Raw genomic sequence first — 204,227 nt, 5'->3', positions numbered from 1 at the left:
CATAATGGTAAAATATAAAATACATTATTCATAATAATGGCTTAAGCGTGAAGTGTTAAGGAGATTGTATTTTTCTACGGACAGAATGTAAGGATTTATTGTGTGAGTGTGCTTAGGCTGGTCTACGTAGGCCTATATTTGTCTTCTAATAGCTACGTTTTAGGATAACATTGTGTAGCCTATAGGATAGCATTGTAATTAACTTAAATATATCTATTGCTGGAAATCTAGCCTGCCTGACAACTGTTATGGTCCATCAAAAAATAAAAGTAGACGGGAGAGTTTAGACAGTGGGATACTGAAGTTTATTAATTTGAAATCTCTGCAGACACAGTCACCCTTAACAATAGACCACTCACACGTAGTGCTGTTGAGTAATATACTAAACGTCGATTTAAATATAACAATAAACTTAATGTTACAAAATACCCTGCATACCACGTCTGTCAACTCTTACCTAATTAAATAGCATATCATATACTACGGCATTACAGAACAGGACACTGCGCTGTTTCAGTCTTCTACCGCCGGAGGGAGTTCTTACACCTGTTAACATCTAATTTCCAATTTCACCCTGTTTTATCAGTCTCGTTTTACCAAAGCCTTCTTGTTTATTGTTGGTCAAAATATGTATTTACCAGCACCTGTGGAACAATAGGCTATAAAATCATCATACACAGATAATCAAATTAATAATTGTCTAAATGAAAATCCTTGGCTTTGATTGTACACCTCAATATATTCATAAACAGAAGCGTGGGATGTAATCTCACTCTCCATTATTGGTTTCGAAATATAGAATAAATAAATTAACGTAGCAATAACAGTTTAACCCAATGAATAACTCCATTGGGTAATACAATAAGCATAAAAAGAGATTCCCCCATATGAAATTTTAATGCCCAAAACGTGTTTCCTGAAGTAGTATGAGTAGTCTGGTACTGATGTTTTGGTTGCTGGGGTACATTTGGTTAGGTGCACTGCACTTTAAACATATATAGTCCATCTTCACCTGGTTAACTGCTGTGTAATATGACATAAATGGTTTAAAACAGTCAAGAAACAAGAGTGCAAAGACATGCAATGAATTACTGCTTTAATGTCTAACCGATATCCTCAAAACATCTATTTACCAAGTAAATTATGTGTTGAAGTGGAGATGACAACAATTTAGCATTTAAAATGTTCACTGTGTGAGTGAAGATACACTGTGTCAAGGTGACCAACTAACTTTTCATGCAGTGAAAAGAAACCAGTCTGCATAACGCATCCTGATCAATGTTAGTTAGAAAGGTTATTAAGAGGTAAAGTTACTGTGAAGGGAACTGATTAAAGCTGCATAGGCTCATATGTAAATATCATGAAGAAACTCTTTCTGCTGAAATCAAGGGACATAAATGGCTAGTGAAACAAAACATAAATGTACATTCAGACGCCGTTTCTCTATTATGTGTAACAATAACAGCAGTGCTCGCTGTGAAAGCATAATAGCGTGAGCCTGACTGCCATTGCAGGCTGGCTCATCGGCTAGGGTCAGGTTTTGTTAAAGCTTAGTTTAAGATGTAAGTACTGGAACTGCTCCCCCATTGGAGGAGAAGAAAACGCAAGAAAACAGAACCGTTTATACGTGGTCCCTTTCTCCTCAATTTGTTCGGAGAGATCACTGATCTGACACGGCTGTGTACAGCTGTGTAAAGAACCACATACTAAAACATACACAATCATAACAGGTCAGATAATTTCATTTTCGAACAGCGGAGAAGAAAACAAATAATAATTTCCTCCCATCTGTGTGCTTGGCAGAGAGGACCAGGGACCCGAGAACACAGGAGGAACATGCAAGTTGACATGCAAGAGATCCCACCACAGCCAGACTCTACCTGTGAGCATGAGTGGGCAAGTCAGAGTTTAAAAGCTGCTCTCGCTCTGGGGAAAATTCAATGTGGTGTCATAAATATTGCCTGTGAAGTGAATTATATAAAGAATTAAAATATATTACATGCGGTATTAGAATGTATTTCTGTGGAGGTGTTTGGCCACTTAATAGTTGGCCTGCTGCGCACATCTCCTAATATAAGAAAACTGCTTTACAATAAGATGATTATTCAACAATATATCTAAGTGTGCTTGAGAGAAAGAGCAAAAGGGAAGGATAAGTGAGAGATTTGCTGTCTAAAAATACGTATCTTTCACAATGACATCTTACTCTTAAATCTGAGAATCAGAAAAACTAGATTAAATACACAGCAGTTCATAAACTTCTTCTTGAGAGTAAGTAGTCTCTCCTCCAGTCCTCCACTACCACATGTAAGTCTTGGAGGTGTCTATCTGCGACCCAGGGGGGTCCACTGAGCCCTCCTTCTCTTTCTCCGCTTCACTCTCCCAGAGGTTGATGAGGGGTGGGTAGAGCTCGTTGAGGGGTATGGAGGTGGCGTGCTGCATGTACTTCTTCAGGGAATGGTGGCAGGACTTCTGTTTCACCCTCCGGCCCATATACACCACCAGGAGAGCCATTATGCAGATGGCAAACAAAGATCCCATCACGGCCGCCAGCGCCACGTTTGCAGGCTGTGCCACCATCTCCACAGCGAAGCTGGCTTCTTTGGTGGTGATGTTGAGACAGGAGCGCTGGGTGTGGGGCTGAGCAGAGGTGTAGGCGGGGGCGGCAGCAGCAACGGTCAAACACACCCGGTACTCAGTGGAAGGCAACAGGTGTGTCAGGTTGTACTCCTGGACGTCTACGGGCACCTGGGCACTGTAACTGATCTGGGGGTTGTGAATGCTCATGGTGGCACTGGCCCAGCGGGGCTGGGGCAGCTGGGGCACCTCGTGAGCCCCCACGGAGGAGGGAACGGAAGAGGATGGGTACAGCTTCCACTCCAGAACCACAGACTGGGCATGGATGATCTTGGCCAGAACCACCAGGGACCCAGTGGTGGTGTTGACTGAACCAGGGCCCCTGGACCTACCACTGCCACTCACCCTGCCATCCTGCCAGTCTTCCCCCTTCTCCACCCACACAGAGACACTGCGTGTGTCAGCACCTTCGGCGTTCCACGCAACACACGTGTACAGACCTGCATCCTCCGGTTCCACATGGAGAACCTCCAGGGCTCCAGGTTCCTGCAGGTAGTGCTTCCTCCTGCCCCGCCCCTCTGCCATCCCCAGCCCTCCTGTCTCAGAGGTAACCTTGTCCCCAGTGGGCGTGACCCAATAGAACTGGGGAGCCGGGTCGGCCTGGGCCCAGCAGTTGAGGACCAGAGGTCGTCCAGCAGTGACGTTGAGCTGTGGGGGGAAGGTATGTGGAGAGATGTGGGGAAGACAGCTGTTATAGGCTGTACCCACATTCCAAATGCCACTCACTACTTCCTGCAGGCTGTGGCCTACCAAGTGGGGCGGGGAGGAGCACAGTGTCATCTGGGACTCTAACAGCTTGAGGGAAGAGCGGTTCCCCAGAGCTGGCCCCCAGGTGGCAAGGCAGTCACACCTCAGGGGGTTGCTGTGCAGGCTCACCTCGTCCAGACTGGGGAAGGACGACAGCACCTCGTGAGAAAGCAGGCTGATGTCATTGTTGTGAACCAGCAAAGTTCGCAGTCCCCCCATGTCCGTGAAGGCCCCGCGGTCAATGTAGGAGAGCCGCGGGTTGTAGTAGAGTTCAAGCTTGGCCATCTCAGGGAGGCTTGAGAAGGCTCCTCGCTCCACGGCGACCAGCTCTTCCATGTTGTTGAGGCTCAGCTCCTCCAGATGAGGGAAGTCATGGAAGTCTCCTTCCTGGACACGGGTGATGGGGTTCTTGTTCAGATCTAGAAATTTTAGGTTGGGGAGGAGACGCAGGGCCTCCCTGGGGACAGATGTCAACTTGTTGTCGAAGAAGGAGAGATTCTCCAGGTATTCAAGACCTTGGAAGGCTTCAGAGGGGACCTCCTGTAGCCCCATTCCGGCCAAGACCAGGCTGTGGAGCCTGGAGAGGGGATGGAAGTTCCTATCCTCCAGACCCAGGATGGGGTTCTCTCCAATCATCAGGATCTCCAGGTTAGGCAGAGCTTGGAACCAGTGGCTGTCTATGGCCACCAGGCGGTTGGAGTTGAGGTGTAGCCGGAGGAGATTGGTGAGGCCTGTGAAGGCTTTGGGCCCAATTGAGGATATCTGGTTGTGGTTGATGTAGAGCTCCTCTAGATTGGCCAGGTCCTTCAGACAGAAGTCCTGCAGCTCCGTCACTTGGTTCTCTTCTAGGTACAGGGTGACCAGCTGGCTGAGGTTCCCCAGCCCAATGTCCTGGATCTGGTTGAAGTGGTTCTGGGAGAGGTCCAGCTCCGTCAGGTTGGCCAAACCCTGGAGCTCCACGCTGACCAAGGAGATGTTGTTGCTCTGGAGAAGAAGGACCTGGGTGTCTGCAGATATGTTCCAGGGAACTCCACGGAGGTGCAGTTCATTGCAGTCAACTGTCTTGGCCTGGTGGTAGACTGACTGGGGAGTGTACCAGGGTCGTGTCTCACACACACACTGGCCTGGGCAGGGGGTGTTAGGGCTGGAGCCAGGGCTGGGGCTGGGGTTTGGACTGGGGCTGGGGCTGGGGCTGGGGCTGGGGCTGGGGCTAGGGCTAGGGCTGGGGCTGGGGCTGGGGCTGGGGCTGGGGCTGGGGCTGGGGCTGGGGCTGGGGCTGGGGCTGGGGCTGGGGCTGGGGCTGGAGATGAGACTGAGGCTAAGGCTGGAGCTGGGCATGGCGCTGGAGCTGGGGCTGGGGACATGGCTGGGGCTATCAATAGGGCTGGGGCTGGGGCTTGAGCTAGTAAAAATGGGACTGGAGGTGCCGTTGGACTGAGGGTTGTAGCTGAGGCTGAGGTTGACGCTAGGGAGAGAGGTAGAGCTTTGGCTGGTGAGGGTTCCGAATGACACAGTCACCAGACAGAAGGTCAATATCACAAACACCGCCAACAGGGGAGATCCCATGGTGCAATGCAGGTAGGTAACCCTGACAACGGACAGATGACTTCCTCTAAGAGGAGGATGGAGGTGGGGTCATCTAGTCCTGTAAAACAAACAAACACAACAAATAAAGATTAGTGTGTGATGACAAGTATTAGTTTTTTTTACAGAAACAAAACAATGTTAAATTAGACGTTAAGTCTACATCAGCTAACAGACAGGGTATCTCACTACACACACAGAAAGAGGTGAATTAAACTGTCTTTATGCTTATTGCATGTGAAACACAACGCTCTTTCCAAGACAATGCCCCAGGGACTCGTAACTATAAGAAAGAAAACCCTGTAGAGAAAACTAGACAGGGCGTTGTTGCTCAGTAAATCAGCCTGACTAGGCAGAAAAAACAGCTTGTCAGTTTGGAGCCAGTGTGGAGTGTGGCTGGCTGGCAGCTTGCCTCGCTGGCGCTATGGTAACAGTCAGCCACATAGTCTCTACCTGCCCACATACTGGCATGGTGGCTGTGTTTACCATTGACATCATCCCTGAAAGAGGCTTAGAATTTTGGCCATGAGCCAATCGGAGCCTTAAGATGTCTCGCTGCTGCCTCAGTGATGCAATGTCATGAAACTTCCGCTCTTCTCCTGATCTACTCCCCCTTCTCTGTCCCCTTCTTCCATTATCTACTCTCCCCTTTCCCCTCCAAGGTGGAGACAAGTTTCTGTAGTATAAACATCATTACTGTGTCCATCTAAAGGTTGTGACTACCCCCCCCCCCCTTTTCTTGTTTGGAGTAGATCCAGCTCTTTTTGCGCCCAAAGACTCAGACCTCCTGCTGTCACAGTTGCCATCACCACATCCAGACAACACTGGCACAGCCTCATTCAATTATTTACTTGCGTGTGTGTATATATAAAAAGGTCCAATGACAAATCAAATCAGCTTCCTCACAAAACCCAAGCCAGCTGTCTTGCGTGGATATCCCCAGATGCGTTCTCTCCTCTCCCTGCTCAGCCTCTGGAAACACACGCACCAGTGATACAGCCTCGTTTGAAATCCTCAGAACAAGTCCCGTACATGGAAGCCACATTGCTGTGCAGCTGACTCAGAGCAGACTCAGAGTAAAGACATGGACGTGAAAACTAGGAGGGCATAATTACCCTGCTCCTTTCAAGCTCTGCTCACAAATTGACTCCCTAGAGGGTTGCATCAGGCTAGAGCTGACTGAGCTGTTCTAGGTCTAGGGGCTGGGGCTGGGGCCGGGGCCGGGCTGTTCCAGGTCTAGGGGCTGGGGCCGGGCTGTACCGGGTCTGAGAACTGGATTGGGTCTGGCTGTACAGGGTCTAGGAGATGGGATGGGCGTGGGGTGGGTCTGTACCGAGCAAATGGGTCTGTAAAAGAGCAAATGGATGGAAGGAAGAGAAAGATGGTAAAGGAGAGAGAGAGACATAACAAGAGAGGGAGGCAGAGAAAGAAAGAAAATGAGAGAGTGAAAATATATGATGAGCAGCAGGACTGGGACATGATACTGAGTGAGCAGCGCTCGGATGAGCAGCGCTCGGATGAGCAGCGCTCGGATGAGCAGCTTGCTCTCTGTGATCGTCCTGGGCCCCTGTCTGCGTCGGTCCAGGATGTGTGACAGTCCCCAACACGCCTGTCTGATCACATTAGAGGACCAGGGAATATGGGTACACACTCACTCCACCCCACCCCCAGGCCCTCTGGGAAGGCAGGAAATAGGGCCACCTTGCCTGATGCCATGGCAACTTGACAGGAAGAAGTAGATGAGCAACCCCTGCACTGCACTCTGACTGGCTGGTGCCCTAGCACCAGCTTGTTGCCCTCGGTTTCCATCTGAGGCTGACTTGCTGGGCTTCCCTGGGAAGAGAAGTAAGTGTAACAGCCAGCTAGGGTTGAAATATATCACCTTCTAAAATGGTAGTAGGTCAGAGTTTAGGTGACTTAAGTCAATAAACCCAGTCCTTAAAGGAACATTACACAAATTACATTGCTCTCTCTCCAACTATAATCAATCTTTCCTTGTAGGATCTCTCTCTGTCTCCCTCTACAACATCTCTTGCCCCTATGAGAACAGTTCTCTTTTGTCTAATAATCTAATCCAGAATTTTTGACTACAGCCTCACAAATTTGCACTTGTATCGAAGGCAATGAAATATTCATGGTTGCTGTATCAATTATTGAGTGTGCTGCAGGCAGGTCTGTGTTTCCCTCCCCGCGTCCTGCCCAGGGAGCAGCACAACAGCAGCTGCTAATTGGTGTGACAGAGACGGATCCGGAATTACACAGTTTGTCAACACCTCCAGTCCAGCCCCCTACATCGATCTAACAGACACAGCCACAATCACACACAGACATAAACACATCTACACACACAAACATTCACACAGACAGACATACAATACACATACCAATACACATCTCTTTACACAACCTGTCCTGCATTCCATACATGGGCATGTCGTGCGTAAGTACAGGAACCAAACTCTGTCTGTTACCTCCTTGGTGATGTGGTACCTCCAGGATTCCTGATCGTTCCAGCAACCGCCAGTCTGACTGACTGTGCTCATAAACATTGCTGCTACCTGGCCCCCGCAGCACTGCACGCTAGTGGGAGAACAAATAAGTGAAGTGCTGCCATTTGCTCAGGGTGAGAATGAGTCTCCCACTCAGGGACTCAATAGAGTAGGCGTGAAAACACTCACTGTATCCCTCTTTCGCTCTCTCTCATGCTTCCTCTCCCTCTCATCTCACACTCTCTCTCTCTCATCCCGTTCTCCTCCTCACTAACTGCTATCTCTATCTCACACTCTCTCTCTCTCATCCCGTTCTCCTCCTCACTAACTGCTATCTCTATCTCACACTCTCTCTCTCATCCCGTTCTCCTCTTCACTAACTGCTATCTCTATCTCACACTCTCTCTCTCTCTCTCATCCCGTTCTCCTCCTCACTAACTGCTATCTCTATCCCACACTCTCTCATCCCGTTCTCTTCCTGACTAACTGCTGTCTATCTCACACATTCTTTTTTTCTCACCCAGTTCTCTTTCCCACTCATATTGTCATTTCATTATTTCTCTCACCCTGTTTTATTTCTCACAGACACATACGCTCTCACTTTCCCTCTCTCAGTTTGTTTTTATACCCACCACCTGGTCCGCCCACATAATGTTGAAGATGGGTGCAGATGCCATCTGAACACAAATATGCCATCTCTGAACATAATGTTGCACACTGAGCACAGCAATGGCATCTCTGAACACAAATGTGCCATCTGCACACATGGGCACTGAGTAGAATCATCAAACCAAGCCATTTCTCAAAGCATCAACCAATTTAACTATACTCAACATTTAGTCATTTTAGCAGATGCTCTTATCCAGAGCGACAATATCTTATCTCCTCCTTCCTGTAAATGCAAAATTAATCAAATGTAATGGATTCCAGACCTTTAGGGAATTAGAGGTCTAATGTCTAAAACTATTTAAATATATTATATATATATGAACACCCATTATTTATATATCTCTGTATTCAGTAAGATTATTTAGCTTATCCTTACAATAAAACCATTTAACACAACTTAAACTAGTTTTGTTCTCTAGGAGGACACTACAACAGGTAACATTGTTTAAGGAAGCCGGTTCTTCTTCTTTATCAGCCAATGTGCTGCTCTGTCTTTCTCTCCCACAATTTATTTCATCCAAGTTCTCCTCTCCCTGCTCCTCTTATGTCTCCCGCTCTTTATTTATATGCCCCCCCGCCTCCATCTCTTCTCTCTCTCTTCTGGCTGCTGTGAGATTGTGAATGTGACAGCCCAGTGAGGGTCAGAGATGCACATCACTAGGGAGATCTTCTGATGGGGAGAGAATTAAAAGTCACTCAGGGGAGGAGAGCAGTGAAAACGAGAGGAGAGAGCTGGGTGAGAAACGGAGAGCAGACAGGAGGACGGGGTGAGAAAAGCAAAATACGGGAAGAGAGAAGAGGAGGGGAAAAGGGGGAGAGGAGAGGCAGGTTCATGGACAGGCTTGGGCTCTGAGCTCTTTCATCTCCGTGTGTCCAGAGACTCAGAGGTTCTCCTCCTCCCACAGGCCCGGCTCAGGCTGACTGAATATCTCTAAACTCCTCCATCGAACCCACACAGCCTCTGGGAGTACTCGCCTCTACTCGGGAGGACTCACTCCAGTGTATCCCATTGTTTCAGTGTCAGTGTGTGGGTGCCTGTGTGTGTGTGAACTTTATCCATACCTGCTTGTACAGTCATAAATTAGCCTGACCCGTCAAATCCTAAGGGTCAAAGACAGGCCAAGACTACATGTGCTGCTGGTGTCACTTCTTATTCCATCCCCACAGCACGGGAGAGAAAACGCATCTAGAGAACCTTCATGCAAGAAGAACACTAAAAACATGTCTGACCAGTCATCACTGAGCTCAACAGTTCACTGTGGGAGTCCATGACCAGATCTCCTTGAAGGGGAATCTTCATGTATATAATGATCCTAGGCTAAGAAACATCAAAGAGTTCAGCTAGCGTGACGCTCCTGGTACCCATGCTGAAATATGGGCCTGCATTTCAATTTAACTGAACAGAATCTTTTTTTTAAGGGGAATGAAATTGTATGTATGTCAAAGGCATAGGTCTTTCACAGGGTCACCTTCCTTATCTCATCATGGAGGCTGCTCAGTGATAATGATGATAATGATGATTTAATTGACCATGATTTCCCAAGCGTTTCTGAACTTGCATGCTAAGCACACAGCAATCCCCTTGTCGTTCTAACCAAGAGATCAAACAGATGAGGCTTGAGGAAGGAGAAGAAAAGTGATCCTATTGGAATGCCAAGATATCCAACAGAAAATGTGATGAGTCTACATTTAAGTAAAGAATAACCGCTCCTGCTTGTCACTTCCATCTAGTAAAGAGTAAAAGGCATGCTAGAGGAGACTGTGAAAGGCAGTAGTTTAACATTGGAAGGACAAGCTTTCTCCTCAGGCTGAAGACAGGTTGGCTAAAGCATCAATAACCTGGTAATGGATGGAGTCCATGTGAGAAATTACAAGATACATTTGTAAAAGAAAATACTATACATCTGATTTCTCTCTCACACAGGTCTGGTACATTTACATTTATTCATGGTAGCCTATACAACGATGCATCATTAGTGTGAGTATATTTAAAGGAAGTGATCAATATGTTGTTTTTATCATTCACATGGAGATGCTCCACCTGGTACGATAAAAAAAAACTGCCTAGAGGTGAGTGACGCCCTTCACCTACCTTTAGCAAATGCAGGCGGCTTCCACTGCCAACCGTCAACACCACATCCAGTTCCTCCAAAATTTCGTCGTCACCTTGAACAATATATCACCACATTGCTTCGCCTTTAGCATAAAAAATCTCCTTTCACAGTATACTAATCATTCACCAATATTGCATACACAAAGACAATACCCCAAGCTATGTAAAAAAAGCCTTAGCATCAGTGCAATACTGCCCTTCTCTGTCTGTATTTGAAGCTCTCTGCCCGCTCCACGGAATACGTCTCTCACGTCCTCCAGTACCTCGTTTTCAGCCAATAGGATTATTGGGCCACGACTCTCCTCCAATGGCAGACAGGGTGGATGCTGTCGGGCTTTCTCTCCATCAATGATGTAATGCTCTAGTTTCATCCTCCTGACTTGATGTTTACCGCTTATGCAGCACTGGGGATAAGACAATGTTATAAAGCCAGTGTATCGTTCTGACTTTGATTAGGTCATCCACTTTCAGTAGAGGAATAATAAAACTTCCTGCCAGCTAAGCGTAGTGAGCTCACCGTATTCCCGTAGAACACGTGTCAAAATAACGAATATTTATTGGTATGATATGTTATATTGTTACGATCAATATATAAATATACGCAATTAAATTATTGTTGTTGAATTTGCTAAGAGAGTTAAAATATAAAGGACAAAAATTGGTATTGCCACTATAACCCACACTTGTAAATGTACCTGTTAAAGGTAAATGTACACAGGCCGAATAATAATAATTTCTGTACTTGTGGTCTTATAAACATACTGCTATCCCAGTGACCTAATTGTTGGTATTTTAACGTCTCTGCCCTCTGTTAAGCCAGACAGGGTGCTGGCTGGCCCGGCCATGCCTGTGTGTGTGTGTTTGTGTGTGTTTGGCAGATGTCCAAGGCTCTCGTTTCTGATGCAGATCTCCCAGTTAGCTTAGTGGCAGACCAGTGACTCTTCCAGCCCTATGGGTGGCCGTATGTCAACACATACTTACAGCATGTTTGTTAATGCGAACACATGTTCAATTAACGTTCGTCCTGCTTTTAATTTGCCAAACAAAGATACTGCTGCATGTTTGTGTGTGTGTGTGTGATTGTGTTTTGCCAATGTCTCTTATTAAAGTTGTGGATATACCAGTTTACATTGAAAAATTAATATCCAGCTAGGCATGGATCAGACAGCGATACTGGGCATAAAAACTGATAGTAACTGGATTGTGAAGTTTCCGACAGGATTAGATCAGACCAGATGAAAAGAGATATTAGATTTTCAGCTCTGTTATCCCCCAGAAGCCCATCTCAACTCATGTGAACTTTGACCCCTGGTTAAAACAGGAGCTCCCATGGGCATTGCTCTAACGAAAAATAACAAAAGTATCAAAAGGCTGTTTCCCCTTCCTCCCCTTCCTATTCCCCTAAATACTATAAACTGTTTCAATAACAAAGGAAAGGAGCCCCATCTTGTCTTTGTTGTCTGATTACATAAAAGTTGCTCAGGTGCCACCTATAACGTTTCCATGAACTCCTTCCTGAGAAACATTGCGTGGGAAACCTAATCTCAGCCGTAGTTTGATTAGAAGACACTAAGCGACAAGCCAAAAATCCCCACTACAGCGAAAAATAAATAATATCTCTGGATTCAGCATAAGTCTATGTATGTATTTTAACATATTGCTATATTGCTTAAAAAACGGTCTAATACATTGTACTGTATAAATATCTTGGGCACTTTCCAAAATTCCCACTTATTGTACAAAGGTGTTTATAGGAAACTTCATTCTCCTGCAGTACATGTGATACTTGGTGCTGGACAGTGTGTGAACTGTTGATATGCTAATGTGATGTGAATTTTAGGAGCAGAGAGCTTTTAGACAGCCACACCTCTTTCCAGAACCCCCCCCCCCCTTCCCCAAACACACAGACACACAGACACACACACACGCGCACACACTGAGTGGTTAAAGTGTGGCATGTCAGACCTGGCTGTCTAACCCCTCAGTTTGGACCCATCAGAATGAAAAACAATCACATCCCTTGAAATCCGGGATTAAGTTGGATTAGGCAAGTATTAAATCGTGGGTGGGGGAGCAGGGACAGGAGGTGGGGACGGGGATGGGGAAGGCAGGAGGGAGGGGGGATGCATGTCTCTTCACAGCACTGGGTAGCCTCAGACTGCTGCTGAGAGACAAAGTCACGTTGCATCTGACACCAAAACATCTAAAGGCCCTTAGATGTGTTGTGTGTGTGTGTGTGTTTGTGTGTGTTTGTGTGGAGAGATACTAATGTTTGTTTGGAATGTGATGCTGCCAGAGCTTTGGATGCTAGAATAGTGAGATGATGAGCACATGAACACACAGATTAGCTCAGTCCTATAAACACAGTCCAACAGGGACGGTCCAAAGCATACGGTATACATTTAGGGATGTAAAGCTATTCCCTTAGGTAATTAAGAGCTATGTCCCTTAAATGTTTCTGCTGAGTCAGTGTTGTGCAGTCATGGTTATTATGGGATGTATAGGTCATTGAATGTGGTAGATATTGATCCAGGGTGAGCGCACCCCTGCTGAGTCTTCATAGGCCATGGGAAAGGGTTACGTGTTCTGATGCTTCTTTCTTCTCAACAACCTCTCTGCAACCTCGCCTTTTAACACAAGAGAGGAGAATGTGTGTGTTTGGCAGGGCTGCGTGTTTCTCTGCTTTGTCTGATAACTTTCCAGCTACCTGCCCCTCCCATCCGGTGGATTCCTCTCATCTTTTGTTTGCTTCCCCTCGGAATGCGTCGGGTTTCATTTCACGTGGATGAGGAGCCTGAGATAGCAAGATCGTACCACTTCCACCAGGATCAAAGGGGGACCCTACCAACCTGAGAAAGCAAGATCGTACCACTTCCACCAGGATCAGAGGGGGACGCTACCAGGTGTCCCCCAAGAGGGGATGGAGATGATGCACCCTGGAACTTTACAAACGACAGTTGGAATGCAAATTTGACCAATCATCTAACATGGTCGGCCATTCATAGTGTGGTGGGAAATTGATCATTGGGAAGGTGGCAACCGGAGAAGTGTACATGGGGTCAGGTCTGGGGCCTAAGATGGAGAACTGTGGCCTACACAGTACAATTACACTTTGAACAGGTTCAAACCAGTACAGAGGGAAAAGTCTTAGGATCTTAAGCTGGCAAAAGAGTGTGTGTTTTGAGTGGAATAGGCTGTTATTGCATAACAATGGAGTGTTAGACTCAATCAACAGGATGGCCCTATCTGGAAAAGGAGGGGGTCCAGATAGCTGACAACTGGTGTGGTCAAATAATACCTGAACTTACTCTTAAGGGGCCGAAGTAAAGCATCCGAAGTAATAGGTTCTGCAAGAACCGAGGAAGATGAAGGAAAGTTCTGGTTGAGATGAGTTGAAGTGGGGTTGTTGGGAGTTGAAGATACAAAGCGAGGACATGTGGAGGGGGGTTTCCAGTAACAGAAAAGTTAATCAACACTTTAAGAGCAAGGGGATGTGCACACAGTTTTGAGGTGGATAGGAACGGGTTAAAGAAACTTCTAGAAGGTTCTAGAAGGTTGCATCATTGTATCAGACAGGGCGGGGGTCTGGTCCTCCTATTTGTCTATATAATGAGATGTCGAAGGAAATGTGAGGGCCTTTTGAACCTTCCGTGTATGCTGCATCTGCTTGGCTGAATAAACCACCAAGCCATCTTGACTTTTGAAAGATATTCTGTCTCAGACTCTATTTTTGATAATCCTTCTGGAAGACGTCTAGTTCTTCAACAATAGCCAAAACTAATCTAATTTATAGCGGACTGACCATGTTAGATGGCTCAGAATTTTCATCACACGTGTACGTCTTCCTCTGCTGTGAAGAACAGATCCAAATTCGGTCTTTCATCATTCCTCTCTCTCTCAACTCCCAGCCAACTTTTATCAAAGGAAGTTATCATACTAGATGCCGTTTGGGGGTTTGGCTTAATCAGAGCTGGAAGTCCTGCTGCGTCTTCTTCTTCTCTTCCACTTTAATGAGTAGCTTGTGTCTTTGCCCTGGAGGACCACGCTGCACTTCGCCCCCCCCGAGGCGCCATGACACCCGCCATGGAACCTCCCCAAGGAGAACGGTTCTGGAACAATCCGTTGGAATTTGGAAGATTCAGGATACAACTGGTACCGTCCCCAACACAACAGGAAGTGGAATGATAGGTGGGGGAGTTTCTAAGTAAAGAAACATCTGTTTGCTACTGGTTAGAGTTGATTGTTATTCAACTGAGTCTTTGTAAAGTGTTTTTGGTATCAGAAATAACTCACAACTAGGGCATCTGATACAAGGATGCTATTCCAGTGATTGGGAGATTGCACCGTCACTAGTCTGGAACAGATGTGGACCTGTGTTCACACTGTTGAGCTGATGATCTCAGAGTAGGAGTACAGAACCCAGACCCCAGTCCTCTTACATCTCTCATTCATCATGTGAAAAGCCAAACTAGTCGCTGAATGAATTACTCTTAATACAGAATCCTTGGCTGGAACTTGAACCCTAAAAACCTTCAGGCGTGAACATTTGTCATCGTCTTACCACAAGGCTAACGGGCCGGCAGTAAATGTGGCTAAACAGCAAGGGATGACTGGAGAGCAGGCGCAGAACAAAATAGGATTTTATTAGCTCCTCATATTAGCTCTAAGTCTGTTTAAAAAAAACGAAAGTAATATCTAGAATAACATTTACACAACCAAAGTAAAATGTGTAGATAAAAAATAGTTTTGTCTCTTTTTCCAGTAAATATAATATTTTGACATTTCAGAAAAATAGAAGTAGTTCCACCCCTTTTCTAAATAAACCCCCAGGGACCAATCACACCACTGGGGAGGGGCGGACCTACACACATCTGACTGCAACAATAGGCAACAGAAACCGACAATAGTCAACAATACCCCAAAGACATTGGTACTCATTCCAGCTGGAGAAATATGACAATTTTCACAAACATATATACATTAAGGTTTTTCCCTAAACATCCTTGAATAGAAAACCTAAACAATAACAGCTCTGTCTTGCACAATAATAGAAATCAGGAAAGTACACGTTCAAGAGTCATAGTGTTTCAGTAACGTTCAATAAGAGACAGTAAAATGTTGTTGCTCAGAGTGCAGAGCCACAACTGTGTTCGAAAACACAAACACACACAACAGCAACAATAGTTAGCATCCCAACTAGTAAAGAGGAAAAACTTCTTGCATGTCTCCTTGACATGGATGTGTTCCAGAAAGAATGAACAACCACTTATCCATCTTCTCAAAAATCGATTGTACTTTTGTGGTAATAAGAAGGTAAGAAAATTAGTATAACTGTCTACTAGACACTTCCACCAATGTGTACGTTCCTTAATACTCAGAAAATACAAACAAAAACAGAGCTTAGCTGTCTAATCTTGATTTTTGGAACACTTCCAAGCACTGTTGTGGCAGAATGATCCAGGCGGCATGACATCGGTCTGCCTGCCAGACAGTAGCGCTCAAACACAGAGTTTAGTGTCACTCCATGCAGAAAAGACAACTCAATGTTTTGCTGGTGAAAGAAGTTAGCATGGAGTTAGACGGCAACATTTAAGTCTAGCCTCTGATGATGATGCTGATTTTGCAGATCAGACAGACCAGCAATGCACATTTCTCCATTTCCAAATATTTAAGGCTTTGGCAATCTATGTTAGAACACTCTTTTGCATGGTTGTCTAAAAAAATAGACCTCTAAACTATTTATTGGTGAACAGTCTCAGCAGGGTTCAGAATGGCTTAAAGCATTGACATCCGATTTGCATTTGATACATTCCAAAAAGAGCTGAATCCATTATCATTAGATACATTGAATGAGCTCAATCTATTATCATTAGACACACCGGATGAGCTTCATCTTTTCTCAAGGATGGCTTCATTCAGAATTGGGACGTTTATATCATTTATGCTGAGGTTGCAGCTAACATTCCTAATTGAGGACGTTAAATGCCATCAGTTTTCCAGGGGGAAAGAGTCAAACTCCACAGCCCTGTTTTGTCAGACACGGTTTAGCTTCATCCTGAACTACAGTAATAACAACAATAGAAACTTGGCTTAATCCACAGGGAAACCCTATGGGTATATGTGGGCAAGGAGGAGAGAGAGGAGGCTGATCATGTGAACCATTATGTGAAAGAAGCTTACATACAGTTATGTATGAAAGAGCTTAAACAGTATGAAAGCATTTAGAATGTACTTAAAGCACATCACATGGCTCATGAGCTTCTATAAGTCTGGTTAGCAACAGTCAGATCGTCCTATCACATTTAGGATGATTCGCAGCTCTGTGATCCTGGCAAGAACATGTCATAAAAAGCAATACATCTGTATAGACGTTAGAATTCTATATTCACACATACATTATTCTTAGGTATATTGTTCAGGCTTGTATTTCCAAAATTTCATTAAATTTTTTACTATAAAATGTGACTGGGTCAGCGGCAACGCTCGCATCAGCTTAATGGCTGAACAAAAGTCATCTGGTAGTCGGGGCCATGCCTCTGTGAGTGGGAATATCACCGTTTAGACATACTTGGACCACAGAGTTCAGGAACAAGCAGATACAGCCACTAAATAAAGAAATGTATGAATTAGCGGTTAAAATTAAGGAGAAAGAAAGCTCTTTGAGCAGTTTGTCAACATTCATTATGTTATGACAAGTAACTGGTCAATGGTAAACAATTGTGTACCTCACAGTTGCAAGAGTAAACGTGTCACACGACTTCAGTGGAACAAACATGCTAGATTAGAGGCATACTTATCATCACAACTACTGCAGTAACAAAACATGGACAAAATGCACTATAAAAACTAGGATTTGTAGTCCAGTACAAAAGATGTGACTACAACCTAAAACATGGATTAAACAGCTAAAGCCTACTTTTAATGGTTGAAGTCTAAAGAGACTTTGATGCCGGATAATGAACATTTAGACTAGGAATCAAAAAGACAGAAGGCAGTTCCTTCTCTGAAAGGTTAGACATGGAGATGCAGGGATGAAGGTAAAGTGCTAAGCATGCGTTCCCATGCCAACAGTCTGTATATTTAGCCACCAAAAGGGGAGAGGATAGGAGGTAAAAATTCACATCCCTTTTATGCCCACACCTTTCCTCAGCAGAACCAAACATTCAAGTGGAGGGTTTTCCATTAAACAGTGCTGATTGGGAGATTGGGATTGGGAGACATCATTAGTATGGTTGCCTGGCAACCGTGCGGCGCCAATGATATCTTTGGATCTGTGAGCACCTGTTTGTGAGAAGCTATGGCTGGTGAGACAACATGCTCACAGATACAGAAGTCATATACAACATTTGGATGCAGGCATGGACAGCAGGTTAGTACGTTCTAGGGGACACTTCTGTCCCCAAAACACACAAACCTTCTGACCTCTGTTGTTCAACTGGGACGGCAAGGTAAAGGGTTTTTTGTTGTTGTTGAAGGTAGCCATATTCAGAAGCATTTTTTTTGGGGGGGGGATCAAAATCTTCATATTTTGAAGTTGACAAGTGAGAGAGAGGATTGTGTGAGGTGATTCAGCTCATCAATTACAATTATTCAGATATTGTACTGTCACAAATATCAAAGCATAGACAAAAAGCAGCATTTAACAGGTGCAAGCAATTGGACTGAACAGGACTTCAGGTTATCAGGCTGTTACAAAAGCATAACAGGATCTCAATGAGGACTTTGATAGACCACTAGTGATGTTAAGACAAGCTGTGGTTAACACGTCAAATCATCACCAAGAACGGGTGTTATCAGCATACGATTGAACCCAATCAGAGATTTGTCTTCTGAGCGTAATCTGACTACATACACCATCCACAAACGACTATCAATATGAATCCATCTCTGGGGACATGACGTCTGACTGGGTTCGGTAGCTTGGTAAGCTGTTAAATGTTATAGCCCTTGGGTGAATGAAAGCAAAACCACCACTGAAATCCTAGTGTGATTCCATCTCCACAGCATGTCTTTGGCCAAAAGTCACCTGAAACAGGGACAACATTCTGCAGTAGAAGACAACAAAGGCAGAGAAGGAAAACCTGGAATGAGCAGAGATTTTTTCAAATTACAGGATACATTTTGTTTCATGAAAATATGGAATGTTGATCCAGGTTTCCGTGAAAAAAACAAAGTTATAAACGGAAACATTAAAACATGTTCATGGGTTTTAACAGTTTCCGCTGTGTTAAAAAGTTAGTTTGACTTGTCCAAGGTCAAAGTTTAATTCCAGCCGAGATTTTTTTTCTTTCTTTAAACATAGCTCTCAACGTGGTCTATTCCATGATTATAAAAGATAGAAAGTTCAGACTTGAAGCCTTTAAAGACTGATGTGTCAGCATCACAGCACTTTCCTATAGATGGAACAGTCAATGCAGGGAGGACATCAACTAACTGTGACATCTTAAGTGCCGGTCAGTTGTCCAACTTTTCTTTTGCCGTGACTGGCTGCTGCTTTATTGAATATATGAAAATAAGCAATCAGTTGCATCATATAAAACCCTTGGCCAGACAGTCTAGCATGACTGGAGAGTGTTCTTATGACATATCCCATTTGTACAGTCAAGTGCTTTTTTCATTGGGAGAATCAAAGATATATTCATATCAAGTTCAAATTCAGGCAAAATTAGCAATCTTCAAAGACAGAGAGATGCACCAAAATACCAAATCCATCAAGACAAAAATAAATAACACAAAAATTGTTTAAAAAAATTCAAATAAACAAAACGGCCCTCTCTGGTGCTCCTAAGCATCCCCAAGCTACCCATGACCTCGGCTCACGGGGGGAGGTGGGGGTACTGTGGAGTCATCCCACACATGCCATTCCTTCCCACACTGTGAAGTGAACTAAGCCTCATTAGGGCTTAGTTACTGCTCCTCTGTCTCAACCCCTGAAGGAAGGAAGGTCTGGAGGGAGGGTCTGGAGGGCTTCCAGTTTGTAGGAGAGGACAGAGGAAAGACAAGCAGAGGAGACAAGTCTCCAGCAGGGCTCTCCCAGTCATAGTGGGACCAGAAGCAGGCTGGCCAAGGGACAGATCCAGTTGAGCCTCAGACCAGGCCTCAGACCAGGCCTCAGACCAGGCCTCAGACCAGGCCTCAGACCAGGCCTCAGACCAGGCCTCAGACCAGGCCTCAGACCAGGCCTCAGACCAGGCCTCAGACCAGGCCTCAGACCAGGCCTCAGACCAGGCCTCAGACCAGGCCTCAGACCAGGCCTCAGACCAGGCCTCAGACAAGGCCAGAAGCAGCTACAGCAGGGCCAGCTGGTCCTCAGGGCTTCTGGGGGCCGGGCGATAGGACCACAGGGGTGGACAAGCCGTCTACACTTAGAGCTGGGATGTGGATCTGGTTGCTGCCGTTGGTGGGAAACTGGAGAGGAAAAGAGAAAGGCCAGCAATGTCACGTTTGGTCTTATAATGTAAGATCTACAAAGACTTAAGCAAATTATCATGGGCAAGAAGAAAGGTTTGATGTCCAACCTTAGCTATAGCACAGATTTACAATCAGAATCTGCATCCATCAATATACTCCGTTACTACATTTCCCTGGCTTGCACTACCAGCAGTGACATCACAGTCAGTTTGCTTCAACTGTAGTATTAGTTGTTGACCAGTAGAGAGCGCTAAAGGTCTATTTCTTCCTCGGACCACAGTAGCACAGCTCCATAACGCATCAACCAAACATTACCTGCCTTAGGTCAATCTAGGAGCTATAATCCACTTACTGCTTTCTGCAAAGAACATATACATAGGATTGACATACATATTGCAACTGACCAGAATGAATGAACTTACAATAAGTTAATAAAGTATGTGTGAATGTGTGTGCGTTACACAGTGTGTGTGTGTGTGTGCATGCGAGTGTGTGCGCATGTGTGTGTTCAGCAGAGGGCACATTGAGAAGAGACAGATGGCGTGTGTCGGGGTGTGAGGCAGCCTGCGTGGGCAGTAGCAGGGAACAGGAAGGAGCAGGTGCTGCCGAGGTTAAAGGGGCGGAGGGGGCTGGATGGTGCCATCCATCCAGCCAGACCTCCACCTTACCTGGAGATGCAGCGGGCCATTCAAAAATGAATACGTCGATGCAGACTGATAACTAATACACCAAGTGATGTATATGGCTGGGACGCATAGACAGACGGACAGAAGGCTACCTGGAAGGAGAGCTTGGCCGGGCTGCGAGGGGCGATGGGACTGAGCGTGCTCCAGAAGTGGATGGTGGAGGGGAGGGGGCTTGGGGTCAGCAACACTGGAGTCTGAGGAGACAGAGAGACACACTGCTCAGGCTAGCTGCTACTCACCAGCTCCTTACGGCCTAGGAGTAACAGAGACGGCTATGATGGACGGAGGGAGCGGAGGGACCCAGCCCACTGACCAGGGAGTGTGAGGTGATGACGGAGGGCGTGAGGGTGTTGGTGGCACTGCCCGGGGCCAGCAGGGAGTTGACGGCAGCGTTGACTTTGTCCAGGCTCAGCCCCGGGGGCAGCAGGGTGGGGCAGGAGGGCAGCTCCAGCACCTTGGGCTTCTTGGCCTTGGGGGGGAGGCTGTCCTGCGGGCTGGGCGAGAAGATTGCCACGGACGGGGTCTGGGAGTTCTCTGGAAGAGAGGGGAGAGAGTCAGAAGAGGTGACGATGGTGATCTGACACCTACAGGCTGTATAAGTAAAGGGAAATACTTCCTCCCCTAGGTTAGCTCGGCTCTTATCGAACACGATTGGAAAGCTGTCATCAATCCAGTACTGAGCCAGGCTGGATGAATGGACAGCTGTTTCATGATATTGGGGGTCAGATGGCTGAGCGGTTAGGGAATTGGGCAATCAATCAGAAGGTTGCCGGTTTGATTCCCGGCCGTGCAATTATGTTGGGTCCTTGGGCAAGGCAGTTCACCCTACTTGCCTCGGGGGAAATGTCCCTATACTTACTGTAAGCCGCTCTGGATAAGAGCGTCTGCTAAATGACAAAAAATTAAATGTAAAATTTTTTAAAAACCTGACCCCCAGGATTGTCAGGGTACAGATCAGTGGGAGTTACCTGGCAGCGTAGCCTGGTCCTTGCCCTCGCCTTCACCCTCACCCCCCGGCTGCCCCCCCGGCTCCACACAGGCAGGGGGCACATCAATAGGCAAGGGTGTGTCCGGTACCCCTGGTCCACATGCAGGCTTGGGAACCTGGAACCGGAGAGGACAGGACAGAAAATCAGATCACTGTGTGGCAAAATTCTCAATCGAAAGGAGGGGTTTAAGGGGTCTCCTAGTGCCCTCTCCACCTTCTTCTCCTCTCTCCTTTCATTCCTCGTCTCCCAATTTACTTTAACCTCTCGCCGCCCCTCCCTCTTCCCTCCTCCCTTTCTCACTGTGCCCATGCTTACATCTTCTCTGTGTTTTTCTTGTATGACCATCTCCAGAAGTTGCCCCTCTGGCACCATGCCCTCCTCCTTCAGGGACGGTTTTATCACCATGTAGACCGAGTGGGTAGGGGGGTTACCCACCACACATTCCCCTTGAGGCCCCAGGGCCCCCGCCGGCTCCCCAATTTGCCCCTGAGGGAGGAAGCGGGTGAGGGGGTCGGACACGCTGCTCAGGTAGATCTGGGGCGGGTCACTCGGAGCCTGGGGCTTCTGGGGCTGGGCCTTTTAGAAAGGGAGAAAGCTCTTAGCTCCAAACTGTTACAGATGTGTTGGCTTTGTATATATATATATATCAGCAAGGTTCCAATGAAACAGGATGGATATCCATTGCGAAAGCTAATAAATAGATACAAAAAAATTCTAAAGAGGTTGCGGGTTCATTCTCAGACGGCCTCGTGTTGTCTGATTATGAGAACAGTTGCGATAACAAGAGTCTTGATAGGCTCACCGTGCTGTTGGGGGTGGAGCCTGAGGGTGTTTGTGGGCTGAGAGCGGGCGTGGCACACGGTGAGGGCTGGGTGACGATCACCTGCAGGCTGGATTCATTACTTCCACACCCTGGCAGAGAAGTCTGTGCTTCTGACGCCACCACACACACCTGGGGAAGGCACAAAGCACACCGCTAAGACACGGGAGGGACGCTAGTGTTCTGGCCACCGCCCACCTCTCCTGTCTTATAAAGCCCTCACCTTCACTTCTCCTCCAGTCCACTTCCCTGTCAGTCTTCCACCACCTCCACTCTTTAGTCTCCCCCCTCCCTCCTCCCCTCTCTGTTCTGTGTCCTTCCACCCCCTTCCCCCTCCCCTGCCTTGTCCCCCAACCCCACCGATGCCTCTCCCACTCACCTCTCTCAGCATCATGCTGTCAGCGACAGCAGCTTTGGGGGTGTGGTCCTGCACTAGCATCAGCTCAGTTTTGATTGGCCTTTGATTGGAGTTCTTGCAAGGGCCCTGCAGTGATTGGATGGTAAAGGTCGAGTAGAGGCCGGACTTCATGTAGTCGTTCCTGGAGCTCCGCTGCCCGCCCCCGGGGGAAGAACGCTGGGCCTGCAGACCGGTTGATTGACAGGTAGAGGCCCCGCCCACTGGAAGCTGGGATTGGTTTGCCATGTCCCCATTCTCCCTCTGCTGTCCGTCCTCCCCGGCAGGTAGCCCCTCCCCTGCTGCCGAGGGGTCTGGGTAGGTGACGAACTTGTACACAAACTTCTGTCCGTTCACCTTCTTGATAATGTTCTGTGAAGAGGGACACGTTTAACTGACCACCAGTCGCTAACAGTGTGACGTTAATGCAGAAGACTGAGTTCATACAGAACCTCAAAAAGAACACATCCATTCCCACTAGTATTAAAGTGCTTATTGATTACACAGGACTATTGGAATCAAACTAAATAATTTAATGTTAGCTCCAATGGGGTTCGTCCATGTTCAGTAGCTACCTTGTCGTAATAGTATCGGAGAGCGCGGCTGAGCTTGTCGTAGTTCATGTTGGTCTTGTTCTTGCGGAGCCCCCAGAGACGTGCCACCTCCTCGGCATCCAGCAGCTTGAACTCCCCATCTGCAGACGTCCAGGAGATGAGATGGCGTTGGCTCTGGTCCTTCAGAAGGTGCAGCAGGAACTGCCACAGGGTGATGGACGGGTCCATGGCTGGAGGGGGGTGGAGGTGGACGGGAGGGAGGGAGATGGGGACAGAGTCAGAGGGACATTACATTTACATTTAGCAGACGCTCTTATCCAGAACAACTAAGTACAGTAAGTACAGGGACATTCCCCCCGAGGCAAGTAGGGGGAAGTGCCTTGCCCAAGGACATAACGTCATTTTGGCACGAGATTACTAGCCCGATTCCCTCACCGTTCAGCCACCTGACTCCCATCATAATACTCTAGGGACATCATAGTACTCTCACAGTTGACCTCACTGAACAGAGCAACACACACAGACAGATGGGGGAGGGAGGGGGGGGACGGGGGGGGGGGAGTAAAAGAGAGGAAGTGCCTGCTTTGTTCAGGAAGGACATGTCAGGCATGCAAATTGGGCTTATTACCATTTGTTCTCAAATTACGTAACTCCTATCGAAACACCTTGGAGACAATCACCATGGTAAAGACCTTTCATCAACAGTCACTAGGGGGGAGACATACAACAGCGTGACAGCATCTGAGTGTTATCTACTGCTAGGTTAAAGGGTAAATTGGTGGGTTATTGATCTTATTACTTTAGCCACATGTATGATGTAGAGCTGGTTTTGCAAGCATAGTAACGATCAACCAACCAATCAGCATGGTAAATTGACAGCCTATATAGCCTAAATGGATTCTCCACAGGTCCGTATACGGTGGTTATTGGGGAGAAACAAACTACACAAACTTTCAAGGCCTGTCTGTCTACTTTGTTACCACCTCTTCAAAATGAGTGTTTTTTCAGGGAAGAAAGCTGAAAATATAACCTGTCTGGGTCTAAACTGCACTCTTTCAGCTATGCGTTGTTGGCCCTTTTGCATTGGTCCAATAGACCCCTGTCTGAACGAACACATAGATCAGTCTCCCTGAAAGGAGAGTTGGGTATAAATCTACTGCCTTTGACAGGTATTATTTCCTGGACCTCTGGGCTTGGCAATGAACAGAACCACTGCTCAAACAGCCAATTACTCTAAGTCTCTACAGAGTGATATGATGTACCACATAGCTATTCACAGCAGGCTCCTAATGCATGCACTGTCTGTCTGCATTCATCTGCCGATGACTAACCAACCAGCACTGAATATAGAGTATATTTCATAAAGATGGATAATTAAATAGAACAAAATAGAGAGAGAGAGAGAGAGAGAGTTAATAATAACAGTTAATTTGTAAAAAGCAACAACAGGTAGGCCATGGTAGGCATGGAGTGACAGGCAAAAACATAGTAAAGTTCTAGAGGGGGGGATAGGCCTAACTACAAGGCACCAACATTGTTCACTGGTTCATTAAGAAGTGCAAGATTTTGTAACGCGCTATTTTATTTAGTTTTAGCCACCAACATTTTAAAGATATGCAACAGTAGTCGTATGTGCCCCTTCCGACAAAAATCACCTTCATAGCACCTGTTGCGACACTCAAACATCATGCAAATGAATGCAGTCAACCCCAAAGACAACGTCTAGTTTCCATGGACCATGCACTGCAGCCCAAACCAGACTATAAATAGCACAAGATGAACTTAACCAAATATTTGACAGTCGACACTTGTACAGGGATGATGTCTCTAACGATGATGTCGGAACACTGTCTCTTACCATTTATTAGGGGGTTCGAATCCATCTCCGTAAATATTTAAACTAGTTCCTGGATGAGTCAAATAATGTCCATAATGTCTTCTTTTTGAACGAAGATGTCAACAGTCTCCGCGCTTTACAGAGAGGATACAACGATACAGTCCCGATTTGTTATGTAACCGTACTCTGATGATAACATGCATCTCTCCCTCCATACTAGTACAGCAGCAACGTTAGCTGACTTGACAGCACAGCAGACAGCGTGCTAACTGGCAGCTAGCGTTTAACAGCAGTGTTGCTCACCATGAAAAAAGTGCATTTAATGTTTCCAATTGAGAACCAAAATGAACTGAATCTGGCCACATTACATTACGGTGGAAACCCAAAAAGTCACATGTATTAACATTCACTACAAACGAGACCAGAAATCATCTTGTTAACACCGCGCCAATGCCAGCTAGCTAACCTAGCTGACTAGCAGGCTAGTTCACTGAAACCCCATCGTCCTCCACTCTTGAGCTTTGTGCGTCAACAAAACGTACGGAACAGCGCTGAATGCAGACATTTTCTAGTTGACTGGAGAGCTCCAAAAGTAATCTTTCAAATGTGAAAAGTTTCCATGAATTTCAGCACACAAGGTATGGCTCGGTGTTCTTCTACGGCACCACTTAATCCTTTGACACTTTCGCCTTTTCCTCGCTGCTTCCTGTTTCTACCAATGTACTTTCGTGTGCTCCCACCATCACTCTCTATTGACCAGCTTACTTAGTGCTGCAAGAGTGAGAACGTCATCTGATCCATGACGTTTCTTTATTTACTTCAAAGGAAGGTGAGCTTGTAAGCAATATTGATATGGTATATAGTGACTTATGTATGGTCTTAAACATGGATATACATTTTTTAATGGAATGCTAAGTGTAAACACGTGGGGTAGCCTAATCAATGTTATTTACAACCACATAGCCCATATTTCATCGCACATTCAATAAAACCCCAATATTTTGAAAACATAGGTAGTAGGCTCCTTAAGTACTTTATTTCAGAAACTGTACCACTTATAATGCTGTTGAGTCAAAAACATTATCTAGGAGTGAAACAATTTACATCAATTTGACCAAGACATTCAAATGAATAAGAAATACAAATATAAGCAAACATCTCTTTTTATTTACATGGCAACCCTAAATGAATCCTGAAAAGTAAAATCAAATGTTGTAAGAAGTCTCAAAATGTAGTTTGATCTGTCCCTTATCTCTACTCAAGCACATGTCCACTCTGGAAGTAGTGTGTACCAACAGGACTTGTATTTCAGAATGCATTTACGTTGCAGCCGCAACTTAACATCCCAGTTTCCATGGAAACCGTTTCTTGTGTGTGCATGACCGAGTGCATCAGTCACCAAGGGCTGAATAAAAAAACAAAACTCTTGATGTTCTGTTCCTGACATTAGGAAAAGGAAAAACTGTTTGTACAGTGTAAATGTAAAGGCCTAGACCTGACCAGTTGACAGACCTCCAGGCCAGAATAAACACTAAAATACTTCTTTCCTTTTGTCATCAGGCAAGTCTGGTAAACCCTGGAGTTCCCGTAGACCCTGAAAGGTACGCAAACACAGGGATGTTAAATGAACTTTCATTTATTTTGCAGATGCTTTTATCCAAACCAACAAACAAATAGTACATATAGTAAGTGCAGACAAATTAAGCATCTGTTTTTGTTTTTAAAACAACTGTTTAAGCTTTTGTAAAATCATTGATAAATGAAGAAAGATTCCTGTTAAAATGTTAGTATAGACAGTGAGCGACCACAACTTATTTCCTTTGATGTTTGGCCCTGCCAGCCCACTCCCTTGTAAATGTACCTAAGTACTGTACTTACCTCCAGCACCATGCGGATGTTGGCTTTGATTTTAGCTGAATCTTTGGTCAAAACCTCTGTTTGTCTGTAAAAGAAAATTGAGGGTATAAATTGATCTTAATACAATAGCTACACATCTTGAACATGTTTTGTTTGTATGCGACAAAATACAACATATGGTTAAAATGAAGCCCGGACAAGATGTGTTTTGTTTTTATGATGCCCCCTGCTGGTCATTTGCCAACAACTGGTGACAAAATATACCAGGAATATTACTGTCAAATTAGACTGCATCTCCTTTATAAATTGAGGTTTTTGCTATATATTTTTGTATTTTACTTTGTATCAATCTACATAATGTCATCATGCTTACACATATGAAGAAGAAAAAAAAAGGTTAAATACATTTTTTAATTGCTGGTCTGTTATGAAAGCAGTGTAAAGAAGCGTTATTCTTTATATATATATATATACACATATTTCTGACATTACCTCAAAAAGGGGAGAAAGGAAGCAGAGAATTTAAGGCAGTGCCGAGTAGCATACATCAAATAAGGGGTTAATATCAGCATACAAATTATTCAGTCTGTCCATTCACTCCTACTCACGCAGTGAGCTGATTTGTCTTCTTCTCAATAAACTTGAGAGCCTCTGCATGTGTTAGCTCGACAAAGAAACCGTAGCCAACAGCAACAAAGATCTTGGATGAGTCCTCCCTGTAATAAGAATCACGCTTAATTTGTGTATGACAAATTACCATCAGAACAATAACGTTTTAGTTTATTGATTAACGCTAACTTCCTTACGATCAAATTAGTTAATTAGGTTAAGTGTTCTTCTAATAGGTAAAGGCAACTATTATCCTTGTTATCACTTACACGTGAGCTTGGACATAGAAATTGCAGCCAAGATCAACTTCTGTTTTCAGTTCCTTGGTATCCGATTCCTTGAATAGGGACAATTGCTCGTGAGTGTGTGGGCAAGTACACACAAACAACGTTTTAAGGAGATATTGTTTATGTTACCGTGTGTGTATCTCTGCGTGTATGCTAGAAAACCACCTTTATTTCTAAAGTTTTCTACCTGCAAACTTTGAATGGTGTTTTTCAGCTGTAGATATTGGGACATTTTCTCGTACACTCCATCTCTCTGCTCCAGCAACTTCCTGGCAAAACGAAATAAACAGTGGTCAGTGTCTTGTTCTTGTAGACAGACAACGCAGGCTTTATGGACGTTAGAACAGAGACATAATGAAACATTGCTAGTTTGTATTCCAAATCCCATCATTACACAACGCTATATGGCCAGCTACCTACTCCAAATCTCGTTTCAACACGTCGCTGATAAAGGTTTCATACTGCAACACCTTTTCATTAATGCTAGGCTTCTCAGTCGTCATCGTGGGAGTCATTAATTTTAAGCAGTTATATCTTCTAATTAAAGGCAAGGTCCAGCGCATTACTTTTACCAGAGGTACTAAGCTAGCTACTGAGCTACTTGCCACACTATGAACACACAGATTGTAGCTACAGTAAGAATGCACGTAAAGATGGCACAGGTATCACATGTCTACTGTTATGACAGGAACCGGAAACGTCGTCCTAGTCCCTCCTCTTCTTCTGCGCTAAATAACCTTTACTTTTTGGGAATGGAGATGGTTGAATATCAGTAACTTGATATATAGGTAGCTATCCCGATTTCTTGTAAGTAAATTACTATATTAGACAGCACTCTGTTACAATATTTATATTTTTGTTAAAGTGACACCAGAGGTCAAATCGCAATTTAATTCCGAGGTTAAAGGGTAGTGAGCAAGCCTATTCGAAAATAGCTCTGGCTCGAAACGTGTAGCATAGTCTAGTAAACCAGCCATTGCATGAGCATCTCATTTATCTGTTTGTAAACTGCCAAATACATTTCACAGTTGTAGAGTAAAGAAAACTTGATATCACCTTAAGCATTAATGTTTAGCTGTTTGGAAGACAGACTTGTCCAAAAGTACAGTAAGTCTGTAGTCACAAACTACTCTACACACCACACGGCTCTGGTTCACGTCGTCGACAGCTAGCTATTTACATCACAGGAAGTATGAACCTGTCGTCTTGACTCGAGGGCCGTTTATTTTATTTTATCAAGAGATATGCGAAGCTGTCCGTTTGTCGACATAGTCAAGCAGTTAGCCGTTTATTGTTTTCAAGTGTGCTTCTCTCCACTTCCCAGAATTTCTCTGGTATCAGATATTAAACCAGAGAGGGCAGAATGGCTGGCCCAGAGTTGTTACTGGACTCCAGTATCCGAATGTGGGTGGTCTTACCCATAGTGTTCATCACTTTCTTTGTTGGAATTATACGGCACTACGTCACCCAACTTCTGCACAGCGACAAGAAAGTAGATTTGGAGCAAGTGTCTGACAGGTGAGTTTGTCACGTGGGTGTTTCTGTTATTGCAATACAGGATATGGTGATAGACTCGTTATCAAAATGTTTGCCTTTTTCTTGAGACAAATCACACTCACCTCAACTTTTGTAGACCTAAAATGATTGACTAGTAGGCACTACAGCAGGGTTGATGATTAAAGCTTCACAGTATTCAGTTGCCAAATAGGCTTTGCAGAAACCAACTTGAAATCTTAACTAAACACACTTTTATGGATTAACATAAGTGCAGACATTGTAAATAAATACATATTTTTTTATATATTTTTTTAATATACAACCTTACCTACATAGCCAGGTGCTTCTGCGCAGCCGAATCCTGAGAGAAAATGGAAAGTACATTCCCAAACAGGCAAGACTCTTCATTGTATTATTACAAACTGTTAGGACAGCTGTGTGTGTCATGTCAGAGGATAACTGTCTCCTGTCCTCTATCTGCAGTCATTTGCCATGAGGAAGCATTACTTTAATGATGCAGAGACTGGCTTTTTCAAAAAGGTCAAGAGAAAGGTTGTTCCCAAGAACCCAATGACAGGTGAGCAGTGGGACCCCAGCACCTTCACAGTGTCCTGTATCTCACATCAGACAGGAGATGAGTATATCTCTCTCTCCTCTGCTCTCTAACCTTCCCTGAGTTGTATGCTCATGGTCTCTCTCAACATGTTTTCCTCTGTCCTCTCTGTCTTCTGTCTTGACAGACCCCCCCCCCCCCCTCCTCTATTTTGTCCTGACAGATCCTCTCTTCTCATCCTCTCTTTCAGATACCAGCATGCTGACAGACATGATGAAGGGGAATCTAACCAACGTGCTTCCTATGATTGTGATTGGAGGATGGATCAACTGGGCATTCTCTGGCTTCGTCACCAGTAAGTTTCCTTGACCTTAAGCGGTGGAAACGGTGATTACCCGGAAGCATCACAGAGGAGCAGGCTCAACATGTACCAGAGCTGCCATATGTGTGTGGGTGCACAAGATGATACTTTGTTTTCTTTCTTAAGCCAAGGTTCCTTTTCCCCTGACCCTGAGGTTCAAGCCCATGCTCCAGAGAGGGATAGAGCTGCTTTCTCTGGATGCCTCATGGTACGCCAACACAATATGCAAGCACATGCAGTTCCCAGTAACACACAAGTTACAGTAATGGTTTTAGTTCACACAAACACTGCAGATAGGGGGGGACACAGTATAAAGCATGGATGTTACAGGATTTGAAAGTGAGAAGAAAGGTCAAATTAGGTGTTCTGTTAATGAGTAATGTAAACTAAGGATGTCACACAAGCCAGTACTTTTGGTGTAATTTGATGGCAAATAAAAACATTTCAGAATGACACATTTTAGTCAACAGCAAGAGTAAAGATGGGTTATAATAAGACCAATAACAAACAAAATACTTCATTGCGAAAATCTCAATAATAGATGGATCTAATTCAGCCATTTGGGGCTGTCATCCTGACTTGGATAAAAAGAAACAATTGCATGTGGTTATAAAAATATTATATTTTGCCTCCTCCTGTGTCTAATAACGATGTGTTTCCTTCTGCATATTGCATAGTTTAATGTCTGACTGTGCGCATGCAATTTGTGTGAGGTAACCCAGCATCTCTGTAGGTGACTTGCTCCACCAACTCTGCTCACTCTATTACGGGAACGTCAGGGCAGTGACAGCCCTGTATTGAAATGAAAATATACAATAAGTTTAGAAATTTGGTAATGCAACATCCGTAATGCAAGCTGTGGTTGTTTTGCTTGTTAACAGGGTAAGCTCAGCATCCTGGTATTTCCTCAATGTGTTTGGCCTGAGGAGTATGTACAGCCTCATACTGGGACAGGACAATGGTGAGTCACAGTAACTCCCTCTCTTTCCTTTAGTCTCTCCTCCTCCTCTTCCTCCATGTTAATCTGTTTTTTTTTTCCCTCCAGCTGCTGACCAGTCCAGAATCATGCAGGATCAGATGACAGGCGCAGCCATGGCGATGCCCCCTGACCCCAACAAAGCGTTCAAGGTGAGAAGCATCACCTCACGTGATCTGATCATGAGTTCAGATGGCCATGGTGTTAGTTGTATCAGGGTAGGTTTCTTATGGGGTTAGTTGTATCAGGTAAGGTTTTTTGGGTTAGTTGGTGAAGATGAAGTCTTTCTTTGATTACCTGTCTGTTTCCTTGTCCTCTAACTCTATGGTCTGCACACGTTATGATTGTCTGACAGAGTGAGTGGGAGGCGCTGGAAATTGTGGAACACAAGTGGGCCTTAGAGAACGTGGAGGAAGAGCTGATGTCACGGGATCTCAACTTTGGTGGATTCTTCAGCCAGGAGTTGAAATCCACCATGTTCTGATACTGAGTCTCTAACTGGTCATCTACGGGGGGTTCTAATGCCACTGAACTCTACTGCTGCCCTAGACCCCCTGTCTATTATACAGTGTATCCTCATGGTCATTACAGAGCTGGTTGTAAAAATGTCTTAATGGTCGTTGTGATACCATGACCATCTTTTTTTGCCTAAGATGATTTAAGTATTATACCGTTCAACTGGTTTATTTGTTATTTTTATCTAAAATGTTTGACAATTTAAACTCTACTGCCTACCTGATTTTTGCCTTGTTTTCAAGATTAAGCGCTTATGAGAGGAATGAAGAAGCATGTGTCTCTGCTTTATTACTCTGCTGTTTTGAGCCTTACTATGAATGCTAATTGAAATCATAGCTAGTGACTTGAACTTTTGACATTATAGTTCTCTCTTTATTTAGAATGTCTGTTTGGTTTGTTTGATTTTGGATATAAATGTGCTGTCCTCTTTGCACGTCTTTGTTCTTAAGCAGCTTGTATAATTATCACAAGTATTGTACATGTAAGATGAATGAACACCGTCTCTTCTTTGATATTGTCTGAATTACTTGTGTTCATTTTGATTAAGGACATCCTTGATTAGATACATTCAGATTTCCTGCTACAATACTTCAGACTCTTCCTTCTTCTATCTGCTATTTCTTCTTCCTCCTCTGGACAACTAACTACGTTTCCCACTTTTTATCACTGTCATGCCCTAAATACTGACCAGCTTTGTAAAGTGGAAGAGATACTGCCTTTCAAGTCCAGCTTTGTGCCAGGAAAGAGAACCCATGTTATCTACACCATCTTGTTTGCCTGTGGTAACTTTTAAATAAAGGATCTTATTTGTCCCTTCTTGAGGTTTTGTGGATTTTTGCAAAATTGTTTTGATTATCAAACAAATGAGACATGATTAAAAACAAAGATAGTTCAACTTCTTTATTTCACATGTTCAGTTGCAAAGCAGCAGTTTTCATCACAAAGTGTCAAAGCCACCTTGAACAAGAGAAGGAAGATGATGCATGTGTAAAATGTCTATCCAGTGTATCTCAAAGGCCATTTTCCTGTTCAATAGCTTTCTTTATTGTTCAGTAGATATCGATGTGTGTGGGGAGTGGACTAACTAGCAGCCCTGCTTTCTGGAACCCTCCTGGTGACAGTAGCAGTGATTCACTATTTAAGATAAATTAATTGACCTGTCAATCAATTCTCATATCAAATTAAAATACCAACCAATCAGTAGATCAGGTATCACAGAATATTTCAAACAGCTGGCATGGAACAATCTCCCTGGCCTCTCAATAGTAATTGACAGAAAATCATTTCAGATTGGGCAGTTGTTTGTAAGTCCACGGTGCTACAATGAACAATAGACCCCATGCTAGTGCACTGATAATACAAAGCAAGCTCGAGAGTAATACAAAATTGTGCCTGTATATATATTTCTGTACCAGTGTAAGTAATAAGAGTACAAGATTGTCATTCCTCAGGTCATCAGTTTGAACGAGGCTAGTACAAACCTAAGTAGATATGGTAGTGCAATAGTCAAATTTAATTGTCTATACCATACTACTGTGTCTAGCATTCCGCACTGTTCTGTTCATGAGTAGTTCAGCTTTTATGGTCTGGCTCAACACTTTGTCAACGTCTCCTTCCTTCAACCATTAATTTGGAAATCACAGATTTGTTAAGACTGGATTGCAAAAGGCTGTGTTGGGAAATACCGGCTTTCACCTATAAAATCATGTTAAACCAGGAATTACTGTAAGCAGAGGAAGAAAGAGGCATTTTGGTCTGCCAAACATCCTCTGTATATCCTGATAGTTCACAATTACAAAGATTGAGATTATGCAGTCAGGAGGAATGTTGTGTAAAAGTGTAAAATCTATCTCATGCCTATAATCATCATAATCATTTATTAATATCAAAAGATGTGTACAATACAAAAATTTATTACATTTATTACAATACAAAAATACTGTACAGATGGGCTTTTTAAAATCATCAAGAGCTCTTCCCAGAAAGTACTTATCTGTAGCTCTGGATTTTGAAATTGCACAGAGTAAAAGAAAGAAAAAGGAAAATAATTGTATCTTAATTGTAATGTGTATTTGATCCACTCCCCAGAACAAGAATAACATTTCCATTTGAATCTGAAAAAATAGGCATCTGTTAATATGCTGAAACAATCAATATTTCCTCAGTATAACTGCTATAACAGTGAAAAAGCAGTAAAAATACATGGAAGACCTCCAGAATTAAGTGGTGTGTGTGTGTGTGTGCGCGCGCATCTAAGTGGTCAAACTCGTAAAGGCTCTGATAAATCAATTAAAAAATAAATAAACAGATCAATCAAGACAAAAACAAATGATAAACAAAGCTATAATTGTGTAAGCTTCAATCAATCTATCCTGTATCCTCTCCAATAGTATTGTCCGGAGCTCTCCTTTACCTTCTGTTTAAAGCACATTGCAGCACTGAATTTTCAGGTGATACATCGGTTTCTGATAACCCCAACCTCTTTATTACAATCTACTAACACTTCAGGACCTGTGACGTGAAAACAGGGGTATAATGTCATGTTGATTCTAGCATTCTAGACACACAGAGACCAGTAGAAGTCCTGATCCAGCCGAACTAGGGCCCCTTTGAATGATCTAAAAATGCTGCCTTACTTCCTTACTTCAATCCTTTAGGTAAGTCTCTGATCAATAATGTCTGGGTGTGTGGAAACATGTGCTTCACAGCTGTCACCAACCCAGTCATGTCAGATCAGTGATTTCTCTAAGTAACGGAAGAAGAAAGGTTGAAATTGACAGGTACATACATCTAATTGTAGCCTGTCTGCCTGGTCTCAGCACTAATAGCCTTATACAGTATAGTATGTCTTCACATGACTGGAATTTACCATCTGCCTTGACAGGCTGTTCTGAAGTTGTTAGTCAAGCAACCGACACCAGGTTCTGTCACAACAGTTACGCAAATTCACTCCATCAGCATTTATGTGTTGAGAAACAGAAGCATAAACATCATCCCCCTCTCGCTTCCTCCTCAGCCTGAGATACTCGCCCCTGCCTCTCTCTCCCCCATCCATCTACTAACTCACTCTCTTCCCTCTCTCTCTTTATTTCTCTTCCATCTATCTACTAAGCCTCTCTCTTCCCTCTCTCTCTCTCTCTTTATTTTTCTTCCCTCTATCTACTAAGCCTCTCTCTCTCTTCCTCTCTTTATTTCTTCCCCATCTATCTACTAAGCCTCTCTCTTGGTTCTCAGAAGCAGAGGCAGAGGGCTTCAAGTGTTTTTGGAATAGAAAAAGCGAAACGAAAAAAAAAAAATCTATATAAAAACCGAAAAGACCCAGCAACTTGAAGAAGGGAAGGAAAAAAATGGATAACCTCAGCCCCCCCCCCTCCCCCAAAATAATCAGCTTCAGTCAGTTTCCATAGTGACACAGGGCGTGGCTCCGTCCGTGCTGTAATGCTTAGTGGAAGTGACATCATTAGCAGCCTGGGTGGGGGAGGCGGCGCCATCGTCGGTAGGTGCAGGGAGGGTGGGCTGGCGGATCTTGTCCTGTCGCTGGTAGAACAGGAGGTAGGCAGCGTTGGTCTGGTAGGGAGGCAGAGCAGTGTTAGACAGCATCGGATGATGACATCGGATGATGTAATTCTTCCCTCCCTCTCAACAGCCATGCAGTCTCTACATCTGATCTTGTGTTGTACAGTATCAGCTTGCACCTCCAGTGTCGGGGATTCGATTCCCACCCAGACTGTGTTTGCCTGCGGACTAGATACTTTCTGGCTGCCAGTTGCTTTGTGCCAATGAGGCATCATGATGACATGATGAATAAGAGACTCACCACTATCTGTTCCTCCCGGGCGTAGGTCACCTTGCTGTCGTCAAAGTAGTACCACTGTCCATTGTCCTTGTTCTTAGCATAGCTGGTGTCTGGAGAAAGGTGGAGGTCAGCCTTTACTATTCTCTTTACTGATAGTTTAACCTGAAGCGGTTGGTATGACCTGATCTATTAATATCAATCTTACAATGTCCATCTCTGAGTCCTCCATAGTGATTGGACACAGCAATGAGGTCGTAGCAACTGGGAGGCTCCCCAAGGCTCAGGCTCTTCCTCAGCAGACTGCCAGAGAAGTCCAGGTGTCTGGAGCACACAACAATTGCCACCAATTATTAATCAGTATCAATACATGGGACAATGGGATGACTGATCAACTAACAAACCAAAATTCCACTCATCATTATTATTTCTTTTTGCACATGAACAGATGATGCCAGCTCAAAAAACAAGCCCCACTGGATCTAGCACCAGTAGCAAGGCCATACCTGAGGGGGAAGTCTACTATGATGTCCAGCTTCTCTCTGGAGTACTTGGTGTAGGAGAAGCGCTTGAGGTGGATGATGAGAACCTCCGGTAGCGACCACAGATCCAGCTTCTTAGTGGCCAGCTGGTGCTTCTTACACTGGGGGCAGTACCTGCAGTGCACAGCCACACGGTTTGAACACACAAGCATTCTAATGCTAATTAAAGTCTATTCAAATGATCTTTGTTGATCCTGAAGGAAATGCAAAGTTCAGGCAATGGAGAGTACAGTTACAATCACAATAAACAAAGTCGTAAAAAACGGAGGTAACAAATATTCGATGGGGGACGAAGGTGCTCAAGGTGTATGTGTGTGTGTGCGTGGGTACGCGCGTGTGTGCGTGAGGCATCCACACCATGGGTTCTCCTCCTCCAGGGTCTCCACAGTGGTGAATAGGGCGATGCACTCCTGCAGCTGCACCCTGGTCTGCTGCTGGGACACCTCCATACTGCTGTGCTTCACATATTTCTGGAGGAACGGGAGGGAGTCAGTCCAACACGTTCACCCGACACTCCGAGGTGCGGAGTGTCATCCTTTGTGTTTTAAAGACATAGCGAGAGTGTAAGCTACAGACATTCACCTCTGCCTCATTCTCGTTGTAAAACTTCTTCTTCATGTCCGGGTCCCAGTCAATAGCCACATAGGGTTGGGCTGAGGACAAGAGACATATAGGCGTTTCAGTCCACATATAACAGATCACTCTGCCTACAGTGTATGTGTTCACTCTTACAGCTGAAAGAGAAGGCTGTGCCGCCCTCTCCCATCCCTCTCTCCGTGGTGCCATTAGAGTTGACTGCCTGGATGGAGAAGAGCGGCTTCCTGCGTTTGGATTGGCAGGTCTTCCTCTTTTGCCTCTGGTTAGAACTGCCAGGACACGCCTCCTTCTCTTCTGTCTCCTCAACATCTGAAGTCTCCGTGGGCTGCTGGGATGCCCCCTGGAGGCCGTCTACTAGTGCTGCAGCACCCGCGTTAGCATTACCGCAAGCGCCCAAACTGCTATTATTCAAGGTTGTAGCGCTAGCATTAAAGTTGGCATTAGTAGTGGTGCTGTTGTAGACACTACCATTACCATTGTCTGCAGAATAGACATTGGAATTTTCATTTCCAGTGGCATTAGCATCATCACTGCCATTTCCACAGGCTATAGCGACAGCATTGAAGCTAGCATTAGCGGTAATGTTAGCATTAGCATTGGTAGAGTCGCTGCAGGAGGCAGGGTGGTTGTCTTCTGCCCCGGCCCCGCTACTGGCTGGCTCTGTATGGGCGTGGTCAAGCTGAGGAGGGATGGGGACAGGGCGGGGCTGGTTTGTGGTGGAGCTGTCTGCTGGGATGTCGCCCTGTCCACCATCACAGCATGGGTCTCTCTGGGAGGGGCCTGCTGCCTCAGAGTCCTCCTCACCGTCTTCTGGGAACAGAGAGACAAAGCTTATGTCAGAACTTTCACTGTTAGGTGGAATGGTATTGAACAGGGTCAACACTACTCACACTCAAGACAATCACCATGTTGTAAGGAACAATACAGGCAGTAGGTCATTCTAGAACCTTTCACTGACTGACAAGCAAGAGAAGGACTACAGATTTGACAAAAAGAGATATTGGATCAAATACCGTCGCTCACGCCGTTGGTCTGGGTCTTGTATTCCTCCTCCTCCTCTTCCTCATCTTCCTCCTCTCCACCCTCCTCATCCTCTTCCTCCACCTCCTCCGAGGGGTCGGGGGGGCGCACGTAGCGTCTACAGAAACACCGGCAGGCGTTCAGGGTTACGTACAAGGTTACATGGACTCACAAATGAGCCCATTGCTGCCGTGTTTGGTTGTATATCGCTGACTGCAGCAGTGACACAGTCTTGTGTTAGTGTAGTGAAGCCGACTCACGCCAGCCTCTGCAGGAAGAGGAGGTAGAGGGCGTCGCGGGTGCACTGGCTGCGCGGCACTGCCAAGAGGAGGGGGTGACCGAACAGGCAGGTGCCGTAGCTGCTGCTGCCTGAGCCGTAGTCCCTGTAGTGGGACCTCTCACGCAGGTAGAGGGCCAGGACCACCTCCTCACCATCCTCTTCCACCGAGCCGCTGTTCAGCTCATACCTGAAACAACACACACACACACGTTACAGACACCATCTCCTCTCCATCTGTCTCCTCGTAAACAGAAGGCTGCCGTACACAAAGATGTCGTCTCGGTCCAGGATGCAGCTGAGAGACTCGTCGGCGTGGTAGATCTTGTAGAAGCGGTGGTTAAACACGTCTGCTACCACCATCTAGAACACACGCACAGAGATAGAAGGAGGGGTGCTCGGTGCTAGTTACACTAGGACTGTATGCGTTTGGATTGTTTATTTCTTCAATGCTTGCCAGGGCCGGAACTCACGTGATTGGCCGGGACATTGGTCATCTGGGAGAGGGTGGAACACAGGTCTGACACCTTACCAGCCTTGGGCACCACGAGGCGATGCTGGGGAGACACACACACACACATTACAATCAGTCACTTGGCTAACCAGCCGGGTCTGTAAGACTCATGATCAGGATGATCAGTGTGTGGTGCTGGATCATACTACCTGGACAGGCTTGGCCTCTGGGTCCAAAGAGACAAAGAAGACCTCCATGACCCTATCCTTGCTGACGGGCAGCGGCACACTCAGGTAGCAAAAGGGGTCGAAGGTCACAGACACCTTGTGGCATTCGGGGCACACCAGCGTGGACTTGAACAGGCCGTGGAACGTGTCCACGATCACAGAGTCGTTCCGCCGCCGGTGGTTCCGCCACGCCTCCTCTGCTACTTCCTGGAGCAGCAGGGATGGTCAGGGGTATTTCTTTAAGAAACAAAACCTGTTTCCCTGGTCTAAAATGCTTTGAGAAGATAAAAGTGTGAGCTCATTTACATAGCAATCAGCAATCTAGCGATTTCCCTTAAAAATAAATCAACTGGAAACAAAGGTGCCTCCCCTGCATTCTAGTCAGGCAGGCCAGTCGTACAGATGTGTGTCGACAAACAGGCCCACCTGGTCTGGCCTCCCGTCTGCATCCCTCAGCTCGATGTACTCCTTGTTTTTGACGCGGTTCAGGTCCTCGTGCAGGCCGTCCAACAGGAAGGAGAGCAGCTCCTGAGAGTCATGCTGCTGGTAGCCCAGGAACTGGGAGGCAAAGTGGCCTACTTTGGTCTGCACACGCACGCACACGCACGCACACACATGAATATTTGTCCTTACAAGGACAAGCCCGGCGGATATGAAAGTGTGGCATCGGTCTCCCTCTGACCTTGAAGATGCGCGGCACCACGGAGTAGTGTCTGCCAGACCACATCTGCTTGATGACATCAGCGTAGGCCTCCGCTATCTCCCCCTTCATACCCAGAGGGTTGGTGAAGTTCAGCTCCTCCAGGTAGGAGCTCAGCAGGAAGTACTCCGTCAGAGGAGGAGTGTTGCTCAGGCACTGCACACACAAATGAACAAACATACACATGCACGCGTGGAAAGGTCTTATTTATCATGTTCTCTAGGAGCGTGTGTCAAGTGTTCATTTTGACACATTCTTGGATTTGGAGATACTATCAAGTTGACTAAATGTGTTGTCAATTTCAACAAACTATGCAATTTGTCATTCAGTATTTTCTCTTTAACAATTAACACAAACTTTTTGGCATTGCTGTATGGTCCTAGGTGTAATAGCACAGACCGACCTGCAGGGCAGAGTTCATGAAGCAGGTGTTTCCAAGGTTGGTGAGACCACACACCCCTGGCTGGCCCCGGTAGGAATCCTGCTCCTCCACAGAGTTCCTCCTGAGAAGACACACACACACACACACACACGTACACACAAGAATTCATTTAACAAAAAGATGACGGAAGATTAAAACAGGGTTAGTTAATTCCACATTAGAATGATCCAAAGCGACTTGTGTGCCGGATGTCCATAAAAGAGTTCAGAGGTCAAGCCTGGGGGAGAGAACATTACTCTTCATGGGTGGTGGAGTAACATTGGGAATGGTTTCTTTTGGTGATGGTAGGTGCTGTGATGCTGCTAGTCAAGACATTCTCGTTCAAGACTGGGAGCTATTTTAACACTCCACGCTTTGAGTGTGGAAGGGATGTAAGGGAGAGAGCAGGTAGGAATAACTGGCCCTTACATGATCTGTGGTCTGGAACTAGGCCAGGTCCCATCCGCATTCCTCATCTCCATTATCACCGTCTGTGAAGCAAGCACAGCAGGTTTCAACAAGAAAAAAGCGGCATGTTCAGACACATACAAAGCCAGCACTTATCACTGCATCCCTAGAGAAGAGGGGGGGGGTTGTGTGAGTTTATCTGCTTCTGACAGCTGTGGTGTGACGGTGAAAGTGTGTGTGCATGTGTGCGTGCGACAGGCCTACCATGTTAGAGCTGAGGCAGGAGTCCAGCACGCTCACATGCACGTTCCTGAGCCTCTCACAGCTGGTGTCAGAACTCTTCATCCACAGCCGGGTCTCCGCCCCCTCCGCTACCTCAAACTGATGTTGCATCTTTTTCTGGATGGTGTCTGCAGAGACACGCACGCCAAAACACATACATCCAAATGCATCGTGGTAAGGACTTTATGAAAACTCTTTATCTAGGTCGAAAGCACTGACCATTTGACTCAACACTACATAACACAAACCATACTTTGAAATGACCTCCACATACAAACGGAAACACACGTGCGGGTTAACCAAAGATACATACGTATGTGGTCTGCACGGCTGAACTGTGCCGTGATGACATTCTCCATGTTGCTATGGAGACACAGGAAGATCTCGATAGGGTACACCTCCACCTTCAGAGTGCTGGGAAGATCTACAACCTGGAACACATACATACGAATCTACAGGAGACACACTCTCGTACCCATTGGTTGTTCCAAACAGCCAAACAGTATTTACTATGAGGGCAGAGAAGAAGACACAAGCATCTGACTTTCCGGTTAGGGTCGGCAGCAAGCTGGGGTTTTACCTTGCGTTCCAGAGGAGGCTGCTCGTCCACTAGGCCGTACCAGGTCAGCAGCTTGTGCCAGGCCTCAGCAGGGACCAATACAAAGTCCTCGTTTTCCACCAGACGTTCCTTCAGGTGGTACGAGTCCTGATCTGAGAGAACCAGCAGACCAAACACGATGTAACGTCACATTTGCTGAGGTTGGTCTCTTTGGTGAGGGTGTATGTCTAGATATCCACTTTGTTAAATGAACATTTTAAATTTGGAATATCTAAATCTCAAAGTACAGTGTGTGTGTGTGGGGGGGTGATACTCACCCTCAAATAGCTCTGTGTTATCAATCTGTCCAGGGAAGGAGGAGGAGTTCTGGTCTCCAGTCTCCACATACTCCTTCCACTGCTCATACCAGCGCGTCTCCACCAGGTACCTGAGTCAGACCATGGAATCCAGTTAAACACCACAACAAACTAACATAGGGTGTATACTGTCACCCTGTCAACAGGCATAGCTGGCATTCCCAAAGGGTTTAGGAGCCAGCTAGCATGACAATAAATGCATAACATAAAGTCTGAAAAGCAATGTTATCATGGCCACATTAGATTAAGGCATTTTATTCTGATCAGTTAATAGTCTCTTCACACTTAGGAGCAAATATGAGTGTTTCCTAAACATTCGTTTAATGACTGTTTGAAAACGCATCCACAGTTAACACCTGCCTGAATAACATATCAGTCACTGAGATGTATTTATGTGGTGATGATAAGCACAATCTAATTATAAGAACCCGTTCCTGCCAACACAAAAACAAAACTGTGATGAGAAATGGAAAGATCATGTTTCAGATGGGTCATATTTGATTTGCTACTTAGCTAAGTTAGCAGTAGCTATGTTGTGCTTTTCTAAAGCTAGGGGGCAGCTTGAAAACCTCACAAGAGACTCTTTGGCAAACTAATATCGTTTAATTAGAAATCAAAGGTATGTGCTGCCAAAACACTGACACAACCTTTTCATGAAGTTAATTATAAAATCCCGTTCCTGCCTACACAAAAACGAAACTGTGATGAGAAATCGAAAGAACATGTTTCAGATAGGTCATACTAGTATTGCTACTTAGCTAAGTTAGCAGTAGCTATGTTATGCATTTCTAAAGCGAGGGGGTAGCTAGAAAACCTCACAAGAGACTCTTTGGCAAAATAATATTGTTAATTAGATATGTGCTGCCAAAACACTGACACTATCTTCTCATGACGTTAGCAAGCAAGCTATTTAGCATAGCTAGCCTATGTCGTTAGCATACAGGCTAGATGCTAACGGCCCTTAGCCGTAGTAATGTACAGTCGTCTAACCAGCTACCAATCCACTGGTACGGAGTAAACACTCCTCAAATGACTGCCACCACAAGATGAGGACATACTGGCTACATAATTATCGAGGTGGGTAAGGAAAGTAAGGCACCTTCCTGGGCACAACGTGGGTACTATAGCTAGTTTTAGTCGAGCCAGCTGGCTGGTTCGGTGACGATACTAGCTCAAATGAGATCGAAAGTAATACCGTAGCTAGCTAGCGCAAGCCTGCTAGCTACTTTGCTAACGTTAGGCTAGCTATCGAGCTAAAAACAACACAGTTAGTGAGCTGGCTCCTGCACGCCGTTTTCACTGAACATTGAACGGTGTATCAATAACATGTCAGTAAATTGCATAAATACAAAGACGTTTAAGAAGTAAAGTTAACAAAACAACTCATATCAATGAGCTGTCATTTTGATGTCTGTGCCGTGGGTCAGTGTGTGTGGGTGTCAGTTCAGGGCGGTAAGTCTCACCAACTGTCCCCGGAGCGCAGTTCATGTTCCTGAAGAAGAGACTCGATTTCTGTGCGTTGGGTTTCTAATCCAGGAGGTTCCGTGACCACGGCTGGTGTTGTGGTGGTCATGGTAACTCATAAATATCCGAATTATGCGATAGAAACACTGAAGACAACCGCAGCATAGATTCAGCGATAAAGAAACCGGACAGTGAGATGGTTCAGGAAGTAGGAAGTGTTTTGTTGGTGACAACATCCTTGCAAGGAAAAGGACGTGACGTGCATGTCGCTAATGTGGTTTCTTGAGAGAATCTAAGGGAAAGGCACTGAACACAATTGTAAGTAAGGTAACAGCAAAAAGTTACAATTTATATAGCTATGGTCATGACTAATTACTTGTTGGAAGGTTCGTATCCTAGCTTGAAGACTGCTCTATGAGCATGTGGACAAAACTGTCATTACTCCTCAAGATATCCCATTGATTATATTTAAGCAGATGACAGCAACAGACATTTTACTTTTAAATAATTTATATTTTAAACGGATAGTCTACCACACAGAACACATACATTTTCTACTTGAGACCCTACCAACCACTAGATGGCATTAAACCCAAAGCTGTAGACAGGCCCATAAAACTGTAAAGCTCAACCTGCTCTCCCTCACGTTTTTGACTGATTGCTTAAGCAAGTTACTATGTTGTGTGTTGATTACCCACTTACCTCAACGATAAACTGCAAAACGGTTGGTTGATGAAGGCCATCTTGACATTTTATAAGGGATGTAAGCTTTGGTAGCCTATTACCTTAGTAAGCAGTGACCAGATCCCTGATATCAGTCTTTAGCCTTACTACCTGTAGAATGTTGGTGAGGATTGTGTCAGTTGACCTGCTGTAGTAATCTACTCAGCCCTTCACTGAAATAAGATCCAGTCCTTTCCCACCATGAAACCCTGGGCCAGTAGGCAATACCATGTCTTCCTAATGATTTACTGATTTGTCATATGTAGCAGATCAATGGAATTTCAGTCTCTCATGTCTGTCCGGCCTCATTTGTTTAATGTTCAAACATGCTTTGGTGTGACTCTTTGGATGGTCTGTTAGTCCAGCTAGGGTCCTTTTAAGTATTCTGTGATGTCATCCCAGGAGATGGTGGTAGTTCATTCTCACTTCATGGCCACACTGTACTGTCATGTATTAATAGTCCACACAGCTGTTCTCTGAGGGACTGCAAACATTCACAGCATGTGATGCTGTCTTAACATACATAGGCTACTGCTACAGGCAGATTTTAACATCTTATTTGTTGCACATAAGCAGATGCTGCTTAAGTTGGTGCCAAGGACAACATTATTGATTGGCTGCATATACTATATGGAAGCAAATCAGTGACAATGTTGGATAAAATGCACAGTTCCTACCTCAATCATTCTGAATATTGTAGCAGTATAACAAATTATCTAGGCATAGCATACATGTATGGAAGAAAATCAGAGACATCATGTTTAGAATTTTAAAAGACATTAGATCAGTTTTTTATAGTGCTACAGTATTCTGAATGTTTGAGGTAGGAACATACTGTGCATTTTATCCAATAGATGGTGTGTTATGCACAATCAAAATGTAACAGAATCCACAACAGTATTAAAACATTTATTCCAACATGCATCAACCATCACAGCTACATATATGCCCAGCTCTGTGTTTGTCAGGACTGAGTCAAGTCTTTACTTTGCATTTTTTCATAACGTATGTGACATTAACAATGAGAGATTGTCCTGGATTCAAACATACCATCAAACACCTGAGATTTATGTAAGAGGATTAAACATTTAAACCACTATTCTTTCTCCTTTGTGGCCATTTGTAAGAAGTAACCCAATTTCAAAAACTATGTTGAATGATAAATAAAGCTGTATAAATTCCATCAAATTATATGTGAATAATATCCCTTTTATGAATCTGCTTCTGTTGAATATGTATATATACTCAGATCAATAAGACTATGAATGGTACATATTCTTTTAGCCTCATGTACTGCTCTGAAAAGACAAAGGATATTTTTTTTTCAATCATTAAAGCACTGGGCTTCCATGTACTCTTCATAGATAGTGAGAGAACCTTTAATGTGATAAAAAACATTTGCTCAGTTCAGTTTGTCTTTGTAACACTTAGTAAGTATTATTACTCTTGAAAAGTTGGAAAGAAACTTAATGTTTTTTAATAGTGAGCAAAATGAGAATGAATTTAAACAGAAAGGTTACGACTGTAGAGAGAATACAGAATACTCAATTAATCTCTTTGGCTGGGACTACTCTTGACTTTTGACCCTGAATCTCTTATTAGTATTGTGCTTCCCGTCCGCATGCCTTCAGCACTCTGCATGCCAATTAATTTATATTGAATTCATATTCAGCTGGTGTATTTTCTGAGAAAGAGGGTATGTGCTATTAAGATGATTTGCCTTCCCAATGACAATTACATTCTTGACACTGTATCACTAGCTGTAATTTAGTTATACATGTCTTGGATAAGAAATTTGGTTTTCAATGAAGATCGTTGTAGACAAACACCTGTACTGTGTTCGTTTGGCCACCTGTATTGTATATAAAACCATGAGAAGTATAATCTAGGATAGCTGTTGATAAGACGTGAACATGTGCTGCCACCAGCCTATCAACTTTGAAATGCCAACATGATAAAACTGACTAGAAATTAATTTGAGTTTTAGTTCTTGTGCCGTTGTCTGGGAGAATTCTAAACCAGCAAGCTAACAGACAGTACATAGATACCTAGACACATGCTTTCCCCTGAATCACAAACATACATTTAATTCTTATTTATAAAAAAAGTGCACAAGACCTATTTTTTACGTTCAAGTTCATATTTACATTTGTATGGAACAAGATCCACAATGTAATTTTTATAATCCTTTGAAAGTAATGTCTAATAATCTTAGAAAATGTCATTATGTTCCTCAGTGCACATGCAAAATACTCACAGAACCGTGAAAGGTTGAGCTGAACATGTTTGTTCAGGTGTATCTGTCTATAAAACTACTGTCATGTTGAAATAGGTTTGCTAATTGTGAAAGGACATTCAATGTTTAACTCCAACTTGTGCTGTAAACAGAATATAGATTGAGAATTGTATTTTCCTACATAAGTTGTCCCATGAAGAAATCTATGATTCTTTGGGGAAAATGTCATACATGTATGGAAAATGTATGTACTGAAAATAAACAGATTATTAAAAAAGTATTCATGGAATGTGGGAATCATTGCTCAAATAACAATGTTTGATGATATCATAGACTATTATCACAGCTTCAACATTTATAACTTGGTCCTAGAACAGACAGATAAACAAGACCATCATTTTCAGTGGCCTGTTCATAATTTCTAATATACACAACGAGCAGTGGCTGCAGTAACACACATAAGACCTCACATCAGTTTGATACAGCCAAAGGACAGCTCCACTCCGGTATGTAACAAATCCTCTGCATGAGGTGTATTTAATTTGCATTACAGTGTGTCTCTGATGAAGGGTGGAGACATTGATGAAGACTACCTTCACAGTAAACCTGACAGGATACTTGTGGAAGAGGCTTCATGAATGCCATTACCATCACCATGTGTTAACTCACTCAACCTAGCTGTGACATAATGTATTGAAAATCAAAGACACCTGTATGAATTTGATCTTCTGAGCCAAAACGGCCCTATGTTAAGTTTGGTAAAAAAAAAAGACTATATCTGTGTCAGCACTTGATAATCGGAGCCAACAGTGTTTCTAAAGGTCCTTCCTGCCTAAGATCATGAACACAAATATTCACAATGTAAACTCGTCATGCTGATACATCAGTGAACCGAGCACTACAGTTGTTTCATCCAAGCTGGAGTGACCACCACACAGAAAAGAACAACACAGTACTTATAAAAACAATGTAAACCATTTGTTAAGCATCTAGGAGCTACATGGTAGAAGGGCTGGGTCCATGTTACTGTAATCATCAGTCTTGATAACTACTATTTCAAATCTTCATGTCCACTCATGTAGTCTGTAGATCATTGTATGATGAGGCAGTAGGCCAACATCAAATTCAGTTGGGTAAAAAATAAGTCACATTCACCAGTGCAGTCAAAGTTTTGATACTGGAAAGTGAATTTGAGTTGTAGTTCCAAAGGGACAGTATAATTTAATAAATTGTTTCTTTCCATTGGTGCTCCATGGACCAATGAAATCCTTGGTTGTTAGTGGACCAATCATATAGCGTTTTCATGGTCTGTTTATCATCACCTTGTTCTCTTCATTCGGAGAGGCCTTTTAAAAGCATGCTGACTTTAGGTATCTGAAGGGACAAGAGGAATGTGACATAAGATTTGACATTTTGTAACACGTTAAATAACTGCCTCAATCTGCTTTACTTTTTTTTATGTCTTGGCTCTTAGAACTTCCTCCCCCAATCCCGGGCAGCACTCATGGGAAGGGAGAGTTGTAAAGACACCATGGTATGTCTACAGCTGTGATGACAGCCGGGCTATTCCTGGTGTTGCAAACTAATGACGTGTTCCCCAAAAGGTCTGGACAGGCCTGCTAATTTCCCAGGGAGTATGCTGCGTGACTGAATGAGGCTAAAACCCAGTGTGCTGCTTTAACGTCCTCCAGTGATGGAGCCGGGAGATAATCCAGAGCGTTTGGTCCAAAGGCTTGGTGAGAGCTGATCTGCATGAGGATCTCGTTGGACTTCACTCCTTATGGCTGGGGATGCTAACAAGCAAAGATGGGGTGAGTGTGTGTGTGTGTGTGTGTGTGTGACTGTGTAGGGCCCTCACATCCATTCTTCCTCTCCTGTGTGTGTGTGTGTGTGTGTGTGTACATGTGCGCGTGGGTGGAGAGAACAGAACATAGTAACTGTTTATTAATGAATAAGAAGAATACATGAGAATACATGTTGCTAATCCTTGTGAGGACCCCTCTGAGCTTAGCTGGAGAGAGTCGCTGCTCTGGAACAGTCATCCCATTTAGCTGGAACAGACATTTAATTAAACTAAAGCTTGTTACACATGCATGAAGGACGGCCAGAATTGTCATTGAGAAAGAGAGTTTTTACACATACTGGCCAGTATCAGACTTATTGACGCTAAAGTTGATGAAGAAGAACTTTGAAATAAAACACTCCTTGGACCTGCTAGATGGAGATCATGTGAGATGTTGATTTTGAGACGATAAAAGGTGAAAGTTGAAAAGAAAGGATAAAGATGGAGAGTCAAATGAAAGAATGACTGCAATGAAAGGAGAATTTGCCATCAATGAGCAGCACCATCTACTAGACCAGTTCTTGTGGATGGTGTGTACCGCATACCGCACTTTATATTGCATTCATATTTCATTGGCTGATTGATTTATTGTAAAGAAATAGAAGAAATGTGAACATTATAACTAAGGTCCACAGCAACACATGCTCATCAGCAGCAGCAGTTTATTCAGGGAAGCCAACTGATATTCCCACATATCTCAAAACCATGAGTTCAAATCACCCAGAAGTCATCCAGTATATCACAAATTTCCGGTTCAAAGCTGGAGAAGATAAGAGCCTTTATTTCAGAATCAGTCGAACAGACTGTGGACTGCATACCAACCTACATGAAAGCAATTATTGTATAGAACCTTCATTTCCTCCTTTAGAGACACATTATTGACTGAATATAGGAGCCGACAGATTACTTCATTATAGACAAATAAAGAACTGATGCTGATAATAACACATAATATTACAACACCATTGATCTTTCCATTGGAATAATCTAGGCAATAATTCTTGATCTGTATCTGAATAGCAGAGCAGTGTTTGTCACTCACTAGCCATTTGCTGGGAGGAGAGCAGAGAAAGAGATGAAGGAGAGTAGAGACAGGAATGAAAAGAAAAGCAAAAAGGAAAATGAAGGTGGAAAGTTGGAATGCACCGAGAGGAGCACAGTGAATTATTAAAGAAGGTGTGTTCTCTCTCACACACAGATACTTTACTGTGAAGCCAAACTGGTTAAACGCACCGAGAAAATAAAATCATTTTTTATTAATAAAGAAATTCTAATTGGAAGAGAGTGGAATGGTTAACTTGCTGAATCTGTGCTTCTTACAATTCACCTCGAGGTAAAACTTTTGTATTTTAAATTTGTTTTACATTTTTTTACATTTTTTTTTTTTCATGACATACATTGGTTCAGCTTTAAGATGTCCACTGATGGGAGTAATATCCACATTAAGATATATAATTTTGGTAATTTCATGGTAACATGGCGATATTCGGTTCCAGTGAGTCAGTATCAGAACTGCAGAGAGCTGAGTGGTCTGGAAGAGAGTTCTCCGCTCAAGGGAGAGAGGGAAAGAGGACCAAAAGTAGGAGGATAGAGAGAGAGGGAGAAGAGTGTTCTGTTGAGATACGAGAGAGTAGAAATAAATTCAAAATGGTTTTACAGAGATTTAGGAAGGAGTAAGAGGTGCAGGAAGAGAGAGAGGGAGTGGGGTAGGGTGTGTGTAAAGATAGCGGTTAAGAGACATTCAAGGCTGGAAAAGCTCAGTGTGGGGTCATGGGGCATTCCAGAAAGCTACTTAAAGGGATTCTAGCCACCTTAGAAATGGTGACTACATCCATAAATACCGTCTCAGGAGGTGAATCAGGTCAATTAGGTATCTTTAGAGGACTTGGCTACAAGGCCACAGATCTTCCAGCAAAACTGCTTGAGGCTTAGTTAGACAGTCAGACAGAGTCAGTGGGCTGTCTCCTGGGAGTGATGGGTAGGTTTAAATCCCATTAAACTGAATGAGAGGTGCGTCTAACAAAAATCTAACCACCATATATACAAACCACTACTGCCTTGGCACCCCAATATATACAAAATGTCATCACTTTCCATGGTGAAATGGCTCAATGGTTGATTTCAAACCCACGCAGGACAACACCTACCTGGTTTACTGTGTTCTGTCTGGCTCTATCTTGGTCTCTCCATTGTGCTTGTCGTTGGACTTGGTGGAGAGGTGGGTAGACATGGTGGCTGCCTGGACCACGGCCTTGAAGCTTCTCTTCCTCTTCTGGACGTTCTGTTCGGGGTGGAAGAGGATGACGTAGACCTTGGGCATGTAGAGCATCCCCAGCGACACAGAGGCACTCAGACTCATGGAGACAGTCAGCGTGGTGGTCTGGATGAACATCTAGGACGGAGGTAGGGCAGGTCAGTCCACCGCGCACCTACTTTCTCTTCCACACTCATTTGATTGACAGCTCTACAAGCCAATATCACAGGAGGAGGATGGGCACCGTATAAGTATGTGCTGCATTTATGTTCACTCTACGGTTCTGTATGTATTGGGAGACCACCAAGCCAGCAATACAATACTTCAGTACTGCACTAATTCCCTGAATGCATAGCATCACACAGGCTTATTAAGATGGAGGAACATTGTCCTCCCACACACACTCTTAATCTTGCTTCTACCACAATACACCCCAGCATTCACCCTCCTCCCCCTCCCTCCACCAATCCCCCCAACCCCTCAGAGGGTGGGTGCTGTCTTTGTCACCATGTCAAGGTGTGTCATACAACGATAAGGAGGAAGAAAAAACAGCTTCGCTGTATTTCATCCTCCTCTCCTCTCTTCCTCCACTTTCTTCCTCTCATTCCCATATCAAAGGATGTCTCAAACGGACACAACTGTCTGCTTGGCAACTTGAGAATGTTATCACGAGACAGCCAGCTTGTTCCCCTTCTCTAATATTCTCATTTAGCCTATTGTTCATTTTAAAGGCTGAACATCTACAGAAGTACACAGACGAGGAAGTGTAGAAGGCACAGCCAGTAAGCTGCCGCCCCACACACATACTACATTCACCCCACAACAGACCAATCTGCGGCCCAGAAAACATGGATTCCTGGTAGTGTGTCCCGCTAACACGCCAAACAATCCATCCTTCTTCAGCTGTTTAATGTATTTGGGACCAAGTACATAAGAAAAGACATGAAGAAAGGAGAGAAGAGCGATAAGAAGAAAAGAAAGAAGAAGAAAAAGGGCAAGAAGAAAAAAGAAGAAAAGCGAAGCGTGAAGAAGGACTAGTAAACACCAAAATGCTCGACACAATTCCACCTCTCCTCCTCCATGCAAACTCCATCTTACTTACCTTCTCTGTGGACTGGGCTGTACCAAAGAAGATGGGCACGAAGGCCAGCCAGATGATGCAGGTGGTGTACATGGTGAATCCTATCGGCTTGGCCTCATTGAAGGTCTCGGGCACACCCCGGCTTTTCACAGCGTAGACGGTGCAGGTAACCATGAGAACAATGCTGTAGCTCAGACAGCAGATGAGCGAGAGGTCCGACATGTCACACTTCAGGACCCCGCGGGCCAGCTCAGGGTTGGGGGGGCGCTGCTCCTCGTAGTCGATGGTGGTGTGAGGGGGGACCACCGCGAACCAAACAAACACCCCTAGGACCTTAGAGGGCACAACAGAAGCTAGGTTCACCGAGATGGACCTCATATACAGTGTGCAGTATGTATAAATAACCATGAACCAGTGACCAGAACACACACAGTAGGAACGACATTTGAATCTAGGTTGCTTAGTTACGTTTGATATCCGCTCTGCAGTGAGCAGATACAGTATGGGCTGTCAGAAGAAGTCTGGATCCTGCGTCAGTCATCTCTGAGCCTGCACTGCGTGTGACAGGTACCACACCCAGCTGGTGTGAACTCTATCTCACCATATGCTGCCACACACATACACACTGAAACTCACTCTCTCACATGCTCTCTCTTTCTCTGTCTATCTTTTTTTCTGTGTTGCATATCATTGTAGTATTGATCAAACTGTAGTAAGCATAATTTAATAGCTGGCTTTCAGAAAAAGAGGATCTAGATCTCCACAGGAAGCACGGGAAATACAAGGCGTCACATTGCACAGATACACTACACTACTGCCAACTACCAATCAATTAATACTACATACAGCAAAGACCTGTGAGACACAAGGAACAGGGACAGAGACAAAGTGAGAGAGGCAAAAGAAGGATGGGGGTTTAGAGGGGGAGCGAGGCAGATGTACATTTCTGATGCCATGTTTGGAATGTCTAACTGCCTTCCAGGGATGAGAAAGAGAGAGAATAAAGAGGAACCAACTAAAGAATTCCCAAAATATCATGATAAGGTAAGCAAGCTGGCCTACGAGCCCAGTTTACTCCTGTCCAATTTAACACAGTGTGCGAGAGCAAGAGAGACAGACAGAAAGACGTACCTGTACAGATATAAGGACGAAGGTGATGACGAGCTGAGAGGTGGGGCTGATGAACCTGGGCGGAGACACGGACTTCTTGCCCTGCTCGAAGATGCGGTAGATCCGGTTGGTCTTGGTCAGCATGGCAGAGTAGGTGATGGACATGCCCAGGCCCAGCAGCAGTCTCCGGAAGGCACACACCACGGCGCCGGGCTCGGCGATCATCAGGAAGGTGATCAGATAGATGAGGAAGATGCCCGTCAGCAGCACGTAGCTCAGCTCGCGGCCCGAGGCGCGCACGATGGGCGTGTCGTTGAAGCGGATGAAGGTGACGACCACGGAGGACGTGGCGAGGATGCCCAGGATGGCGAGGAAGACGGGGATGATGGCCCAGGGCGAGTGCCACTCCAGCTTGATGATGGGCGTGGAGCGGCAGGACGTGCGGTTGGGGGTGGGCCTCATGTCGAAGGGGCAGGTCTCGCAGGTGAGCTCGTCCAGCTGGTACTGGTAGCCGTCGCAGAGCTCGCAGTGCCAGCAGCAGGGCACGCCCTTCACCATCTTCTTCCTCTCTCCGGGGGCACAGGGGAAGCTGCAGACGGAGTCTGGGATCTGCCGGTCGCCACCTGACCACTGCATCTCCTCCACCTGGAGGGAGGGGGGGGGGGGGAGAGAAGGTACTTCTGACTGGTCATTCAACTGGCCAGGGACCTTTACTCACATCCTACATATCAATGAAACTTTGTCCCTTTTTGTCCACGTGAGAGTAAGCAATGAGTGACGGCACAGTCGCTGGGAGTTACATTGAGTCGAAGGTTGTTGGTCCACTGTCCGATGACTCTGTAGCCAGGGTTGGTGGTGTTGGACATCTGGAACTGGAATATGTCGTAGCGCCCCGGGGCGTCTCCATTCTCATTGAACAGAACCCCAGTTCCTGCACTGCCTACAGAACCACACAGGAACACAAAGCATCACGAGAACTGATGTGGTTTGGGCACTGCCGACCTATGATGGAGAGCTGCATCAGAATAAATGTGAATAATGAAAAAAGAAAAAAGAATGTGGATATAATCATACCTCATGCCAATCAGTGAATTATTCAATGAGCTTAATTACAAAATCAATCACAGAGTAATTGCACAAACACAAGTTCAAGTTACTAGAGTATAGTCCAACCCCCTCATTATTCATCCTTACAGTAATTGCACATTGTTCATACAGTTGCTAGAACAGTCTGCCCTTGGCTTTGAAAGGCAACAGTACAGAATGATCCTGTAATTTACAGGCATCCGCATTTCCGTCTCTGTATAGAGATGCAGAATGAGAGGGAGCATCTTTAAGTCATCTCATTCTTCATTACACAACACAAGAGAACAGAAATTGACATTCATGTATAAGACGGAGAGAGAGAGATTTCGAAAAAGCAGATACTCTACTGATTTGGAACTCTGGCTATCTGTATTTCACCATCCATTTGCCAAATGTGTATTGATATGTGTACTCTTGCTACATAATTGTATTCAGCCTCTTGTCTCTGCCTCTCTGTGTCAATGACTATCTCTGGAGGAGGGGATCCCTTACTGAATTGCTCTTCCCAAGGTTTCCTCCATTTTTCTCTTTTCCCCTTGTCTTCTTTGAGGGTTCAGGTTGGTTTAGGTGCAGTTCTATAGGCGTGTGTGAACCCTGTGTAACGTTACTTGTGAACATTGCTACACAAATAAAATGAGATCTGATTAGATTCGATTTACCGAGATCAGACTGTACTCTAAAAACGGAAAGAAAAACAGAGAAGAGTAAGAGAGGGGAAAAGCAAGAGAGGGAGGCAAAAAACAGCAAACTAACTCGCTATGTACTCCCCCTCTCTTGCTTATTCCTCAGAGCGTTCCACAGCCCTCTACCTCAACCCAAACAGCTGGCTCAGCTGAATAATTCATCCCCAACCCTTCTTTCCCAAAAGATCACACCCCAAACGCACGTCTCCCTTCATTTCCACATGATTGTCACAATAACAGAAAACAAAATCCAAAAGAACAAATGCATCAATGCAGAATGACCCCAACCCCTGATTGGGACCAATGAAGATTTGAATCAAAGCACCGATGAGAAAGGTGTTCATAAACAACTGAATCACACCACAAGCCCAGCAGAGGTTATTGTTATCGAGCTACAATGGGTAAGCAGGTGTTTAATTCGGAGGGGTTTTACAACCGAATGCTAATGAGTGCTCTTCTCTGACCACCTGAACAGCTAGCGAAGCCAGTGTGTTTTTAGACTCTATGTACTGTCACATTCAAACCCTCCAGGTACTGCTGGTCTGCTGAACAAGACAGGGCTTGGGTCATCAATGGAATCTTCAGTCTGGATGTTCTTGTTCAAATACAAGCCCCTCCCACCTGACACTCCAGACAGACTCAAGCCTATGCTAGGATTTCAAATACTGTCCCATAAATAGGCCCAAAATGGGCCTCGGGACGCGAAGGCTGTCTGGATTGAGCTATGCACTGTTAGCAGCTAACTCACTTTCCATTGAAGTGGACTGACCGTGAGCAGAGCCAGAGTTGACTACTGTCCTGTATAATTAGATATAACTAAGGGACGAAGCGAGACATTTGGCCAACCTATACGGCATTGGGAAAGAGCAAGGCTGAGGCTGAGGCTGAGGCTGGGGCTGGGGCTGCGGCTGGGGCCAGGCAGATTCTCTGTGGCAGTAATGCATATTACTTGTTCAGGCTCCCCTCAGGCTCTCCCTTCCTCCCTCCATCCCTCACCCCAGGCCCTCATCCCCCTTCGCCAGAGTGTTCACAGATGACAGAGACACGACATGGACTCACGGCGGGAGTGTAGAGCTAAAAGAACCCAGTTTTCATCGAAAGCCCCCCGCTCAGCTTCTCTCCCCATGCCACCAGAGCATGGGGAGAGGGGAGAGGCATGGTGGACGACCGGGGAGAGATGGGGGAGAGGGGGGAGATAGGGCAGAAAGCCTATTTCCTCATTGGTGTGTCAAAAGAGCAAAGGGAACGATAGGGTTAGACAGTTAAACCTGAGGGACATCAGGGGACATAAGGGAAGATAAGAGAGAGGGCAGAGAGACACTGACGGAAGAGGGGAGGCAAAAAGAGAACGTGGGTGGCAACAGAGAGGAGAAAGAGAAGGAAGCAAAGAATAAGAGGATGAGCGTGTCGTGTTGTGCCTGAAGTTAGACTGTGGGACAGAAGGCTGACATCTCTCCTCCCTCACCAGAGGCCTGGCCTGCACGCGAGCACTAGGGCGAGGGAGAGAGACTAGACACACGTACACACACGGGCAGATGGGCACAAACACACACAAGCTCGTGTGGAAATGCACACAAAACTGTACCAGCACACACACACACAAACACCAAGAACATGCAATGTCCATCATAAACACCTTCCAGGACTAAAACACTGTCGTGACATCCCTTCTCCTACAAGTGAAAAGTCCTCGGAAACGGGTTTTCGGACCCAGAATCAGAGCCATGTGCCTGAGCTCAGACACAGGCCTTCCTCACCGTTGAAGCCGACGGCTCGTATGTAGCTGAGCAGCAGGCGTCCCTCCACAGGGTCCATCTTGTCGCAGACCCCCACGGAACCGGGACACAGGTCCTGGTGCATGTTGTGCAGGGCGTGAGCCATGGCGTACACTGCGTCTATCACAAACTGCACCTTCCCCTCCTGCTCGTAGGGGGTGTCCCGACCGATGCGCTCCTCACCTGGGGAGGGGGGAGGGGGGAGGGGGGAGCGGGGAGGGGGGAGGGGGGAGGGGGGAGGGGGGAGATAAAAGCCATGTCACACGTCTGCCAGTGGAACCAGCTTGTGTCCCTCACATGTGTTTGTGTGTCTGTAGGGCACCTGTGCATTTCTTCTTCTCACTGTCGATTTTGATCCCGGGCCGGGTGAGTTTGCAGCGGAAGTCATCTTCCCAGAACTCGGCGAACCAGATGTTCCTGCGGTTGTTCTCCAGGGAACGAGAGGTGAAGTACTGGTCAAACCCTGGATGGCGACACCAAGGAACACACACACACAGACTCAGGGAAGCTCATCGGTGTGTGTGTGTGTGTTTATGTCCTATTGAGGCATGTCTGAGGTTGGCATACCTTGTGTTTACACATCTTTGAAGGTGTCTGGGGACAGTGTGTGTGAATAACAGTGTGTGTGAATAACAGTGTGTGTGAATAACAGTGTGTGTGAATGACAGTGTGTGCGTGTGTTACCCTCGATGGAGGCTCTCTTGGGCAGGATGGTGACGGCCCCCTCAGCCACGTCCTCCTGCTCCACGATTGGGGAGTTCTTCGCCCCCCAGCTGTCCGACCCCACAAACAGGAAGTGACCTGTAAGGTTAGCCCTTTTTGCCGCCTCCAGGACACGTCTGTAGGCAGAAGCAGAGGGATTTAAAAGTACAGGTGTAGGCTACTCAGAGAACTACAACTACAACAGGCAAGTCTTGGTTCCTTGATGAAATTCAAACCTTAAAAAATACATTGGAGTGGGGAACACAAACACACACACAGACTCCCCAGAATTGTTTTCAAAAGACAGCATTGTTTATGATGTGACACCTGCCATGATGCTCTGGAGAGCAAGGAGCTGCATCACTGAGGAAGATTAAACACTGCCGTTCCCTCAATGCTAGCTGGCAGCTTCTGGCTTCATACGCTGTGTTGGTTTATGTATAAAGCTATGTATTAGTATACCATATATTATACATACAGTATGCATTTACACCAGCTCGACTGACGCCCATCGTGGCCACCAGCCTGTCTCAGTCACAGTGTCATACACACACGGCTGGGATGAAAGTCTATCACTGTCTGAGCAAATCCAATAACCTACAGTATGCAAATACTGACTCGTAAGTCATATGATTCTGTCTCGTTCTTTTGTCTTCCTGTCTTCCTTCTTTTTTTCTCCTCCTCCTTCTTTCTTATCTTCCGTCCTCTGTTCCTTCCTACACACGGCCGTGTTTCCACAGTCTTTGAACGCCTGTCCTGTCAGCAGAGAGACTGCAGAGAGGCTGCAGAGTGACGCTAGACAGTCAGATGCTGCTGTCCTGCGTCTCCAGATGTCTGAATGAGAGGCAGCCTTTGGCGGCTGCTGCTGAAGGAAGCCAGGCGGGGTAGAGGGAGAGAGAGGCAGCCTCCTCATCAGTCACACAACAGAACCGACAGCGAGCTGTCCTTGTGGTTGCACACTGTGATGCAGAGGAAGCACATCACTGGCTCTCCTGGTGTGGGTCTGGATGACTCAACAGCTTCTATGTGGCTGCTCGGTACATTTCCTTGTTTTCAAATTGGAAAATACAATGCTAAGACACAAGCTTGTGTTTGTGTCTGTGTGTGTGTGTGTTTGTGTCTGTGTGAGGGGGTGTGTTTGTGTATTTGTGTGTGTGTGTTTGTGTGTGTGCGTGGATCATTCCACCTACAGTGGATGTATGACTCTATTAAGCATTCCAGGGTGTTCCAACACACATAGTTCATCCTCCTCTCCACTCAAGCTTGAACCAACAATGAGGACAAAAAGAGCCTCTCTCACCAAAACACAGTCGACACAATCTATCCTTTTCCCCTCTGCCGCAGTTCCACTTGATGCAGGGGCCAAACACGCAGGGTGATGTAAGCTCCCGAATGCTTGAACGGCCTCAGAGTGGGAAAGGGCCATACATGTCCCCTACCTGCTCGAACAGCGTTCTAACAGCACAAGACTGTGCAACAGTTCTGTTCAGCACAGTCCTAGTATTCAAATTCAAAATCAGTTGTCCCCTTGTTCCTTCATTAAAAAAGGGACTCTAGCACACGGGTACTGTTATCTCATACTGTAGGCTAGTAGGCACATTCTTATCTGTCTCTCCTGGATCCTCCATCTTTTCCTCTCTCTTTCTGTCTATCACTGTCTATGTCTCTCTATATTAAAATGATCTTCTTCTTCCTCTCTCCCTCTGCTGTGTGTGTAATGCTGAATGTGTGTGTATTCTGATGCCTCACTTGATGTCATCCTCATTGGCAAAGATGATGACTCCGCGAGCATTAGACGTTTCCATCAACCTCTTGACGATCTTATCAAACTCTCCGGGCTTCGGTTCCCGTGGGATCTTCAGTGACTGGGCGATACACACACCTCCTTCAGATGAAACACACACACACGCACGCACACGCATACACACACAGGAACATTGATGTGTAGACCGAACCAGGGAAAATGAGACATATGAGTGAAAATAAAACATCGATGCCATCAATAATTTATAATTACAATGATTAGAGGTGCAGAAGCTACGATGTTCACAAGGTTATCCATGCAGCGTCCACATTAGGGAGTACCACTTCAAAACGGCCTTGTACAGTGGTATTCAGGAGAAGAGAGGAGATGAGATGAGTGGAGGAGATGACATGAGTGGAGGAGAGAAGAGGAAGAGAGGAAATTATATGAATCAAATAGGAAAGGAAAGCGTGTCAACTGTACCTGCCTCACGAGAGATCTGCATGAAGGCATCCACTCCGCTCTCTCCATAGTTTCCCTCAGAGGCCAGGGTGGAGACATAGTTCCAGCCCATGGCTTTGACGATGTCCACCATGGCCTGGGCCTGGTAGGAGTCTGGAGGCACCACCCTGGAGAAGAAGTCATAGCGGTTGTTGTCACTCAGCTCTGGGGCTGTAGACGCGTAGCTGATCTGAGGGATCTGGAGGTGAGAGAGAGAGAGAGAGAGAGAGAGAGAGAGAGAGAGAGAGAGAGAGAGAGAGAGAGAGAGAGAGAGAGAGAGAGAGAGAGAGAGAGAGAGAGAGAGAGAGAGAGAGAGAGAGGTGAGTTAGTGATGCATTAGAAGAGGGTAAATGCTGTTGTCAGTCTGCTCTGGGGCTGAGAGGAGGAAGCGGTAGAAGATAGTCGTGAGTTTTGACGGAGGACATGAGAGTAAATCACTGATCTGTTGTATTGTAGGACATGTGTTGCATAATATACAGACATGAATCTGTGTGACTACACACACACAGTGACATAGTTCCGAGCTTGTGTAATAGGTTTATAGTCCTGGTGACCATCCGATTGTCTGGGTGTCTGACGCTACCACATTCATTTGCTCTCAGACTAACTGATCACTATTAGGAGCCGAGAAGGTAGACAGAGAGAGAGACAGAGAGACAGAGAGAGAGAAAGAGAGAGAGAGAGAGAGAGAGAGACAGAGAGAGAGAGAGAGAGAGAGAGACAGAGAGAGAGAGAGAGAGAGAGAGAGAGAGAGAGAGAGAGAGAGAGAGAGAGAGAAAGAGAAGGGAATGTGCTGGGGAGAAGGAGAGAGAGAAGAGGGAGAGGGGAACCATTTGAGAGATTATTGGTTGGGATTAATGAGATTTTAGTCAAATGAAGAGCAGCTCAGAGGGAGTTGAAGGGGAGAGGAAGAGATCAGGGGGCCGGTGTCAGGTGTCCACCACACAATAGGTTTATCACTGACCACCGGATGAAGTTCACCTCCTTAGACACGTAGCCACAAACCCATTCATAAACACATGTACTGTACACAAACAAACGTGTGAACACATACGCGCACAGAATGAGAACACACATGCGCACACACATTCCTGTGCATACAGATGCATGCCCACACACACTTTTGTGCTTTTGCACAAAAGGCTCCCTTTGAACCATATGACATCTGACGTATTCAAGGAAAGGTTAAGCCTACAATAGAAACACATTTTTAGTTGGAAAGGTTTCCTTTCCTTTTTAGTTACTGTGTCACTTTTAATAACCGGATGTTTCTTTGGTTACAAGAGCAGATCTGGTTTAAAAAAGAGTTTGTTTCTTTTTTTCAGTGTGAAACAGACCAGAGGCTGACCAAACAGATTCTGTATCACAACACTCCACTCTCATCTTACCGAGAACCTGCTCACAAATCCACTGTTTTAATCACTATAATGGTGCTCTCTTTCTGCTCTCCACAGTACAGCCCTATCAAACCCTGTGTGTGTGTGTGTGTGTGTGTGTGTGTGTGTGTGTGCATGCCTGCCTATCTGTATGCTTCATATGTGATGTATGATTGCTATCGGTCAAATGCTACACATGAAGCGTGTTGTTGTTTATCTAAGGTAACGTGGAGTTCAAGTGCAGTTTTCCTTGTGGCTCCTTAAGCCTTGCCTGCCCTGTGGAAATGACGCATTATTACAGACAGGACGGATGCTCCTTGAGGACATGCTAATCTCTCTGAAATACTCATTAATTAAAACTCAAAGTTCTCATATATGCTCACCAGGGACCACATTGCATTCTGAGACTCTTGAGTTGGGTGAAACATGTAAAGACTGACAAATCCTCAAATCCTGTTTCAGTGTTGTTAACAGGAAATCTGTAATAGCATTCCACTGATATAGAGAGGAACCTGTGGTATGGGTATGAACTGTATTAATATGCATTTGTCATGTACATATTGCAGACTTGTATAGCATGCATGCATAATACATACTGGACGCTAAGTATGAATGCTTCCCCTGTCTGTCATAAGTGTCCTAGTTTAATTGACAGGTGCTGTAGGCTCCACCCTTGTCTGTATTGACTTCACTCTCTCAGGAGAGAGAATGCTAAATGATGCATGACCCCCATCCTGACTAGCGCTAACACTTACTCTAAAGCTAGCTCTGGCGCTAAAGCTGCCGCTGTGCTTGAAACAGAGCGTCATCCCATTTGGAAGGTTTGAGCAGCTGTTGAACAACCAGACTCCCCTTAGACTGACGGCATAGAAACCCACAGAGGCATTTAATATCCAGAGAGCAATCTAATTCCAGCTGCTGGCGGTCAGGTGATGCTGGAGTGGACCAGAGCTGTTTGTGGGGGAGAGAGAGAGAGAGAGAGAGAGAGAGAGAGAGAGAGAGAGAGAGAGAGAGAGAGAGAGAGAGAGAGAGAGAGAGAGAGAGAGAGAGAGAGAGTGTGAGGCAGATAGAGAGGGAGACAGGGGGAGAGAGAGAGAGAGAGAGACAGAGAGAGATCGAGGGAGGGAGGGAGGGAGGGAGGGAGGCAGAGAGAGAGAGAGAGAGAGAGAGAGAGAGAGAGAGAGAGAGAGAGAGAGTGTGAGGCAGATAGAGAGGGAGACAGGGGGAGAGAGAGAAAGAGGGAGACAGAGAGAGATCGAGGGAGGGAGGGAGGGAGGCAGAGAGAGAGAGAGAGAGAGAGGGAGAGAGAGAGAGGTGAGTTAGGGATGCATTAGAAGAGGATAGATGCGTGTGGGGGAGAAAGCAGGAGGTGGACGGTGGCCTTCTGATAAAACAGGTCAAGGCTCCATTCTCATATGAATAGATGTGACAATGTGCGGATGATTTATATAGGCTTTTGATTAGCTAACATATGTCACAACGGCTTATGGCTTATTGAGTGTAAAGCAGGTCTGAACTTCAACAGATATCTACCAGCTGCCTTATTGGACATTCTATCAGGAAGTATCTAAGCCTTCTGAGCTGGCTCTGTCCCAGCTCCACCCTGAATATAGTTTCTGCTGCTGGCGCTAATTTGGTTAATTTCCTAAATGTATTTGAGTCTGATGCTTAGAAAGACAGAAAGGAAAAATACAGATAACAGATAAAGGAGGAGGAGAGGAGGGGCTGAGAGAGACAATGGAAAAACAGAGCTCCATGGAGAGAGGGCATTAAAGTGAACCGAAAGCAATCAAAAAGAAAAAAAACACAAATCAAGGAGAATTGTTATCCAATGGCCTGTGAATGTTAGTTTTTCTTTTAGTCTTCCCCTCCCTCCAGTTCAGCTATGTTAAGCCTGGGAGAGGGACTGTCCTCCGGGCCTCAGCGTGTCGGGGAAGCCCTGATCCTCTGCAGCTCTGGTCAGACACCACAGTGTCTGACGCGTTATCTGGTCCTTAGACCCCCATAACTGGATTAGTGAAAAGGATGTGTCGCTAAGCTGCCCACAGAGTGACAGCCATAGAGGAGAGGGAACACAAATCATCGTCTTACTCGGAAGGATTCCTTTCCATAAAAGATCCCATTGTGAAATGTAGACGTTGGCATTCACAAAGATTGGCACAGCTCCAGGTGGCTTATACTACGCATACTGTACGTTGCTCCGTGTGTTCCGGTACTGCAGGGGGCTACAGTATTGCGAACCCTGTAAGAGGCAGTGTTTACCTCATGGAGATACACTGGATCCATTTGTGAGCCTGAGAGGAGCCGCCCTCCAAATGGAATATTAGTATGGATGCGCTACTGTGGACACTGACGTTAAAAAATTGAGTGGCTAAAGCTGTTCCCTGGACTTAAATGCAATGTCTCGTCATGAAAGATAGATGGAGAGCGAGTGTTCACGGGCACATCTCCACCGACTCCATCATCCCAGAAAAATCTGTAATTATGCAACTAGCTCTCGGAATGAGAGAGAGACAGAGAGAGACAGAGAGACAGAGAGAGAGATAGACAGAGAGACAGAGAGAGAGATAGAGAGAGAGAGAGAGAGAGAGAGAGAGAGAGAGAGTGAGAGAGAGAGAGAGAGTGATGGAGTGGGGGAGACAGAGGCAGAGCGACAGAGAGAAAAAAGGCCGTAAATGGGAAAAAAGGAGAAACAGAAAGACTAAACAAGATCAAAAGTAGAGGGAAAAAACACAGAAAGATAGCTCGAGACAGAGGGAGAGAGAGTGAAAGGAGATGGAAGGATATTGAAAGAGAGAGTCTATCTGAGCTGTTTTAGCATTCGAGCCTGCCATAACCTGTTTGTAATCAGCAAAAGTGCAGGTTGGAGGATATCGGGGATGGGAGAACAACACAGATGACAGGGTGTGCATGCGTGTAGCTGTCCCTTTTCCCAGCATGCCTTGAGCCTGCAGCTCTCTGCTAGATTAGAGACGAGGGGTCTGTAGCCCACCCACTGGAGCTGGGGTTGGTCTGAGGTCATTGTGTGTAGTGGACGTGGTTTAATAACATGAGGGTCAATGGGAGACACTTCATGTAAGACTTGGGGGGGATGTTCTTTTGGTCTGGTGGTTATTATTGCATTGGTGTGACAAACCCAATACTCAATTGTCAATTACATTTGGAAAGAGGGCTGAATGGAGCAATATTATTTTATATCCATCAAACATGGCTAGTTGAAGGGTAAGCGACAGTAAGAACAAATGGGGAAACCTGCCAATGACTGTCTGGCTCAAACATCACTAGTGGCATCCTGACAGCTTCTACCAACATGGTCACTCAACGCAATTTCACAGACATTGCAGTGGAAAGGAAAGTGACAGTTATGGTGTGTCGGATTGTTGGCTAAGGAGATGTTCTGCAGCCCAACACAGCTGTCGGGCACATTAAGAGTATGGCAGACAGAAGCAAACGCTCAATGATCTCATAGGGTAAAGAGAGCTGACAGTTTTGACGCAACTTTACAGCACTTTACACGGCTCGCTACTTCACACAATAGAACCGACTCAGTATTTTATCTTCAGGTTCCTCAAATTGCATTTTTATGTCTTCATTTAATTCTGAGTAATGACTGCAAAATGTGACAGTTTTTCAAAGCTTTTAACATCTTTATTATTTAGCTTCCAACTCAAATGAGGTTCAAAGTATAATAACAGACAATTAGAAGTCCTTGTTTTCTGTGGGTCTTTCTGCTTCGGCGCTCTTCATCTCTCCCTACAGTAAAGTATGTATTTAATGAAGGGAGCAGGGCCAGTGTTCCGCTCCACTCTCTGCTCCATTGTCCAGCTTGCTTCTGAATTAGCTGCTTTAATTAGCCCATTGTCTTCCCTCCCCTGCCCCTGACTGGAGCACATGGTTCAGGCTTGCTTCGCCTCTATTTTCATGCTCTTCTATTTGAAGGGACGACGGCTGCCAACTTCACTGAATAACAAATACAATTTCAACGCATTGATGGGCGGATAAATCAGATGTTACGTTTCTGTTCTCGGCTAGAGAGATGGATTAGGGTTAACTGGGGTCAGCTTCTTGTTAGAGCAGTGGGAGTTTATATTAGTAATTGTTGTTCTACAGTCTTGTTGCTGTACAGTGACTTGTTTACTACACAGACAAGATTATATAATGTTGTTAAATATACACTTGAGGTGTGCCTAAAAGTGCGCCCTGATATGGGCCTGATTCACCTACAAGAAACCAGTGGAAAAGTGTTCAAAGTGAAAATAATTATAAATGACTCAAATGTTTGAAATGTATCTATCAGGATAAGCCACTTCAGATGAATGATCTCGTTTTCGAGGGGGTCCTATACCATGACAAGTTTCATTTCTGTATTTGGTCTGAAAGTTTGTATGTGAAAGAGTCTGAAAGTCTATGCATGTTATTGAGAGAAGCCAAACAAAACATCTATATACAGTATAATGGAAATAATTCTGGTTTCCATGTAAGTGTATAATTTCTTTGTCTTTTTTGTGTGATAACAAATGTGCTTTTCTGATACACTTTACTTGTTGATGTGGTCCGATACTCAGATACAATACCCTGTGCAGTCAGACAGATGCAATCTCTTACAATCAATTTCCCTGTCCTCTTGTTCTGTACACTTAAAAAAGCAAAGGGACTATCTACAATACAGTTACATTTCACACAACAATTCCCTCCCCTTACATAAGAGCCATGTAGGAGGGGATTTGCGTGTTAGAGGAACGGAAGAGAAGTGATGAGGAGAATGGAGGAGAAGTGGAGTGGCGAGGAGGAGAGGGGCATTCTGTTTGAGCTTCCAGTGAGGAGCAAATCTCAACATTAGTCACAGGGATTCACCATTCTCATGTATTTGGCAGTGGATCCTTCTCTTTCTTATTCCTTCCTTCATTCCTTCTCTCCCTCTTTCTCCTTATCTCGCTCCCTCTCTCCTTCTTTAGCTCACTTTGTCTCTCTCTTCCTCCCTCTCTCTCTCTAGCTACCTCTTTCCCTACTTTTTTCTCTCTCTCTCTCTCCCTCCCTCCCTCCCTCCCTCCCTCCCTCCCTCCCTCCCTCCCTCCCTCCCTCCCTCCCTCCCTCCCTCCCTCCCTCCCTCCCTCCCCCCCTCCCTCCCTCCCTCCCTCCCTCCATCCATCCCTCCCTCCCTCCCTCCCTCCCTCTCTCTTTCTCTCTCGAGATCTGCTCTCCCTGAAGACCAACCAGAGTCACGGAGGAGACAGCAGTGTGAGGTAATGTAACAGATTTAAACTGGTTACAGCTTACTGCTCAATTGAAGTACTGCCCCCCAGAGCCATTGAGATAACTAGCTTCCTGGTGGTGTCAGGAGGTGGGGTGTGTGTAAATTAGAAGGCCAGAAGGTGAATCTTCTCTTGAGGGAAGATGGACCGGAACTACAAAACTCTGGAGGGATTGACAAGCAGCTAAGTGGTGCTAACACTTGTGCCGGTGTCATCAACAGGTTTTTTGGGGAATGTCTTGAGAAACTATAATATGTTATTGCTTAGTAACCCAAAGAGGGAAGGAGACAGATTTATACAATAAAGAAGTCAATGGATCATGCTCCAATAACACCTTGCAGCCTATTTTCATGTTTCATTTGTCAAAAGCTTGTAAGAGCTGCAAAGTGACACCTGTCACACAGAGACAGACTGACTGATGTCTGTAACTGTCACCCTAGCGCTACGCTTATTAAAAGAGAGACTGACAGGCTGGGGCTTGTAAACAACACACCTATTTGGTTCTCTCTGTTAACAAGGATATCTGATAAAATAAACTGATTAGGTTTTCAAATGAAGATGGGTTCAGTTGACACCCACTGCTGCCTTGGCAACGCATAGTCTTTGCCGTTTCCCCGCCTACCGTGTCCGGTATGATTTGTATCAATTCCTCGTTTCAGTAATACTTGATCCAGATGACTACATTCAAAGCACAACAAAGGACACATTTCCCGGACAATAGCTTTCATCGTACATTCATGGATTCAGTTTATCATACATATTCATAAATGTTGGCTATTTGTTCAAATTTACATACGTTCTTGTTTTGTCACCTTATCAACATCAGGCCTTTGATTTTATCCATTTCATCACACATTTATGACCCTGTATGTCCCCAGTGGGGATTAAAACCTGGTCTCCTCTAAACCCAGTCCTTGGACCAGGAGGACTTTGGATAGGTGTGTCCTAGTAAATATACTGTATATTCCAAACATGGTCGGGACACCTCCAGCCTCAGAAGACTTACTGGGTTTTCTCCAACACCATTCAAAATCCCTTCGGACCAATTCCATGGAGGAAACTGAAGGAAAAAACTGAATCCCTTGACGAATGCCAGAGAGAATGCCTTTTGTCCTTTGGTTCCATTCAAACATTCAATTACAGACACTTAGAATATTGGTACCGATATACTGTATATATGTCTTCTTTTAGATTTTTTCTGACTCTGGAAAGAGATGCTGCAGAGATATGAGCATTGTTTCACTGGCAAGTTGGTTGCTAATCATCTGTCTCAAAGCCAAACACTCTGTCCAGATCACACAACACGAGGCCAGACCCTTTGGGGCTGCGCAGAGCTGCAAACATGATTCGCTACACTTTCCAAATCCTCACTGTCAATTATCTACAGCGCTTGCTTGGGGCAAGGCCTTTCCCAGATCCGGACCATGTGACCAGACTCTCATTCAAAGGGGATTGTGGGTAAAGAAAGATCCTCCATGGTTTAGGATGAGAGACACACACTGGCACCTGACCTCAAAGAGTTTGACATGAGTAGCCTAACTCGTAGCCATGATCATGTACAAGATGTACAAACAGTGGCAAAGACTTGAAGCATATTAACTTAAAGGTGTAGGATACCCAAGAGCTTCAATCAATAGAATGAGGAGACACCTGTTGACCCTCTGATAGTCAAGGAGCTAGAGTAGGTGGTAAGAGACTAATGAAGACCTGTTGCTATGCTACAACACATGCTGGTTTCCCAGAACTCAATGTGCCTTCAACTTAAACTTCAGCAGATTAAATACTGCAATTCAACTAGGTTTCAGAAGCAGCACCGAGCAGCAACATAGACCCAACTCATATTTCAGCAGTGTGTGTGTGCGTGTGTGTGTGTGTGTGTGTACAGCATTAATATTTATAGGTGGTCTATGACAGCAAAACCGGTAATTCCCAGTGTAAAATGAATTAATTAAGTTGTATTATGTGTATCAAATGTATTTCCCAAGGTCCTCCACTCCTGACTCACCTCAAAAAGCCGAAGCACGTTGGCCACCATGATGGACACGGAGCTGGCTGACGCCCCGATCACTCCCACCACCCTCTCCGGCTTCCTGATGATGGGCGGCTCACCGTTGGAGCAGCGGATGTCAGACGTGTCCTTCTGGATCAGCGCCTGGACGAAGGTGAGCGACTGCTCCAGGGCGTAGGTGTCCCTGGAGCAGGTGTCCAGGATGCGGGCCCCCAGGGTGATGTTGGGCAGCAGCTCTGGGTCGGAGTTGATCTGGTCCAGGGCGTAGAGCATGGCCTCCATGCGGTGGATGCCCTTCTCCTTCTTGATCTCCCCGCAGGGAAGGCCGTGAGGCCCGCGCGAGTGCACGGGGAACAGCCCCCCCAGAGTGATGTCACCGGCGATTTTGATGGAGTGGGGGTGGAAGTGCTGGTGGGAGCAGGAGCCAGGCCACACCCCCAGACCTAGCCACACCCACAGCAGCCAAAGGAGGCGGGGCCAGTGGGTTGAGTGACAGGTTCTGCCCCAGGATACTCTGTATGGCTGGTGGTGAAGGCAGAGCCATGGGGGGGCGGACGATGATGACGTCATAGTGCTGGGATGTTACAGGTTGGAGTTTTCACCCTCAACTTGAGGCAGCTAAGAAAATATAAATAAAGCCATTGATCAATAAATCAATCCAATGTATTTTCATTACGTGTCACAGAGTGCTTTGCAGGCCCCAAACCTACCTCCTCCTGAGTGCCAGAGAAGCAGAGGGGTCAGGAGGGAAAAATGTCTACAGGGAAGAAGTCTGACAGGACACAGTCATCATAGTACTTTCAATGCCTGATAATCCACTCTGGTTATTGGTTCATGGCTTCAGAGCATAAATCGTTATAATAAATGTTCTATGTGAGGAAGACATAAATATATTTAGGCAAGAGACTGCAGACGCTTCAAGGATGCAGGGTAGACACCTTGACTAGGTCAGAAAAAAAGAAGTTCACTGTAGAATACAGATCTATGGATTGTGAGAGGAGACCAAAGTTTGGTTGTGACTATAAAGCATTTGTATTTTCTTCACTAGGGCAGGGTTTCTCATGTTTCTCATTCAGATAGCAGCTCAGGTCACAACCCGTGTGTTATAAGACGAGCTTACTCCAACAACGACAGCAGTCATAAGATTCATCAATCGTAAGCTATAATTAACCAAGTCCTACATCTCTGAAGTGAGCTTTGGCCAAGAAGAGCATGAAGTGTAAAGCAACTGGTGTTGACAAATCTGATTTGTATATAATATTGTATATATATGATTATTTATATATGATTTTGTGATGCAGGCCCAATGGAACCCCTCAGGTTCATAAGATGGGGCTACCAGAACATTGGCCACCACTAGGGCTTGTTTCTGCACTCGTTGTGAGGCCGGGTCTACCAGCTGCAGAAAGAGGGAGCACAATTGGGCTTCCCAGCTGCATGAGCAGCAAGACATACTATCAGGACAATGTAATGAACTGCTGCTGTGGCTTTTGAGATATGAGTCCAAGCATATCATCAGAGGAGTGGCATGGATATGGAGCCAGGAATGAGAGACAATGGAAGCAGAACAAATCCAATATGTGGGGAGAGCCCTACATTTCAATTAAGTACAATTACATGCAAATTGGTTTATAAAAAAGTGTCGAAAAGACATGAAAAGGCACAGTGACAGCACTATGTGTACCAATCCATAAATTCTACATTTGAGCCAGCTAGAAAATGAACACTGTGACATTTCCACTTCTTAAACAAAGTGAAGTCTCTCAGATTGGAAACTGGCTGACCCCTTCACTCTATCTTTGTGTGGTGCTGACCCCTGACACCTTCACTCTATCTCTGTTTGGTCAGATGGCTGAGCGGTTTGGAAGTCGGGCTTTTAATCAGAAAGTTGTTGGTTTGATTCCCAGCGTTGTGACGTTGTGTCCTTCGGCAAGGCATTTCACCCTACTTGCCTCAGGGGGAATGTCCCTGTACTTACTGTAAGTCGCTCTGGATAAGAGCGTCTGCTAAATGACTAAACGTAAATGTAATGTAATGTGTGGTCCTGACCCCTGACTGATCCATCAGTAGAACCTTGGGATGTGACTTCAGCACTTTTCAATCAGTATGAGAAACAGGGAAAGAAAGAAAAAGAGAAGGACACACCAAATGAAAGAAGGTGCTATTTTGCACTAGAAAGACTGTGATTCAGACACAGCTCATGATGTCCACGGGCGCTGGTGACTCATCAGACGGTACCAGGCGAGTGAGCGCAAGCCTGATGACGACCATCCTCAAAAAGACAAAAAAATAAACATGCCACAGGGCACGGAGACAGGACCCAGGCCCTTTGACAACGCTAATTATCAAGGAAGATCTTTTTTAACAAGGTCCATAGGGCTTGCTAGCTTCACCCTACTAGACTATATTTTAAAATGACTTCTATAATTTGTTTCTACCTCCTTTAATCCTCCCTGTGGCTGGATTATCCCCAGATTCTCCACTATTCTGGGCCAACATTACTGGTCTAGGGGGTTTTCAGATGCCTGCCAGACCATACTCTGCGGATGACCCCACTAAGGCTCTGCACACAGGAATATGGATCTGACACTTCAATAAATGGATTATACTAAATGTTTTTGTTATTTGATGTAATTTGTCTCTTGGCTTTACTGCCACTTTCTGAGTAATTGCTGCTTAAAAGTACTGATTGTATGATCCCCATCAAAGAACCAAGGTTACTGTGACTCAGACTGCTGCAGGACCCCCTGGACAGGAAGGTGTTCCTGTGGTTGACAGTAATGACATCACTCTAGGCTGGTGAGATAACTGTTCCAAGCCATGCAGTACATTGTATCATCTAGGTTATCAATAAATGTACATCTGAATAAATATGTATAGTCAAGCCCTTTAAATGCATTCATTTACTTCTCTATTGCTATTGAGAGGGAGGTACGTGCAGACTGGTTACTGCTGGTGTGGAGAGGGTGGTTACTGTAAATAATACTTGGAGGATGGGGATTCCCTTTAAAGTCCCCTCAAAACTATGATGTTATTCAGCAGAAAACAGGGTATTACTGCCATATGTCACCTTCCTTTCACGTGTGTTTAATTCTCACTCAGTCGGTAGTTCAGGATCAATCAATGTGCGAATATGAAACGACCACTGAACCTTTCTGTTTTCACTATGCAATTATATACAGTATGGTTGATAGTACACCAGAAATTCAGACAAATCTTTTTTAACATTTGAATTAATTCAGGATTGTTGTTCTAAAGCAATGGATAGATTTGAACGCACGCACGCTGGGTGAAGATGCTGATGGAAGGTGCGCGAGACGCAATGCTTCCTTCGTATTCTTTGATTTAATTTCAAATGTTATTTTCCATAATAGTGATAAAACATTCACCAACACAAGTTTCAGCAATGAAGCTAAACCATCGAATGAAAAAACAGAGCGAATCAACAGGAAACTTTGAAAACATGCGGGTCTGTCGTGTCCAATATCAACGTACCAGCCATACCAGTTTTTCAACTGTGGATAGTATGAAATTGGTAGTTCACATTGTGACATTAATTTAAATCGAGAGCCAGTACTTTATGAATTATCGTAGTCTATACATTCTGTTTGGATCCTGATTATGACGGATGATGATTTATGAAATGCAGAAACACTTACCTCAAAGTTCTTTAAAATTACCATAATATTTTGTCTGCACGTTCCCCAATTAAACCTACAGTAGAATAATGCCTCGACTGTCAATTAAAGTCAATGTTGTTTAAAATGTGAACCACACGAACAATGGAAAAAGGTGCTACACTCACCTGCAAATTCCATAGACCTGTTTCACGAACTTGCTCCACGCAAGAACACATGGAAAACATGGTCTGTTCCAAAAATCTGCCAAAAATCAGACATTTTAAGGTAATTTAAAAAAGATGCCTAAATTAGATTTTCCTGACATTTTTTTTAATCAAATTTGCCATTTATTGGATTCCATTGTGATCATTGGCTTTCGATGCTCCGTACAATATGCAACTGTGACTGTTCAAATTATTATCAAATATCAATAAAGCCTAGTTTTTGCGTTCTCCCCCTTCTCTCTCTCTCTCTCTCTCTCTCTCTCTCTCTCTCTCTCTCTCTCTCTCTCTCTCTCTCTCTCTCTCTCTCTCTCTCTCACACACACACACACAGTCTCACTCAGTAATGGTCGCTGTGGATTAGATGAGTGTGCATGCGTGCGTGTACGCGCGTTCGAGTGTGTGTCTGTACAGTACGTCGGTGTGCTTGTGTGTCAGAAAGACAGCCAATGGCGGAGGTCAGATATGACAGTTTGACGAATTTATCATCACGTCTTGCCTACAGCTGTCTGGCCTTCAATGTACTGTTTAAAAAGAGAAAGATGGTCAAATTCAACAATAGTCAAATATCTTTATTTGAAAACCAATAACCACCAACATGTTCAAAGAAAACTAAACTTTTTTGTGTTTATGTTAATGGTTCCCTTCAGTTTCTCCTCTTGCAGCACCCGCCTACCAATTTCAAGTGTGGATCTGAATTTTCAGTGGTAGCAATTATCTTAGCTGTCTCCTCGCCTGACCATATCGACCCGATTCCCCATGTGGTCTGAAAAACATAATGACAACAGCCCCAGTTTAGAATTCCAATTCCAATATCTCTTCATTACTCATAGCTCACTGTGTGAATGTGGTGTGATACAAAGTTATTGCAACTTTATTGGTGTCCTGCTACAACAGAGAGGGGTCATTGAGTCTTGAAAGAGGGCTGCCTCTGTGCAGAAGTAAAAACTCGTTGACTGACATTGCTGGGAAGAGCACGCCACAGACAGTCCCGGTTAAATCATACAGAAGTAATGGAGATTGTATTTTTAAAGCACAGTGTAAAGTTGGCAGGGGCTGATGCCATTAATGATGCATGGGCTCGAGGGAGATTCTAGAACTGAAGCTCCACTGCTTAGCACACACACAGAGAGAGAGAGAGAGAGAGAGAGAGAGAGAGAGAGAGAGAGAGAGAGAGAGAGAGAGAGAGAGAGAGAGGGAGAGAGAGAGAGAGAGAGAGAGAGAGGGAGAGGGAGGGAGAGAGAGAAGAGAGAGAGAGAGAGAGAGTACACAGGAAACCACTGTTGTCTCCACCAGAGTGGAGAGAGAAAGATACAGGGTGGTCCTCCTGAATGACATGCTCAGAGTTCCCATCCCATCTAGCATGACTAGCCTGCTGGTCTTTTGCTGCTGCTGCTTACCTAACCAGGGAGAAAAGATGATCTGCTCAGCCAGCTGTGCTGCTGCTGTACAAGGAGATTATGCCACCGCTCTGTCGTGTAGCACAGGTGGTTCGGTCACTACACACACAAGCATATGTTTCAGGTTAGAGAGGGGGTGGCAATGGTGTTACTGTGGCACACAGGAGAGGGCCCGTTTCTGGAGATGGTGACATTGGTCTTGACCGTCCTGTGACTGGGACTGGTGTCTCTGCATGCACAACATGGTGGGGAAAAGGGTGGACTAGGGGTGGACTACACAACACAACACCATAAAATGCAGTACCTATACAAATCCCGGTAGTTACTGTATGATTAAAAATGTAACAGGTTACCCTGAGTTGTGGATTCCTGGCCAGAAGTACCTCAGTCTATTGACTGGTTCCTGGAACCGCAGGCCTTGAACATTTGTCATGTGATGTTTGGTGCTTGATAAATACAGTATTGTGGATGCCTCAACAATCCAGTCTTCCATAGACCAGAGATCTGAACCATCTCACCTTATTTCTGTGTCTGTGTCATGCTGTGAAGAGTTAGATTGAGCTGGATGCTGACTGGAGCCTTTTACCTCACTACTGCTAATCTACAGGTGGTCTGGAGCAGGTTGACACACACATCTCTTTACTCCCCTGACTCCTTCCTGTCTACTTGTCTTTCTTTCGGTCCCAGTCTCTTCCCACTCCCCTGTCCCCGCTCGCTCCCGCCCTCACCAATATTACTCTTAGTCTCTTCTGACTCTCCTTGCCTCTCCCCTCCCCATGTTTCCGCTGCCTCCTCTGACGACCCTCCCTTCCCCATCAATATTCAAAAACTGTAAATAAATAAATCATCATAGCCTTAAGCCTCTGGGTACCTTTGCACTTTCCAAGTAAAAGAGAGGGAGACTCCCTCTTTCTCCATCCTCATCCTTTTTCCCAGGTCACTCCTCACTCCCTCAATCTCCCTCATTCTTTAGCTCTCTTCTGCTATTGTTAATTTCAGACTTTATCACCTTTGAAATGAGGACACCTAAGGCTCAGCTAATGGTTTGTTAGATCCCATTTGTATGTGTGTGTGTGTTTGTGTAAGTGTGTGTGTGTGTGAGAGAGAGAGAGAGAGAGAGAGAGAGAGAGAGAGAGAGAGAGAGAGAGAGAGAGAGAGAGAGAGAGATAGTGAGAAAGAGAGATTCTAACTACTGCTGGCACAGGAGTCCAGGCAGATGGCTCAGTATTTATCTCCTGTTGTTTGGCCCATCAGAGAAGCACTTTGATGTTTACACCATGACATACACACACTCACACATTCACATCCACAGATACACACAAACACATACAAACACACACACACAAAGATACCACACTTTCTCGTGCTTACTTTTAGCTTTGTTCTCCTCTTTCACTCTCCTGTATCACAACATCACAAGACTCAGCTCCCAGAAACCAGAATCCTTCTCCTGGTAAATATTTACAATTTTGATAGTCAACTGTTTGCTATGGTAACAGCTTTTCATATTTAAATGGTTGCCTTCTGCCCCACTGCACTCAGCAGGGACAAAACGCCACTGAGGAGTAAATAAAGGGAAGTGAATGAAAGTGAAGTGGAAGTATGTCTTCCTGGCTTTTTAACTGTATTATCACAGTAAACAAATAAAATCATAACTTTAAATATTTCAGCCAAACATCTTACAAATAAGTCATATTTTCTTGACTTGTTGTTTACGTGTCTCAATGTCTTTCCTGGAGTGAGTCTTTATCTCCTTCCAAACCACTATGCCTATTTTGATGCAGTCTGGGGATAAATATAATGGTATCGCTGTAAAAGAAAACATTTTCTGACGTTCAAACACAGCTAGCAAAGCAGATATCTGCAAATGCATACCTCTTTTTATCTCTTTCTCACAATTTCTCTCTCTCTTCATCCTTCCAACTCTCTCTCTCTCTCTCTCTCTCTCTCTCTCTCTCTCTCTCTCTCTCTCTCTCTCTCTCTCTCTCACGCTCTCTCTGTTTAATCAAATGTCTTTGTTTCCTTCTACCTCCCATTTTTAATCTTCTCTCTTTAGTTTCCCTTCCTAATTCCATAATTCCTCAGACCCCCCTCTGATTGCACAGCCCTGTTTGAATCCTGGCCCTGAAATCTCATGTGGCAACATATCATCCACGCTCCCTCCCTCTCTCTCTCTCCTGGTCCCTTCCTTGTTCCCTGCCTTTATTGGCTTGTCGCAGCTAGTTTCCTCCATCTTAATGCTGAAGTTGTTTTTTATGGGTAGATATTGGCTGTATAGTGGCCTGTCAAAGCCATGTCTGGGACTGTCAGTCAGCAAAAGCCTCAAAGAGACTCAACAGCAACGACTTATAGCTTTGCCGCCAGACATCTTGCCTGTGTCACACATCACTTTATCATCATGTATTCTCTAATCGGAAGCTGTTTCAACCGTCTCAAGGCCAGGATGATTTGTGGAATCATCTTCCAATCACTTTGAAAAATACAATTTGGTGGCAAAAGGACAATGGAAGGTTCAGGGGTTAAGGACGTAATATTGTGCATCATAAAAGAGCTTGTATTAAGTATAAGGGTGGAAACTATTCTCAACAGAGTTTACAATGCAAATCTGTACTCACACAACTATCATTTTCTTGACTGATATAAGTCCCTTAACGTATGGACCAATAAGTAGCATCACTTGTGAATTTTCACTTTCATATGTACTAAAGGCCAAAGATCACTCCCATGGAACCTTCCATTTTCCTCATTCTAAAACTGAATTCTGTTCTATTTAAATAAGACAGACGGACCACTGACAGGAAGACAGAGCACTTAGCCAGCCCCAGTCATCCTCTTCAATAATGCAACTACATGCATGCGACAGCCGCAAACAGCCTGCATACCAAAGCACCAGTGCAGCCCCGCAAGTGTGTGTGTGTGTGTGTGTCTGTGTGTGCATGTAGCATACATATGCATGTTTGTATTTGTGTGTGTGTGTTGGGGTTATTGGATTGGTCTGACTTGTTGCTCCCCATGTTAATATTTTTGGGGAGTGTTTCATTTTTCTTCTTAGGTATATTAAAATTAAATATAACTGCAAGCAGTAATGGCGGATTCCTCCAAACACTGCGAACCATTGAAAAATGTTTATTCTTGACAAATTGTAACTGTATAGAAAAATGTATGCTGCAGAATTACCAATGGCATACCAAATCTGAAATGCAATACCATCAAGTTCCACAAGGGCCTTTATTTCAAGCCAGTAAGTGAAGGAAGGGGGCTTGGTGAGCTTATCCATTCCAGAAAGCCTTGTATCTTTATGCATTAAGGCGTGGCCTGTAGCGCCACCTATGGCTAATGGTGGGCCATTTGTGGTGTGGTAGTTACTCTTGGCCTATACTATTAATGTTTCAGGATTTTAAAAACTTTTTACCATGGCATATAAAATCGAAAATGCAATACCAACAGGATCCACATGGGCTTTGGGTAAAGTGTGGTAGTTACTCTTGGCCTGTACTGTCAATGTGTCAGGATTTTGAGACCTTTTTACTATTGCATACAAAGTAGGAAATGCAATGACACCAAGGTCCTCAAGGGCCTATGCTGATATTCAAGGAATGAGTGGGGGCTTGGTCAGCCCACACAGTCCTGATATGTTGCGTGTATGTCTTGCCAAGCCCGCGCGTGTCAAGGGAAGAATGCGTGTGTGAGAAATTGGAGCATGCGCGGGGAGGAGCAGGGGACACATTTTATTATAAATTTCCCTAGAAATTAGCCAAGCATGCATGTTTCAAAGATTCACCAAAAATCGACCTTTCATCTTAGAGTCAACTTTTTCTCAGATTTGTGTACTAAACATTCTCAAGAGTCTTCATATGAACTTGTTTGACTGGCTTACATGTAAAGCATTGCGAACCATTGAAAAATGTATATTCTTGACAAATTGTAACTGTATAGAAAAATCAATGCTGCAGAATTTCCAATGGGATACCAAATCTGAAATGCAATAACATCAAGATCCACAAGGGCCTTTATTTCAAGCCAAGAACTGAAGTGCTTTAATCTTCACAAGAAGTGAAGTGCTTTGTGCTTTAGGGCGTGGCCTGTAGCGACACCTATTGGTAATGGTGGGCCATTTGTGGTTTGGTAGTTACTCTTGGCCTATACTATCAATGTTTCAGGATGTTTTTAACTTTTTACCATTGCATACAAAATCGGAAATGCAATACCAACAAGATCCACATGGGCTTTTGTTAAAGTGTTGTTGTTACTGTTGGCCTTTACTATCAATGTTTCAGGATTTGGAGAACTTTTTACCATGGCAAACAAAATCTGAAATGCAATACCATCAAGATCCACAAGGCCTTTGCAAAAGACCAAGGAATGAGTGGGGGCTTGGTAAGCCCACACTGTCCTGAAATGTTGCGTGTGCGTCTTGCCAAGCCCGCGCGTGTGTCAAGGGAAGACCTATGGGTAATAGTGGGCCATTTGTGGTGTGGTAGTTAGGCCGAATCCCAATACTCCCCCCTTACCCCTTCCCCTTACCCCTTACCCTTAATTTACCCCTAGCCCTTGGCCCTCGAAACTAAGGGGTAAGGGCTACATAGCCCTAAGAAATGGGACAGCACTTGGTTACAGGTACGTCATCTAGCACGTATCGATACCTCCAAAGCAAGTAGTGTTATGCACTGATTTAAACAAAATTCGCTGCTAATGGAGTTTACTTTAAACTGTAGACATGCTAGTCAAAGAAATGCGGGACTGTTGTGCAATTCAGCACTGTAATATTAGCGTACCAAACTAGCGATTTTTAGAAACGTTTCAATTAGGAAAATGGTTGCAAATATAAATGTTCATGACTGTAAATAACACAAAACATGACTGTCATAATTTTTTTATCAATTAATTAAGCCGAAAATATTATATTTAGCGGACTCTCTGGATGATCTGGCCGCCTTTGTTGCCGGTCGCGCAGTTTTTACATAGCCCTCGGTTTCAAGTAAGCTCCCGACCTCACTTGGTTTTAAGGGGTGTATACCCCTTAGTCTTAGCCCTTCCCCTAGCTCAAAAAGAGTATTGGGACACCACTAGCTCTCACGGGAACGCGCAAAACGAAGGGGAAGGGGTAAGGGGGAGTATTGGGATTCGGCCTAACTCTTGGTCTATACTATCAATGTTTCAGGATTGTTATAACTTTTTACCATTGTATACAAAATCGGAAAAGCAATACCAACAAGATCCACATGGGCTTTTTGTTAAAGTGTTTCTTTGCCTATACTATCTATGTTTCAGGATTTTGAGACCTTTTTACCATTGCATACAAAATCGGAAATGCAATACCATCAAGATCCACATGGGCCTTTTTTTCAAGCCAATAAGTGAAGGGAGGGGGCTTGTTGAGCCTATCCATTCCAGAAAGCCTTGTATCTTTGTGCTTTTGGGCGTGGCCTGTAGCGCCACCTATGGGTAATGGTGGGCCATTTGTGGTGTGGTAGTTACTCTTGGTCTATACTATCAATGTTTCAGGATTTTTATAACTTTTTACCATTGCATACAAAATCGGAAATGCAATACCAACAAGATCCACATGGGCTTTTGTTAAAGTGTTTCTCGGCCTACACTATCAATGTTTCAGGATTTGAGACCTTTTTACCATTGCATACAAAATCGGAAATGCAATACCATCAAGAGCCACATGGGCCTTTGCTAAAGACCAAGGAATGAGTGGGGGCTTGGTCAGCCCACACTCTCCTGAAATGTTGCGTGTGCGTCTTGGCCGCGCGTGTGTCAAGGGAAGGCTGAGTGTGTGTGAGATTTTGGAGCACGCGCGGGGAGGAGCAAGGGAGACATTCATTGGAAATTTGCCTAGAAATTAGCCAAGCAAGCATGTTTCAAATATTCACCAAAAATCGACCTTTCATCTTACAGTCAACTTTTTCACAGATTTGTGTTATGAACATTCTCAAGAGTTTTCATATGAACTTGTGATTGAATCAGAGTATCAGTTTTTGAATGGCTGATGTGTAAAGCATAATTTTAGCGTTAGCGATAAGTTCAATTTGCTTTATATCAATCATTTTTTGAGATATGAATTTGCCTTTGCACATGGTAACATGTTGTAGTGTCTTCCTCCGATCTACCAAGTTTAGTGTTGATATCTCAAAGATTTGCTGAGACATGACTTCACATCCTGTTTGGCGGCTTTTCTGATGAATTTGATTGGCTGTACCGGACAGACGGTTATGAGGATCAAAATTCCTTTGATAACTTTTGTGAGGCTTGGTCTGAAGATCATCTCTGGTGATTTTGAAGAAGATATGACAAAAATTGTAGGAGGAGTAGGCTTTCAAAGGTTTTTGATAAAACCGGAAATGGCGGGAAATCTATATAACCGGAAATTAACGCCATGGTGTGCGTTGAACTCGGCTTGATCCAGGGAATCCAATGGTACCTCATTTTTGAAAATGAGTCATACGGTTCAAAAGTTGCGTGTGTAAACACAAGTCCAACTTTGACCCATTGGTGGCGCTAGAGTGGTCTAATGGGAGACATGAAACTTGGTGTAGGTATAGAAGAAACTGTCCTTAATGAGTGTGCCAAATTTCACAAAAAGTTGTCGATGGGGTCTAGGGGCTGCCATTGACTCCCATGGTACAAGAATTACAAAATATAACTGCAAGCAGTAATGGCGGATTCCTCCAAACACTGCGAACCATTGAAAAATGTTTATTTTTGACAAATTGTAACTGTATAGAAAAATGTATGCTGCAGAATTACCAATGGCATACCAAATCTGAAATGCAATACCATCAAGATCCACAAGGGCCTTTATTTCAAGCCAGTAAGTGAAGGAAGGGGGCTTGGTGAGCTTATCCATTCCAGAAAGCCTTGTATCTTTATGCATTAAGGCGTGGCCTGTAGCGCCACCTATGGGTAATGGTGGACCATTTGTGGTGTGGTAGTTACTCTTGGCCTATACTATTAATGTTTCAGGATTTTAAAAACTTTTTACCATTGCATATAAAATCGGAAATGCAATACCAACAGGATCCACATGGGCTTTGGGTAAAGTGTGGTAGTTACTCTTGGCCTGTACTGTCAATGTGTCAGGATTTGGAGACCTTTTTACTATTGCATACAAAGTAGGAAATGCAATGACACCAAGGTCCTCAAGGGCCTATGCTGATATTCAAGGAATGAGTGGGGGCTTGGTCAGCCCACAAAGTCCTGATATGTTGCGTGTGTGTCTTGCCAAGCCCGCGCGTGTCAAGGGAAGAATGAGTGTCTGAGAATTTGGAGCATGCGCGGGGAGGAGCAGGGGACACATTTCATTGTAAATTTCCCTAGAAATTAGCCAAGCATGCATGTTTCAAAGATTCACCAAAAATCGACCTTTCATCTTAGAGTCAACTTTTTCTCAGATTTGTGTACTAAACATTCTCAAGAGTCTTCATATGAACTTGTTTGACTGGCTTACGTGTAAAGCATTGCGAACCATTGAAAAATGTATATTCTTGACAAATTGTAACTGTATAGAAAAATCAATGCTGCAGAATTTCCAATGGGATACCAAATCTGAAATGCAATAACATCAACATCCACAAGGGCCTTTATTTCAAGCCAAGAAGTGAAGCGCTTTAATCTTCACAAGAAGTGAAGTGCTTTGTGCTTTAGGGCGTGGCCTGTAGCGACACCTATTGGTAATGGTGGGCCATTTGTGGTGTGGTAGTTACTCTTGGCCTATACTATCAATGTTTCAGGATGTTTTTAACTTTTTACCATTGCATACAAAATCGGAAATGCAATACCAACAAGATCCACATGGGCTTTTGTTAAAGTGTTGTTGTTACTCTTGGCCTTTACTATCAATGTTTCAGGATTTGGAGAACTTTTTACCATGGCAAACAAAATCTGAAATGCAATACCATCAAGATCCACATGGCCTTTGCAAAAGACCAAGGAACACTCTCCTGAAATGTTGCGTGTGCGTCTTGCCAAGCCCGCGCGTGTGTCAAGGGAAGACCTATGGGTAATAGTGGGCCATTTGTGGTGTGGTAGTTACTCTTGGTCTATACTATCAATGTTTCAGGATTTTTATAACTTTTTACCATTGTATACAAAATCGGAAAAGCAATACCAACAAGATCCACATGGGCTTTTTTTTCAAGCCAATAAGTGAAGGGAGGGGGCTTGGTGAGCCTATCCATTCCAGAAAGCCTTGTATATTTGTGCTTTTTGGCGTGGCCTGTAGCGCCACCTATGGGTAATGGTGGGCCATTTGTGGTGTGGTAGTTACTCTTGGTCTATACTATCAATGTTTCAGGATTTTTATAACTTTTTACCATTGCATACAAAATCGGAAATGCAATACCAACAAGATCCACATGGGCTTTTGTTAAAGTGTTTCTCGGCCTACACTATCAATGTTTCAGGATTTGAGACCTTTTTACCATTGCATACAAAATCGGAAATGCAATACCATCAAGAGCCACATGGGCCTTTGCTAAAGACCAAGGAATGAGTGGGGGCTTGGTCAGCCCACACTCTCCTGAAATGTTGCGTGTGCGTCTTGGCCGCGCGTGTGTCAAGGGAAGGCTGAGTGTGTGTGAGATTTTGGAGCACGCGCGGGGAGGAGCAAGGGAGACATTCATTGGAAATTTGCCTAGAAATTAGCCAAGCAAGCATGTTTCAAATATTCACCAAAAATCGACCTTTCATCTTACAGTCAACTTTTTCACAGATTTGTGTTATGAACATTCTCAAGAGTTTTCATATGAACTTGTGATTGAATCAGAGTATCAGTTTTTGAATGGCTGATGTGTAAAGCATAATTTTAGCGTTAGCGATAAGTTCAATTTGCTTTATATCAATCATTTTTTGAGATATGAATTTGCCTTTGCACATGGTAACATGTTGTAGTGTCTTCCTCCGATCTACCAAGTTTAGTGTTGATATCTCAAAGATTTGCTGAGACATGACTTCACATCCTGTTTGGCGGCTTTTCTGATGAATTTGATTGGCTGTACCGGACAGACGGTTATGAGGATCAAAATTCCTTTGATAACTTTTGTGAGGCTTGGTCTGAAGATCATCTCTGGTGATTTTGAAGAAGATATGACAAAAATTGTAGGAGGAGTAGGCTTTCAAAGGTTTTTGATAAAACCGGAAATGGCGGGAAATCTATATAACCGGAAATTAACGCCATGGTGTGCGTTGAACTCGGCTTGATCCAGGGAATCCAATGGTACCTCATTTTTGAAAATGAGTCATACGGTTCAAAAGTTGCGTGTGTAAACACAAGTCCAACTTTGACCCATTGGTGGCGCTAGAGTGGTCTAATGGGAGACATGAAACTTGGTGTAGGTATAGAAGAAACTGTCCTTAATGAGTGTGCCAAATTTCACAAAAAGTTGTCGATGGGGTCTAGGGGCTGCCATTGACTCCCATGGTACAAGAATTACAAATAATAAAACCACCAATAACAATAGGTTTCCTCCTTACGGAGGAATCCTAATAATAAAACCACCAATAACAATAGGTTTCCTCCTTACGGAGGAATCCTAATAAACATTTATTTGTATAGAACTGCCCCTCAACCAACCTAAACCCACACGGAAGACAAGGAAAAACTCCCAGAAAAAAACACACTGAATGTCAATGTCAGCTGGCACTCTCTTCAAACTCGTTAACTTATTGCGCAGTCAGATTAAAATGTACTTAAAAAAACACCCATTTAACTCAGAATTTAGGATCGTGGTGGGACATAGTTTATTGACAGTAAATTGTCGCCACCTTGCGTTGTGAGGATAAGGGACCGGAAGTTGTACTAATGATTTCTGATGGACTTCCTCTCAGGCACATGTGTAAACCTTGTTTTTTTCTGGATATTCGTAATCTAAACTTGTCTACTACCTACCTTGTTATATGGGACTCCACTTGTAGTTTCTGTAAGCTTTGAAGCCTTCAGAAACGGTAAGCTGCTATAAATATTTCTGACAATATTTTTACTATCCGCTCTGTGTGATTCTCAAGTGCTAGCTACTAGAATTATGCGAACCCGCTAGCTAGCGTTAGCTGTTTATTTCTGTTAGCAAGCCAGACAGTTGTAGCGATGCACGCCGGTTGTCACTGTCTGATTTTAATTAAGTTATCCTAGACTGTAAATATTTGTTTCGTATTTCTTTCAACCCGTTTCCTTCCCTACAACCTGTCTAGTGAAAAATGGAAAGCAAGGAGAGGACGACCACCGAGGTTGAGGAGTCGCAGATGACAGAGGAAGACGTGATAGCTGGTGATAACTCAGGAGAACAGAACCAGACCGTGGAGGATGAGGACGATACTGATGGAGAAGACGATGAAGAAGACGACGAAGACATGGATAAGGCCCGGGAAGGACAGGGCGATAAAGGAGTAAAAAAATATAAAGTTCCACTAGGGAAGAAGACACTTCCAGGGATTGTGTACCTCGGTCACATCCCTCCCAGGTTACGGCCCAAGCACATGAGAAACATGCTGGGGGTTTATGGAGAGATTGGAAGAGTTTTTCTGCAGCCCGAGGGTGAGTATACCAGCCATGGCCCTTCCACACCTTTGGAAAGGCTGAGTTCAGACTATAAACTCATTATTTTGGTAATTCTACAGTTGTCTGAAGCACATCATTCCTCCTGTTCTTATCCTCTGCAGACCGCTCAGTGAAGAGGAAGAAGAAGAAAGCAGGCTCCAAAGCCTGCAGCTTCACAGAGGGCTGGGTGGAGTTCAGGGACAAACGTGTAGCGAAGAGGGTGGCAGCCAGCATCCACAACACATCCATGGGCGCCCGCAAACGAAGCCGCTTCCACAGCGACCTGTGGTGCATCAAGGTGATGACACTGTCTATCGTCAAATCTATATATTCTTTGTTTAAAATTGTACGACCAGTAGATAACAATTTCTGAGCATTGATAACACTATTCCTAACAGTCGGGTTGTCTGCCATTTTGTGTCCAGTACCTGCACAGGTTCCAGTGGTGCCACCTGAGTGAACGACTGGCGTACGAGCATACAGTCCTCCAGCAGCGCCTCCGCACCGAGATCTCCCAAGCCAAGCGTGAGACCAATTTCTACCTGGCCAACGTGGAGAAGAGTCAGGGCATGGACAAGCGGAGGAAGCAGAGGGAGAGGAAGGGCGAGACGGTAGAGGAGAAGACCTGGGACTTCACCCAGAGGAAGACCGAGGATGAGATCCAAATGAGCCGCGTGAAGAGGCAGGGCCTGTCCAAGAAGAACCTCAAGAAAGCTCAGGACAAGGCCAGGGTGATTCAGGAGAAGTCCCAATCCAACGTCTCGTTGCTGGCCAAGATCTTCAATAGCAGTAAGGGCCAGAGCTGAGGGCACCGTCCTCTAAAGATCTACACAGATCACATGCTAAAATGGGCTGTCGTTCGTCAGAAAGACACCAGATGGGGGTGTTGTGTCAAGGTATTTCTACCTCCACAGGCAGGGAGGAAGATGGGAGGTAGCCCAGTACATATACAGGGTTTAACATTTTCTGTCATAAAGGCCTAATTAATGGCTATACATTTGTAATTACTGTGCATGAATTGGGTGTCTTTACCATTGCATTGAACCGTGCCTCTGTACTATAAACAAATGTCAATAAAAATATTGACAGTAAAAAGTTGTGATGAAAGAGGAAAACTTGGTGTACGAAATGGGTTTATTATGTTGTGACTGTTGTTACAAGTGATACAACACATCATTCAGAGTTGGTCCACAGTAAAAATCACCCTAATGAGGTTGATAAAACACTTTCATGACATCTATGAAAATGTCAGTGATGTACAGAAATTGTTTATGTATGTCAGCAAAAGTCATTTGTCATAGGATGGTGGGAACAACATCTTAACGATACAAATAGGACAAAATGCAAATTTCTGTAAAAGACAGCAGGAGAAAAGCATCAGTAAGGTGATAGTATATCCCTATAGACTTATGTCTGGTAAACAACATCTAATCCACGGTTTTGTAGAAAACCATAAAGGCATCGTGACTGAACACATGACGCCTACTCATACGTACAGTGCACTTGATGTATAGAGAATGTATACTGACCGACCACTTCCATCTGTTCCTTTCATAGTGCACCATAAGTCAAGTGTACCATATCAAGTGTACCATAAGTACAGTAAGAGAGGAACATTTGATCCATATCTACACTCACCCCCACGCACAAGGCATGCACTCACACTGTGGTGAGCTATAGACCTGTTAGCCCAGGAAGACAGACTTCTCCAGACCGTCCTCAACCTTGGTGTACTCCAGGTGAGACTGGAAGTAACGGCTCTCGTAGCGAGGGCTGTTTCTCACATATTCCAGGTAGTCCGGTGTCCCCGGGCAGATCACATTGTCAGCCAATAGGACAGAACCTTTCCTCAACAGCTGTAACTCCTGGGAGGTAAACAAGGAAGTGCAAGGTCAATGCTGGTCAGTGACCATGATAAAACCTGATCTTCGACTCCCACCCCAACTAGAATCACAGTCGCATCAGTTAAGGTGTTACCAAGGTTACCATGTGAAAACATACAGAGTACATATGTGTCCCTTAATTTATTACTGTTTTTACAATTTTTTGTATAAAAGTTTCCCATTCACAAAAAAACAGCGTCAAGTTTGTCAAACACAACATATATGTGGGAGAAATAAAGAATGAGAGGGAGGGGGTGAACGAGTGGTTGTCTGAAATACAGCTCGTGGTTGTTACCTCCAGCAACTTGAGGTCTGGAAGGTAGCGGTCTTTCCAATGGTCCAGGAAGACAAAGTCAAATGTGCTTATCCCAAACATGTCGGCCATCTTAGGAATCAGGTCACCAGAGGCTCCCTCCACCAGAAATATCTGATGACACACACACATACGACAGACACACAAACACACACAACACAATAACCATGGTTATGATGTCCGAACAGAACAATAGAATAGAATAGAAAGAATGTGGAATGGATTAAAGAACTTCAGAAATGCTATCTTTGGTCTCATTTCTAATGGGAGAAGATAAGTGGATTTAATCCTGCACATCTGTCCTCTCCTCACCTTGTCCTCCAGGCCTGCATGCTGGATGACCTGCCTGGCGATGCAGGCGTAGTCTGGGTTGAACTCCAGCGTGATGAGCTTGGTTCCCACAGGCAGCAGCCTGGCAATACGCACACTGGAGTACCCACAGTAGGTGCCCAGCTCCAACGCAGTGGCTGGACTCACCTCACACACTATCGAGTCCAAGATGGGCCCTGGAGAAACAGACGGCGCACCCACACACACACACACACCCACACACACACACACAAGTTCAGCAGCCACACACAGAGGTAGTCTGTGACAAGAAAATACCTTGACTTGTTCAAGTTACATATTATGATGGGTGTGTTTGTGTGTGCAGTGAAGCACTTGTATTATGGATATAGAGAACAGCTCATTCAATTCGTTTTTGAGGATTGAACATTCTGAAAGACTCAAGGCCATTCTCTCATTATAAAGAAAAGAGACAGAAAGCCAGACAGACAGACAATATATTCCTACATATAGGAAGAGACACAGAGAGAGATGGAAAGATGAATGTCTGAACACAAAAAGAGAAAGTGAAAGAGAGGAACAGACAGACCGACAGACCGACAGACAGACATGTCTTCAGGGATCAGTGAGACAGAGTGTGGAGGAGAGGCTACCTTTTTCATCGCCTATGTTCATGGCCCACTCAGAGTTCCTGCAGAAGTAGTCTATGGCAGAGATGACACTCTGGGGGTCTCCTTTGGTTGCCTTCCTCTGAACCGCACGCAACAGACGCTGAGAGAGGGAGACAGAGAGAGATAAGAGATGTAAACAGAGAGACAGTTCAAATACTATCAAAGAAGGGGGTATGTATGTATGTATGTATGTATGTTTGTTTGTTTGTTTGTTTGTGTGTCTTTTGAGGGCCACCTGGGGTCGTGTGGAACTGGTCAGGGTGTCGAGAGTCTTCTCAACAATGACATCATGCCAGAGCAAAGCCAACCAGGAGTTATACTGGACCGCTGCAGGAATCACCCAGGTGTAAAGGCTGTACAGGAGGGCCAGCAGGCCCAGACACACCGCCACGACAGTCAACATGCTAGAGAGGGGGGGAATTTTGGGGGGGAAAAGAGAATGAAGGAAAGTGATCCCAGTATGGTCTGGTGTAAGAGTGCTGTGGGTAGCATGTCTGTGCGCGTACATGTGTTTGTTGCTTTACAATTTCAGGCTGGACAATTTGTTCGGTGAAGTCATGTGACCGTGACGGTAAAACTTCTTCTTCCTGACTTCCAAGTGCCAACTGACAGGCTCTATCTGTCACAGGCCTGTCGGTTTCACATGCATTCATTTTTCATGGTATGTCACATTGTCAGAAAAGATAGAATTACATGCTTTGAACAGATAGAATCATGTTCTTTTATTTGATTGCACCCACTTAAGTCTTTGCATGATGGTGTAGTATGAAGTATGTCAGGAAGCTGGAGATCATCTCAAAACCAGACCAGACCAGACGCTTAATGCATCTACTGCTGATAGCAATCTTAAAGATGAGTCCAGCCAACTGCAATGCATGGACACGAGCATGTTTCAAACATACAGAATAGCACTGTCTGTCAAGTATCACTGAGGGAAGGGGTGTTTTCAGTGCATTTGCTACCGTTTATGTGCACGATGGGTCGTGACACAATAAATCACTGGTTAAAAAAAATATCCGTCCGGTCAGCAAGGCCATTCCCTGCTTTCTCCCTCCCTTGCTTGTTGTGTGAAAATGAGAGCTGAAAAAATGCATGGGGGGAGTTTGGCCCAGTTCAGTATTGTTTAGCCTGGCTCAAAGCCTTGTTTAGCTTGGCTCAGAATTCTGTCGATTGATGGTGCCCTTTGGCCTGGTTTTGGGTGCTGTTTGGTCTGACACTAGTTGTTCTGTTTTGAAATATGGTTTTGTATCAAGCAGGGTTGAGGCTTCAAGGCTATCAGTCGCTATGGTAGCTGTGTCCCTGGGGTCTACCTTTGAGAGGAACAACACAATCTTCCCCCATAGAAATATTCTCTGTAATTATACTCTGTAATTATACTACTGATAACACTCCACAAGATACCAGTTAATAATTCATAGATATTAAGCTTACCTGTTGAATGGTATTTTAGTGTTAAATATAGTCTGTACAATAAATACAGTGCACCCAAACTAAACCAGGAGACTAAATCTATCAGACAAATTTTTCAGCTAAAAACACACCTCAAGACATTGTACACTACCTACCTCTTCAGAAATGATTAACCAAACCTAACCCAGCAGAGATAAACTCATCTCATCCAGCTTTCCTGCTCAGTAAGCTTCAACAGGCTGATATGACATAATCTGTGTCAATACAGAGCATGTGTGCTGTCTGGGCAGAGAGCAGCTGCGTATTCGTTTCTTTCTGCCTGAGAGGAAAAAACCAGAACCAGCCTAACGCCAGCCTAACACATCAAGAACCAACAAACAGTCTGGAGGACTGGACAAATTAAAGATGTTATCAGTGTGAAAGGGGCTTTAAATGAAACAGCCCATCATCCATGAGGTAGATAAGATAACATGAGGCAAACAGGCCAGCTGGCAGGTAGGAAAGCAGGCAGGCAAGAAGAATATGTGCTGATGATAAACAGGTAACTAAATCCTAAAATACCTGTCCATTTGTAACCATCTATCAATTCAAACTAACACACAAACTATTGCAGTTTTATGATGACTTAAACATGTTTGACAGATGATTCGATTAGTTAGTTACCGACAGTAGCTTTGAAGGCTGGATACATTCACTTAACCAACAGTAATGGGTAACATTAGTACTGTGGGCGGAGTTTGATTTGTTCTGAGCAAGTTAACATGTTCGCATTACTCAACCTCAAGCTTATGCTTACCCCAACCTTACAGCACTGTCGTTAGATTGAGGTTCTAAAGACAGACATGTCATGTTTGTACATCTTTACAAGACTTATTTCAAATGTGGTCCACATTAAGCAAGCAATTCAACTGGAAATTCACTACTGCAGTGCAACACATGCAACACTGACAGACGTGTTGTGCACACGAGAGAGTTAGAAAGAGAATGAGAGAGTATCCATCTTACTTCCTGCTGCTGCTGTACGTGAGATCTTCTCAATGGACTCTTGTCCTTTGTTGCTTTCCTCCCCTCACAGTTGCTCACCACACGCACAGACACTCCAGTGGACACTCTTCCTCTCCTTTCCCTCTTCTCGCCCTCTATCCCCTCACTTTGTCTTAAGTCCCTCCCCCTCTCTCTCCCCCTCTCTCTCTTTTTCTCTCTCTCTCGAATCCCCGTTTCTCCTGGGCAGCTTTGATGAGAGCTGAAAGGAATGTGCAGTAAAGGTCAAACTGCAGAGCCAGGCTCAGCTGCATACAAACGCTCAAATGCTGACAATGACACTGGGGCACCTAAACCCAGACTAACGTACACAAAGACTGAGAGAGGAGAGCTGATCAACAGCCCAAGTGGGCAGAGTTTAAATCCCTCTCCAGCCAATCATGCAATAATCCTTCTTTCTCTCTCTCTCCTGTGCGCTCTCTCACTCTCACTACAGAGTCCCTCTCTCACTACAAATCTCTCTCCCTTTCTCTCTCTCTCTCTCTCTCTCTCTCTCTCTCTCTCTGTCTCTCTCTCTCTCTTTCTCCAGACTCCCTCTCTCACTGCATGTCTCTCTCTCTCTCTCTACAGACTCCCTCTCTCACTGCATGTCTCTCTCTCTCTCTACAGACTCACTTTCTCACTGCATGTCTCTCTCACATTCAGTTTCTCTCTCTGCCCCACCCCCTTTCCCTGCCTCCATGCACATGCTATAGATGAAAGCAGCATTCTCTTTTGTTGTCAAAGCCAGCACAGAGGAGGAGGACAGAAATGTCTGAGTGCCCAGTCTGGCCAGGAATCCAAGCGCCATCACAAATGGCATGACCATAATAACAAGTGTAATCTTTCTTTCTGCAAATCTCTTCTTAGCAGAACATACATCAGTAACAAACATAAATAGCATGTTAAATACCATCTAAACCAACCTGGGCAGAACATGGCCAGTGACATTAGGAAAGAAGCAGTGTTGGAAGCTACCAACTACACAGCCTTGCCTTGCCTGACCCTCTGGCTTGCTTTCTGTGAGGCAAAAGGGTACAGGAACAGCACAGAGCACACACACACACACACTCACTCACACACTCCCACAAGCACACACAAACGCTCACACACAGTCCCTGCCATATGTAATCTGCATCACATGTGCATGCAGATGATATTTCGTAGCAGAGCACCTCCTATTTCTTTAAATGACGCACACACACTCCTTAACACACACATACATGTAATGTGAAACATATGTAAGAGGAATCTTGATCCAACCCCTCAACCTGTGAGAAATGATATGTCTCGGAACTTCGGAAATTTAAATACACACATCCATTTGAAATCACACTTTTATCTGTCCTTATTAAATTCTTAAGCCTTGAACAGACTGGATGAACAGTGACATCTTGCGGCTCATAGATGTATCATTCTTGGTGTGGTTTACAGTGTATGAGAACAGAACTTTGTGCACACATTCCCTTATTCTGTCCATTCTAGCCAAATACAGACTATTGTTACAAAAGGCTTACAAACCCTAATGTAATTTGAATATTCAATAAATGTCCAGTCCACGCATAATGTTAATTGATGTCCAGTCCACACATAAAGTACAATGGGTCTTTTCAGTGACAACTTGTGACTGTAACCATACTACAGCTTTGGCACTTTGCACCCTACTCAGCAGCACTGGACAGTAGAGCAGGACATATCAGCACTGGGACTCACATGACTCACACTGAGCTGCCCAGTCCAGAGTGTTGGTGCGGTGCTATTGCTAACCCTCTTGGATGCATTCCCGTCTCTACACTTGCCTCCTTCCCTCGGCTCCTCCCCCCATCTTTTTGAAGCCTGGAAACAAAGGACGGGGGACGGGGGGGACGGGGACGGGGGGGACGGGGACGGGGGGGACGGGGGGGGGACGGGGACGGGGGACGGGGGGGGGGGGGACGGGGGGGGGGGACGGGTCGTCCAGGAACTAGATTCCACCTGCCAAGCCGAACACTGTCAGAGTAGAAGGAGTCAAGGGGATGAGGGAAGGGAAAGGAAGCTACTGTGGGGTGTTGATCTTCAGCCTTTTGGCCTCCAGGGCAGAGGGGTTTTCCAGGTGTAGTGTTCATTCCTCCCCTGGCTCCACTTTGTGGTGTAAGGCTGTATTAAGAGGAGGGAGGGTCTGGACAAACACTCTGGCTCCCAGCTGAAGGGATAGGTCTTCATGTTTTTTCTAGATAGCTTTTTTGTTTAAGTATCATTGTCGGTTTCTGTCAATTATTACATGATGAGTGAAACATGAATCTTGTAATGGACACCGATACTCATACCTTCCTTGAAATTGTATTTTATACACTTTTGTTGTGAACGGATTTTTGTGTCACTTCAGTTTTCTCGTTTGTCTCATGTTACGTTAAATCACCTATTCACAAAGAAAGACTGTTGCTCATCCACTTAGGCTACGTGCTGTATTACTGTACTCAATATCCCCTAAGCGCATCAAGAAGTGGTACAGTCTCAGTTTGCAGGGTGGAATTTGGGTCAGTCCACTCTGGGTCTCTCCTGATCTATTAGGGGGGGGCATTAAGTACATTCCTCAATTTTGCATTCCCACATGTCCAGAAACGTAGATAAATATACCAAGGAAATTCAGAGAGTGGAAAAAAGCATCGGAATGCCAGACAGCCTGTTGGGGGGCGGGTAATGAATGCGTAATTAACGTATCTCCACCTCTCCACTCATCCTGAGTGAGTGACTCCAGAATCTATTCGCAGCTGCTGCTCTACCACTACGCCAATCCGCATTTGGAATAGGAAAGAACAGCTGCTTAAACGTTAGGGAAATTTGGGGGAACGTTAACGGGTCATGCAGTCGTACAGGGTAGAAACGGTCCGGTATCCCTATCAGCAGAATCATGGCTGAAGACTACTGGGAGACGCGATTGGCTTTGGGATATTGTTGCTAAGATTACAAGGGCATACGGGATCCCGCGTCCTCGGGTAAGCAATCTGTCCTTGTTGTGAACATTGACAAAACGATAACAAATAAAATAAAATAAAACATTACAATAAATATATTTACAATTATGAACTTCAATGTTATTTGTGCAGTTAGCTTGCTAGCAAGCCAACCACAGTTTATGTTACTTGCAAGGTTTGGCTTGTTGAATCCAGTCAAGCAACCACGGTTGATGTCAAAAGATCGACGTACCTCCCACTTGAAATCTCCAACGTAGTGACTAGATCAGACACTTTCGTTGATAGAAGAATACATTATGTGTTGTGGAATTCACGTTATCGCCACATTCCACTGTAGAATTCTCAGACCCGACTCGCATTCCAATTCCGAAAGAGAAACACGTTGAAGATAGCTCGTTAGCTAGTTAGCCATACATAGGCCGTGCTGTGCGCAACCTAAACTGTGCTAACCTGTCTGCTGGTTTCTAATCTAACGTAAGCTAACTAAACTGTAGCTAAACTATAGCTAGGTAGAGGAACCCGGTGTAGTTGTTGAGCAATATCACTGTATTAAACACAAACTAGCTTGCTTGCCACACTATAAAGTATTCTTATTTTCAGTGCATTTGATGGTGCGACACAATGATCTTTGCTGTTTACCAGCGACATAATAGTCTTTGCTGTTTACTATTGCCAGGTAGCTATTTTGTTGACTGCTTTTCACCAGGTGCCATAGCGAAGGTGCTTTTAAATTCAGATGCTGCATTGACAATTATTGGACATTTTGTTGATTTTCCAGTGATGCTGAGCTGTCTAACGACTGGGTTAGGACATTACAGGACAGGACATAACACTTAGTGAGGCTATGTTGATAGTTCAGTCACACAATGCTTTTCTCTCTTGCAGCCTCTTTCTCTGCTCATGAGGTTTGGTGCCTACGGGATTACTAAGCATATCTGTCGTTATTTATGAACATGAAATGTTCATAAACATTAGACGACACAAGCTGTTCTCAAACAACAAAATAAAAAGGATCCCATACCCAGCGGCTCCTGAGAGCTGCTCTCTTTGTCACGTCTAAGATGTCACCGCTAGCTTTCCTACTGGTGCATGCCAGTCAAGAGGAAAAGCTCCATAGTCTTCTCACCATGTCAACCATTCCAGCTATGTCAAACATGTTCTCTTGTCCATCGTATAATGTTGTCCCATTAAAAGAGCTCCTCCAGTAGGGTATCTGATTGGTCAGGCATAGTGGAACACCCGTGGGGGTTCTAAGTTCCATCGACAGGGGACGCATTCTGGATTGTTGAGATAAGACACAGGTTTCAGATGATTAGATTTGAGGAGGATGACCACATTCCATGAGAAGGGGATTCTTTACATGGCTGTAGGTCTTTGTAAACAAAGACATTCTTACTCCCAGTCTGTCTAAGCTTCATAAGATTACTCTGCCCCACCCCAGCCTTCAGCTGACCCCATGCCCCCACTATCCAAGCACAGACACAACTGTCATAAATCGAAATTGCCCTAGGGAAATGTGTATTCGTCTGGATGTCTTTTACTGTGTGTGTGTGATTTATTTTATGGGTCATCGACTTTTCGTGGCATCAAAAGGCCTCTGTATTGAGGCAGAAACGACCACAACTGTTCTGTGCCAAAATGGACTTATTAGTCACAAGGCAAAAACATGTCCTTCTGCTGGCTTGGCAGCCCTTAACAGGGGCTTTGCAGAGCAGTCTTCCAACCACAGATGCTCTAGAGAACTGGCCATTTGCTAGCGCTATTTAGGAGGCAGCCTGCTGCTGTTTCTCAGTTTCTGTGTGGAGTCATCGAGGAGTTGAGAAGGGGGGGTGCTTTTCAAGGGCAGAGGGAAGCTCGGATGTCCAGGGGTTTTCTTTACATTGCAGATGGAGATTGATACGCATGCTTGTAGGACTGGGAGACTGGGCATGCTGTAGGCCTAGTTTCCTTTTGCTCTCCTGTGACCTGCCTTGAAGATTTTGTCCCTTTTTATTGGTGCCTTTTTATTTGATAATTTTGTAATTAAAAATCTAAAAAGTTGTTGCAGGGGCCCTTGAGTCATGTCTGACAAGTTAAGACTTGTTAAGATGCATTGAAGTCGAATCGAACACAGAATATTTGTTGTGCTCTAGAGTCTCTTGAGTCATGTAGGTTTTAAGAGTAATGGTTGTAATATACGTGCAGATGAAACCGTAAACATGAACTGCCAACATGATAGCGCCCCCGAGAGAACAGACTTGCTACAGTATCTGTAGAGCGAGCAGTTGGATCCGCCCACATGCAGAGATGAGCGTTCCCTTTCAAAGCATCAAAATAAACACTTTCACGCCTCGGTGCCTCCACCAAACTCTACACTGACAGCTCAACAGAATAATATCAGGACAACCGTCGAACGATCGGTAAATGTACATTGTTTCTCTGCCTGTCCCCCACCCATCCCCTCCCCCACCAGAGAGGCTGAACGGTGGCTGCCCCTCCCCCCTCTGCGTCGCGCCCCCCCCTGCCGCCTCTGATGGATCGAATGAGGAAGATCAAGAGGCAGCTCTCTCTCACCCTCAGGGGGGGCAGCACTGGGGACAAGAACCTCAGTGACTCCATAGGCTCTCAGGACGCCACCTCCCACAGCGACTCAGGTACGGAGGTGACGCACGCCGTCACATGGGCTGTGCGCTATAGGGATGTGGGGTATAGGGATGTGGGGTATAGGGATGTGGGGTATAGGTATGTGGGGTATAGGTATGTGGGGTATAGGGATGTGGGGTATAGGTATGTGCGCTATAGGGATGTGGGGTATAGGGATGTGGGGTATAGGGATGTGGGGTATAGGTATGTGGGGTATAGGTATGTGGGGTATAGGGATGTGGGGTATAGGTATGTGGGGTATAGGGATGTGGGGTATAGGGATGTGGGGTATAGGGATGTGGGGTATAGGGATGTGGGGTATAGGGATGTGGGGTATAGGGATGTGGGGTATAGGGATGTGGGGTATAGGGATGTGGGTATGTTGCGGGTACAGGTATTCTGGTGTGACGAAACAGAAAGCCTTACCAGCATGGGTGTACAAGCACATGTGCACACACACTCTCTGCATGATCGCAACCGGGGGAAATCATATTTAGTTAAGTTAGACAGGGGAACTCACACAGTGGAAGAATGAGAAAGGATGTCTGGCTCTGGCCGTATAAGGTCTGTCTATAGTTGGAACGTGTACAGTACCAACCAATCTCATGAGCGGTCTGCCTGATATAACCGATGACTCGATTTGCAGACTTTTAGTTTGACTCATCCTTCATGTCGTGGTGGTGTCACTGAATGCTCCGCTGAAGAAGGAGAAGACCAAACTGTTATTTGTCAGCACGACAAGTGCAGGGAGAGGCGAAACTCAAAACACATGCATGCAGGAAGTGTCCGCCTTCCAAATGTGTCCTCTGCACTTTCCGTTGTCCATCCTCCGAGAGCAGCCAGGGACCCCAGGGCGACCGGGGGGCCGGTGTTCCTCTCATATAGGGCGGGAGAGCTCTCTGTTCGCCATGTTTCTATTGGGGTTCTTTGCAGTGGAAACCTTGTGAGCATGGGGGAGAACATGCTAACTCCACACAGAAAGGCAAAGAGATAGCCCACTTTGGGAATCGAACCCGTCTTGCTGTGAGGCGACAGTGCAAGGCTCTGTGCCACACTGTGGTGACGGTGGTAGTGCGGCACAAATGGAAGAAAATAGCAACCACACGTAGACATAGCCAACGCCAAACTTCAGACGCTACACACAGCTCGTCCTGCAAGGAGGAGTGAGTGTGTGTTGGATCATGGAGCTAACCTATCATTTCCTGCTTTTGCGGTTTTTCTTTTTTGAACCAACGGCAAATCTGTCCCAATCCTCCAGCCCAGTCCCTGGAGGGAGCACTCCTCTGTCTCACAGACAGGAGGACCCATCTCCTCCCTCTGCACTTAGACTGTCATACGATGACATATAAGTATCACCAAAGGGGTTGCAAGAGAATAAGACATATTCACATTTCAGATGAAACATATTTTATAGGCCACCTTGTAAAGCTGGATGAGTTTGAGCCATACTAGAGGAGACGTCATGTTTCCTTCACCTCACTGCTTCCCCCTTGGGGACCCACAGACCCCTTTGAACTTGTGCACTCCTGTGGGGACAGAAGGGCAGAATATTGGGACAGAACTCCTCCAGCATGTCTCCCTATCCTTCTTTTCTCTTCTCTTTTCTCTCATTCTAATAATGCTTTTCTCAGGAAATTTCACTGAAACATCTTCAGTTCACCAAGTTGGCTTAAGTGCACCATGTGGAAAGGATTTCAATTGACAACTAAATATTTATTCTGTCTTTTACAGTACAGATTAAAGCAAGACACTGTAAGGTCATGTCAAACTATAGCCAACTAGTAGCACTGAAGGTGTTCTTTGTAAATGTTCTTGTGCTCAGTGGTGTCTGCTAATATTAACCTCTTTCTGACCTTACAAGGCATGCTCTGAAAGATGGACTTGCCTCTGTGTGCGTTTCCTGGTTGGTTTAGTTGGTTCTGTGTTTTCAGTTGACGTTTACCTTCTCTTTTTCCTCCCTTGTCTTTCTTGTCCTCCCTGTGTGCTCCAACACTCATGATCACAACTTCTCCCCTTGCTGTGATATGATTTGTACTATTTATGTATCCATCCAATATGATTTCCTCAAACATGGGTTCAATATGGTTTTTGTTTGTTTGTCCTATTTATCTCTTTGTCCTTTTCTCACTGCTGTTACTCCTGTGCCCCCCCCCTTGTTCTCCATCCTCCCCTCCTGGTGTTGACATCTCTACCCCGTCCTCCTCACTCCACGACCCAACTACCACCACCTCCATCCTCCTCACTCCACGACCCAACTACCTCCTCACCCAACTACCACCCCCATCCTCCTCACCCAACTACCACCACCCCCATCCTCCTCACCCAACTACCACCACCCCCATCCTCCTCACCCCACTACCCCAACTACCACCACCCCCATCCTCCTCACCCCACTACCCAACTACCACCACCCCCATCCTCCTCACCCAACTACCACCACCCCCATCCTCCTCACCCCACTACCCAACTACCACCACACCTCGTCCCCCAAACCCTCCATTCTCCACCTCCCTCTGCATTGCCCACTGTCCCTCGTCTCGTCCTGTCCTCTTTTCTCTCTCAGAGGCCATGCCGGGGCGTGTCCGGGGGGGCAGTGGCCCTGGTAGCAGTGTGCGGGGGTCCTCAGGCAGGGCGGGGGGCTCCCTCAGCATGCACTCCCTGCTCCAGTCCTACAGCTCCCACCTGCGCCGACCACGCAGCCTGGGACGCAGCCTCAGCTCCTATCTCAACCACACCACACGTCTCGGTACTGACCGCAACACAACCACACCGTAACCACAGCACCCCAGGCCCCCATGGCATCTCAACCACACCACGCTGATGTGGGCAACCACGCTTCACAGTTACTGACCGGCAGGCACCCTGCGGTGACGACCTCAACATTCACAGCATAACCACAATACAACCACAACACCCAGCCACAGCATTATCCACCTATATGACCACACAGGGGATTCTGTGGGGTGTGTGTGTGAGTTTCTCTATGTCAAGAACAGGGCAGCGCGCTTGAGTGGTAGTTTCAAATATGTTTGTTATATTCAGGACTCATGAGTATTTGCTCAGTTTGTGTGTGTTTGGACTTGTCTGTGTAATCATGTTTAGTGTATGTCTGCATCTGAAGTGTGTGTTGATTTGTGTAGAGCGTGTATTCGTGTTGAGCGTCTGTGTGTGTGTTTTCAGAGATCGTCCATGAGGATGTGAAGATGGGCTCTGATGGTGAGAGTGACCAGGTGTCGGCTACCTCCTCGGAGGAGGTCCACAGTCCTGTCAGGGTCCGCATGAGGGACAAACCTGGACGCAAGATCTCTACAGAGGTACACACACACACAGACACACACAAGCTGACTCAAGTTCATAAGCCGCCACTGACCCATCCATCTTCCAGTGTTCATGTGGGCGTGTCTGTGTTTTAGGATATAAACAAGCGCCTGTCTCTGCCAGCGGACATCCGTCTGCCAGATGGCTACCTGGAGAAGTTCAGCCTCAACAGCCCCTTGTTTGATAAACCACTGAGCCGAAGACTGAGACGAGTCTCTCTGGTACTGCTTGCTCTCTCTCTCGCTCTCGCTCTCGCTCTCGCTCTCGCTCTCGCTCTCGCTCTCGCTCTCGCTCTCGCTCTCGCTCTCGCTCTCGCTCTCGCTCTCTCTCTCTCTCTCTCTCTCTCTCTCTCTCTCTCTCTCTCTGCCATGCAGCTTTCATGAGCAGCTGCAGCTCTTTACCTCTGATCAATTTCCTCCTGCCTGTTGCACCTCATTCTGTTCTATTTTGTTCTTTATTTTAGTCTGAACAGTTTGTGTTTACTGTGTCTTAGAGGATGTCTTGCAATGTCAGTCCTCCACTGTATTCTGGACTCTGAGATTTGACTGTAGATAAACACTAGGTGCATTATAACTAACCAACAGTGGTAGTTGTAAATTGTCTGGATAAAAATAGTTAAATACTGTATAACCCTATTGGTCCACTTTTTAATATTGGTCTGTCTCTGTGCCATCTCTGGATACATACGACCTGTGTGAATACCGTAATTTTCGGACTATAAGCCGCGCCTTTTGTTCAATTTTTCGACCCTGCGGCTTATATAACGGTGCGGCTAATCTATGGATTTTTATAGCTAACGGTTAATAAATGGGAGCTTCCTCAAGCAGCCATCTCTTTCCCGACAATCCCCTCTGTGCACGAACCCTTACATATGGTAGTTAAACATTAAACACCTGCGCCTTATAGTCCAGAGCGGCTTATATATGTACACATCATTCAATTTAGCTGCAGCGGCTTATATAACGGTGTGCCTTATAGTCTGAAAATTACGGTAATAGTCAGTATTTAGTCAGAGAGTTGTAAAGCAGCAACGTTTCTGTCTATAAGCGGTAATGTGTGTGTGTGTTCTCTCCCTAGTCAGAGATCGGCTTTGGGAAGCTGGAAACCTACGTGAAACTTGACAAGCTAGGAGAGGTATAATGCACACAAGCATTCTAGAGCTTCCCCCAAATCCCTTCCACTTCCCCATATTTGGGGTTTTTGTGCGGTCAGGCTTTGTGCCTGGTAGATTGTCTTACGTATTGTTGAGCTACAGGGACCTTGTGTTTGTGTGTCTGTAGGGGACGTATGCTACGGTGTACAAGGGCCGCAGCAAGCTGACAGACAACCTGGTGGCCCTGAAGGAGATCAGACTGGAGCACGAGGAGGGAGCGCCCTGCACCGCCATAAGAGAAGGTGAGACTCCTGACAGCGAGCTAGGCCACCACACCGGGCTCCGGGCCCAGGCAGACACTTCTCAGGCAGGCAGACAGGCAGGCAGACAGGCAGGCAGGCAGGCAGACACTTGACAGACAGACAGACAGACAGGCAGGCAGGCAGGCAGGCAGGCAGGCAGACACTTGGCAGACAGACAGACAGACAGACAGACAGGCAGGCAGGCAGGCAGGCAGGCAGGCAGGCAGGCAGGCAGACACTTGACAGACAGACAGACAGACAAACAGACAGACAGACAGACAGACAGACAGGCAGGCAGGCAGGCAGGCAGGCAGGCAGGCAGGCAGGCAGGCAGGCGAGCAGACCCAGATCTATAAATACCCTGGGCTAACAGGGTGGAAACCAGAGAGCAGAGCCTCCGCCAGGCCTGAGGCCTCCCAGCCAGGCAGGACAGCGGCTGGGTAGGGGATCTAAGCTGCTCAGATAAGTGGACGTTTCTCCCTGGAGGACAGGGTGGAAGGTTGAAGAGAATCTGAAGAGGGCCAAATACTGGCTTCTGTATTTTCAGGGAAGATCTCAAACAGACACAACTGTTACTGACAATTGTTGCACTAAATACGACATAGTCCGATGGAGAATTAGGGACATTAAATGCACTGTATATAGATATATCTGAAGGAACTATAAACAACAATTGTTAAAATGACATTTGCCAAATGTATTTTGTGTGTGTGTGTGTCTGTTTTCCTATAAGGCAATGTTTATGTTGGTGTACTGTGACAGGGATCATTGATGTGATGTTTGTTTATTCCAGTGTCTCTGCTGAAGGACCTCAAACACGCCAACATAGTCACCCTGCATGACATCATTCACACTCAGAAGTCGCTCACGCTGGTTTTTGAGTACTTGGTGAGTCACGCATGCGCGCACACATGGTCACATACACACAGGGAAGGAAACATGAGGAGACCGACTACTAACTCACACACAAACACAAATAGGCAGGCATTCACATTGGGGTAAGAACATCCTCTAGCCTCTTATAATCCTTCCCAGCTGTGCCTCAGACATGGATGCCGTGCATTTAGGGTTTGTAGGATGTGGGTCCTGTCTGTTTGTGTGTGTGTTTGTATAGTGTAACTATTCTGTGGCATGTTAGTGATGAGAGTTTTGTTTCCTACAGGATAAGGACCTGAAGCAGTACCTGGACGACTGTGGCAACTCGATCCACATCCACAATGTGAAGGTGAGACACACATGGCAGACCACGCATAGACGAGTCAGCTTGACTTGTCCGCATGACTACACACAACAAATGTCCGAAGCCCTTATGTAAGATTGACTGGGTTTAGTGCCTGATTCCTGGTTCTTGTTCCTCCTGCCCCTCCTCCCCCACCCCTCCCACCCTCCAGCTCTTCCTGTTCCAACTGTTGAGAGGTCTGAACTACTGCCATCGACGGAAGGTCCTCCACCGCGACCTCAAGCCTCAGAACCTGCTCATCAACGAGCGTGGGGAGCTCAAACTGGCTGACTTTGGTCAGTACCCCCGGAGCTCCCTCCGTCTCAGAGCCTGTGTGTCTGTGATGCAACCTCCCTCAGGGGGGACGTCCTCTGACGTGCCCATCACCATCACCAGTCAGCCAAGCCAAGTGGCAGTCCCAGTGTTATCAGGAGCACACACAGCCAGCCTCTGTCTGTCAGAGGGACAGACCACTCCAACGTCTACGTCTCCAGCCTGTTAAACAGCTCTGATAGAGGACTATAGAGGACCATATATTTAGTGTATTCATCACCCTTCGCGTGTCTTTTCATAATTTGTGCAAATGATCAAGTATTTATGCCCCCCAATAATTTCTCTTTTTTCTCTTTGTCTCTGCGGCCTCAAGTTGGTTGCAGGGCCTTTAAATCGCTCTTTTCTTGGAGAAGAGCCAGTGTGTCTCCAGCAGACATGTCAGGACTATTCTGGGCGATGTGACTTTCTGCCAGAGCTGGTTAACTCACTGGAAATGTCATACACACACACACACACACACACACCACTGGTGACCTACCAGAAAGACACACCACCAGCCAGCATACAACCAGGAAGCCTGTTTTTGAGTGCTCGCTATGTCGAATTATTCAAAGGGACATGAAGCTGTTGGGTGGAGTAATCTCTTCCCCAGGAGCGGGTAGGGCAGTGAGCTAATGCCCCACAAGACTCGTTAACAAAGTATTTGTGTTTAGTTGTGGAGCTTCAAAGTCTCTCTCAGTTAGATATATAGAGAGTATTTTGGTTCTGGCCCAGGTCAGTTTCAATCTGAACCGTGCCATCTGTTCCAGGTCTGGCTCGGGCCAAGTCCATTCCCACCAAGACGTACTCCAACGAGGTGGTGACTCTGTGGTACCGCCCCCCTGATATCCTGCTGGGCAGCACTGACTACTCCACACACATCGACATGTGGTGAGAACACACGCACGCACACACACACACACACACACACACACACACACACACACACACATACGTATGAACTCTATAGACTGCCGTTGGACAGTGAAACTGACGTAGCCCTCCATTTTCATCCTTCTGTCTCCACCGGTCTTGTGATTCTCCTCCTGTCCTCCAGGGGCGTGGGGTGCATCTTCTATGAGATGTCGACAGGCCGTCCTCTCTTCCCCGGCTCCACAGTGGAGGAGGAGCTGCACTTTATCTTCAAACTGCTTGGTGAGCACACACACACACATGTGCACAAACAAACATATAAACCTAGAATCGGTAAGATGTCCCTTGCCTGAAAGTGTAACGTGTGTTTGTGTATTGCAGGAACTCCTACAGAGGAGACGTGGCCTGGTATCACCTCCAACGAGGACTTCATCTCCTACAACTACCCTCGTTACCGTGCCGACCGTCTGCACAACCACACCCCAAGGTGACCCACCTTTCAACCTGTTGGTGACTGGATGACGTGGTTAATGCCGTGTCCCGATTGGATGTTTTTTGTTAACGTCTTGCTCCCTCTTCAGACTGGACAATGAAGGAGTGGAGCTGCTATCTAAGCTGCTGCAGGTGAGACTGCTGTGTTTTCAACAGAGACTGCTTGATTTGACTCACTTGGCATTCCTGTTGTCATCTCAAGGCACAGCGAGATAAAGGTGTATGTTTGCGCTTGTGTTCAGTTTGAAGGGAAGAAGCGCATCTCAGCGGAGGAGTCCATGAGACACCTGTACTTCCACAGCCTGGGAGAGAGAGTCCTCACACTGCCTGATAGTGAGATCATACACAACAACACACACACACACACACATGAAATACTGTGCTGAACCAACAAATCATATTCCCTGTTCCATGAGATTGAAATGTGTGGGAAATATGATGACAGTGCCAAGGCAGCACAGTGTCCTTCACACAGCCGAGCTGGCTGTGACCGATGATGACAGAGTGACACCTTTACCAGCCCCCTGGCTTCTTCCTCAGACTCTGTTGTGCTATGTGTCTCTTTCAAGGCTGTGGGAAATCAGTCAAATGTTTTTTACACTTGTGTTGATACTATAGATCAAGTCTAACATGAATTATCTTGTTTTCCAGGTACATCAATATTTGCACTTCAAGACATTCAGCTGGAGAAGGAGGCTGGAATCAGAACCAGCTCCTTATCTGACTCTGGTGAGTAGGATGGTGTCTGTTTCCAATGGCCTGCTATATTGTTTTACTGACTTTATTGCTGGACTATTTCTGCTCTTGTCTTACTGACTTATGCTGTATCTTTGCTGTCTGCTTGGGGGTTGTTCACCCTTTTCAAATGATTTGCTACTGCTTGCTATCTGATTTCTTGACTGACGTTTTTGTGCTTTCCGAATTGAGAAAGTGTGTAATGGTTGCCGTGGTCACTGTGTTCCAGAACTGTTACAGCGATGCCTAAGGTTCCGCCACACCTTAGGTAGATTCTGTTCACCTCCTCCTCTTCCCAGGAGGCTGTGAACCACCCCCTTTCCTCCTCTCTCTCTCCCTCTGCTCTTGTGCTCTCTTTCCTTATTCATTTAATCTAGACCACTCCTTCTCTCTTGTCCATCCTTGTCTCGTTCCTCTTATTCTCTCTCCATCTCTCTTTGTTCTGTTCGAACCTACTCCCTCTTTCTCCATCTGTCTGTCCAGTCGCTCCCAAAAAACGTGTTTCTTTCTTCCAGAAAGATCCTCTGCTGGTGTTTATCCCTCTTGTCCTTTCATCTACAGCTACATAACGCTGTGATTCATCTGTGGGATTATGTGGCTCCAATGTGCACCTAGTGAATAGTTCTTTATAGTACTTTACAGTTCATCAAGTACTTAACCAGGTAACACAGAAGAACGGTTTGTACCTGAGTGTGCAGACGATAAGAGTGGTACCTTCTATCTGGTTCAGTTCCGGCTCGAGGCAGACTACTGTGTGCGAGGCACTTCGTTTTCTAGGAATGCTTGAGTGTCTTCAGTCAGACTTCAGCTTTCATTTCCAATGCAGAATCTAGCAGACTAAAACTGAACGAGCAGTTTTTCAGGACACCCACAGACTCAGCCACAATGTTACTGGCGTTTAGGACCAGTGCAACACCCACACCCAGAGACCCAACCACTGTGCGAAGCGTCAGCGCAAACAGCACGAAGGTTAGAGAGAACGGGAGAGAGAGAGAAATATATCAATATTCCTTCCATTAGTTATGCAATCTTGCTCTAACAATAGCTTCCTGACATGCAGGATTGATGAGGAATAAGCGCTTATATAAAGTCATGCATAATTCATCAGGTTGTCACGCGGTCTGGTTGGTTCTCCATCCGCTCTGGGGTTGAAGGCCCTGCCTGCCAGGTAGTTCTCTGCTGCACTGGGCCTGTCATACACATCCACTCCTCTATCTGCTTGAAGAACAACAGTGTCAACATCAGTAACATGCTTCCTTCATGGTAATAGACAGAATACCTAGTAGTGTGTGTGTGTGTGTGTGTGTGTGTGTGTGTGTGTGTGTGTGTGTGTGTGTGTGTGTGTGTGTGTGTGTGTGTGTGTGTGTGTGTGTGTGTGTGTGTGCTGTAGAGAATGATCTGGTCACCTCCATGCTCCTAACTAGGATGCGGATGCTGTCATTGCACACCTTCCTCTGCCTGTCCTTGTCTACCTGGTGTTATGGTCCTTCCCTTCTCCCTGCTTGGTCACATGACATCTAGTGATCAGTGTTGGCCTGTGCACAGTATATTTTCCATAGTTTATACTAATCTCCTCTCTTCTTTTCATCCTCTCTGTTTCTCTCTCCAGTGAACAGTATATCTCGACGCCAGAGCCTGCTCTTCTAAGAGAAGCGAGGGAGTTACAGGCCAAGAAGCCGGGACATTTCTTCTTGTGATGAAGGGATACATATTTATCTTTCTACGATGCCAGGTTTCTGCACTGGCCTGGTTGGTTCTGGTGGGTCCTGAGCAGAGGCTAGGAGGATGGGTAGTTGTTTACATAAGACAAGAAAAGGAAAGGGGGAGAAGGAAGGGGATGACAACTGTCTGAGTTTGCTCTACATACACACCCACCCACACACACACACACACACAAACAGGTTATGTCCCCATCTCTCTGACAGTATGTTGTCATCTCTAACTGACTAACCTGCCATTCTTATTTGTCATGGCTACTGTGAGGTTTTTGTTTCCAAACTGACAAGGCAATATAGTTTAGTATAGTAATGATAGGAAATCACCCTACAACCTTTCTTACTCAATAATGATTAATTATGCATTTGATCTGATTGGGACCAAAGTTAATAGTAATAAGTACAAATAAAATAATAACAATACATGTTATTTGTTTGGCACATTTCAAGTTATTAAATTATACATAATGCATATTAGTATTATGACACCAATAGAGTTTATCTGTGTATTTTTAGTAGAAGGTGTGATGCCATGATGGTTGGCAGGGTTGGGGTCATGGGTTATAGAGGTTATGTAACATAGGGGCATGAGAAACCAGCAGTAACTGTATGTAGTCTTCCACTTCCTGCTCTCTGAGCTGAACCCCCTCCTCCCCATATCTCGACGCCCCTCTTCTCCACATGCGTCACTACAGCAATGGGAGCAGAGGGGTGACAAGCAGGTAAACCACAGTAAAGGCTTCAGTAAAGATGGCCGGCTGTATTTATTTTAATTCTGCTGTGTGTTTGTGCTTAGGCCAGAGAGCACCTATCAGTGTGATGTAGTGCTGCAATCGAGAGAGAGAGATTGTTGTTCATTTGTTCTGTTGGAAGCTATTCTCTTAGCACTTATCCTGTGATTCTACTAGTACGCATGGCGTGGAGGACCTTTCTTTTTAGTCATGTATGTACTGAGCTTCCATGTTCCAGAATGTTATTCACAACCCTGATTGGTCAGTTGGTCATGGACAAATGTCCAATCACAGATGTGTCTTATGTTTACATCACCCAAACAGTTGGACTGTTGACTCTTTGAAGTCCCTGTTGAAATGTTTTAGCATAATCTGAAGTCTGTGAAGACAAATTTAACAACTCAACTTGTAAAGAAGGCTTCACATGTGAGTGTGACAGTGCTGGATGGATCTGAGCGTGCGGAGTGCCTCAGATAACCCATGAGTCAGTGCAGGAGCCCAGCGGGGGGGGGGGGGGAGGAGAGAGAGAGAGAGAGAGAGAGAGAGAGAGAGAGAGAGAGAGAGAGAGAGAGAGAGAGAGAGAGAGAGAGAGAGAGAGAGAGAGAGAGAGAGAGAGAGAGAGAGAGAGAGAGAGAGAGAGAGAGAGAGAGAGAGAGAGAGAGAGAGAGAGGAGAGAGAGAGAGAGAGAGGGGAGAGAGGGAGAGAGAGCCATGGCAGTGTGATCTAAAAGCAGACTGTGGTACGATGATTGTATATAACTTTATATCGTACTGACCATGGGGGTTTGGTTCTGACGAGGACAGTGGTTCTCAACCCTGGTCCTCAGGTACCCCTGTCCTGCTTGTTTTAGAAGTTTCCCTGCTCCGAACACTTGATTCAAATAAATGGGTTGTTATCTAGCTCTGTAGAAGCCTGGTAACGAATATGCATTTGAATCAGGAGTGATAATGCCAAGAAACATCTAACCATGCAGGACAGGGGGTCCCTGAGGACCAGGGTTGAGAACGACTGGACCAAGAGCAGACAGGACTGTGCAATGAGAGGGGGACGACCCACGGCTCTCCTGGTTGTTCTCCAAGATAACATATTTTTCGCCCCTGATACATTTATATTATTGGCAATATTGTTATTGTGTTCTTATTTTTCATGAGAAGGACAGTTTTTCTCATAGATGATATTGACGTACTTAAATGTAGATATTTTGGATTAGGGTTTTGAATTTTTTTCTCTCTCTCTCGGTTAGTGGATATTGCTCTTCCAGATCAGGGCTCACAGGGAGCCTGGTGCAGAGACAGAATTGTGGCCCAGTCTGAAAGGCCTACTGAGATGTGTTGGAGAGACCATGTCTCCTGTTCCCGACTGCTTACGCAATAACTGTTGCTGTTCTAACTACGCAATAAACACTCATTCCACAGTCCACCAACCCCCCCCCCCCCAAACCCCCTGTTCAAAATGCACCTGTGGATCTAATCATTTGTAATCCTGTATTCAAAGTCAATGTGGCGATCAGAGACATTCGTGTTCAATTAAGTCACAATCCAAGATACAAAATAATCACTGTTTTCATGACCCCTCTCTATGGTTGATAAATAGTGAGATTTTGATATCATCATTGAAGTGCTTTTTTTTTTATATATATATATATATAAGGAAATGTGACATTGAGCCAATAATACAAATAACATACAATTTGTCATTTATGGGTAAAAAAATGTTTTCTCATTATTTATAGAACTTGTTTTTCATTTTGTTTTAACGTGCCGATATGAAGACAGTATTATTGTTTCACGATAATTGTTAGTTTACTTATCTAAAGAAAGAGCTGGATATGAATAGAAAATGCAGCAAGGATCTTCTGGAAAAGAAGTCAGCTCCAGCACATACTGCTCTGGTCAGGTCATGGGTGTTGTGGAAAGAGCCGAGGGTTAAAAAGGTGAAATATGAATGACTGTAAACTGGTCTGTATAAGTGTGTGTATGTATGTAAGTATATGTTAAGATGTTAATCCTATCCAATGAGGAATATCTACAAACACACAAGCAATACCTAATGCACACTACACCTGGCCAACATCAGATTCAAGTTGTAAGTTGGATCCAGTGTTTGGGATAAACTAGGAGTGGCTCTTATACATATTCAATGTAAAAGGAATGATATGTTCATCCATAGGGCCCTGTTTATAAACTCTGGGAAAGTTAAATATGCTCTTGAGGAAGCATCTGATTTAACCCACATTGGTTAGATTAAAGGTTGTAGTCCTTCATATTAATTTCACTTATCTAGTCAACAGATCAGTGGTGAAAAGAGGAAGGTTGTATTCATTCAATAACAGCCTGGGAGATCAGACAGGGTAACATTTAGCTAGTACCACACAACATAATTTAACAGTGACAAATGGAATGTATAAATGTTTAGACCAGCTACAGTTCTCTTTTATTCAACAATTTGAATCGGTGCTTGGCACATTCAATTCTCACCTACTAATTAGTTATTTAGTGGTATAACTATTTGCAATCTGCCTGATCTCACATGGTTATGATGGATTCATACTTGATATCTATCTAGAATCAATCTGATATGAACCACGATGTGGAAGGATATGATTGACTCCAGTATTAGACAAAGGGAAAATACCATCAGGAAGGACTGCTTGTCTATTCTGCTGTGATTGAAGAGACAAGCTGTGCCTGTGTGGATCAGGGTTGTTATTGGTATTACACTACTTATCACCCACAGCACACATCTGACTGTTGAGATCACCTCTGGGCTGCAACACCCGCTCTTCCAGGGCCATACACACAGAGAAACCACTTCCTTCACTGCTCACGTAAAGCCAGACAATACACCATTATTCCACCACGTGTCTGAGCTGGACAAGGCAGGCGTTGTCCCATCTAGCTCTGGTCTAGCTTCAGTGATGAATCTGTGTCAAATTGGTTTTGGATGTTTTCATTGCACAGCTGGAAATTAAATGTATAGAGTGGACAAGGGTGGATATATATATCATCATTTCAGCCACTGGCCAATATTACATGTGTTGGTGATTTATTAAACCAGTCTTTAAAAGTGTCTGGAAATTCTAAATATCTTTGAATGTAATTTTACTCCAAACGCTTAAAAAATGTTTCATTTTATCATATCAAATATCGGCATCTTAGTTTTACTTGAATGTTATTTGTAATAACAATAATATTGTCAAATGCAATTGAGTTCACAATTCTTTTTGGGTATAGACAATATCTTAAATGTTTTTCTGACCTGAGGAAATCTTTTATTTTACAACTTTGTCAAATTGTGGTCAAATTTAGAGTCGTTTATATATGCCCAATAAGAGAACTGTCTTTTGTAAGATCTGGTTTTATTACATTTTAACAGGAATTTCAATAATGGCCTATAGAGTATATAATATGACAATATGTGGTTGATTGACAATAGCCTACTTTCAGCCCACTATATCCTAGCACAGAGAATGCACGGCTCCATGTGTATGGTGAAAGAGTTGTGTTTGTGGCTGCCATAAGCTTTTGCCTCAGTCCAAATACCAAAGTTATCTGCAATATTGCATGATATGATTCTTCCAGACTCTGCTCAGAACACTGTCCCCTTTGCTGTGTTTCTTTGAGCCAGCCATCTTCCAAGTCTCTGTTCAAAAAAATCTAAAATGCTATACTGAGTCATACATACTTGTTACAGAAGTTCAAGTATGGGAAAGAAAAAATAAATGTTGTAAGATGATGTTCATTCAATGTATTCTAAATATATATAGTTCAATAAAAAGCTGTACATTTCTCAAAATTGTTCACTGCTGAGTCATTGATTTTATCCTCATGTACACTATTTACATTTGTGCTCACATATATGTCGAATTTGAGCAGACTGAATTTTGTTCTATTTGAATTGTTTATTTAATTGTTTGGATCAGAATTTTACTGTTTTGAGCAACCTGCGTTTGGACCTGCTCTCTCAGCGCCTTGAGTTCCCTCAACACATCTTCATGCTCCCGGTCCACACATACGGTACCACTGGCCCCATAGTCGTGGTCCACGACCATCGGGACCACGACGGTTTGCTCGATGTCCTCCTCTGGCTCGGCCGGGTGAGGTTCCGGACTTGGTGATCGGGATCGGCGCTCCCAAACACCGGCCCGTGACTTCTTGATGTCATTATTCCACTCAAATAACGAAGGAACAGAGCCTGCTGCTAAAATCCGTCTACCCTTAGCAGTAGTGTGGATTTCATGGTCCTGGAAATGTCGACTGCATACCTTGGTGTGTTGGGTCACCGAAAATGTCACCCTCCTTACTGAGTGCACCCACCGCGCACGAAGGCAGATGTCTTTCGGGAAGCAGTGGAAGCTCAATTGGCTGTTATAACGACTTGAAGCCGAGCAAAGTGGCACACAACAGTGCTCCTTAGACCCAACAATAGTACATTGAAACTTAAATGAGTCACGTACATTATATTTCTTTTTCCGTACAATAGCACCACTCATCTTGTTGTTTGTTTCCCAATGCGGATGCGGACAGGAAGTAAGTAGGAAAATGAAATGCCGACTTCTAGACCAAAGCGGAAGTTCGTCACGACGCTTGTCTATCGGATTTTGGAATTGAAATAAACATTATGTTGCTGATTTGCTTCCATAATCCTAAATCACATTTGATTTTGAGGCGTTAGAGAAAAAAAATCTATTCCATCTACGATCCACTCCTTTTCGCTAAACTGCAACTTCGACTGGTAATGCCTGGCTGTTTCCAAAATGGAAGCGCACAGGTCTACACGTGAAGTGTTCACTGAGGCAGTACGAGCTGTATTAGAAACATGGCCTGTTTTACAGGTACTGTACTTTTACTAACAAATACGCAATCAAATTTAGACAGTAGCTACTTCGCATACTGTCAAAAGCTAGCTAGCTATACGATTGGTAGCTTGTTTTCTGTGTAATTGTCTGTTGTGGATGCACCCAAGCAGGCTACTAGTTGCATTGTAATGCGCGTCACAAACAGTAGGACTTGGGCACTTGAGTATTTTTCTGTGTTTGCAGATAGCCGTAGACAACGGTTTTGGAGGTGTGTACGGCCAAGATAAGGCAGACTGGATGGTGGATGTGGTTCAACAATATTTCCATGACAACGGTAAAGCTAATACAGATCTTCTCTTACTTCATATTTTTCTAAATGATAAACTTCTACCTAATTTGCATTAAAGCTACGATGAAAATATCTAGCTGTATGTGCCTTCGCAGCTAATCTTCAGCAGTATGAGGTGGAGGACTTTATTGCTGACCTGATGAACAACGAGTTTGACACAGTGGTCGATGATGGCAGTTTACCACAGGTGCGGTACAGCTAGATGTCGCAGAAATACACGTCCTTCACTCCAGTAGAAGTACAGATACTCATGTTTAAAAAGACTCTGGTAAAAGTTTAACTACTCACTGCACTTTTTCACTCAAGTTCAAGTATGTAAGTATGGGCTCTGACATAGCAATAGCTTACATTTGTTCTGCGTGGTAGCTAGATAACAGGAAATGAAAAAGGTGCACAATGTCAATAATAAATCAATGCCATTGTCACCAAATACAGATTAATTCTAAAGTAATAACCCTGGTTAAAAAAATGTACGTAGAAAGTACAGATATTTGTGTAAAAATGTAAGGAGTGAAAGTAAAAAGTTGTCCGAAAAATACATAGTGAAGTAAAGTACACATAGCAGAAAATCTACTTCAGTACCGTAACGAAGTATTTCTAGTACTTCATTACCTTCCATCTCTGATGTAATTTAACTTTTGGCCCATCTTGAATGCCCTTATTTACCTAATGTTGCAGGAATGCTGGTAGCCTGATGGTCTACTTCTTGATTATCCAGATAGCTGAGCGTATCTCCGAGCAGTTCCTGCGGTGTCAGCAGGGGAAGCTGTCAGAGGTCAGTGAGCAGACAGCAAAGCTAGTGGAGAGGAAGGTTATCAAGAGGGCTACGGTCACAGCTGCTCCTACGGCTGGTGAGGAGGAAGGCAGTGATGAAGATGAGACAGAGGTGAGGTTTCCTCGCATCAGAACATTACAGGATTAGATGAACAAAATGATGCTTCAACTAGTGAATTCTTTCATGAAATAAACTCTACAACTATTTAGATGAGTCACAATATTCTTCAACAACTAAATGTCATGTGATTGTTTGACAGGCGATGGAGTGCGAGGGAGCGTCGTCAAGTTCGGTCACCCAAGCAACAGCCCCTGCCAGGAAGCCAGACCCCCCTGCCCCAGAGGAAGAGGATGATGGATGGACGGTGGTACGCAAGAAGAAGTGAGGGAGGAGAACTGAGAAGGAATGCTAGCAGCAAGGAAAAGAGCTGTAGATGGGAAATAGATATTGAAGACTCAGAGACTTTTATCAGAGCTGACTACAACCATCAGTGGACATTTTATTTATATCAACGGTTTCCACAACCAGTTGTTGCCATCAGTGTCTATTGATCCCCATGTTGGGAGTCCAAGGGAGTGGATGCTGGGGATTTTTGCTGTTTTCTACAGAAGGTGTATATGTATTACTGGACCTCCTGAAGGGCAGATGTTGTAAGAATGACTTGCTCTTTGGATCTGAGGGATAAGAGTTTTAATCTTAGCTGGTTAAGTGTCAGACCCAGGCCAGACTGCATCTGCAATAGAAACTGTCCCGGTGGAATATTGTGTTTGCCAAAGTTGTTTTTAAAGGGTGAACAATTTTTTTTGCTATTTTACCTATTTGAAAAATTCCATCACTTTCCATCAACTCCAGCAATTATCCAAATTTTCTTAATTTTGGCACATTTTGTAACTTACCAAATTACTGATGGAGTCGTTACATTTACTGGACCACTTTCTAAACCATGACATAGAAAGTAGCAGCAGCAGAAAAATGTAATTTAAAAGCCATTTTCTGTGTATGACAATAAACACTTGTGCATCCAGTTTTCAAAAAGGATTTATTTATTTCAGAAGAACACAGGTTGTAAGATCTCTGGGTTCAGTTCTTTCATTCATATTCGCATATACTTTTAATGTTCACAAAATATGCATTCCACACAGTTTGGCGACATGTATAAAAAAAAGTGAAGGCAATTATATTTTTTTGTATTTTTTTTCCATTTCACATCTGGCATATCAAGGCACTATTTTAACATATATGTGACTGGGGGACAAGGTTGTACACTCAAACAAACTACATATACAGTATCATAATACCTCATTCTTTATCTTTCCATTTACACAGTTGTAAAGCTTATTCAATAAATTAAAGATTGGTAGACATTAGCTTACTGCTACTTATGTGCTCAGTAAGAGTGGATACGATACTTCCATTTATATTAGCTACAGTAGTTAAATTATACTTTTACATTTCATGTTTGAAGAGTCCTGGATGGATAGGTGTCCAGACTGATCTAACTGTACAGACAGTTTTGTAGACAGACAGTAAAGACATGGTAGGCCTAGTGTGATTGTGTATATTATTATGTTCAGTTCTAGTCAACAAAAATTGATGCTCATCTCAGCTGGGGGGGTTCTGGTGCCCAGAAGTGGTGTTAACACACTTATCAGAGCTGAGAAGGAGGTACTGCAAACAGTGGTAGTTGTAGTTATTGTGTTTAGCCAGGTATGCTTGTTTAGAGCAAGAAGTAGTTCTTCCAAGAGGTACGTGGTAGCCTGGTAGCTGTAGTTTGAGATGTGAGTGGTAGTTGTAGTCCTTTAGGAGTTGAGCCAAGGGTGTTGCAAACACTGTGCAGCGGTAGCCCTCTTCTCAGGGACAAGCTCCAGCATGGTCATCAGGAAGTCGCTGAATTGGGCTGTCTGCTCCAGGGGCCATTCATACTTCTCCAGGAGTACTTCAAAAAGACCCCAGGGCTTCAAGTTGGCAATGTGGCGCAGTTCACCTGAAGCAGAGACAGACAAGATACATAACAGTGTCAATGGAATATAATTGGTATACTGTACCTGGCTCCACTCCAGAGAGCAGCGCAGCCTAATCCCAACAAAACGAAATCATTGCAAGGCAGACAGCAGACAAACAAATCTTTATTTAAGCACCAACACATTCGATGAGGCCATTTTGTCACTCCCTATAATCATGCTTTTACAACAGGTGTGTGACTGAACCCATATTACAATGTTCAATGGCCAAACAGCCATTGCTGGAAATAAGGGTTGTGTAAAAACATGGTAGACATCTCATTTTCATACAAGGATGCATTTTCTAAGCACAAATTCTAGGAAGGACCCCAGAATTTCTCTAGTATGGGAACATTGCAAGCTAAAAAGGGGGCAACCTAGCATATCATATTCTCCTACAGTAGGTGATCTCACTGAACATCCTTTCCTTCTCTGCCAGCGAGAAACCGATCCTGGAAAGACACGCGAGATGTAGGAAACTCTATCTAGCTGACTGCACATCTTTCCTGTTGACTCACTAGTGCACAGGGATTCTCAACAACTCCCAGGCTTTGAGCTCAGACGTGTCGGTCAAGCCCACCAGGATGAAAAGCATACCTTCTAACTGTTACTCAGGAGTGTACTGTCATCATCTCAGCCAGCTGTAGGTCTAGTGTGCACTGCTTTGAGGATGAATTGTTGACATATGTAAATGTTATACATCTTGTAATACATCTTGTAAATGTCTCCTTTCATTGGTGTATTGTCTTAGGTTTAATCTGTGTCGACCATTATCTTCCTCCTTTTCTCTCTTATGTTGGAAATCAATTCCCGTTTGCTTTTAGCTCTGTCAGTTTCTAATGTACTGGTTAACTGATGACCCAGCTCTTTAGCTAGTTTTGGCAGTCATACAGGTATTGTTGAAGCACGAGTTAGCATGCTATTTTAAAAGTGTTCTCAATGTATAATGTAACGACATATTACAAAACGTAAAAGGCCTAAATAATCAAACTAGCACTACACTGATGTCTACATATGACAGAGCAAGTACAGCAAGTGCACATAACACCAAAGTTACTCTTCAATTCTTGTTAACTTCTGGAGAAAAAAAAAATACCTACCTTAAAAAAAACACTTTCAGAAAAGTGCAACTCTAGAAAGAGGGCACTGACCTTTACGGTTGAAGTACTCCCGTGAGTACCTTCCAGAGAGGGCGAAGTGTGGGGGTATGGCGCCCAGCAGCTCTATAATGTGGGCTATATGATCTGACCCAGGAGGACAGAACCGCAGCGTTAGGAACAGCAGCACACAACATCACTCCACTGCAGCCAGCACCGTGCACCACCCATCCCACATTGGTCTAGCTCTGTGTTCATTCATCTCTCCGAGTAACAAAAACAGCACGCTTGAAAAGGCAGAGTATGAATAAGGGGTCGCTTGGCTGGTCGATTCAGCCTGCATGTGGAGGGGTGATTCTGTACCTTCGTCTCTGGTGTAGTCCTCTCCTGAGTGGGGTTCAAACAGATAGTCTCCTGTGGCCAGCTCAAACGCCTGCAACACAGCATAACTCGAGTCAACCTTGGGGTGATGCATCACCCAGCTGCAGGCATGCAGAGCAGGGTGGAGGGAAGGGCTTGGAGAGGGAATGGTGCATTAACAGAGACAGAGAGAGGGTTAGAAGGGAGGAGACTGAAGGTTGACTGGTCTAGTCCTGGTCCCCACCATACAGGCTGCGCTGTGTAGAAGGAGGGTGTGTGTGTGTGCGTGTGTGTGTGTGGGGGGGGGGGGTTCAAGACGGTAGGTTGATCGGTACCATGCAGGCTGTGCTCCAGATGTCAGCAGGCGTCCCATACTCTGCTCCTATCAGAACCTCCAGGGCTCGGTACTGACGCGTCTGGATGTCCTCTGTAAAGTGCTTGTGCTGGAGGGATGAGGAGGACAAACAGAGAGAGTGAGAGAGCGGAGCGGAGGATGAACTGAAGAGATGGACTGGCAACTGCCCCTAAACGTAAACAGCTCGGTCCAGCCAGACGAGGGTCCATGCCTACGTACCACCCAGCAGGCATTTCCCAGGTCGGCTATCTTGATGCGGAGTTTGTCTGCGTTCCCAGGCTCCAGTGGACTGACCAGGAAGTCTGCTGCACTGAACGCTAAAACCACACAAGCCAGACAAGCTTAACATCACAAGCGAAGCTGGACGTGTGAGAGAGTGGCTCAATGTGTGAGCAGGGGGTGTATTACTGACTGCCTGGGGACTGGATGCTGTCTCTGCCAGTGGAGTATCCAGACAGGGTAGAGAGGGCGGAGTCTGAGGTGGCCGACAGGATGGACATCCCTGATAGGCCAGAGCCTGGGCTGGAGAACCGTAGCAGGTCATGACCATTACACCTGTCGTCCAACCAGGACGAGGCAGGCTCCGGACTGGCCTTGGCATTGGCTGTGGATGAGGAGCCTCCACAGGGGTGGCAAGCTCCGTTGCCATTGACAACGGACAGCCCTGGGGAGAACAAGGATTGCGAGATCAGTGATATCCTAACTTGAAAGGACTGTATAGGACTGTTCCTCGCTCCTCTCCATGAGGTAATCCATAATGATTGGAAAGGTGAACTAGGTGACATGAGATTGTCTACACAGCTAACACAAGCCTACATCTGTCCTACACGAGTTCTTTAACACTCACGGTTGGTCTGTCTGTCTGTGTGTCCCCCGTCCTCCTGGTCTCCGCAGGGCCTGCGTAGGGGGTTGGAGGAGGTGCCGGGATCAGTAGGAGACAGGCCGTCTTCCTCCTCCAACTTCTGCAGGTCCACCAGTCTCTCCTCTAGGAGGCGCTGTTGCCTCTTGGCCTTCCTCTTCAGCTTTTTCTTCTTGTTCTTAGACAGCCTCCCCGCCTAAACACACCCACCCGCACACAAACCCACACCCACACACACCCACACATAGATGACGGTACAAGAGTCAGGTGTCAAGCATCACCTACTCTGAACAACTTTGTGTACACACATTTCCACGTCAAGCTGTATGCAAGAGGCCATGTTGTGAAAGACAACACATGCTAGAACACAGGCTATTGACACAACAGGCACTGGCTTCAAATAACACCTCAGAAGGAGCGACTGCTTCCATAATCTGATGTCATTCACGCCTGTCATTCCTCATGGTGGAAAAGCCACCATCACCACCAACTGTTGACAGTCTGTATACTTTACCCCTACTAATTCTCCCTTCGTGGGGAACCCCCCTCCTCCTTCCCAGGACACCCCACCTCCCTCCTCAACATACTCCTCTCTCCCAGGAGCCACCCCACCTCCCTCCTCCATATCCCCTAGATGACCAGCTCCTGCTATTTTAGGCTCCTCTGCCAGTGGCCCAGTTCTCCAGCCTTCTGACCTGCCACCTCCCTCCTTCACCAGGGTCCTTGGCATCACACACACACATCTCCATCTCCATGCCAAGGCTGTACTCCTGCAGTGCCGATTCGGGGACCATTTTAAAAGAAAGGTTGTGTGTGTGTGTGTGTGGCAGCAGTATGCGCCGTCAGAGCACAGTAGCCTTCCTCCATAAATGCCAGAGCTCCTCAGAGCTGACCTCGTGACCTCACAACCTCACGTGTCAGCTGGCATGTGGGCTAGCTATGGCCAGACGGCGCGAGCTGTGCTGAGGCAGCGAACGAGAGTCCCACCCCTCCGCATGCCTGCAAACGGCCAACTGGACCGGCGCACACGCAGATCCTATGGCAGTTCATGCCTCGCTATTAACAGACAGTCGGTTACTATAGCTGTACCACCCCTGTCTGCCAAAGGACATCACATTACACACACAGTCAGAAAGTGGTTAGGGTAATATACTCACTACTTCACACACAACTCGAGGTGAGTGTGAAAATGCTCAGGTCAATGTTAGTCACCGTGGTTCACCACAGTGAGAGTCCTTAAGCACTGTTCACCACAGTGACACCTGTGTGTTTCTGCACATAGGTGTGTGTGTGTGTGTGTGAGGCTGTGCTACAGGGTTATCCCCTACTGTATATCAGGACACCTATGTGTGTGTTTTTACATGAACTGTGTGTGTGTTTCTAAAGTCCAAACATGAATGTGTTTCCAGTGTGCTATGTGAGTCTATTCCCTCTAGAGCAGGCAGGCAGGCAGGCAGAGCAACACCCTCTGTCTGGACGTACCTGAGATTCCCTGGGAGCCGTGCTAACTGTCATCAGAACCCACAGGAGGAGGGGATAGAGGGGGGAGGAGGGGGTGGAGTATGGGAGGGAAGGAGGGAGGGTGGGATGGAGGAAAGAGGGTAGCAGGATGGAGGAGAGGACGACAGACCATGAAAGGGAGGGATGAGCAGAGATGTAAGAAGCCAGGTCAGGAGAGAGGAGAGCGGGAGGAGGGTGAGGGATAGAAGAGGGAGAGTATGAATGATGGCAGAGGGTGGATGGAGGGATAAATGGGAGGAGGAGGGAGGGAGGGTGAAACAGAATGAGCACAGACACACAAGAAAAACAGCACAGAGTTAAAAAACAAGTAGACAGAAGATAGGACGATGACCAGATTTGATAAACAGACAGCAAGCAAGAGACCGAGAGGAGAGAAATAAAGAAATAAAAGGAATTCTAAACATGCAGGAAAAACATATTACGTTAAATTCTCATGATAAATAAAGTAAAATCATAATGATTGCATTAACTGGTAACCTCAATATTTGATCACATCTATCCAATGACAGCGCTCCATCTCACCGGAGGACCCAGAGGGAGGAGGAGCTCCTGACTGTTGCCAGATGGTGGCCTCGGCAGCCAATCGTCTGACATATACCTCGTCAACGTCCAATAGAATGTTCTCGGGCTTGATGTCTGTGTGGATGATCTTACATTTGGTGTGGAGGTAGTCCAGGCCCTGGAGAACCTGGGAAGGGGGAAGAAAGAGGGGTGAGGAGAAGGAGGAAGGACGAGGAGATACAGGGAGGAGGAGAAGGAGGAGAGGGAGAAAGGGGAAGATGAGGGGAAAAGGGATAGGTACAGTTATTCAAATCTCTGGGCTCTTACCCCCGCCAACGGAAGATTAACAAGAGGAAAAGCTGGATTTGAGTCGACTTGGTTGATTCTACTCAGCAGCAGGGGTAAATCTCCTGGGCCCTCTCAGTGGTGGCGGAACATTGTTGAACAATGCCTGCTGTCTCACATTATGGGTTCATAATGTGAGATTTATTCATTTAGGTATTTGAAATCGAGGAATCCAACTGAGGTGAAGAAGTTAGCCGAGTGCACGGCGGACATAGAGCGTGAGCGACTGACCTGTCGGATAATGCTCTTCACACACACCAGGGGTAGACCCATGTAGTTGGACTTGATGATCCACTTCAGCAGCTGGTGGCCCAGAACCTCCAGAACCATACACACGTCTGACACACACAGGAGGTTAGGGAGAACCACAGCTCAGTTCAGACCCACAGGACCATGACCCGTCCAGCATCAACACTGGGCTCAAGCTGGGGAACCAGACCACTGTGGAGCGCAGTGAATATCTCCCAAACAGGTTAAACTGACGGGGTGGGGGAGAGAAAGACAAGGGACGGATGAATTTGTATAGACAACAGAGAGGACAGGGAAGAGGAGATGGAGAGTGTGAGGAAAAACGTTACGGAGAGAGAACGTTGTGCGTGAGGGAGAGCAGTGTGGAGAGGAGGGAAAGATGACGGAAGGAGACATGAGGAGCGTTTGAGGAGGAAGAGCGTTTCCGGAAGGATACGAACTCCGTTAATTCCGGAGATTTTGAAGTCGTCTATCAGCTGGACCATGGTCTCTCTGTTGGGGTCGGTGGGGTCGCTGTCCCTCACCTGCAGACAAACACACAGCCATCTGTCACTGATGGGGAGTGATGGTGTGTACGACCAACAAGGCTTTGCCAGAAATTAGGGCACGAGGAAAAGAGGAAAACTGGAACTCACACATTTGAGCAGTTTGATTTCATCCAGAGCGGTCTCTGTGTAGTGCTGCGCACTCTTCACCACCTTCAGGGCCACAAAACGCTTCCTCCTGTGAACAGCCGTTATCAATGAGCCTGTCCCCTCTCACATCCACAGCACCTGGAGTGGGAATCTGGCCTAGGAATCTTTAGGGCACTAAACACTTGGGTTACAAACCCTCGTCCCTAGATTCAAAGTCCTTGTGACTAAATGTACAAGCGTATAGGCAATCAGCTGCCCAAGCAGTCTTTGAGTGTGTGTGTGTGTATGTAATACTTACTGTAGGTCCCAGCAAAGCCATACAGTAGAGAAATGGCCCCAGCCCAGCTTCCTCACTACATGGTAGCGGCCGTTGAACAGGTCTCCTATTTTAACTGGGTAGTAACCACCTGCAATACACAAACACAGCCTAGCTAGCTCACATCCTGACATAATGATCTAGTGATGTCTAGTGAGATGTCATACAGATCTAGAGATCTACCTTTGCAGTAATCTGTTGGATCCTCCTGCTCCTCATCGTCAGATCCCAGCAGCTCTGGAGGGGGCGGAGTGAAGTCTGGCGGGGGTGGGCTGAGAGCTTGAGGGGGAGTGGTCTGAGAGGCAGGAGCCAATGACGTGGGAGGCGTGGAGGAGAAGATGGGTGGTAACCCCAGTGACGGGGCAATAGATGTGTACAGTGTCTCGGGAGTCTCAGGAGAAGGCAGGATGTCAGAGGAGGAGGTGGGGGGGATAGGGATGGGCCGGGAGACTGGGGTGCAAGGGGTCTGGGAGGAGACTGGGCCACACGGCTGGAGACTGGGGGGGCTCTGGGAGAAAGTGACAGGAGCCGGGGGATGAGATTTAGGGGGCGTGCAAGAGAAGATCAGATGGCTGGTGGGCTTGGGATCGGGTGGGGTCTGAGAGAAGCTGAATGTGGTGGTGGGGGGCAGAGGCTCAGGAGGGGTTTGGGAGAGGTTCAGGGGGGCAGGGGGTTGAAGGTCAGGGAGGGTCCGGGACAGGTCGAGAGGGGGGGTCTGGGAGGGAGTGGCAGGCCTGTGGAGGTTGAGGATGTTGCAGAGAGCATCTGAGGACGGGATCTGGGGCCTGAGGTGCAAAGACAAGATCACAAGTTAATCAGTGTCTAACCAAGGAACATTTTCAGAAGGAAAAAAAAGTGTTGTATATACATCTTATATCATAAATGTACATTCATACTGGAACAACTGCTATGTACACTGTAAGTCGTGTCTGACTATATCTTTCCAATTGTATGCTCCTTATATAGGGAAAATATAGTACATTACTGTTAGGACAGATATGACTAGATTATTTGACTTGATATGAAATCTGTTTTTTTCATTTGGCATTCCGAATCCTGTGATTTTTTTTTGTCACAATGAGGGAGTTTCTTCTGTGATAGCATGTACCAGATCAAATGGAGGTCCTACGCAAATAGAAGCTAAGCCTGTCTCAGGACTAAATCAATCAATGGTGGGTTGTTTAATCAGCAGTGAGACGTGTTAGTTCAAGCTGAGCCCACATAGCCTTAATAGCCCTAGTGACGTCCTTCTGACATGAGTGAAATGTGCATTGTTGTTCAGGTTCACCAGGGCTATATTAAAACAGGCTCGCAGAGAGAGAGAGAGAGAGAGAGAGAGAGAGAGAGAGAGAGAGAGTGAAAGAGAGAGAGTGAAAGAGAGAGAGTGAAAGAGAGAGAGTGAAAGAGAGAGAGTGTGAAAGACAGAGAAAGAGTGAGAGTGAGAGTGAGAGTGAGAGTGAGAGTGAGAGTGAGAGAGAGAGAGAGAGAGAGAGAGAGAGAGAGAGAGAGAGAGAGAGAGAGAGAGGAGGGGAGGAGGACATGAGTCAATGTGCTTATCTGGAGAGGTGAGCCGGTTGACCGCCTACGGGTATTTTTAGCACCATACACTCAGACACCAACCCAGCCGCAGAATCTAGAACACGCTCTGCTAGCTTGCTAGGTAGCAACAAACACAGCTACACTGGCTAGCATGATGAGTGGTCTGGGCTGAGACATACCCAGTGTCCAAACTGGCGATGTCCTCGGTGGCCTCTTTTCGGTGTTTCTTCCCTTTTTTCTTGTGTTTCTTGCCGTGGCTGGTGCTGTGCGGACTGCTGTTACCGCTGGTCAATGCTGTTGACCACATAAAAAGAACAGATCAAGCAAGCAGTACGGCATGATAGCGCAGGCAGAAACAGCGGCGCATCTGCAGCCCTTTTACAGCCTGCCTAGGCTATCAGCTGGCTGGCAAGCAAAGCTCGGCTTTTCAATATAATAAAAGTATTTGAGTGACTTACAGTGAAATCTGGCATTAGCCAAGATGCACTGTAGCGTCATAAAATGTGTTCGTCAAATCGCTACACATAAGCCGCAATGGGCCGCATGATTAACGTGGGCCAGGCAGACTGACAGCAGCCTCTCGGCTAGCATGTTAGCTATAGCAGTTAGCTGGTAAACTAGCAGTAGTATTGTACGATCAACGTTTTAAGAAAGCACATTTTGACAACTCCACGAAGGAGTCAAACATTCGTCAATCAACTATAGTAAACTTGCAACATTTGACAATTCAGACATAATTTTCGCGTGTTTAACTCTCACCGTTCATGGATATCATCAGGACAGCTGTCACCACGCACACTGGCTGTCAGTATTTTGGTTCACGCATGCGCTGTGTGTAATGGTGAGTGCGTGGTTCTGGTTATGGAGCAATGGTCAGAGTGGAGGATGCTATGCTATCCGCTTACTGTAACTGTATCTATCTACCAGTCTGCTATCAACCCCTACATTATGTTAAAGGGCTGCGCATAAACGTTCCTAAAATGGGATCTGATAGATTAATGTTTTTGTTTCTTGGTTGAGGACAGTATTTTTTAATACAGGAAAATTGTATTTAATTTGTGAATATGGGAACATCTTATGTGCCATATTCTACTCTGCTTCCATATAAAAAGACAATTAAACGGCACTGATTAACACGTCATACAATACACATTAGACACCCTTCAGAGACAAACCAATGTTAAAATTATAACTTTATTTTCCCCATACAAATGTTCATACTGATTAATTGCTCATTTTTGCTCCAGAGTATCTTTAACAATAAAGAACAATTCCGCCAAAGTTTAGAGAGTGAAGAACCAATGACATATTTACAGGCACATATACACATTTGTTAGCAAACTATACACAATACAGATAGAAAAGAGCTTATTTCAAATGTAAGGCTAGCTTCCAGCCCTCTTCAGAACTCCCAAATTTCCATCTTACAAACCACTGCAATGCTCTATCAACTTATTCCCTTGTATAAAAATGAATACATTTGCATTTGAGCATTGTTTACTGTAACTCTGTCCATTGATTTTCTCTATCGTTTTTTCCGACAGAGATCATCCCATTAGAATATAAGATGTGCTCCGATTTGCCGAAGGCTTGGGGCCTAACACCATGGTAATGAACACTATTCTTAATCTCCATGGTTGATCACCCAGCCCGGAATAGAAGGATTACAAAACTGTACAAGTGGCATTGCAGGGTCAGACAAGAACCTGACCCAACACAAACAAGGGCCTAGTTTCACTGAACAGCTATCAGTCATACACTTTTCAGTCCCAAGTGTTTGTTTTTCGTTGTGTTTTAGTCTGCAGTTTCAGTTTCATGCGGGTCTCGCAAACATGCTGCATGAGCTCCTGTAGCCTCCTCTCTCCACACGCATGTGCTCTGATCAAAAAGCATTCAAAAACAGGCGTTCGTAAACATAGGCCTACTGTACAATCAGCCAGCAAAATCACACGCATGCAAAACTTACTCTAATAACTACAGGCCAAATACAATCTTAGAAATAGGCTAACAAACAGAAGCAGCATACGTACACACACAGGAAGACAACATTCATAGCGGTTCAGACTAGCATGGTAGCTCTGGTGAAATATTATTGAACCTGAGGTGTAAAATACTGCCTCAGTAGAATCAGATTGAGACATCAGATACAAGGATATAAATACATGAATAAATAAATGTGATGCCTTATTATCAACACATTGTTGCTGATGATGCATTACTTATGTAATTAGAATAATGATCTCTTTTCAGTGTTTTATAAGGTGACTGGTGGGCTACTTAGAACAGACAAAGTATGTCCACAGGTAGGAGTACAGTAAAAACAGGCTTGTCCGTTAACCTTGCTCAACATACACAGTCCGTCAGTCAGTAAGACAACATGGCGTATCACTACTGGACAGTGTCAGGGGGAATCCAGTAGATGTCACCTAAAACAAACAGGGTGATCTAAAACTAAAAGGAAACTCCAGAAAGGAAGACAAAGTGCCAGACATGGGGTAAAAGCAATAGGTTAAGATAATAACGATTCCACGATAACTACTACACAAAACTTGACAACACCCCCCCCCCCCCGTCGCCCCCCCTCATGAATGCTCAAAAGGATCTCTATATACAGGACATGATTGGCATCTATGAATCTCAGGCCTACAGCATGTCACACTGTACAACTCTTAAGACTCAGTAATTGCTGTGTTGTGGGATGTTTATTAATTATAGCAGCACTGAGGCTGCTGGCCAGAAGGGGCAGCTACCAAAAAGGGAGGAGATGATTATTTAAGTTTCAACCCCAGAGCTCTATGCTTCACTATACACTCGCATTCGATTGGACCAGTGGTAACATTATGATGGGGATCCAACCAGCCAATCAGAGAGATGGCTTAGGACAGAGCCTTTGAGATCTGAGATGCCTGGGCCCAACATATGCTACACCTTGTTGAACACCTTCCTGGTCTGTCAACCTGTACAAGGTCAACAGCTGTTGGTCAGAAAAACACAGTGCTTATGGACAAGTCAAACATGTCACCTGGTGGTAGTCATTCAGAACAAGTTAGAAGGCACATTGGGTTGGTAGCTGTTAGGTATAAATAACAAGAACTATTTACACTTAATAAGTTAGTTTCTATACAGTCTCTTCCACATCTTGCCTTGCCCTCAATCAACACAACTGGATCTCAAATCATTGTTTGTCCTTTTTCAGTTACAATATCTGTCGAACTCTTCAATTCACCCTACACACACACACAGACACACCTTTGACGATTCCTGACATTGCCTGTTGGAATTCAGCTCCCACCCCCTCCCTGTTTGTTTCAGAATATTATTGCTAAGCAAGCTACCGTTAGAAAACTATTATTTGGCCTAAACACATCAACTGTTAGTTTGGTTTAGTTTGATTATAAATCAAGGAGAAGGAGACTCCCTAAGACCCAGTAAGGTTTTAAAAACTAGCTTTCCAGAATGGTTGAAAATTAAAACACCAAAATATGTGGATAGGTGTTATGCATCATGAGTATTTTGTGACAGACAGATTTACACAGTAAACACTTTGGCACTTTAGAGCTATACAAAAATGAAAATATACGATGTGTAATGGACTTTGCAACAGCAAGACATGTTTTTTTGCCATAAAAACACAAGACAAAAGATGGAATCATTATATAAAGAAACATTTCAGCAGTTTTTCCTGATATTTCCAGACCTGACCTGTTCTATGCACATGTTCATAGTGCTTGGATGATATAGGTGCTTGTTGATTCAGAAAATCTATAAGACCCCAGGAGGTCTGGGACTTGTAGTCCATGACAATGTTGCTACTGCTCAACTTGACCAGATTGTCTCCATCACAGACCTACAACTCTTCTTCTATGGTTTCTACCACAGCATCAGGTTATTGCAGTCAACCTCACTTCACTCACATCCACTTATTGCCCTGTGAATAAAGAAGACAGCCCAGGCTGAATGATCTAACCTAGATTAATTCACATTTCACATATGGCATCAGAGAAGCATGCATACATACTATAGACATACACACTAACAAACACACCAAAGTTGCACCCATTCCCAAAATACATACTTTCAAAGGAACATTTTCCCCTGGGTTGTTTTATATCCACAAATCTTACAACTTTTGATAGGCTTCCCATCATAGGCCTTAAGCCAGAGATGGAATTCCTCTACATACTTCTCCTCCAGCTCCCCAGGATGGTCGGCCAATCACCATTGTCTAGTGCCAAGAGGAAGGGGTTCAGATTGGTAGGCAAAGAGAAAGACAGGATTGGTTGAAGATGTCTCCAGTGTTTGGTTGTGTGCTTATCGAGTTGGAGATGATGTCGTTCTACAGGCAGAGGTTTGGAGTAGCTAGATGACTAGCACTCATAGAAGCTGCCCTCCCTCTGTCTGTCAAAGACAGGTTAGGGGTCAAAGGTTGAAAGGTTGGAGGGGGGGGTCACAGGTCTGTGACCTTGTTCTCCACCAGGGCGGCGACCTGCTGCAGACGGTAGGCCAGCTGCATCTTCTGGCCTGCTGCATCCTCCTCCAAAGACATGATGATCTGAGAAAACACAAACTCATGTTTTTCCCCCCTGATTCTTATATCGTATGGGGTTGTAAATGTGTGTGTGAGACAGAGAGAGAGTAAGTGTATGTGTGTAGTACCTGGTCATAGTACTTGTTGATGTACTTGTAGAGCTCGTGCAAAGCTACAAGACTGTTCATCTCTGAGGCAAAGCTCTAGATACACAACAAAAAGAGACAGAGAGATGAGAGAGAGCGTGGAGCAGGTGGGTGGAGAGAGAGAGAGATGGAAACGTGTCTGTTCATTGGCCTGAAAGCATGAGATCCCACACTCACCCCAGACAGCTCAGTGAGGGTGGAGTTCATCTCCTGATAGCAGCCTGACGCAGCGCTGTGGATGTCACTGTAGTACCTGGAACACAAAACAGAAAACACACAGTTAGAATCCCACATGCAGTACTGTACACGCCCAGACAAACATGCATCTCGTGTCTCACCTCTCCACCAGCTGTTTGTATCTAGGGATCTCCCTGGCGTACAGCAGTTTGTTGACAGGAGAATCCTGGAAGGAGAGATGAAGGACACAACCACTCACTCTATCATCATCATCATACTACTGTGATTATGGGTACAAATCTTATCTAATCCATATGGCCTAGCATAGCCAAAGGATCAAGTTCTCTGTACTGGGCAACTCCCCCCCCGGTCAGATGTGGTACGGCCCGCCCAGTGTTGTGGCGATTTACTGACCCGTCCCACTTTATGCTCAGAGGTGGTGCAGGAGTCGATGAAGGTCTGAGCGATGACGGAGAGCACGGCATCCACGCTGTCCGTCACCTGGACGTCAAACACGAACTGGGGGTTCTTCAAGATGTTCACCCAGAAACGCAGGGGCAGGCTGGGGAGCAGCAGGAGGGAGTTAGGGGAGAGTCGTGGATATTACATCCAAATGTCCGTGGTTGACAAATAAGCATATAACAGTTCCAAGACTATTGTACTGACTACGGCTGATGTGGTATGAAAACCACAATGGAAACAAGTTGTATAACTTTTTTGTATCATCCTAAATATATTGTGTATATACTTAAATAAAGGTATGTGCTTTCAATTCAGTCAATTAATTGATCGAGCATTGACCCAACCAGCCAATAAACCATGTCACGGTAGATGTATTGGTCTGATGGCTGTGCGCAGACCTGTTGGTCTTCCAGATGTGCACGGTCTCTGGGTCGTCTATTCCGTGTTTCTCCGCCATGTCGTCCAGGAAATCGAAGAAGAAGCGCACGGCGATGGGCGGAGGTCTCTTGGTGTTGAGGATCGCCACAAACACGTCGTCCACAAACTTCTGCAGAGTTCCCTGGAGAGCAGCAAGAACGCAACACACACACACACACCTTAGCACAAAGATGAATACTGAACCTGCACCAATGCCCAGTAGGTGGTACCTCTATACGTGTGTGTGTGTGTGTATACCTTCATAGAGAGCAGGCGTGTCAGGTAGATCTCAGGGATGGCCTTGGCTCTCTCCCTCTCCCTCATGCTGCTCTTCCTGTGCTTGGGGATGTCGGGGTCCTCGCTGGACTTGACCAGGTGCCACAGCCTGAGTCCCTCCTCCTCCTCCCCCCCCTCCAGCATGGGGGTTTCTACGGAAGCACCAGAGGGACACACACTTTACACGCTAAAACGCACCAAAGCAGGAACTATGTACTAACAGTTTATATACATCTTTAGTCATATGTCGACCGATGAACACAGGAGAGACAGGAGGTTCAGTTGAACAAGAGCGGGGTGCAGAGAAGAGGTTTATAAACCTGTGGTGTTCTTACTCTCTCCGGTCTGGTAGACCTGACTGACTCCCAGCCCCACGGAGCTGGAGCGGGGAATCAAGGCCACAGTCGCCCCGTCTGGCACCTGAGGAGAGGGGAGGGGAGGAAAAAAGAGGAGAGGGTTATTAGAGTGTTGCAATGTGTATAGTTGTGTGTGTGTGTGTTGTAGTTTGTCACGGGCTTAACCTTGTAGTGCTGCAGTGTGTTGATTTTCTTCCAACGTCCCTGGACAATGGCTGTGACGTCCTCGTCGGACAGCGTGAGGTGGCCTGCCTGCCCAGACCGCCATTCTGTCAACAAGGAAACATGACGTACTCGACTTAGTTCACCCTCTTAAATCTGACTCGTGTGATTTAAATGTGTTCAGGCTCCTGTGTGTGTCAGCATCCTGTTGTGCTCACATCTGTTTGTGAATGTGTGTCCAGGTTTGTGTATATGTGTGTGTGTGTCCAGGTTTGTGTGTGTGTGAATGTGTGTCCAGGTTTGTGTATATGTGTGTGTGTGTCCAGGTTTGTGTGTGTGTGTATGTGTGTCCAGGTTTGTGTGTGTGTGTGTACCCAGGTCCAGGGAGTCTGCAGCAGGCCTCTGAGAGAAGGGGGCTCCTCGATAGATCTGGTCCAGGATCTTGTCCTTCACCTGGGTGATGGTGTCTGTGTCCAGAACCTTGACTGGACATGGCTGCACCTCCACACCACTCTTAACCAACACAGTCAGGGTCTGAGGAGAGGAGGAGAGGATGGAGGGAGGGAGGAGGAAGGGAGGGAGGTCATGAGGAGAGAAAGAGGGGGTCATGTCAGAGGCTGCAGAAGGTAATACAGTATGAGCCGGCATCGTTGGGATGAAGGTGTCACGGAAAGATATTGGCCGAAGACACCACTACACACCATAAGGGCCGTCAAATACTTCAGGTAAATCGAGGCCTGACAGTGGAGCTGTAGGAAGCTATATGACCCTGCAGGCTGAAGATGCTAGTGTAGTCTGGTGCTACGTACCACAGAGCAGTAGTCGATGTCCTCCCTCAGCAGGTGGCTGTCGTTGAGGGTGCGTTTGGCCTTCCCCGTCACGGCGTCCACCGGCCCCTTGTCCACCTGGTACTTGATGGCTCTGTACAGCATGTACAGGGGCTCCCCTGCCACCTCCTACGGGGGGGGGGGTGGCAGGTTAGAGAACAGGGCCGCACACACACACACACACACAGTGCCGGAGTGTTTCAGCGACAGTACCTTGAGGAAGGAGTAGAGACAGATGGACATCCAGTTGGTCAGCATCTTCTCCACCACGGTCTCGGTTCTCCTCAGCATGAGTTTGGGGTTCTTGACCACGTACTGCTGGGTCAGATCTCCCAGCAGGCACTTCATGACGTCGGTGAAATACTCGAGCTTGTCGTGCAGCGCCATGGTCAGCAGGGACGCCACGTAGCCCCGGTCCCTCTGGGAGAAGTTCTGCTGGGCCTCGAGGGTGTGGATGAACTGGACACACAGAAACAGGTCGGGTTGACACCACCGCAGGTTTCAAGACTCCAACCCAAAAAGTAAAGTGCCCTAAAAACATGTGAAGGAGGAGCACGAGGAGAAAGCTTTCTCATCGTACCCTGATGAGAAAGGTGAAAATAAAGGAGGAGGAGGAGGAAGAGAAAGAGAGAGGGGGGGAAAAAGCGAGGAAGAGGCTTGATGGTCTGCCAGTCTCACCCGGATGAGGAAGAGTCGGTTGTTGAGCAGGTTGTTGAGCTGGGCCAGGCCCTGCTCCACGGTCTGCCTGCGGGACTCGGGCAGGTCCAGGTGCTGGCTGAGCGGCGCCCCACGCTGCCCTGGGAAGAAGACGCGCTCGGCGTACGTCTTGTAGTCCAGCAGAGGGATGCCAGGGCCGCCCACGTCACTGCTCAGGTCCATCATCTCTGTCATCAGGTCTGGGGCCGCAGGGGGGACACAGCTCATGTCAACGGTGCTCCAGGAGAGGAGAAGGACAAGTCCTGCTTTAGGTGCTCTCCGTAGTGAGGACTGTGAGTGTGTGTTACCTGTGAACTCCCTCCTACACTGGTCCCCCACGTTGATCTCCAGAGTCTCCAGTTGCAGCAGAACCTTCTTGTAGTCTCTCAGAGCCTGCTTACTCTTCCTTCTGCAGGGACATGGACACAAACACAGCAGTTAGAACATGGACACAAACACAGCAGTTAGAACATGGACACAAACACAGCAGTTAGAACATGGACACAAACACAGCAGTTAGAACATGGACACAAACACAGCAGTTAGAACATGGACACAAACACAGCAGTTAGAACATGGACACAAACACAGCAGTTAGAACATGGACACAAACACAGCAGTTAGAACATGGACACAAACACAGCAGTTAGAACATGGACACAAACACAGCAGTTAGAACATGGACACAAACACAGCAGTTAAAACATGGACACAAACACAGCAGTTAGAACAAGGACACAAACACAGCAGTTAGAACATGGACACAAACACAGCAGTTAGAACATGGACACAAACACAGCAGTTAAAACATGGACACAAACACAGCAGTTAGAACATGGACACAAACACAGCAGTTAGAACATGGACACAAACACAGCAGTTAAAACATGGACACAAACACAGCAGTTAGAACAAGGACACAAACACAGCAGTTAGAACATGGACACAAACACAGCAGTTGGCTGGACAGGTCCGTGACACAACACAACAGGAAGTTCAACAACGTGGTTGATGGTTTATTGTTGCATTAAAAGCCAAAAACCCCTTTCTAAACAGCCTTTCTATACCATTTTATGAGGTGTTAATGTCAAAGGGTTAGAGCAGGTTGCCCTATATATATATATATATGAGTGACGAGGATGATAAAGAGCAGTATTGGCACAAACACGCTGACCTGTACATGAGGATGATGACCAGCACCACCAGGACCACCACAGCAGCGCCGGCTGCGAGGCCCACTTGGGCGGCCAGAGGGACAGGAGGCAGGAGGGGGTCGGTGTCGTACTGCACCATCCCCAGGTCCACATCCAGCTTCCCCATCACCACCTGGGGACAAGGAGCCCGGGGGTCACACTGGGTACACGCGTCTGTGGACTGCAGACTTCACTAGCTTGGATGCGTGTGTGTGTGCGCGCGTGTGTGTGTACTGACCCGTAGCCTGGGCAGGTCGGAGTTGTCCAGGCTGTAAGGTTGAATCTCTGGTGGTTCACAGTAGAGGTGTGTGCTGTCCAGGGTCTTCACCTCACAGTCCTGGTCTCCCAGTCTGGCCACCACCTCCTCTCTGGTCATGGCCTTGGTCAGGTCCTTACCCTGGGGCAGACACACACACACACACACACACACGCCATTAACACATGTAATACATTTACATTTAGTCATTTAGCAGACGCTCTTATCCAGAGCGACATCCAGTAAGTACAGGGACATTCCCCCGAGGCAAGTAGGGTGAAGTGCCTTGCCCAAGGACACAATGTCATTTGGCACAGCGGGGAATCGATCCGGCAAAATTCTGATTAGTAGCCCGACTCCCTCACTGCTCAGCCATCTGACTCCCGTACTAGAAGCAGCAGCTCAGTATCTGGTCTTGTGGTTGAGGTGTGTCTCATGCTCGAAGCAGGATCAGGCTGCTGCCTGGCTGCCCACCCACCTCCACAGCGATGACGCCCCCGGGTTTGAAGCGGTAGGGCGTGTCTGGGCTCTCGGTGTTCAGGATGTAGATCTCAGGGTTGGGGTAGTAGGTGAACGCCCTCCCCTTGATGCTCTCAAAGTCCACGTAGACGTTGTCCAGCTGGAACCACAGCCCCCGGACCTTGAAGTTGCCGGGGATACGAGGGGTCACACAGGTCATCTCCTCTGACGACACCACGATGCAGCGCTCTTGCTTCTGAGAGGGAGGGGGGGGGGGGGGGGTATGGAGTTAGTCTCACCTTCACAGATAAACAAACAAACAAACGTCCATTATCATGACGAGCTTGAGGCCCCAGAGCGGCGGATGTGTGTTCAGGCTAAACACACTGTGTTTAGTACTGTGCTGTACCTTGGGCAGGGTGCTGTTGAACATCATCTGGTGGTTTTTGGCAGACAGCTGAGCCAATCTCCTTCTTCTCCTTACCAGCAAGTTCTCCACTGGCTCCACCCACACCAATATCATTGGCTGCTGCACCACATCCAAGTTCTGGCCCGTCACCTTGATCGCTCGCCCCCCCCTGGAGAGTAGGACGTGAGAGAAGGTAATAGGTGAACTTGTGTTGTTGTGGACACAAAGGCCAGAGTCAAAAGTAAAGTTGAAATCCAATGTTGGATTCTACATGCTATGTGTTGAGCTCCGACCAGAAAACTGGGACTGTATGGGCAGGTGACAATGCTGTGTGTGTGTGTGTGTGTGTGTGTGTGTGTGTGTGTGTGGACAAAGCAGGGCTGGTTCAGCTTACTCATAAAAGCTTTCAGAGGGCGTGGCGTCACTGATGACAGGGTTGTCAAGGTAACGGAAGACAGCGTTCGGCACGGCCCTTTCGGCTTTTCCAAACATCACCTTCACCGCCCTCTCACCTGTCTGGTTGGCGGGGCTGGTCCGACACACCAGCTGGGTGTCGTTCACCTGCTCGACACTGGAAGAGAGGAGGGGAGGAGGATGAACTTCCAGATGTAAGAGAGGAGGGTAAGAGGGATGGAGTGGTTTGAGAGACAGGAGGTGTATGTCTGGATGTGGTCCCTACATGCAGGGCTGTAGGCCCACGTAAGCCTTCAGGTCGCTGGTCTGTCCTGTCAGCAACCGGCTACCCTGGACGGTCACTGTGGTTCCTCCTGCTAGCGGCCCTTTGTCAGGGAGTATGTTCTTCAGCTGGGGGTTCTGACGCACACACACACACACACACACACACACACACACACACACACACACACACACACACACGTGTTAGGATACACTCAGCTAGAAGGACCTTAATTAACATAGTACTGCTACATTTATCTGGCAAAGGAGGGAAAGGCGCAATCAATGATGACAGGCGTAATCCACGCCATAAGTTGAATACCCGCATTGCTTTTCACTGTGATGAGGTGTGTGTGTGTGCAGTCCCACCTGGTAGGTGAAGGTCTGCAGTGACGTGCCCGGCTCAGACTGTCCCACGGTGACGATGACGGGTCCTTCTTTCTCCTGAGCGCTGGGCTGCAGCTCACACACGATCCTGCCAGACACAGGGCCAGCGTCAGAGACAACAATCCACACCCCGAGAGAGAGAGAGAGAGAGCAGGGAGAGAGAGAGAGAGAGAGCAGGGAGAGAGAGAGCAGGGAGAGAGAGAGAGAGTGAGAGCAGGGAGAGAGCAGGGAGAGGGGTAGAGGAGGAGGAGGAGGGCCGTACCTGGTGGAGATGAGGTAGGCCTGGTGCTGGGGGATGCAGCGGACCCCCGCCACACTGACCCCGTCCACAACATCCTGGTGCTTGACCCCCAGGTTAGAGCCCTGGATGGTCACTAGGATACCCCCCTCCACAGGGCCAGTCAGCGGCAGCACCTGGACACACACACACACACACACGGTAGGATACGTTCAGATACAAGGCTCTCAATGCACAGAGCTGCATTTAGCGGGCACACACGGTGTTGCTGGCGTTACCTGTGTGATCTGCGGTGGGGGGCAGGTCAGAGTGGGGGCGGAGCTGCAGGAGAGGTTGTAGACACAGCTGGGGGTCTCTGCCCCCCCACACCACACACATCCGTACTCCTGTGGAACCGCCCTGCACTGGCTGCAGTCGGACTGGCCCGCGGAGCAGTCGTACAGCTTCACTGGAAACACACACACAATGTGTTGTCATGTAGCAGGAACACTCACACACACACACGGCAGTGTGTGGGAGAAGGCTTTGAGTGGAGCAGGACAGGGGCTTGGGCTTACGTCTCAGGCTGGGGGTGGAGTCCACACGCAGGGAGCCCTTCCTCAGGAAGATGGGAGCAGAGTACTCAAGCTGTTTGACTTGGTACTGGAACTGGGCAAGGACACACACATACACACATGTTAGGGTCAGCTTCAGAATTAGAGTTAGCTATTATGTAGGGACTGTGTGTGTGTGTGTGCGCATCAGGTTACCTGGTGAGGGGAGCAGGTGAAGATGTATGTGTTTGGATCTTGGCTCTTCTCCAGAGTGGCCGACAGGTTGAACTCCAACCCTTCTACGACCACCACACACGCGTAGTCCTGTTCATCCTACACACACACACACACACACACACGGCAATTTTGAGCGGCTTGGGCAAAGCTAAATATAGAAGCATAAAAATGGCCAGAACGTCCATTTTAGCTTTTGAACTGACTATGGGATTCATTCAAAGTCAATTTTAGAGGAGAATGTTCTCATCCATATTCCCTAGATCCCTCCAGAACCTAAAGCCCCACCTGGAACAGTCCCAGGTTCCTCCCCAGCAGGCCCAGCGGGATGGGGAAGCCCATGGGCACCAGGGGAGAGCCCCGGAGGGACCACACACACGGACACGCCTCCGGACCCCGTTGCACAGACAGCACCTCCTAGTGGCAGACGAGGGAATCATGTGAAAATGACGCACTTTATCATTCATGTCTTTTGATGTGCAACTTGTCTTTTTCATAAAGTGTAAATGAAACCATTGAAATGGCTGAATAGAGCCTCACCATAGCATTGTGTATGATGTGCTGTGTGGGGCAGGTATGGTTGTGTGTGCACAGCTGGTCCAGCGCGCACCAGTTACAGGGCCAGCGACTGGCCACGCACGCCATGCACCTGCAACACAGGGACCGGTGTCACTCCCAGACAACACACAGGCTCAAAGCTGGCTTTCCATTTGTGTGTGTGTGTGTGTGTGTGGCTTACGGGGAGGTGGTGTTGAGCTGTCCCACAGCCTTGCAGTCGTAGAAGGTCATGTCGGTGTGAGAGACGGTCACCTGACCGAACATCAGCGACACTCGTAAGGTCACATGATCTACAACGGGGAAAAGAACATGAAGACATGGACATAGCAAGCTACTAAGGGGTGGTTCTTCACAGGCAGACAGACCCCATCTCAGAGGGCTTCTGCTTTGAAAGTCAACACACAAGAACTCGAGAGCCTGTATGACATGAGACTTCAACCAAGGCAGTGCTTTAATGCTTAAACGAACCATATCATCAGAAGGCTTAACACTTGTTTTAAGGTTTACATTAGGCATATGTGTCAAGCTAATCAGAACTATTGTTCATTGGATTCTGGGGTAGGGACAGCTGATCCCCTTCATTTGGATGTCCAAACGCCGCTCTCTATTTCCGAGGCACAGTGCCAGATTGCATGTGAGCGTGTCTGCACCCACGCCACGCCAATTTATCACAGCGCGTCTCCTAACCGGCAGCTGGGCCGGCCAGGAAGCCTGCAGTATAAATAGGTGCTCTGGTAACCAGACCTGGGCCGCATATACCATCAATCTGGCAGCTCACGGTAGTATTTAAGGTGTGATTTGATTTACCATACAGCTGACACTTCTTGGGACTGTTCTAAAGGTGGCTTTGTACTGAGAGAATGAAATCAAGTGCTCCCAAAGCATGTGTAAACAAACCAGATCTGGTGGTATTATGATCCGGGTGGGTTACTTTTCATTGGCTTTTTTGTACTCGGAATTGGAAGCTGTGATGGAAATAACACAGTCTGAAACCTGATCCAGGAGCAAGGCCTTACCTCTGCCCTGCGGACTGGGGGGGAGGAGCGTGGGTGCGGGTGACTGGCAGTTGATCTGGTTGCCGCTGACAACGGCAGGCTGGGCCGGGAGACTTCCAAAGGAGCAGGAGAGAGACTCCTCCTTGGAAAGCACCGGAAGCTGGGCCACCGTCAGAGACACCTGGGAGGGGATGGAGGGAGGAGTCAGAGCCTGACAGACCTCTCTCAGGTATGCTGGCTCCACTCAAGCCTGGCACAGAGGAACATTCCTTCCAGGTACTCCACAGCTAGTCTCCAATGTCGAGCACTTACAGGCTCTCTCCAACAAATCTCTTATTTGCATGATTTTAGACGCAGACTTGATAGCTAGCTACACTGGAACCAGTTTAGCCGTATGTCAAAAGAATGGGTTTCCCTTTCGAAGAAAGGTTTATTGGTCTTTCAAGCTGTGACACGCATACACACGTGCAGGGAGCGTATGAGTGTTTATCCACCACGGGTAGTGAGGACTGCTTCCTCTAGTCCAGCCTGAGCTAACAACACCCCAGCCCCGCAGGTGAGACATGCAGGGGCAGGAGGAGGCAGGATGGGAGACCGAGAGAGAGAGGCTCAGAGAGGGAGAGGAGGAAGAAAGGAGGAGGGATGAAGACCAGGAAGTGACACACACCTGCGTTTGTTCATCTCTGTTCTGGTTGGCTGGCTTCAGGCTCTGCACGGTTACACAGCGATTGGCTGGCTCGTAGCTCCACACCCAGTGATTGGGCAGGGCGTGGCGCTGGCACTCCATTTTACGAGAGCATCTGTGGAAAGACGGGTCACACAACAGAGCGATTTCCTGCCACTGAAGACACACACATCAAATATGTAGTCTGCACATTGCACACAACATTTAACCGAGACATGGATTCATCTCAATCTGTGTTTGATGTTTTCACTCATGAATGAATATCTATGCCACTGATTATTTTTTGTGAGAGGCTAAATATGGCAATACCTGTTACTGGTTAAACTAGCTCTGGGGTTGAGGGCTAGATGATAGAGGAGGGGATTAGACACACACACACACAGACACAGAGGAGCCTACCTGCCCTCCAGCACACACCAGCCACAGTAAGGGTCCCGGTCTGACAGGCAGGCCTGGCAGTCTGAATGCTGCTCACACATAGACACTGGCACCTTCGTCACCTGCAGGAAAACACAAGATACACACACACGCTAAGTCTACCCTCCTTCCATCATTCCAGTAACTCTCCAGATCTCTTCATAAGATAGCAGACGGCAGGAAGGATTAGGACTGGCCTCTCCGACTCCCAGACAAGGCCTATGTGGGGGGGGGGGGGGGGTTAACTATCAAACGATCTGTGTTTATACTTCACAGGTTTCACATGATGACAGGGCCCTGGGATGTCTGCCCCGCAGTCTCCAGCAGGCTTACTGGGGCCTTTATGTCTCAGTATATCTCTGGGGGGAATCTAGAAACACAGCTGAACTGTGGTTGGGTTACAGTTCAGGAATGCTGAGGCCTGCTGCTGTTGCTTGGTGCTTGTAAAAAACAAGGTTTGTGAATGTACGAACAAATGAGTGCGGAGTGTGCTGGTACCTACCTTGCTGTGGGTGAGAACAAAGACATGCTCTCCAGTCTTGTCCAATAGAAGGTCAGCGTTGACAGGACTGTCCCGGTCCACTGTTACTGTGCTGTACAGCTGGCCCGATCGGTCTGGCCTCACCAACACCTGGAGCACACAGACACAGAACTCAAACCTGGGAGAAATCAGCCTCCATATCAATGTGTGTGCGTGCCAGTGTGTAAAAAGTTCTGATTCTAACCCTGGAGACCTGGGGATGTAAACAAGAGCACTGTGATTTGCTGACTCGTGTTCATCTTTCATAGCATACCAAACAAGCTCCAGCAACAGCCCCCCGATGCGCTATCTTCCACAACCTTCCCACAGTGCACTTGGGGAAACGATAACCAATCAGCAGTGGGAGAGTAACTCCCTCGCTTCCTCTCCAAACCTCGGGGCACAGCTTGCTGCCTTGCCAACCACTCCCCTGCAGACCTGATTAACCCCAACCAACCTGTGTGTGTGTGTGTGTGTGTGTGTGGAGGGGGGGGGGTGGCAGCCAGCCAGCCAAGCACAGCTTGTGTGCAAGCTACCCCACAAAAGCCAAAGGCAATTTGGAAACATTATCCTCATAACAACAACACCATTTACATATAAACAACAACAACAAGAGCCCAATGTACAGGGGTACAGTCACATATCTAGCCTGCAGAGCCAGGGCTGCCGTCTACCTTTAATGCTGTTAGAAACATGAAGCAGCCCGAAACAGCAGACGTGAGAGTGTGTGATCTGGTTTATCTAGGTTTTCATTTCCATAATTCTTGTTCAACAAGCACGCCTCAAGCTCAGCTTAGCTGTTTTCCGACGCTTGCAGTCAGTTGAGATTAGTGGTGTTTTCTCAAGCTGTAAGGGTGTTGTAAACAGTGGCTAGCTACTGGGCTCTGTGGGGAAGGACACTCAGCCTGCTGAGACTGGGGGGCGGCTGACTGGCTGTGGTTTGCTGTTAGCCACTAAGACAGACAGCACTCAGTCAGAGAGAGAGAGAGCAAGAGAGCGAGGGCGAGCGAGAAAGAGGGCGAGAGAGCGAGGGCGAGCGAGAAAGAGGGCGAGAGAGAGAGAGAGAGAGAGAGAGAGAGAGAGAGAGAGAGAGACGAGACCGAGAAATGGCAGAGAACAGAAAGATAGGAGAGATGGAGAAGTCTCTCCCGGCCTCAGAAGAGAGCAGCAGCAGCAGCAGCAGCAGGTCTCAGGGCTCAGCCCCATGCTGTTACATGTCACAGGCAGCATTCCACACATGCTTCCCCTGCTCGCATCAGACCAAGCGCCACACTGTTGAGAAAGTGTTCAGATCTATCTAGAGGACATCATCTTAGCTGGGGGCCTTTAGTTACCAAACTCGGCCTAATCCTGACCAGCTGAAACTGGCTTTAAAAATAGACCTCATCCTGAACTAATTCTCTTTCTCTATATCTCGCTTTCTCCCTCAAACACTTAAGTACTAAGATATTGAATTATTTCATGGTACATTCTCCACTGAAAGAGCTTCCAGAATAGGCTTAGACTGTATGGGGGACGGACAGGCAGACAGGCAGCAACATGGTGTCTAATATTCAGAAGTTGGCATTCCCATTGCTTGTGGCTTACCTCCAGTGTATGCTTTGTGTGATCATTATAGATATAAAGACAACATCCAAGATAGTCATTAAAAAAGGGTTTGATCCTTGGTGTTTCCATCCAAGATGGCGATCTGTCTACCTTGAGTAGCTCTCCCTTCTTGTCCCCGAGTAAAGCAATGGTGTGCCCCGCCTCGGTTGCCGTGGTGACAGCGGTGAGCTGGGTGGTCCTGACAATGGTGGGCGTGGCCTTGAGGGGTACGGTGCTGGCGATGGGGTTGGGGGTGTGTTCTCCTCCACATGGATACTCATCCAGGGAGTCCTGAAAGGATGAGGGAGACGTGAGAGGTAAGTGCACACACACACACACTCACACACACACAGTCCTCAATACCCACCCTTACTCCCCAGTAAGCCAGCTATCCTTGGAAGAGGTTTTCACCAGGTGCTGTTATCACAGCCATTTAAGAGTAAAAACTACAGAAGATAGTCTTTTTTTGAATCTTCTTCGATGAACTGCTATACTGATTGCTGGATTGTTTCCCCTACCCCTGCCATACCCCATGCCAGGCATTTTACCCTAGCAGCTGGTTCCAACCGTCCAGGAGAGGACAGGCCAGGCCACCAGAAATACTCTGACAGCCAACATGACCTTAAACTGACGTCATAAACTGACACAACCAATCTAAAACCCCACAGCCCAGTTCTCTGGGCCCCAGAAACCACAGATGTAATGACACATGTCAGCCAGCAGGTGGAGAATAGACCAGAATATCTAGCAGCTGTGGCTGCCATGGAGACAGCTGTGGTCTGAAACGCCACAAATATGAAGATAGAGGTTATATAGCGATGATGACATGGCACGGAATGTCTCCTCATCTGTCTGTCATACACGAGTCAGAGCTGGTGTTATAGCTCAAAGGTCATACAATACAAAGTATTTAAGGTGTGTTTCATTGACCTCACATTCCAATTTAGTAACTATAGAAATGCTGCATTATCATTGTAATGGATAACTTAATAGAAACCCGATGAAAAGGTTTGTGGCATGCCACATGATAACAGTTTTTTTTAAAACTTTCAATAGCAGTTTTAAGGGACTTCCCAGCCTGCCTTACTGACATCCGGTCTCGCGGCGGGCTACGTAGGTCAGTCTCAGAATGAGTTTTGAGGTGTGCAGTATCTACGGCGCAACCCTACCATCTCTACCACTTCCTGCTTACAGTGTGGAAACACAGCACACATTCTAGACTAGAGCGCACACACACACACAAACATTTACACACACACACACATGCACACACCTACACACAGTAGGTATACACTGACACAAGCCCAGACAGAGACAGACTTCCATCAAAAACACAGTCACAAACATAGACTCACAAGTTAATCTGAATGTTCAGTGGCTGTCTGATCTTATTCTAGACACCACCTGTTAGGAGGAGAGGGAGGACAGTCACACAGGACACACACACACACCAACATCCACACACACACACCAACATCCACACACACACACCAACATCCACACACACACACACACACACACACACACACACACAGCCTGTGAAGGTGCGTGTAAGCTGTTATTGACACTATAGCCGGATTACAGTCATAAATGGTTCCCAACAGTTCAACGGCAGGACAAACACTGCTACAGTTAGGCCGGGGGGTTATGCAACGCTGTGCACCCCCGTTCGGTTGGTGACCAACTTCTCACTAAGTGTTGTTCTGTTGTTGCAGGCAGATAAGTAGAAAGTGCGTGCAGTGTCAGACCTGTGTCTCCTCCAGGAAAGGTTGCGTACACGTTAGTCACGTAAAGAATGTTAGTTTCACTTGGCCCGTGGTTTCAGGGCTTCAGATAAAGGGTTCATTTGTGTGCCTGTAACTCCTGTCAGCTCTTGTCAAGCAGAGGGAGGGATATGTAGCCAGGGTGGGTGTTGACTGAGGTGTAGTCTCAGGGGTCACAGGCCTATTGTCATCCACCAAGGGTCATAAATGCATAACACTGCAAAACATTAGCAACAGGGCTCAAAGCACAATCCACATTCTCCTTCTGCTTTTCGTGTTCCTACAGTCAGCAGCCTGATGTGTCACATAGGCAAAGTCATACCCATGACTAAACTAAAAATACACTTATCTCGAAACATGAAATGGCCCAACCTTCTTATTAACATGAAACCTTTTGAAAAGAAGAAAAGAAACAAGAGAGGAGGGGAGAAAAGTGGCAAATGGATATTACAGAACAGGACTGGAGAGTCCTGAACATATCAGGACATTTCAGGACCAAACAGGACAGTTAAGTACAGGACATTTCAGGACCAAACAGGACAGTTAAGTACAGGACATTTCAGGACCAAACAGGACAGTTAAGTACAGGACATTTCAGGACCAAACAGGACAGTTAAGTACAGGACATTTCAGGACCGTACTGGAGAGGACAAGAGAGAACAGGGCAGGAAGTGGGTCAGGGGAGCTGTGTCAGATGACGGATTACAGAGGATTAATCTCTCTACTCCTGGACCTTCACTATGACCCACTGACATGAGCAACCAGCCCCACTGTGTCGAGCTGGACATCCAGGACCCTAATGGGGGGCCATTACACTTACACGGCACATCCACATGTTGGTTTACGCCGATTCCGGACACACAAACCCTCTGGATACAGAGCTGTGAGGTGGCGTGTTACCTTGGGCAGCTGCAGACACTTGGAGGACACGGCGTACTCGATGTAGGCCTCGTCCTGGCCGCCGGGGCCCCGGCCCCCCTCGGTGTAGCACAGCTCCTGGGCGGTCCTCAGCGCCGCGTCCAGCTCCTCCATCCCGTAAACGCACAGCGCCGAGCGAGCCGTCGGGGTGGGCGTGGACGCGTGGCCGGTAGCCATGGCGACGAACAGGGTGGGCTTGCCCTGGTGGGAGCCCAGCCACGCCCCCTGCGCCAGGTTGTGTGCGTCGCAGAGCAGAGGGACCTCCACGTAGGAGTAGAAGCTTCGGTCGGCGGCGCACAGCCGCGACACGTACGTCCGGTACTCCTTCTTGTGCCACATGTCCCGCCTCGAGAACAAGAAGTAGACGTAGTCGCGGTGATAGAGGGCGGAGACAAAGTGGTTGTTGTACTCGGAGTAGCTCCCGACGACGAGCTTTCCCAGCTCCTCCTCCTGGGAAAAGGCCCGCCGCGGCGGATTGGCCGAGGGAGTGAGGCGGCGCGTGGTGATTGGCGGGATGTCGCCGGGGCCTTTGCTGGTGTAGCCCCGCCCCACCAGCATGAGCCGCAAACCCTTCTGCTGGATCACCACGGCGACGGTGGACACGCGCGGGTCGTTAGCGGCGACGTACTGCGTGTCCACGGGGTTGCTGGTCTGGTAGAGGATCTCCGACACGTTGGCCAGACTCCTCTTATCGCAGATGCCCTGGAACACCGAGCCACAGACGACGAGGCTGCCCCCGGCCCCCTCCGGAAGCCCCGGCTCCATCAGCAGGATCTTGTTGGTGTTGTCTGTGGCCCGGGCAGAGGGGCAGTCCTGGGAGATGATGGGAGGCAGACACTCAGGGCTGTCCAGCCTGGGCCCCGTCTGGCTCTGGGAGAGGACCTGGAGCTCGGGAGAAAGGTGGTAGAGAGAGTTGACTCCCCCCACATACAGCTGCCCTGAGCTGGGGTCCTGGACCAGGTGGCTGAGGGGGGCTCCGTTCAGGGAGAGGGAGGGCAGGGCTAGGCCTGGAGCTGGGGCTGGGTCCGGGACAGAAGGGAGGCTGGCTGGGTCTGAATGGGTCAAGCAGGGCAGCAGAAGTACCAGGGGCCACCACCGGATGGCGGAGGGGAGCAGTGGGGAGGCGGCAGCTGGCATGGCACCCCCCTTACCTGCTGGAGAGAGAGAGAGAGAGAGAGAGAGAGAGAGAGAGAGAGAGAGAGAGAGAGAGAGAGAGAGAGAAAGAGACAGAGAAGAGGGGGTGAGGAGACACAGAGGAGAGACAAAGAGGACAGAGGGAGATAAAGGTGGGAGGAAAGGGGCAGGGAGCAGAGGTGAGTGAGGCGAGGAGGAGGATAAATAAAAAAGAGACCAAGGACAAAAAAAGTGAGTTACAAAGGAATTCAAACCCACCGCATCACAGTAGTGGAGAATACCCACTAGAGCACATCACATCACACACAACAGAACATTACAAAGACTCCAGGGCTTCAAACACAAGCTTTTGTTCTTCAAAGAGCCCCCAGCTCCCCACGTAGCCCTAAGATACACCTCAGCACACACACAGGTTGACAAGTTCTGGGAGTTGCTCCATGGCATTTCCAGTCCCATGTTAGACAACCCTATCAGATCCTCTCTTATGTAACATGTTGCTTTTGCATGTCCTACATTGACTAAACTACAAGGAGTTTAGCCCCGGACTAGCCCTAGCCCCGGATGCTAATGTACCTCACTGGGACAGCACTGGTTCTAGTCCAGCCAACCTCGAATCGTCTTCAGCCAGCGATACCAACAGGGTGAACGAACTTAAGATGTGTTTTCGGACAGAGCCAGACAGACTGCATGTTTTTTGAACAGTCATTGTCACAAGAACCACTTCTCTTGTTTTCATGATAACATTACAGGAACATGACTTCCTCGAGCTCCTTTTGTTGACGTGGTCTCCGGAGGGCAGCGTCTCCACCACATCTCTCTGCTCCTTCCTTCCCCCTCTCCCAGCCTTCTGAATCTACCTCACACCCCAAGCCCACATCTGCATACTGCAAGCTAGTTTCTTGAGATAGTCTGTTGAATATCTTTTCATGTTAAAAAGCTACTGAACTGACAAGATGTGATGTTTAGAGAGAGAGAGAGGGTGTGAGGGGGGGGGGAGTGAAAGAGAGAGATGGAGAGTCATACAGAGGGTATAGTCAAACTGAGCAACAGATCGGGGGGGGGGGCGGTGGAGAGAGAGGGGGAGGGCAAGAAAAAACGAAAAAGAGAGCGAAAGAGGGAGAGATTCATCTTTAATTTATGTTGCCGTAGCAGCGAGACATCTAGGGGCTGTGTTGCCTGGATGGGGATATGAAAGAGCAGCACAGAGGAGCGATAGCCAGTGTAGATGATCAGTATGCAGAACATCTCATATCCTCTCCTCTCCATAGACCAGCTCCACCTTCAAAAGACCCTCCCCGTCAGCCTCAACTAGTTAGAGAGGACAGTTTGCTGCGCTTGTTGAGATTAAAGTCAAAATTCAATTATGTGGCCGGCCAAGTAGCAGTGTACACGCTGCCCGTGTGATGGAGGGAGAACTACAGTAGCCTATCAGCACCAGGGCCTGGTGTCTGGGGGACGGGTGCAGGGCTGTGGTCTGCAGGAGCACTGTGTAATCAGGTATGCTTTCTGATGCACCACAGAGATGAGCCTCAATGTGGGAGAGGGGTTCTGAGGCGCACACCAGCAACCCTGCAGTCACGGCCACTGGAGCATTATGGGATGTGAAGGGCAGGGCAGAGTTACTGGCTGGTGAATGACACCAGCAGGGGGTTGAAGGATCAGTCAGCACGGTGCAGCTGTGTCGGGGCTCTCAGGTTAACGCTGTGATGAGGTGCTGGGTGTTGGAAGGGAAGATTGCCGCGTTTGAAACAGACCTTTCGATTTCTGTAATGCTTGCTGTGGATGGGGTTTGTTTATCTGGGAACAGCCCACTGGCTCCATTGTGTTACAGAAGATCAAGCATGCACAGGGAGATGAAGGAAAGTTTTTCAAATAGTACTCTGAGGTACGGCTGGAAACCCGGCCCCAACATTCTCCCCCTTGTCTCCTTCTCTGCTCCTCTCTCTGTGGGAAAACGTCCAATGGAAAAGCTACACAGAAGGTGGTCTGTCATTCTGCTTGGGAACACAGCGACCAGGCGGGCTGGATAGCAGTGTGATGTTGGACGGGAGACCAGGGCAGAGCAGGGAGTACGGTGTCTAAACAGCCTTTCTCTTCTGCTACCTTAGGGGGCCAAGACCTTCTCTCTAATGGTAATAAGATTCCTGCAGTGAGAGAGGCGTGAAATAAAGTGAGAGGAGGAGGAGGAGGAGGAGGGAAAAAGGAAAAAAGTTGGAAGTAAAACAGAGGGGATGAGGAAGGTGGGGTGGATGGAGGGAGAACATGAGAAGAGAAGAACGTGAGACATGGGGGGAAAGGAGAAGAGCAGAAAAGCTCTTGTGAGTGACAGAGCAGCTGTGCCTCCTTGGTGTGAAGAGGGCAGAGAGAGAGAGAGAGAGAGAGAGCGAGAGAGCGAGAGAGAGAGAGAGCGAGAGAGCGAGAGAGCGAGAGAGACAGAGAGAGAGAGAGAGAGAGAGAGAGAGAGGAGGGAGAAGGAGACAGTCCTCAAGAGCTAACAGAGCACAACGGGACCCTAAACACAGACTGGATTATACAGAAGCAGCAAATCCTCTCAACTGTCTCTCTCGCGCGCGCTCCCTCTCTGTTTCTCTTATCACTTCTTCATTCCCCTCTCCATCCTTCTTTCTGTCGCTCTCTCTTTCCTCTTCCTGTCCATCTTCCCCCCTTCCACCCTCGCTGCCTCTATTGCTGCTCCCCTTCTTTACCATCTCCTTCTTTCTTACCCCTCCTTTAAGTCAAGTGTCAACCCCGACATACGCTCTTGCTCTTCTTCTAACCCCATCCCCCCATCGCCATGGTAGCAGTGCTCTCCCTCTCTATCCTGTCAGAATTCCACACATTACAACCACAAACAACCTCGGCCACAATTACAGTAAGACTGTTCACACCCTTAGCCCTGAATACACACACACACACAGTCAAATTCTAGGCATTATATAAACCAAGTCCCAGACAGAGTTAAAGATGAAATTATGTGAGAGAAAGAAAGACACAGACAGACTGACAGACAGACACATGTACACACACTCAAACACAAACAAGAAGCTGAAGGCCACCACACAAAGGAAGCAGCTCTCATGTTGAAGCAGATTAATAAGTCCTTTGAAGGTGTTAAATACACACATGCGCCTTGGGAGCACAAACCTACAAATGCAGACAGGAAGACAGACAGAAACACACACACACAAAGACACACGTACAGGCGTATGCGACACTCAGACACACACCCCTTCAGACAGAGAACCACACCCAGAGAATGGTGACTGGATTCAGGAAGCCCTGATCGTCCAACCCTGCTGTTTTATGACAGACTGCTTTCCTCTGGTCTGTCTGGGGCTGGGCTATGGAGCTGTGTCTGGGGCTGGGCTATGGAGCTGTGTCTGGGCTATGGAGCTGTGTCTGGGGCTGGGCTATGGAGCTGTGTCTGGGCTATGGAGCTGTGTCTGGGGCTGGGCTATGGAGCTGTGTCTGTGTTTGGGTTATGGAGCTGTGTCTGGGGCTGGGCTATGGAGCTGTGTCTGGGGCTGGGCTATGGAGCTGTGTCTGGGGCTGGACTGTGGAGCTGTTTCTGACTGGGAATTCCCTTCACTTTTACCATGTTACCATGAGAATGGGAAACAAAAGGTGAGCTTAACATGGGACCAGGATGTGCATCAAGATCACCCAAATGGCCACGTCTGTCATGTCACTACTAACAGTCCTCCGGGGACACACAGATGCGTCTACCTGTCCTGTGCAGCAGCAGCACTGACAGACAGACCACCTGGGGTACAGAGGGGCTGGGGTAGAGAGGGGCTGGGGTAGAGAGGGGCTGGGGTACAGAGGGGCTGGGGTACAGAGGGGCTGGGGTACAGAGGGGCTGGGGTACAGAGGGGCTGGGGTAGAGAGGGGCTGGGGTAGAGAGGGGCTGGGGTACAGAGGGGCTGGGGTAGAGAGGGGCTGGGGTAGAGAGGGGCTGGGGTAGAGAGGGGCTGGGGTAGAGAGGGGCTGGGGTACAGAGGGGCTGGGGTAGAGAGGGGCTGGGGTAGAGAGGGGCTGGGGTAGAGAGGGGCTGGGGTAGAGAGGGGCTGGGGTACAGAGGGGCTGGGGTAGAGAGGGGCTGGGGTAGAGAGGGGCTGGGGTACAGAGGGGCTGGGGTACAGAGGGGCTGGGCCTGGGGGAGAGAGGGGCTGGGGTAGAGAGGGGCTGGGGTACAGAGGGGCTGGGCCTGGGGGAGAGAGGGACTGGGGTACAGAGGGGCTGGGCCTGGGGTACAGAGGGGCTGGGGTACAGAGGGGCTGGGGTACAGAGGGGCTGGGGTACAGAGGGGCTGGGGTACAGAGGGGCTGGGGTACAGAGGGGCTGGGGTAGAGAGGGGCTGGGGTACAGAGGGGCTGGGGTACAGAGGGGCTGGGGTAGAGAGGGGCTGGGGTAGAGAGGGGCTGGGCCTGGGGGAGAGAGGGGCTGGGGTAGAGAGGGGCTGGGGTACAGAGGAACTGGGGTACAGAGGGGCTGGGGTACAGAGGGGCTGGGGTACAGAGGGGCTGGGCCTGGGGGAGAGAGGGACTGGGGTACAGAGGGGCTGGGCCTGGGGGAGAGAGGGACTGGGGTACAGAGGGGCTGGGCCTGGGGGAGAGAGGGACTGGGGTACAGAGGGGCTGGGCCTGGGGGAGAGAGGGACTGGGGTACAGAGGGGCTGGGCCTGGGGGAGAGAGGGACTGGGGTACAGAGGGGCTGGGCCTGGGGGAGAGAGGGACTGGGGTACAGAGGGGCTGGGCCTGGGGGAGAGAGGGGCTGGGGGAGAGAGGGACTGGGGTAGAGGGACTCAGACGAGGCCTGGGCCTGAGGTGGTGGATCCCTGCTGCTATGAGTATTATTCCACATTTCTGGTCAGTGATAGAATGTTACGCTTGTTAAGAATGCTCACGGAAGATTCCACAGACTCTCTGTGGCCCTTTTGTCTTGGGATTAAGGTAGAGAGAGAGAGAGAGAGAGAGAGAGAGAGAGAGAGAGAAAGAGAGAGAGGGAGAAAGAATCAAATAGAGAATGAAAAACAGAGTGAGGAAAAAACTGAAAGGGAATATAGAAAGCTGGAAAGCGAAATAAATGGTAAAGCACGACCACAATGACACACATGGGGGTACCCCCAGAGCATCACAAAGGGGGGGTGGGGGTGGGGCTGGGGACGGGGGGGTGGGGGTGGGGCTGGGGACGGGGGGGTGGGGGTGGGGCTGGGGACGGGGGGGTGGGGGTGGGGCTGGGGACGGGGGGGTGGGGGCATACGGGTGGATGCTGCTGCCACCATGGCACGTGCTGACGTGGGCATCGAGCTGACGACGCCGACGACATTAACACTCACTGAACCACCGCCACCACCGCTTTACCACAGAACCAGCCTGATGTGGTCTTCCTGTTAGCGCTCCAAAACAAGTAGCACCAGCGACCGCATGAGAAGACAGGAGAGACAAAGACAGTAGCTGGTTCTCTACCCTGCTGGCCCGTCTGCAGCTGGAGGGACACATTCCTACTGGCAGTCCACCAAGGTTATTACAGCTGGCTGGCTATACAGTGCTATCTGACCAGTGGGCTGCTGGCTAGCTAACTGTCTGTTTCACTGGCTTGCTTGCATGCTGTGCCACAGGAAGCTTCTGACGGGCTGCTTTTGACTGGCTGGCTGCTTCAGGTTTGCTGGCTGTTATGAACAACACCGGCTGGATTTGCTATTCTCTTTGATGCAGCCTGGGAGTGTCAGCAGCCTACCACTGGTGCTCATATGCCTGTGAATGATCGGGGTACGGCAGCGTGTGTGTGTGTTCAAACTAGCGTGCGCGCGCCAGCATGTGAGAGAGAGAGAGAGAGAGAGAGAGAGAGAGAGAGAGAGAGAGAGAGAGAGAGAGAGAGAGAGAGAGAGAGAGAGAGAGAGAGAGAGAGAGAGAGAGAGAGAGAGAGAGAGAGAGAGAGAGAGAGAGAGAGAGAGAGAGAGAGAGAGAGAGAGAGAGAGAGAGAGAGAGAGAGAGAGAGAGAGAGAGAGAAACCGTGTGTGCCTGAGGTACTCTGAGTTTTAATCACCACCTCAATGTGTTCAACAAAAAAATTGGGAAAGGGGTGGGGGGTTCATTTACATGCTCAACACTTGGAGGTGTGTATACATGGTGGTGTGTGAAAGTGTGTGTGTGTGTGTGTGTGCGTGCAGGTGGAGGAGCTAAGAAATGAGGACAAAATGGGAGGGAGGGGAAAAGGGATGCATGAGAAAATTAAGGGAGGAAAAAAAAGAAAAGAAAAGAAAGCAGAAAATGAGAGGGGCGTGAGGAATCTTTGAACAACAGGCAGGAGAGAACGAGTGAGAGACACAAAACGAAGCGATTAGCAATGTTGCCTCCTGAATATTTCAACAACAGCTCAGGAGTACTGTGGCTCAGTGCTGTTAAAGTCAGACTCTGTTGACAATGAAGCAAACGCCTTCCCTCTCTGGCAGTGCTCTCTGCTTCTTTATTCCTTTCTTTGTTTTTGTCTCATTTCTATATTTCCCCCCTCTTTTCCCCCCCATCCACATCCTCCCCCTCCTCCTCCTCCATCTCTCTCTCTCTCCGTCTGATCCTAACTGCACCCCCCACCCCCCTATTGAGCTCATGCATATTTCCAGTGCATTTCACAGATAGGCGATGTTTGATATCATCAGGGCGTGTGACAAGCATGTCTGTGTGGCTGGCAGAGGTGGGTTAACACCACACTGCACGCAGTCACTCCTGCAGGATTAGTGTGTGTGCGGGTGTGTGTGTGTGTGTGTGTGTGTGTGACTTTGGGTGTCCGTGTGTCAATGAAGAAACTAATTTCAGCATGATCAAGCCCTCTCTCCAGAGTCTGTTGTAGACCCTGTGTCTAATCATCAAGACTCAAAATATACAAAACGGCATCTCTCCCCCTCTCCCTCTCTCTAATGAGCTATGATGAGCACACTGGGACACACAAACAAACACACAGACACGCACTCGCAGCCTCGCACTCACACATCGGCACACACACACACAAAGAATCTCTTGTTCCCTTTTCTCATTTTGGATGATATGAGGGGGAAATACAGTAACAGTAGCTCCCTGTCTGTGCTCCCAGTAGCAGGTCCCAGTACCAGGGCTACAGTTGGCTAATGTCCAGATCATCATCAGTGAATACTAATGATCAGACTCATTAATAGTAAAGCAGCGAACCTCATGTTTCTGTCTCTTTCATACTGAGAGAGTTGGAGCTGTTCCCAGTGATGTGGAGGCATTACCACTGATATCTATAATGGTCATCACCTCCCCCCCCCCTCCCCTCCCCGTGCACACATCCACACTGGCAGCCGTGTTCACACTTATCCCACGCACATCCAGTAAGCACACACGCTCACACTCGCTCAAGTACTTACACACACACACACACACACACACACACACATACATATCCACATGCATGCACACACACACAAACACACACAAACACACACAAACACACACATATGCTTGAGTACTTGCACACACATGTCCACACACACACACAAACATGTACACGCATACATTACATGCCAGTATGGTAATCACTGTACACGCAGTAGCTGCTGCAGGTGTTACAGCAGTGCTTTGTAATGAGACACACATCAGTGCTTTCTAATGACATTCCCTGGCAGGACTGGACCCGGAGGACTGGGGTCCACAGGGCCCCTGTGGAGGTATGATGGTTACGGGTCCAAATGTTGACTCGATAGTAAGTGTTGAGGAAGTTCAGTCTTACTCACTCTGGCAACAAGGCACTGCCCAACAGCCTGTCTTGCTCCCTACGCACCCCTTTCCCTGTCTTCCTGCCCGCCTGCATCCCTCCCCCTCTCTCTCTCTCCCTGCCCACCTACCCGCCTGTCTCCCTGCCCTCCTGTCTCCCTGCCCGCCTGCATCCCTCCCTCTCTCTCTCTCTCTCTCTCTATCTCTCCCTGCCCACCTACCCGCCCGTCTCCCTACCCGCCCGTCTCCCTACCCGCCCGTCTCCCTGCCCGCCCGTCTCCCTGCCCGCCCGTCTCCCTGCCCGCCTGCATCCCTCCCTCTCTCTCCCTGCCTGCCAGCTAGTTGGTAATGAGCTTGAGAGAGCCGAGTTGAAAAGCTCCCCAAAGTGTTTATGAGACGACGTGCGTTTTTACAAGATTAACTCCTCTTTGAAGGGTGCGAGAGAATGTGGAGGGAACAAGAGGGGTGTGAATTCAAACTACTCTAATCTGAAAAAGAATTAAAAACTGAAGAAGAAGAAGAAGAAAAAACATGTTTGTGTTGGTTTACGAGCGTGGAGAACAATAAGTAGCGTGTCAGCGGCGCGAGCAGCAAATTACACCTCTGTATGCAGAGTACAAGGTGAGGAGCTTGGTAGCTCGCTCACACCCCTGGGGAAGGAGGGAGGGAGAGAAGTAGAAGGTGCACAGAGACAATGGAGTGGGAGAGAGAGAGAGAGAGAGAGAGAGAGAGAGAGAGAGAGAGAGAGAGAGAGAGAGAGAGAGAGAGACGGTGAAAGGGAGAGAAGAGGAAAAAAGACAAGGTTCTGTTCTACCTTCAGGAATGTGCAACATGGTAGAAGAGGGGGAGACAGTCAGAAAGAGAAAGATGGATACAAAGACAGAAGAGAAAGCTGGTTGGAGGGAGAGGGAGGGGGAAAGAGGGAGTGAGAGAGTGTGTATCTGAAAAAGGATGACAAGACTGTCTCTAAAGTGTCTGATACAGACTGGGGAGGGGTAGGAACAAAGTAGTGCCTTTACAATACCCTGACTGCTTCTGCAGTTATCTAATAATTAACATACTGTAGGCCTAGTGGGGGAATTTTTTCTCGGCTATCCTTTTTAACAGGTGCATAATTATGCTCTCCAGTACATGTGTGTACTGTATTAATATTATATGTAGGCTGACACTGCTGAACAGTTTCACAATGTCATGCTCATATTTTCAGGGATTTACTGTGTAGTTTCAACGCAATGCTCTGAACTGACATGACACAAAACCAAGACAGACATTAACAAAAAGATGCATGTCTAAAATCAAGACATACATGTTAGAACTTTTACAATAGCCTACAAAGAAAACTCAAAAGTACTTCAGCCCATGTCAGATTTAAAGATTAATTCAGTATTCCAGCTAAACGTGTGGCACAGTTTTACAGATGACTTCTGCCGATTAAAACAACACATTTCCCTGGTCACCTAGTCCATCTGTTATAGCCTGAAGCTAGATTACTGGGCCACATTGTCAAAGCAAAACTATCCCCTGAGATCTCTCTAAAAATGAAGTGTTTTAAAATACAGACGTGGGGAAAAACGACAGTTGGTCACAAAGTATGCAAACTGTCACTATATCCTTTCCACCAAACAATGTAACGATGGAGAAAGTGCTGCCTACATTTATGACATTCCACTGCCTGCATGATTCTCGCAAGTAATATTCAGATTCAAGTGATCCTAAGAACTTCACTTTTAGACAATACTGTCAACTAAGACGCAGAAAGCGGTTTCATGCAACCGAACCATGTGGACATAATAGTCTCTCGCCATGAAGGTGTAATCACTTTATCGTGTTCGTGATTGGCAACACAATAGAATTGACCGCAACTAATAGATTATTTTAGCACGACTTGTGTCACTCAAAGATGAAAATATTCAATTTAACGATATTAAGCACACGCTATTCGGAAAAAGAGATTGAATACTTTAATGCTCATCAAGCGAATATTAGAAACACAGTTTCTAAGTTTAAATGAGAATGACACTTACTTCATTCAGAAACAAAACGGTTCATTCCAGAGAGAAAAAAAAAAAAAAACAGTCCAGAGTTTAGATTTTAAAAAACGATGACAAATTTGATGAAGAAAAAAAGAGCACCAACAATTCTATCCAACACACTCTCTAAATCCCATTATGTTGATGCTACATTGTTCGCGAGCAGGCAGCTGAGATTTGGGGGAGCGGGGAGAGCGCAGCGTCCTGTGGGAATAGGCGGGGTTTGCCTCTCTGTGCTCCCGTTAACTTTCCAATGAAGTGTCTTGACGAGGCGGGGTCACGTTACTTAATATTTAATTATTCCTTTTTCTGGCAAGAAGTTAGAGTGGCTGAAGAGACCCATTTAATATTCTCTCTCCGCCCTGTTTGGACTGTTTTACGTGAGTTCTCCCATCAACGCCTCCCCGGCCACCGCCACACCCCTCCCTCTGCAGCTGGAGAGAACAGATGGGAATTGGCAACCGCCTGCCGGTGTTAAATCACGGGTTGACATAGATACTGTTGAGGTCCCTAACAATACAGATTAATAAAGGAAACTGTTACTGTGGCCTATCTTAAAGACCCTGAGAAAACCCGCGAAATGTGAGTGTCCTGGAGTAGTCATAATAAATGAGATGATTGTTTACTTGTAGTACTATTTAAAGAAAATATTTAGAATCTATTTGGTGAACTCAATAATTTATAAACATGAGCAGCATGGTTGGCTTGTACAGACTAACTTGATGAATAGGTGAAACCAAGCGTGGGAGTGATTCCTTTGAAAGCTGCAATGTTGTCTTATCAACCATCTCCAGACTGGAGAGTTAAAGGGTGTTGGCCCTATCTGCCGTTTGTCTGATACCGTATCTAATAAAGCTTGTTGTGGTCAGTGGTTCACAACATGACACAGAATGATGACGGTCCATTGTGTGTGTGCGCGTGTTTGCATGTGTGTGTTATACGCTCCAGGGGTGGGTTGAGGGCTGAGTGAGTGAGTGTGTGTGTGTGTCTGTGTGTGAGAGAGAAAGAGAGAGAACGAGAGAGAGTGTGTGCACGCATTTGGGCACCAGTGAGATCAGCTGGGACTGTTGGTCCAGCAGTGAACAGGCCTCATCAAGGCCCTCATACAATATTAATCCATCACACAGAGGCCTCTGCACACAGAGGGGGGGGGGGGGGGGGGGTGAGGGGGATGGCCTGGGGGAGTGCAGAGGGACACACAGGAAAACAGCCCGGGGTCTGACAGAGAGAGAGGGGGATGAATGATGGGAGGGGAGGAGAAAGGATGGCAAAGAGAAGAAAGAGAAAGGGGATGAGATGGGTGAGAGAAAGAGTTTGATATAAAGAGTGAGAGAGAGAGAGAGAGAGAGAGAGAGAGAGAGAGTATGTGAGCTAGAGTGAGAGATAGAGGCACGGCGACAGAACCACACAGAGAGGGGCTGTTGGTGTTGGAAATATGACAGAGGAAAGAGGAGAGGGTAATTAATGCGAGGGGGAGGGGTCTGTGTGTGTGTGTGTGAGAGTGAGAGAGAGAGAGAGAGACAGAGAGTGTGCACGTACAAGGCCAAGGGTTAAGGGTGACCCACAGTAATTGGGAGGAAATGTGCATGATGGTGGGAGGAAACCATGGATGGCAGGTGGAGAAAAATGAGAGCACCACTGATGAGAGGGGAGGGAGGGAGGGGGAACATGAGCGAGAGAGATAGAAAGAGGGAAAGAAAGGAGAAGGAGAGGGAGCGGGACACAGAATAGAGAGAAACAAACAGGGAATAATATCATAGAATAAGGGGGCAGTGGAGCACAATGTGAAGGAGATCAAGACTCGGAGACACACAGAGAAAGACAGAGGGATGGTAGAGATAAGAGAGGTGACAGAACCCAGGGGGGAGTGAGAGTCCTTGCTAGGACACGGAGACACAGACCTACTGAATGGAGGTGACCAGAGACCTGATGTTTGGTGCGAACTGTTCTATAATAAGCTACTGAAGAACTTTTCAATTAAGAGACAATAAAGCAGATACGCGCATACCTCTCTCTCCTATTCTCTCTCTCTCTCTCTCTCTCTCTCTCTCTCTCTCTCTCTCTCTCTCTCTCTCTCTCTCTCTCTCTCTCTCTCTCTCTCTCTCTCTCTCTCTCTCTCTCTCTCTCTCTCTCTCTCTCTCTCTCTCTCTCTCTCTCTCTCTCTCTCTCTCTCTCTCTCTCTCTCTCTCTCTCTCTCTCTCTCTCTCTCTCTCTCTCTCTCTCTCTCTCTCTCTCTCTCTCTCTCTCTCTCTCTCTCTCTCTCTCTCTCTCTCTCTCTCTCTCTCTCTCTCTCTCTCTCTCTCTCTCTCTCTCTCTCTCTCTCTCTCTCTCTCTCTCTCTCTCTCTCTCTCTCTCTCTCTCTCTCTCTCTCTCTCGCTGCCTGGACAACAGGAGTCCTCCACACAACAATTATGGTTTGTTTGTCAGTGAGTTGTAACGTTCTGCCCTAAAAACACCAATGCTTTCCTGCCAACAATAGACAATGCAAATATACAGAGTACAGGACAGAAACACACTCCACACTTGAAGGATGTTTAAACACCCAGCTGACAGGCGTGTTCAGAGCCATGGAGCAGAGTAAGGACCCGGCCTCATTAACCAAGCCTGGCTGGTGGGACCCGGGGTGAGGTCATGGATTAGTGGTTAGACCCCCCACAGAGGCCAGGTCAAGCAGCCACAGCACCTGGAGGAGCAGCAACAAAGACAGGTCACGGCTGCATACAGTCAGACTGGGCGGGATGGCAGTCTTGGGGACTTCAAGGGAGAACCCAATGAAGGAATATTTTTAGATAATTAAAACTAATAGGTATATCAGTGGATTCACTGTGTGCCGGATCTCTTTAATGACCCAGCTGTTGGGTCTGCATTGTGCCTCCGAGGAGAGCAGGGTCCCAGCCTTCATGTAATCCCCCTAGTCCTGACTAACATGGTTAAACACCTTATCTGGCAGAAGGTAAGGATCTTAATTACACCATTGTAAGGGGGATAACCTCCCAGTCAAGTCTGCCAACTGCTATACAATGGAGGCCAGCATACTTCCTTTCACGGTGTTCATAAATATAATATTCAGGGTCTAGGCAAAACTGTAGCAGATTTCTTTTGTGTTTCCGTTTCAGTAATATGCGCCATTATATATTGTTGCTCTAATCGTAGATCACGTAAGGTGTAACTGGGTGGCAGACAGTTTAGCTCCTGAATGCAAGGTGATAATTGGTTTGATAATAAGGTAGCTGGGCTAAAAATATAAACCTGGATGATCCTCTTGTCCTTCAACTGGACCATAAAAGCAGAAGAAGAACAAAGGCTTTACTGAAGCATGGCTGAACACACACACGCACAAATGCACGTGCACACACACACACACAAGTACAAATAAAGACACACACTCTCGTTCACATCCGAGCATGCATGATTTGACACAGACACACACACCTCCTCTCTCTCTCACTCATTCTTTTCTTTCTGCCAAAGCTTGTGTGGAAGTGAAGATGGAAGAATGGGTAGGAAAGGATAGGCAGGGTAGAAGGAAGGATAGGGGAAGATAGAAGGGAAGATGGAAAAGGAGAAAATGGTGAATAGGAAGGATAGAAGGGAGGATGGAAGAGGATTGAAGGGAGGATAGTGTAGGGAGGATGGAAGAGAGGATAGGAGGATAGTAAAGGAGATGTCCTTTAGTAGTGAAAGACTGGGATTGTACCCTGGTAATTCTGTCTAGCAGCATAGCTACTCTGCCCTTTCTCCCTTACCCTCTATCTCTTCCTTTCTCTCCATCTCTGCCCTTTCACTCTCTCCCCCTTCTCTCTCTCTATCTCTCTCTCTGGTTCACACCACATTCCTCTGTCCCTGACTCCCTCCCTCAGTCTCTCTTTCCATCTCGCCTCCTCAACTGTCCAATCATGTCCAGCCCTTAAACTGTGCAGACAGCATGCCCATTACAATATCAAAGGCTGACTTGATAAAGATGGGCTGTGTGCGTGTGTGTGTTTGTGAGTGTTGTGTGAGCATGTGTGCCCACCCGTCCGTGTGTGCGTGTGTGAGAGAGTGCGTGTGCTTCTGTGTGTAAGTGCGTGGTCATGTGCCTCTGTGCCTGTGTGCGCGAGCATGTGCCTGAGTGTTAACGGAAGTCGAGCGACCCCAGCAGGGCTAGAGACAGCTCTTATTGTGCGGCCAATAGTGTGTCCAGTGTGGCTGGAGATGACCCCTGACCTCCCCTGCCGCTCAGCTTCCTCTCAACAGCACCAGCCAAATACCAGGCGGCTGCCTCTGGCACAGGGACCCAGTAATGACTCGACAACAAGCTACGCTGGAAAATAAAGGATTCCTGCTCGTTCAGATTACCGTCTTTTAGAGAAACCACACAAGACGCAGCCAACTAGATTAGAAAACTGCAAAGCTAACTTAGTTAGGATGAGCTGTAGACATTACGAACAAGCCAACTCTCGGGTTCAACGAGATTACCATAATAGATCACTGGTGTTCAGCTGTCTGTGAGCAGCTTCACTCTGTCTGTTATCAAAGCTTGTTCATTTGTCGGAGGAGATGTTGTCAGAATTAGGTCAGCTGACTGCCTCCTCGTGTCTCTGGACAATGCCTGACTCAACTGAAGGTCTTTCTGTGCAGTCCAGAACGGAGACACACACTCTCTCTCCATCCCTTTCTCTCTCACACGATACACACACACACACACACATTCTCCCTCTTTCTGTCTTTCACACACACACACACACACACACACACACACACACACACACACACAGACAGACTCATTCTCTCTCTCTCTCTCAAACACACACACACATTGAAAACAAACGTGCATCTCAGCCGAATGTCATGAGTTGAAGCATCAGAAGATTGAGCTACTGTCTCAAAGTTGGGTTCCAGAGCCCAGTGTGAAGGTCCCTTCATGGCTGACCAGCAGCTCTCTGTCAGGTGACTGGGTCATAATGGTCCATCAACAGTCCAGTTAAACAACTCCTCTGGTGTGACTGACAGGCTAATTCAAATGGTGTTTTATGCAGTCACAGTCATGTACAGTGCTGTAACTGTTCTAAGGCTGGCAAAGGGGGTGGGGGGGGTTACACAAGGGTGGGGGTCAGCACAGAAATGACAGATTTAGCGATTAGATTTCCTGGTCTTCAAGGGCATGGAAAAGATGCCACTAGTAATCTAACAAATGTTGAAACAAACGGCACTGCCAATAACTGCCAACGTGTGTTTAACTTGTTAAAATCAAAATCCATCAATAAACTCATAAATTCTTAGGACAATATGCACTAAATACTGGAGGGAGCCCTACTTCAAAAGTGTTTTACAGAAATGATTCTTTTATCACATTAGCTACTGTTATCTGCTATCTGTTCATGAAGATTGACAGAGAGAAAAACAGGGTAATCCAGACAGATGAGAAGGCATAAAGGAAGGAAGGCAGAAAGGAAAGCAGGCAGGCCGGCAAGAGTGCAAACAGGCAGGCAGGAAGGACAGAAAGGCAGAGCTGCAGGCAAGCTGGTTAAACACTGCTGCCTGTAGCGTCCTGTACACCAATGGCCTTTAGCTGTTCTAGGAAATGTAGACTAACAGGTTAGGCAAACTGTGCCAGACTGACCGACACAAGAGAAATGGAAGACCACACTTAGGGCTGTCTTTCATTCTGACTGTCAACAAGCTTGCTTTCATAGTCTCTAGAACAACCCTGAAATGTTCCTACAAGTATAACTGTTGTACTTATTCTACTATTTTGGTAACGGTGTCATTCACACTTAAATCATCCACAAAAAAGAGTTGCTGTCATAGACCAAATATCTCAATTCATCACTTAAAGGACCATTTGCAGTCAGTGTGATAACAGCAGGATTTAGGTGAAAAGGCTGAAATCGTTACCAAAACTAGAAAAGAGAAAAATATTAGTTTTTTATTTTATTTACATATGCAAACACAAAATATGCCAGGCAGACATGTTGTACAGTAACAGCTAGTGGTGACATATGTAGCCTACATTCCTGTGCCATATCTTACATTTGCTAATCTAGGCTATACTTAACCCTTAATCTGAGGCAGATTCAAACGCATCCGCCTCCATTATAAAGAAATAATCCCCTCTCTGTTACAACGTACCACAACCACCAGCATCAGCATCATCTGTTAACACACACCCACACCCCCACACACACACTCCAGTTTAACCCATCAACATGTAGCCTAGCCCTTGTCCAAAAGGACAAAGATATCCTCCCTGCCCCCACTCTATCCTTCCTTTATCAAGACCCCAAAAATCACACAAGCCGTTTCATTTGATTCACAAAGCCTGTTTAAAAGGGTGTTGGTTTATAACAACAAACTAAATTAAGTGGACTCAACCAAAAGCTAAATGACCATGTGTGTGTCCGTAATGTCTATGACAGCATGTGTGCTATGCATGCCTGCGTGTGCCTTTTCTAAGCAAACAAGTGAAACAGATGCATCTGCTTTCAGACAGCTGCATGGCAAAGGCACCAATTAAAGTGCCACCCCTGTCTTTGACACACATTATTACACACTCTATAATCTGCACTGCAAATCTCCATCTCACAGACACACACACACACACACACACACACACACACACTGGTCGGGGTAGTGCGTGCATGTGTGTGAGTGTAAGAGAGATAATGTTTATGTGTGTGTGCGTGTGTCTGTGTGTGTGTGTGTGTGTGTGTGTGTGTGTGTGTGTGTGTGTGTGTAAATGAAAAGACAGAGGGAGGAAGGAGAGGAAGGAAGAGGAGGGGAGCGACAGAGACATTGGAGAGGAAACCGGGGAGGAGAAAGGACGCAATGGAAAAGGAGAAGAGAGAGTAAAAATACATCTTCACAAGAACAGGACTCAGACACTTCCTCAACAACAAGCACCATAATTATGCTCAGGAACTGTAGTCAACCTGCAGGACAGTTTGCCAGTCAGTCAGCCAGCTAGCCAACCAGCCAGCTAGCCAGTCAGGTGGTTGGTCTGCCCTAGCTGGCCTGTACTCAGCCAGCTAGCTAGTATAACAGCCAGTCAGCCAGCTAGCCAGTCAGCTAGCTAGCTTGCTAACCAGCCAGTGAGCTAGCAGGTCAGTCAGCTATCCAGTCAGATAGCTTATAGGTCAGACATTGAGTTAGTCAGCTAGCCAGTCTGAGTCAGCTAGCTAGTAGCTCAACCAGCTAGCCAGTTAGTTATCATTGTACAGTCGTGGCCATAAGTTTTGGCAATGACAAATGTTGTGTTTTGCAAAGTTTGCTGGTTCAGGATTGGTGGAAAATGTTTTCACGTTTGTGTAGAATTCTGGAATCACAATAAGGCACATTTCGTATTTTCAAGCTTTGCACATTTCAAGCTTTTTGGGGGCGAAGCTTTTCAATATATGCAAATAGTCCCCTCTTTTACAACAGTCTATCTGCTCTTAAACTCCAAGATAGAGTAATTTCACCTGGCTAGAACTAGTTCACACTTTCCCCTGTGCTGATGATATGACTTACTGAAGTTATGTTAGCAGTCATTTTATGCCGAGGCCCAGCAAGCTTTGCAAACACAAAATGTATGTCGCTCCCAATACCTTTGGCCACAGCTGTAGGTGAGCCAGTCCATGAAGAGCTTTAACACACTAGCAGGATACAAGAGGAGGCTTCAGCCTTCACTGCTGACAGGCATGTAGGCCTCACTCAAAGCCTCACATCAAATACACTAAGACACGCATCCATATGCAGTGAACGTGCTCACGCGCAAACACAGAAGGTACACTTTCTCCAATGGGCTGGCGTGCCTACTTATTAGCCAGGGGAGTAAATCAACAGGGACAGTGTGTGTTTCCCAGGGGAAGGTCGGGTGGGGGGGGGGAGAGGCAGAGGATGGGAAAGGGGGATTGACAGCAGCTGAATGGGGAACTCTCCAGAAGAGAAAGTGTGTGGGTCCATCCAAGTCCCTTCTTCTATCCTAAGCAGGCTTTGTAAACACAGCCAGTGTGTCGAGTCCTGTCGATAAAGCCCTGTATGAATTGAAGGAGACAAAACCAAACGACAAATTGGCACGGCAGCAAGGGCTCTGCTCCCCTGCTCCTTGACCCTCCTGAATGGGCTAAGAAACTAAATTTCATTATCTGCCTCATAGGAATAGACAGCCTGTTAGAAACACAGGGTCCGAGGGTAGACTGTAGACTACAGGGGGAGGGGGAGACAGGAAGAGACAGGCGAATGGAGAAGAACAAGAGAGAGAAATTGGGTGTGGAGAGAGAACAAGAGAGCAGGGCGACAGACTCCCAGGCGGGCAAACAGACTGACAGACCCGTTACCTGGTACTAACTCTCCACATAGCTTCCTGGTACTGACCATCCTAACCAATCATAAGCGCTTCCAGCACCCAAGCTCCCTGTTTCTAACCAACTCTGGTACTGTAATGTGTGTGTTTCCCCTGGAGTTGTGTGTTCAGTCAGAACAAACAGTGTGAGATCAAACACTCCTCTAAACACACAGGATAAGCAGTCTTGCTGGGGTCAGAGTTGGTGAAACCCAGTCTAGCGTCAATGAAAGACAACTGGCCATAAGCTAACTTCTCCTTTACATACAGTACAGATCATGGGCTTTCCGGGGTCAGTGCTACAGCAACTAGCTAGCTTAGCCTAGCTGAGTGACTAGCTATTAAATCAACTGTTAGCTTCGACTAAACTAGCTACTAGCTAGTAATACACTGCTGGGGTAGACTTCAAAAGAAAACTTTCTAAATTCTATACCTTGTGTTGTCAGTCCCCAAGAAAGCTGAGTATAGGCACAGTTTAATAACATCCGTAAATGGTCATTATGTTTTGGGAAACTGATCAGTCCACACAAGAGCAAAGGAATCAAGGTTGCCCTGACTATGTCTACTGCAATCAGGAATTTCTGCAAACCTACTGTTCCTAGCCTACTGTTCCTCTTAAGAAACAACTTGCTGTGTCAATGACACACACATTTTCACTGAAATATTTGGAACAGTGTTGCTGATGTGTTGCAGTAATCAAAAGTAGCATGGGGTTTCAATATAATGTGACCAATTCAGTTCTAAATGCTCGATCAAGTGACAAAAGCCTATTTTGCCAACGACAGAGGTCATCCAAAACAATTTAACACGTCCTTTGCTCTGATAATGTTTATGAGTAAAGACATTCCATACAACCGCCCTATGAACAAGGACACAAGCCATACTCTCAGTCTATCCCTGTCGATGTCTCTCTGGCCTGATCTGTTTCACTCTATACCCAGGCAAGCCACAGACTCCAAATTCTCCACACTTAACCATCTACAAACTATGTAATAGTAACCTTCACACTGCCTCTTTGTTTTTATGAAAATTCATATCAATGCCACCCATAATGAGAGGATTCCACATGACACTGGGGGGGAGGGAGGGGGGTTGGGGGGAGGGGCGAGAGAGAGAGAGAGAGAGAGAGAGAGATAAAGAGAATAGGGGGAGTGAGGGGCGGGGGAGAAAGAGAGGGGAAGAGAGAGAAACATTCCTTCATTCCATTTATTTGGCTCAGGCTGAGAAACACCAGCTAGCATTAGAGCCCTGCAGGAGGGTAAGTACCTTGTTTTCCCCTAAACCAGACCTAGATTATGGCTGCATAATCCCACATCTCTGCTGCTGTATCTGACAACCACAGATGGCAACAGGATTAGGACTAGTCCTGCCATTGGTCAATCCCGGCATGACCGTGTGTAGAGGAAGTCTCAGCCGAGTTAGTCCGCAGGTTCATATTTGATATGCTAGAGCACCCGAGTCAAACTGAAGAGTGAAATAAAAAATGTTCCCTTTCTCCACTGGGCACATCGCTTTTGAGCAATTGAGATGGCCGTTTGAAAATAAATTAATTGCAACTGGAACTGAGATTGTCCAATTGTTTGGAAAGGCAGATGAGTCCACTGCCTGGGGAACAATGTGCACGATATATCAAAAAAGCTATACATTTATAATGACACCGTAAGCGCCTTTCAAGACTTATATTTGTTTTGGTGGGCCACTCTGCATCTGTGGGTGGGTGTGAGTGTGTGAAAATGTGCATGTGTGGTGCGTACTGACAAGGGCTGGGGAGGGCAACACAGCAGTTGGCATGATCAAGGTTCCTTCTCACAGCCAGCCATCACACTTGACAGGATCTGTGTCTGAGCTGGGGGGGTGATGGTGTGAGAAGGGAGGAGGGTGGTGGTCCTAATCTGTCTGTGTACTCCAAGGATCCTTAACCACCCCCCCGCCATCAATCTGCTGGGATCAGCCCTGGAGGGGGCCGCAGGCAGCACCGTGTCCTCCCCACTCCCACCCAAGAAACACCCATCTCAAACACAGAAACACACATACGGCTCTGGCTATCATCCCCCCCTTTACTCCTTACTAGGGGTGGGGGGAGAAATCGATTCACATTTGAATCGCGATTCAGTCTTCTAGCGATTCACATCGATTGACAAATGTAAAAAAAAAAAAATTATAAACGTTTTTGGGGGAATTCAAAATTGCAAGGAAGATTCCCACCCCTACTCCATACCTCTCCTCACAAAGCTTTTTCTGCAAGGAGATGATGAGTGGGGTACCAAACCCTCTTGCTATCACACACACACACACCACCCGTGGGCTCGGACCACACCTAAACAGAGAGAGATGGCCTGCCGGGCTGAACAAGCTGCTAACTGAGCCACAAGGGAATAGGCCTGCCTCCTTCTCCCTTTCATCCTCAACACATCACCTCATTAGAATTCAGAAATCAAAGACTTCTCTCCAGAATCAAGCAGAGATACAATAACAGTCAAAGGTACACAGGGGTCATTGCTGCAATGCTGCAACACTGCAGTTCATGGAAAGAGGCAACTTTAAAAGAAAAAGAAACCGATAGATGGATAGATGGATAGATAGATAATTGTGTGTTTGTGTGTCCCATGTGTGCTCGAGTTTATATGTGAGTGTGCCAAAAAGAGAAACATTCTAAGAAACATTCTTGAACAGCATTTCCTGGCATCCTGCTGTGGAAGTGACATCTCTGGTTTGTGCATGCAGAGCAAGGTGTTGATTCTCTGGCACGGTAGAATCGCACAGGCACAGACAGTTCTAACTGATATCATTCAAAGAAACAGATGGTTGGGCAGCTTGTGTGTTGTGGAAGCAATGCATTTAATCAGCTGGCTAGGGCACTTGATCATAATTCCAAAAAGCCTCCTCTCTTAGTGAGGTGAACGGAGGCTCAAATGAAAACATTACTGCCAAAGAAAGGCTTCCCGAGTGCTAAATGCACTTGAGCCACACCACCACAGTCTGGAAGAGAGAGACCCATGCCTGCATGACAAAACACTTTAGGCGATGAGACAGAATGGAGAGGCTAAGATAATCCGGTTGTAGAGAGCAGGTGTCGACACAGACACACATGCATGCACACACACACACACACACACATGCAGGCACGCGCGTGTATATACACACACATGCATTTCAAAATCCCTCCCCCCCTAACTCCGCTCCTCTCTCACAGGGTTTCTCTGCTCTGTCATCCCCTCCCCCAGAAGGCTACACCCCCTTAACACACACACACACACACACACGTATCACACACATACGCACTCAAATACAAAGACACCATAAACACACGGATGAACAATGCTGACACACATGCAAACACAAGCACGCACACTAAACTGGACAGACCAGTAGGCCTACTCTCTTGGCTGTGTTCCACATTTGCATTCACCTAAAGGGAACATATATTTCCTTTTTTGCATGGTCTACTTAAGATGTTTCTGGATTTTTACACAGACTAATATTTACGCTACACTATTCCAATCAACAAATCGACCGACTAGACCAACAGAAACAGTCAAGAAGACTAACGAACCTCATGTTTACACAGAAACCATATACAACTATGAAGACATCAGTAAACAATTTAGATCGCCACACTGCACTGACCTTCATTCAATTTAAAAGACAATTTAAGACAGTCATTTGTCATCAAGTCTAAACATTGTCCCCTGATCCTCCTGGTGAGACTGAAACGTGTGTGTGTGTGTGTGTGTGTCTGTCTGCTGTGATACGCGTCTGCATATGTGGATATGTGTGTGTGTGGTCTCAACCAAACAGAAAACAATCCCTTCCTAATCCAGATTGAGCTGGGAGTGAGGGCAGTATTCTGGGCAGCCTTCAAATGTAAAGATGGGAATATATGTGAGGATAAGTCACCAGAGCCACGTGAGGGGAGCGCCCTCACTATCAGTCTGTCTGCCATCAACAGAGACTGGAGGGAAACTCTGACGTCTTGGGCTAGCAGTAGCCTATTCAAAAGCACTCGGCCACAGCCTACATAACAGTTAACAGGCCTAAATGTTTTTTTTATCTTGTCATTATTCGTTTTCAAATCCATGATTATAAACTGCGATTAGTAACAGGCAAAATCCTCAAACAGAGACGTGGAGATCTACAAGAACAACATGTCAATTTGATACGGCTCGTGTGACAATCACACAATAATTGACTCAAATGGAGCAAACAAAAGACTCGATCTGAATATTCTCGAAACATATAATAGTCAACTGATGCGGGACCATTAGAAGAACAAGCGATGTAAATCATGTCCATAATGGGATAGTATCCCTAAGGGGCCTAACATGTAGAGTAGGTGTCAGATCATTAGAGGGTCAAGATGGCCTAGCGGGGGGAGGTGGAGGGTGGGAGAGTGGTGGGGGAGGTGAGGAAGCAGATTACAGATTATTAACAAGAAACAAAGTAATCAGGCCTGGAAAAACCCCTCCTATAATCTAGCCTAATCTAATCCCATGGCAGGGGGAAGAGAGGGAGCAGAGTAATTAAGTAAGGGGGGAATTTAAGAGTGGAACAACCATTGATTACATCATCAACCTGGCCATGAAGTGAGGGTGAGTAGAAGTCCAGGTCAGACCTTTCCCAATCAGACATCTGTCTTCTACAGTGACCGTCTGCATTTTTTAGGTAAATTGTTTTGGTTGTGGGGATTTTTTTTCTGAATCAATGTAATGGTTATGTGATAGAAGGCATAGTGTGTTGGACACTGGGGAGTGACACCAACCTGATACACACACACACACACACACACACACACACAAACACACTGAGCCTGGGACGTTGAGGACAAGGAATAGCAAGTTCAGGGACAGTGCTAGGAGATAAGAACCAAACTGGACCAGCCTGTAACTTCTGAGGACAGTAGGACTGTCTCCAGCGACTACAAACAGTAGCATGTTATGCTGCAGTAGGTACAAATCAACCGAACACAACAATGACATATTCAGAATGAATCGACCAAACAAAACATGTATCAACATGTTTATGTGGGTGTTTGTTTATTCATACTTCCCTTCATTTCCTTGTGATAACTGTGAATGGACCCAAACTGAACACCCCTCCAACCACGTCACTACAGGATTTCATAAATATTTCCTTAATCGAAGTCTAAAGAATAAAAATGCTGTGGACTAATGGATGGAAAGTCAGGGCGAAACCAAAGCACGTAACTGCACAAGGAGAAGAATATTAAATGAATGACGAAACCATAACACATAAATGTTAATAGCCATATCTAAAGCCAGTGCTACTCAGTCTGAACATTACTGACAAACTGCCTTTAAGCACGACCACTTGACCTCACTCGCATTCAATGGAACTAAACACACCGGAAAAAACTGTTAGCGTAGTGTGAAGTAGCTAAAGGATGACAGGTGGACTTGGTCTCACATACAATTCCTCCAATTACAATTTGACGTTTTTAATTTGTTATTGTTGTTAAAGAAAACGCCAGAGTATGAGGATTTCTCTCTTAGAGAATAATGTTTTTTTTTTACTAAGACAGGTAGCGTTAGCTAGGAAAAGTCGTTCAAGCCTGTAAAACACCTAGAGCGAGCGACCGTGCTTGGAAGAATGTGAACTATTCCGTATGCTTGTAGTGCCTAAGTATGGACTTGACAAGCCGAGTGACAAAACACCCTAAAACGCCCAACACCACAATTAGCAAAAAAACTTTTCACCAGTGTAATATTGTTCACTCTCACTGCATAAAGACCAGTCATCTACCTGGGGAAATTTGTTCCAAGGCTAGCTACTAAAACTGCACTCACTGCAGCGCAATAATAGACAGGCAGACTGGAAAGCTATGGCAAGACAAGTTTCTACATTAGAAAAAGTCACCTACCTTCACGTAATATACGGCAAGTTAGGTTTATCTGCCGCGCTTGTCTAAGAAAGTCATAAAGATGAAGCTTTGATTATGATTTACATGGAATAAAATAAGTCAGCGCAGTGGGTGTTACTCGTCACCCGCCCCCAAACTAGCGCATCGTTCAGCTTTTCGCATGAGACTTGTAAAAGTTCCCTGCCTGGGCGAACTGTCCCGACCGGAGAAGACCCAGAATGCAACACGTGGAGCAGGTTCGCCACAGGAAAAGGTTGTCTCCGCCCGGCAGATAGAGAATACCAAAGGGTGACGGAGAGCTGGTAACTATAACCTTCTGACACACTTAAAGATAATTGAGTTTTACTTTGTGATAGTGTTTGGAAAGCCACTATGAGTTGTATTTGATCATGTTTGTTTACTCAGCATGTCTGAATGTAAAGAAAAACAAGAGTTGTATGTAGCGTACTGTCCTCCATTTATTTTGGACACAAATTAAGTCCTTATCGGTCGCAAAGGAAATTTACTTAGTTAATTGTCTGCTTAACATTTAAAAATGTAATACTCTAGGATATATAGGAAATGATTAAACCTCGACATAGTCATGTGGAGACAAACATAAAAGACTAAAATAAACGTTCTAAACAGACAAAATTGATATAAAATCAGCATTGATTTCACTTTTCTACAGCTGGAGCAGTGGGGAAATGTACGCCATACAGTGGCACTTAACCCACCATGTTAAACATTAGAAGTCAATCTTAACATGGGGGGGAGAGAATTCCTTTTCTATATATTAAAATATCCATTATACATTCATATAAAATGTAGAGAATATACTATCATGCTCTGATATAAAAAATACATATATATATTTCATAAACCCGAGCAGAATTTACTTGAAAGTGTTTTTTGGGGCCAAGAAGATCATGTACAGTACTAACAGGAACTGTATGCATGCCATTGTATTTCTTCAGGTAGTGTCCCCACATCATCAGCCCAGATCTGTCTTAAAAACATTTAGGGGAAAAAAATCAAATGTATACACATTATTATTAATTTCTTTCTCATGCGAGTCAGGACGGAGGTGATTTATTTGGTACCTGCTGCATTGGCATGACATCACCTGTTGTACAGACAATGTTGTACATATATCTCTGTGGCTATGTGACTCTGGTCAGACCTGAGGTTCTAAGGCATAGTATGGAAAGATCTAAAAGACACCATGGGGGAGTTCTAGAACACACCAGGGAGTGTTCTGGAACTCCAGTGAGACTGCAGGAAGAGGGGAAACTGCTGTGGCAGCCTTTCATGGCAGCTTTCATCGTCAACAACACCTGGCAGTACTTGGCAGCTCTTTCTTCTCTCTTCCCCTGCTCTTCACACAGCCCCCCATCAGTATGAACCCCCTCACTCATCTCTCTCCCTCTCTCCCTCTCTCACTCATGTCTCTCCCTCTCTCACTCATCTCTCTCTCTCTCTCTCTCCCTCTCTCTCATTCACACACACACACACACACACCTGTCCCAAAACCTGTCAACTCCCCAAAACCAGCTCAAGGCTACTGAACCCCTGCTTATCTTTTACATATTAAGCATTGCAGGGTGGCATGTCACTATCAATCCTCACACCTTTCTCATTTTCAGTACAGACAAGTTCACGAACACACGCACACAACTTCCATCCATCTCAGAAAATACAAACACATTTCTACACATCATCCTTCATTACCCTCCCTCAACTCCCTCTTCTTCCTCCCTTTTGCCTTTCTATCTCCGTCCTTCCTGCCTTCTCTCTGCAGCGTTAGTACGCATCCTCCCTCCCCTGACCATCGCCCTCTTCCTCCACCTCCGTGAGCCCCTCTATCTCTCCCTTCCTCCTCAGAGCAGTGTCTTCCCCAAGCAAGTTGCAGAGTTCCTCCAGACGCTGTTGCATCTTGGGAATGCCAGAGAGCTGAGTCTCTAGGCGTATCTTCTCGTCCTGCAGTGAAACTCTCGTGGATGCGTCCAAACGCTCAAATCGCCAACCGCCCTCCCCGTCAAACTGCAGCAGGTGAGAGTGGTATTTCCTGTCCAAGGAAGTCACACAATAGCTGGAGTTGGAATGGAACTGTGGACAACTGACAGATAAAAAGCAGCCAATGTTCTATTCGAAGGTAGCAATTTGACAAGTCTGCACTGCAATGATGACTATTACACCAGCAGTGCCATCTGGTGGTTGAGGACTGAAATAGCACCTTTGTCTAAACAGCCTTATTTACAAAACACTATTTTGGGACAATTTTTATACACGGCCTATAATGTTCTAGAATCTCAGATCGTACTGACCAAAGGGAGGGGCGGTGGGTGATGGACAGCAGTGCTATCCCAGAATCCTTTGCAGCCTGGAAGATCTTCCCCTCCACGTCGATGCTGACAGCGCTGGTGCACTCATCTAACAGGGCGTACTTTGGCCTGAGAGGAGAGGGTACAAAGCTCGTTAAAATAACATTTAAAACAACGTTTTTGCGTCAGCTTTCGCCGTGTGGTTGTCACTGAGCAGGCTGACCTGTGGTAGAACATCCGGGCCATCCCCATCCTCTGCTTCTCTCCTCCTGACAGCACGTCCTTCCAGTCACTCTCTGAATCCCAACCTGAGGCCACACACACACACACACTTACATCTCACAAAACAAAATCAACCCTCCCTCCCTCCCTCCCTTCTCCTCACCTCCCTCCCTCTCCAGGATGTAGTTCAGGTTAACTGTACTAAGGATGTCCTCCAGCTGCTTTTCAGTGAAGCCTCTCTCAATCATCTCTTCCTGGGTGTGAGGGTAGATCACCTGGTCTCGCAGAGTCCCCACTGACATGTATGGCCTGGCCACAAATACACCCAACAGCCACTCCCATTACTTTCATGCAATTTTCACATCCTATCCATCATTATTTAAAGTCAATAAATATTGCAGTTAGCATGTTGTATTAGCTCAGAAAAAAAGATTCAAATGATTTGATTTGCACATATGACTGGATATGAGAAAATGTTCAATCCAGGTATGTTTGTTTGTTTTTTATCAAGGGAGTTCCCAGTGATGCAGAGGACAGGCGGGAGGAAGAGTACCTCTGGGGGATGTAGAACATGCAGTGTGGCGGGGGTTTGTACAGGACCCCTCCATAGACAGGCCAGAGGCCACTCAGGATCCTGAACAGAGAACTCTTCCCACATCCGTTGGGACCAGTTATCAACAGATGCATCCCCTCCTCCACCTGAGAGAGAATAGAGGGAGGGGGAGGATTATAGGAGGGGGCGAGAGGGAGGGAGGGGGAGAGAGAGAGAGAGAGAGAGAGAGAGAGAGAGAGAGAGAGAGAGAGAGAGAGAGAGAGAGAAAGAGAGGGAGAGAGAGAGAGAGAGAGAGAGAGAGAGAGAGAGAGAGAGAGAGAGAGAGAGAGAGAGAGAGAGAGAGAGAGAGAGAGAGAGAGAGAGCGATAAGAGGGCAGAATGGAAGACACAAAGGGAAGGGGATGGAGAAGAGGAGATTGTAAGCATGGAACCGTAATGGGAAAGAGAGCCGGAAGGAAAGAGAGTCAGAGGGCAGGTGAGGGATAGTAAAGGAAGAGAGTATGAGATGGATGAAAGAGTAGAGAGAAGTAGTTAGAAACGAGTTAACTTAAAAGTTGAGATGATACATCTGCATCTGTATTCAGTAGTGATAGCATCACAAAAAAATTGAAAACCAGGACTTCAATGGAGAAGCCATGTGTGTGTTTGTGTGTGTGTGTGAGATATGTGTTTGTGATGTGTGTGTGAGAGAGAGAGCCCTCAGGTGTAATGATCAACTCCACCTCTCTCTGTACTTCAAAGAAACCATCCCACACATAATCGTAAGAGATTCCTCACATCAGAAGCCAGTGTGGCGGCCTACATACAGCCACCAGCCTACAGGGATGCTGGGGATGGGAAATGGTGCTAGCGGAGCTGGCCTACCGTAGAGAGGGAGGGGGTTCCCTCAGTGAGACTGGGGAAGTGGGTGGACGCTGCCAGCCATACACTCACTCACACATACACTCACTCATACACTCACTCACTCACACACTCACTCGCTCACACTCACTCACTCACTCACTCACTCACTCACACATACACTCACTCACACATACATACACACTCACTCACACATACACTCACTCACTCACACATACATTCACACACTCACTCACACATACACTCACACATACACTCACTCACACATACACTCACACATACACTCACACACATACACTCACTCACTCACACATACACTCACTCACTCACACATACACTCACACATACACTCACTCACACATACACTCACACACATACACTCACTCACACATACACTCACTCACTCACACATACACTCACTCACACATACACTCACATGTGCAGGAATACTTTCTCACACACACAGACACATGCAAGCCCAGGCATCGCAACTCACTTTTTTCCTCACTGTCCCAGTACTGTCCAGAAGTGCAAAATGAACTGTCCCAACCATACACACTAGAATACACGATTTTCTTGCTTGTTTCATGGAGGCTGACAACTATTGGTGTGGCTGTAGTATATATTATATAAAATATATATTAAAATATTGTCTACAAAAAGAGATGAAAGGTTGGAAATATATATATATTCTTTTTTTTGCTCAAATAGGCTTGCATCATTGGTGAATATTTGATGAGGACTCTACTAAACTGTACTCTACTCTGTTTTGGGCTTCTCTGTTTTCCTTCTCTCTCCTCACTTGAGTTTCAAAAGGTAGAATTTTTTTTCTTTGACTAAATGATTTATGATGTATGAATTGATGTGATGGTCTACAGGTATTGTCATGTCGGCAGTGGCTGCGGTCACGGGCGTATGCAGGGTTTGAAAAATACTGAGGTCCAAAAACTAAGTTTGCTAGCTCTTTGGAATTAATGTTAACTGGTAGCTAGCTAGTTAATTTTGAGGCCTGTGCATGCCGGGGCAAGTTGAGACAGTTCTGATTGTATTGTTTGGCTAATGGAACAGCGTCAGCAGGATTGAGTGCAGTTGTCATGGCAAAACACATCCCGCCAGCCTAGCATTGGTTTCCGGTTCCATACAGACCTCCCAGCAGAACACAACACTGTCTTGGTTCTATAGCAGAACAACACCGTCATAGTTCTATAGGCCATAGCAGAAAACATCACTGCCAAAATACACAATGTAGAATTGACAGCTTCCAATATTGATGCATGATCTAGATCAGGCAGTTTAACTATGTCATGTCCCAGTCAGACAGAAACATCCTTTTTTATGAACAACATAACAGAAAACTCCCAGGAGTCCTCCCAGGGCATGACCACTGGAGTGGGTGTCTTCCCTCAGTGTGTGTGCACACACATGCATGTGTGTGTGTGTGTGTGTGTGTGTGTCTCCTGGGAGCGGGAATGTCAGGACATAATCAGGTCATTGTCTCTGTTAGACCACCAGCCCTGCACTCTAATGACCCATTTAACACAGCTCTTTAGGGTTCAACACATGAATTAATCATGAAAGGATGCTTCAGAGAGGGATGTAATGTCTGTGTGAGTGTGTGTGTGTGTGTTCTATGACAGACATGCACACACACAACTTAACAGACCAAATGGCAGCCCCGGGAAACTGTGTTAACATGTCATTGTCGAGGAGAGCCTCAAGCAGTATTGTCAATGGATGGCAGCAGAGCCAGACTCAGTGCTGGTGGTCTTGTGTCGGTCTACACAGAGATGACATCAGGGTCTAGTCCCTGCTTGCTCCGCCTCCAACACACGCAGAGTACAAGCCCTCATGTGACACACACAGCCCTGTGGAGTCAGCTAGGCTGACTGTGCTCTCACAGTGCATGGTCCAGAGGTGACATTCCCCATCGGGTCAATGACTTGTGGTTGCCGGAACAGACCCCCCCCTTTTGAGTCACTTTGACCTGGTTTAAACTCTGTCTGATAATGCCCTCTCACCTGACTTGGTTCATTATGCGCCTTATCGCTTTTTTATGGATGAGTGCAGGAAAGGAAATAGGAGGACTATGGGTCGGATGGCAGTGTGGATGGTAGAAACTAGGCAGCATTAGTGTGGTTGTTGTGCCCTTGATGCTGAGGTAAGTGAGGGCTGGGGTGTAGGCAACGTGTGTGTACTGAGAGGCCCAGAGGTGGTTTGTGTTACCTGGATGTTAAGACAGGAGACCACCACATCACCTGTAGGGGTGATGATGGGCAGGTTCTCACAACGGATCTCCTTCTCTACATCAATCACCTGACCTGCGCACACACACACACACACACACACACACAAAGTGCAATGAGTGTGGGACCCCTTTGTGATAAAGGATATTACTGATGGAGCATGTAAGAGGCGTGTTCCATGCGTGTTTACCTCTGATGGTCAGTGGTCCCTCCACACGCATGCCGTGTCTCATGACACGTGACTCAGGTTCTCCTGCTGCTGCGAGGTTCTCCCCAGCGCTGCGCCGGAACACCCCTGCACGCACGTCCTCAAACACAACAAACATCTCGTGGACCCGCGCTGTGTACCCCGCCAGCTCTGTCACCTGGGAGGGAAGAGAGGGGGTCGGGTGGGGGAAGAGAGGGGGTCGGGTGGGGGAAGAGAGGGGGTCGGGTGGGGGAAGAGAGGGGGCCGGGTGGGGGAAGAGAGGGGGTCGGGTGGGGGAAGAGAGGGGGTCGGGTGGGGGAAGGAGATCAGATCCTGGAATTAATAATCAGCCAGGGGTGATGTGATTATAGAGAGAGGACAGAAGAAGTGAGTCTGTGTATAATAAAGAGATAGATTCATAGAGAAAAATGGGAGTGCAATCGGGCGAGCAGGATGTCTATGCAAGTGAGTGACAGGAAAAAGAGAGAGAGAGACAAAAAGTGTGTTTGTGTGCAGTCTGGCCCCCAACCCCTGACAATCTGTGAGTGGTTCTAACCTCCTTGTAAGAGCTCATGATCCTTTCCACGGCGTCTGCAGCAGCATTCAGAAGGTTCCGGGCCGTGGTGAAGGCCTGCGTGCGCTCGCTCACCAGGTCCTCCTCCTTCATCACCATGGCAGCCTGCTTCACCTCCTCAGAGTCTGGGAGGCAGCAGCGAGAGACAGAGAGAACCAGAAGGAAACGCAGAGAGAGAAACACATTTGGAGTGTTCTCACATAACGTGTGGCCGCAGACCCGGCCAGTTCAACACTATATTTCTCATCATGTGTTTATATTTGAACAGATTTGAATGTGGGTATAACCATATAGCGTGGATATTTGAATATAGCTCAGTGGTAAAGCCTTTGACAGCAGATAAAAAGGATGGAAGTTCAAATCCATCTCTGTGCGTAGCTTTGGAGAAAAGCGTCTGTTAAATGACTGCATAAATATTAGTATTGCATTAGAACATTGGGTCTGTGTCTGACCACATTGGCAGCATGTTTAGTCTGTTGTACCATGTTGGGAGTATCCTGTGGCGGTGATGATGGGCACGGCCACCATGACCAGCCCTGAGGCGCTCCAGACGTACTTCATGAGGAACTGCTCCAGCATCACGTACCACAGACGCTTGAACAAGATCAGGTTGATCTGAGACGACAAGGCCTTGTAGCTCCGCTGCAGCTGAGACATCTCCACCTGAAAACACACACACAATCACTCTATGAAATGGTTAACACCACACGTAAGTCCCAAACCATACAGTGGCTTGTTTTAAGCACGGTGTGACCGACAAGATTGACCTTCAAACCCAACGCTACGATGGAGCTGAATGGAGCTCTTGTGTGTTTTAGCGTGTGTAAAGCCATAAGTTAGTTAGATCCCCGGGATCAGGTCACAGCCTGACACCACTAATACTGCACTCTTGGTACTTTTCCACTTCCTTTGTTCCTCTGCATCACATGACAGTCCTCTGCTGACCAATGTAGGACTGCCTCCCAGTCACATGGATCTTTAAATCCCACACACCGTGAAGGGGAAACAAACACAACTTGTAGACCCCTGTGGGGCAAGACTACAGTCAATCCTGTAAGATAACAGCCAATCATTAAAAGCCACACACATTGTTGTCGAGATGAACTTTCTGTCAGGCTGTTGCTCTGTGTTTATACTATGATGTGATGTTTACTGAAGACAAACTGAATCAATATCCACATGAAAGCCAGGCTGACAAACAGGAATCAGGGAAGCACTCCTTTTTTCCAACTACCACACTCCTGTTTCTCTTCTTGGTATAGTACAACACTTTTAAAGACTACTCAAATGTCAGTAGGGGTACTGTGTTGTAGTATTCAACCCTTTTAACAAAGTTCAGACTGGTTTCTAAAGAAACTGGCAAAGTCTCTCCTGAGCCGAAGAACCCATTTCAAGATCCTTGTTTGGGATGTTGAAACAGTGAGACAGACAGACACAGATCTACCTTGTAACAATACGATGCCTCAGGTCTTCATCACATCATGTGTTATCAGGTATCAGGTGCTCAGAACATTGCACCGAAAGAAGTGTGCTTGTGTGGAGCAAACTAGGCTTTCTTTGACTGCACATGTAACTTGTGGCTACTATAAATCGCCACACGCCATTGGTTGTTTTTACCTTGTGGCCTCCATAGAAGGCGATCTCCTCAGAGTTGGCGATGATGCGGGAGTGCATGTAGCGCAGGTCGCCTTTCCTCCTGGCCTCTTCGGCCACCAGCTTCCCAAAGCGAGGAGAAAACGCCCGCAGCACCTTGGCAGTGATTGCCACGGCGACACCAGCGATGACCGCTGGAAAGGTGGTGTTGGCGCCCTTTGACTCAGCCGCCCGTATGAGAGTGTAGCAGGTCACAACCACATCCAAGATGGGTTTGGTCAGGTTGGAGTACAAGTGGGCCACGGAGGCAGCGAACATCACCACGTCTTCAGTGAGGGACTGATCAGGGTTGGCCAGCCGACCATCCATGTTGCTGACACGGTAGTAGGTCTGGTCGGAGAAGTAGAGGCGGTAGGCATGGTCGACCAGCCGGGTGCGGAAGGCCAGTGCCAGCTGGCCCTCCAGGTAGCGGATGACACTATTGATGAAGGTGGCGGGCACAGCTATCAGGAGCCACTTGGTCAGCTGCCATGCAAAAGCCTGGTGGTGGGGGGAGGGGTATAGAGCCATTGTTGACATTTTCACATTTCCAAAGTTGCTTTACAACATCCCACAGGATCTCATACGCACTCGTCTCTCCTAACTTCACCTCGACAACACACTTCAAAAAACATGATTTACCGCTGAACCCATTTATGTTGAAGTAACTCAACCTTACCTGGGGGTCCTTCTTCACAATAGTCTTGACGATCATGCCATCCAGACTGGCTACGTAGATGGAGAGGAAGGTACGGGAGATCAGGGCCAGCGAATGGACGCCCAGTAGTCCCAGCTCCTTGCAGAACAACTTGGGGAAAAGGATGTGTAGCAGGTGGCCTAACCTCTGGAAAAACTCCCGGTTCACGGCTGGTGAACTGCTCTTCTTCTTCGCGGACACTTCCACCACATCAGTGGAGTGGGGCAGAGGAGCCCCCAGCTGTTTAGATGTCCTTTTACCGAGTTTAGCCCATATTAATGGGTACAGCTTTTTTACTCCATACGCAGCGATGAGAAGGGCTATGGCTTTCTTGGCATTAGATGTTTGCTTGAGTTGTGCAGGTAACTTTTCATAGGCGGTCAACATTGTGCTAGCTATCACAACCATTTAGGTTTTCGATGTATTCTTTATTTAGACAGGCAGCTAACGTTAGCACTTCAGCCAATAAGAGGCCAGTGAAAACGCATTTGCCAAAGTATCGACGTAGCGTTGTGTGTGACCTGACAGTAATCAGACAACAAGGTAAAACATATGTCAAAAAAAAACATACATTGCGTTATGTTTTAACATGTCAAGCCTCACGCGTACTGTAAGCTAGTGAGCTACCAGGAAAGCTAGCCAGCTAGCTACTGTAAAAGGGCTAGCAAGTACAGTAAAACCTTTGTCAGCTTGAGTTACCGTGATATCATTAAGCTAAAGTAAGATTGCCTAGGTTAGATAAGAGCTAGCTATCTTCCTAGATACCGTACTACTAGATATAATACTATACGATGATAAGCATAACAAGTCGTTTAAAAATCCAGACAAAGCTAGTACTGACCTGCTTTAGGTAACCAGCTGGTCTACGTTACTTATATGCCGGGACTAACCTTGGCTAACTTCAAAGTCGGTAAACTTCTTACGCTCGAGAAACTTTCTTTGTGTCAACCTTAACCCTCGACAGGTTCCCCACCTTAAAGGTGGATATCAAAAGATATCTTGAGCGGGGAAGGCAAAGGTTCAAAACGTTCATCATTATCAACAAGTTCATTAGCTATAACCTAGCTAACATTTTGTCTGAAACTCTGACCTCCCTAACGCTTGGATTGAGAAGTTTGTACTTCGCACACATGCAGTCTGTTTACCAGCGGCGCGCGCGTGCGCTATATCTAAAATTCTCACGTATATTCGGCACTTGTCACGCGACCTATAAAGTGCCTTCTCTCACTGCCTTTCATTGTGTTTATGATGTCTACAGACAACATTCAATTACCCCTAATATAATGTGTCAATACATTTGACATGTATTGTGTTGTTGATGTAAAAGCTCGATCATAGTGCATACAGCCTGGCAAAGAGCGCAGGAGATGTTTTCTAAAGATTAATTCAGACGCATAAACATTTAACATATTGCTTTAATTAAAAAAAGAAATTCCTTAGCTTTCCATACAATGCGTTTTCATTTCTCATAAGAACCATACACACAAACAAACAAACCGTTTGCACATATTTATGTGTGAGAAAAATAAGTACAAATAGCAGAAAAAATGACGGATAGAAAAAGCATACATATTTACAGGGGTGCATTATGTGACTAAAGATCAGAAAGTCCACCAGATTTAAAAGGTCAGACCAAGTCAAGATCACAGCAGAAAAAAGTGAATGCAGAGAAAGAGGCTGGGTTCCACCTGTCCAAAACAGTCCAGTGACCATGACCTCCTCATTCAATCCCAAAAGTAATTCATAACATGATGGAATTCATGCTTTATGACCACCTGGAGATTTACATTTTCACAGAGAACCAAGTAGGGGCATGGAGAGAGAAAGCCAAAAGAGGGAGGGAGAGGGAAAGAAAGACAAGAGTGATTAATAGAGCTTGAGGAGGATAAAGTTACCAATGATGACATCATAAGGGAGCTGACATAAATGTTGTTCATGTACCATAGTAACTGTTACACCTCTTCAGTTCACCTGCAGTAAGGTGTTGTAGAGATCAATCCCTTTGTAATACTGAATGTGTCTTTCTCTGGTTTGTGGTACTGTATATGCCGAGGTTACTTGATCTGAGTTGTCCGTAACTTTACGTTTTTTAATTCATGATTTCAGGCCAATATGTAAAGGTGGTCCATTAGCCATGTGTCTGAGTTTAACTGTAAAATATAAGGAATCTTATTAACAATCACAAAACAAGCATCACAAAATGGATTTTGTTGGAGGGGACATTTTCATTAGCAAACTGTCAAACTCACTTTTAACACAGATCTCACTGTGTCACATGAAGCACCTGTGCTCATAGTGCCAGATGATAGCACTGTTTTCACAGCAGTTTGGTCACGTCTTTACAAGTTTGGAAGCATATGTCACAAGTGTTATACAAAATAATAATAATTATCATTTTTTTTACTCTTCGGAAGTGCAAAACACCACAGAAATTGTGCTCAAACCAGAATTTACAGAGGCCATGAGCACCTGAGGGAGAGGATGGTCTAGTTTGTCAGAGGAAAACCTTTTCAGATCCATTATTTAATCTATTCTACTCTATATTTGTTCTAATCAGTAGCTTGGTCATGAATACAAAATGTAAAAAGCAGAGCAGCTTTCAGTCAATCCTGAGACAAGCTTGGCAGCATTTGGCAAAATTGTTTGAATGTTGTATCCCTGGATATGCAGTATGCTCCACTGCTAGCATACTACACAACTAGCATGCGACACCACTATTTTACTACACTACTAGCATGCTACTCCACGAGCGAACTACACTATTAGCATACATCAATACTAGTTCTGTACTGTACGACTAACTACAAACTACTAACATGACCAGGAGAGACCCCACTTCCTTCAGAAGAGATTGATTGCTTCAGTCAGTATCACACCACGTGCTGTAGTACTGCAGTGCTCATTAGTAAGCAAAGCATGTAGACCTGGGATGAAAATACTGCAAGCTATATTCTAAGAAGCAAGTGTAACCTCCTCTATTGCAGTACTTCAGTTTAGAAGTAGATGTTAAGAAGGTACTTATAGTTCATATTTTTCTGCATGCGCTAGAGTGAAGAGATGTGGCACATACTTTAGGAACAAATGTAGAGACAGCAGATAATAGAATGAGTTGTACTACACGTTGACTCTCCTGTTTTGGTCTGAGAAGCCTCTTTTTGCTGCAATACCTGATGTACAATTAGGGGCTGGTGTAACAATTGTTTAAATTCATTATTTGAAAAAAGCAATAAAAAACCCTTATTGAAGTCACCCCCCACCCCGTACCCCCAAACCAGGGGCACGTCCACGGGGGGGCCTAGGCCCCCTCATGTACATGTCCACCCCCCAGATTTCTGATTGCTTACAATGAAAAATTAAGGAATTGTTGATATATTTATATATGTATATATATATATATATATTTTAGTGGCCCCCTCATTTTAAGATGGGACCCCCCAAAAATAGAATTCTGGCCACGCCCTCAATTCTCCTATCAGTAGGCTTCCTCATTTGGGGACATACATTTGGGGACATACTGCACAACATGAACAGTTGTATTTGCCTTGTGTTGCATTGCAATAGAAGTCAAAGTATTATTCTAGCACTAATCGCTAAAACATTGGGAGCAACGTACAGAGAGTAGGGAAAAATGAGCAAAACAATCCTTATAAAACAGCTTCATCTGAGTTCCTGACAAAGTCATTGCTTTGGGATACAAAGAGCAGGGCAACAATTGTAAGGTTTCTATATGGCACAAGTCAAAGACAAGCAGTTTGGGCATTGATCAAGGTCATTGTCATCAGCAGTACTGAGTTAGACTTTCTTCTAAAGATGTATGCCTACTCTGAGATTTGATCTGCGGGTCATTTTTATCTACAGGATCAACTTCATGGATATCAAACAACGTTACAACCATTTACCCAAATGGCTGTATCTAATCAGTTGGTTGGTAAAAAGTTGATTGTTAATTTCTTTGAATTTTGGGGGGTAATTGTGCTAGTTTTTTCTAGTATAACATGAAGCCAAGTTGTTTGTTTTGTTAAGCTAGGTATAATCACACTCAACCTGATTTCAACTTAAATGGACTACTGTACAATATTGATAACAAATGTGTTATAGTGACATCACAATATGGTTTGGACTTCCTACCTTTCTTAAGTGAGACCTGAGGAGACAATGCTGGTAATTTGGCTGACAAAGAGTGAAATTAGATTAACCGATCCTAAATAAGTCTTGTCATCATTAAAGCCATGGTATCTTACTAATGATTGTACTGGACTTTCCTGACTTTTCTGCCTTTCTAGGACTATAATGTAATTCACAAGAATAAGAAAGATTATAATACAAAAGGGTACTTTCTGTGTATCAAAGCTCCATTAACATGCACAACTGTAATATTACTTAAATGCCACCTAGTGGTCAAAGAGAAAACATATACCAGCCAGCAGTTAGCTCTCTCTCTCTCTCTCTCTCTCTCTCTCTCTCTCTCTCTCTCTCTCTCTCTCTCTCTCTCTGTCTCTCTCTCTCTCTCTGTCTGTCAGAGCATAGACAGCTCAGTGAGCTTGACACTGTGCCAAGGAGTAATTGTGACTCAAATTTCTCCTCATTACATTAAGTATCCAGGGAGGAAGGCTGCTAGAAATAGAGCAGTGTGACGAGAAGAAGCTGGTATTGTTTTGTAATTGTTTGAACAAACAGTTGATCACAACACATTATTGTAAAGAGAAACAGTTTTTTCCCCAGAGAAAGTCATCATTAAACAAATAGCAGTGGACTGTGATGAAGCCAGATCCCCTGCCTTTCATGGTTGGATTGCTAGCTGGCTAGCTTGCCTGGCACATGAGAACACACCCTGGTTTTTCTCAGCTTCAGAAGCGAAAGAAAATGACAACCTTAAAACCATAAAAATACCCCTCAGAGAGAGAGAGAGACAGGAACAAACCAATAACCTTTGTGTCAATTGCAGTCTCTTTTTCGACGTAGGAGTATTGTCTTTATCCAGAAGACAAATCAAATGTCTCTTTTTAAAATGATTCACTTATGTGTCCAGACACACATTCAATTTATTTCCAAGTTTATTATGTCCTGCTAGTGAGACTAGCAAACCAGGGACTGGCCGGTTATACCAAGGTACCAGGGCTGGGCTGGTCGCCACTAGCCCCCTTCAGACTCAGCTCCTGTAACTGGGTGGGAAGAAGGTCCTGGTAGAGAGGCAGCTCAACAGACCTGGGGGAGAGGCAACAAGAACAAGGCCAGTTATGGAGACATAGCAGGATTACCATAACGAGAAGGATTACATTTGAGACCAGTAATGGCCTGACCAGTGTTGGCCCAGTGGTACAGTATTTGTGGTGTGTTTAATTGTACAAACCTGCCATGAAGGGGATGACCATGGAAGGTGGCAGAGTGGGGCAGGTGAGGGGTGGGGTTCTGGGTTGGGTAGGGTTGGTGTCCTTCCCCCTGGTAGGACTGCTGATGTTGAAGCGTGTAGGGCTGGGAGGAGCCATGCAGGGAAGCAGTGGTTCTTCTGCGGTGGGGAGCACCGTTTTCCTGACCCTTCCCGGACCCAGACCCTGGACCTGTGCCTGGCCCCTGACCTCCTGACCCTGGGTGACCCAATGTGTTTCTGAGGTACCAGTCTCTCAGCCCCTCCAGCGCCAAAGCCTTGTGGAGGCTTCGCGTAGCATCCTCTGGTGTGGCAGCTTCCGAGGGGTACTGGGGGGGCCCACGGCCAAGCTGGGGGGGGGCTGAACTGGGCTGGTCCGGTTGTGGGTGTGGATGGGGGTAGGAGTTGGTGATGGGGTCTGGATAGGCAGAGAGGAGGAGGCCGTCCTGCTGGAGGGGGATGAAGGGGCCGCAGGACTTGGTACGAGTTACCTTCACCCTCCTGGGCTCACCTGGCTTCCCTCGCAGCATCAGGGGGCTGTAGGCTGGCGGGGCCCCTGAGAGATGCAGGGCCTGGGGCTGGGAGGAAGGGTACTGGGGCTGGCTGTGGGGCTGGGGTGGGAGTGGGGGTGGAGGCTGAGGGTAGCCATTGAAGTTAGTGGATACAGAGGCTGTCAGTCTGGCCTTGCCCTGGTTGTTACCCTGAGACTGTTGCCTCTGGAGCTGCTGGTTCTGCATTTTCTGCTGCTTGCCCCACACGTAGTCCATCAGGATCTCATTGTACCCCCCCGCCCCGACTCCCCGACCACCCACGGAGGTGCGCATTCGGTGGGGCTCCCCATGGCCGTTCACCTGCCTCTCTGGGCTGCCCCGCTGGACCTGATGCAAACGGCCCTCCATTAACGCCTCAGAGCTTTTGTAGGGAGGCCCGCTCCTGGGGGGCATGGCTGGCCTCTGAACCTGGACCCCCACCCCAGGCCCCCCATCCTCCTCAGAGGTGTTACGGTCCAGTAGAGCCTCAGAGCTGTTGCTACGGCCGGTAGATGCGTTACCATGGCCCTGGTCGCTGGGCTCCTGCAGGTGTCCGTCCTGATTGGGTAGAGGCTGTGTGTGGGGCTGGGCCTGGTGATTGTCTGACCAATGCAGCTTGAGTGCAACAGGACCTCCAGGGAAATCTGACCTGGAGGGTGGAGGAGACATGAGCACAGTGCTCATGTTAGGTACTCTATGTGTAAAGGAGAAAAGTGCATAAGAATAAATCTCATGGATGTTATGGATGTAAACATCACATATGCAAAGCTGACCTGATGTTGACACCCTGGTTGGTCCGTGCGAGGAGGGGAGTGGCAGGAACACTCCTCCCCTCCAGGTTGGACACACTCCGAGGAAGAGAACGACTAGGACTGATCACACACACACATTGTGAGGATTCCTTATACCCACCACATCATGCCCAAGTCACTCAATCTCAACACCAATTATGATTACCACTCATGAAGTGATGAACCCAAAGCAGTGACTAAAATGATCTTCCCAAAGCAGTGACTAAAATGATCTTCCCAAAGCAGTGACTAAAAATGTTCTAAAACAATCTGGTAAAGGACAGCAATGTTTCTTGTTGTTACCTAACAGAGCTGGCTAGCGAGTTGCGTCGCGTCCTCATCTCATAGTAGACCTCCACCGGTGACAGCTTCCTGCCAAGCCTGCAGTCTGGGTCCGCTGGCTGGCTCTCTGACCAATCATCTGGTAGGACAGGAGGTGTGACTGCATGAGTGTGTTAGAGAAAGAAAAAAATGAAGAAATATAATACAAGAAAAAAAATACACAAATCAAGAAAGTGAAAGAAATATCGGGAAGACAGAGAAAGAAATTCAGATTGAACAATTTAACAAAATTCTGACAAAGGGGGAGGTAGGGGCATTCTGGAAATGGCTATTGAATGAGCTCTTTTTGCTTTAATGAAGCTACTAAGCAGTATTACACCATATTAACTTGTAACCTTGCCTACGGTCTTACCAGTGTCATGTCCTGTGGAATCTGACATGGAGCTGCTCTCAGATCTGACTGTGTCATCTAGGGAACACAAACACACATGCGCACGGACACACACATGTTAGAAAACAAGTTGGTTGCCTTTCTGCCTGCCTGTCATGTTAGTCCACCTGCTCACCTGCCTATTGTTGTCTATCCGTCAGCATGTCTGTCTGTCTGTCTGTCTGTCTATCTGTCTGTCTGTCTGTCTGTCTGTCTGTCTGTCTGTCTGTCTGTCTGTCTGTCCAGAGGTCTGTCCACAGTGATTATGCTGAGAGCTGCCCCAGAGAATAATAAGAGGAAGAGGAGCGCTGTTCCACACTTCCTTCTCTTCCTCTTCTTCCTCTTAACAATGCCCTTCCTTTATCCCACAATGCTTTGCCTAGCATGATGCAGTTTTCCATGAAGGGAAGAGGAACTTGTTCCTGATATACTTCGTGACCCCTCAATACACACACACAAATACAGCCCAGCAGCAAGTTCCCACGGTAACAAAGGTTCCGTAATCACCAGACCCCTCCCTCATCCCATTACCTGGGACTTCCTCTCTGTTCCCTGGGAGTGCAAGGACTCACTACACCACTACCCTATCTTGCCAGACCCCAGCAGAACAACTGTGGTGATGCTGCAGGAGAAGAACATAATGGGACTCATCTGGAGAAAGTCAATGAAGCAGTGCTGATACTTACTCTACAGTATGTCATTTTGTACCAGATTCTCTAAAGGTGGAACTATTTCTTGAAAAAACTTTGAAACTGGGGAGCTGGCAGGTGTGTTAGTGAGAGAAGAAAGGGGGGGGGGGGGTGTTACCTGTGTGTTTGGTGTGTCATTGTGTGTGTATGTATTACCTGTGTGACTGGTGTGTCAGTGTGTGTTACCTGTGTGTTTGGTCAGTCAGTGTGTGTTACCTGTGTGTTTGGTCAGTCAGTGTGTGTTACCTGTGTGACAGCCCCTGTGGACGGTTCTCTTGCCGTGTGCTTGGTGCTGCTCTGAGTCTGTGTGTCTGCGTAGGGCACTGCTGAACAGGGTCTTCTTCGGCTTACGATGGGGGGCCTCATCCTCCTGGACATCAGAGGAAGGATAGTCTCACAAAGGGATCGCAGAGCATCTCTCTTTCTCTCGTGTTCCGTCTCCTCTCTCTCTCTCTCTCTCTCTCTCTCTCTCTCTCTCTCTCTCTCTCTCTCTCTCTCTCTCTCTCTCTCTCTCTCTTCGTTCTGCAGTTCCCTGCTTCCTCCTCACCTCTGCTTTCAGGATGTTCTTGGGCCCATGGCGGGATGTACCAACTCTTCTCCTCACGTACGGGGGCCTCTCTCCAGACTCTAGGGGGAACTCATTTGGAACCTCCCCAGTGAGCTCCTACGAGGAGAGACGTGTTATGGTGAGAATTACACAGTTGGGATCACTGTCCGTAACGAGGAAGGGGGGGGGGAGGTGTGTGTGTGTACTGACCGCCTCCTGCAGACACAGGCGTTTCAGCTCTGACACACGGGTGTTCAACAGGGCCTGCAAGCTCCGCCTCCTCTCCTGGAGCGCCGTCATACGCTCCGCCCTCTGCTTACTGTCCTGACTGACCAGCAGGTCTGCGGAGACAACCAGAGGGATTACCACACACACATACACACACACATAAACACACACTCAAATACTAATACAAATATCCAATTCAGTCAAAACCAGCCATCAAATATTATATCACTGACCATAATTTCTGTTGTAACTTACCAGGTGCTGAGATCAGGTGACCTCTGACCTCCATGTCATGTGTCTCCCATGTGACCCGGCTGCTGTCACTATTCTCCAGGTGCCTGTTTACCTACAGCCGACCCATGCACGAGTGAGTGACAGAAAGACGCAGACAGTGTGACAATGTGTGTGTGTGTGACTGTGTGAAAGAGTGTGTACTTCAGTGCATGTGGTCTCTCACCTTACAATTGTACTCATAGGTGTTGCAGTAATTTGGGCTTGTGGCCATTCAATGCACCCTGGTGCGGAGTCACTGTGCTGCAGTACTCCACACCGCCTGCTGAGGGAGCTCCTAAACAGTCAACGCCAGAGTCCTGAAATCGTAATAAACAAAAACAAATAGTCAGCAAGAGACATTGTCTTCAAGGAAGGTTGTGAACCAACAGACTACACAGAGGAAAGCACACTAAATAGAATGCAAGAAACAAGTAGTAATACCTTTGAACAGTGACCAAACAAAAATTGAAAAAACTGCAACAGTGTTTTTTATAAAGAACTCTAGACGTTTGATTTTGGTATTAAAGTAACAATCACTGACTCGGGATTACATACGTAATATACAATGATTAAAGGAGATACAGTATATAATAGGATATACAAGATTGTGATGATGAAAGAGAAAACAGATCAATCTCTGTAGACAAAACAAGATGTGTCCTATCAAGACAGTCGTGTGGTGATAAACACGCACACACACACACACACACACACACACACCCACACACACACAACACACCCACACACACACCTGACCTAGTTCCCCACCCCTCTGGATGGCTCTGGGATAGCTGGGCACAGGAAGAGGAAAGCTAGGGACAGGAAATGGCTCGTAAAGAAGGAAGTGAGAGCAGGCAAGGAGTCAGACACGGGAGGGTTCTCACACTAGAAACCATCCACAACACACACACACTTACGCCAGCCAGATCATCTTGAAGTTAACGTCTCCCTGAGATCCCATCAGATACAGACCATAATAATACAGCACAATGCAACCTAGAGACTCGAACAATCTCTCGTCTGTGTGTATTACAGCCATAAACTCTCCACTTCCTGCAAAACAACTCTCCCTGGATCACCACATAGTCCACTCAGAACCACAGGGCCTGCCCTCCTCACAACAGCTGGTTCTGCTGAACTCTGTCATTCTTTCTGGACCCAACCAGACCCTGACAAGACCAGCTAGAACCCGCCAAAACCCGCCAGAACCAGCTAGTCCTACCCCATACCAACCAAATCCAGCCAGTTCCAACCAGAGCCAACCAGAGTCAGCCAAACCCAGCCAGACCCAGCAAAGCCCATCTAGACAAACTCAGGCCAAGCCAGATCCTGCCATGACAAGCCAAGCCCATCCAGTCCAGCTAACCCTCACACATAAACACTGATTATGCCTGAGCTGTATGGTCTGAGTGGCTGAGCAGGAAAGCTTCTGTGTTGCTGTCCTAGGCTGTGGTTACACTGATCTGATAGGACACACACCCGGAGCAGAAGAATGTGCTGAGGACCTGTCTCTATGCCATTCAGACTCCGAGAGAGAGAGAGAGAAAAGAGAGAGAGAGAGAGAGAGAGAGAGAGAGAGAGAGAGAGAGAGAGAGAGAGAGAGAGAGAGAGAGAGAGAGAGAGAGAGAGAGAGAGAGGGGTGGAAGATAAGTGACAAGAGGGAGGCAAGGAAAAGGCAGTGTGTCTGATTGAGAAATTTGACAGAAAGGCACACAAATACTTGGTTGGGGTAGGGAAGGTGTCATATTTCAGTGGCTGCAATGTGGCTGTTACTAGCAAGGTAATTACTGGACCTTCCTGACATTTCCAACACAAGGACACAAGAACAGTTACATCAGCTAGGTCACCTCACAAGCATACTGATGGCTGTTGCTACTTGTAACAATGCAACATTTACCAGCCTTTAAACTGTCAAGTAGAAAGAGGGAATTTGATAAAAATCTTAATTTGTTCTTTTATTACATTTCTAACATCTGAATTCAGCTTTTTTAAACAAGTGTACTAATCTTATTTCAGTCTTATATAAATCATAGGTTCAGCAGTAATTTGATGATAAACGTGTTGTGGAAACACATACTAGTTGTTAAGGATTAGCAGCTATGAGAGAAACAGACACACAAGCACACACACATCTATACACACACACACACACGCACACACACAAACAGACAGCGTGTGTCGACAGGGTCATGTTAAGACGCCTGACTGGACCAAATGGCAGGACAAATGTTCCAACTCCCCCTCCTCTTCTCCAACCTCCCTACTCCTCCCTTTCACCACCTCTCTGGCATTCCACTGTCTTCTCTTGTTCATGTCAGTGCCTGCAGCCTAGCAGTGGTCCATACCATCACACACTGAGACCCAGGCTGTCCACTTCTCTGTGCTGCACACAAACATTACTCTAATTTGTACTCGTCTATCATCCTCTATGGTAAGAGGGGTTGTATTTGTTCTCTTGAGACAACACTGTGATAGAAGACAAAAGACAAACAGACAGACAGACAGACAGACAGACAGACAGACAGACAGACAGACAGACAGACATGTTCCTCCTCTCTCCTCTGAGTGTTCCACACAGAAATATTCCACCCAGCAACAATAAAGAGAAAACTCAGCACATTCTGGACCTGGTCCCACAAGGCTTGACACACACATCCCTTCCAGACTAACCCACATACACAACCCTCCACACACACATAAACACACATCCCTCTACACTCATGGTAACACATCAATGACACTATTTGACAGTAGATCTGTCTCTACGGAGACTGTGTTCCTATAAAACCTGAATCTGGCTGTAAGCATTCTGGAGCGTCTGGAGGCATCTGCGAATACACAGAATCAGCATCACAAAGACAAACTGTGAAAAAAGGATCTCAGGTAGCTCTGCAGATACCTCTCTCACACACACATTCCCCAGCAGACACTTAAGGTTCTATTTAGCTGGTTAGATGTGTCGACTGGTTGAAAGACAAACCTGAAGAAGCTACAGGTTAAACGTGTAATTCACCCTCATGCATTAGCATACTCATCTGCCTTCCGACATATAAAGACTGGTCATGTAAAACTTGATATTTAGTCTCCTCTCCTGGTTAGCTGTTTCCTGTGGTCTGACTCCCTGTAGATAGAAAGGAAGAGATGGTCTCACTGTGACAATGCTAGCCCTCTCATTGTTTACTGAAGGTGAAAGGAGTCTGCTGGCTAGCATCCTGGCCCAGAGTCACCAATCAATAGCTGGCTCCATTTCCAGACTCCTACACATGGTTGTGCGGGGAGTGGCTCAGACAGGAAGAAGATAGAAACTTTACCCGGCAACAAGCACATTTTTACATCAGTCAGCTTTGTTGTGTGGTTAAAGCTCAGCCTCCTAAACGTAAGGCTCATCGGTGGATGCTGTGTCAGCTATGCTATGTCGCTGTAATCAAGATGGACTTGACTGAAACAAGCATATGCATAGGATAGTAACTTTACCTAGCACTGTATGTATATTTTTTTTTTACCAGAGCCAGCCAATCTGTGCTGGTAGTTCGTCTTCCTCAATCATTTTTTACATCTGGACAATTGGGTGACACTAACTTTAGACAGAGCATCATGGTTTACGGTTCTTAAACAATCCAACCTGGTTACCCTCCATTACCTCTACTTTGAGGGTCAAACACCTGTCCCCCTCCCATCCTGTCACCCAACCGCTCTCCCGCTGCTTCTCCCGCCATCATTGCCACCTCCCACCTCCCCCCACCCCCATCCCCCTCCCTGCCAACATGATGACTGTCGGGTGAGATGAGATGACAGAACGAGAGGTGAGAGAGGTATGGGTAAGAGTGACGCTTCTTCTACTAATCTACAACATCGACCTCTCCCCTGAGGAAGCTTCTGGAATCAAGCCCAGCTACCTGAACATCTGGTCAGCACATGCTCCGTGAGACCCATGTGCGTAGAGTCTGCCGCTGGCCAGAGACACACCGGAGCTGAGAACACTGGACGCTCAGGGACGCTCAGCCTGGAAGAACGTCCACTCTGCCTCGGTAGGCTAAGAGCTAAAGTTACCCTCTTTAATGGATAACATAGCCCTTGTTTCCAGTCTCTGTGCAATTTAGCGGGGGCAGCTAGGTTAGCATCAAACAGCTCCTTGTTCATTACTGAACCACAAAGTGCTCGGAAGCACATTCCACACACAGAACATTGTGTCTGGACTACTGAACTACCCGTTTATACAGACCCCACCATGGAAAGAGTATCAAAGGGATTCCTCTAAAACAGCTTTAGTCAGTAGATTTGTGCATGTGTGAAAATGCAGCTCTAAGAACAAAGGGTGAGAACAGCAAAGTGATCAACTAAAAAGATCTCATGTCTGGACAGACCAGAGCAAAGTAAAACAGGGTAGGGTAGGGCAAAGCAGGGTAGGGTAGGGCAAAGCAGGGCAGGGTAGGGCAAAGCAGGGTAGGGTAGGGCAAAGCAGGGCAGGGTAGGGCAAAGCAGGGCAGGGTAGGGCAAAGCAGGGTAGGGTAGGGCAAAGCAGGGTAGGGTAGGGCAAAGCAGGGTAGGGTAGGGCAAAGCAGGGCAGGGTAGGGCAAAGCAGGGTAGGGTAGGGCAAAGCAGGGTAGGGTAGGGCAAAGCAGGGTAGGGTAGGGCACACCAGAACAGCTGTGGCAGCCAAGCAGGTCAGGAGGCCATGGCAGGAACCTCCTGGAGGATTTATGACTTGTTGTTTTCATTTGGAAGATGAGAGGTTTTAAAACCTGTGTACACAGCCTATAAGTCAAACACAATAGTATTACACCCAGATGAGAGAAGAGAATGAACAATGGGGTAAGGGAGAAAGGGAAAAAGGGAGGGAGTGAAAGAGAACGGGAGGGAGAGAGAGTTAATATAAGGGAGATGTGGAGATAGGGTAGCAGGTCTATAGGGCTCAGGGATGAAAGAAGAGAGGGATGAAAAGCATAAACAGAAAGAAAGAGTGTGTGCGTGCGTGTGTGAGAGAGAGACAGAGAGAGAGAGAGAGAGAGAGAGAGAGAGAGAGAGAGAGAGAGAGAGAGAGAGAGAGAGAAAGGGAGAGAGAGAGAGGGGATGGTGAGATACTGGAGCTGTTTAAAGATGAAGGACTGGGAAAACAAAGGGATATGAGAAGGGTGTATAATAGCAAAAGAGGAGGAAAGACATGAAGGGAGCAAAGAAGAAAGAGAGGAGTGAGAGACATAGGAGAGAAAGATATGAATGAGCTATTTGACATGGTACACTTTAATTATTTTGAGGGTCGTAACAATAATAAGACAATTAAACAGTGGTAGTACATGGACGTTTAAGTGAGAGACAGAAAGAGAGAGTGAGGGGGGAGAGAGAGAGAGAGAGAGAGAGAGAGAGAGAGAGAGAGAGAGAGAGAGAGAGAGAGAGAGAGAGAGAGAGAGAGAGAAGGGTTGACTTAAACATGAGCAGCCCAGCGAGAAGCTGCAGCTGGAGACTGGAGGATGCAAATAAGAGCGGATTTGAATATTCAAAGCCTGTGAGGGTTAGTGTGTGTGCTCGTGCACGCACGCGTGTGTGTGCGTGATGCTAGAGTGGGTTGAAGGAAATTGGCACAAGCTTTCTCCTGGATCCTCTGTTACCATGGCTGAAAAACTGGAAGAGGGCAGGAAGAGGACACACACACACCACCAACCTCCACCAGTCATATCGCTGAGATGCATAGAGAATGTCATGTAGATGATTAAACTGTTTTTATACAGTTGTTAATGTCCTATAGAGATGGGACACTGTACCGACCAGACATTATTATACTGGCCCAATTCTGTTTCTTATGCCCTACTGAGAATGTCTCTTCTTCATTTATCTGAAAGGAAATGACTGATTAGATCTATGGCATAGTGCTTGAAGTAGTGAAAGAAATATGCTGATTTTCATTTATAAGAGAGGGAGACGGGTTAGATAGTTAGTAGAATACAGTTTGTGTGTGTGTGTGTATGTGTGTGTGTGTCCACGCGGGGGGGGTTGGGGCTGTGAGCGTCCCTTGACACACACACACACACCACTTCCCACTGCTGAGCCTACACAACCCCAGATCCTCAGGACAAAATGCTGATCACACTGATTTAAAAAAAAAAAAAACTTCACTTTTACTCTCAAATTGTGCATCGTCAAATGATGAGTTCTGTGTAAAAAAAGAAAAAAAGAAACAGATGTATAGTGTAACAGATGTAATGTATGGGGTAGATTGTGTACATAGATATGCCATGATAAACAGCTGACTTGGAGGGAATCCAGCCCCCCAACCCTGAGGCTGCTGCTGTAAGTCAGACACGCCTGAGGGAGAGGGAGGAGGGGTCGAGCAGAGGGAAAGCTACCAGCGGCAAGAGAGAGATAGGGAAAGGTAGAGAGAACAAGAGACAGGGACAGAGGTTGAGAGAGAGAGAGAAAAATGAAGAGATGGGTGGGGGGTGGGAGCAGGGTCATCTAGAGGTGTATGTGTGTATGTTGTATTCACAGCTGTCACCGCATGAATTACTAGTTGTCTCTAATGGCCATGTGTCTTCCAAGTGAGGTGTGCTGCACAAACAACAGACACCAGGCTGACAACCGACTGACAACAGGCGGTCAACAAACTGACAACATGCTGACAACATGCAACACTCAAGCGTTGAGGAAAGGGCAGATGAACCTTCATAAAGGCCTATGCTGTAAAAGCCTTATATGTAACAAAGAGCCATTGCTGTGTCTTGGCTTTTTCCACACCTAATGCTTCACATGCTTGGTCAGACTGTGAGCAGTCTCCTGTCTGCCTTTGTCATGTGAGTCAACTCATCTCCTAGATCCTTGGCTTGATTCTTTAAGCTCTCAGAAACAACTCTGTCCTGAGAAAAAGACGCCTTTTCCCAGGATTAGGGGAAGCTATTGAGTGTATTAGTTGCTCAAGTGATAAAGTTTCTTCTGTTGTTATCTCTGGGTAGCTCATAAACAACTTTAATCTGCACAGTTAGTCCTCAAACCAGGTGGTTAAAAAAAAAAAACTGTTGGATACTGTCCTGGACGACAAACTACACCACAACTATTACAAACACCACCAAGGTCATAAATAATGATAAGTTAATTACATCCGTGTATCCATGGCAACCACCCCAACACGTCCGCTTGGGGAGCCAATCTGACTGGATAGCGCGGCTCGCAACGGTACGTCTTCGTGGCAGAGATGGCACCAGAGGAAAAAAAACGTAATAATACATCTGAGCAGTCATGTTATTTTACATAGAAATTGTCCTACTGTGCAACAGCTATCACAGCAACACTTCACACTGTCAGGTGCTGTATCACACATGTAAACGCAGTTGGTCGGTGTGACCCGGGACCATTGGCTGCCATCCCACAGCCCCTAGACTCAAGTGTTACAGGAATGTCTGCTGAACAAAGGTTGTGTTTGTGGTCGACCAGAAATCTCCTAGGTGTGACAGGGTAGAAGTCACCGAGGGTGAAAGGTCATTTTGTACTGAGATAGTGCTAACACCACACACTGACCTTAGACTTGGATATGTAACATAGACCAACATCACACATGCAGGACCATGGATCGAGACTTAGACAACACACTACAGGACCCAGGTCCATCACCTGGACAGTAACGTGTGTATCCGCAGAAACAGCAGTCATGTGGTCTAACTTGGAGGCTTCTCTGTTAAGGAGTTGAAGAGGCTACCAATCTCTGACACTGATATACAGTCCACTTTATAAGGTGTCTAAAAGCAGTGAATATCTTACAAAAACGTTTTGCATAGACAAAGGTCTTTGCCATTGAAAAAGCACTACCTTGCAACCATAAATGTTTAGGAACTACAACGTGAGATAAACCTACAGGCTTGCTCTTTGCCGGGTCTACTTTGCAAGTTACCGTAGGCTGTCTGCCAAGTCGAAAAGATCTAACATTTCAGTTTGGAAACTTTTAAAACTTGTTCTGAATGACAGCTTGAGCTACAGAACAACGAGCAACGCAATTCACGTTAGAAATTGTGTAAGTTGTATTTATTGCAAAAAAAAAATCGTTATTATAGATGCCAGCTTACCTTGATAAACTATCTAAATACTGTTAGGTTCACCATCGACGGATCGCTGGAGAGGGGAATAGGTTCAAACCAGGGCTGTGTCTGCTTTAATAACGCAGGTATGCATCAATTCCTTTGAAGTCATAATCCCCAAAAGGTCGTAAAAAGCATTATAAACATTCCGTCGCACTGTCACGTAGGTAAAGCATGAAACTGGATGATTGTAGTTACTGTAAAACCTTAAAAGTCAGTGGGTTTTCTTATGTTCCGTAGGCTATTCTCCGCGCGGCTGCGCCTCTTGGTGACTAAGCTTCGTTCAGGTTGGTATCCTCAGCAGCAGGCTGGCTCTGTTCGCCGGGGCGTAACCAACCACGAAAAGGGGTAGCTATAAAAACACATACATCAAAAACGTTTTAGGTTGACTTTACGTATTTTAGAGGATGTGAGTGTCGTTACATTAAAAGTAAGGTAGCGTATATTACTATTAATGTACCTTCAATATCTTTCTTTTGGCATCGTAAACTTTTTTTTATTAACAGTCTCCCTATCTTTCTCACTTGGTTTCGTCCTCCGAAGATGCTTAATCTACAGTATCTGCTATTACAAATAGAAGTTTAATTTTAGGCAATTTGACAAAGAGTATCGTTGTTTAACAAGTATTTGGTTTACACTTTGGTTAGTTGAAGTCTTCATAGAATTTATTTTATTTTATTGTAGTTACTTTGTGCTAGTGAATGAGTACTTTTCAAGTGAGATTGCAGTAAGTGACATATTGCGTTTGCATTGTTAAGTTTTTAACTCAAAACATTCCGGTGAAAATCTAAATGGTGTTTTAATCATTTGACTGAGATGGCAGGACAGTCTTGGACGATTATGGATGAGGAACCAACAGGGTAACCCGTTCCCAGGCAATAAGGCCATTGAAAGAACATGGATTTACAAATGAATTGGTATCCCTGCTTACAGTAGCTTCTTACCATTCACATTCAACGAAGAGGGTTTGGCGGTCTTTCGATACATTTGTTTGCATAATAGTTGCAGAGAGGCACTTAAATCCGTTTAAAGCACATTAAGCACTTGTAAATACGGCAGTCCATGTAGGCCACTTATTCGTTTTATTCATGCAATTTTTGGCCGAATGTCACACTCTTAGTATTCGCAGAACGGAGCAATACTTTTCTCTTAATATTTATATAACAGTCAGAGTCAATATGTGTAACGGGGAAACCACACAATACTAGGTTAGATTAGGTTAAATTAAGAAAACTGGCCCCTGTCCTGGATGTCGGTCTCTCATAAACATAGTCATTTCAATGGAGACCTTTACTTACGATCAAATGCAAGACTGCTGCACATGGAAATACATACTGTCAGATCTTCCTACTACTTTAGCTTGTCACAAGTCGAGGATAAAATAGACAACATTACCACACCGAAGGCCATGTGTTTGTGTGTCTTAAACAGTGGCAATCCCAGTATGGACCAAAAGTGCGCTGCGTTTACTCAGGGTTGCATGCATTCTCTCTCTCCCTCTCTCTCTCTCTCTCTCTCTCTCTCTCTCTCTCTCTCTCTCTCTCTCTCTCTCTCTCTCTCTCTCTCTCTCTCTCTCTCTCTCTCTCTCTCTCTCTCTCTCTCTCTCTCTCTCTCTCTTTCTCTCTTTCTCTCTCTCTCACATACACACACACACACAAACACACACACACAACCGTGTGGGAATTCCGTGGCAACCCAGGGAGAATTCCAGGAAGGGCCAGGAGATGTTCTGTGTTCTGAAACCCTGCCTGACTTCCCCCCATTCAAACACAGGGTATTCTCTGTGTTTGTGTGTGTGTGTGTGTGTGGTATGTGCGTAAGCATAGGGTTCAGACTGCCCTCCACTCACACAAGTCCAGTGACAGTATGAACCCTGACTAAAGTGTATCCATCCATCACAGTACCAGACAGAGAACAACAACAACAACAGTGCACAGTCCAAACACAAATGGATTTGCTTTGACAGATCCGTATGTGATGGACTGTGCACACAGTGAATATCAGCAACAAAGTCCACCAGCTTGTAATCCTGAGTAGAACATCCCCTGTCCTCAGACAGAGTCAGGCGCAGGGTGGATGGGGCAGCAGAGTGGATGTCTTTCTGATGGATGTTTTGGGAAACAGAAGGACAACAGGCCGAGTGGTTTCAGACAGAGTTATTAGAGTTCAGATAATCCAGTGGAGGAGTTATCAACTACTACTAGGGCCTGCTGGCTCTAACACACACACACACACATACAGACAGAGAGAGCGAGCAATAGTGAGAGTGAGCGAGTGAGTCCTGGTGTTATTAAAGCACCAAATGGTTGTGTTGCATCGGGGGAGGCCATCTGTTAAACAGATCATCCCACATGTACCCCTTTTCCTTTGGTCCATCTTTTTAGCCCTCTGTCTCCCAGGGGGTGACTAATGTCTCAAACGCTCAGTCATGGGTGTTAACTCCACAGCTACCCACACAGTCACGGCTATGGGGTCAAATAAGATGGTGGGCAGATCAAAGAAGCATTTCAATGTAAACTGTAAACTGATGGGGGGGGGGGGGATAATATCTTTGATTATTGGTATTGTCTCAATGATCTAATTTCCCCACACAATATTACTAAAATAAAAATTCATTCTTAAGTCCATGTGTCCTGAAAATACAACAATAAATTAAAAGGCCAATTACAGATTGATATTATTGTTAATGTCATCTTCCAAAATCCACTGTAAAGTACTTAGATAGCCAACGCAAACTCGAATACTCTAATACTCAAATAATACTGGACGTGGACGTGTAAACAGCTGGAGGCTTCCCTGGTATTTGAAGGTTCTCACGGACACAGAGAAAGGAACACAGGCAGGACCTACTGTCCTTTGCTTCATAAGCACCCGGAGATTTACACAGACTGAGACAATAGAGCCCACCCAGCCAAGAACAGAGCTACACCCCCGTCGGAGCAGGGAGGGAGGAGAAGAGAGGGGGGAGGGGTAGAGGGGGAGAAGAAGGGTACAGTGAAGCAGTGGAGGAGGGGGTAAAAGGGGGTGGAAGTAGGAGATGGGGAGGAGGGCAGAAGGTGCAATGGAGTAGTACATTTTGATTTTGACACGTCATAGATTAAACTCCCAAACCCCATGTGCCAGTTGGCAGGATCTCTCTCTCTCTCTCTCTCTCTCTCTCTCTCTCTCTCTCTCTCTTTCTCTCTCTCTTTCTCTCTCTCTGCCTCTCTAGGAGTTACCATAATCCAGTAAAGAACCTTCAGATCTCTCGCTTCTCACCTCCTTATGCCTGTCTCCTCTCCTATCACCCCCCACATTCTCCCCTCTACCTCTCCTTCTCCTGCTCCCTCTCCTGCCCCCTCTCCTGCTCCCTCTCTGCCTCTCATGTCCTCGACCTCCCTCCTCTTCTCCTCCTCCTCCTCCTCTTCCACCTCTACACCTCTATCCTCCCCCTCCCCCTCTGTGGTCCTCTCTAATCCAGTGTTTGTTCAAGCTCTGTGAGTAGAGAGTCGCCCTTAGATGTGGGCTTGGTCTTTACTGGCAGACAGTATTATCTCCTTTACACCCACTACTTACCCTGCATGGCTGATCATGTCATTTTTATGCTTTGAGCACGGAGCACCTGATATAGAACATGTGTTAAATCAAAATGCTGGGTAAAGAGAATGTTTTCCACATCTCGATAACCCTGACTGTCAGAGGGCAACTTTCTATTATTACACTCTGCAAGCTCCAGCGGTCATTGTCAGTGATGTTTCAGTGTTCCAGTCAGTCCAAAGGACTACAGCACCAAACCCAGCCATCACTGATATTAGCGTGCTTCTCATCTTTATCATGTCATCAAAACATAACTACATCCTCTCCAAACCTCTCTCTCTCTCTCTCTCTCTCTCTCTCTCTCTCTCTCTCTCTCTCTCTCTCTCTCTCTCACTCCCCCGTACCCTCCCTCCCTCTCACCTCCCCCCCCCCCTGCTCCCTCCCTTCCTGACTTCCTCTCCCAGCTGACAGGATGACAGCCCAGCCCCAGTCATCAGAAAACCTTCAACACAACTTCCTACATTTCCTCAGTGCTCCACTATGTCCCTTCCCAGCCTGACTGGGACCTCATGAAGCCATTAACACCCAGCCCTGCCAGTAACCCTTACTCAACCACCTGCTGATAGTCAGCAGTATAACCTAAACCTCTTATATAACCATCAACTCTAACCATTAGTCCTGTCCATGACAATGTCATCTTTACTGAGGTGTGGGGAAGCCAGTCAAACCCAAGCCTACAACAACCCCTTAAGTTTCCAGCAACCTCCATTCAACCAAATATTGAAAACAATGGTGTTACATGCATATTTACGTAACCAGGAACCATGGCAACAACAATCTTCCTAAACTGTCAATCTCACTAACTTTACAATAACCGTGTATAATAACTTACAACATTAAAATAACTTTTTTTGGCATCCTGCTGTATTGTATTTTTCAGTTAATTGTTGCGATCTGATTCGGTGTGGGTCTTTGATGCTGTGTATTTTTGCTAACTCCCCTAATGATTAGCTGCTAGTCGATAGCAGTTAGTCTGTGTCTGTGGAACCAGACATACACACACACAAACTCTCATTTCTCTCTCTCACACACACCCATACACACACGCACACACACACACAGAGTTATATATACAGGAGGAGCCTATCTCTGGGTCTTAAGCAAAGGAACTTCAAACGGACGGCGTCTCGATGCATAGCTTTGATATAGAGCTGGAGGAGCACTTCCAGAGGAGAGAAACACAGCCACTCACACACACACACTTCTGTTTCTGCAGGCAACATCCACTGTGAATTGTGTGTGTGTGTGTGTGTTTGTGAGTGTTTTTATGTGTGTATATTGGGGTTCATACAAACTGCAGTGACATCCATCTTCAAACTTTAAATCTGAGTATGTCGGACACATTTTGAGGAGCAATCATCTCAACAGCACTCAGTGTCAAAGCACAAGACCTGGGCTTCAGGAAGCTTTTAGAAGAAGGAAAACAGTATTGCTGCTGTTGTTGTTTTTGTTCTTTCCTTGAAAGAACCTTCAAAGACTGAAAGATTAGAACCCGCTGGGATAAGAGTTTCATTAATGAAACTATAATAATAGTGAGTGGAGTGAAGCTAGATTGTAAGTCTTTGATGGTGGATAAGTCCCTAGTCCCCTACCTTCCTAGTGTCCTTCCTAGAGACCTTGTCTCCTGGCTGCCTAGCCTTCCAGCGTTTCTCCCCACAAGCTCTTCCTCTAGTCTGAGGTGAATGAGCAGCTGCAGCTGAGGTGTGTATACTGTGTGTGTGTGTGTGTGTGTGTAGGGGAGGTTGTCTACAGCTGTCCAGCCCTCATGTCAGCTAACCCAAACATTGAGCCTGATGTCAAATCTCAGAGCCTGTCTGGACCTGCTCCACGACACACATACACACACACACACACACACACACACACACACACAGGTAGGCAAGCTGCTGGAGGGAAGAAGGGATGGAAGGAAGAGGGTGTGGAGGGGATTCTGGCAGTCAAGGGGTAATCATCCGGTCAGAACAGGGGAGGAGAAGGAGAGAGGGACATAAATATAAGAGAAAAGACAGGGTCATTCAGATCATGAGAAGTGATAAGCTTGAGAGGGGTGAATATGCTTCATGATTAAATTGTGTTTTACAACTAGCAGCTAACAACATCACAGATTTAGAGAAAAAACAGCAAAAATACCCTGATAACTGTTAAAAGAATGTCAGTTTAGAGACAGGACGGAACACCTGGTTTAGAACAGGCCTTTTCCACACATACTTCCCATAACACCTGAGGGCAGGGGTTCCACGCCCCCCCCCCTCCTTTTCTCTCAGCACAGTCTGTCTGTCAGCATATCACTATTACTGCTCTGTGACACCACTCATTGTGCCACACATTCAACAACGACATATACACAACTACTGATAGAAACATGTATGTGTAAGGATGAGTGTGTGTATGTGTGTGTGTGTGTGTGTATTTCAAGGCCAGCTGACCTAATGAGAGAACGGGAGGCGTGAACGTTGATCAAGAGTGCCCCTACTGGTGCTAAAATAGACTGCAGGGTGGAGAAGTTCACACCTTCAATAGCACCAGTCACCACTTCCAGAAAAACAAGTGGCTTTTGTGTAAATTCACAAAATTCTAACTGGTCTGGCTCAAATAAAAGGGTAGAGACAAGGCAACCATCTCAAGCTACGATCATGGGGGGGGTTTGATTATTGGCCACAAATCTCACATTGAACAATGGCCTGCATGACCACAAACCTTTTCCCGTTCTTACCTGTTCTCATTGTGGTGTGTGTCAGAGGAGGGTGTGTAGGAGGGTGTTATGAAGGCAGGTGACTCAGACTCATCATGTGTTTGGGCCTACTGGGTCTGTATCCAGGCTACTGCAGAGCGAACATGACTGTCCACAGGCTGTGATGCTGTTTGACTGGCTGCAGTGGTCTCGCGTGGACGCAGTGTAGTGACTGTAGCATACTTTCAAAACATATTCAGCTAGATCCAGTTCAAGGACATAGAAGTGTGTGTTTTTGTAAGTGTGTACGTGTGTCACAAGCATGAGTCCTTTACTGTAACCACTCACACACACACACACACACTCACACACACACACACACACTCACACACACTCACACACACACACACACCATTCTTCCTTTATTTCTCCTGAATCCACTTTCTGTCTACATTCCCTTTTCTCCTTTTCCTTACTCCCCATCTACGCCCCCCTGCCTTCTTCCTCTATTCACTGAGGACTGATGTCTCTGTCCAGTGTGTTCCGGTCAGGGTCACAACATAAATCAGATGCTGAGCATTCTGGGTAGTTGGCAAACCTGTGAGACACCTCAGAAAACGAGTTCATGCTGCTGGATGTGAGGAGGAGAAGGAGGAGAATTGCAGGGGGAGAAAGAAGAGAGGGAGTGAGGACATGGAAAGGAGGAGGAAAGGGTAAGGAAAGAGGAGGAGAGGAAGATGTTCCGGGGTGAAAGGGAGGAAAGGAAGGGGAGGAAGGGGAGGAAGGAGAGGAAGGGGAGGAAGACACCTTATCACACACAAAGGTTCAGTTAATACAGTTTGTTTCCAGAACATCAACAGCAATTCTCTGTACGACTTAATGCCAACTTTTCCCTCTCTCTGCACTAATTACTGTCAGTAGTTAGATGAGCTTGAAGGCAGTTGGTTTCTCACACCTGACGTTGCCAGCTGGCTCTTAATCAGTCTACTCTACACCATGTTTTCTCTCGCCTCCTCTGTGTTTCTCTCTTCCTTCTAAAGCTTGCTTGTGTTTTCTCAGCCCTCCCCTCTTTCTTCAATCCTTCTCAGGCTCCGTTGTGATGTTTTCTCCTCTTCTATATCTCCCTTTCCTTCCAGGCCATATGTGTTTTCTATCCCCTATCTTGTCTCTTGTTGTGAGACTGTGCTGAATAATGTATTCTCATTCGTTGTTATCGTTCCGTTTATTCCCCATTCCGTGGTGCCCGTCCTTGACACTTCTGCTGGTTATTTTTCACACACCTCGTCACTATCAATTTAATTCCTCTTTGTCTAATGTAGCAAAGGGAGGAGAGGAGCAAAGAGGAAAAAGCAACAAATGGCCGATCGGCAAGCATCTCATATTTGTAGTCACCGGCTGCCATATTCATGCAGACATATGCATCTCCATGATCTCCATGATGGTACATTTGTCGTAACGGTTTCCCTCTCCCTACTTGCATGTTCCTCTCAGCCTCCTATCTCTTTCTCTCTCTCTTTCCTTCTCTCTCTCTGTCTCTCTCTCTCTCTCTCTCTCTCCCCCTGCTGCCTCAGCGAGGTGTTTGCCTCCTAAGTTGACCTACATATTTCTGCCTGAGTGAATCGCAGAGGGAGTAGCAGATCTGTCTCCATTCGACTTATCCCCAGTACCAATGCACTGCCTGAGATAAATTGTACAGTCAAAGACAGAACACAACACCGGAGATGGAAAGGGAGAGAGCAAAAGAGAGAGAGGGGGAAAGAGAGAGGGGGAAGATAACCATTTTTGTGAAGAGAAGACTGTTGGTTGGCGGACGAGAAACAACCACTGCATGGCAACAATGTAGAAAATCCCTTACTAAAAATAGCTGCATATCATAGGCTGGCTGCACCAGCAGGCCAGCCAATAACCTTTCACCCCTGGGTGTAGTAGTGGGGGGGGTGGGGGGGGGGGGGATCAGCCTGTGCTGGCAGAGTGACTGTTATCCAAACGTCTGGACAGATAACCTTAGGTGAAGTTCATGGCCAGCTCCAGGAACCAATACCAGTCCATGTGTTCCACCTTACAACCTGCTCTAGTTGGTTTCCTCTAGGGGTTTGTTTTGCAAAGAAGTGATGAAGAGGATTCTGTTAGTTAGGACAACATAGAAAACGAATAGTATTTGTATCTCAAGGTCAACATTTACCATATAGCCTGAGCTATTCCCTTGCTGTACACTGTGAATTATACAGTACTGATTTATGATCACAAAGGTTTCCATCTACCCACCCCCAGAAGTAGGAGCCAATCCAAATGCCTCTTCTTAGCACACATACTGCTCCCATTGGTCACACATCAAGCCCACAGTGCCTCCTTGTCCAATCAATTTGTCTCTGGGAAGAACCTTTTTCCTTTTAACAATCTCCTCTGCTCCAACCCTCTTTCTCTCCCCTGTCCTTCTCTCCTATATCAGTTCTTCTGTGGGTCCATCTGTAGAAGCCGACCAAGCCCATCAGACAGCCCACAGGAACAAAGTTAAGTGTTACTGTGAAAGATCGATGTTTCTTTCAGAAAGACCTGAGACTAAAATATTTCTGTTTTTGCTTTTAATCCAGGAGACAATAAAGTTCTGCCCCAGGCCCGATTTCTGTGAGGACTGATACCTTCACAACCCTCAGTGTGAGAATCCATCTACCAGTGACAGAGACCATTAACATAATTTATTCATACCCCTTAACAAAACAACAGAGGGCGAGGTATCCAGTAAATATTAATCAACATATCCTAGAATACAATAGAAAAATATCTGAGCTGCCCTTGACTGTTGAACCTCTCATGGTATACAGGGTGTCTATGTAATGTGGCATGGAATGGGTGGAGATTAAGTGTGTGTGCGTATTCCTGTCTGCAATCCAAAACTGCCACATAATTAAAGAGAAAGCTTTGAGGCGTAAAACCCAGTAGTTTAGGTGGAGTGTGTGTGTGTGTGTGTGTGTGTGTGTGTGTGTGTGACTTAACCATGAGTTAGTGCTTTCTAGTATGTGAGAAAAGCCCCAGTAAGAGGAGTCCTAATCTGCTTGAGCAGCACCAGGCTCTTTATTAAACTGATAGTCCACAGCAAGCGGCATTACGACTGTGACCTTAAAACACACACACACACAATAATGTGTCAAATACCACAACAGCAGTGCATCAATCCTGTGAGTGTTGGGGGGTATTTTACAGCATAAGTTGATTACAACACATGGTTGAATCAAAGGGATTTAAATGTGTTTTACTCTAATCATTTGCCTGCAGTAAACTGTCCTGTCCTCCAAGGGCATGACCCCCCTATCCCCCATCCACACACCCACCCAGCGTTAACATGCACAATCACTCACTGAATGACTATCCCTCTCTTTACCTAAATGTTTTGTGAGCTGTATTCATGGCTTCTGTTGAGATGTAAATGATGACACGTAATGTTAATTAAATAAAGATTTGTGTTTCTTTGTTTTTCTTTTTAACTCTTTCATCACTGTGATCCAGTTTCCGTCCTGTGAGGACCTCCTGTGTGTCTACCTTCATCCATCTTTAATCACGGGGGTCTTGAGCCAGCGCTCTCTCTACCTCTTCTCTGCAGAGGTAGACTATACTCTACTCTTTTCTGTCTCTCTCTCTCTTTGCTCTCTCCCTCGGGGTCTCTCTGTGGTCTTCTTCAGGTGCTCAGCAACATTGGCCTACATAGAGGGAGGACAGGAGATACTGCCTGTAGCTATGCTGAAGGACAGAAGGCAGGATGTACAGTGCCCTTCAAATCCCCTCATTACATGGCAACACAACTACAGAAGCACTGTTTGAATAGATGGGTGTGTTTTTCTTACATTACGAACTCAACATGATCACAGTTGCCAGCATGACCAAGTATTTACCACAGTCCAGTTCCTTTATTCAAGGTATTGTTTCTCCAACTCAGAAATCTGAGACAAAGAGAGTCACAGTTGGGTTGATTATCATTCTTGGCTCTCTGTTCTCCTGTCACACCAGCTGAAACATGCCTCGGCGTTTGCTCTCTAGAGCTCACTGAGCCTGATCATTACAGAGCTGAGAAACACCAGAGAGGTTTGCTGCTCTCAATGTCTATGGAAAACCAGCTCCTGGACTTATTCTGCTGATGTCCTCTTTTCTCGTTTTCTCTCATCATCTGTCTGTGCTTGCCTCCTCCCTCCTCATCTGCCTCTCGTCTGCTTCTGTTTCGGCCTCACCTTCTGTCTTAACATCTCTGCCTTATCTAAACTACCATTTCAATCTGAAAGACTGGCATTACCAGACGCCTGATTGGTTGCAGCTCTGAGATCCACACAAACACAGTGTAAACTATTTAAAGGTACAATAAGTATGATTAAGAAAATGTATCATCATCTAACTCGACCCGGAGGAAAGCGTGGCAATTCAGTCAAGAATTGAAGGCGCTGTTTCTCAAATTTTGTTTTCTAATGTTACATAGTGTAGCTTTAAGTTTCTGGCTAGAATTGGACATTCCAAAAATGTGAGTAGGAAATAATAGTAAACAAAGATTCTTCAAATAATAGTTCATCTAGCCATGGAGTAGGCAGGACGGCCATGATCTCCAAACCCAGTACGTTACCATGATAATTATAAGGAACAGAAATATCCATGTGAAGTATTCAAAGTGTCTGTTTGAATCTGTATCTTTGATCTGAAATTATTTTGAGTCCACACAAAAACACTCCCCTTTCCACCATGTGTGGTTCATCTTGTAAGAGTGTGCGCATGTGTCAGTGTTTGTTACAGAACGCATGTGCTTGTGGGTTCAGTGGTGTGCCTGTGTGTAACTGGGTGTGGTTGTGGGTTTGTGGGAAAGCCTTATCTTTAATATAGGATAACTCTCCAAAATCCTCTCCACCTCATGAAAGCCTTGCTGAGCGAGAGAAGAAGAAGAAGCTCTAATACCATGGTTACACAGGGTTTAATATCATCTCAGAGGATTGTGACTGCCAAAGCCTAACTCTCTCTTATTACTTGAACAGCACATTCAATAAGGACAACTTGGGACAGATCAAATGTGTGTATAAGAGGCACAGAGACAGGGAAAGAGACTGCTTGATTGATGAATAAAGTCGTGAATCATCATCAGTATGTTGTTTACAAAAACAAAATGTTCAACAGCTATTGTCATGAACTGCATAGCAACATGATAGCTCATTATAATCCACAACTTTTCCTTCACGACTCACGAGTTAACATCGAATGCCAAGAGTCCCCTTTGCGGGGATTATGAATGCAACAGATCTTGCAAAGCTTATTTTGTCCAATGTTTCACCTATCGTCACTACGGATCACACCCCGTGCTATCGAGGTCAGTGTACATTAGTCGCAACAAAACAACACCGGTTCTCTCACGGCCCACTGCGCAATATCCTCAGAAGGACATCCTCCCTTAGCTCTAAACACTGACCCGACCACACCCCCGCCGAGACGCACAGCTCGCGCGCACACACACGCCGACAAACATTCTCACACATGAGAGTACTAACATGAGTAAATATTATGATGGCACACTGCAACGGTCACGAGTAATTACGGTAGGGTACAGTAGCCTAGATACACTAACCAATGTGGGGCACATGGGGACTGGGTGGGTGCAGACGGATGAAGCATGTGAATGATATGATGCTGGTGGACACCAATGACCTATAAAATAACAAGCTACCTGTTTGTAGATTACAAGGGCGAATGGTATGCGAAGTTGCGATCCATCCAAAGAAGTATCGCACCTTGCGCTGAAGGGAAAAAAAAGGTGCGGCAAAAGCGCACCTGTTTGGGTGTCGTTCCTCCAAGTAAAAAAAAAGCTATAAGAACGCAATCCAAGGCTGCGCGCTGCTCCCTCAACACATTCACGGAATAGAGATGTGGAATTAGGCTACACTGTGGGCTAGCCTGTCAACTACAGTACCTGTATCCCAGACACAAGCTGTGGGTGTCACTCCGCCCAGACGACTGAGGTTGGAGTAACAGTAAAGAGGTTGTTCCCCACAATTGCTTGAGTAAACACAATCTTTCCGTTATCATAACAACACTGGCAACGGCAACGTGGG

The 204,227-nt window shown here is 46.2% G+C and overlaps 14 protein-coding genes across 25 annotated transcripts; 4 read left to right on the top strand and 10 right to left on the bottom strand.

The window, feature by feature from the left end:
• Positions 1–2,298: 2,298 nt before the first annotated feature.
• On the bottom strand, positions 2,299–10,503 carry LOC146252380 (leucine-rich repeat neuronal protein 1). Its single transcript, XM_084679785.1, has 2 exons — positions 10,219–10,503; positions 2,299–5,029 (listed from the first exon to the last, which is right to left on the bottom strand). The coding sequence occupies exon 2, from the start codon at positions 4,948–4,950 to the stop codon at positions 2,299–2,301; it is 2,652 nt and encodes an 883-aa protein (XP_084535911.1). The 5' UTR covers positions 4,951–5,029; positions 10,219–10,503.
• Positions 10,504–14,861: 4,358 nt separating this feature from the next.
• Positions 14,862–25,693, bottom strand: elk1 (ETS transcription factor ELK1). The gene is made up of 9 exons (XM_084680773.1): positions 24,952–25,693; positions 23,115–23,323; positions 22,525–22,911; positions 22,128–22,277; positions 21,641–21,901; positions 21,305–21,440; positions 20,650–20,870; positions 20,429–20,530; positions 14,862–19,647 (listed from the first exon to the last, which is right to left on the bottom strand). The coding sequence occupies exons 1-9, from the start codon at positions 24,974–24,976 to the stop codon at positions 19,549–19,551; spliced, it is 1,590 nt and encodes a 529-aa protein (XP_084536899.1). The 5' UTR covers positions 24,977–25,693; the 3' UTR covers positions 14,862–19,548.
• Positions 25,694–26,077: 384 nt separating this feature from the next.
• On the bottom strand, positions 26,078–28,371 carry uxt (ubiquitously-expressed, prefoldin-like chaperone). The gene is made up of 6 exons (XM_084680645.1): positions 28,104–28,371; positions 27,871–27,952; positions 27,666–27,733; positions 27,396–27,503; positions 26,809–26,872; positions 26,078–26,524 (listed from the first exon to the last, which is right to left on the bottom strand). The coding sequence occupies exons 1-6, from the start codon at positions 28,244–28,246 to the stop codon at positions 26,462–26,464; spliced, it is 528 nt and encodes a 175-aa protein (XP_084536771.1). The 5' UTR covers positions 28,247–28,371; the 3' UTR covers positions 26,078–26,461.
• Positions 28,372–28,397: 26 nt separating this feature from the next.
• On the top strand, positions 28,398–32,402 carry LOC146252377 (ER membrane protein complex subunit 3). Of its 3 annotated transcripts, none has more exons than XM_084680642.1 (9): positions 28,398–28,490; positions 29,008–29,201; positions 29,517–29,574; positions 29,664–29,757; positions 29,984–30,088; positions 30,221–30,302; positions 30,976–31,055; positions 31,140–31,222; positions 31,426–32,402. In XM_084680642.1, the coding sequence occupies exons 2-9, from the start codon at positions 29,047–29,049 to the stop codon at positions 31,552–31,554; spliced, it is 786 nt and encodes a 261-aa protein (XP_084536768.1). In that variant the 5' UTR covers positions 28,398–28,490; positions 29,008–29,046; the 3' UTR covers positions 31,555–32,402. The 3 variants fall into 3 exon arrangements, with proteins under 3 accessions (XP_084536768.1, XP_084536769.1, XP_084536770.1); XM_084680643.1 differs by having other exon boundaries at positions 28,417–28,471; XM_084680644.1 differs by lacking the exon at positions 28,398–28,490 and adding an exon at positions 28,543–28,790.
• Positions 32,403–33,504: 1,102 nt separating this feature from the next.
• Positions 33,505–42,885, bottom strand: usp11 (ubiquitin specific peptidase 11). 3 transcript variants are annotated; one of them, XM_084680366.1, is made up of 21 exons: positions 42,686–42,885; positions 41,184–41,293; positions 40,888–41,018; positions 40,621–40,759; positions 40,290–40,435; positions 40,047–40,108; positions 39,600–39,699; positions 39,179–39,352; positions 38,923–39,081; positions 38,479–38,703; positions 38,289–38,372; positions 38,084–38,178; positions 37,799–38,005; positions 37,532–37,656; positions 36,654–37,328; positions 36,504–36,574; positions 36,279–36,391; positions 35,886–36,035; positions 35,588–35,703; positions 35,404–35,492; positions 33,505–35,153 (listed from the first exon to the last, which is right to left on the bottom strand). In XM_084680366.1, the coding sequence occupies exons 1-21, from the start codon at positions 42,793–42,795 to the stop codon at positions 34,977–34,979; spliced, it is 3,258 nt and encodes a 1,085-aa protein (XP_084536492.1). In that variant the 5' UTR covers positions 42,796–42,885; the 3' UTR covers positions 33,505–34,976. The 3 variants fall into 3 exon arrangements, with proteins under 3 accessions (XP_084536492.1, XP_084536493.1, XP_084536494.1); XM_084680367.1 differs by having other exon boundaries at positions 36,654–37,325; XM_084680368.1 differs by having other exon boundaries at positions 40,621–40,738.
• Positions 42,886–49,640: 6,755 nt separating this feature from the next.
• grm6a (glutamate receptor, metabotropic 6a) lies at positions 49,641–67,630 on the bottom strand. The gene is made up of 10 exons (XM_084679661.1): positions 67,058–67,630; positions 58,407–58,623; positions 57,929–58,064; positions 56,162–56,316; positions 55,800–55,940; positions 55,460–55,660; positions 52,734–52,873; positions 51,955–52,578; positions 50,845–51,156; positions 49,641–49,880 (listed from the first exon to the last, which is right to left on the bottom strand). Exons 1-10 carry the CDS (start codon positions 67,628–67,630, stop codon positions 49,641–49,643), a joined length of 2,739 nt encoding a protein of 912 aa, XP_084535787.1.
• A 14,465-nt stretch (positions 67,631–82,095) lies between these two features.
• abt1 (activator of basal transcription 1) lies at positions 82,096–83,956 on the top strand. The gene is made up of 4 exons (XM_084679201.1): positions 82,096–82,252; positions 82,496–82,838; positions 82,964–83,139; positions 83,267–83,956. The coding sequence occupies exons 2-4, from the start codon at positions 82,502–82,504 to the stop codon at positions 83,645–83,647; spliced, it is 894 nt and encodes a 297-aa protein (XP_084535327.1). The 5' UTR covers positions 82,096–82,252; positions 82,496–82,501; the 3' UTR covers positions 83,648–83,956.
• A 1-nt stretch (position 83,957) lies between these two features.
• Positions 83,958–91,792, bottom strand: comta (catechol-O-methyltransferase a). 3 transcript variants are annotated; one of them, XM_084679203.1, is made up of 6 exons: positions 91,613–91,792; positions 86,232–86,400; positions 85,979–86,096; positions 85,350–85,543; positions 85,020–85,151; positions 83,958–84,706 (listed from the first exon to the last, which is right to left on the bottom strand). In XM_084679203.1, exons 2-6 carry the CDS (start codon positions 86,397–86,399, stop codon positions 84,527–84,529), a joined length of 792 nt encoding a protein of 263 aa, XP_084535329.1. In that variant the 5' UTR covers position 86,400; positions 91,613–91,792; the 3' UTR covers positions 83,958–84,526. The 3 variants fall into 3 exon arrangements, with proteins under 3 accessions (XP_084535329.1, XP_084535328.1, XP_084535331.1); XM_084679202.1 differs by lacking the exon at positions 91,613–91,792 and adding an exon at positions 88,412–88,551; XM_084679205.1 differs by lacking the exon at positions 91,613–91,792 and adding an exon at positions 86,503–87,740.
• On the top strand, positions 91,105–104,486 carry cdk16 (cyclin dependent kinase 16). Of its 2 annotated transcripts, XM_084679199.1 has the most exons (17): positions 91,105–91,401; positions 93,833–94,013; positions 96,566–96,748; positions 97,183–97,316; positions 97,416–97,541; positions 98,398–98,454; positions 98,601–98,715; positions 99,509–99,603; positions 99,878–99,940; positions 100,107–100,230; positions 101,017–101,137; positions 101,304–101,401; positions 101,501–101,606; positions 101,701–101,743; positions 101,854–101,944; positions 102,263–102,340; positions 103,956–104,486. In XM_084679199.1, the coding sequence occupies exons 2-17, from the start codon at positions 93,893–93,895 to the stop codon at positions 103,991–103,993; spliced, it is 1,593 nt and encodes a 530-aa protein (XP_084535325.1). In that variant the 5' UTR covers positions 91,105–91,401; positions 93,833–93,892; the 3' UTR covers positions 103,994–104,486. The 2 variants fall into 2 exon arrangements, with proteins under 2 accessions (XP_084535325.1, XP_084535326.1); XM_084679200.1 differs by lacking the exon at positions 96,566–96,748 and having other exon boundaries at positions 91,116–91,401.
• Positions 104,487–109,431: 4,945 nt separating this feature from the next.
• tsr2 (TSR2 ribosome maturation factor) lies at positions 109,432–111,749 on the top strand. Its single transcript, XM_084679481.1, has 5 exons — positions 109,432–109,626; positions 109,834–109,924; positions 110,035–110,126; positions 110,658–110,825; positions 110,974–111,749. Exons 1-5 carry the CDS (start codon positions 109,549–109,551, stop codon positions 111,097–111,099), a joined length of 555 nt encoding a protein of 184 aa, XP_084535607.1. The 5' UTR covers positions 109,432–109,548; the 3' UTR covers positions 111,100–111,749.
• Positions 111,750–112,364: 615 nt separating this feature from the next.
• On the bottom strand, positions 112,365–121,358 carry srpk3 (SRSF protein kinase 3). 2 transcript variants are annotated; one of them, XM_084679478.1, is made up of 16 exons: positions 121,251–121,358; positions 120,671–120,785; positions 119,136–119,737; positions 118,935–119,043; positions 118,637–118,724; positions 118,438–118,525; positions 117,984–118,090; positions 117,429–117,594; positions 116,868–116,893; positions 115,374–115,581; positions 114,939–115,190; positions 114,746–114,843; positions 114,507–114,614; positions 114,175–114,244; positions 113,866–113,958; positions 112,365–112,698 (listed from the first exon to the last, which is right to left on the bottom strand). In XM_084679478.1, the coding sequence occupies exons 1-16, from the start codon at positions 121,264–121,266 to the stop codon at positions 112,514–112,516; spliced, it is 2,331 nt and encodes a 776-aa protein (XP_084535604.1). In that variant the 5' UTR covers positions 121,267–121,358; the 3' UTR covers positions 112,365–112,513. The 2 variants fall into 2 exon arrangements, with proteins under 2 accessions (XP_084535604.1, XP_084535606.1); XM_084679480.1 differs by lacking the exons at positions 112,365–112,698; positions 113,866–113,958 and having other exon boundaries at positions 114,237–114,326.
• Positions 121,359–121,666: 308 nt separating this feature from the next.
• On the bottom strand, positions 121,667–165,610 carry plxnb3 (plexin B3). 2 transcript variants are annotated; one of them, XM_084679962.1, is made up of 35 exons: positions 165,440–165,610; positions 140,348–141,519; positions 137,796–137,975; positions 136,080–136,208; positions 135,560–135,660; positions 135,143–135,275; positions 134,497–134,656; positions 133,662–133,770; positions 133,463–133,571; positions 133,211–133,339; positions 132,905–133,021; positions 132,713–132,803; positions 132,434–132,603; positions 132,180–132,331; positions 131,900–132,005; positions 131,535–131,668; positions 131,250–131,426; positions 130,856–131,024; positions 130,466–130,702; positions 129,970–130,128; positions 129,713–129,864; positions 128,847–128,947; positions 128,521–128,738; positions 128,056–128,301; positions 127,825–127,971; positions 127,390–127,549; positions 127,019–127,122; positions 126,818–126,917; positions 126,480–126,649; positions 126,203–126,363; positions 125,757–125,904; positions 125,504–125,568; positions 125,343–125,418; positions 125,148–125,222; positions 121,667–125,043 (listed from the first exon to the last, which is right to left on the bottom strand). In XM_084679962.1, exons 2-35 carry the CDS (start codon positions 141,500–141,502, stop codon positions 124,939–124,941), a joined length of 5,745 nt encoding a protein of 1,914 aa, XP_084536088.1. In that variant the 5' UTR covers positions 141,503–141,519; positions 165,440–165,610; the 3' UTR covers positions 121,667–124,938. The 2 variants fall into 2 exon arrangements, with proteins under 2 accessions (XP_084536088.1, XP_084536089.1); XM_084679963.1 differs by having other exon boundaries at positions 126,833–126,917.
• Positions 165,611–166,494: 884 nt separating this feature from the next.
• abcd1 (ATP-binding cassette, sub-family D (ALD), member 1) lies at positions 166,495–175,852 on the bottom strand. 2 transcript variants are annotated; one of them, XM_084679701.1, is made up of 12 exons: positions 175,553–175,852; positions 174,694–175,232; positions 174,000–174,515; positions 172,865–173,045; positions 172,365–172,507; positions 171,812–171,986; positions 171,602–171,696; positions 168,518–168,663; positions 168,128–168,273; positions 167,966–168,050; positions 167,746–167,871; positions 166,495–167,486 (listed from the first exon to the last, which is right to left on the bottom strand). In XM_084679701.1, exons 2-12 carry the CDS (start codon positions 175,117–175,119, stop codon positions 167,222–167,224), a joined length of 2,304 nt encoding a protein of 767 aa, XP_084535827.1. In that variant the 5' UTR covers positions 175,120–175,232; positions 175,553–175,852; the 3' UTR covers positions 166,495–167,221. The 2 variants fall into 2 exon arrangements, with proteins under 2 accessions (XP_084535827.1, XP_084535828.1); XM_084679702.1 differs by having other exon boundaries at positions 175,602–175,852.
• Positions 175,853–176,108: 256 nt separating this feature from the next.
• ccdc120a (coiled-coil domain containing 120a) lies at positions 176,109–192,183 on the bottom strand. 2 transcript variants are annotated; one of them, XM_084679704.1, is made up of 11 exons: positions 191,895–192,183; positions 184,031–184,163; positions 183,829–183,919; positions 183,556–183,686; positions 183,346–183,462; positions 183,045–183,168; positions 182,092–182,148; positions 181,701–181,818; positions 181,380–181,478; positions 180,062–181,255; positions 176,109–179,916 (listed from the first exon to the last, which is right to left on the bottom strand). In XM_084679704.1, exons 2-11 carry the CDS (start codon positions 184,076–184,078, stop codon positions 179,811–179,813), a joined length of 2,085 nt encoding a protein of 694 aa, XP_084535830.1. In that variant the 5' UTR covers positions 184,079–184,163; positions 191,895–192,183; the 3' UTR covers positions 176,109–179,810. The 2 variants fall into 2 exon arrangements, with proteins under 2 accessions (XP_084535830.1, XP_084535829.1); XM_084679703.1 differs by lacking the exon at positions 191,895–192,183 and having other exon boundaries at positions 181,701–181,839; positions 184,031–184,219.
• Positions 192,184–204,227: the final 12,044 nt, after the last annotated feature.

Source organism: Hypomesus nipponensis, chromosome 18, assembly GCF_054491055.1.
Source record: "Hypomesus nipponensis isolate SF chromosome 18, ASM5449105v1, whole genome shotgun sequence".
In the NCBI taxonomy this organism is placed as follows: Eukaryota; Metazoa; Chordata; class Actinopteri; order Osmeriformes; family Osmeridae; genus Hypomesus; species Hypomesus nipponensis.
Note: the sequence above shows the minus strand (reverse complement) of the source record. Positions and strands in the feature narration are given on the sequence as shown.

What these genes read in the sequence shown, in the direction of transcription:
- plxnb3 (XM_084679962.1), bottom strand. Translation starts at nt 141,502, where the DNA reads ATGCCAGCTGCCGCCTCCCCACTGCTCCCCTCCGCCATCCGGTGGTGG. An exon ending in GTGTAGGAGGGAGTTCACAG is followed by an intron (nt 128,739 to 128,846) that starts GTAACACACACT and finishes CTGCGGCCCCAG; the next exon opens with ACCTGATGACAGAGATGATG. An exon ending in ACATCGACTACTGCTCTGTG is followed by an intron (nt 127,550 to 127,824) that starts GTACGTAGCACC and finishes TCCTCTCCTCAG; the next exon opens with ACCCTGACTGTGTTGGTTAA.
- uxt (XM_084680645.1), bottom strand. Translation starts at nt 28,246, where the DNA reads ATGCGCTGGACCTTGCCTTTAATTAGAAGATATAACTGCTTAAAATTA. An exon ending in GTGTTGAAACGAGATTTGGA is followed by an intron (nt 27,953 to 28,103) that starts GTAGGTAGCTGG and finishes TCGTTTTGCCAG; the next exon opens with GAAGTTGCTGGAGCAGAGAG. An exon ending in ACATCCGCATGGTGCTGGAG is followed by an intron (nt 26,525 to 26,808) that starts GTAAGTACAGTA and finishes CGTACCTTTCAG; the next exon opens with GGTCTACGGGAACTCCAGGG.
- comta (XM_084679203.1), bottom strand. Translation starts at nt 86,399, where the DNA reads ATGTTGACTGTCGTGGCGGTGTGTCTGGGCCTGCTGGCCCTCCTGTAC. An exon ending in CCAGTTCCACACGACCCCAG is followed by an intron (nt 86,097 to 86,231) that starts GTGGCCCTCAAA and finishes TCCCTCTCTCAG; the next exon opens with CGTCTGTTGCGTGCGGTTCA. An exon ending in GAACATAGGCGATGAAAAAG is followed by an intron (nt 85,544 to 85,978) that starts GTAGCCTCTCCT and finishes CTGTTTCTCCAG; the next exon opens with GGCCCATCTTGGACTCGATA.
- srpk3 (XM_084679478.1), bottom strand. An exon ending in TCCAACAGATTACTGCAAAG is followed by an intron (nt 119,044 to 119,135) that starts GTAGATCTCTAG and finishes TGTGTATTGCAG; the next exon opens with GTGGTTACTACCCAGTTAAA. An exon ending in TGAAGAGCATTATCCGACAG is followed by an intron (nt 117,595 to 117,983) that starts GTCAGTCGCTCA and finishes CCCCCTTCCCAG; the next exon opens with GTTCTCCAGGGCCTGGACTA.
- cdk16 (XM_084679199.1), top strand. Translation starts at nt 93,893, where the DNA reads ATGGATCGAATGAGGAAGATCAAGAGGCAGCTCTCTCTCACCCTCAGG. An exon ending in AACTTGACAAGCTAGGAGAG is followed by an intron (nt 98,455 to 98,600) that starts GTATAATGCACA and finishes GTGTGTCTGTAG; the next exon opens with GGGACGTATGCTACGGTGTA. An exon ending in CAGCTCCTTATCTGACTCTG is followed by an intron (nt 102,341 to 103,955) that starts GTGAGTAGGATG and finishes TTCTCTCTCCAG; the next exon opens with TGAACAGTATATCTCGACGC.
- ccdc120a (XM_084679703.1), bottom strand. Translation starts at nt 184,078, where the DNA reads ATGGCCACAAGCCCAAATTACTGCAACACCTATGAGTACAATTGTAAG. An exon ending in CCACAGGGGCTGTCACACAG is followed by an intron (nt 182,149 to 183,044) that starts GTAACACACACT and finishes TGTGTTCCCTAG; the next exon opens with ATGACACAGTCAGATCTGAG. An exon ending in TTCCACAGGACATGACACTG is followed by an intron (nt 181,840 to 182,091) that starts GTAAGACCGTAG and finishes ACACTCATGCAG; the next exon opens with TCACACCTCCTGTCCTACCA.
- usp11 (XM_084680366.1), bottom strand. Translation starts at nt 42,795, where the DNA reads ATGACCACCACAACACCAGCCGTGGTCACGGAACCTCCTGGATTAGAA. An exon ending in TAACACAGAGCTATTTGAGG is followed by an intron (nt 41,019 to 41,183) that starts GTGAGTATCACC and finishes TGGTTCTCTCAG; the next exon opens with ATCAGGACTCGTACCACCTG. An exon ending in CACAGCCTTCTCTTTCAGCT is followed by an intron (nt 36,575 to 36,653) that starts GTAAGAGTGAAC and finishes TCTTGTCCTCAG; the next exon opens with CCCAACCCTATGTGGCTATT.
- abcd1 (XM_084679701.1), bottom strand. Translation starts at nt 175,119, where the DNA reads ATGGTTGTGATAGCTAGCACAATGTTGACCGCCTATGAAAAGTTACCT. An exon ending in TCATGAGCTCTTACAAGGAG is followed by an intron (nt 171,987 to 172,364) that starts GTTAGAACCACT and finishes CTTCCCTCCCAG; the next exon opens with GTGACAGAGCTGGCGGGGTA. An exon ending in GCCCGGATGTTCTACCACAG is followed by an intron (nt 167,872 to 167,965) that starts GTCAGCCTGCTC and finishes CTCTCCTCTCAG; the next exon opens with GCCAAAGTACGCCCTGTTAG.
- abt1 (XM_084679201.1), top strand. Translation starts at nt 82,502, where the DNA reads ATGGAAAGCAAGGAGAGGACGACCACCGAGGTTGAGGAGTCGCAGATG. An exon ending in AGTTTTTCTGCAGCCCGAGG is followed by an intron (nt 82,839 to 82,963) that starts GTGAGTATACCA and finishes TATCCTCTGCAG; the next exon opens with ACCGCTCAGTGAAGAGGAAG. An exon ending in GCGACCTGTGGTGCATCAAG is followed by an intron (nt 83,140 to 83,266) that starts GTGATGACACTG and finishes TTTTGTGTCCAG; the next exon opens with TACCTGCACAGGTTCCAGTG.
- LOC146252380 (XM_084679785.1), bottom strand. Translation starts at nt 4,950, where the DNA reads ATGGGATCTCCCCTGTTGGCGGTGTTTGTGATATTGACCTTCTGTCTG.
- tsr2 (XM_084679481.1), top strand. Translation starts at nt 109,549, where the DNA reads ATGGAAGCGCACAGGTCTACACGTGAAGTGTTCACTGAGGCAGTACGA. An exon ending in AAACATGGCCTGTTTTACAG is followed by an intron (nt 109,627 to 109,833) that starts GTACTGTACTTT and finishes CTGTGTTTGCAG; the next exon opens with ATAGCCGTAGACAACGGTTT. An exon ending in GTGATGAAGATGAGACAGAG is followed by an intron (nt 110,826 to 110,973) that starts GTGAGGTTTCCT and finishes ATTGTTTGACAG; the next exon opens with GCGATGGAGTGCGAGGGAGC.
- grm6a (XM_084679661.1), bottom strand. Translation starts at nt 67,630, where the DNA reads ATGACGTCATCATCGTCCGCCCCCCCATGGCTCTGCCTTCACCACCAG. An exon ending in GCAGATCTCTCGTGAGGCAG is followed by an intron (nt 58,065 to 58,406) that starts GTACAGTTGACA and finishes TTTCATCTGAAG; the next exon opens with GAGGTGTGTGTATCGCCCAG. An exon ending in CAGCCCAGTCCACAGAGAAG is followed by an intron (nt 49,881 to 50,844) that starts GTAAGTAAGATG and finishes CCTCCGTCCTAG; the next exon opens with ATGTTCATCCAGACCACCAC.
- elk1 (XM_084680773.1), bottom strand. Translation starts at nt 24,976, where the DNA reads ATGGATTCGAACCCCCTAATAAATG. An exon ending in ACAGCATGATGCTGAGAGAG is followed by an intron (nt 22,278 to 22,524) that starts GTGAGTGGGAGA and finishes TGCCTTCCCCAG; the next exon opens with GTGTGTGTGGTGGCGTCAGA. An exon ending in CGGCCAAGCTCTCCTTCCAG is followed by an intron (nt 19,648 to 20,428) that starts GTAGCCTTCTGT and finishes TTTCCTCTCCAG; the next exon opens with TTTCCCACCAACGGCAGCAA.
- LOC146252377 (XM_084680642.1), top strand. Translation starts at nt 29,047, where the DNA reads ATGGCTGGCCCAGAGTTGTTACTGGACTCCAGTATCCGAATGTGGGTG. An exon ending in GAAAGTACATTCCCAAACAG is followed by an intron (nt 29,575 to 29,663) that starts GCAAGACTCTTC and finishes CTCTATCTGCAG; the next exon opens with TCATTTGCCATGAGGAAGCA. An exon ending in ATTCTCTGGCTTCGTCACCA is followed by an intron (nt 30,089 to 30,220) that starts GTAAGTTTCCTT and finishes TTCTTTCTTAAG; the next exon opens with CCAAGGTTCCTTTTCCCCTG.